Source organism: Aulostomus chinensis, chromosome 24 (genome assembly GCF_037954235.1).
Source record: "Aulostomus chinensis isolate RoL2024-O1b breed Wild chromosome 24, RoL_Achi_v1.0, whole genome shotgun sequence".
Lineage (NCBI taxonomy): Eukaryota > Metazoa > Chordata > Actinopteri > Syngnathiformes > Aulostomidae > Aulostomus > Aulostomus chinensis.
In genome coordinates this window covers 3,514,269-3,802,626 of record NC_141343.1, presented here as the reverse complement: position 1 = coordinate 3,802,626, position 288,358 = coordinate 3,514,269, and the positions used below count along the sequence as shown (strand labels likewise).

General features: G+C 46.0%; 7 protein-coding genes, 3 long non-coding RNA genes and 1 pseudogene across 26 annotated transcripts in view; 4 read left to right on the top strand and 7 right to left on the bottom strand.

Annotated features, from left to right (window-relative positions):
- Window positions 1–9,391, bottom strand: part of LOC147238419 (mitogen-activated protein kinase kinase kinase 11) — a 44,034-nt gene extending 34,643 nt beyond the window's left edge. The window contains exon 1 of the mRNA XM_086197086.1: window positions 7,471–9,391. Coding sequence (XP_086053212.1) covers window positions 7,471–8,227 — 757 coding nt within the window. The 5' untranslated portion in view covers window positions 8,228–9,391. The remainder of the gene's footprint in view (window positions 1–7,470) is intronic.
- A 5,591-nt stretch (window positions 9,392–14,982) lies between these two features.
- Window positions 14,983–21,580, bottom strand: drap1 (DR1-associated protein 1 (negative cofactor 2 alpha)). Its single transcript, XM_086197085.1, has 7 exons — window positions 21,341–21,580; window positions 20,658–20,730; window positions 19,976–20,069; window positions 19,435–19,584; window positions 17,346–17,436; window positions 17,170–17,258; window positions 14,983–15,501 (listed from the first exon to the last, which is right to left on the bottom strand). Exons 1-7 carry the CDS (start codon window positions 21,380–21,382, stop codon window positions 15,315–15,317), a joined length of 726 nt encoding a protein of 241 aa, XP_086053211.1. The 5' UTR covers window positions 21,383–21,580; the 3' UTR covers window positions 14,983–15,314.
- Window positions 21,581–21,864: 284 nt separating this feature from the next.
- On the top strand, window positions 21,865–23,589 carry c24h11orf68 (chromosome 24 C11orf68 homolog). Of its 4 annotated transcripts, none has more exons than XM_086197344.1 (2): window positions 21,865–21,986; window positions 22,386–23,589. In XM_086197344.1, the coding sequence occupies exon 2, from the start codon at window positions 22,425–22,427 to the stop codon at window positions 23,178–23,180; it is 756 nt and encodes a 251-aa protein (XP_086053470.1). In that variant the 5' UTR covers window positions 21,865–21,986; window positions 22,386–22,424; the 3' UTR covers window positions 23,181–23,589. The 4 variants fall into 4 exon arrangements, with proteins under 4 accessions (XP_086053470.1, XP_086053471.1, XP_086053473.1 ...); XM_086197345.1 differs by having other exon boundaries at window positions 21,895–21,986; window positions 22,389–23,589; XM_086197347.1 differs by lacking the exon at window positions 21,865–21,986 and adding an exon at window positions 22,026–22,080 and having other exon boundaries at window positions 22,389–23,589.
- Window positions 23,590–24,224: 635 nt separating this feature from the next.
- Window positions 24,225–35,936, bottom strand: rela (RELA proto-oncogene, NF-kB subunit a). 2 transcript variants are annotated; one of them, XM_086197342.1, is made up of 11 exons: window positions 35,716–35,936; window positions 33,155–33,190; window positions 32,887–33,032; window positions 32,582–32,727; window positions 30,976–31,067; window positions 29,966–30,100; window positions 28,299–28,403; window positions 26,233–26,448; window positions 26,070–26,150; window positions 25,892–25,975; window positions 24,225–25,227 (listed from the first exon to the last, which is right to left on the bottom strand). In XM_086197342.1, the coding sequence occupies exons 1-11, from the start codon at window positions 35,720–35,722 to the stop codon at window positions 24,365–24,367; spliced, it is 1,911 nt and encodes a 636-aa protein (XP_086053468.1). In that variant the 5' UTR covers window positions 35,723–35,936; the 3' UTR covers window positions 24,225–24,364. The 2 variants fall into 2 exon arrangements, with proteins under 2 accessions (XP_086053468.1, XP_086053469.1); XM_086197343.1 differs by lacking the exon at window positions 35,716–35,936 and adding an exon at window positions 33,971–34,470.
- Window positions 35,937–41,492: 5,556 nt separating this feature from the next.
- LOC147238415 (uncharacterized) lies at window positions 41,493–43,556 on the bottom strand. Of its 2 annotated transcripts, none has more exons than XR_015111709.1 (3): window positions 43,511–43,556; window positions 42,119–42,279; window positions 41,493–42,002 (listed from the first exon to the last, which is right to left on the bottom strand). It is a non-coding gene; the product is annotated as an uncharacterized LOC147238415 (long non-coding RNA). The 2 variants fall into 2 exon arrangements; XR_015111708.1 differs by lacking the exon at window positions 43,511–43,556 and adding an exon at window positions 43,242–43,374.
- Window positions 42,305–72,127, top strand: LOC147238413 (serine/threonine-protein phosphatase PP1-beta catalytic subunit). Of its 2 annotated transcripts, none has more exons than XM_086196644.1 (8): window positions 42,305–42,350; window positions 68,123–68,254; window positions 68,334–68,564; window positions 69,122–69,226; window positions 69,369–69,440; window positions 70,611–70,762; window positions 70,882–71,016; window positions 71,527–72,127. In XM_086196644.1, exons 1-8 carry the CDS (start codon window positions 42,320–42,322, stop codon window positions 71,629–71,631), a joined length of 963 nt encoding a protein of 320 aa, XP_086052770.1. In that variant the 5' UTR covers window positions 42,305–42,319; the 3' UTR covers window positions 71,632–72,127. The 2 variants fall into 2 exon arrangements, with proteins under 2 accessions (XP_086052770.1, XP_086052771.1); XM_086196645.1 differs by lacking the exon at window positions 42,305–42,350 and adding an exon at window positions 42,651–42,853 and having other exon boundaries at window positions 71,527–72,125.
- LOC147238414 (eukaryotic initiation factor 4A-I pseudogene) lies at window positions 60,929–62,368 on the bottom strand (annotated as a pseudogene).
- A 4,794-nt stretch (window positions 72,128–76,921) lies between the features above and the next one.
- On the top strand, window positions 76,922–77,603 carry LOC147238412 (uncharacterized). The gene is made up of 3 exons (XR_015111896.1): window positions 76,922–77,052; window positions 77,152–77,285; window positions 77,439–77,603. It is a non-coding gene; the product is annotated as an uncharacterized LOC147238412 (long non-coding RNA).
- A 1,809-nt stretch (window positions 77,604–79,412) lies between these two features.
- On the bottom strand, window positions 79,413–95,578 carry LOC147238411 (equilibrative nucleoside transporter 2-like). 4 transcript variants are annotated; one of them, XM_086197840.1, is made up of 14 exons: window positions 94,330–95,296; window positions 90,827–90,883; window positions 90,424–90,505; window positions 88,452–88,597; window positions 87,774–87,913; window positions 87,571–87,705; window positions 87,324–87,421; window positions 83,923–83,992; window positions 83,364–83,545; window positions 83,168–83,270; window positions 82,096–82,181; window positions 81,812–82,011; window positions 80,743–80,880; window positions 79,413–80,699 (listed from the first exon to the last, which is right to left on the bottom strand). In XM_086197840.1, exons 1-13 carry the CDS (start codon window positions 94,356–94,358, stop codon window positions 80,769–80,771), a joined length of 1,440 nt encoding a protein of 479 aa, XP_086053966.1. In that variant the 5' UTR covers window positions 94,359–95,296; the 3' UTR covers window positions 79,413–80,699; window positions 80,743–80,768. The 4 variants fall into 4 exon arrangements, with proteins under 4 accessions (XP_086053966.1, XP_086053967.1, XP_086053965.1 ...); XM_086197841.1 differs by lacking the exon at window positions 94,330–95,296 and adding an exon at window positions 95,336–95,578 and having other exon boundaries at window positions 79,413–80,880; XM_086197839.1 differs by having other exon boundaries at window positions 79,413–80,880; window positions 94,330–95,295.
- Window positions 95,579–96,443: 865 nt separating this feature from the next.
- On the bottom strand, window positions 96,444–282,944 carry sorcs2 (sortilin-related VPS10 domain containing receptor 2). Of its 8 annotated transcripts, none has more exons than XM_086197831.1 (28): window positions 282,518–282,944; window positions 220,064–220,131; window positions 196,506–196,605; window positions 137,425–137,589; window positions 135,008–135,081; window positions 133,310–133,374; window positions 129,605–129,723; window positions 127,665–127,754; window positions 124,432–124,611; window positions 124,157–124,303; window positions 122,654–122,756; window positions 121,725–121,801; window positions 121,555–121,646; window positions 114,690–114,797; window positions 110,963–111,083; window positions 110,716–110,849; window positions 110,012–110,131; window positions 109,473–109,644; window positions 108,253–108,439; window positions 107,577–107,710; window positions 107,137–107,260; window positions 106,917–107,029; window positions 106,114–106,236; window positions 105,888–105,987; window positions 105,734–105,775; window positions 104,399–104,501; window positions 102,666–102,963; window positions 96,444–99,326 (listed from the first exon to the last, which is right to left on the bottom strand). In XM_086197831.1, exons 1-27 carry the CDS (start codon window positions 282,851–282,853, stop codon window positions 102,705–102,707), a joined length of 3,456 nt encoding a protein of 1,151 aa, XP_086053957.1. In that variant the 5' UTR covers window positions 282,854–282,944; the 3' UTR covers window positions 96,444–99,326; window positions 102,666–102,704. The 8 variants fall into 8 exon arrangements, with proteins under 8 accessions (XP_086053957.1, XP_086053956.1, XP_086053958.1 ...); XM_086197830.1 differs by having other exon boundaries at window positions 102,758–102,963; XM_086197832.1 differs by having other exon boundaries at window positions 96,445–99,326; window positions 102,770–102,963.
- Window positions 215,882–217,727, top strand: LOC147238410 (uncharacterized). The gene is made up of 3 exons (XR_015111835.1): window positions 215,882–216,254; window positions 216,812–216,975; window positions 217,197–217,727. It is a non-coding gene; the product is annotated as an uncharacterized LOC147238410 (long non-coding RNA).
- Window positions 282,945–288,358: the final 5,414 nt, after the last annotated feature.

Below are 288,358 nucleotides of genomic sequence, written 5' to 3'. Positions count from 1 at the left end.
CTAGCATTATATTAAGATTATGAGACTGAGCGCAAACACCAAGTGAAGCCAAAATGGATTTTAAATAACGTAATTTAACAACATCAGGACACTACAATGTTGACTTTCAAACTTAAGCCCTGAAATGTTAAATATGAGCAAAGGTATTTAAATTAGTGTGCAAATTATAGAGATGTTCATAATTGCATGGGTCTGTTTATTTGTTGAAGCCGAGCATTTTTTTAAATTGTTCTCATAGTCAAATCCGCCCATCCATCAATTTTCTATCCCGTTTATCCGTTTAGGGTGGTTGGGGGGGTGGAGACACTGGGTGAGAGGTGGAGATCACCCTGGGCGGGTCACCGGTCCGTCGCAGGGTCAAGGGTCACCGGGGGAAGTGAGGATTGAACCAGCGACAGCCACTCTACCTCTGAGCCACGCCGCCCCCTCATAGTCAGCTCAGTCCAGTCATTTATGGATTTATCGTGGAACAATGGTTTGGTGGATCTCCATGCGCGACTTGAGAAAGTTCCCTGCTTCACACATGCTTTCGGACTGCATACACAGACTTATTGGCAGTCAGCTGAGTGGAGTGTGATGAAGCAGCGGTGCAGAGAAAAGGATAACATCAGCGGAGGAATTTGTGTGACATTTTAATAGAAGCAACCATTCACATCATGGATCTCATTCTTAGGAAACTTCCAGAAAATTCTGGTGTTTTAGACCCTGTTTGTCCAGGTTCTGGTAGAAATGTCTAAGAACAATCACTCGACAACGCATTCGTTACTACACCGGCTGCTGTATGCAAGGGTTTTTTCCGAAAAAAATAACCTTTTTTTTCCTTTCGTGTAACCAACATGCGTCTTCCTCCAATCAAATTTTAAACCCAGGTGTCAAAAAAAACTGACAAACATTTCTCCTCCTTGACCAGAAATCGTTGTGCGCACCAGTCCTTCATGTGTGCATCTCATTAACTTGCGATCCTGTGACATCACTTCCAGTTTGAAAGCCACTTCTTAAACAGTTTGATGTACGCATACGCCACACGGACACGCCGACACCCATCAAAGTATGAAAATATATTCACATAGTCTTTACGAGCTGCAATACGGTGGGTGTGACATGACGGCGGCCAGTTGGCCCATCGGATGACACGAGAGCTGCTCTGCTCCAGGCTGGAGAGATGTCAAAAAGACGCTTATTATTTCCATCACACACTTAAGAAGTTAGGAATTCTTTTTTCTTTTTTTTTAATGAAGGAAAAAAAGAGTTCTGAGTGTGTTCTTTCTCTATAATGGCAATTTTCTCTGCATTAGGAGTTCACTTATCGCAAAAAAAGATAATCAAGCTGCCTTTGCAAAGTACAGGTGCGTATCTGGACTTTAGTTTAAAATCTCATTCACTGAATTACTACACAATCAAAACAGCTGGAAATTACCCCCATAAATCCTCCTGCTGTGTCTGCACACGTGCGTGCGTGTGTGCGTGTGCGTGCGCGCACGCGGCTGGCCACACACGAGCATCACAAACCCAGTCACCAGCATGCTCAGACACACTGGCTGGGGATGTTTGGAGTGCCCTGCAGTGTGGGCCACTGGGGTTGCTCAAGGAAAACATACTGGTAGAGAGAGACGTATCAGATGTTTGTCCGTTTGTGGGAAGAAGAAAAGAGAGAGAGAGAGAGAGAGAGAGAGAGAGAGAGAGAGAGAGAGAGAGAGAGAGAGAGAGAGAGAGAGAGAGAGAGAGAGAGAGAGAGAGAGAGAGAGAGAGAGAGAGAGAGAGAGAGAGAGAGAGAGAGAGAGAGAGAGAGAGAGAGAGAGAGAGAGAGAGAGAGAGAAACAGAGAGAGGGATCCAATCCATGTGGCTTCTTCCTGATCTGAGCTCCAGCCCAGCAAATGCTCAGCTTGGCTTCTTTCCCTTCCAGTCCTGCCTGGAGCTGCAGGAGACTTCACTGGTCTCCTGGTCTTGACTGGTAATGTATTGCCTTTTAGGCAGTTACAGAGTGATATAAGGTATTTTTAAAAGATGTTTTAGTGATATTATGACAACTGCAGAAACACGTTACCACGCTGAAATACTGTGGACTTCCTGTTGTTTGTTCCAGCTTTATTTTTCAATGGAATAACTGATTTACTGGCAGGGACCAGCTGCAGGAAGCCGAGCGCTTCTCCCTCTCACAGGCTTCAGAATCCAGGCTGGACCGTCACTGGCTGTCAGGAGCTTTGACCGACACGTCCACCACCACACTGAGCAACTTCTGTTACTTTATATCAATTTTTAGGTGCTGGCTTGCCACCCCGATACCGACGTATGGTATCATGTGACACTGTCGACCAATCGGAGCTGTTACAGGAAGCAGCCTCACATATGATGAGCGCCGGCTAATTACTAATGAATGTGTTTTTACAGGCGGAAAAAACTTTGTTGTCCTTTAACACATAAATCCAAAAACACTGTCAAGTGTAACTGTGATGATAATCCATCTTTTTCAAGTTTTGGGGGATAAAATGTTCATAAATCGAGGCCGCGTCCTGCATGATGTCAGCATTTTAATGCCTAGTCCTACCTCTGCACTTGTTTTTGTTAAAGTAGTTTGATGAGTAACTTGAGACTCATCACAGTCGGTACTAGTGTGAAGTAAGTAACTAGTAATATCTCAGCAGTTTTTGACAGACAGGACGACTGATAAACTGTGCAGATATTCTTATTACAATTACATTCAAACCCACACAGGATTACAACTGCAGTCCACCTTTTTTTGAGTTGTAGTTTTTGCTCATCTTGGTATGTTTAAATCCCTGAGAATGAATTTCATCTATCACACAAGTGTTACTGTTAACTGTGGTAAACGTACTGCGTTCCGATAGTTCTTTTCTCGTCGGACCCACTCACGCCACCACAAACGTGTACAGCGCTGGCTGAGCAGTGCCTGCTGCCACACTGGAGGCATCGCAGGCTCCTGATCTGAGAGCTCGGCGGCGTCGGGATGGGATTATCCTGTCAAAGCTGAACTTACAGCTGCTTACTCTTGAAATATACATAAAACTGCTGCTTGAACTGCTTCTGTTCAACTTGAAGCAAACTTTTACAAGTATTAAAATACTTGATTGATCCCTTAAGTACGATTAAGTATTAACTTTTATAATTTTGGTTTTTTTTTTGTCAGATGTTTACTTTCATTTAACTCTGCATGTTGCGATGTACATTTTATTTGATGATTTTCTTTTTCCAAGTTACAGATACTAGTAGATACTTCCATACTGCATACTTACAATGTTCAAACTGAGTATACGAAGCATACGATGTACTCAATCGTGCAGCGTGCGAGTTTCGAGGGTGCAGTGCTGTCCCAAACGGCATACCGCCGCGCGGCGACGCGATGTCTTCTTCTTCTTCTACACCGATTTGTGACCGCGAGCAACGCATCAAGCATCAGCTTATTACCGCCACCTTTTGCCTGCGCTTGTTCGTCCATTTTTGAAGCAGGAAAACAGCAAAATGAACGGTCCTCGCGCGTTGTTACGCCACAATCGGCGCCTCCTTCTATTGGCTGAGGGTCAAGGGTACGTGGAGTTTATTTGTGGGATCTATTTAGCAAAACATTTTGGTGACAAGTCGTTTTATTTTTTCAAACCCGCGTCCACACAGAATTTCAAACTTGTCCCTGTTATTTAATGTAAAGACGACTCTGTACAAGTCAGTGTCACCGACTCTCACCGCAGCTGCCCGCCGCCATTTCGGCGAGTGTCCACAGTCGCATCCTCAAAATCTTGACCGATTTGAGTACGTCATCCAGGTACTTTGGCATTCTCAATTTTCACATACTATCCATGATTTTGAAGTATGGAAGTATGCGATTTGGGACGCACCAGATGAGTTGAGGGTGCGCCCAGGCGGGGTGAGTTCCTGTTCAGCGTGGAAACAAAATGAAAATCATTTCAAATGATTCAACTTTCTATGAAGAGGAGTGTCTTGGATGCAGCATGTGACATCATCAGAGGCAACGAAGGATTCACACGCAATTCAGCGTCCAATCAGTGTCATTTTGAAACATACAAGTACATGGAAAGGCTCCACAGAGTACTCCAACTGTCCAGTCTCAGAACGAGATTTAATCATTGAACAAAGCAGCAGCAGATCAGAGCACTCCTATCCCTGTCAGGTTTTTCTTTTTTCTGGGGTTTCCCCCTCAAAACAGTAGGAAATAACATGTAATTTAGGAAGCCCGTTTGTGTGCTGCAGCAGGAATAGACATGCAATTTCATTTGACTTAGGCTTGGTGGTGAAGGCCCGAAGCCACATTTCGATATGAGCTAGAACATAACAAGATAAAGACAGAACAAGTGAGGCGGGCCGGACCCACGTCCACGCAGCCCGAGAGCTACACAATCTCCACAAATACTGGTGCTCAGCTACGCTAGCGGCGCACTGGGTTTCTTCGTAACCAGCTCCACCCACCCGCCACATCTACACCTGAGGATTGAAACGCAGCGGCGGCCCACAGCTCAGCTGATATACAAGCGGCTGTTGAAGATGGTTTCCTCTCCTGCTTTGCAAAGCAAGCAGAAGTCAACACAAAATCACAACTTCGCAACAGGTGAGCATCGTTGTTGCGACGCACAAACACGGTGGCGTTCGGCTTGAGACGCTCCCGTAGACTTTCATCAGAAGACCAACGAGTGTAACTGTAGATGCACACGAACCAGGTGTGTGTGTGTGCGTGCGCCTTCTGACATCAGGAGTGAAGACGGCCAAACACCAATGACAGAAACGTCTCAGAACTGTGCAAAAACCCGAGCGGCGGCACGCAGGTGTTGATGAGGACCGTGGAAGCAGAAGAATCCTGACATGAGACTGAAAGTGAAAGGGAAGCACCGCTGCCTTCAGACGCTTCTAATGACAGGTTTCTTGCTCACACAGTGTCCTTTCTGTTATTCGAGCTTTTATCTGACTTTTAACTCAACACTTCCACTCCTGACATTTGGTGCCCCAGGCAACTACAGTCTCAACACTCACAAGAGCGTGAATTCAGTTCGACAGTCAGCCACAAGACCCAGACACACTTACAGGTTGTTGTTCTCTAGCTTTTACCTTTTCTTCCTTCGTAAAGAAGCTCCCCACCACGCACCTCAGTTCAAATCGTCATCTTGCAGCTTGTTTCTCGGCTCCTCGTGGATTATCTGAGCAGTTTAATCATCAGTGCAGCGCCAACACTGAAGGGTGACATCATGTTTGAGTATTTTCATGGTCATTATCACTACTGTGTCTTAATTAGGCTCCTTAACATGATGCAAAATCGTTTAAGATCATTGAAGACACTTAGCATGATGCAACAATGCTGCAAATAGTGCTTCCGTCTCGTGCTTGACTGCAGAGTGCCAGCGCAAAATGGCAGCTGGGGAAAGAAGAACTTGCAAAATGATTCTGAGGAACTGACACCAGGCCGCGAGGTTGAGAGTCAAGCCCTCGGAACATCTCACCTTGTGTTTACGAAGCCTTTAAGAGCGTACTTGTCGAAGTGTTCTTGCACCTACGCGTTCAACCTGTCAGCACTCACCACACCAGCAAATACTGTCAGAAGGTTTTTTAAAGATGACGACCTCCACCACAACAGGATATTACCCGGTGACACCACAGGGTTGTGGCAGCACAGAGACGTGTCGGGGCAGGCCAGGGACAGAGATTCAGAGAAGAATTAAAAAACAAGCGGCAGGGGGAGGCAGGCGAGTGATACGATCTCCCAGAACACAGAGAGAAGGATTGTGTTGCCTCATACACAAACACCACATCAACATAGAGCTCTACCTCCACGGGAATGAACCCGGCACAGGGGTGACGAGAGGCGCCAGGCTCACTTTCAGAACAGGAACGTTATTTTTTTAGGGAGTAAAGACGTAATAGAAGCCCTTTCTAATCACATTGCAGCATTATTATGACAGCTGCTATGTCCAGAAACCTGTTATCCACCAACATGAACCATCCTCTTATTCACTTTAGCTCTAGTTTGCGATGGAATAAAGTCATTAAATGTCCAGGGTGAAAATCGCCCTCTCAGGAGCTGCAGCCTGGAACCTCACCCACTTCTACAATAAGAAATCCGTCAAGATTCTGAACCACATCTGTGAGCTTCAAACTGTCCCCGTTCACTGCCCACAGCGCCATACTGAGTCAGGTGACGCTGTCGACCAATCACAGCTGTCACAGGAAGCAGCCTCGGATGTAGGGACTCCTGGGTAATGGAGTCTGGTTACAAAGTTGTACTTTTCCACTGGCAGAAATCTTTATTGATCCTTAAATGTTACCACAACACACACACACACACACACACATTATATGCATACACAAATACATCATGTGAATGTACATACACGTGCAGGAATGCTGCATCAGCACCTTATGACTCCACACAGACAGTAATATCATAAATTAACAGTACTTTAAAAAGAGTAGCCGTCGATATGTAGTATATTAGATATTGGAAGGAATTAGATGAACGCTGGTGAAGAGTGAAAGAAAGAGGGAGCTGTAGCTGAAGGGGATGGGGGGAGATCGATGACCACTGATGGAGGCTGACAGGAACATTTAGAGCTCATTCATACTTAATAAATTTTAAAAAATTTAAAAAAAACTGAAACATTGAGGAGCCCAAGAGAGATTTCCGAGGCCGTGCTCTACGGCCTTGCTGAGAAAAGCTTCACACCAACCTCGAGTCAGCCACTGAACCAAGGTCGTCTTCTCAGAAACCTACAGGACTGAATGTTTTGCAGCGTCAGTCCATCATTCTGGTTCAAACAAAGCCGAATCTTTTCTCTGTCTTAGAGCGCTTGGAACGTGCGGTGGAAGACCGGATAAGCTGAGGGAGGCTGGAAATCTTTCGAACCACAACAGATACAATCAGAGAGCTGAAAGGGATTACAAGCAGCATGGCAGGAATGATAATAACTGAGGGGAGGTTGTTGTAAAATTCAGGTGGCTTCAGTGTTTAGGTCAGCTAAAAGCACCATTTGAGCTGAGAGAGGCACTTGTTATGCCTCAAAAAGGGGGAGGAGGAGGAGGAGGAGGAAGGGTGGACAGCCCTATCAGCGATGCATCTCTCTGCAGTGTAGCTTTAATGACAAGGTCCTGTGCGTACGTGTCTGCCGTGAGGGCCCAAGGTACTCAAACTACCTCCGGGCGGCGTCAAAGTCCAAAACGCTCCTGCGATGGAGAGCTTCCTCCCGTCTCCCTGACCTTTGCCACCCTGCCGTGGCGTTTTATCCAATCATCTTATTTGCTCTGTCCCTGCACGCGCTCAGAAGCCTCCGCCAACCTTCGACAGACTCAAAAAGATCCAAATATGTCTTGACAGCTCGTCGCCGCACCGATGTACAAGCAATGGGTCAGAGCTGGAGTTTGAGCAGACGACAGCAGAGAGCGCCGAGTTCTGCTCAAGTGTAAACACTAAAAGACGCGTGTGATGTCATGTTACTTAAGTAAGCGTGGGAACTTACTGTTGTTGGACTTGAGGTCCCGGTGGATGACAGGGACGATGGCCTCGCTGTGCAGGTACAGCATTCCTCGAGCGATCTGTACGGCCCAGTTGACCAGGACGTGCGGTGGGATCCGCCGGCCCGCCAGCGCCCTGCTCAGCGGCCCACCCGAGGCATACTCCATGATGAGGCACAGGTTGGGTTCCTGCAGACACACGCCTTTCAGGGCGATGATGTTGGGGTGAGTGAGCATGGCGAACAGACGGGCCTCTTGCCTCACATTCTGCGCTGTCACGCTGATGTCCTCATCCGGGTCTTGCCGGGCAGCTTTCACAGCCACCAGCCCGCCTCTCCATGTACCCCGATACACCTTACCGAAGCCCCCGACCCCGATGACCTCCTCCAGGCTCAGCTCCCTGAAATTCACCACCTCGGGTTTGAACTCTCCCACCACGGCAGGGCCGAGCTCTCCCACCACGCCAGCGCCCGGAAGCTTCCCATATCCACTGGGCTTGAAGGAGCCGTAGTTGGAGGGAAAGATGCCCACCTTGTTGTTGACCTTCCCCGCCCACCACCCCTCATCCCCCGATATCTCAGAGTCCAGAGAGAGCACCTCCACCAGGTCGCCCTTCCGCAAGGTGAGCTCGTCTTTACAGGACGCTTCATAGTCGAATAAGGCTGTCCACACAGGGTTGGTGAAGTTCCCCTTCTGTGACTGTTCCAAGTTCTTCCAGTTCAACAATGGGCCGCGGCTGAATATGTTCTTCAGCGGCTCCATGGAGCCTCAAACAGATGTTTTGACTGGAACTGATTCTGCACCCCAAGGGTTTGAAAATAAAGTACAAAGGAGTACTTTATTGCGCCTCGCTCCCTTTCCTGTCTTTCTAGTTGGTTCATCAGGGATCAGTGAAAATCTGTTCAGAAGTCTGACCAAGTGAGCAGCGAAAAGGGTTCAAAGACGGTCCGGCGGCTGTTGGGGCCTCTGGTTCATCTCAGCCTCGGAGTCTGAAAACGCAGCATCATCGGAGTGATTAATTCCTTCAGAGACCAGAATGGCAGAGTTTCTTTCGCTTCAAGTGATGTGGTGTGTGGTTTCCCAACACATGGTCTGCACATTATAATTTAACAAGCCTGTACTTTAGAGAGTCTTGAATCACCTCATTACCGGAGCATTAGCGCTCCTCTCTCCTCTTCCAATTGCCACCTGTTGTCCTCTGATTTATGGGCTGGAACTCTTTTTCTGGGTAATGACTTCTTTTTTTTTTTTTTTTTTTTTCCCCCAAGTATTTTAACGTTGCACCTGCAACTCCAACGTAAAAAGGTTCTCTCTATACTTTATACTTCCATTTTAACTTTTAATGTATTTTTAGCCATTAAGTGCAGCGGCCACCACAAGCAGGAAGCGGTGAGAAGCGGAGAAGAATAGCAGGAAAAGGAGCATTCAGTCCAGCCAACCAGTGTTTTACGACGAGATTCAGGGCTCACCAGTTCGCCTTCTTAAACCGCAATCTCTGATAACCGCGTGCGAGCGCAACTTTGCGGCGCTCCCGCAGGAAATCCCGCATTCCATTGCGCGTCAGTATCCATACTGATCTTTTTACCGGGACGAATATAAAACAAGCGGGGTTGAATCCTCCGACATGAGGAGCGAACTTTTGTAACAGGAAGGGCTCTCCAGACCTGCGTGACTGCAGTTTCCAGAGAGAAACACGCAGCCAAAGTACTCCCAGGATGCAGTTCAGGGTGTAGTCTGGTCCGCCTCGGCGCTCAGGTGATAGTCGGTATCCAAACATACATCCATCACGTTAAAAGTCTCCTTCCTCTCCCTCGGTTCTCCCTCCAGCGCAGGACCTCGAACCACTTCTACGTCTGCGCTGCTTCCAGTCACTTCAGAGGGTGGGGTTTCAAAACTTTTCTGTCCTAACAGGAAAGGAGTCAGATGACAGGCCACTCTCCTGATAGACGCACCAAATACACGCGCATCCGGTCGGTACTTTCACAATAAAAGGCAACGGCAAACGAGGCAAAAGCAGAGCTCCGCCGCCCCAGTTTGTTTTGTCAGACATTGTCCGGTATTCCTAGGGTTGCATTTTATTGTCAGGCAATAGCAGATTATTATGTTTCCAACTGTTTTTTTTTTTTTGATGATATCATTGCACTTACTGTGTCCGGTAATGTGTTACCTACCAAAATGGGACAAATGGCCTGAGAATCCAGCCTGGAACCTCACTGACCAAACTGTATCACGTGATCAATGTCGATCAATCAGAGCTGCTACAGGAAGCAGCCTCGGGTGCAAGGAATCCTGGGTAATCCTTACTAATTTGTATGTTTTCACCAAGACAAATAAGATCCCTTAAATGTTCCCTCAAGTATTTGTACCTACGAATACAACAGATATAAATGTTGGACAGAGTAAAAATGGTCTCAAACTTTTTTGAAACAACTGAAATGTGTTTAGGTCTGTTTCTCTTTATCACACCATAACTATGAATATACTTTGAAGTTGAACATCCATCCATGTTCTCCCTCTTCTCCTGTTCAGGGTGGTGGGGGTGGAGCCTATCCCAGCAGCCTTCCCCCTGGACAGGTCACCAGTCCATGGCAGGGCCAACACATAGAGACAGACAACCATTGGCTCTCCCAGCCACACCTACAGTCAATTTAGAGTCTGGATTAACCTGGTCCCTCTTGATGTCTTTGGACTGTGGAGGAAGCTGGAGTACCAGAGAGAACCCAGCAGGAACAGGGAGAACATGGAGACTCACCCAGAAAGACCCCGTGCTCCAGCCGGGGCTCCACCCACAACCTTCTTGCTGGGGGGCCACAGTGAGGACCACTGCTCCACCGGGCCGCCTCAAGTTGAACAGTTAAAGAAAAACCCAACTTCTCCATGTTTTTAGAATCTAATGTTCAAAAATGAGGCTGTGAATCACACGCTTCCAATTTCTGACGCCTGGTCACACGCAAAGGGTTTACTTCACATTGCTGTTGCAGATAATCCAAGCACACACATACAAACATACTTAAGAAAGACCAGTGGAGTTCTGATAGCAGCTTAGTCGTTTTAGTCATGTGATGTCACCTTTTTCCTCTTTTATTTTGAAAATTCACCGTAGAGCTCGTTCTTATTGCTCACTTGACCTTTATAGTAAGAGGCAAAACAGAAACTTCCCAGGACAGGTTGAGCCACAAACATACAAGTGTGAATCAGTTCAGTAATACAAAGTCACTGGGGAAATGAATTCTGTCGGCTTGCTTGAATATTTAAAAAACGAACAAACAACTTGCAGCATCACAACATTCTGCGGGTTTTATCGCAGGTCACAGCAGACATGAATAATTTACACACCTTGGATGTGCAGCAAAGGAAAGGATCTAAATACTTTAAACTATCTTCACTTCCGTTTCACTTCACATGATATTTTTGTATCCCAGCGCTTCGAAGTGTTCGGCCCTTAAGTCACTGACCACTAAAGGTCACGTCAGAGCGCTGCGTGTTCCCACTGCATTTTTTTAATGCGAACGGCTTTAAAAAGTCATCATCTTCATCCTGTTTTTCATGCGCGTCACTGATAAGTAATGAGTTTAGATCATTGTAGGGGAGTAAAAATACAACGTTTCCTTTGAATGGAGCGGAGTGTCAGATCAAAGTGTCCTAAAACGCAATCACTCAAGCTCAGATCACTCCAGAGTTTCCGAGTACGATGCTTGAGTGAAAATACTGCGCCCTGTTTTAGACATTATGTATGCGACTACTTTAGACTTCCTCCAGCAGGTCTGTCTGGTGTTTAGTGCACCGCCCCGGGTGAACACGACCACGACTCCAGACACGGCCTGACCACGGCGGCCCAGACGTTGCTGAGGTCCGCATGGGGGTGGGGGCAGAGAGTAGAACCACTGTTCCATGTGACTGAGGTGCGACTCTAAGTCTAGGAACATGATGGTGGTGGTGACAAACGTGACTTCCTCCCTCAGGGGGAATAAAGGTGCAGGGTGTGGTGGGTTTCTCAAGAACAACTGGAAGAAAAGTCTGCTCACTTTAGCTTCCTATATGGGGATGTTGAGGCAGATTCCCGTGTCGATCTGCCACCAAACGAGCGTTGGCTCCGGCACCTGTGTGACTCGTTTCTGGATTTCTGGATAAAAAAAAAATCTAAGTTTCACTGATTTTCCTCCACTGTTTTGTTTGATGCAGTCAACTCATCCAACGACACGATTTTCCAGGTAGAGAGTAGTCAAGTTTTTTTGTTTTTTTTACTTAAGTACGACGTTAAGGTATCTGTACTTTGAGTATCCATTTTTAGGACTTTGTATTTTTACAGCATTTCGAGGGATAATGTACTTGCGCCACTCCCAGTAGCAGGTTCTGCTACCGTTAGCATGCCTAGCTATCAGTGTTTTGGTACTTTTTAAACCAGTTTGCTGTCATTCATTTCTGTCAAAAAAAACAAAAACTGCAGTTCTAAAGTATAGAGAGGTAGCCAGAGAACAGTTGTGGGGGAGAATACACATCTCTCAGCTGTCTTTTAGTGAGTTCATGTTCAACTTTCCCCAAAAATCCAGTAAGGAGAACACCAAAGACACCTGCCGCCTGGAGAAACAGCCTCCAGGCTCCTGGGAGACGCTTCTAAACTCCTTTAATAGCAACATCAGCTCTATCATTAACCGCCATTGTTGTTTTGGCTCTTTCACCCTGAATTAACTGCATCATCACATGCAAGGATGCTGATTGGCTGACTGGAATTTATATTTGCGAACCACAGCTATTTGTGAAGCCAGACAGCCTGGATTAAATTGAGGATTAAAGTCAACACAGTCACTTTTCTCAAAAACTTTCCATCTGCGTGTCACTTAGAAGCTGTTGGCATCATGGGAAGGATTTGGAATCCGACGAGCACCTTTGGCCCCGCCGGCTGCTGTGTGGAAACAGTGTGCTTCCTTCTGTTGGCCCTTTAATGGCTCCCCTTTCCCTCCCTCCTTCCTTGCCCTACGGCTGCCGTTTGTTTGGACACCAACCTCCTAAAGTCAACCACCTACACCGCCCTACCACTTCCCCCACATTCACACTCACACACCAAACCCCACCCTCCTCGCAGTCCGCTGAGTCAACGCTTGTGCAGGAAGGATGCAGTTGTTTTTGCGGACCCAGCTCGGTGGGCGGGCGGGCGGGTGGGGGTCGGGGAGGGTGGGGGCAGTATGGATAGAGGAGGCGTTGGCGGCATTTACACGATAAAATGGACTGCTTCAAAAAATGAAACAGGAGGAAGAGGAAAGGGGCTGGACACGTACAGTCAGGGCCAAGTGTGCACGCCACTCGCAGAGTATAGCAGGGCTGCCCAAGGTGGGGCCCAGGGGACAATTTTGGCCCGCTATCAGCTCTGGTTCGGCCTGACAGATGTGGGGAAAAAAAACACAATAAAAAATAATTACTAATTTGTGAATGTCTCCTGAGGGAAAATGCTCTTTAAAACATCCTTAATGATGAAGCATTATTTCATAATTGGATCAGGGAGTAGTCAGGTTGAGCAAAGTTTTAAAAAAAAAGAGGCCTTGACCAGACAAAAGGCATTTCAAACACCATGATGTGCATTTGCTTTTCAAGATGAAGGGAAATGATTTGGCACCTCTGCTCTGTCTTACCATGAAACCTTAAATCGACCTCACGAAACAGGACAAATCACAACCACAGAAGAAGAGCAAAGCAGGGGTGTGTAGCTGACAGTTGTGCGAGGAGTGTGTGAATAAATGCAGTGCTCAGCACAGGGAGTTCACGCCACACTTGGTGAAGTTATTGGCTTCAAGTGTTGACGGTGTCAGCGACAGTGCCTCAAGAATCCCTCACACGAAAACCTACTCAACTCAAAAGCACCATGCTGTGGCCAGTTGGTGTAACTACACCTCAGCGGGTGGGACGTGAACTTCACATGCCTGTCCTCCGGGTGACTCATCTGGTTCTTATTGAACCTGTTTAAAGGGGGGAAACACTACCCGGTGACTCAGATCATATTTGCGCTTTCATGTTCCAATCAGGACGCGTCTGTGTTGGAGGTCCGCTTGACCCAGACAGCAGAACCAGACTGTAGAACGGAAATCTATCAATCAAGGAGTTTCACAAACGACGCACACATTGCTTCTGCTGCTGGTACTGCATTGTCGTAGTTCTGCTACTGCGTTCATCTGGTTTTACTCTCATTATCTACAAAACTGAGGCAAGTTCGAATTGTGTTTTGGTAAACAGGTGTTTCTCTCCAAGAACAAATTCACACACGGTAAAACATTTCATCTTAAGTCCGTTTTGCTTTTCTAAAATTATATTTTTTACAATCTAAAAGGTCCCCCCCCAAAAAAACAACCTCTTAATAAGTAGGTCACTGAGGCAGCGAGGTTCCATTTTGTATCAGGGGGAAGTGAAGCCAAAATAAAGCAAGATGTGCTCAAGCAAAAGGCATTTAAACTTCATTTGTGTTTGCGTTCGGCCCACAGCCCATCGAGGGAAAGCGCTTGGGAGCTCCCGGTCAATGAGAACAACATCCTTTCCCTGAACTTGTACCATCTTGTGCTTATCTGACAGAAGCACCAGCAGGAGGCTGCAATCTTCAGCTCATCTTACAGGTTGCATGAGTCATGGGGCAGCAAGTCATGCTGTGTGACATGGGAAACTTCAAAAATCGGCATTAAAAAAATAAAGTAAAACCAAAGGTAGCACAGTGGACTACAAAGATGTCTTCCACAGCTGTGCAACAGCAACAAAAAAACCACAAAAAAATACAAACTCAAAAAGAAAGTTTTGCCCCTGTGTTTAGAAAATAAAAACAAATATTTCCTTTTTTTTCCTAAATTGAAATATGATCTTTATTTCAGCCATACAAAATAAAAAGAATGTTAAAAGTTTACAATACAACTTCAAATGTCTACCTGGAAACATTTCATACTGACACATAAATGGTAGCCCCATATTTGCTTCCAATTAACACATTTAAAACAATCTAAAAAGGGTGGTGGTGATGGTGGTGGGTGGGGTGAACATAAAAAGGAGGCGTGGCCATGATAGAAATCAGAGGACAAAGGAGACAAACAACTTTAAAAACAAAGTTATGGTCCAAGTGTCACAGTACATGTGATTGGGCGTTGAAGGGGAGGTTGTTGGGGTTTTTTGGATTACCTGAATAAATCTTCTCTGATAGCGTCAAAAATAATGGGAGTAATGGATGTGTTGATATGGTGGACCTCAGGGCTGCCGTCCAGGAAGCTTACAGTTCTCTTGATAAAAACATGAATTAAAAGTAGAGAGAGTGACAGTGAGTGAGAGGTTGATGTCATCCTGTGTGTTACAGAGGGTTGAGGAGGAAGGGGGGAAAAAAAAGTGCCAAAAATGAAAACTAGAAGGCGACACAAACCACACCTATCCTGTCTGTTGGGGGTGGGTCGTCATGGCAACAACACTGACCACTGCCTTTTTCCTTCTTCTTCTTCTTCTTTTTTAATAGTCAAAACTGAACAATTTACTTCTTAAAAAACATCCTGGTTGGATTATCTTCTACAATGAAATAAAACCTTTTTTTTTAAAAAAAAAAAGAAAGAAAGAAAATTAAAACACATAACAAACAACCTTTTTTTTTTTTATAGATCTCCAGCAGCACTGTGTCTCCTGCAGTGGGCTGTGATGAAGAGTCTTTCCCTCCTCTGTTTAGAGTGGCCGCCGTGAGAGAAACTTAACTGAAAAGGACATTGGCCTGTGTGTGTGTGTGTGTGTGTGTGTGTGTGTGTGTGTGTGTGTGTGTGTATGAGAGAGAGTGAGAGAGAGAGAGAGAGAGAGAGAGACAGCGAGAGAGAGAGAATGGTGGCGTAGACGGTAGAGGGAGCTAAGAATCATAGTCTTCGTCATCGTAGTCCTCGGTTTTGTGCAGCGCGGGGGCTGGTGGAGGCGGCGCGGCGCTCATCATAGAGGGGTGGGGGGCAAAGGCCATTGTGCCCCGGGGCTGTGCTGGGGCCATGCCGCCCACTGAGACCATGTTACCCGTGTGCATGTACTGGGGGGGTGCATTCGGGCTGTGGAGGGAAACCAAATGGTTCTGGTCACGCCAATTCAAAAACACATCAGTTTCCATGCTGACTGATGTAGACCATAACTTCTTAGCTCTAAGCTGAGGTCATCGATGACATCAGCAGCTCATACATCCACCTGCTCCAAGTCATCCATGTCTAACTTTAACTTCATTTTAGCCACATTTTAGCCGGAGGCCTACATACAGCAGAGGGACGAGAGGGAAAGAAAAACAACGCGTGATGATGGAATCGGAGACTGAGTCCTTCCGTGGGCTCTTACACAACACACTCAAAGGTTTCTGTGCAGCGTTCAGACTCTGGAGTTACACCATGTACTTGTACTGCACGCGTACTGCAGCGAGTTCAAATATAAGCTCCATTTACAAGTATTACTTGTCTTGCGGAAAGACGCGGCAACGTGTGGTGCCTTGAAAACTTCAGGACAGCGTGACGCTGTCGTCACAGCACCGTCACGTGCAGCTCTTCGTCACGATTTCATCACAGCAAACTCTCAGTTGGCGTGAAGCTCACCAGGCTGTGTCTCGCTGCTGCTACTGCAGCTACATCACAAGAAACTGCAAAAAATAACTGATTGAGATACACATCTGGATAGACCGTCAATGACAGGAAGTTTGAATATGGAATTATTCACTATTCAAACATGGAGAAGTTCCCATTTTAAACCAAAAAAATGCACATCGCTGGCTGAACAGGACGGCCAGCACGATGAACGGCTTTGTTGCCTGGTGACGAACTCGTTGTTAGTGAGCAGTGCAGCTGGACGACGACGACTTTGATCATTGTGGACAGCGCGTCTGAGAGTTTGGACACGCGGCTGTTGGTGGGAGTCGGTCTCCATTAGCTTCAAGCTAGGAAACGTGTATGGGGCTAAAAAGTCAGCTGACAGTCAGTTAAGGAAAGAAAAGAGTCCCTCTAGAGTCGTTCCAACAAAGCTTGCTACTCCTGCAGGCTGCCCTTTTATTTTAGTGATGATGGTGCACTTGAACCATGAACAGGGCTTTGACCCAGTCTTGCTGCTACAGACAGATCAATGCAGGTAGAAATACTGGTTCACATCAGTACTTTTGCTTTTGATACACATTTTGCAGGCAGTACTTCCACGAGTATAAACATCACTTTGTGTATCTACAAGAACTTCTCACTCCCAAATATCTGAGACTCTATTTCAATAATTAGTCCAACACCAAATGAAGAGTTTGTGTCAGCTAAAGTTTCCTGTGCAAACTCCATCATTGTGCTCTGAGATCAGAACCAAACGACAGCCATTCTTCATTTATTTAGTCAGTCATTCACTCGTGCGTACGGCGTTTTTCAGGATCTATACTTTGCCACATTTTCAGTCAAATATTCTCTATGCTGAGGTTTGTGAAGCTACGATGACAGAGGAAGGCTTTCAAAAGAACATCTGGAATCCATCAGCCAATAAATCACGCAAATTTGACATCGATGGATCCGGATTAATGACAAATTAGTGTGCATTTTATCTCTGTGCGCTTAAATCCAATTTAAATAAGGTACATTCGATGTTAAAATGATGCCTGAATGCTCATTCAGGCATGAGACCAACATGTAAATGACAGTCACACAAGCTGCACATTTGTCTCAATATAGCGGGGGGGTGTGTGTGTGTGTGTGTGTGTGTGTGTGTACCTATGAAACCGAGATGCAGCCTGCAGGTTTGTGCTTGACTGAGAGCCGTCCTCCTCGTCGCCGTCTGTCTCGCTGTCCTCAGAGTCGTCCTGTTCAGAGAGACAGGCGCTTGTTACATATGAAGGTGATTAAATCCATTGCCAACGACTGACCTCTTCATGTAGACCAGTTCCCACCTCGTGCTCCGACTCCGTGCCAGACAACTTCTTGTCCTTGCCTTTAGATCCCGCTCCTCCATTTTTGTGACCAGACCCTGGTTTTCGACCCCTAGATAATAGAACAACGAGGAAAAGTTGTGGGAAAGTTCGGGATTGCGTGACAGTATGGGCCCTTATCGGCATGGGCAGACATTGATCATTTTTTTAATATTTCTGAATCGTTGTGTTGCAAATTCAGAGTCACTGTTGTTTACGACGGAGCTACGCTGAACTTTGTTTTGGGAACGAAAATTCGACATGTCCAAGTTCACAGTGTTTACATGCGTTTTTCAATGTCAACAAAATGTTAACATCACATCAAATTGATTTTCTACACGATATGAGCATCTGTAAACGTCAGGTATCGGCCAAGCCATCGAAAATATCAGCAGAAAAAATAGAATATTTTCAAATATTTTAGAGAAACAGAACATTGTGGAGAGATCGTTCAGACGTGTGTAGAGTCTGAAACGGTTTGGTTTGGCAGGTATTTACCCAGGCAGCACTGGCAAAGACTTGGAGTCTGTCAGGAGACAGTGTGGCTCCTACCGGTTTCCCAGTATTTGTCCTCATAGTTCTAGTAGCCAAAGGTTCCAAAGGTTCCCTCATGATACAATTTGATTCAACAGAAGAGTGTCAATCTTTTAAGTTAAAGAACAAATGCAAAACTAAACAATACTGCAAAACTACAGCATTGACACAGAGGCAGGGTGTTTGGGGTAGTTCATGAGGTATCTCTTCATGAGAACCTGGAGCCTAAAAGCTTTTTGATGTTTGACGATGTGATGCTCGCGCTCATGGGAAGAGTGTTGTTGTTAGACGACAGAAGAAGATGACGCGAGCTTTAAAGCTTGCAGCTGTAGGTGCTGGGACTCTCTGGATGAGGGCTCAGAGATCAGTGACGCGTTTCACGGCTCCTCCCCTCGCGTTGCAGCGACGTCCTTGCATTTTCCTCATCAAAGCTAATCCACGATTGTGCTTTAGTAGCATTTTAATGGTGTGATGTTTCTTCACTTTCTGCCAACTTGTGAGAAAATGAAAACGGAAGAAGGCGGGGTGCATGTTTTATGTAAATGAGATACAGAGAGAGAGAGAATAAAGCAGGACAAAAGAAAACAACAGCAGCACTGTTGATGCCAGAAATGAAACGTATGTAGTCTGACGCTAAACTATTCATCCCCCGCTGACGCCCAGCTTGTACTCGATCCAGCCCATCTCTACTCATGAAGCCACAACTAACACATTACATACAGATGAATACAAGTTTCATGTTCAACACTTAAATTTGCTCACATTATTAAGGATAAAAGTAGTGGACTCTTCACGTGGGAAAAGTTGGTCTAAGTCATAAAATGCCTGCAAACACGCCTGTATTATGCTACTTTGAGGTACAAGGTGAGTGACAGATACTTGGATTTATCCATTAAGATTCCAGTAGTTTCAGCAGAGATGTCCATATGGTACAGAAGCCATGTTCCCATACAGTGTAAAGTGAGTTTCAGAAATGCCTCAAAAAACAAAATGCAAACTGCAGCCGTTCCCGTCAGGTGGTCTCAAGCCAATGAAGCAGGTGATGTAGTACATATTCCCAACAGAAGATGGCGGTATAGGCAACATTATGATAGCTGTAACCAGCAGCGTAGAAGAAGAAAACCAAGCAACACATCAGATGAGTGCTCTGGTTGAAAGCTGATGAACAGCGAGAACCGGAGAGTTCTGGAGGACCGAGTGGCGACTGGACTGGTTGTGATAGTTGTTTGGTGCCAGCTCCTCCTGGACATGTCGCTGCTTCACCGAGATGCAGACAAAGTTTTAGAATAACCAGGAAGGCGGCGGTGGCGGATACAACTGGTCAGTTATGTGAATTAAAGATTGATTATGGCTGAGTTTCAGGCTCATCATGTCGTGGATTATTCAAACGAGATGTTTCCATCTCACGGTTTGAGCATTTCTAATTAGTTTCTAATGTTTGATGCCCTGAAGCGGAAGCTTTGTCAGTTTGAACGTATTCATCCTCACGTGCTCCACAAGACATGATGCAACATACACCTGCCTGTATGAGAGATACCTGCGTGGGACTTTTTCTCCTCCTCCTCCTCCTCCTCCTCCTCCACCTCCCTCTGTATGGTTATCTTCCCCGTCACCCTGCATGTCCGGCACCGTTGCCACCAGGTCTTTTAAAAAATCAAACTGCTGCTCCAGCTCAATACACTGTTTTCTATAAAGGACAAAAAATGCCTATGATGATTCCATGAGCCCATACGAAGAGGTAAAACACACATTCACAGGAAATACATCATCATTCCAAGATCATGCACAATCTGAGTCCCACAGTAAGTCCCATCATTTTGCTCATCAACAGAAATACATTCAGATTGTTGCAAATCCACTCAGCAGCATTACGAACACGAGCAAAACAATGGAGGCATCTGCAAAATTTGAAGAACAGTAACACCTTTTTAAGACATTCTTAAGAAACAATACCATCACTGCAGCAGCAACAACTGATGTAAAACAAAGAATGGGCTGCTGGGAGATTTACTGCCAGATGGAATTGAACTGAGGAAGTTACAGCCTCCCAAACAACACCCACAAACACAGACACTTACAGGTGTGACGTTGTCATTGTCTTTGCATTCCTTGACTGGGTGACCTGACAAGCCTTTGTAAGCAATGATTCCAGGAATAGCTCCAAGGCTCTGGCTGATGTCTCAGTGAAGGAACGCATCACACCACATGTCAGTCTACTTTAGGAGAACAGAACAGCGGATTGATCTTTGTACTCATCTGGTCAAGAAATTGTTTCAGCTCGGTGTCGGACTACAGATGGGAATTGAGAACTGAAATTATTACAGAATCCGTCTGGTTAACTCCGGAAACCAACATTGTATGTATGCAGCACAGACACTTTCCAGCAAGACGATGATGTCATGCATTCAAGCATTAGAATGGAAAAGATCAGGAATAATCTATTTTACCTGAACAAATATTATAAGCAGACATGCATACATTTATCTACACGACTGTGTTTCAACAGTCTTCACACTTACATGTAGTAAACAGGATAAACACTTTTCTTTCCACACACTGAAAATCGATCGGTACATCAAGAAGGGAATCACCAAAGAATCCGACCATTGAGCGTTATCAGTATATAGATCTTATCAATTCCCACCCCATGTCAGATTATTTCAGAAGTCTTCTCTTGCCTAATTTCTTAGTAGGAACTACAAAATTATTAATCATTTTGTACAATCAAATATCAGTGAAGGAAGTGAGCAGGAAGGATACAAATAATAACAGGTACTGCTGCAGCCACTTTGCCAATTTCTTCATCTGTTTGCATAATCTTCTTAATTCTTGCCTGTAAAGAGACAGGGTTTAGATGTAAGTTTATATCCGAATCCTTTACTGCTAATGAAAACATATGTTGAACACCTCTCTCTTTCTCTCTCTCTCTCTCTCTCGCACACACACACACACACGCACGCGCACACACACTTTAACGTAACTCATAGACCTCGAAATAAGAGTTTCCTGCGCGTCTCAAAACCCTGATGCCATCTTAGAATATCAGCCTGTACAACGGTCCACAAAATGTGAGGATTTTCATAGTTTGCAAATTTACAACATTAGTTTTGTCAGAGACACACGTCACATTTATTTCGTTCCACTGCACTTAGCTTGCCATGCTAAAAACAACGTTGGCTCGCTGGCTAACTTTGTTGCACGGCGTATGTGTGTTGGAACCAGCCCTAGGATGCAGGCTGAGTAAGCTAATGCAATGAAGTTGGCAACGAAGGTACAATGGAATATTATTTCAGGCTAATGCATTTCAATTACAGAGGTAAAGAGGTTGGCTAGATGGCATTCTTTACAACCAAACAGGCCGGATACCACAGCAGCTAGCTAGAGAAGTTAGCTTTCCATAATACCCCTTGCTAAAACACCGGTGTGTCAAAATATTAACTTACCGGAGGGAATCTGGCGTTGTATTTCTTCTTTTTGCTGGGCATACTTAAATTACCTTGGTGGCTGATTTAAATAAAACGAAAAATAGTCAGGCTCGTAATTGTATTTCATATAAAATCACCTCCACCGCGCACACACCAGATAGCAATAGCTGTCTGGCTAACTCGTTAGCACGTCGTCACTCGTTGTCTTGGCTGGCAGGTTTCCGCAGGGTCAAAGCGCTCGCCCTGTTACAGCCCCACAGCATTACAAGACTAATACACCTGGGTATGATACTTCAGTCGAATTGACACGTTTATTGAAACTTCATATTATTAATTGAACACACACTCACATATATACTTACATATATATATATATATATATATATATATACATATATACATACATATATACATACAAATATACATATATATATACATACATATATACATACAAATATACATATATATATATATATATATATATATATATATATATATATATATATATATATATCAGGCAAGTTGGGGGAATCAAGCTGACAGGCTGTTTTAGCTAAGCTAAACTGCCAAACACTGAGGAATCCTATCGTGCGGGGGGGGGGCATTCGATAGGCGGAGTTTGCTGTGAGGGCGAGCGTCTCTCTAGAAGCCCTGGCGTCAGCAGGTAACCACACGCTAAATTTCATAGTTTGCCACTAGATTGTGATGATTTGGAACCAGCAAGTTGTGCATGTCTGAGCTGGGTCCAACAGTTCGCTGTAACCAAGCCATGTTTTATCGTGACAAACACAGTGTAGCTGCTGGCTAGCTAGCTAGCTAGCCAGACAAGTTTATTAAGGACTTATTTGAGGGTTTAGTTACATTGCGATGTAATGTGACCTTGCAAACGCGAAAACATCTAATGGCAAATCAGAATGACGTAATGATGGAAGTGGAGGGGTACTAATGAATACACATCTGTTGCTAATGTAGCATTCTAGCTAGTAGCATGAGTAAATGTAGCTGTGGTGTCTTTGCATTCGTGGTCTGAACACACGTTTTAAATCACTTTTCCTCGGTTCAGCAGGATCGGTCTGACCAGGATTGTCGCACCGACCACATCATGGAGGAGGAGGAGGAGGTAACGGCAGCTCGTGTGGAAGGCGAGATGGAGACCCGCTTTGCTGCAGAGACCTATGCAGCTGAGGCCATGGCTGCAGACATGGATCCCTGGATTGTATTCGACTCAAGAAAAACTCCCAGATCAGAGTTTGATGGCTGGCTTGAGAGCAACAGACCTTCCCAAGTGTGCAGATACGGTGATGAGGAGAGTGGCATGAGTCCAGTTGGGTGGATTGCTGTGCTGGGCCCGAACCACTGCCCTGTCACTGGGGATGTCACAGGTCTCCAGGAGAGCTGGGAGAAACTAATCACCAGTGGCCGGCCTGTTAACTTCCAGACAGTGAAGGAGCTGGCCCTGAACCATGGTGTGCTCGCAGGCAAGTGGCTTATGCACTTGGACTCTGGCTTCAAGTTGGACCATGCATGGGAGTGTGTGGCTCGAGCAGCACTGGATGGAAAGATCTCCCTAGTTAAAGTCAGTCCACATGATCCCAAGGGAGAGGGCCAGCAAGTCATTTGTGCCCATAACCAGAACTTCACCGACGAGAGTGAAGTGATCAGGCTGGACTCGTACATCCGTGCCACGGGGGTCAAGTGCCCCCTCGCCTACAAGCCAGATGTGTACACATACCTCGGAATCTACCGAAACAATCGCTGGAAGCTTTGTCCAACCATATACGAGAGCAAATTTAACCTGGAGTATGTCCCCAGACGCTCCCACATCATCAACAAAGTCACCAACCTGGAAGTGACATAAACCCGAGCAGGAGGATAATTTCGCTGAAGATTCACGGGGGTCCCAGATCCCCGATGTAGGAGTTCAGAGGGACAGCAGATGAGTTTTGATCAAGTTTTTTTTTTTCCCCTTTTGGCAAAAAAAAAAAAAAAGCGCCATATTTAGTTTCACATTTCTCACACTGTAAAACTTTCAAAGTGACCTGGAATTATGTCACCTATTTTTGGATTTAATGTTTTATTCATGCATGAGAACATCTGTGTTCTTCAGTTTCTATTTTCTACGTAGTCGCACTTACCTTACTGCTGGCCCCGGTGAAGAAACGCCACGTGATTGCACATGTTGAGAAGCAAAAGAATATGGTGAATCTTTGCTTGACCCCACATCACGGCTGCATTGGTGCCAAATAAAAGTTTCTTTTGAAGACCAATTTTATACAACAGCTTGTGGGTTTTTTTTTTATTGCAAATAAGTGTTTGACAGTTTAATTTATCACAAGAAAACCTGCATATAAACTGTCCTGGATCATACATGAATGGAAAACAGCTTCATTTTGCCTCTAAACACACATTTTACCTCATAGTAAATTCAAATCAGCCGACTTTGAAACCTGATAAGAGCAGAAATGACATCACCAGACATCATGTGAGTGAAGCGGGATCCTTTCACAAGCGTGTGCTTTACACATCAATGTTGCTTTTCTGAAGTATTTACATTTTTACCTTCATTTGGTTCTTAACACAGCACAGCACTACAATTTGTTGAAACTCAACAAAGGCACCTGTATTAAGTTGTGTTACAGTTACTGCAGGCCTCTCGGAAGGCTTTGAAACATTCATCCAAAGTTCTACGGGAGGATATTTAATAAAAAATAAAGACCGGTTTTGTACGGACTTACCTCTAGATTCTTGCGTCAAATTACTCGTCCCATTGTTAAAAACTCAAAAGCAAATCCAACTTGCAGCGAACGTCATAACTACCACTGACTACAGCTACAGACAGTACAAAAACATGCTACTCAACATGTTGGAGCATCTGAACCTCACGTTTGCTGGTCGAGCAGGTCCACAGAGAGAAGCGGTGCTACATTCTGTCCCATCCAGCCGCTCACGTCCCTCCCCCTGAAGGCTGAAGTGGCAGATGGAAGTGGTCTGATAAAAAGAGCTTGTAAAAAAAGAAGAAAAAAAAAAAAGACAGGAAAACCTCTAAGTTGGGTGTCCTGACACAAAACCAGCTTGGCTCTCACTATTAAAAATAGAAATGAGGCGATCTTCATCAGCCGACATCAACTCATCACATTCATCCAGCACAGCAGCCCGGTGGTTGTTGCTACTGGATACACTGTCAATCATTCCCTCATTCTGGAGCAAGTTGATGATGCTGTGTGGGTAATTCATCCATGTGCTTCCTGGGTTGGCAGAAGGATCGGGAACGTTCTGGGATGCTGTGGTGTTCTGGGAACCAGCAGAGGAGCTAGAAGGAGCTACTTGTTGGCATGAGGGTATGGGCAAAGCTGAAGCTCCATTTCCACTCTCGCTCATGAGTGGGGGGTTCAGAAGGTCCTCTAAGTCATCCATGTTTAGGCTATCCAGGTTTCCTGGGGCCTGGTCTCCAGAGAAGCAAGGGAACTCTGGGATTTCATCTAGTAGAGACTGATCCACCCTGAACTGGGAACCCTGGAGCGTCAGGCAGCTGCTGGTCTGAGAGGAAGACGTGCTTCCCTGTGAAGATGCAGGCTCCTGGGCCATAGCAGAGGAAATGTTGGGGAAGAATTCGTGAAGGTCTGACAAGTTGACAGTTGAGTAGTCCTGGTTGGCAGTAGACGTGATGGTAGAGGAGGAGGAGGAGGAGGAGGAGGAAGAGGAGGCCTGGTTCATAGTGAAGGAGGATACCGGAGTGACTTTGGGTTGTGGTCCCAGGTTCAGGGTCTCCATAATCTGCCATGCTTGGTTTGCAGCTGAGGTGGAGGGTGGGGCCTCCACCTTGATGTTTGCAGAGAAGAGTTGTCCTGGGTAAGTGAAGGGCGGCTGGGGTTTTGCTCCACTGGCAACAGGGGGCACCACAGAAGCTAGAACACACAAACACAGCCAACAAGCTCAGTCAAATCCACATCATAGCATCCTTGTACACAGGAGTTCCTCCAGATAAATCAGTTAAACAGATCCTGTTCACTCCTCTGAGACTGGAAGGAGATGATAAACCAGAGCAACACGATCTTGGGAGGGAGACGACATAGATATGAGATGAAAATACAGGGCCACAGACTGACAACGTGACACTCTTCATTAGTTTGTGAACAAGGATGAACTGTTTGCTCCAGGAGATGTAAAAATGACCTCCATTAAAAACGTGAACTATAAGCCTTCCTTCCTTCAGGCAGGAGTGTTCATTCAAAATGATAACACCTTTATTTGACATCCCATTGACGGGTAAATTTGACTCCTGTCTTCTGAGCCTCGCTGGATGGTTAGGGGTCAAAGTTCACCTGTAGTGTGTTACAATCACGGTCTGAGTGGGCGGGAAGATTTCTGTCACCGTGAGATTTTACTGGTTAAAAACAAGGAAGTGAAGGAAGCGTTCCTGGTAGAATGAGAGTGTGTGTGTGTGTGTGTGTGTGTGTGTGTGTGAGGAAGAAAAAAGTAATAAAAAATATCATGAGACATAAAAATGTAGGGAGAAAAAAGAAAACGGTTGTATGAAAATCAGATGCAGAACTAATTCTGCAGACTCACCGGCCTGTGGCGTCATCGACAGAGGCTTCGCTATCATCGTCCTCCTCGCTGGACTTATGAGCCTTCTGTCTGATGGGAGCGTCACTGAAATTCACACAGACGAGGTCAAGTTACATATCAGAGATCCAAGCGCGGCAGGATGGAGCAGGACTGGAGGTGGAGAAAACAGCAGACGTACCGCTGGACAGCGCAGGCCCCAGCTTCAGGTTCACCAACATTTCCCCCGTGCGTTTTCTCTTCTCGCTCAACCTGTACTCGTCTACGGAGGCGTTAGAGGAGGGTTTAGAGGACAAACAACATCTGCGTCCTGTTTTTGTTGTGTTGTTGATCACAGCTCTCACCTGGGTCAGCAGGCAGGTACTGGAAGTCCATTGGCTCGCTGACCTCGCGGTCCGAGGGCCGGCGGAGCTGCATTTTGACCTTAATGGGCTCAGTGAGGTTGGTGTCACGGTAGGGGGGCGTACGGAACACGATGGCCACCTGCCTGTGGACGTCAGCCTGGGAGAAAGTGCCTTTACCCTCCCAGGAGTCCTGGAAGAACCGCACCTCGATGTCCTCTGGAGGGCGAGGGGAGACGGGTCAAACAGAGCCACACCCCCAGGAATAAACACAGGAAGTTGCTAACCAGAGAGAATCTCCTCCGATGTTACGCAATTTATTATGTTTCTTTTTATTGTTAACATTTTTGAAAAATATCTAACGTATATTTTAAAAATAAAGAAAACTACAATAACATCAGGAAATCATGATTTTATATCATAATTGAATTCTTAATCGAATCCGATAGAAAAGTTCAACAATTTTAATGGGAGGACATCTCACACATCCCCTCACACACACACAACCACGGCATTCCTGGGATTCTTGAGAGGAAAAAACCTACAATATCAATAATTCCATCAGACCAGAGAGATCAATACCATCAGTAGGGTTATCATCATTGTTTTATCTCTTTCTTTCATATCTACTTTGAACGTGTTCTATTTCAGACTTATAATGATTTCCACAATGATGTATTTATGTGGGCGGCCCGGTGGAGCAGTGGTCAGCACTGTGGCCCCCAGCAAGAAGGTTGTGGGTGGAGCCCCGGCTGCAGCACGGGGTCTTTCTGTGTGGAGTCTCCATGTTCTCCCTGTTCCTGCTGGGTTCTCTCTGGTACTCCAGCTTCCTCCACAGTCCAAAGACATCAAGAGGGACCAGGTTAATCCAGACTCTAAATTGACCGTAGGCGTGGCTGGGAGAGCCAATGGTTGTCTGTCTCTATGTGTTGGCCCTGCCATGGACTGGTGACCTGTCCAGGGGGAAGGCTGCTGGGATAGGCTCCACCCCCACCACCCTCAACAGGAGAAGTAGAAGAAAATGGATGGATGGATGGATGGACTTTAAAAAAGAATAAACGTCACACATCGATCACGCGCTGGCACGGAGGCTTGTGAACTTCTTCTCAACTCTTAACAAAGAGTGAGAGCTCAAAGGCGCTACATCACTTTTCCTGCTCTGTGAGTCTGACAACCACTTGTAAGTAGCTCCGGCTGTCAAAATTCAAGTAAAAATAAAATCTTAAAATAGAGAATGTTATGTCCAAAGTTATCGACGTGGCACTCCGCTCCTGAGACCTGGACCAGGATTCTAATAGTTGTTTCGGATCCAAGATTGAGGACTGAAGGGATTTTTTTTTTTTTATTAAGTGATGTCACACACACACACACACACACACACACACACACACACACACACACACACACACACACACAAACAGAGTTTACAGGATACACACCAGTCCATTCATTTTTGTTGAGAACAGTGGGATGTTTAGCACCTAGGAACGAGCATTAGCTTTAGCTTTGATGCTAAATTCAATTTAAAAACACAGGCAGAGAACAACAACAGAGTTGGCCCTCTTTCTGGGTCTAAATGTTCAGATGGACAGACTTCTAGCTCATTTACCGTCACTGATGGAAACAAGGCAGAAGATTGTACTGTCTGTTAGCAGTATTTTTACCTTTGCTACTACTCTGCCAGACGCATAACCTGAAATGCTACACTGAGGTGTGCATTATGCTAATTTACTCCCCTCTGACACGCATGTTTATTTAGAGGGACTGAACATGTTTCCCGGGTGTCCAACTTGTACAGCTGCGCCTCATAAAAGAAGAGAAATTTCAGATGATAAGAGAAGAAAATGTTCCTGAATAAGAGCCGAAGTGGGAACATCAAAGTACAGACAATACAGTGTACTTCATGGGATTGTACTCATACCTCATGTAAACTTACGTCCAGCTGACCAGATTTTACTTCGCTTCGATATACCTCATGTAGCGCCTGCCAGTAAAACAGTGACGTGGCTAAAGCTTCAGGCGAAAGCAGTGCCTTTCTACCCTACAAGCAACTTTCACACCGTCTTTACCTTTTTGCACTTTGTCACACAGCAGAAAGATTTCATCTCCGCCTTTGCAACTTCCAGAGTTTCGGTTGACTCGACAGATCTTCAGCTCGGCCGTGTTTGGAGCCCCTGAGAGAGAGAGAGAGAGAGAGAGAGAGAGAGACAGAGAGAGAGAGAGACCGCCGCGGCTGCAGATGAAAACTGGAGGAAGTATCAGCAGTAAAAACAAATCTTTCCTTTGACAACTAAACATTTTAGTTGCAGATTTACGGTAAATACTCCGTCTAGAAACACGCTTACATTTTTCATGAATTCAAACAAAAGATGTTCTTATGGCTCTTTCAAATACGAAATTGTCTGATTTTACCTTTGCAAAATTCAAAAGAAACCGCAGAATTTGTCTCTACATATTTCTTCTTTAAAGAATGTTTCACTGTCCGTCACTTCTGTTGCAACCAGCAACCAACATTCTGATCACAAAAAAAAAAAGTCAAATTTACTTGAAAACATTCAAATATTCTCTCAAACGGCTGTTTTTCCGAACGCATTGAACCATCACAAGAACTTGAGCTACAGTTTTTTTATGCATGTGTTGAACTTTTGAACTTTGAGCGATGCATCTCCTTTTATGTAATACTTGACATTTCACTCCCCACATCCTGGTAACTTCTCAAAGAGTGACAGATTTTCACAATCAGCTCAGAGAAGCCATTCACTTAAAAAAAAAAAAAAAAAAAAAAAAATTACTGAAATGACAGATGTCACATTTTGAAGGTAAATTCCAACGTGTCCAGAGGAAAAAGATCAACATAAACCAGGCATCCCAAACCATCTCGGATGTCGACAAAGGAAAACATCCCGAGGACACTCAGATGTTCCTGTATTTTTCCACCTTTTTTTGCGGATTTTACAGGAAAGATAAATCAAAATCATAATGCTTTTAGCCGCCATCATCAGGAGCTTGGAGGCGTAAAAACGACAGGTGGTTTTGAACAAACTGCAATATTTGCGAATGGACAAATGCCTGTAAAGTACCATTTTAGATGAAGTATGCAATGCCAGAGATGTGGAAGCCTGTAAATGGTCATCTGAATTATTCAGAGGATCATAGTAACAATCTGAGTCTGTCAGTGTGGGAGAATGCACTTTCAGTGGGTGTAATCTGACGGCGGCCTGTTGCCCCACTGGATCACATGATGGCTGCTCTGGGGCCGCAGGCTGGAGCTCTGCTCCTGCTCCACACTGGAGAGATTTTAAAAGTGGTTCCATCCATCAACCACTTAGAAAGTTAGGGAAAGCATCCCGGCGAGATAAAACACTGACGTTCTCCTTTAAGGGCCGTCAACGTCTAGAACGGTAACTCACTCACGGTAAGCTAACCTTCTAGATGAATGCAGGTCCCGCAGTCACTGCTTGTAGCTGTAGAGTGATGTGTGTGTGTGTGTGTGTGTGTGTGTGTGTGTGTGTAACGATGCGCCACATTCAGAAAACACAATGAATGAGAGCAAAAATCCCGGTTGGTTTTGTTTGGCTTTCAGCGTTTCTATCGTTCATCAAAACCGCTGTGAAAACAATCCCAGAAAGACATTTAAAACCGTATTCATCGCTGCTGTGGAAAGTTCGGGTTGAAACCTGAACCGTGATCATCCGCTCACACACCACTCAGTGTGTGTGAGGGGTCGTCCACTCACTGTTGTCAAAGATGGGCTGCGAGACCACCGGCTCCAGAGGGAACAGCTCTCCTGTCGGCAACGTGATCGACGCCTGGAAGCAGAGTCGCACCGAATTCAGGTCAAACTCTTCCTCCCACACTTTGGCCTCGGGAACTGCAGCCAGGACACAGCAGGGGAAGGGTGTGGTGTACGGTCAGACGACGAAAACTCTGCATCCTGTTCTACGTCGGCTATCAGCGACCAAAGCAGTGAACCAATCACATTTCCTGCTGTTATTCTAGATTTTTCTATGCTTTTGTCTGATTTTACCTTTGCAAAATTAAAAAGAAACCGCAGAATTTGTCTCTACATATTTCTTCTTTAAAGAATGTTTCACTGTCTGTCACTTCTGTTGCAACCAGCAACCAACATTCTCAGCAAAAAAAAGTCAAATTTACTTGAAAACATTCAAATATTCTCTCAAACGGCTGTTTTTCCGAACGCATTGCACTTGAGCAACAGTTTTTTTTGTGCATCTTTTGAACTTTTATGTAATACTTGACATTTCACTCCCCACATCCTGGTAACTTCTCAAAGAGTGACAGATTCGAAAAAGAAAAGGCCAACAAGGACGTGCATTCATCTCCTTACATAATTGCTGTCACAGTTAAATGCTGGTAGCCGAGGCAAGAACTGAGGAACCTGATAAAGATTCATTTGACTACAAACTAGACTGAGAAACGCAACTAAGGAAACCACGAAATCAATCCGACAGGAAAGAGAAAACTGAATGAACAGATAAGGACGACAAGAATGAGCACCAAACTGATCCAATCACACTACGAGAACACGAGCTGGGAGAAGCTAACGTGACAGCGGTGAATCTCTTCTGCGAAACAAAAACAAAAAAAAAGGAGGGAAAGGCATAAAGACAGGAACTAACACAAGGGGAAGGAGAATTTCAAAATAAAACAGGGACTAATTAGGAAACAGGAAGAAATAAGGGCAAGAACCAAAGGCAGAAGGGGACGTCCAGAGTCCTGACTTACTGTTGAAGGGGTTATTGTTGGTCTGCAGCCTACAAGTGATGGCTTCATTCACGTCCTTCTTCTTCACACACTGTATGCCCAGGTTCTGAAAACTGAGAGCAAACACCGAATGAAACTCTCTGTGGTACTGGGCCCACCAGGACCACACCCCTACCCACGGTTCATCCACGCAACCCCGCCCATCCTCATGTGCTGCATCACCGTTTGGATCTCCACGTTAGCATCCTTTACTCTTATGAATGTAACTTAGCATGAGCATAATCACTGAACAGCCGAGCGTCAGTGAGCCCCGGATATCAGAGTACAGAGTAGATCTTAGTTCACCTTCTAGAACCAGACCAGCACCCCCCCTCCCGCTCCAGCAACTACCAGCTCGTTAGAAACTAACGGACAGACAGATGCTAGTCAATGATTCAGTGGTAGTTCTCAGGAGCGTTGCCAACATGAATGTTATCTACTGGCCAGGAGAAAAATGAACATTTGTCCTTTGGATGCCGGTGGCGGGGTCAATGACACGGAGAATGTTCTCGGAGCGCTCCCCTGTCCACAGCCTCCTGGATCGTGAAGACGGACTCTTGATTTACTCGGACGTTTCCTTGTTAAGGCCTTTGAACCTGACCTCGAGAACCTGAACCTGACCTCTGGAACCCTTCTGGCTTAAAGGTCAAGAACGACAGATTTTGTTCAAACGCTTGATTTACACACTTCTTCCTCACATTCCCTGCTCCATCTCCATGTGAGGCGCCATTGTTCCAGTGTTTGTCGTCCGGGGCAGATAATCACATTCTTTCTATTTCATGCTGGGCCTTGGATGTCGCTGGAGCCTCTGGAGTGAAAACACTTCACTCTTGTCAAGGAACTGGAGATTTATGTCCCTCTGAATATACGAGGAATAAATCACAGGCCAATGTAGCAAAACTCAACAAGACCAAAGTTACAGCTTCAGCAGCTACAAAAGATGAATGAGGACGTCGATCACACAGACTCAACAAAACCTGACCATTAGGAGGAGGCCTCGGCGCAGTGACGCTACTGCAGGCGTTTTATTCGGGCATACCTAATGAACAGACAGATTTATACGGCAAAGTGAAAAACAAATGACTCACAAAGTGACGCCGTCTCTCTCTCTCGCTCTGTGTCACAGAGCTGGCGGGACGCCGCAGGACGCAGTGTTTGTTTGACTTTCGTCATTGCCGTGATTGAGGTGGCTCCAGTTCTACTGACTGACCGGTTAAATAGGTTTGAAATTAAGAAGTGAAGTGTCAAGGACTGTTAGCGCTGCAGTCGTGAGCCTGTCCGCTCTGTTAATGTTCCACTCAGCAGGATGCAGCCGGCGACTCGTTACCCCGAGGCTACGGCTAACACCAGCGGGCGTGTCATCTCCCAAAAACGATGACGTTTGTATCTGGGTCGAAGTCACACAAACGCAACTTTGTTTTGATGTGGAACTGCAGCTTCCTCCAAGACTTCTCTAGAGTCCTTTGAACACTTGCACGTAACCACATCATTCATCATTTCCTTTACTTTACATCTCTCTCCCTCTCGTGTGTGCGTGCGTGTGTGTGTGTGTGTGTGCGCCACATGAAAGGCACACCTTCACGTTTACCTGTGTATTCGTCTCTCCTGCAGGTCTGCCTCATAGTAGCCGTAGTTGCAGTCTTTTCCGACTAACTCATGAGGATGAGGCTTGTACGGCGGGTTCTTCGTCACCAAGGAGATGCGGACGCGCAAGGGACCGTTGTAGTTGTGCACCTGACAGGGCAACAGAGTCTTTTTTTGTTTCTGCAAAATACTTCTCACAAATACGTACTCTTAATTATCTACACTCCAGGTGTTCATGTTTTCTATGCACGACTATGAAGCGCTCGTGTTAACACTGAGCTGCAGACTAAAACCTTCCATCCAACTCACCTTAATGGCTGGGTGGGTTTTGGTGGTGTCGTTGCTCTTCTCTCCGGGGATGCTTCCAGCTGACCGGCCTTCACACTTGTATCTGAACCTCATTCCCCTCTGCTTTGGCTGCTCAATGATCTCTATGAAGGGACTTGCTGTTTGGACTGGGAGAGAGAGAAGATGGTGCTCAAACACTTGTCACTGTCAGCGGATCATGCAGATGCAGCATCATCTGCTGTGCTGTAAAGTTTGGCAGGCATTTTTTGGGGGGGGGGGGGCTTCTTACCTGGGTTTTGTGGGGTCAGAACCCATCGATACACATCTGAGATGAACAGAAAGACAGAAAAGAGACATGTTAGTCAAAGGCTAGCGACCCACCACAGCACTGCTTGACCCACGGTGACTGTGCAGATGACCAGAAAACTGCAACACATATTTGTGGCGTGGTAAAAGTTGGTCATTTGTGCTGCGGTGGGACAGGAAATCGAGACACGGCTGGAGCGTCCAAAGAGGTACAATGTCAGTCAGATAGGACTTCCAAACAAAACAGAGAGAGGCCGCAGAGACGAGCAGCAGAACAAAGCAAACAATGACGGGCAGGGAGTCGAAATACGAGCCCTGTTGTGAGGAGCCTCCGTTTGGCTGCCCAAACAAGCATCACTGCTTCGGTTTGGACGCGTCTTTAATGAGTGCACTGATTCATTCAGGTGGGACCCTGAAGTACACGCCGCCACCCAGCTCCGCCTTGCTTGATATGAGATCAACACATGTACATATAAGACCAAATGAAGCCAGACTCTCTGGGGTCTATCTTCAGGGTCAGAGGTTCCCCCGCCACTGCTGTTACCAGGTCTGAGTCACCGCTGATGAAGCCCAGGAGAAACGTTGGGTTTTCAGACTGTCTAGATTAAAGAGTGGGTATCAGCAACGATTCTATCCACAGAAATCTCCTAGACTAGAACCGGACCACATCTGACGGAACCGCCACAAAGCAGACGGATTCTACAAAGCTCGCGCTGAAAGACAGCGGAGCTGGTGGAATGCTCTTAATCTCTTGTTTACTGCAGCCGTGGGTGGGTCATTAACAGGTTAAATCACATACTAGGTAATTAGACACTGAGATCAATCCCTGACTGTTGCTCCACTGGTGAGAACTAAGCAGTCTCATGAGTAAACAACCACGTGTCTTCAGTCATTTGACCAACGAGTTCTTTTTACTCCTAAATATCAGAGCTGGGTCCAAAATCCCAGCGCTGATCGGCTGAAGCTGCCCCGCTCTGGAGGAGGTCGTTTCTCCTTTACGTTCTAATCCAAAGATTCTCGTCCGAGAGGTCTCCCATGCCGAAACAGCGCAAAAACGGCAGAGTCAAAAGTGTGGGATGAAGGGTACATAAAACTCCAACAAGCGCAGTTCACAAACGCAGGAGTGGGCCGACCAACGTCCCACATCTCAGAACGTTGCCTTGCATTTCCTAACTCCAACACAACTCAAGTCCGATCCAGAGGTCTGTCAGGAAGCTCCTCATGGAAGACGTTTAGGGCATTTAAGGCATTTAAGGCATTTACTCTCTGTTCCACGATAACAAAGCTATCAATCAGCTTCAGTTTCTCTTAGAATGAAGAATTTACAGGTTGGGCGAAGCAGTAGCACCTGGAACTAACATGCTCCTCCCCTGACATCTCGGCGCAGCTTCCATCTGATAGTTACTGTATAACTGAGCGTGTTGTTTTCAACTTCTCATATAGATTCATCCCAGGAAATGTTAGGGTTGCACGACATTGGGCTTTTTGCTGTTATTATTTCAACTGATGAAGCTGACACGTGCGGGTGTCCATATTAACTGTATAATTTATTTATATTCTGAAAAAAACACATGTAGACATTGTGAAAGTTAGGAAAAAAAATCATTTTTGCTTTAATTTTTAAAAAATATGGAATGTCTATAAATCATGTGACTCCTGCATTATCTCCTCATCATCAATGATGAGGACTGGGACCGCGAGTGGACCTCCTCAAAGTGTGGAGAACCATCCAACAAGGAGACAACAACCCAAAAAACAAGTTTGTGGATGTGTTTGAGATTCTCTTCTCCCGTGAATCATCTCAGGAAACCGCCGCGCTCATGCTTACCAACATCCAGTGACGTCACACAGCCCAAGAACACAGCAGTCAGTGGGACGAAACCAGAGCTCCCAGCTACATTTTGCTACTAAGATTTGTTGTAGATGTTTATGACTTCCACGTCTGCCGGTAAAGCCACGCGTCCTCAATCAATGTTTATTTTCGCGACTTCCCGTCCACCAGAACTGACGTGGGCCATTGAAAGTTGTGTTAACCAGCTGGAACAGGTCTCACTGGAGCTACACTGGAGGAGGGGGGGGGGGGGGTAAATATGCGCCGAACTGTACAGACACATTCACAGTCGCCAATGAGATCAAAGTTTGATTCATAAACGGTGAGATCCCCCCGAAAATTCGCAGTTAACCTTTAAATCCCCACAATTTTAAACGAAATCCGGCACGTTTGCAAAATATGAAATCATGACCAAGCGGGGCCTTCACCCCCCACCCCCAACTCCCCGCTCACGCACCCATGCGTGAGGAATACATGTGATCGCTGATCACACACACAATATGATGGCCACATACGTGTCATACAGAAATCATACAACGCGTTAAGTTGCTTTTACATTACGAGAACCCCCCCCCCCCCTCAACCCCACCCCCCACCGGCTCGCGCAAAGCAGTCGGGTGGCGGGGTTTCCCCCCTGCGCGCAAAACAACTCCCTGTGCAGTTTCACCTTCTGACTCGGAGCTGAGGAAAGCAGCAGATCGGCTCTGTCTTACCGTCCATGGCGGCGGCCGAGTCACACTGACACTTCACCGTCAAAGCGACTCCTTGCTTGTTTGGTTTTTCACTTACGGGGTTTTTTACAAACGCGACGGTGCGGACGATAGAAAACTTTTTTTTTATGTACAAGAGCGGATCTGTCGCCTCCTCCTCTCCACCCACATCTGTGTAGGAGAGTGTAAAGTTACAAGGAGACAGAGATGCAAGTTTTCCGGTGACAAGTGCGCTAAACGTATGAGTTTGTCAGGTGGAGTCAGCAGCACAACGGAAATGTCTTCTTAATAAATTGCATCAAAATATGTCAGAGGAAGGAAATGCAACGAGTTTATGGCATTTATTGAGACCAGTCTGACTCGGAAAGGACTCAGTATTTTAATTTGGATTTAAAATGAAATTTTTTAAAAAGAAAACACACAAAAACTCTGGTGAAGCTAGTGTGAATTATCCTGGCCCGATCTTCACCAAGTCACAAGGAGAGATGCGATTTTTCTGGTGGCAATTAAGTGCACTAAAGGTGTGAGGAACCCTTGGAAGAGTGGAGGAACAGTTGAGTTTGTTTGTGCAATGAAAGGATGGTGGAGTCATGAGCACAGCGGCATTAGCTTCTTCCTAATTTGCGTCAAAATATGCATTTTTTTTTTTTTTTTTAGGACATGCAAAGGAGGACTCAATGACAGTTAAGTAAAAACTGACTCGGACACGGCTCTTCATTCCACTTAAAAGTGAATTTTAAAAGGAAGAAACATGAATCTCTTTGGTGAAAGTAGTGTGAATGCACCCTAAAGAAAAAAAAAAATTAGCTTCTTCCTCAATTGCAGGTTCTAAATTTCAAGTTGTGCCGTGATCTTTTGCGGTGTGGTGAGTTCCAAGGAAAGATGCAAGTTTTTCCAGTGACAACTGCAAAAACCGAATGAAGCACATTGAACAACTGAGTTAATAATCTGTGCAATGAACAGATATTGGGTCATCAGTACAGCGGAATTAGCTCCTTCCCTAGATTGCATCTAAACATGTCAGAGGAAGGAACTGCAATGAGTTAGTGACATTTATTGAGTAAAACCTGACTAGGAAAGGACTCGGTCTATGAATTTAAAGTAAATTCTAAAAAGAAAAACTCTGGTGAAACTAGTGTGAATGCACCCTATAAAAAAAAAACCACACAAACGTGTCGGTTGTTGTTTTTCTTTTCTTTTTGCTGTGCTTTTATTTTATCAATCACAAGATAAATACTTCCGGCATAGTTTGGCTTTAACTTGACGCAGACGCCGTGCGATTTTGTGTTGCTCCTGTCCTGCAACTTGCCACCACCCACTCCAAACAGTGCGGAAATACCCAGATGACGCAGTTAAAAGGAGCAGAAAAAAATATGTTGTGATGGGAGACCGACATTTCTGGCGTTCGTCATCTTCCGGAAGACAGTTTCAGATGGTTTTCAGAAGATTTTTTTTTCTGGGCTTTTTCATGTAATCGGTGTCAATCTAGAAGAGACCCTGTAAGAGTGTGAGGCGTGATGTCCTCCTCACTTCTGGAACTTCCAGGTTTCACTACCTGTACGTTTATTTTCTGCTGGCCACCGCGAGAACCACAGACAAGCGCAGGCCCTCTGTTCATAGTATTAGCAGTTAAAATGTAAAGATTACATAAATTTTTTTTAAACCCATTTTAACCGGAAGGTGGTGCTATATGCGAATAAATCAAGTTTGCTCGCGTCGCACATGTTGTGTCTGTGTGGCAAACGTTCCAGCCTGGCAATAAACTGCTCTTGTTGTCATTAAATTACTTCCATACTAACATATTCAGTTTCATTCGACAGTTATTTAACAATACGACTGCCTGTGTGGAGTAATAAGTTACTGATTACACTCCTAGATGCAGGAAAACTAGTCCCTGTTTTTGTCACTTCCAGGCTGGATTACTGCCCCTCCCTCCTACCAGGCGGGACTAACGAGTCCTTAAAGACTCTCCAGCTGGTCCAGAACGCTGCTGCCAGCGTGTTGACTAGAACTGGTAGCAGAGACCAGGTCTCTCCTGGACTGCTTCTCTGCATGGCTCCGAAATTCAGAACAGAATTCAAAATTCTTCTTCTACCGTCAAAGTCCTCAACAGTCAGGCTCCTTCATCCCTGACAGAGCTCCTGGTCCCCTATTATCCAGCTAGAACCCTTCACTCCCAGGATGCAGGGTTCCTGCTGGTTCCTAGAGTTCTAACAGTAGAATGGGAGCCAGAGCCTTCAGCTATCAGGCTCCCCTCCTGTGGAACCGTCTCCCAGTTTCAGTCCAGGACCCAGACCCCCTCTCTAGGTTTAAGAGCAGACTAAAGACCTTCCTCGTTGATCAGGCTTATAGTCGGGACTGCTTAGTCTGGCCCTTAGATCTGCTGCTATAGGCTTATAGTGAGGTGCTGGACCTGCTCTACTTGTCAGGTGTCAGGGGAGAACTTCTGTTGGGATTTGGCGCCGTACAAAAAAAACTGACTTGGCGACTTTTGGGTTACTTTCATTAAATCAGAGCAGTAAAGTCACTCCTTCTCTCATGTCAACAAATTCAATCAAGTTTGGAACCATTAGTATTTGGTTCAATATCTGAGTCAAATGAGCACTTATGTGCACAAATCTTCCACATCTCTTTTATATATATATATATATACATATATATATATATATATATATATACATATATATATATATATATATATATATATATATATATATATATATATATATATATATATATATATACAGTATCTCACAAAAGTGAGTACACCCCTCACATTTCTGCAAATATTTAATTATATCTTTTCATGGGACAACACTGAAGAAATGACACTTTGATACAATATAAAGTAGTCAGTGTACAGTTTGTATAACAGTGTAGATTTACTGTCCCCTCAAAATAACTCAACACACAACCATTAATGTCTAAACCCCTGGCAACAAAAGTGAGTACACCCCAAAGTGAAAATGTCCAAATTGGGCCCAATTAGCCATTTTCCCTCCCCCGTGTCATGTGACTCATTTGTTTTCCAAGGTCTCAGGTGTGAAGAGGGAGCAGGTGTGTTAAATGTGGTGTTATCGTTCTCACAAGCTCTCATACTGGTCACTGGAAGTTCAACATGGCACCTCATGGCAAAGAACTCTCTGAGGATCTGAAAAAAAGAATTGTTGCTCTACATAAAGATGGCCTTGGCTATAAGAAGATTGCCAACACCCTGAAACTGAGCTGCAGCACGGTGGCCAAGACCATACAGCGGTTTAACAGGACAGGTTCCACTCAGAACAGGCCTCGCCATGGTCAACCAAAGAAGTTGAGTGCACGTGCTCAGCGTCATGTCCAGAGGTTGTCTTTGGGAAATGGACGTCTGAGTGCTGCCAGCATTGCTGCAGAGGTTGAAGGGGTGGGGGGTCAGCCCGTCAGTGCTCAGACCATACGCCACACACTGCATCAAATTGGTCTGCATGGCTGTCGTCCCAGAGGGAAGCCTCTTCTCAAGATGATGCACAAGAAAGCCCGCAAACAGTTTGCTGAAGACAAGCAGACGAAGGACATGGATTACTGGAACCATGTCCTGTGGTCTGATGAGACCAAGATGAACTTATTTGGTTCAGATGGTGTCAAGCGTGTGTGGCGGCAACCAGGTGAGGAGTACAAAGACAAGTGTGTCCTGCCTACAGTCAAGCATGGTGGTGGGAGTGTCATGGTCTGGGGCTGCATGAGTGCTGCCGGCACTGGGGAGTTACAGTTCATTGAGGGAACCATGAATGCCAACATGTACTGTGACAGACTGAAGCAGAGCATGATCCCCTCCCTTCAGAAACTGAGCCGCAGGGCAGTATTCCAACATGATAACGACCCCAAACACACCTCCAAGACGACCACAGCCTTGCTGAAGAAGCTGAGGGTAAAGGTGATGGACTGGCCAAGCATGTCTCCAGACCTAAACCCTATTGAGCATCTGTGGGGCATCCTCAAACGGAAGGTGGAGGAGCGCAAGGTCTCTAACATCCACCAGCTCCGTGATGTCGTCATGGAGGAGGGGAAGAGGATTCCAGTGGCAACCTGTGAAGCTCTGGTGAACTCCATGCCCAAGAGGGTGAAGGCAGTGCTGGAACATAATGGTGGCCACACAAAATATTGACACTTTGGGCCCAATTTGGACATTTTCACTTAGGGGTGTACTCACTTTTGTTGCCAGGGGTTTAGACATTAATGGTTGTGTGTTGAGTTATTTTGAGGGGACAGTAAATTTACAGTGTTATACAAACTGTACAATGACTACTTTATATTGTATCAAAGTGTCATTTCTTCAGTGTTGTCCCATGAAAAGATATAATTAAATATTTGCAGAAATGTGAGGGGTGTACTCACTTTTGTGAGATACTGTGTGTATATATATATATATATATATATATATATATATATATACACATACAAACGCACATTCCAATAAAGTATTTCTGCTCGTGTATATATACATTTACATGTGTAAGTGTCCATATATATATATATATATATGAGAGAGAGAGAGAGACTATGCTTTTACTCTGTCACTGTGAGCCAGGCAAAGAGTTGCAGCGTTGGGCTGAAGCTAACAATTATCTTCATGAATCTGTAGAACCTTTGCAGTAATAACTGGTGAATTACTAAGTAAAAATGAGAAATGCTCATCAGAGTTCCTCAGAGCCTGAAGTTACGTGTTCCAAATCAGACTCTCTATAGTAAATGGCAAAACAAATAAGTAAAATTAAAAAAAAAAAAAAAAAAATCAAATCCTGTATGTGAGTCTTCTGGAACCTGCAACATTTATGAATTTCGCTTTAAAAAAAGAAGGGAAAGATTAATTGCTTATTGAAAATAGTTGGAGATTTTCTTTCTTTTGGTTTATTAATTTGGTTCATTGTTACACGGCAGCACGGTGGAGCAGTGGTCCTCACTGTGACCCCCATCAAAAAGGTTGTGGGTGGAGCCCCGGGTGGAGCACGGGGTCTTTCTGGGTGAGTCTCCATGTTCTCCCTGTTCCTGCTGGGTTCTCTCTGGTACTCCAGCTTCCTCCACAGTCCAAAGACATCAAGAGGGGACCAGGTTAATCCAGACTCTAAATTGACCGTAGGCGTGGCTGGGAGAGCCAATGGTTGTCTGTCTCTATGTGTTGGCCCTGCCATGGACTGGTGACCTGTCCAGGGGGAAGGCTGCTGGGATAGGCTCCACCTCACACTCTCCTTCCATCCATCCATATTCCTGTTAAGGGTTGCGGGAGGTGGAGCTTATCCCAGCGGCTACAGGCGAGAGACGGGGTTCACCCTGGACAATTTAGAGTCTGGATTAACCTGGTCCCCTCTTGATGTCTTTGGACTGTGGAGGAAGCTGGAGTACCAGACAAAACCCAGCAGCAACAGGGAGAACATGGAGACTCACCCAGAAAGACCCCGTGCTGCAGCCGGGGCTCCACCCACAACCTTCTTGTTGGGAGGGGACAGTGAGGACCACTGCTCCACCGTGCTGCCTATCACTCTCCCTCCATTTTAAAAAAAACTATCTAAATCATGCGTGCAGGAAAACGCTGATCACGCAGTGGATGAGCAATCTGCCGTCCACATGACCAAAATAATACTGAGGATATCCTGATGAGATGTTGATGATCCGGCAACACAAAAACAGAAAATCCCAGAATACCAAATGAGTTTTCTGCAAAATAAATAATAAAACCTGATGACTTTTTTGTATCAAAATAAAGAGAGAGCAGTGAAATGAAACACTGGTGATTGTTCATTGTCACATTTTTTATCACCCCTATACAATCGTGAAGGTGTCGCGTCCGGCTTGGAGCGTCTTGTCTGTGCCGAAGCAGGACGAGCCACAGGACTTTCCACCGAGTTCCACAAACTTCCCTGAGAACCGATCGCCAGGAGCTGGAAAGAGGACATTTCAAATACTCACTTTAGAACATGTGACAAGAGAGTTGTAGACGATTGGCTGCTTTGTCGTCACGCCACTCTCACGTCTGTCTTTACCATCTGGAGCTAGCAGCTAGCTAGCTTAGCTTAGCATATAAAGAACAGGAGCGCAGGACTTGATCTCTCTGCTACTGCTGTTTGAATGGACTTCACTGTGTACTTCTGCAGTTTTACTCACAATAAGAGAGAAAATAAATATTTTCCACAGTTGAATCCCGTCGCTCAGCGTTGTTAACTGCTTTAAACCAATTCTGCTGTTGAAAAAGTCTCAAGAGGTCAACACACTCACCCGTCACCTCGGGGTTGAACCGCTCTCTCAATCATGGTCGTGTCCTGTTGGGGGGTAAAGGACAGTGGAAGATGAGACGTCATCTTACAAAATAAACTCCACCACAAAGTTGTTTCTTTTGGAAAAAACGCACAACACAAACTGCAGCAGCAACTTTCACCTGAAGCAGGAAAAGAAGTCTCGAGGTCAGCAGTCAGTGCTCACAGAGAGGGTACCTGACATCTGGATGCAGGACAGGACGCTGATGCCAGCCAACATGAGGACGCTCATGACTCCTGAGGCTCTCAGCAGACAAACTTCAAGTCGCCCTGTGAACGTCTCCTGGTTTGGAAAACAGAACACATCAGGAAGACCAATTCTGATGTGCACATTTCACGTCTCAAACCCCACCAGTAGGTTCTGGACGAGGAAGTAGCGGGTTGTGTGGAATGGCAGGCCTTCGTCCAGTAACAGTATGAGTAGCTGCAGTGGGGAGATGTGTCGTTTTATTTTTGTATTTTAACCAAGGGGAGCACCATGTTGTACTTTCGCCCAGGGCCTGATAGCTCTTTGTGCCGGCCCTGGGTTCAGCTATTGAAGCAAGTGGTCCTGTTTTCTTCTTGTTGTTGTGGTTTTTGACAAATCATAAAGGATAACTGGATTAGTTTCTTCCTATGGTGGCAAATTAAAGGCTCTCAGCTATATTTTCTTATATAAGCAGGCCGGCGTGAGGTATTTAAAGGCAGCCTGATATCCGTATAAGGGAGCCTCGGGTTGGTGCTGCGCCTGTGGGCGGTGGGGCGGTGCCTGCTCGCCCGCCCTGCTTTCCCCAGTCTGCAGCGGCCGGAGCTCTTCGACACAGAAATGGCGGAGGGGGAACTAGATGTCGACTCGCTTATTTCTAGGCTTTTAGAAGGTGAGTCCACACTTCTGTTGAAGAATCCGCCCCTGGCTGTTTCCTCAGTGGTCCTCCAGGTTCCGTTTTAACAGCCGTTGACCAGGAAAGCCGCGGCGGTTGCTAGCGGAGTGAGGAGGACTGTCGGTAACCACTGGCGCACCTTCAGTTAGCCTCCTCCTCGCTTTCTTACCTTCTCTTTTAGCTAAAGTTACCTCCAATGTACTCATCAATGCACTTTGTATACACGTGTGTATGCGTGTGTGTGTGTGTACATTGAAGTGTAGGAGTGCTATCACGGATGAGTGCTAACAAAGTTAGCAGGAGGGCTGTTAGTCCCCCAACAGGTCAGATAGTCGGAGTCTTACTAGTTGCAGTAGTTAATGGCTTAATACGAGTATTGCCTCACTGTTGTTGCCATCATCACTTCGGAATGCAGCATACATCCAACTAGATTTGACTAGAAGCACAGCTGACGAGCTAGCTTGAGCTCCGCTGGTGGAAACTTCTTCTAAAGCCTGGTAAAGTGAAATATACTGACACATATTCTGCGCACTTGTTTGATTTTGTTAACGTATTTGAATGTGTGTGTGTGTGTGTGAGAGAGAGAGTGAGAACGAGAGAGACTGAAGACACTGTGTCTCCAAAGGGTTGAGTAGTTTGTGTTGAGCTGCAGACCTTGATGGTGTTAAACCTGCAGTCTTCACCCTGCCAGCCTTCAAATGATGTGACTTTGGTTCCATGTAGGGATGCAAGATGTGCTGGCAGGTATCCTCATATCTTACAACTGATTTCAACCCACATTTTCTGCGTAAAAACAAGTTTGTAAGCCTTTTCCATTTTTCAATACTCTAAAAACAAAGTGAATCTGTGAAAAGTATCATTTTTGTAGCTTCCAAACCATCTTCTTCCTCATCATACGCAACAAAAATGAGCAGAAAAGAAGAAACTGATGTAATTAGGTCAATATCTGCTGATGACCTACTGGTGTTATTGTGCATCATTGATTCCATGTGTTATGAGTGTTTTGTTATTGATAGGGACAGATGCAGCGCTAATTACACAGCAGTTCTGCTAGCATCACATTGATAGCTTCTGTAGGTCTTCCTTCCAATAAATGTGGCCAAAAGAGGCTGAAACGTTTGTAGAAAGTCTCTTCTGCGGATTAGAACAGCACATGAAGTGCAATAGCATCGTCTTTCATCCATTTAATGACATTTAATCAGACACAAATCATTAAAAATAAGAAGAAAAAAAAACAGTAAATAGCATCAGCATGACGGCGCCTGGAGGGCCTCGCCACTGTGTAACGGCCACACGTCAAGACCAGCGTTTCCCAGCCAGAGACTCGGGGCGAAGATGCATTCATGCAGACAGGAGAAGGGAATTGTAGTTACACAATTCCATGAAATGAGATTAATCCTAAATGCTACAGCTCTTCCTCACCGCACACACCTGTGTACACTCGGGTTAATTAAACCCAGGTAAAGCTGCTTTAACATTGATCCTGTTGTAAGTCGATGAGCAATTGTCTCTTTTTTTTGTGTGGTTTGTTTGTTGTCTCACTGCCTGAACACAGACGGGTTGAATTTGTGGCTGAGATGACGTTAAGTCATGGAAGGTTCCGGTGCCTCTGTCGCTTCTGTGGTCAGATTTAATTAGCTGGAATGCGGCTCCAGATTACTGCGTTCACGTGGGTTTCGTCTTCCAGATGATGTTGATCATCGGAGGGCGATCAATACTCGGGTCTGCTGCAGGGTCATTTGCATGGAATGCTGATTGAAGCTGGTGGAACAAAAGCTGGATGACACTATTTTTTTTTTTAACTGTTTAATTCATGTCATCTTCTTCTTCTTATCTTTGCTCATTTACGATGAGTAGCAATGTAGGAGATAATTTACAGGCTTTTACAAATGTTTTGGAAAGAAAAACATGATTTTTTTAAGATGCAAAACGTGTGTTGTGTAGTTGTTCTTACACAGACATTGACATCAGTGAATATCGACTCCAATCAATCATAAGAAAACACAGCTTGCTGCGGCAGTTTGATTCCAAGAAGTAAGATGGGAGCCCTCCAGCAGGAACCATGCAGGCTCCAGTTTAATTTCCATCTGCATTATTGTGCAGACCTCATTTTAAAAGTTTGTTTGTTCGTTTTTTTTCCAGAAATGTGTGAGCACAGGTCATTGCCATAGTAAATAAAGCAATAAGATTTCAAGAAAGAAAGAAAAAAGTTGTGTTTGGGATGATGCTGCACAAAGCAACCTAAGGACTTTCGAAGAATCCCTGTTGCTCCCGCAGCATTTGTTATGTGTTGGGTTGAAGTGTGGAACTCTGGAAATAAGGGATCTGACCAAGGTTAGCGGATCTGTCTGTCTAGCGTCACAGACGGTGTCCCAGTGTGTCGTCCGTAGATTTCGGGAGGGCAGATATTTGTCATCAGTTGATTGTCACAGACAGTCGACGTGCAGGAGATGGGGTGGTTCGTTCACAGTTTAGCAGCGCAGACTGATGAGCCTGACATGGACGGACATGTCAGTAACCATCTAGATTGACTGGGATCGGTTACATAATCGTGCTTGTTGTTTGTGATTGTCAGCTGTGCAGTTACAGCAGAGTTGTGTTGTCAACTGGGTAAAGCTACTGTTGCTGGCTGAATCTGTAGTATCCTATTTTTATGCAGAAACGAGGAAAACCTCTGGAGGAAATTGCAAGGAGCTTCTCCTGAAGGCTTCCAGATGTGAGCTCTGAATGCATCCATCTCCACTCAGCCGCTTTCTCTTCCTATCTGCAGCTAATCTGTATCCAGCTGACTACTTTGTCTTGTGAAAGTTTGCTCCCAGCAACTTTTTGGGACTGTTTGGAATTGGAACACATATTTCATCAAAATGAAAGATGTCAAAATTTCAACCATCAGCGCCCAGTGGCCCCCGCTCAGACCTGGCATGGAGACGCATCCTCAACAGTCCGACCTCAGCTCTAACTGCAGATCTGGAGCTATCGAGATTTCGCCTTTGGGTACATGTGGCCGCAGTCTTTTAGCGATGTGAAGGCAACTTTGTCCCGTCTTATCAGCTGATATTTTTAAAAAACATAAATGCGTACCGCCAAGGTCGCCAGCGGCTGCGTGTTATTGTCTGATCATTGTAATATTATTGTTCGCATCTTGGACGGCATGTTGTTGGTGTTTTTAGTGCTGCACAACTAATTCCTCCCCTGGAGAAGTTTGGTACCAGAAACTACCATGAATAAAAATGGCGCTTCACTTCCTTGTTTTGTCGGGGTCGACTTTATTGCATCCAGACCTTTAACTGCTCTGCACATGCAGTCGTGCTCCATCCAGCCAAATCACCATAATGTCCTCAAGCTGGCATGACATTCCATTTCCTTTTAAAAGATAATGTTATTAATGCCAACTGTTTGCTAAAGATGCTCCGATCTACATTCATTTTTCAGTTGTGATCCAAGAAGCAGTCATGCAGCCCGCTACTCTGTCAGGCTGTTGTTATGTTTCTGAGGACGGGCGATGGGCTGCGAATGAATCGCCTTTTGGGGGGATGAATAAGTCATCTTAGACATTCACAGTTGCAAAGAACTTGACCAAATGAGTCAGTGGGGATGTAACAGTTATCAGGTTGAAGGAAGACCATGGGAATAATCCCCAGACAGAAGTTGATCACCATGATAACCATGTGAGAGTACACCGGAGTGAGAAATCACCAGCATCGCCCATGGTTAACAGCCCCAGAGATGCAGGCTGAGCAGGTTGTTTGTGGCATAGCCCCCCCAAATAAAACCTCCTGACCCAACTAAAAGCATTCTCGCCGAAGAGCAGCTAGATGAGTGGTTCTACTGGTTTCAACTAAATCTGAGGCGTTGTTGAGATGGAAGTGTCCATCCTTCCATTTTCTATTGCTTATTCCTGTTAAGGGGTGGGGGTGGGGGTGAGGTGGGGTTCAACCTGTATCGGTCACCAGTCCATGGCAGGGCCAACACGTATAGACAGACAACCATTGGCTCTCCCAGCCACGCCTACGGTCAATTTAGAGTCTGGATTAACCTGGTCCCCTCTTGATGTCTTTGGACTGTGGAGGAAGCTGGAGTACCAGAGAGAACCCAGCAGGAACAGGGAGAACATGGAGACTCAGCCAGAAAGACCCCAGGCCCAAGCCAGGACTCAAACCTGGAACTTTCTTGCTGTGAGGCGACAGTGCTGACCACTGCACCACCGTGCCATCCGAGATGGAAGTGTCCGTGTGTGTAAATGAGACACATTATCTGGTACAGGAGGACGCTGATCATGTCGATAATCATGATTGTTCCACTCACAACAACTGTGTATGAAACTTTGGTAAGGCAACATCTCGGACTAACACCACAACTAGATTGTGGTTGCTACCAACAATGCTGCGGAATCTCCAGCCCTCCCAGCAGGTCTGAACTCTGCGAATGTTTGAGGACAAAAAAGAAAATGATGCGGCATTTGAGTTCACAGTCTTGTGGTTTTACAACAGATTAGAACCACTTACATCCCTGCTGACGAGTCCTGCAAACAAAAGATGAGCCAAGGCTGCTTCATATGCATTATACCAGCATAAACTGGTTATAACTGTCCATTATGTGCTTTGTAGTACAAGGAAAACTGTCGGTTCAGTTTGCTAAAGCGGACAGATCCGAGTGAAGATGGGCTTAGATGCAAATGCGCTTTCTCTGACTGTTGCTGGTGTATCCCTCAGCTCTGCAAAGGTTGCATTTTATTTTAAGACGTGACCTTTCACCAACACAAAGACCTCTCTCAGGCTTTTCCCTCGCTGATGAAATCATGATATCCCCCATCTTAGTTCGCTAAACAAGATTACTACTGCCTACTCTCATTTAGACCTTCAATAAATGGCCTGTCACTTGTGGTGTTCACATCCAGAAGCTCAATATTCTCTCATTAATGCATCGGGGAGTTTTGGAGGGATTTCCTTCACCGCTTCAGTAAGAGGTGGATTTCTCACTCTTTCAGGGAGTGCGAGTGCGAGCGCTGGTACAGACAGACACAGATGCACATACGGCGAATTCTCAGATCCCCTATTAAATGTCAACTGGCACAGCTGTCCCTGGTAGAAATTAACATACCCTTTGGTGACACACAACACAGTGTGGGCGAGCGACACGTACTGTAATACAGTAAACATTCAGCTCACTTGTTTTTCTCTCCTCTTTTCTTCCCAAGTATTCTGCCCGTCTCTCTTTTCTCTCAGTTTCTTTCCAGGACCCACTGGCGGTGAGAATTCAATCAATTTTAGACCAAAACACAACATGCATAAAGTTGCGAGAACATTCGGAAAACTGTTTTTGTAGCAGCATTCAGGATCGATGTGTCTGTACAGATGCTTTTGCTTCTGTAAACCTACACATTTTGTAACATATTGTGAGGACACACACACACACATACAAGCTCTGTGTTTATTTATACAGCACATTTTATACCCATGGCAACACACAGTGCCTCACAATGAAAAGAAAACATGAGAAATACAATAAATCAATGAAAAGAACAAAAAAACGCTAAAGCAAACTGGCTGATTTTGGGCTGTGGTCTGTCTGTAGTCTTTGGTCCCCATCAGTTAGTCCTAACGACTGGCTGAACCTGACCACCAGACAACGTGGTTTACAGTCTCTGGCCTCTTCATTGGCCTGTTTCTGGCCCGCTCTCATCTGTCATTGTCAATGCAAAGACTTAATTTTCTGTTTTGTGACCTTCGTTTGCTGTATTTTGAATGAGTGTTGAAGGGGAAGTTGTATGACGGTGTCTGACTTACCAAAAGCATCAACTTTCTGCTGGCATCATTGTTCAGCCGTGGTTCTGGTTCACATGAAGCTCTGTCCCTGCAGCACACATTCAATATATGTAATATGTTGCTTTTGTGCATCTTCCAGGTTTGTGGATTTTACATGAAAGTTATGAGCACGTTCAATCTTTTATGGTATTTGTAGAAATCCTTCCGTTGTCGTTGCACGAGGGACATTAGCATGCCTCGGCAAGACTCGAGACTTCCTCCCCTGCATGTTTGCGTTCAGTTTACAGAACCAGACATGTTTGTTTGTTTGTATATCCATACTGGTCTCCTTGTCCTCCTCACTGCTGTGTTGCGTCCAAGTGCTGCTATCCAGTAAAGCCACTGCAGGCTCCAGCTCTCACACATGCCCATGCTAAGCCCACATTGGCCCAGGTTTTCATGACAACAGACCCTTTGTCCACACTGCCAGCACAGGTGGCCTGTAGTCTTTCTATGGCACAATCAACACCGTGACCCCGTACGTTGGCCAGTCAGAGGGGAGGGGCTGGATGGAAAACTACATGTTTGCGTTTTAGTTGATTTTATGGAAAAATACGCCAGCCTGTCTGTTACACGGTGTGGGTACATAAACTATCTGTAGGAGGATTTCTCTGTGCGGCAGCTGTTGAGGTACTGCTCTCAGAATGGGAGGTGCACCTGCTTGTTGTTCTCAAATTTGGGTTTCATTAGAAATATTGATATGGAATATTGAGCTGATACTGGTGCCAGCATCTGTAGTGGATATCTGTGAAAAGGTTGCTGATGTATTAATTTAATTCTGTGGCATGTGACCAGCAAATCCTGCATCGGCGGTATGTTGGAGGTTTTATTCCGCTTAAACGAGAGCTGATGGCACAGAGGCGGCTCAAAGGAAACGCTCAGCTGTCTGTAGTCATACCTGCTGCTTGCTCTTACTAATTATTTTAATAATACAAATTCGGTAAGCTTTCATGCACTTGTAAACATCTTTTATTTGGCATGTAGATTGGTTTCATTCTTGTTCATAGATTGGCAGGATTAGAATTCAAAAAAGTTAAGTACAGGGTCTAAACTTACTGTTAGCAGCCAAAAAGCATTATGCTAATTTTGATTTGCACACTGCAGGAATACATCAGAGCAACCCATTAATTTAATGGAATACACAGTCGTGTTTATATGCAGACCTACTCTTGGAACATGGAAAAGCAGCAGAATCAGTGTCGCTGAGAAATATGACTGTAGATCAGAATTCTGATTTATCCCAAGGCGGGTACGCCATGGACGTGTCGTTAGACACTTTGTTAAGTTGTGTACAGACATCTCTCCACAGGCGTGTCACAAAAACTGATGCTTTGACATCAATTCTGAAAATGTGACTGATTGTATGATTCTATGGCACTGATAACCAAAGGTGCTTGGGCGGGTAGGTCAGCTCATGGAATTATTTGAGATACAAACACATACACACAGACCGTGGAGACACAAGTGTCACCCTTGCCCAACATGGACCGGAATGTGTCCAATTAAGAGGTACTGTTCGTCAGCCGAGTCAAGCGGCTAACCCTGAAGCTAGCCGAGCTGCAGCTGCACAGCATATTAACAGAGCTGTTATTCTTACAGGAGCAACACTGGAGATAAGAACCAGTTGTGTACGTGATGTGTTTGTCTCATTTTAGTGACAAGCTGCTCCCTCTGAGACTGTTGGTGCAGCAGGGCTTAACTTTGGAACGCATTGAGTTCATTGTATTGTAGATGGTTTTAGGTGAGTGAAGTTGTTTGGGGAAATTCAGGGTTATCGGAACTGTGTTGTGACAACCCTGATGACCAGCCATGTTTGTGAGCTAGCCAACATCATCACATTGGAGCTGTGGAGTCATGCCTGAAGTTAGCCAGTTGCCCCTAAGTCAGCTTTTCTCACTGGCAGCAAGTAAATGTGACCAAATGTAACGTGAATAATACTCTGATGAATGAACGTGAGGAGCAGCACGACTGTCCCACTGTGTGTTGAAGGTTTTCATTTGGACCATAGTTCTTTGTCACTGCATTCTACATTGCTGTTGGCCTGCTTGTTTTTGTGGAATATGGAGGTTTGCTGCTGTCTTGCATAGTGGTCAGGCTGCTGGCGTGGCACTCTGTTATGGAAACAACAATGGTGGAGCCTGTGCGCCGGGGAGCATTCACCCCCTGGCACCAAGCATGGCTCAGAGCTCCCCCGGGCTTTTCAGCCACCCAGTTAGGCTGTCCAATAAATGGCCCATCCACTTTCTCCCTTCCATTCACTCAGTCAGTCTCCTCCACTCGGTTCCTTTTTATATTTCTCACATTTTCTGCGTCTATAGCCGTGCGTGCCTCGTGCTGAGGATCTCTGTCCCTCCTCTCATTTCAGCCTCTCTTCTGCGTCACAAAGACAACCATTCACCCGTGGCACTTAAAGGCCAACGCAACGTCAAACACAACAAGGTCCGGCTGTGTCCGGGCGTCTTTACTGGTGTTGCGAGGTGCACCGCTGACTAAAACACGCATAGTCATACTCACTTAAAATGCATGGGTGCATTTGACCCATTAGAAGTTCTTTGGGATGTTTAGAATCGGCAGTTTTGCTAAACCCATCATTGGCGAGAAGGTGGTGGTGGTGGTTGGGCGGGGGGGGGGGGGGGGGGGTTGGTGCTGTCCCACGGTCCTTCAGAAGTGAGTTTTATTTGGCCAAAAATCCTCAAGTCAAAGATTTTGTACTCTGGAGGAGAATATTGAAATTAGTGATGATCAGCTGATGACTGATGTTATAGATTCTGTTCATCAAACTCAACGTTTCTCTTTTGACTTCACTCAGATTTATTATATTTACTGACTTTTTCGTTGTCTTTCCAATAAGATGTCGAACGTATTTAACAACTTTGTCCCTGAGTCGTTGCGATCACTGCTCTCAATGAGCCCTTGTATTCAGAGAATACTCCATCTCTCCTGACATCAACTGGATTAACTTTTCTATGTGGCGTGTTTTGAGTGGGCACTGCTTGTATGTCAGTCAGCGTGTTTACGTGATGCAAGATTAAGTTGTTTTGTGTGTTAGTGTGATTTAAACTGAACTTTTAAAATGCGTTTAAACGTGTTGGTCTGATCTAAGTTGGACTGACGCACCCAGATTTCATAGCTGGAGTTGAACGACTTCAGCAAGTTCACGCTTGAATCAGTCTCTAATCAGCATGGCGCTCTGCGCATGTCTGGTAGGATCCACTGTGGTGTTTAACCTGCAAAACCAACAACGTAAAGCCAAGGGCAGTATTCTCATGACAAGCGGAACTTTGGTGGAAAGTTCTGGACAAAGCTACAAATACAATGCTGTCTGGCTTCAGGAGTCATCTGTTGTTGTTGTTGAAAAATTCTTTGATTTGAGTCCGTCTTTCGAGATGCGCGTCACTGGTTAACTTGTTTTGGTTTGTGACCGAAAACTTAAACCGAAGAAACACTGACCTGCACCAGTTGGAAGGAGGCATACCGCCACCTTGTGTTGTGGAGCCCTTCTTACTTTCAGCAATAAACCAGTTTTTCCTGATAAAGAATTTGCCATTTGTCTATTTCGTTGAAATGACTGAACTATAACCGTTGACCTACTGCATCCAGACATAGAGTTTTGTGTGTGTGTGTGTGTGTGGCCAAACAAAAAACAAGCGCACAGACAAAGGGCCACACTGAAATAAGTTTTGAATGGTTTCATAAGAAGTTTACTTTAAAAAAAAAAATACTGTAAACTCAGTTATCACAGTAGTTTGGTTGATCTCAGCATTTGGTCTCCTGTTTATATGAATGTGCTTACGCAACTCCAGCAGCCAGTACATCATCACGGACCTTGACTCTGAAGTAGAGACCTGGTCCAACTAGTCTTGCTCTCTCCCTCCACCAGATACAACAGGGCCTTCAAGCACTCCCTCCCTGCCCTGACAGCCTACTTCCTCCTCCCTCCATAGAGTAACACCCATATATAGTAATAACCTCAAGAAGCAGCCTGTCTGATCCACTCATCTCTCTGGCTCGTGAACACTGTTCAAATGAACTCTGCCCTTTTAAAATAAATGGAAAAATAGCTACCCTCCTTGACCCTTGAGTAAGAGGCCTTAAACCAGGGAAGAAGGGAACGGGAAGGGGAAAAAATGACCAAAAAACAACAACCTGAGTTTCAGAAAACTACTTTCCTGTTAGATTTTTAATGAAAATTTTCTGTGTGCGCCTGCACTGGTTGTTCTGTGTGGTAACTTGGCTGTCATAGTTTGCACGTGACCGTCTGTCAGGGTGCAGCGTGCGTTGAAACGGCTCTCTAGTGTGGCTCATGGTGCAGCACAATGTTGGGTTGGGCTGAATCCTCAGAAATATTTATTGAATGAACCTGCCAAACACCAGTCAGTTGGACTTTTATTTATTGGGTTGTAGCAGTTTTCACGGCATACACCATTGAGAAGACTGGTAGTTATCATAGTGCAAGAGGGATGCACCATAATACCGGCACATCACCGGTAGCAGCACTTAATGGATATTTTTTTAAAATATCAATATCATTCTAAAGCCTGATAGTTACATCTCTCAAGTATCATTATCAGTGCTCATCATTTGCCTTTTAGAATGAGGGAACAGTGTGTGAATGTTCTGGAAATAAAGAGAAACTGTTTTTTTAGCAATCGCAATGTTTACGTGTGTTTTTCAGGATGGAAAAATCATATAAACTTGTTAATGCACACAATGTCGACACACGTGTGTGCTCTTCTTCTCAAAGGCTGCTCCCTGCGTGACAGCAGCCTTGGAGAAGAAGAGCATGTTGACTGTAAGAATGAACACCACGGCTGTCGCAAACATCCTGGCTCTATCTGGACGTTTAGAACCAACCTCGGCTCTGAACGCTGTGGATTCAAATGCCTGTCAGGAGCCTCATGCACTGCAGTCAGAGTTGTTAAAGATTTAAAGGCCTCTGAGCTGCCTGAAATGCCGTGACGTCTGTACAGGTCCTCACGAGGCTAAAGGTCGAGACAAGAATGGCACCCTAAGATACCTCGAGGAGAAGAGGGAGAGGTGAAGGATGAGGAGGACGAGTTCTGGGAGCAACAGAAGGAGGCTACAGCAAAGGGATGTGTTACAGTTCTGCTGCAGTTGGAGAAAGAGGCACAGCATGCCTCCCTAAACTAATGCTGCAACAAACAATGAATCCAGTTGATTGAAGCACTCAGTTTTGAAACTCTGACATTTAACATCACCTGTTTTTTGTATTTTGTTCTCCTGTTTATTCTTGTTTCTAATACTTAAATTGTAGAATATTGAGCTGAATGTTAGATATGAGCGGCGCCGTATGGTTGAAGTTTACTGTCATGATTACTGACGTCAGTGAGCTAAAGTGACTTGCCTTGTTGTCCTTGTCACGCGGGACAATTTAAAATCTTTAAAACTAATAATATCTCACCCAGAAGCCATCCACTGGACATCCTGCCACCTTGTAGGCTCCCCCCCCCCACCCCCCGTGCTGTTTTACAGGACCAGTGGCTCGGGGTTGATCCAGGCCACCTTGTCCACATGCATCTGTGCGTCATGTAGTATTTGCACGTAAATGGAATGAAAAATGCTTTCTGTTAGGAGTCCAATTCATTCTTCGATGGTGCTGTGATACCAGTGGGAGTGCAGTTAATAGCTCCAGTTGCATGATGGAAACTGACTCTCGCTGCAAATATACTTTTTATACCTGGCTGACAGGAGGATGACCCCTCGCTGCTGCCATGCCGCAGCTCACAAAACCCCTCAAGGGGGCATAAGAACTTTATTCATCCATTTCTAATGCAACACTTGGGTAAGTCAAAATACAGAACCATGGAAACATGGAAGTTGGAGGTGAAAGAGTTTTTCATGTGCTTCAATGTGGTAAACACCCAGTATTGTATAAAAGTGCCTTGGCTAAAGTTTCCTGCATATTTCACTTTGGTGTTATACATTTGTTGCATATTTTCACATTTAGAAGTTTTGTTTGCCAGCCTGAGAAGCCACTGTGTGTGTGTGCGTGTGTGTGTCTCTTGTAGCCTGTCCTCCATTGTTGTCAGATGCAGTACATGTTAGTATGCAGGGTGTGGGTTGGTGCTAATGCCACTTTATATACAAATCAGCTCTTTTCCTCCCGGGATACAACAGCAGCTCCATTCACCAACACCTTGCAGGCTGAAAAATGGTCTTGCTGGGTTGCTATGGTGATCAGATGTGTGTGTGTGTGTGTGTGTGTGTGTGTGTGTGTGTGTACCACGTCCTGCTTGCTGTAGCTCATGCTCTGTCTCTCTCTCTTCAGCGGAGGAGCTGCAGTGCAGTGGTGACCATAGACCGTTTAATGTTGTAGGCGTAGCCTTCGTGATGTCACCCATCGGTGCACTGACCACCGCTATCTGGCTCTTAAAGAGAAGTGACTCTATGTGGATGAGAGGGTCAGACACCATGGTGATGAATCGCTATGCCTCTGTTCAGACGGACGGTTCAGACTGGTGGTGGTTTGTTCAGTCAGCTCAGTTCAGTCCATCAATATGCGTCTCATGAGCTGGCACCCTGAGAACGTGCAGAGTTTGAGCTAGCTACAATATGCCTAGCGGAACTGACAACTACAGCTGATATTTGCTAAATATCTTCAGGGGAAGTGGAAATGTCTTAAGAGTTGTGGCACCTAGCTAGCACCCGCTAACACCCAGACGTTCAGTACCAGGTGGGACAACCCTGCAGGAGACACTGCTACTTATCGGATCAGCGCTGAGCGGCATCAATGGGAACATAAAAGCTGAGTGAACGCGGTAATTCTTCTGTAGGCTCATGTCTTCTCTGCTACAAGGTCAAGCAGATCTTCTCTCCAGTGCCACGTTTGTGGCGTTGATTGAGATGCACCAGGAAAGAACTCCTCGTCTCCTCGCAGTGGGAACAGGAACGGTTTTTAACGGGTTCACCGGGGTCTGAAAACCCTGTGTGTACACGGGCATGTGCAGTGGGAGGGGCTGTGACACCCAACGGTAGTTTATCTGTCTTCACGCTTCCTCTCCAGGTGGTGGTCTTGACCCGTCCTGATTTTAAAGGGTGAGTGTGTGTGTGTGTGGGGGGGGGGGGGTGTCTTTGTCTGAGATCAAGAACTTCAACTACAATGCTAAGGCTATATTTAATAAAGTCTTATCAAAACAGATCGCCTCGAACTTGATCCCTCAGCTGTCACTCCCACCACAGCCTAGCAGGTGACTTGTCTGCTGCTTATCTGCGTCCTGTCAACATGCGCCAGAGTTTGTCTGTTAACCACGGCAGAGAATGTCGGCGCCAACGCCACAGGAGAGTGGAGCTCACACCTTGGTTGCACCTGTTCAGCTTCCACCAGTATCTGTTGAGGGGAGGTGGTGGGAAACACTTAGCTCCTCCCCCCCAAGCCTGCAGTGGTTCAGTCTGAAGTCAAGGTCACTGGATCACTGTGTGTGTATGAATGTATGTTTGTGTTTTTTGTGTGTGTGTGTGAGAGAGAGAGAGAGAGAGGTGACAGGGAAATTGATGAGACTTGTGTGTGTCTTTGCTGGAGTCCATCTTTGCCTCCGCTTAACCACAGGATGAAAGGGGATCCCAGGCATGTGAGATCAACATTGCTGGTGTGTGTGTGTGTGTGTGTGTGTGTGTGTGTGTCCTATATCAGGCATCTCCGTCAGTTGAGCCTGCTGCCAGACCTGAACGCACGTCATCAGAGCTGGAAGGGAGGGGTGTGAAATCACTCTCCACAGTCGACACACATTTCAGTGCACACAGACACTTGCTTGTTTATTGTGCTCAGTGAAGGGTGTGTGTGTGTGTGTGTGTGTGTGTGTGTCATGTTTATATTTGTAAAGGCTGTGTCTAAAGGAATGGAACTAATAATTACACACAGAAAAAAAGCTAATTTTGCTCATGATGTGCTTTTTTTTACTAATATTTTTTTCTGGTGAAATCTGAAAGATTTAGGTTCGTGTTCTACCCTTTGAGTCAAGTGTGTGTGTGTGTGTGTGTGTGTGTGTGTGTGTAAGTTTGGCTGCGGTAGATGGAGTCTTTATCGATTTTGGCTTAAAATGGCAAGGTCATGCACACTGTTGTCTTCGAGACGCAAACAGCTCACTTGTAAATGCAGGCAGCGATTTTGCGAAGCGATTAGGCGGACTTGCATGTATCATCAAGATCATGAGACTTTGATGACGGACATTAGACGCTTGCGCCATGTATGATCGTGTAGAAACATGTAATTGTGATTGTGTTCATCTTAATTTCACACCCTTGTGATGTTTTGTGGCACCTGTAAAGGTAGACCATGATGTTTCCCAGACTGCAGTTCAATAGGTGGCGCTGTTGCATGTTGAAATGTCATGTCGTTACTGTGAGTCGGTGTTAGAGGGAGAGTATGGCTATCTGAGTTAAAGAGCGGGGCGGCATGGCTCTAACATTGCTGGTTTGATCCTCACTTCCCCTGGTGACCATGTCCAAGTGTCCTTGAGCAAATACTGACCTGCTCCTGATGGCCCACAGACTGGTGACCTGTCCAGGGTGAACCTCGCCTCTCACCCCAATGTCAGCAGGGATAGGCTCCACCCCCCCTGCGACCCTCAGTGGCTAAGAGGTATAGAAAATGGATGGATGGACGGAGTTAAAGAGCTAACGGAAGTGGTTGAATTTGAGCTCAGGCAAGGTTTCGTTAATCTGATCTGATTAGGACTGAAAGGTTAAACATAGCATATGAAGTGGAACAATCTGTCTCTCACGCAAATTGTGTGGAAACGTCCAGGTTTAGGTGAGTCAAAGTGACCCGCCCACATAGCTTACAGTCAAATATCACTATGATATACTATTTTCTGAGCTGCAGCAACCAGCTGCACTTTTTAATCCTCTTGCCTTCTGCCTTCAAGAGACACACCTATGTCCAAGCCATACTATGTCTTTCAAGAATTACTCAATGTTTAATGCTTATGACCCAAATGTTCAGCGTCCTTCTGGTGGGGCAGCTGTATTAGTACGAAATGACATAATTCATAGTCATCTTGTAGTCACTACCCATTTACAAGTAGTGGCAGTCCGACGAACACTTCGTAAAGTAGTTACCTTGTGTTCTATCTATATTCCACCTGATGTCACAGTAACTTTGCAGGACCTGGACAATTTAATAGCACAACTGCCTCCCCCATATATGCTTTTAGGAGATTTTAATGCTCATAATCCTGCATGGGGAGGAAACAATTCAAATGCTAAAGGAAAGGCTATGGAGGACTTTATCACTAAAACTGACTTATGCCTGTGGAATGATGGATCTTTTACCTGTTTACATCCGGGCCATGGAACACACTCAGCAATTGATTTATCCATATGTGATCCTGACCTTTTGCTTGACTTTTCCTGGCGACCACTGGATGACCTATTTGGGAGTGATCATTTCCCCCTGATCATGTCATCTACAGAAGCAGACGCACAGGTAAGACCCCCAAGGTGGCAGCTTCAAAAAGCTAACTGGAGTCTCTTTCAATACCGTTGTGATATCCAACTGGGTCACCTACCCCAAGATATTGACAATCCTGTCGATAACTTCACTCAAACCTTGATCTCTATTGCAGAGGAAGCTGTCCTAAAAACTTCAGGGAAGCCCCACCACAGGTCTAACGTGTGGTTTAATGATAACTGTAAAAAGGCCATTGATGCCCGGAAAAAGGCAGAGAGGGTGTTCAACAAGCATCCAACAACAGCAAATCTTACCAGATTGAAAATTTCACGAGCCCAAGCACGCAGAACTATTAATGATGTAAAATCACAAAGCTGGAGAGAGTACATTTCAAGCTTTGCAAGGGATGCATCCTCAAAAAAGGTCTGGAGTTTCATTAGAAAGATGAAAACTAAAGGAGGAACTGTAAGAGTTCAACATCTAAAATGTCACTAAGGTCTTTTGACATCTAAGCAAGACATTGCTAACAAACTTGCAGAGACATCTGAAAAGAATTCCTCTGTGGAAAACTGTCGACTTTAATTTCAAGGCGTGCGCAGAAAGGAGGAGGCAAAAACCCTGAATTTCTCATCAGACAGCATGAAACCATACAACCAGCCTTTCTCAATGGATGAACTTCTATGTGCTATAAGGAACTGTCATGATACTGCAGTGCTATCTCATCTCCTGGCAATATTTAATGTGATTTGGGAATCAGGAAAAGTACCCAAGTCCTGGAAGAAAGCGTTTATCATTCCCATTCCAAAACCTGGCAAAGATCATACTGATCCCACCAACTATCGTCCTATAGCCTTAACCAGTTGCCTGTGCAAAACTATGGAAAGAATGGTGAATAAAAGACTTGTGTGGATGTTTGAATCAGAACAGCATTTGAGTGCATTTCAATGTGGCTTCAGGCAAGGAAAGAGCACATTGGACCACCTTATTAGACTGGAGGCCTACATACAGGATGGATTTATCAGAAAAGAACATGTAATAGCAGTATTTTTTTACCCTGAAAAGGCGTATGATACCACTTGGAAATATGTTTTTTTAAAGGACTTGCACTGCATGGGGTTCAGAGGTCATCTGCCCATTTTTATCTCCAATTTTCTGTCTAATAGACTTTTTCAAGTTCAACTACAACAAGTACAACTTTTTCAACACCTCATTTGCAAGAACAAGGAGTTCCTCAAGGAAGCATCCTCTCTGTCACCCTATTCAGTGTTAAAATCAATAGCATTGCAAAAGAAATCAATCGAAATCTTTTCTGCAGCCTGTATGTTGATGACCTCTGTATTTGTTATAGAGGGAAATATATGAGTACAATCGAAAGACAACCATTGAAAATGGCTTCAAGTTTTCTAAATCCAAAACTGTTTGCACTCATTTTTGCCAACTGCGAACTTTACATCATGAGCCACTGCTGTATATGGATTGTGCCGCAATCCAAGTTGTGTAAGAGGATAAATTCCTTGGTCTTATACTTGACAATAAATTATCTTTTATTCCACACATGAAGACTCTTAAAAAGAGATGTTTTAAGACTTTGGACATTTTAAAAGTACTGGCAAAGACCAAGTGGGGGGCAGAGTGGACTGTACTGCTACGCCTGTATAGAGCACTTGTGAGATCCCGTTTGGACTATGGGAGTATTGTTTATGGATCAGCTAGAAAATCCTACATTATGATTCTGGATACTGTTCATCATCAAGGTTTGAGACTGGTCCTTTGGGGCCTTTAGAACCTCACCAGTGCAGAGTCTTTATGTGGAAGCAAGAGAACCATCCCTTCAATTGCGACGCTTGAAACTTGCTCTACAATATGCAGTCAAAATCAAAGGGAATAGAGAGAACCCTGCATACTCCACTGTCTTTCAACCACAGTATTTTGACTTTTATGAGACTAGACCAAGGTCTATCAGACCTTTTGGATTAAGAATTAAACCTTTCCTTGAGGGTTTGAATGTTGATCTAGATGGACTAACATCTTCTCACCTTTGTTCCATTCCCCCTTGGACCTCGAGACAACCTGTAATTGTGCAGGACTTGAGTCACAGAAAGGAATCTAGCACACACCCAAACGAGTACCAGAGTTGCTTCCTTGATGTAAGACAGCGCTTCCCTTTGCACACTCCAATCTATACTGACGGCTCAAAAACAGATACCTGTGTGTCCTCAGCAATGGTAGTCGCTTCTAATCAGTGTGGAATACGCTTCCCAAATCTGTGCTCTGTTTTTACAGCCAAAGCCCAGGCCTTGCTCTTAAGTCTTGAATACATTGAAGAGTCCAATCTACAAAAATCCTTGATTTGCACAGACTCTCTGAGTTTTTAAAGACTGACCACCCCCAAATTACCAAAATACTTGAAAAAGTGGATCACCTAACTAAACTCGACCTGGACATTATTTTTTGCTGGGTCCCTGGCCATGTGCGCTTGCGTGGTAATGAAAAGGCAGATAGTGCTGCTCGAGGAGCCCTGAATGAAGAGATTTCTGAATGCCAAATCCCTGTCTCTGATCTTAAACCTGTTCTTTGGTCCTACATCGTGACAAATGGCAAGCTGAATGGAATAACTGTGTTGGAAATAAGCTGCAAGAAATATGTACTACTGTGAAAAAAGTGACAACTCGATCATTTTCATGCAGACATGATCAAGTTGTCTATACAAGGTGTAGAATTGGACATTCTAGACTCACTCCTGGATTTTTTTTAAAAGAAGATACTATAGTAGATATTTTTAATAAGGTCCCACCTTTAAAGGTTTTAAAGTTTTGAAAGGTTTTTTTTGTTTTTTTTCCCCTTGTTTCATTTATTCACACTTTAATTGAAGACAACATTGACATGATGATGTGAGATCTTTAGTTTTTAATTTAGGGACACATAGAACAACTGCAGCACAGCTCGACTGATACTAAGGCGGGTGTGAGGGTCCTCTAGAGGAGATCGGCCACGTTCATGGGCATCTCCTCGATGACGGTGTCATAGTAGGTCTCGATGTCCTTCAGGGTTCGCCGGTCCTCTTTCCTCAGCAGAGTGATGGCGGTCCCCTTTCGTCCAAAACGACCACTTCGACCGATCCTATGCATATAGCTGTCCCGGCTGGACGGCAGGTCGAAGTTTATCACCAGCGACACCTGCTGGACGTCGATACCTCTTGCCAGGATATCCGTGGCGATCAGCACTCTGCTGGAGCCCGAGCGGAACTCCCGCATGATCAAGTCCCGTTCTCTCTGCTCCAGTTCAGAGTGGAGGGCCGAGACAGTAAATCCTCTGGCCTGCATCTCTCTGGTCAGGTGTTCAACCTTCCTCCTGGTATTTACGAATACGATGGCCTGTGAGATGGGCAGACAGGAGTAGATATCGCACAGCGCATCGATCTTCCAGTCCTCTCGCTCCACATCAACGTAGAACTGACGGATGCCCTCCAGGGTCAGTTCCTCCTTCTTCACCAAGAGTCTGACAGGATCCCGCATGAACCTCTTGGTGACATCCAGCACCTCAGCCGGCATGGTAGCAGACAGCAGAATTACCTGAGCTCTGCCTGGAACCTCCTGGAAGATGTCGTAAATTTGTTCCTTGAAGCCTCTGCCCAGCATCTCGTCGGCTTCGTCCATCACAAACACCTGGATGTACCGAGAAGAGATGTGTCTGCGACCGAACAAGTCCAGGACTCGGCCTGGGGTTCCCACCACAACGTGAGGGGGTTCAGCCCTCAGCTTTTGGCCTTCTCTGTGGATGTTGGTCCCTCCAATACAGGCGTGGCACCTGACTCCCATGTAGTCACCCAGAGCCAGCACCTCCCTCTGGATCTGCTGAGCCAGCTCCCTGGTGGGGGCCAGGACCAGAGCCTGAGTGGCCCTCTGTCTGATGTTGATCTGCTGAAGTATGGCAATTGCGAAGGTGGCGGTCTTCCCAGTGCCAGACTGGGACTGAGCGATCACATCATAGCCCTTGATGCACGGTATGATGGCCCTCTGCTGGATAGCGGTAGGCCTCTCCAGTCCCAAGGCATAAATCCCCCGCAGCAGATCCCTGCGCAGGTGCATCTTGTCGAAACTGTCCACACTCTGGTTCCAGTTGCTTTCGGTGAAGCTCTCTCGGCCATTGTTCCGCCTCTGATGCTTAGTGGCCATTATTCCAAACAAGTCTGAATGAGGGGAATGTCACGTAGTCCCGCTTGATTGGCTGGATGAGATAAATGTTGTTGCTGTGATAAAGCACCAACACCAAGGATGAGATGTCCTGCCTGATGAAGCTGAGTGTGCTCTTTTATTGTTTTTCTAACTTATGCTCCTTTGACGTGTCACTGTGGGTTCACACTCGGAATTCTGAGGTTCAATGATGTCATCAACTTTGATCTCTGAGCTCTGATTTCAACCAGGGACTGTGATCTCTGAGCTCTGATTTTTTTTTTTTTTTAACCTGTCCTGTTCAGTAGCTGGGGCAAGCAGCATCAATGTTCCTGGTGCCTTGTTGTACTGAAGTAGTTTTACTCTGCATAGGAGGAATCTGATAATCTCCTCCTATTGCCATTTATGTTTAATTTTATTGGGAATGGTTTTGGTTCATTGATAAAGCTACCGGACTGAGGCTCAGGAGTGGATAGGAAGAGAGAACAGGGACAGGATAGGGAAGACAAGGGGGAGGGGGGAGACAAAAACAACAACAGCAATAGCAGAAAAAAACAAACAAAGAAAAAGTAACAACAACAACAGAGAGGAGAAAAGAGGAAAAAAAGGGAAAAAAACCTGGGTTGCAGGCTTACCATTTGGTTTAATATAATTTTTAGATAAATGTCTGAGTGTGTTGATGGGTCAGTTGTGCGCCGCATGCGTGTATGTGTGTATACGCGTGTGTATGTGTGTGTGTGTGTGTGTGTGTGTGCTACGGTTCGAGCGATCCACCGCACAACAGCAAGGGCCACGACCAACCCCAGCCCAACCACCACGCCGACCCCCCCCCCCCCCCCCCCCAAGAGCACCGGCCAGGCCCCCAGGTCTGCAATGGTGCAGTTAGCAAAGGAGGCAGCACTGAACCCACTCCCTGCCCCAGCTGCCCCCCCATCCCAACATGGGTGCAGGGTGCGTGTTGTGCATGGGAATGTAGATGTGATGATGTGGATGACTAGAATGTAGTTAAAATTGGGGGAGGCACCCAGGGCATGGGAGCTCCGCCGGTTGCAGACGGCAGAGTCTCCCAGTACATCCTCATGCACTCCCCCAAGCCCTAAATGTCTACGATGTTATTAAAATTGGGGGGTCCAACCCCTCAAGGCCTAGTGTCACATGAGATGTGATGTGATGGGACAGAGAGGCGATGATAGGGGCTGAGGAATGGGCCAGACCTGCAGGGGGCCAACTTCCAGACTGGCCCGGCTGACCACCCCGTCACCACTGCAACCAGCCGACAGGGAGTCTAGCCTACATGGTCCAGGGGTCAGATTGGAGCACCAAGGGGCACTGTCCGGAGATCCGGTCAGAGGGTCCACCACCGCGCAGTGCGAGGGCAGGGAGGGCCCAGGCCCCCGGTGCACAGTGGAATCCCCAGCCAGAATCCCATGGTCAGGGCCCCCAGTTCGATCAGCATCAAGGAGGTCAGCCCCCATCCCTCAGACGTCCCCCAGCATCCTCCCATTGTCCGGGAGTGGCGGCAGTCCAGGACATCGCGCCAGGGCCCAGCCGGCCCGAGGACGGGCCGAGGTTAGCAAATCCCTCCAAAATGTGGGTGCGACCCCCCCAGGGGAGCGGCAGGGTCCCAGGCCAGCAAGTCCCAGGTACCAAACAATCCACCTCTACCTCCCTCCCTCCTGACCCCCCTCCCTCTCCAACCCCCACCTAACCTTCCTTCCCCACCCTCCTCCCAGCGTCTGGGGGCAAACATGCCCCAGCAGCCACGGCAGGCCCCAGCCAGTGCCTGGGGTCCAGGCGAGCACAGCCCCCCCACCGCAGGACCCCGCCAGGGGACTGGCGCGAATCCCCGGCACCAGGGCCCTGGGCCCCCGCCCCCCCCCCCCCCCCCATACGGGGTGGAGGCCCCGACCCAGCCCAAGTACCCCCAACCTCCAATCCCACAGGGTGCCGCCATGATAGGGGAAGCCGCCCCCACGCCCCCCACACCATCCCTCAACAGGCGAGACCCAAAGCAGCCCCAGAAGGCAGTAACCCCGGGCCCACCAGCCCAGCGAGCCACTGGACACCCAAGGTAGCCAGCGTCCATAGCCACCCGCCCCGGGGCCAGAGCCACTAAGCGCAGTCCCCCCCATCAAAACTATGTGATGGATTTAATTATTGGGGACCAGATTTGTTCGAACTCTGACCATCAACTTTCCTCCCAAGCAGACATTCTCTCCATGGAAATGTGGTCTAATAAAAGGTTTCTATATTGAGTAATGCTTAGGTTGTTCTTGGATTTCCAATTAATCAGGATGGCCTTCTTTGTGATGCTTAGAGCAGTGAGAAGCATGCAGGATTTGTTTACTTCCATATTAACATTAGTGAGGTCACCTAGCAGACAAAGTGAGGGGGAGATGGGGATGGGGTACCCTCACCACCGTGATAGGTCTTTACAAACCCTCTGCCAAAAATTGTTAACAGGTGTACAAAGCCATATAGCATGCAGATAGCAGTCTGGTGAGCCAGTCGCACAATATAATGTTTGTTTGTGTGAGGCCCATCTGGAACATCCTTTGTCCTGTGTAGTGTGTTCTGTGGAGAACCTTGTAATTTATTAATTGTGGGTTACCACTGCGAATCATTCTAAATGTGTTGGAGCAGATTTGTATCCAAAAGTTAGGGTGTGGGTTGATCGACACATCTCTCTCCCATTTGGATGAAGGAATAGAGATTATAAATTCTGTTGTTGAAACTATTGAGTTAATTTTAGACAGTAGTTTAGGGGGTGAAATTTGTAAAAAATCTGTTATTCTAGGTGGAAGCTCTAAGTCTAACTGGGTAAGGTCAAACTGTGCCTGTATTTTAGATTTGAGCTGAAGATATTCCAGAAATTTGTTTTTGTCAATACCATAATTTGCTGTAATTTGGTTAAATTCTATGAATGCTTTGTCTTGGAAGATATGCTCTAGATTTTTAATCCCTTTATTGGCCCATGCAGCAAAATGTATTGTTTTTTTATTTTGCAGGAGGATTGTTCCAGATAGGTGTGAGCCTGCAAGGGGTGTTCGAGAGCCCATTGCTTTTGAGAAATTCCCACCAGGCTATGAGGGTGTTGCTGATGCTAATGTACTTAAAGCAGCTGTGATGCTTGATAACAGGGCTGATAAAAGGGAGATCAGAGATTTGGATTTCTTTGCAGAATGTTTGTTCAATATCGTGCCATGCTTGGTCTAATGAGTTTGGCTTTAACCATTTTAGTATGAATTGTAATCTATTGGCCAAGTAGGAATTATAAAAATTTGGTAGTTCCAAGCCACCATAGTCTTTACTCTTTTGTAAAGTCTTTAAACTTATCCGTGGTGGCTTAGCTTTCCAGAGAAATTTGGAGATGTTAGAGTCAAGTGTTTTGAACCAAGTCCGGGGAGGCTGGGACGGAACCATCGAGAAAACATAGTTGATTTTTGTCAAGATCATCATTTTCACTGTTGTTATTCTTCCCATAAGTGATATAGGTTGTGTGCGCCACCGGGTGAGGTCGTCCTCTATTTCTTTATTTAGGGCGGTATGATTTAGCTGTGTCAAGTCAGACAGTTTGGCAGAGATGTTGATGCCCAGGTATTTAATGTTCCCTGGCCGTAGTGGTGCAGCGAGCGTACTCTGGAAACCTGAGTTGATGGGAAGAACAGTTGACTTGCTCCAATTAAGAGTAGTCAGAAATGGTTGAGAATTTGTCAATGAGTGCTATCGTTTCAGGGAGAGATGATTGTGCATTCCGTAGGAAAAGTAATACATCATCAGCATAAAGGCTTATCTTATGGATCACATTTGTAGTGTCAATTTCCTTGATGTTGTTGTTTTGCCAGACTGCAGCTGCGAGTGGCTCTATGAATATAGCAAAAAGGGAAGGGGAAAGTGGACAACCCTGTCTGGTTCCTCTTTGGAGAGAGAAGCTTGGAGAGCTTTGATCATTTGTTCTGACACAAACACTGGGAGTGCGTTAAAATGTTTTGATCCAGTTTACAAAGTTATCGCCAAACCCAAACTTTTGTTATGCGGTGAGGAGAAAATTCCAATTTACCCTGTCGAATGCTTTTTCTGCATCTAGGGAGACAATTATGGCATCCTTGCTCTGACTGTTACAGTCGTCTATCAGGTTGATAAGTCTACGTGTGTTGTTGGTAGAGTGCTGTCCTTTAATAAACCCGGTCTGGTCAGGATGTATTATGTGAGGTGTTACTTTTTCGAGCCTTCTAGCTAGCGCCTTGCAGATGACTTTAATATCTGCATTTATAAGTGATATTGGACGATAGCTTGATGGAAGTGCTGGGTCTTTGTCCGGTTTAAGGAGAAGGCTAATAATCGCACGGTTCATGTCGGGTGGAAGGATCGAGGTTTCCTGTATTTCAGTGAACATTTTGTAGAATATTGGTGCAAGCTCAGGCCAGAACTCTTTGTAGAATTCTGCAGGAAAGCCATCTGGTCCCGAGGCTTTCTTGTTTGGCATATGTTTAAGGGCTTCTTGAAGTTCCTCGATTGAAATAGGTGACTCCAGAGCCATTAGTTGGTCTTGATTTAATTTTGGCAAGTCAATTGTGTTCAGAAAGGTTTCAATGCAAGATTTGGATTGGTTAATCTCAGGTGAGTAAAGTTTTTTATAGAATTCCCTAAAAATGTAATTGATTTCTTCTGGGTCACAGGTTGCTTCCCCATTGGAGTCCTTAATGGAGGATACTGTTGCTCTTTCTTTGTTCTGTTTTAGTTGGTGTATCGCAGTGTTTTCTAAAGTGACCGTGTGGTTCACATTTATTGTTACCCAGTGAAATGTGTGATTTATCTGGACGGTTGCTGAGGGTTTTTCCAGTGCTTGTCAAATTCCCACAAGGGACTGAACTAATCTAATTAGTCTGATGGCAGAACCACACTTTCTCCTGCTTTCTCTCGTCCTGTTTTGACATCATGTCACCAAACGTTCATAAAGTGCAGATTAAGTTCAGACGTTTGTGCGATGACGCTGAAGAAAATAGTTGCAATGCCTGCAGCTTGAAGCATCAGAGGGAGCATCGAGCTTTGGAACAGCGGGGCGTCCCTGAAGCAAAAGGAAGCTCGCTGCGTTAAATCACACGTCATCAGTTGGACGCACACGTGTACATCATGATCACGCCACAGAAGTGCTTGAAAAAGCTCATATTGCTTTGCTATATTGCCAGCAGCTCTCTGGAGGTGCTGATGTCTTCAACACTGGTGTCGGCCCAGTCAGTTTTGTTTGCTGTGAGGCTCATTTGGTAGAAACGGTGCCTGTTCTGTTCTGGATGCCTGCAGATCAGCCACTTAGACCCAGACTCCGTTGACGTGGCAGGGCTGTGTGTCCCCTCATGTGAGTTGTGCACATTTAGCAAAAGCTGCACAATCACTCGTGTCCTCACCCGTCTGTGTGGGAGCCCCCGTCTCCCGTCCCCTCTTTCCCCTGCAGGCATAATGGAATATGCAATGCAGGACTAATGCCTGCAGGGGATGGGGGTGGGGGCGGGGTGCAGGTGTATTCCCACTGCATCTATTTGATTTACTCATTAAGTGGCGCTTGACGCCCACGAGGATCTCCGTCATGTTGCCGTGGCATTGGCTGACAGCTGCATTCTAGGTCAACTCAGGTTGCCAGGCAGGAGAGAAAGAGGCGATGCTGCTATTCACTGGTGTTCGCCAGCAGAAAGCACATCTGTCTGTTTACAGAATATCACCAGACAGCATCAGTCGGTAGGTTAACGCGATTTGTCGTCAGTCTGACGAAAGTTGGAGTTTTAACATGCAGGTTAGTGAACGTTGAGTGTCTAGATAAACACTCATGTTCACTTTGTGGGTGTGTGTGGGTGGCTGATACACTCCTCTCCTCTCCTGTCACCAGTACGAGGATGTCGTCCAGGGAAGATCGTCCAGATGACAGAGGCGGAGGTGCGCGGCCTCTGCATCAAGTCTCGGGAGATCTTCCTCAGTCAGCCGATCCTGCTGGAGCTGGAGGCTCCGCTCAAAATCTGTGGTCAGTAGCAAGAGCACTGCTTCCTCTCCTGGATTATCTCCTCGGTAATCTAATCCCTGCTGCCTGTCCGTCATCACAGGTGACATCCACGGACAGTACACAGACCTGCTGAGGCTCTTCGAGTACGGCGGCTTCCCTCCAGAGGCCAACTACCTGTTCCTGGGCGACTATGTGGACAGAGGGAAGCAGTCGCTGGAGACCATCTGTCTGCTGCTGGCCTACAAGATCAAGTACCCTGAGAACTTCTTCCTGCTCAGGGGCAACCACGAGTGTGCCTCCATCAACCGCATCTACGGCTTCTATGACGAGTGTCAGTACACCGCTCCCGCCAGCTCATTCATGTCCCCCTGCAGGCCAAACCTGGCACTGCACAACTTTATTTAAAACTTCTGCAGAGAGACTCCGAGTTGTTGGGAGGGAAAGTTTGTGGTGAAATACTGATAAATCTAAATGAGCTGCAGCCGTATTTGGACTATTGTCACATGATATGAAGTCAGCTGATTGAATTAAGACAGATTGCAGTTCCTCCAGAAGCACATGTGTTGAGGTTCCTGCCGAGCCTCCAGTTCCTCGGGGTAGTGCCAGCAGCTAGCAAGGAAACTAGCAGAAACTCGAATGACATCACAATAATAAAAACTACAAGAACTGGATTAAAGAATTCAATGTAGCTCCAATTTAACATGAGTCTGAAAAGCAGAGCTGATATATTTACTAGTTTGCTAATGAGTTTTTGGTCCAAACTGCCATCATTAGGTTATTTCACCCGTTCACAGACAGAACCACAAAAATATGAAGCTGCCTAGTTTTTGTCACTTCTCAATTCCAGTTGATCTAAAACCGTATCATCTGTTGTGATGCATTATTCAGGTAAACGCAGGTTTAACATCAAGCTGTGGAAGACGTTCACCGACTGCTTTAACTGTCTGCCCATCGCCGCCATCGTGGACGAGAAGATCTTCTGCTGTCACGGAGGTACGCAGGTTGAGAAATCTGACAGGCTGACAGGCTGACGCGCTGCATATTTCTGGGTTTGCTAATCAGCTGTGAACGGGTCAGAGCAAGTTTAGTGAGCTCACAGCTGATGGATGGTTGGGTGTCCTCGTTCTCCCTGCAGGTCTCTCACCTGACCTGCAGTCCATGGAGCAGATCAGACGCATCATGAGACCCACAGACGTGCCTGACACAGGTGAGGTGTCACACACACACACACACACACACACACACACACACACATCCTTGTACTCATATCTTTGTGAGGACTTTCATTGACGTCATACATTCCCTCGCCCCTCACCCTAAACCTAACCATCTCAACTGACTGCCTGACCCCTAACCTTGAGCCTAAACCTAAGCAGAACCTGATTCTAACCTTGAGCCTAAAACCAAGTCCTGACCTTCAAATGGCCCTTTGAAGATGTGAGGACCGGCCAAAATGTCCTCACTTTCCAAAAATGTCCTCACTCTGCTGGTTTAATACGTATTGTAGTCCTCACTATGTAGCAAGTACAAGAACACACACACACACACTCACTGCTCCAGTCCCTCTCACAAGCTTCAGAATCCAGCCTGGAATCTCACTGACTGTTAGGAGTCTTTGACCAACAAACCCTTCACAATGAGTTTTAATTCATTTTTTTGTGCTGGCTGAACGCTCCGTTCATGGTTGGTCTCCATAGCGAGTTTTAGCTTGTGCTTTAGCCTCCAGCGGTCGGCCTGTGAGCCTGATGGCTACCTGAGATGGCTACCTGAGATGGCTACCTGAGATGGCTACCTGAGATCCTCCAGTGAGGCTCGTCCAATGGTTCCAATATCAGGACTCGTCTCTGAAGGAGGCAGGGTCTCCTTCCTGGTCCCATAGCGGACAGGAGAACTTGGCACCCACTTTTAAATTCTTCTCAAACCTCAGTCGTGTGCTGGAGGTCTGCTGGTCCCCACAGGCAGCACGAGCCCACCCTGAAACACTAGAACACCAGCTATGAGTGTTGGGGGGGGGTCTTGTACCCCAGTGTTTTTTATTTGACTACTCGAAGATCACATGCACTCACATTAGCGGAGGCCAAGTGTTGATTGCCTTAGGACAGAAATCATGTTGGTCTGGAGGGATTTAGCGGAAGTGTAGCCTGGTGTCAGTCTTCATTAAAGCTGCATCTCCTTGTAAGGTTGTCTGTGTCTGCTGGTGTCTCCCACTTCCTGTTATGGTCTTTGAGGAAGGCTCGCTATGTTGGTGTGGCAGGTCAAACATGGACACGAAGAATGAATTGGAAATTCCTGACTTGAAGGATCTGTCATTGTTATCCATTGTAATGTGTGTGTGTGTGTGTGTGTGTGTGTGTGTGTGTGTGTGTGTGTGTGTCAGGCCTCCTGTGTGATCTCCTGTGGTCCGACCCAGACAAGGACGTCCAGGGCTGGGGAGAGAATGACCGTGGAGTCTCCTTCACCTTTGGAGCCGACGTGGTCAGCAAGTTTCTGAACCGCCACGACCTGGACCTGATCTGTAGAGCACACCAGGTATGACACACACACACACACACACACACACACACACACACACACACACACACACACACACACACAGGAGTCTCTCACCTCTCTGACTGTGTGTGTGTGTGTGTGTGTGGCGCCCTCAGGTGGTAGAAGATGGATATGAGTTCTTTGCCAAGCGGCAGCTGGTGACTCTCTTCTCAGCTCCCAACTACTGTGGAGAGTTCGACAATGCTGGTGGTATGATGAGCGTGGACGAGACCCTCATGTGTTCCTTCCAGGTAGGAAGTCATGACAATGATGGCGTTTCCATAGCAATGGCATCCATTTTACTTGCAATTAAAAATGATTTCAGAGTGGAAAGTGTGGCTATCGCGCTTAAAAACAAACAAACTAGAAAACAAGAATAGCAACGTCACTAAAACAGCAACACAGGAGTTCAGACTCGGGTATGAAGTTGTAGGATATCTAGATGAATGTAAAGATTTAAATTTGGCACCGTAGCATAAACAGTCACATATGGAGTGTTTATAAAAAAAAGAATCAGTAATAATGATAATTAAGAGCAAGGCCACATCAATACTATCAGTATATTGTGATTCTAGTTACGTCACATACGAACCAAATGTTCTTTTTTTTCTTTTTTTTTTTTGCAATTTTCTCCATTAATTAACTCAATTAAATCACCATTCCAAAACTACTAGATCAAATAAAGACGTGTAGGTTCCTGCTAATGTACTACAGTATTACCAGGGACTACTCAGTTGTTCATGATTTCTGCGTGTGTGTAGATCCTGAAGCCGTCTGAGAAGAAAGCAAAGTACCAGTACGGAGGGATGAACGCGGGTCGGCCCGTCACCCCCCCTCGCACAGCCCAACCCCCAAAGAAACGATGAAGAAGGACGGAGGGAGGAAGACTCCAGTCTCCTGTTGGCTTTTCACTACATATATCTGGCAGAGGAGAAAGCAGATGAACAACTCTTTTAAAAGACAAAACCAGTCCGAGTTTTTTTTTTTTTCTCATCTCCCTCTGTCGCTTTTTTCTTGTCTTCCTTGAAAGTTTTTTTTCTGCATCTGTGTAACCTTGAAACGTTATTAAAAACTAGCGTTTAAAAGAAAAATGACAAAACAATAAGGGGTGTGTTTCTGTAGCATTTCAGAGTGGGTTTGGTTTGTTGTTCTGTTTGTCTTTTTTGTTCTTTGACATTCTGTTGTAAAGCAAAAAAAAAAAGGTAATAGTTCAGAAAAAATACTTAAGTTTACTACTACAACTCCGTACTGCTCTGCCTGTACACACACACACACACACTCATACACACACACACACACACAAGACAGGTATTCATGACGACAACTACTGGGTTTTCAATAAATAATACAAGGAAGAATTCTCCACCTGAATGTCCCGGATGATTCTTTGTAGTAAAATCACTTCTGTCCTCATGGCACTACTACAGTTTTATCATTAACTGCTGGTAGTTACTAATATCACTCCGTTTTATTGTAAGGTTGAAGTTTTACTTGGTCTCCAAAAACAAGACCCTTTCTCGCCCAAGTCAAAAATGCCATAGGAAAAGAACCCCAGGCTATAAAACCAGTGTGAAGACTCTGGTTGTTCGGTGTGTCAGTTGACTAAATCTGCAGGTCAGACACCTTCAGCTTCACTGTTCAACCACATCACCACTAAAAGAAACCGGCAGGAAATGTGAGCCGCAGCCAGAAGGACGAAATTGATGGACTAAAACAGAGCCTGCGCAGCACCGGAGCAGAAGGAGCGTGAGCTTCGAGCAGTTATCCGATTCACACCCCCTGTGACCACCGGCTACTTGTTCCTTCTACACGCCAGACTTCAAGTTCCTTTGAGACCAGCAGCTTTTGCCGTCTCAGATGAAAGTTGAGTACAACGCGTGGCTCCTGGATGGAGGTCCTACGTCTCTCTTAAGAGGTTCGACGGCTGTCCTCACCGTCCTCCTACACACCATCAGCTGGGACAGTCAGACATCCAGGAAAACCGTCTCTCGTGTGACCACTGCCAACCAGTGATGCAGCAGGAAGTGCTGGCGACCTCCAACACATTCACGCAAACTTCTCAAATCTCAGTCTGTGTGAAGCACAAGGCTGGACTCCTTCCACCTGCTTTGCCACAGATGTAAAGGCAACAAATACACAGAATCAGACATTTAAATAAACCAATATGTTTAATAGAAATTGATCCGTCAGCCATGCCGTCGACGAGCAGCACCCCTGCCGGCTCCGGCGCCAGCCCGTCCGCCGGCTCAGAGTCATCCGCCAGGACCAGCGGCATTCGGGCCAGCCCGTCCCCCGGCCCCAGCACCAGCACCAGGCCGACAAGCGGCGGACAGTCCTCCAGCCTTCCCGGACCCAGCGGCGCATCCTCCGGCCCACACGGATCCAGAGGGAGGGTCCTCACACAGGCGGTCCTGCAGGAGGACATTCTTAGGGGAATAACGGGGATCAATGAGCGGCTCGACCGCCTGGTAAATGTTCTGGAACGTTTCGTGGACAAAATAAATTAATCTGGCCTCATGAGTGGTGTAGTCGCTTCTTACCCATTCACACTGTGGAAGTGAAATTCACGCGTGCGAGGACGGCTGCCCGGCCGGGATCGGCGTCCATCCCTCCAGCCTCTGCGCATCGATGATCCGCACATTGATGGAGTGGAAACCCTTACGATGAACGTAAGCGTGTCCCTCAAGGGACAGCGCTTTTATGGCAAAATGAGTGCAGTCAATAGAGAACTAGACATTAGAGAATCCGGCTATTGCTGCAGATTGCGCTTTAATATTGACCTGTTCAACCGCACCGGAAGGGAATTTAATGTTCCTGCGGGAGAGGCGGATGATCAGGTCCACCACCCAGGGCATGGCCCGGCTGAGGGTCGACTGACTCACCCCGGAACGGTCCGCTATCTCCCGCTGGAAGGGTTTTTTGTGCCCGATGATTGTGCGGTTATTAAATAATGTCAGTTACCAAACACCCCCACAGGGTGTCGCCAACGGACCAAAGAGCAGTTAACGCAAGACTCGGCTTTCCGCCAACTTCTACGGCACCTCCAGAGATGGCGTGAAACAGGGCAAGAATCGACGAACTTTTCGCGTTGATTCATCTGAACGTGAGCGTCGACCCTGGCGTACGCAAGTTTTTCTTGCGTAAACCGCGTTGATACATGAGGCCCCTAGGTCTTTAACCTCCTGACTCGTTCTACCCCTGAGGACAAAGAGGAGGAGGGCCAGGTTTGAGTACCAAGGTGCTCCCTGAACAGCTGAGTCTGCAAATGTCCCTCAAAGGGATTCTGCGGATCGTCTGGAGTTCATTCCACCATTTGGGACCAACAGAGAAGAAGAGTCTCGCTGGAGATGTAGAGCCACGCTGGGCTGGGAGCACCAGCCTTTCTCTCACAGGCAGAGTGTAGCGGTGAGGCGGCGTATAGACCTGGATGAGGGGTTCCAGGTAGGAAGGAGCCGTTCTTGTCACTGTCTTGTAAGCCAGAAGAAGAGTTTTGAATTTGATTCGAGCTGCCGCTGGTAGTCAGCCAGTGGTGTAGAGACATTAACAGCGGGGTGACACATGCAGTTTTGGGCGAGTTAAAGACCAGACGTGCTGCTGCTTCTGGCTCGTCTGCAGAGGTTTAAATGTACACGCAGGGAGGCATCACAAGGGTCTGCACCAGAAGCTGTTTGGCTCGTTGTGTCAGGTAGGGTCTGATCCTCCTGATATGATGGAGGGCATTTGGACAAGACCAAGCAATCCAGGCCACATGCACCTTAAAGGTCATCACTCACGACACCCAGATTTCTGGCAGAGTTTGTGGGCACGAGTTGATTTGAATCGAGCAGAACGCTGATCTTTGGTTGAACGGAGGGACACGCTGGAAAGACAATGAGCTCAGCTCTGGACAGGTTTAGTAAAAGGTGGCTAAGGGGAGGGTGAAAGCAAAAGCAGGTCCCTTGGGTGCCTTACGAGTAGCACAGGGATAAAAAGTACCACAATAGAATGATTGAAAGACAAAACCTGGAACACTTTTGACTTTAATGTAACTCAAAACACACAAAAAGCCAACTGAAGGCGTCGACCATCTGATGTCTGTCTGTCTGTGTGTCTCTCTCTCTCTCTCTCTCTCTCTCTCTCTCTCTCTCTCACACACACACACACACACACCTGAGGAGGAACAGCAGCGTCCCTCATGGCCTCAGTTGGCCTGATCGTCAACAGCTGGGATGAACCTCGCAGGTGGACTCGATCGCTCCCTGATCAGCACACACCTGCTGGGGGGGCGCGTCCGTGACTGACACAACAAAGGCTCTATTTCTTAACGCCAACAAAATTCAGTCCAAATTAAAGCTGCATGTGAAAAATGCTCATAAATCCTCAGATTTTGGTCAAAAGTTGATCAGACCTGCGTAGGGATGTTTTTGTCAGGAATCCAGTGATGAGATTTGTGAATTTGTGTGAGTTACAGTTCAGACGTGAGAAGCGTCTGTTTGAGACCACGTAGTTTTTGAGGAGACAGCCTCCCCGCTGGTTTCCATTGTAGGTGAAATGTGTCACCCCAACTTTGAGGGCATCTAAAATCCCAACTGGTAGAGTTATATTTTAACATACAACATTAACATTTTTAGTTAGAATATATATTTATGGAAGCATGAGACAGAACAGAGCAGTGAATTATGGAATTTGGTTCGGAGAAAAATGCATTTTGATTCTAGAACTGCAACGGATGGAACGTTAGCCCACGCACAATGGGAACGATCCCTGTGCGAATTTTCAGTCGGGCGGTGCGAAAGAGGCGAATTCGCGTGGCGATTTTTGCGCTGCGAATTCACGACACGAAATTTCGCCATTCGCGCAAGCACGAATTTGACCCGCCTTTTAGTGTCCATTTGTGTCATTTGCGTGAATAACGCGACCCGAAATTCGCATTTGGTGTGAACACACAGTAATAGAAAGCTATGACGGAGCAGTTGTTCCAGTGGGAGTTTCCTGGGTGTCTGCTTGTGAAAGAACTCAGGAGTCATCAGGTGTTTTACACAGAAATTCATGTCATGCTGGAACGGTGGTGCAGTGGTCAGCACTGCCGCCTCACAGTAAGAAGGCTCCGAGTTCGAGCCCCGGCTGGAGCGCGGGGTCTTTCTGGGTGAGTCTGCATGTTCTCCCTGTTCCTGCTGGGTTCTCTCTGGTACTCCAGCTTCCTCCACAGTCCAAAGACATCAAGAGGGACCAGGTTAATCCAGACTCTAAATTGACCGTAGGCGTGGCTGGGAGAGCCAATGGTTGTTTGTCTATACGTGTTGGCCATGGACTGGCGACCTGTCCAGGGGGAAGGCTGCTGGGATAGGCTCCCTGCGACCCTTAGCAGGATAAGCGGAAGAGAATGGATGGATGGATTCATTTCATGATAAATCAAGGGGACCCAGTAATCATCAACACAAGCGTCACATGAGCAGGTCACCACCCAGTTTTATTGATTGGTTGCTGCAAGAATCACACTCAACGCCATCAGGATGTCAGGTTTTGTCCTGCCTGTCTCAACTGTTTGAGCACAACTACAGCCTGACTTCTGCCCTACCTTAACCCTCCCCCAACAACGTCATACAGATCCACGATTTCGGCTAGCCTGACCCCCTGACCCTTGACTTCACACCGGAGGGAAGAGGAGCATCTGTGAGCTCTGACCGCTGTGATGCACATCCGTGTTATGGAAGAGCTGCTTTAAAGAGGGAATCATTTGACCTGTGTGGGCAGGTACAGAGGGACGATTCCATCATGAACAATAACACTGCTAAACAAATGGGTCTTCAGCTTCTTTCTCAAGGTGCCCACAGCGTCCTCGTGTCCAGTGGGAGACGTTCCAGAGTCTAGGCTCTGCAACCTGGAAGGTACAACCTCCTTTAGTCAGGCTGAATCCCTGTGGTCAGGGAGGTTAAGGGACCCCTCAGGTATCGCTTCAGTGCTTTAAACGTCAAAGCACACAGCGAATCAGTCTGGGATCAACATTGTTGGGATCTGGATAATCACGAGTCAAATAAAACCAAAGAAATATATAAAATAAAACAAATAAAGCAGAGCATTTTCAAACCAAATGTCCTATGGCTCAGTAGACCTCTGGTTTGACCCGTAGCAGGTCCAGTCTCCAGGGTCCCCCCATCATTCTGCTTTTCAGTTGTAGGACATGCGGCAGAATCCCGTCGCTCCTCTGCAGAATGACATACGGGAGCATCCGCTTGCTCTTCTCTGGCTGGACGTATGGGAGAGTCTTGTTGAGGCTTTGTGGGGTCCTGGTCCCTCCTTGATTCAAGGTGGGCCAATTCAGCAGTGAAGGTCTCCAGAGATGCAGCAGAAACTCGGCTCCTCAAACATTCATTTTCTGCCTCTCTCTCCTTGTTCTGGGATTTCAGCTGTTCAAGAGAGGCATTCTTCTCCTCTCAGTTTGTCCATCTCATCCTGGATGAAGTCAAGCTCATCACTGAGTGTGGACTTTAGTGCTCAGGATTGCAACCTGAGTCTGGTTCTCCTCCCTCACAGATTCAAGGTGGGCCATCGTGATAGACAGGTTATGCAACGCCTGAGATGCACTCGTCTCTCGTCCGAGACTAAAAACTCGTCCACACAAATTCTGATTTACTGTCCATTTCTTGTCACATAGAGACTGAAACTGATCGAGTGCAATTTTCTTCTTCTTCAGGTCGTCCTGAATACATCTCATCTCCGCCTGTTCGCGCTCCCTCAGAGACTGAACGTGGTTCAGCTCTTTTCTCAGCTCACTGTTCTCCTCCTGAAGGATCCTCCCCTCACATACAAGACTGTGGACTTTTGCGTTCAGATCTCCGACCTGTGTCTGGTTCTTTTCTTGGACTCTTTGGAGGTCGGCCACCACAGCGGTGAGTTTCCGCATCTCCCGGATTACAGTTTTTTTTCTCATGTTCAAGTGTAGAAACTTGTTCCCTCAAAGTCTGGTTTTCCGCCTGTGTGTCCTCACACAGGGACTGAAGCTGCTCAAGGGCAGCGTTCTTCTCTGTCAGTTCCTCCTGCTCTCTCAGCCTGAGAGACGGAGGAGCTGAATCCCACTCACCAGGATCGTTCAGTGGATAAAAACGGCTGGTGCCGAGATGCACCAGATCTTGGAATGCTCCAACTATAAAATCCAGTGGAGAGTTCTGTCCAGTGTTGATCTGGAGATCTTGAGCCATACTTAACCTCTCGCAGTTGTTCAATGTTTAAAGACCGACACTGACCAATAAATATGGAGTCTGGATCCTTTTATGTAACGTGATGGAAACATGACTTGAGGCCACATGAGTGGAACCTCCAATGACAGCGTACATCTACACTGTAGATGTCGATGACAGGGTAGAGGTTGGGGAAATCGTCTCTGAGTCCAGTTTGAACCCACGCCCTCCTCGTTTTTTGAAAAACCCAAACGGCCACCATCAGTCTCCCTCAAACCCTGCACTTGGGTTCAATGTTGCTGTTCCATTCTGCAGCAGTAGGCGTTGCTGCGGTACCAGGTTCCGTTCGAGATTCCCAACTCGAGCTTGTGTTGGTGACCTCAGTGGCAGGGTGAAATGGCGCTTCGGTCGATGATGTGGCGAGAGTTTTAGTTTAAGAGATGGAATTTCGAGAGTTTGTCGTTTGAAAAAAAAAGCTCCTAAATCCCCAGATTTTGGTCAAAAGTTGAATGTCGTATTTTTGAAGGGATTTTTTTTGTCAGGAATCCAGTGATGTGATTTGTGAAGTGGTGCAAGTTGATCAGACGTGAGAAGCGTGTGTTTGAAACGGTAGTTTTTGAGGAGCCTCCTCACTGGTTTCCATTGTAGGTGAAATGTGTCACCCGGACTTTGAGGGCTGATAAAATCCCAACAGTTTTTAACAGCTTTTGTTCAGCACCGTGTCATAAGTCATGCAATCAACTGAGAAGTTTTGTTTGTTCGGGGTCCCAAATGGGGACAAAGTTGTCCTTTCATGTCCATATTGTGGTCTTTCTGTTGAATTTATTCATCGTGTCTCCTGAACATTTGTAGGTCTCGATGAGACGAATAATTGAGTTTTGGTTCCATGTTACTACAACATTCCTCGGAGGTGTCGCCGGCTGTAGAGTGCGTTTTAGAGATGTAGGTGGTGCTGTGGAGCACCATTTGGCACTTGGGGGTTAATTCTTACATTTTATGAAGTTTTCGGCCAGACAGGATGTGCATGCCAAATTTGGTGAGTTTTTGAGCATGTTTAGGGGTTCGAATTAAGGTTCAAAGGGTTTTTTTTTTAAAGACACTTCTGCTGCGCTTACCAGTAACCATGGTAACATCATCCACTGAAAAGTGAGCCAGGTTTAAAATAAAGACAATTCCAGGTTGACCTTTGACTCCAAGGTTCTCCTGAAAGTGGGAATTTTTTGCGCTGAGGCCACTGGAAGATCCACCATGACCAGGAGCTCCTAGCTGGAAATGGAGGGCTTGAAACAGAGAGTTTGAGTTATCAAGACTTGTGCTGCTCTGTAGCTTTAAGAAGGTTTAACACGGACGTGAATCCTCCATAAACAAACCCCCCAGAAAGCACACTTAAAAAAAGGAGAGCAAGAACCTAAGACTTCACCTCACGGTGATTCTGGCAAAAGCTTTTACCTCATTATCACATGACAGATGACATCACAGCTGCGCCAACCTTTTTAAAACAGTCATTTATTGACATGAATGTGAAACAGACAGACGATGAGCGTGCAGAAGTTTGAAATCCCTTTAACTCGTGTGACATGGTTCAAATAAAACAGGACATGAAGTATTACTGCTGTGGATAAATTCCTTTCACTTGAGTTAGTAATACAAGTACAGGTCCCTGGCCACCAGGGGGCAGACTGGCGCGTTTATGCACAACTGGGTTGAGCTGCAATGATTAAGGCAGACCTACGAGTACGCGGTCAACTAGCCACACCTAGTATTTTCTAGTAACATCTACATTCCCTCTGGTGGTGTAGATGTAGAAAAGTTGAAATATCAGAACATTTTTATGCCAACGGAAGCAGCAAAAGGAAACGTGGTAGAAGTTACACCACATTCTCCTGACATGATCAGATACTACATAAATATTCTGTGGTAAATTGGTTGCAGGAACATAAAGAGTCAAGAAGAAAGTAAAAAAAAAAAAAACCCCAGGGAACCTGAATGCAGCACGGATCAATATTCATGTTGCTCCCTGCTTGCGTGGCGCCGTCGCTCCTCAGCGGCAGCGACATGAAGACGTCGTCAACTTTTTACAAGTGCAGTGAAAAAAAAAAGCACAATTAAAAATACCAAAGCTTGTTGAGATTTAAAGCAAGTATAATAAAACATCAGCTCATGTAAGGAATGCGACTAAAACATACATGGATGTAGAGCTGAAAACAACAGTAAAATACCTGCACTGACGTGTGGCACGTTGGGAGCAACAAAAACCCCAAATTCCTGGTACAGTTTACCGGCCAGAACATATAAAATACTCACTAGAACCAGCGGTTCAAACCTTCCTCACCAGGAAGCTCGTCAGCTGGTAGTTGACAGTAAAATATGACAAAGCTTCTATTTGTTCCATTTCTGGAAGTCTCTCTCTTTTTTTTTTTTTTAAACACAGTAAAATAATTCAAGAAATACCAATCCATCAAAAACAATGATGTCATCTAAAATAATCTAACAACAAAGTACTGTAATCCTTCAAGTCATCCAAGTAAAAAAAAAAAAAAAGTCAATTTGATACTAAACCAAATGTTAACAGTTGAACAAAACATCTGAAGCTACGGAAGTTTCCCTTCTACGTGATCAGCTGAGCAGGAAATCTAGAGAACAAAGGTAAATTCAACTCAAGTAAACAGAAAAGAACGGAGGCGGCACGTTATTTTTCTTCCTTCCGAAGGGATTCTCATCAGTCACTTGTCTGTGTGCGCGTGCGTGAGGAGTAGAGATGCATGTGTGTGTGTGTGTGCGTGAGGAGTAGAGATGCGTGTGTGTGTGTGTGTGTGTGTGAGGAGTAGAGATGCATGTGTGTGTATCTAAACCAGAGCTCGGAGGGGGAAGGACAGCGCAGCTCCGATGGACAGGCCCAAGGCCAGGAAGAAGGTCATCAGGGCTCCTGCAGTCTCGGCATCCTTCGGCTCCACCAACCTGGCAGGAGGAGGGAGGGGGAGGGGCCACATTTGGGGTCACTCCCTGTCACATGTATCAAGTTCATCTTCCATGAATAAAATTTGAGAGTCCAAGTGTTGAGTGTTTACGGAGAAGTTAAGATTTCCTGCAGGTGTGTTTTAGGAGGAGCAGCAGCAGCAATGGGGCTTTTTAACCCTCAGACTCGTCTTACAGGCAGGACGTCAACCAGCTAGTGATGCCTCTTTCAAAGACCCAGACGAGAGAGAGGCAGCATGTGACCAGCGATTAGGGCTTAAGTCACTGGAACTGATACACGCGGTTCGATCAGTAAGAAAACAAGTTTTATTTTCTGTTAGCCTTCTGTCTGTTCCATTCTTCCAGTCCCGACGCCGCTCACAGCAGGGCTGCAGGAGTGATGATGTCATCATGTGTGAGTCCTGCTGAACTTCAAGTTAAAGGTCGGATGTTTTTCAAAATCAACATGTCAGAAATGGGAATTTAATGACACACTGACAGCTGTGAACTGGCGTCCGTCAGGTTCCTGCCAGGTGTCCATCAGGTGAGAGCGCTTAAAGCTTAAAGTCGTCCTCGGGGACTCGTTCTTTTGTCTCCGCCATGTTTCGGTTGAGATGCAGTTCACATCCGTCCTTAAATTCGCCAGACGCCTGTGAGCGGCTCGATTCAAACGGGGGGGGGCTTTATTTTTAATAGCAGACGTGTCAAGCAGGAAGTCTTGGCACACATGAATCCGTGAATCAATTTTTCAAAATAAAACAGCATGTGTAGACTCAGAACAGGATGCAATATAACCACGTCCTCAAAAAACACGTAGGAAACACACAAACTAAGAGACAACAACCGAACCAGCACAACCTGAGCATGTGGACACAACCCAGCCCCGTGAGTGTGGCGGGTTAGGGTTTGGGCGTCGCCCTCTTCTGGTACTCACTGTGGAGCGTAGGACATGGAGAGACAGACGAAGTATCCACTGGACAGAGAGAAGAACGCCATGATGACAACAAAAGCAGCATCGTGGGAGAAGAAGACAGGGAGGAAGAAGCGGCTCTGGACGTTACAGAGCATCAGCAGAGGGACGAAGACCACCCTGGACACGACCAGCGCTGGGAAGAGACGAGACTCTTTACCAGGCTGGAAAGAGACAAGACAGAGTATTATAAATGGAGGGATGGAGGGAAGGAGACTGATAGATACGATGGATAAACAGAAACTTACCCATCGGATGAGGGTGGTGACTGTTCGGCCGAGCCAGTCGTGGATGTTGAAAGCCAAGAAGCAGCACACGGAGATAAAGAAGCGCTCTGAAGGAAGAATCAGACCGTCAGTCAGTGATGCTCAGCAGATCCCAGCACAACCGATCAGCAGAGATGGAGGGATTTGCTCAGACTGCACACAGACACGGAAGACTGTTGGCACTGGAATCTGTCGGGATTGGATTCACGCGTTCAGACATCACCGGTCAATCCGCACAAGTCGAAGAGAGCAGCATGACGTGTCCTCCACGTCACTGACGCTCTGACGCAAACGACAGTTTACCGTTTTACTTTTCGGAGTTCAGCTGTAGTGAAGTGGATGGAGCTGAAGCTGCTACTGAAGCTGCTACTGAAGCTACTACTGAAGCTGCTACTGAAGCTGCTACTGAAGCTGCTACTGAAGCTACTACTGAAGCTGCTACTGAAGCTGCTACTGAAGCTGCTACTGAAGCTGCTACTGAAGCTGCTACTGAAGCTGCTACTGAAGCTACTACTGAAGCTGCTACTGAAGCTGCTACTGAAGCTGCTACTGAAGCTGCTACTGAAGCTACTCTACACGGTGGAACGGCAGCTTTAAAAAAAAACACAAGATTCCAAACAAACTTAGGGAAAACATCAGCAGCTCACTAGTAGTGAGGCATGCTAATGCTAGTAGTAACCGCTGGCTAAATGATAGCTTACCTGATGTTTTAACAGCTGCTGGAGAAGATCTGGATATGCTAACATGACGCTAACATGCTGCTACTCGCCTCGGTAGCCGGGCCTCGCCAATCGACTGCAACCGCGTGGTTGACGCTGGCAGGCTGAGAGTCGTAGGCTAGTGAATCACGCTGAATTGCCACTAGCTAGCAGCGTCACTCGAAAGTGGCATCAAATTGGTCGCTGACGAGGACTCGGTAGCCCGGCCAGACTGAATTGTGACGGCTGATGATGTCACGTTGCTTGTGGAGACACATCGGCAAGAACTGGAATAATTCATCTGAAACAGATACTAGTGTTGCCGGTCTGAGCAAAGCCCCAAGGCTCTGTCATACCCCATCTTCCTGGGAACGATGTTTTGACATCTGCAGTGACAGCAGGGAACACAGACAGAGTGACCGTGAACACAAACGTCACGCAGAACGCCATCACCCAGATCTTGAAGAGACGGGGACAAAATATGTCATGTTGAGAACAAGGGACCAAAGAGGATCTGATATCTGAGAGAGTGGGGGGGCCGCTTCTGTTCACCTTCTTGAAGACCTCGAAGACGGAAGCTTTGGCTTGTCCCGGCCCCGCCTGCTCCAGAGACAGGAAGGCCTGCTTGTTCCGGTCAGGATCAGGATCCGCCTCAGCAACGCTGGTGTCCCTGCTGGTGGCCACTGAGCCGTTAGCGTGGCCATTCAGCTTCCCGTTCTCCACGATGCTGCTCTCTGTAATTGAACGAACACACATACACACACACACACACACACACACACACACACACACACACACACACACACACACACACAAACACACACACACACACACACACACACACGACCCTCTATGTGAAGAAAAACAAGATTGTTCAACATGTTAGACATCCAGTAAAGTGAATTATTTGAGTGAGTGCAGCTTTGTGTGTCCAACAGGCTCCGTCTTTGTCCGGACGCTCCAAGAACTAAAGCCAGGATCAACTGAGCTAATGAGATCATTTCTCCCTGAACTGATGTGATTCCAGCAGACGGAGGCGGCGGACAGTGGACCAGAGTTCAATCACCACCACAACAGGAGCGTTTCCTTGTATCAGTCCTCTAAATCTGACCTGTGAGCAGCTCGTCGGTGGCTCCTGCCTCATATTTGCTGCTTTTGTCCAGGTGATACTGAGCAAACTCCTGCATGGAAAGAAACAGACAACACATTCCAGATGAGCTGCAGCCAAAAAGACACACTCAAGTTTGGAACAGTGAAGTAGACGGGAGCGAACAATTTCAGGAAAAAAAAATGTAAAAATCAACATTCAGTTACAGTCGAGGGCAAAGAGAAGAAATCTCTGAGCTGCTCTTCATTGCACAGCAAAAATGAGAAAGACGTCATTAAACCTTCCTTCCTATGGATTATTTTGTATAAATGAGCAGGTCAGAAGAGGTTAGAACAGTTAAAAACACGTTAGAACCAGTTAGAACAGGTCGAAACAAGTTAGAACAGGTCAGAACAGGTTAGAACCCTGAAGGTTTTACTACTCTACCAAACATATCAGCATTACTGTCACTCATCTTTTGTATTGTTGAATGATAGACAGCAGCATCAGGGCCACGGGTGGGTGCCAACCGCAATCTGTATGATTGATTTGATTGATTTACATTCGACCAAATTCTACACCACTGCTGTAGAACACTGCTGCTGCTTTAGAACACTACTGCTGCTGCTGTAGAACACTGCTGCTGCTGCTGTAGAACACTACTGCTGCTTTAGAACACCGCTGCTGCTGCTTTAGAACACTACTGCTGCTGCTGCTTTAGAACACCACTGCTGCTGCTGCTGTAGAACACCACTGCTGCTGCTGCTGTAGAACACCACTGCTGCTGCTGCTGTAGAACACCACTGCTGCTGCTGCTGTAGAACACCGCTGCTGCTGCTTTAGAACACTACTGCTGCTGCTGCTGTAGAACACTACTGCTGCTGCTGCTTTAGAACACTACTGCTGCTGCTGTAGAACACCACTGCTGCTGCTGCTTTAGAACACTACTGCTGCTGCTGCTGTAGAACACTACTGCTGCTGCTGCTGTAGAACACTACTGCTGCTGCTGCTTTAGAACACTACTGCTGCTGCTGTAGAACACCACTGCTGCTGCTGCTGTAGAACACTACTGCTGCTGCTGCTTTAGAACACCACTGCTGCTGCTGCTGTAGAACACTACTGCTGCTGCTGCTTTAGAACACTACTGCTGCTGCTGCTTTACAACACAACTGCTGCTGCTGTAGAACACTAATGCTGCTGCTTTAGAACACAACTGCTGCTGCTGCTGTAGAACACTACTGCTGCTGCTGTAGAACACCACTGCTGCTGCTGCTGTAGAACACCACTGCTGCTGCTGCTTTAGAACACCGCTGCTGCTGCTTTAGAACACTACTGCTGCTGCTGCTTTAGAACACCACTGCTGCTGCTGCTGTAGAACACCACTGCTGCTGCTGCTGTAGAACACCACTGCTGCTGCTGCTGTAGAACACCGCTGCTGCTGCTTTAGAACACTACTGCTGCTGCTGCTTTAGAACACTACTGCTGCTGCTGCTGTAGAACACTACTGCTGCTGCTGCTTTAGAACACTACTGCTGCTGCTGTAGAACACCACTGCTGCTGCTGCTTTAGAACACTACTGCTGCTGCTGCTGTAGAACACTACTGCTGCTGCTGCTGTAGAACACTACTGCTGCTGCTGCTGTAGAACACTACTGCTGCTGCTGCTGTAGAACACTACTGCTGCTGCTGTAGAACACCACTGCTGCTGCTGCTGTAGAACACTACTGCTGCTGCTGCTTTAGAACACCACTGCTGCTGCTGCTGTAGAACACTACTGCTGCTGCTGCTTTAGAACACTACTGCTGCTGCTGCTTTAGAACACTACTGCTGCTGCTGCTTTAGAACACTACTGCTGCTGCTGCTGTAGAACACTACTGCTGCTGCTGTAGAACACCACTGCTGCTGCTGCTGTAGAACACTACTGCTGCTGCTGCTTTAGAACACCACTGCTGCTGCTGCTGTAGAACACTACTGCTGCTGCTGCTTTAGAACACCACTGCTGCTGCTGCTGTAGAACACTACTGCTGCTGCTGCTGTAGAACACTACTGCTGCTGCTGCTTTACAACACAACTGCTGCTGCTGTAGAACACTAATGCTGCTGCTTTAGAACACAACTGCTGCTGCTGCTTTAGAACACCACTGCTGCTGCTTGAGAACACTACTGCTGCTGCTGTAGAACACCACTGCTGCTGCTGTAGAACACTACTGCTGCTGCTGCTGTAGAACACTACTGCTGCTGCTTTAGAACACTACTGCTGCTGCTGCTGCTTTAGAACACAACTGCTGCTGCTGTAGAACACTACTGCTGCTGCTGTAGAACACCACTGCTGCTGCTGCTGTAGAACACCACTGCTGCTGCTTTAGAACACTACTGCTGCTGCTGCTTTAGAACACCACTGCTGCTGCTGCTGTAGAACACCACTGCTGCTGCTGCTGTAGAACACCACTGCTGCTGCTGCTGTAGAACACCGCTGCTGCTGCTTTAGAACACTACTGCTGCTGCTGCTGTAGAACACTACTGCTGCTTCTGCTTTAGAACACTACTGCTGCTGCTGTAGAACACCACTGCTGCTGCTGCTTTAGAACACTACTGCTGCTGCTGCTGTAGAACACTACTGCTGCTGCTGCTTTAGAACACTACTGCTGCTGCTGTAGAACACCACTGCTGCTGCTGCTGTAGAACACCACTGCTGCTGCTGCTGTAGAACACTACTGCTGCTGCTGCTTTAGAACACCACTGCTGCTGCTGCTGTGGAACACTACTGCTGCTGCTGCTTTAGAACACTACTGCTGCTGCTGCTTTAGAACACTGCTGCTGCTTTAGAACACTACTGCTGCTGCTGCTTTACAACACAACTGCTGCTGCTGTAGAACACTAATGCTGCTGCTTTAGAACACAACTGCTGCTGCTGCTTTAGAACACAACTGCTGCTGCTTCAGAACACTGCTGCTGCTTTAGAACACTACTGCTGCTGTACACCAGGGAATATTTGGATCGAGTGCTTTAACACCCCAGTATGACTTGGATGGTCAAGGTGGGTCAGTTAATGTATCCATGTTGCAACACCTCAGGAGTTTCAACCACGAGCTTTGACTCTACAGACGAACATTTTCACAAATCACCTGAGGTCCTCAGGTGATAATCCAGCATGTTTAGGCCTTCTTACTTGGACATTCATCAAGGTGGCAAAGGGCTGTGAACTAACCTGTGAAACAAGCACATTCCTCCTGACATAATACTGAGAGGAGGCGCCCTCTCCTCAGCAAACACCTCAACAGCTGTCCAGCACGAGATGAATCACGTCAGATAAGAGGACGCCACCCGAGACATTCGCTTTGAACTCGAGACGGTTCTGGTCTTTGCCTCATTTGATGGCTGACAACCTGTGAGTGCATTATGGGTAGGAATCTGGGAAGTGACTCACCAGGCGGGGGAGTATCATGTAGCAGAAGAGGGTAACCAGGGTCCCCACACACGGCGTGATGAAGTAACCCAACGCTGCTGACTCAGAGTCTGCATCACCTGAGGCACAAACACACCTTTCACTACTCCAGAAGAACAAACAGAAGAGTGTGTGTGGCATAGTTCTGATTTGACCAGCACAACATCCCTCTGATCATCCTCTGCAGCTGGAAAATTGAGGAATCAGGGGTTTTGTGTATGTGGCTTACTGGCGATGGCGAGCAGCATGGCGGTGGCGGCAAAGGTCCCAGCGAGGCCCTGACCGCTCATGAAAATGGCACTGTACTTCTGGGGAAGCTGACCCACCAGACCGAAGAGACTTCCCTGCAGCACGGCCCCGAACGCTGGAGGAGGAGGGCTGGTTTTAATGCTCGATCACATCTCTGTCACCAAGCGAGTCTCTGACACTTACAGTTGATGAACCAGATGGTCGCCATGGTGACAGAGAAGAAGCGATCCTCCTCCATCGGCACCTTCACCAGCACTGCTGTGAGGAGGAAGAGGAGCAGGATAAAAACCAGGCTGCCTGCGATCCGCATGGCTTCAGATATCCTGGGAGACAAGAGTCCACCGTCAGTCACTCAACATTCTAGTGAACGGATTCTCTGGATACTGACACATACACAGTCACTCAGACTGGAGGATGTGAGGTTCAGGGGTCCGTTGGGGTCCTGAAGGGGGACCGCAGCAAAATGAGGAATAATCCAAATGCCCTCGAAAAGCTTCTGATTCTGCATTTCAGAAACATCTAAAAAGGAGGAAGTCTGGAAATCTTCAATATGTAATGATAACAATGGAGGTCAGTAGCTTACCAAAGGTCAAACTCGGGTCAAAGACTTTAAAGATTTCCTCCTCTAGGAAAGATTTTTTTCCCCACATCAATAATTAACTAAGACAACGATCTGCAGATGAATTTAAATTTGTCACGACTTTGTCACGTGTCTAAACCAGCGACCAGTTTTCGTGTCTGTCGGCACTTTCCCAAGAGTTCTTTCCCCTGAACCAAAATCCCCCAGAATGGAGACGAGTTCATTCCTGTCACATAGTGAAGCTGATGAGCCAGGATGTGAACGGGCTCATCGTCCCTGACCTCTGGTACAGGATGGAGTTGAGCAGCGTGAAGAGCAGCAGAGGCAGCTGGGACAGCAGCGTCATCCAGTTGTTGAAGTAGTACTCTTTGCGGGTAACCACTGTGCCGTTGCTCCATTCTGTCGTATTTAAGCGACCTTGGAAATACTACAAACAAGGGGAAACGAGTCAGACGTGAGCTCATGCTGCACGATGCCACTTGACACGCACAGAATCCCGTCTCTTGATCTCCTCTCATACTGAGGTCCATCCAGGTCGCTCCCATCTTGCTGAAAGCTGATTTTACATGGGTGCACAACTGTGAACACAAGTCCTCTTTCCTGTTCCGGAAGCCACTGGCTGCCCCGTAAACGCCGTGCAATACATTCAAATACATCAGTGGGTCAACATGGAGAGAATGTGAAGTGCAGGAGCTCCTGAGTGAGAGACGGAGAGGAGATCAAGAGTCCACCTGCAGAGGCAGTGAGCCTGTTCTGACCCGTCATTAACGAGGATCCTGAGTGAGTCCATCACAGGTGCGCAGCTCCCGGTCTGGCAGTTCCCACCTGGGATGAGATCTCTCTCTCCTCCTCTGTAGGCAAATACGCAGTCTCATCAATTCTGTTTGCAAATTAAAGGAGAGACTCGCGCAGCAGCCAGAGGGGCGGAAACGCTCCGTTCCCTCCGCACCAACCAATCACCCGAGTTGTTTAACAACCTCTCTGGATGTGGCGTCAGTGGTCAAATCTCACTGCTTCCTGAACTTTCACATCACTCAGGATGCACGTTAACTGCAGGTCTGAACAGGCATGCAGCCGCCAATCATAAGACAGATGACAGCCTGGAGATATGCTGCATCACTGGAAGGGTAGGAAAGAGGACAGCATCCATGCATCAGCGAGTTGTGAGGCGAGATACGAGCACAACAGGAATCTGATCTGACATAAGACGAAGATCAAAATCACAACGAGGAGATTTTGACCAATCGGAGCAGCTGCAGGGTGCTGGAGAGGAGCGTTTGAGTCGGCGCAGGAAAGATTTCTACCCCAACACTGGCAGCAGCTGCTGCTCACACCAGAAAAACACAGAAGGAGGAGCAAAATTGGAAGTGAAGACAAAAGAGAGTCTGAACAAACACCAATGTTTCCACCTGAAGCAGCTGCAAACACATTTACACCCCTTTTTCTTTTAAATTGTACCAAGCGGTGTTGCACTGAGGGGAAGAGTGCTTCAAATCCAACCAGTTACATGTTTCACTCCGGCTTCATTATCTGCAGATAACGACTGTGCAGAGAACAGCCTGATTCCCTCAGCGCTGGCGAAGCCTGACCAGAATCACTGATACGGGAGTCATCTCACGTCAGTGCTCAGCCGCCCGCTGCAGAGACGCGCAGCTCTCAGTGCGAACACGTTCACCTCCCGACAACCTCGAAGCAGCGCGCCAGACCCCGCAGGTGCCCATGTGCAGTGACCCACGCAGTCATGTGACAGACCGTACGGTGGGTGACTGTGACTTATGACCACTTAAAACCCCGCACCCTCATGGCATGACAAACAATATGTCCACTAATCACTTAAACCACTGACGACAACACCAGCTTCACTAATCCAGCTGTTTACTTACGGTTCATACTTTAGATCTCTCTCTCTATGTACATGTGTGTACATATATATATGGATGTATGCGTATACACACACACACATATGTACAGTATATACATTTATACACATACACACACTATATATAATATATATACATACATATAGAGATATCTATCCATCCATCTATGAGCTTTTGTCTCAAAGTCAAACAAGTCATGCGGTCATGTGACTGTACCTCACAGAAAAAGCACACGCTGCCTAAAAAATATGAGGAAGTGAACCAAAAGCTTAGAAGCAGCCAAGCACTGAACACGCGTGAGAACTGTGAAACACCAGCGTCATGAGTCGAGACCGTGACGGCTTTTGGTTTTTTTTTAGCTTTTTTGTTTTACCAGTGAGGCGGTCATGAAGAAGTTCCATGGCAGCAGCGTTCCCAGACCCAGGATGAAGAATATAATTCCCACCAAGCAGCCCCTGCAGAGGCCAAGAGAAGTGCGTTGTCATGAGCATGTTATTGCTGTCGCGACGTTTGACCAAGCACGCACACACACACACACACACATATACACACACACACACACACACATATACACACACACACACGGTATGTCAGATTGGTTTCTTTTGAGTACATGGTATTTTATAACGCCACCCAAACCAAACCAGGGGAAGTCCTGCGCCATTTATTGCCTGTCAGCGTCGAGAACCTCAGAGACTGCGGTTGGGAGTGAACCAACACCGGATCGGCTGTCGAGAGCGAATGGTTGGATGTGTTCCTGTCTGATTTCTACTCACCGGTCTGGAGGAGAGTCTGTTCTCCCCTTCATCATGATGAAGGGTTTTCTGGTGAAACTGCAAAACACAAGAGAAAATTCCCTGATTACTGAGTGCTGTTTGTTTTCCAGCTAGCCAGGAGTCCCCTGCTGAGAATGACAGGAAAGCATTTATATTCTGGCACAAGGGTGCGAAGGGCTGCTCGCTACTGCTTCGACCTAAAAGGCTCGCTGGCAGAAAGCCCCCTCTGTCAGAACGACTTCATTAGTTTGAGGAAAATACCATAACTCGTTTAGACCTTAGAAAGCCGAGCAATTTTACACATCACCACCTGAAATATGAGAGTTTTCTGAATGAATTCATAGAATTGTCACAATTATTTCTCTGCCTCGGCTGTAGATGGAATGAAAGGGAAACATGGACTCCCGACTTGTACGCACGACGACTAGCTTCTTCTCCTCTGTTCATTAGAGGCAAGACTGAAAAATGACATGGAAGTCGCACCTCGTCTGAGACAGAGGACAGTACGCATAACAGAAGCTCTCCCAGTGAAACCTCACAGGCTCCCCGGGTCTCTGGTTCTCTGAGGTCTGTGGAAACAGTAGGAACAGAGTCCCGGAACGAATCAACCGCCCGTCTAAGTGCAGCTGCAATGATTTCCATTGGAATGTTGCAGTAAAACCAGCATTGGACCATTACAACCAATCCTGTCCCAGTCGTGCGTCGCTTCCTCTGTCACGTGGAATAAAAATATATGTACATGTAGTTAAACACAGCTAGGAAGAAGATCTATTCTTGCCTCTGACTGCAATGATAGATGGAGCATTGCTCTTGTAAGAGAAATGGCTGCTAAATTTGATCAGATGTCTGTCCCCACAAAGGAATCTCGCTGAGCTGAGGCCTGCTGAGGCTCAGCCTGAACTGGAGATGTTCATTCATGCCTCCGTCTCCCCGGCTGCACTCCTGCAATTCCCTTTTCACCTTCCTCAGTGCTGTAGATGGGGCAGGGGCAACTTAAACAGCGCGGGCCGATGTATAAATGCCAAGGAGGTGACAACTGCAAGCAAAGATTGGTAACTGATGTAATGCAGGTCAAAGGTCGAATTTTTGTCTCACCTGCTGAGGCGGCTGGCAGGTGGGAAGAAACTCGGCTCTGCTCACAAGTCGTGCAGCGACAGCTGAAGCGCTGGTGGTAAAACCTGACTTTCAGTCAAGACTTAATATCAAATCGATGTGTACGTTTTTGCACAAGGTCAAGCCTCGTTAATCGTCATGGTTTTTGATGAATAGTAATAATCAGCTTTCCACATGCGCCTCCTCCCCCCCTGGAATTGCTTCAGACGGGTCAGGACAACAGTCAGCGACGGGGCGTCCCTCGCCCTCGCTGACGAAGCCGTTTGCCCACAGACGACTGGGAGTAAATGGCAGCTCTTCTACTTGTTAGGAGACAGAACAGAAAGTCATCCTAGTTTGGAAAACTGCACGCACCGTTTGAGGCAAACCTCAGTGAGAAAAAAAAACACTGTAGTTCCTCTCTCCTCCCTTTTACACAACCCTGTGTGTGCGTCAGTTTTTGCAGCAGGGTCACGCTTCTTCATTTTCCAGCTCTCAACAAACAAATCAGCCGTACAGTAAAACTGCACCCAGTACCACACCCAGGTGTGTTGTTCTCAGAGGTCACTAAAATGGCACACAGTGCACCATTCAGTTTAGTCAACACCCTCCGTTCACGTATCACACACACGACATCCCGCAGCTTCACTTCCTGCTTTGACAGGACAAAAATAAGAGCTCGTCTTCTCACTGGCGAAGAAGAACACGCGGTTTTCAAACCCTTGGCTCGGCTGAACCACCTCCCCGTGCCGGCTCTGCGCTCGCAATCTCATTCCGCTCTTCTCCGTCTGCCTGAACCACATTCCTCACAGCTCTGCAGCTGACACGAGGTGTTAGAATGCGGAGCCGTCCATGGTTCCATCACCCGAGGCAGTCGAGCAGGATGGCTCCGTCACAGATAACAGCAGCACCGGTGACTGCCAGCTGCTTCCATGCTCTCCAAATACAGCTGTGTTTGTCTGAAATACACGGCCAGTCACAATAACAACAGAATTAAAAACACCCTGAAACCCGTGTGTTCAAACTAGCAGCGCCCAACGGGTGACCAAAGCCACAGTGTGCCTGGGATCAGCGTTCATGGGTGTTTGCTAAAGCCTCCACCTTGTTCAGCCTCAGGGATTGATCCACCATGGATTCTGAGGCTCCTTAAAAAGTTCACACAGACGCCGACGTGCTCGGGGATCAAAATCTGACGCCGACACCAACAGACGTAAACACAACTCGAATGGCAAGTTTGTGTAACAACACTCCTCCGAGTGGAGTGTTGGGGCAGCGCACGGACATCCCAGCCTGGGCCGGCTGGCTCCAAACCACTGGAGGAGACGTTGTTGTTTCACGTTCAGGGTCGTTCACGCACACAAAACGCGGCCCATTTCCTGTTTTTTGTGTCAATATTAGAACAGCTCCACCAGTCAAATTAGACCAGGAACACGTAAATAAAGAGACGCAACAAACACAGCCGGAAGGTTTATCCTGGCCTTGCCCTTTGACCTCCCCATGTTAGGCTCACATTGGGTCATTCTTGTGTACAACACAGTACCACAAGACCTCACTCAGTTGTTTGTTACACATGCATGTATTTGTGATTGAGTTTACATATGTAATGTTATTTATTTTGTTATACAAATGTGTTTTTTATTTATTGTTTTATATACATGCACACATCCATAAATATATATACACACGTTTATATGCATACATCTGATTTATGTTCCATATAGAAAATGGAACATGCTTGCATGTTAGCTAACTTCATCGTTCTTGATTTTCAGCATAAAAAAATATTGAATTTTTTTTTTGAAATTTCAAAAAAGGTAAAAAAAAAAAAAGAAAAAAGTCTTAGAGCCTGGAGTGTCTTTGCAGGACATTATGACAACGCTAAAACACGAGAGGGCGTGAAAACGATCCCGTCCACGGACGGGTATCTAAAACTAAAGCCGCTTCACGCCAGCTCTGCTCGCTGCGCCCTGAGGTCAGCGTGAAGAGTCGAGGCTTGAAGGGAAGTCATCTACGGATTTGGAAGCAGTCAAAGGAATTCCAGGGAATCTTGCCAGATAATTGGTCATTCACGTGACGTTGAACACACAAGACAAGACAAGTCTGTCGAGGTCGGATACGGATAGGTGCCAGCGTGTTGAAGAATGGCGAGCAGCACTACACGTGTACTGAGTACTACAAGTGTAACCAGTATCCTATGAGTCCAGCTGACAGCAATGAAACAGGAACTGGAGGTGTGAGCCTAAACCTAAACCTGATTCTGATACCCAGAAGGACACGACGTGATGCGTGGAAAATGGATGAAAAGCTTTGTTTAATAAAAACAAACACAAGGAAGCGGGGTGTTTTGTTGGCCGTCATTCGCAGGTAATAAGGCTTAAACGTCCGGCGACCTTTGAGGAGGGAATGATCACCTGACATCAGCCCCAGGCAGGGCCACCATGCTTGAACCCAGGTCACCGGATCCTCCTGGGATCTACCGCTAGCGTGTCTGTGGGGGCTGAACACATCAGGTGAGGTGCACAAACATCCATCCATCTTCTCTCGGTCAATTTAGAGTCTGGATTAACCTGGTCCTGTGGAGGAAGCTGGAGTACCAGAGAGAACCCAGCAGGAACAGGGAGAACATGGAGACTCACCCAGAAAGACCCCGTGCTGCAGCCGGGGCTCCACCCACAACCTTCTAGCTGGGGGCCACAGTGAGGACCACTGTTCCCCTGGCTTCCCCGGTGCACAAACACTCAGCAAAAAAAAAGACCAAAAGTATTTCCTTGTGAAGAACGTCCTCTTCTACTGCCGTAACCCCAACAGCCTTCACACTGAACAGTGGCAGTGGAGGTCGAGCAGCTCCTGTTTCACGACCGAGTCACAGCAGGTGACAGGTGAGCCCGCAGGGACTGGGACACACCTCACAAGCGCTCCAACGCTAATTTAGCTCTTAATCAAGGCTTATTACGAATAGATTTGATGAAGATGACTTGAGAAGGACAGGAATCTCATCCACTCCAGCAGACCGGGAGAGCTCGAGCGACAGGAAATGAATCAGTTGAAGGCAAACAGAGACGGAAATGAGAGTTTTCTTAATTTAGCCTCGCCCGCTCGTAGCAGGCTGAGGACACGCTAATATGCACATGTTGGGCTCCGTAAAGGCGCATAAAACAGCACCTAAAACAGACTGGACAGTCGCGACCATGTGAGCATTTCAGCGTGAACTTCAACGCAGCGCTAGACTGGATTTCATGACGAGTCTCCCGGACGCTGAGCGAGCAACCGGGGACGCTCTGCCACTCGGAACGAGCACACGGAAACCGTCTCCAAAAACAGAGCAACGTTTGGTGATAAAACCCCACCGAAGCCTGGGTGCCGCTCGTCCACGGAGATGCTAGCTAACGCGATGTAGGAACGCAACACCATTCTCACCTCGGAAAAAGCGTCACGTCACTGGATTCTCATGAAGTTTCCGACCCCGAAATCCCGCAGCAGTCACATCCGGGCGATTGAATGGATTGGTTACGGATTTATAATCGTGATGTGTAGCCGTCGACCACACACGTGGCGGCGCGGATGTACTAGCGGGTACCGTGGTTCTCCGATGGGCTGGTACCCGCTAAGCTAGCATCGCTCACGAGCACCTCCGGATACCTGAGCCGCACTTCCGGTGGCACTTCCACCTTTCATCTCGAGCGCTCACGTTTGTTCGCCGTATCAACCTCGGCACTGTCAGACTTGTCAAAGTAGGAGAAACACGGGTTGAGTTAATGGCTGACAATGTGTTATTATGTTGACAGGAACTTTATTCCACCGGGAGTACTTGTGGAATGTGGCACTGGAGTCTGAGACAGCAGGATATAAAGTTTCATTCAAAATAGAACAGAAGACATAAAACATAAAAGTAAAATGACAAGCACCTGCATAAAAAATGATCTACGTGTGTCAAGACTGTTGATGTGGATCAACCAGGAGGAAGGTGCAGAGGCTTTAAAGCAGCCCTCATCAGAGGAGCGCTGCCTGGCTGGACCTCATGGCGGCTCTGGCCAGTTTCAGGAGTGGAGGGAGAACACACCTCGGGGTCAGTCACGGAGGACGAGCCGGAGTCACCGGGGTTCTGCTGGTTTCAATTTGAAGGTGTTTCCGGTTACGTGCGGCTAAACGCACAACCTCACGTACCTGCACACAAACACACAGGAACCAGGCGACACAGAGCCGAGCTCCGAACCAGAGAAGCTAAAATGGTGACGTTTGAGATGATCAATCAAGTTTTATTGAACAAGTAGCAAACGCATGTACGGTAACCTCTGGTTTTGGCTGAGCGATTCTCATGGTCATTTCTTTTCATTGGGCTGCACGGTGGTGCAGTGGTCAGCACTGTGGCCTCACAGCAAGAAGGTTCGGGGTTCGAGTCCCGGCTGGCGCAGGCCAGACGCTTCCTGCTCAAATAGACTAAAAGAGAAGCGCTCCAGATTTCTTCACCGCCGTTTAAATCAACGCAGCAATGTCAGGGACTCAGAATTTACTGAACCTGTAAAAAAAAAAGTAGGGAATATTAATTTGAAACAACACAAGATCGGAGCGTGTTCTGACAAAACCAGCAGACGTCCAGGTTCTGGTTGAGTGATTTATTCTGTGATGCAGATTAAGTGCACTATGCTTCCTGATGAGGACATTTACTTTTTAATAGCAAAATAATAATAATAATAATATTAATAGTAAAGAAATTTTTTAAAAAATCACCCAAAAAAAACATCAGAAAGATGAAAATTAAAAAATTAAAACTGTGCTCAAAGTTACGTGGTGCCACCATCAGTGAATACCCCCACAATCATATTAGAATGACCACGGTCCTCACGGGACAAGGATACAATGACCAAACAGTACTAAAAGGAGCCGACCAGAATATGTACAAAACAGGAAGAAAGTCAAAATCTGAATGAGTGAGTTCTCTTTCCTTGCATCAAACACAAGACGAACCAAACAGTGACGTTTGTGGTCATGGACGCGTCGGTCGTCGGCGAAGGTCTTTCTGAGCCCAAGACCTCCTGATTCAGAGTTGTTGTTGTTGGTTTTTTTTTTTAATTCTTTGACAGAACTTTTCACACAATTAGTGCAATCAAACGAACAAAAAAAAAAAAAAACAGACAAAAAAAAGAAGAAGAAGAAAAGTCTTCAGCAAAAAGGCAGGAGAAACACTAACCAGTGTTCACTGAGATAAATTACACGCCTAACAAGTGTATCAAAAATATCCATATTCAGTCTTCACCGTGTCGTTGGACCTTCACAAGATTATGGAGACCGAGAAAAGAACGCTCTCACTGACGAGATTACACTGAAAATATCAAACAGATGTGAAGCAGGCAGTTCTAGTGAAACTCCAGAAACTTGGTGAAAGGACAGCTTAAAAAAAAAAAAAATCTGTGTATTTAGTGTAAAACACTCACACGCCCATGTCAAAGGGATTATGTACAAAGTGGAGATTCATATTTACACATTTACAAGAAACCAAACATTGAAGGAGACATTATTCCACCACGGGTTACGCCTAATATAGGCTGACACAGTAAAATACATCAACTACACCTTACCTCCATGACAGTGACCTTATAGTCTCCGGGGCAGCGAGTCTGTTTAGGGGGGGCAAGTGGAGGGGGGCGTACCATTATTAGAAATAAATATACTCCCAACAAGTAATGTCTCTGAGCAGATCCACAGTTTTAGGCACCGTAGGACGAGATGATGAGCTCCTATCAAGTGGTTGCTGATTTGAAATTCAACCTCACAACAAATGCTTGTAAACAACAACATGGGGGATTTTGAAAATGGAAAAAAAACAAAAAAACAAATTCTGTTGGAGCATAAAATATAGCACAAAGACTTTACCTGCGTGAAGGAATCTAAGAAAGTGCAACACCGCCCTCTTGTGTTTGCATGTGTACACTCCTCGTATGCAAAACCACAAGAGTTTCTTATATTTTACATTCCGTAGAGGGATAAATATTGCCTTTTAAGAGAGAGCATTGAGTATCTGGAGAGAGAGAGATGATGAAACAAGAGGGGAGAAGCACAAAAATAGGAGTTTCCTTCGATGGACGTCAGGCAAAAATGGAGGACTGATACTGCCATAATTATACATGGAAAATAACTTGAATAAATTAAATAGAAATCTAGGTTAATTTAAACATTTAGACAATTAATGTATTCATATGCACAAAAAAAAAAATCCTTGAATATTTGTACTTAATATGAAGATGCACACTCGTCTGACAGAGGGAATTTAAAGTAGGAGTCTGCCTCTAAAAGTCGCCCGGTGCATTCACGGCTCCAGTAAATAAACCCAACAAGCCGCTACAGGAGGAAATACTGCAAATACAATTACTGCATGTGACCAATTATTATTTCTTTAAATGAATTCATTCAATTTGTGATTTTCTCTTCACATTTACTCCCTTTGTCATGCATTTATGGTTGTATTTCTTCCATCCTATGCTACTGAGGGGGTGTGGCCTCTTCCAGGAAGTAGCATCTGGAGGTCATTATTCTAATCGGATCCACGGTCAAGACACGCCCCCTGATTAACATAAGAGTCAAGAAATAAATAAAACAAAAATAAATATGGAGGGACATAAATAGAAACATAAATAAATGTAAACAGAACATAATCATTTTGGAAATAAATACAAAACATAATCCCATACATACGTTCGATGTACTTTCTGTTTATTTGCATATTTTTTTCTTTCTCAAATTAATTTGCGTTTCTATTTTGAAATCTGATTTTTTTTTAACTTTGCTTTTTGAATAACTGATCTATTGTGTAAAATGATTATGGCAGTTTTAGTCGTCCATTCAGCACACTTTTTCTTTTGGTGAAAGTAAATCATTCACGCACACTGATCTTTGGCCACTGATTGGTCGGTTAGAAGCCCAACCCTCTCTGATGTCATCAGTCACGATGGCTGATGTTGAGCCTCCACCAGGGACAAATGTACACATGTATTGACTTGAAACATCGACACAGTGAGTGAGTTGAAGTGGTGCAACACCATCAAGACCTTCATCCTCACCGGGGGGTCTCTGTTGTCAGTGGGGCGGGTCGGCGGGCTCGCGATGAAGTTGACTAAAAAGAGATAAATCGGTGTGGCTCCCATCCCTTAGCAGGAAGAGCAAAAAAAACCAACATCAGGGTGAACGTGTTTGAGATCAGGCCTGGTGGAGGTCATGGAGTCGTGGTGAAGTCCCAGGAAGAGGAGGACGACGACGAAGGAGACGAAGGAAGGCAGAGTGAAATCCCTGTGCTCGTTAGCCAGTGAGGTTAGGCTAGACTAAGCTTGTCAGTGTTGCCATGGCAGCCATCAGCTGGTCAGGTAACTGTGAAGTTCTCTGGAGTTGATACTCAGGACAACACCGGAATGGTTGCCTGGCAACAAGAGAGAGGAGGACAAAGGCAGGGACATGATCAGTAATACAACAGGGATGAGCACAAATCTGTCAATCTCTCTCTCTCTCTTTCTGTCTATGACTCTATCTTCATCTGTCTCTCTGGCTCCGCCCCTCTCTGTCCTGCTGTCTTTCAGACCGAGCAGTCGAGGCAGATGGCCGCCCATCCAGCGCCTGTGTCTGCTCCGCGCTTCCGATGGTTACAGGGAGGTTTTGGAGCTTTGTCGTGAGGAACTGTTGGGACTTTTTAAACTGAATGAATTCATAGATTGTGATCTGATCCTTTCCTCACCATCGTAGCAAACTAAACAAAGTAATGATGTGTACTAAACAAAGTAATGATGTGTACTAAACAAAGTAAAGATGTGTACTAAACAAAGTAAAGATGTGTACGAAACAAAGTCATGATGTGTACGAAACAAAGTAATGATTTGTACTAAACAAAGTCATGATGTGTACTAAACAAAGTCATGATGTGTACGAAACAAAGTAATGATGTGTACTAAACAAAGTCATGATGTGTACTAAACAAAGTCATGATGTGTACGAAACAAAGTCATGATGTGTACTAAAAAAAGTCATGATGTGTACGAAACAAAGTCATGATGTGTACTAAACAAAGTAATGATGTGTACTAAACAAAGTCATGATGTGTACGAAACAAAGTCATGATGTGTACGAAACAAAGTAATGATGTGTACTAAACAAAGTCATGATGTGTACTAAACAAAGTAATGATGTGTACTAAACAAAGTCATGATGTGTACTAAACAAAGTCATGATGTGTACGAAACAAAGTCATGATGTGTACTAAACAAAGTAATGATGTGTACTAAACAAAGTCATGATGTGTACTAAACAAAGTCATGATGTGTACGAAACAAAGTCATGATGTGTACTAAAAAAAGTCATGATGTGTACGAAACAAAGTCATGATGTGTACTAAACAAAGTAATGATGTGTACTAAACAAAGTAAAGATGTGTACGAAACAAAGTCATGATGTGTACGAAACAAAGTCATGATGTGTACTAAACAAAGTAAAGATGTGTACGAAACAAAGTCATGATGTGTACTAAACAAAGTAATGATGTGTACTAAACAAAGTCATGATGTGTACTAAACAAAGTCATGATGTGTACTAAACAAAGTCATGATGTGTACGAAACAAAGTCATGATGTGTACTAAAAAAAGTCCTGATGTGTACTAAACAAAGTAATGATGTGTACTAAACAAAGTCATGATGTGTAGTAAACAAAGTCATGATGTGTACTAAACAAAGTAAAGATGTGTACTAAACAAAGTCATGATGTGTACTGAACAAAGTCATGATGTGTACTGAACAAAGTCATGATGTGTACTGAACAAAGTCATGATGTGTACGAAACAAAGTCATGATGTGTACTGAACAAAGTCATGATGTGTACTAAACAAAGTCATGATGTGTACTAAACAAAGTCATGTGTACTGAACAAAGTCATGATGTGTACTGAACAAAGTCATGATGTGTACTAAACAAAGTCATGATGTGTACTAAACAAAGTCATGATTTGTACTGAACAAAGTCATGATGTGTACTGAACAAAGTCATGATGTGTACTAAACAAAGTCATGTGTACTAAACAAAGTAATGATGTGTACTAAACAAAGTCATGATGTGTACTAAACAAAGTCATGTGTACTAAACAAAGTCATGATGTGTACTAAACAAAGTCATGATGTGTACTGAACAAAGTCATGATGTGTACTAAACAAAGTCATGATTTGTACTGAACAAAGTCATGATGTGTACTGAACAAAGTCATGATGTGTAGTAAACAAAGTCATGATGTGTACTAAACAAAGTAATGATGTGTACTGAACAAAGTCATGATGTGTAGTAAACAAAGTCATGATGTGTACTGAACAAAGTCATGATGTGTACTGAACAAAGTCATGATGTGTACTAAACAAAGTAATGATGTGTACTGAACAAAGTCATGATGTGTAGTAAACAAAGTCATGATGTGTAGTAAACAAAGTCATGATGTGTACTGAACAAAGTCATGATGTGTACTGAACAAAGTCATGATGTGTACTGAACAAAGTCATGATGTGTAGTAAACAAAGTCATGATGTGTACTGAACAAAGTAATGATGTGTACTGAACAAAGTCATGATGTGTACTAAACAAAGTCATGATGTGTACTGAACAAAGTCATGATGTGTACTGAACAAAGTCATGATGTGTACGAAACAAAGTAATGATTTGTACTGAACAAAGTCATGATGTGTACTGAACAAAGTCATGATGTGTACGAAACAAAGTAATGATGTGTACTAAACAAAGTCATGATGTGTACTGAACAAAGTCATGATGTGTACTAAACAAAGTCATGATGTGTACTGAACAAAGTCATGATGTGTACTAAACAAAGTCATGATGTGTAGTAAACAAAGTCATGATGTGTACTGAACAAAGTCATGATGTGTACTGAACAAAGTAATGATGTGTACTAAACAAAGTAATGATGTGTACTGAACAAAGTCATGATGTGTACTAAACAAAGTCATGATGTGTACTGAACAAAGTCATGATGTGTACTAAACAAAGTCATGATGTGTAGTAAACAAAGTCATGATGTGTACTGAACAAAGTCATGATGTGTACTAAACAAAGTCATGATGTGTACTGAACAAAGTCATGATGTGTACTAAACAAAGTCATGATGTGTAGTAAACAAAGTCATGATGTGTACTGAACAAAGTCATGATGTGTACTGAACAAAGTAATGATGTGTACTAAACAAAGTAATGATGTGTACTGAACAAAGTCATGATGTGTACTGAACAAAGTCATGATGTGTACTGAACAAAGTCATGATGTGTACTAAACAAAGTAATGATGTGTACTGAACAAAGTCATGATGTGTAGTAAACAAAGTCATGATGTGTAGTAAACAAAGTAATGATGTGTACTGAACAAAGTCATGATGTGTAGTAAACAAAGTCATGATGTGTAGTAAACAAAGTCATGATGTGTACTGAACAAAGTCATGATGTGTAATTACAGCAGAGATGTCCCAACACGGCACAACGCTCGCACACTTTGAGGTGTACATTGTTCATGATTGTGATCAAATTCACAACAGTAAACAGCTGCTTTGACTAGACATCAATAATACATTATTTCAATTTATTACATTAAAAAACGTCATTTAATGCAGTATAACATGATGATGACATCACTAGTCCCTGCGGCCAACACTGTTTAGTTCATTTCAAAGTCAACAGTCTGTCAGTCATACCAGTGATAAGGATGAAAAGGTATCTCCAGTACCTTGATGAGTGTGAGCTGCTGGTGTTAGCGGCTTGAGTTTTAGTAGCAGTGGTTAGTGGTAGTCCTTATAAGGGAACGGAAGGCGGGGCTACCTCCTGCGTTACCTAGAGTCTGCGAGTCCAGGTCATCATCGATGAACTCCTCGCCCTGGATGATGTGCTGGGTGTCCTCGCTGTGATTGACCGGGCTGGTCATCTCCTGCTCTTTCTCGTTGTGCATCTGGGCGTAAACATTACGGTTGCCCGGCAACTTCCTGAAAAACAGTGGGGGATAGGTCTCCTCAGTCCTAAGCCAAGGACTGTGGGATTTGTTTTTTGTAAGATGAGGCTGTAGTTTTGCACAGGTTTTATTTCAAGTGACTTTTTGGTGGGTGTTTGTGTTCAGGGTGCGAGGAGGTGCTGCTGGTGGCGTGGAGAGAAAGCATGCAGTTACAAGGTGCGAGCTACAGGCAGCAGACGTCTGCCAACAGCAGAAAATACAGGAAAACGTGTCACAAACGAATCTTAGCATCAAGTCATGACGACGTCGTGTCACTGTGATGAGGAGTTTGTCAGGTGATTGCTGGGGATCACCTGACTTTTCAACCAGCGTCACGGTTTTGATGAGACGTGGATTCCAACCGGAGGGAATCAGGCCCAACAGAAACTCCTTTTGTGGAGATATTTTGTGTTGAGGTTGTGTTGAAATAGCTGCCACAAAAATCTTCGCCCAAGAAATCGCATCTGGCTGGTGAATAATCTTTCGCTTAATAAATACTCATGACCATGATTCAGATGCAAATGGCTAAGAGTTGGTTAATCCCCATTTTTGCAGCAAATGGCCTTGAGGACGGGAGTAAATTAGTTAATGACATCACCAGAAGTTAATGAAGCTTGAGCCTTCACGAAACCGCCAACTGCACAAACTTCACAAACAAATAAGGTTATATTTCTATTATTATGATGATATATTTAAAAGTCAGACCAGCTCAGGCAAGCATCTTCATACAAATGTATTTCATTTACATTTAAATTCATATATTTATTAATATTAAAAGCATTAATTTAAATTTCAATATAATTGAAATTAGAGGATTCTGCATTTTTGCGCCGAGAATCTATGACAAATAAGTACGTTTTCAAAAGATGCTCCATTCATAACGGACATTCTTGCTTTTGCTACATTTCTCAGAAATGATTGGATGGATTAATATGAAGTTTCATTAATACCTGAACCCTGTATACAGTCAACAATTGTTAGCAAGCTAACATGCTAAACTATGATGCTAAACATGGTTGTTTCCACGTAGCGATGTGATTGTGAGCACGTTAGCATGCTGATGGCTCAAGTTAGCTGAAAAACAAGTAAAAAAAACTGGTGATGTGATGCAGTAGTGCATTAATATTACGATAAAAATCGACACAATAATAATATTACCCTCTTTTGTCGTCATGCACAAAATGCACAAGTACAATGATGACATTTGATCCATCAATATTAGGTGCAACAGATGAAATCGTGTTGTAGACCTTTAATACTCATCAAATATGACAATTTTTATATCAAGAATTTGAAGCTACAGGATCTTCCTACTCTTGAAAAGTGTTCATTTCCACATAAACAAGATGATTTTGTCCCATCAATGGTGGGATGGTTTTTGTTCCAGAGCAACCAGCGCCAACTGATCCCACTCCAGCCTCCTCAGCCTAAAAACTGACATGAGATCAGCCCCAGCTCTTCAACGTGACACTCACCTTTTGAACTTGTAGAGGATGAAGGAGCCGGTTGCAATGATGCTGATGAGGAAAATGATTGCTACGGCCCAAACGCCGGGACCCCCAGCGGTTCCATGGTAACCTGGAGAAGGCATGACAAGCATGGAGAAATACCAATAAAGAATAATGCACCTCGTCTGCACATCAGAATATCACACTGGATACTATAGAGAAGGTGAGGAAGAGTTTAAGAGGGAAACTCAGTTCTTTTTTTCCAGCCTGGATCCTTTTCACAAACTATGTTAGTCTAAGTGAGTGATGGAGAGAACCATTTTTGAAACGCCCCCAGTCTGGAGCCGGAGCAGAGCTGCCTGCAGCTGCTGGAATGTAATCCAATGGGGCAACTCGTCAAATTATACATGAATTAAATTATATATCCTATTAAATAATCAACATCGTCAAATTACACCCACTAAAGGCGCACTGTGTCACACTGACAAGTTTGGACTGTGATTGTAATTGTGGGCTAAGTAATGGACGCCTGCAGCGGTGGCGTTAGCTCCTCTGGGTAGCGCTTCTAGCAGTAAATTTAGCATGTCCATATCAAACCAAGGACGTCTACAAAAGAGACATTTTGTTGCTACAAGTTGGAAATGCGCAAACATTTATTTAAACTTGTATGAAAGAATGAAGTTAAATAATCCAGTGATGGAAGATAAATAATCCAACACAATCCGGTGGTTTCTTGCAACAAGTCCCGAGAGAGTTCAGGGCGAGACTTCCCCCTGAGTCAGAATTTAGCACAGACCACAACAAAAATGGCGGCATCCTGCCAAAGGTAAACGCAGACACTAACTTCTCCGTTCTGTTAAGTTGTCTGACGATTATAGTAACAATCTGAGTCTGTCAGAGGCACAAAATGCACTTTTACCAAGTGTAATTTGACGGTAGCCAGTTGCCCCATTGGATTACATGCTAGCTGCTCTGGGGCTGCAGGCAGCTCTGCTCCTGCTCCAGACTGGAGAGATGTCAGAGGAGGTCGTTTCATTCACTCACTTGGACTACAAATATTAGTAAAACAGGATCCAGTTTGAGGAAAATGAAGCTCCCCACAGATACAAATCCACAGTGACAACTCTAAAAGTAGCAGAAGGGAGAAGAAGGTGGGTTTTTTGAGGTAGCTCCTCTCCACAGACAGCATGAAATTTTTAAAACCAGTGAAGGGCAATCAGGTGGATAAAACAGCATGGCGAGACACAGACAGGTTGGAATCGTTAGGAAACCAGGAAAGGAAAAGTGATCAAGCGTTGAAATAAGCCAAACAGTTAATGGCGCCCAAGGAAAAAGCCGCAGGTGTGTGATTAAGCAACGCACCAGTCTCTGCAGCTGCTGCTGTTGAGTCATTAGCAATTATCCCTTGGAAATAAATCAATAACATGCAATTATCATTAAAAATGCCACATGTCATTATGAAAAGCAAACAATATGCAAAGTGATGGGAAGAGGATGGCAGTGCACTGTTCAGTACCTGCGTTTGGGTCAGCTAGCATCACTAGCACTTGTAGGCCTCCTCGCACCACAAAGCTGACATTGTTGTCATTGAACGCCTGCAGAATGGCTGGAATTCTCTGAGAAAATATAAGAAACCACCGCTTTAAAACAGGATCAAACTTGACAGCTCACAATATGCCATTCCAAACATAGCCGTAGACGCCGATCGAAAAGATAAGCTGCTGTTTAGAAACTCTGTCTACCTTATCTGTGAACATGCTCCTCTTGTCTGCCTGGCTGTCCAGTGGGAGCACGTAGAGGTCAGCAGTGGTGGGGAGACCCGCCTTCACCACCGTCACCAGAGAGTCCTGAGGGACGCTTGTGATCTGGAGGCAGAAAGTCAGCAGTCGTCTTACTGGAGCTGCGGCAGCACCCATCAAAACCAAACTGCAGAGGCGCGACGAGGCTTTTCAATTATCGTTCCACCGCACACACGCGGCTCTCTTCAACCTTGAGCAGCTGATTGAGAGCAAGACGTGAGTGAACGTGAACATTTGCATTTCAAAACGATTCAGACAGGACAACAGTGTCGCTCTGCACCTGCGAGGGTTTTTGTGGAGTTATTTTTTTGGTATTTTTTATAGTGCAATTTAAACATCGATTCAAGATCAAAACTATCAACCCTGCTATGAAACAGCATATTTTTTAAGTGTAATAGTTCATAAAGTATGAAGAGCGTGAATACAGAGTCACAGATTGTCTTCAGGAGTCCAAAAGATTTGCAGATATTCACATAGAATTTGACTTTTTCAGTTCCATATTTTCATTTTGGTGGTTCATTTACATCACGAACATATATTTTGGAGTGTGCAGGGGTCTCACATTTCACCATAATCCAAGTTCACTTCCCAGTCAGGGTTCTTCTTCCTTGATATCTGTTTGATAGGCATCAGGGTTCTTGTTTTACTACCGCCACCCTCTGGGCCGGAGGGTTACAGCTCACAACATCACGGCTGGGTATTTATAACACTTGTGTATTTTCCATCCTTAAACTTGGAGGTTTTACCTTAGAGAGCATTTTGGTGACAACCTGACCGACGTCCACTCTCCACTCTGGAATGTTTGGGTTGAGGTGGTCCAGGTTCCTGCTGAAGCTCAGTGGGATAACCTGGAAGTTATCTGTGAGGGAGGGAAGAGCACAGGAAGTTGATGTCATCGCTTTCGTGAAAACGAGCAGCACATGCAGCATATCGTGTGGTGAACACGGGCGGTGCATCGTAGTTTACCGTAGACTTGGACAGCCCTGGTGTCCTGCACCATGGATCTGCCGTTGGAGGCTTGGACGGTCACGGACACCTCTCCTACCTCAGGGAAACGAGTCAGCAGGCTGTTCTGGAGCGTCAGAGTCGGCTGCGTGACACAGACACCACAAGTTCACTGCAAACAGCACAAACCTGGACTGCAAGCTGATGATGATGATAATGACCGTTTCTATGGTTTGATGAACGTGTGAACTTAGAATAATGTGGAGGAGATCACGTGTTGACACCTCAGCTTTTTGGGAGGTTTTCAGCTTCTTCATCTCATTTTTTTGGGGGGGGTCAAAACCTCACAATCAAAATTTCCTGCAACCGAACTCGGTGAACGACTGCACACAGCCGGCTATCGATGAAGAGAGACGAGAACTAACATCAGACACAGAGCTCAACAGGCAGGGCAGGTTTACCTGCAGGCTGTCACCAATCCACCAGTAGAAGACAGTCAGATTGGCCTCAGCAGGAAGAACGATGGCTGTCAGATTAACCTCGTGATTTCTCCAAGCAATGGGAATAACTTCCAGGTGCACTTCCTGTAGAGGCGCTGTACGAAGAAAAAAAAAGCATTTTCAGTAAGCCGACAAACAGGAACTGAGAAGGATATGGTTTTTAATGTCCTTGTCCTAAAGACCAAGTGTAATTAATTCAGAAAGCATTTTTTTCCCCCGAGGTCCAAACAAGAGAAGTATAAGATTTTAGGCTAATTTGATCTTGACAGCTCATTGAAACGCCAACAAAATTCTTCAGTGTTGTCTAAAAAGGAGACAAGTGCCTTTTTGTAGAAATTCTATTGTTGGTGGAAAGAAGCTGAAAAGATGAAAAGTTGTCGTAGAAACCAGTTTAGAAGCTTTCAAGCAGCAGGAGAGAGCCTTAGGAAAAGCAAGACTTGCTGCTGAACTGGAAAGAAAATGTTTCTCATCTTCATCTCTCGCGGGTTTTTAAACGTGTTTGGAAGAAAGAAGCTTATTGATGTGTAATTTCTGGGTGGTGAAACTACCCCATACGCTGAAAACTCCACTGCTTTGAAGTAAAAGTACCACCAGAGGCCGCCAAACTTCATGTGCAAACAGTCAGAGAGAGGCCCACCTGTAACCTGGATGTACATGGTGGCTTTGTCGTGCCCTGCCATGTTCTCCGCCTTCACTGTGACTTTGTAAATGCCTGGATTCTCATATCGATGCTGGATGGGTTCATCCGTCACTGTCAGGTTCTGGTAAATAGCCCGGACCCCATCGCCGAGGTCCACCTGGTACTTGGTGCTGCTGGTGTCTCCCTGTGCACAGAGGGACAGACGACATTCACAGATTTGTTTATCAATACTGAAAAGAAAAACTCAGCAGTTTCATCGAGCACCAGAGCATCAAGGTGTGGATATTAGCACATTCAGCATCTTTAACCAGCTCTTCCTTCTGGTTCCTTGGCAGTTTCATTCCAAAAAAGGCAGCAACATTACATATCGCCATCTAGTGGCGATTGTCAAAAACACAGCAAAGTACTCAAACTGAACAAAGAAGAATGAATCTTTGTTGGGCAAGTTACTTCAAAAATATGATATTAAAATATTTACTAATAATTAATATGATAGCTGCAAAAAGGGCGACAGCATTATTTACTCTGTCACTGCCAAAAGGTAACCTATTACAGTAAAAATCAACACTGGGAGTAACCAGCCAGAAAAGAGACTTTGGCTGCATCCAAATTGCCAAGTGTCAACCTACGTCCTACTGCTACGTCCTACCGCTACGTCCTACTCCTACAACCTGAACAGCGCGGCACCATTCAGACAGCCTAGAAGACTGGTGGTGAAGCACGACCTCTGCTGGCAGAGCACAGATACCGCAATTAGGTAGACAGCACCAACGACAGCCCCACCTGCTGGCCTGACTGTCGTACTGCACTCCACTCTGAACGCCCCTTTAACTCGTTCTCTATTATTAAGCACATTAACGCACCTGTAAAGGTGTGTTCACACCTCGTCGTGTTTGGTGTGAACACACCTTTAGTCATCAACAACGACTATAAATGTTCGTGTTGCATGAGAATGGGAGACTGTTGGTGGTGCAAACTTGGCTTGCGGGTCTACAAGTTTTTAGGGGACGAAGAAGAAGTCCGTGGTGCATTGTGGGCCATAGGTTGCTCCGTAGGATGCACCTGAACCAACCTACAATGTGGGCGTGTTTAGGCTGCAATTTAGGTTGCGAAGTAGGTCGCTACTCGCGCCAGTTGTGGTTTCGGACAGCCTACGACCTACTCTGAGACCTACGATCAGACCTGCTTGGCAATTCGGACGCAGCGTTTCACCTTACCTGTTCCTGGTGGACAATGAATGTGATGTCATCACCTGGCGCCACCGCAACCATCTGCCCTTTGATGCTGACCTGTAGTCCTCTAGGGGGCAGCAGAGGGCAGTTGTTTTGTTTGGTGCTCTGCTGCTTGTTCAGCCAGCCTTCACACACGTTAGACACCACCTTCCTGTACCTGAACACAGCAGGAGAGAGCTGGCGCGTCAGAGAGCGCAGGCGCGTTCTGAATTACAGCGACGTAAGAGGACGGACGGGAACCTTTGTACTAAAACTGGAGATGATGGAGCAGGCAGTTAGCGTGATAGCTTAGCATGTTTAAAAAAAACTGTTCGAAGGTCATTCATCATCCATCAGTGATCGCATGCTCAATGAAAACATGACTATTTTCTTTGTGGCACGGACACAAACGTTAATTTAAAAAATACAATTTGTGGTTACAGGAGTTCTTCAAAATCATCTTGATAGAATAAGACAATAAAAAAGTGTATTTCACCAAAGTCTGCAACAAATGCATGTGAGTGGTGTGGTGGTGGTGCACAGACCCGGTGCTGGACTCGTAGGTTTGTCCTAGACGGCAGTCGTCAGGTGGGGAGTCTGGATCGTACCAGAAATCAGCGAAGCACTGGTTGCCCTCTGTGTGGGATCGCTCGAAACCGTAGTCACTACACACACACCGCACACACACAGACACGATAGAAGACACGGAAATGTCAGCGGAGCTCATATTCTGCCCCCCCCCCCCCCCCCCCCGGGATGAACGACTTCGCCGTGAGGCAGCAATCATGCGATGGAGGAGGGAACGACTGAGAAGCACTCATCGATCTTTCCAAGCACAGCAAAGTTACTTCCAAAAAATACACGTTGTGAGAACACTGAAGGCATCAATGAAGTATTCCTTTTTGTGAAAACATACAAATTAGCAACAAAAACTCTATTACCCAGGACTCCTTACACCTGCGGCTGCTTCCTGTAACAGCTCTGATAGGTCAGCAGCGTCGTGTGATACAAGTATGGCGGTTTCAACAAAGAACAGAGCGGTAAACCTGACCACAATATGGATTAAAAGTCCAGATACCTTCATTGTGATGAGGATTTATTGGTCAAAGATTCTGACAGTCAGGAAAGTAAAGAGCAATGACAGAAACAGGGTTTTTCTATTGTGCTCGTAAGAGTGCAGACGTTTTGCAGGCTGTGATCTTGTGTACATAAACGTAAATGCCAGGGAGGATTTTTTTGGAGGTCTCACCAGTTGAAGTCTTTGTCGGTGCACTGGCAGGGTTTGGTAGTGAGAGCAGACGTGTAACTCCTCCCTTTGATACAGAACGCCGTGTCCTTCCTCTTTCTGAAACTGCGCTCCTGACCCATAATGCACTTTTCTCCCTGAGGGCAAATAATAACAAATGAGTATTCAGTTTCAGATAACCAGATACTCAGTTACAAGTGAGCGTGTGTGTGTGTGTGTGTGTGTGTGTGTGTGTGTGTGTGTGTGTTACCTGCAGGTTTGTGAGCAGCCAGGACTCATAATCAGACTCGGTACACTGGCGAGAGAAAGACTGCCTGAAATCCACTTTGACCAGCTCCCAGTCGGACCTGTAGCTGATGTGGCCAAACACACTGCAGGAGAACACACACAGGAGCGGGGGATGGGGTTTGACAAGACGTTATTGATTTCAATGGCATTATTGATTCTGCTCGGTTCGGCCTCTCGCTGCAAATCCTGGTGCAAGTATTAATGGAGCTGTTTTATAACGCGATGGCGATTTTTACACGGATACCAAAAGTGATTCTGCTCATCTGTTTTCTTTTCGATTCCTTTATTGATTCCTTATCCGTTTTCAGAGGATGGAAAACGGAGGAACCCTGCACAGGTTAGAGAACAAACCAAGCATGTCTGCCTATCTGAATACGTTCAAATAAATCACGCCGCTCCAAACATTTCCCTCTCAATGGCGTGGACACAAGACATCATGGTTTAGCACTTAGCAACTGTCACAAAAACATGGCCGCATCGTTAAGAGGAATGAGACGATGATTCTCTAAAGATTCTGGTTCCCGAATCTCATCTCTACTAAGAATATTTGTATTCTTACATCTGTATGCCTCAAAGTATGTAGTATGTAGTAAATAATACAGTAAATGTACTGTAAAAAAAATGGCCTTGAGCTTGAAAAAAGCTTTTTTGTCCCCTTTGAGTTGAATCAGTGGAGTCCACTGGTGTCTGCTGTATGAGCAGCAGCAGAAATGAACCAACACAACACCTAACATCAGATAATCAGAGCGAACCAGTCCAGCGACCTCACCGAGGGGACAGACAGGGCTGGCTTCCTGTGGGGGATGGGATGCCACTGCACAACCTACATCTCCCATAATGCCTCACCATTCACCCAGGTTCTTGTGCGAAGCTGGGCAACCACCAGAGGGTCCCTGTTCATCAAGAGGGAGGGTGTAGAAAGGAACCCTGTTGCTTCTTTACCCAGTAACAGGAGGAAACTGTCACCATGGTTACTTCAAGCTTGCTTGGCTGCATGTCTGTTTTTTGCTCAACTTTTGTCTGTTTTTTTTGTGTTTTTTTTTCCCCCTCAAAGGGATTTGGTTTGGAATGCCCCCCAGAGGCAGAGTGGCTAGGGGCCCGTTTGGGAGTGAGCCTGTGTCAGTGGATGGAAGCAAAGAAGCGAGAACTGAGCAACCAGATCGTTGTGGGCTGACTTTGACTGGTTTAAATGAACTCTTTTTCCTCTCTGACCGAAGAAATGATCGTTTTGATTTATGAGGAGTAAAACGCTAGATTTGTTTTCAACCTTCTGGAACAGCCGTGGACCATGAAGAGTGATATCAGACAAGGTTCGCTTTAAAAGGACACAATGTGAAAACACCCTTGTTTCTCTAATGCGGAGCTAAAAATGAAAATAGTTCACCAGGAATATGTTTGCAAGTTATTTCCCAGATTTCAATGAGATTCTTGGGGAGATCATGCTGTTGCGATACGTGCTGAAGTTGATGCTGCTGGATTTTCAAAGTCAAAATAGAGATTCCTGCTCAGTTTGGGAAGTGAGAGTCTGACCCTGCATCTCTGATACCTGACCAGCTGTCATTAGTATGAGTGGTGGATAATGTCTGCGCCCTCACCTGTCCTTGGCGCTAAGTCACTGCTCAAAGACTTCATTATGGGATGGCAGGCTGTTCCGTCAAAAATCGAAACTTTGTGGCAAGGAAATAGACCCTGGCTAATCTGTCAGACATGAGCTGCTCTCAACACCCTCCTCCTCGGCCGGAGACTCTATCTCTCTGTTGCCAGATGGGTGTGTGTGCGTGTGTGTGTGTGTGTGTGCGTGTGTCAGATAATGGCAAGTGAGTGTGTGACCGTCTCTGACCTGGATTACAGCTGGAAGCCTTATCTGGCTTCATCTCAGGGCCAAGGCCCTAAATCTGAGATGATGTGACCAGTGGCACTCTGACTGACTTACTGATGGAGAGATTGGTGAAAAGAACGAGAGCGAGTGAGGCTCTACGCTCTCCTGAAAAAAAAAACAGAAGTTCTCGAATAAAGTGCGCTGTCAAATTTTGTCCATTATCACAGCGAGCAGTCGTCAGGACAGAGGTTCACCACAAGTCGACAAACAAATCTCACCAAAGCAAATCGTGACAAACTAATCAGAGAAAAGTTCTGCTCTGAGGCTCATGAGATGGTGGAAATGTTTAGAGACTGAATATAAAGAGGAGTCGAAGGACCGTGGGACTTTCTGCAATGAGTAAGCACTTGGTGGCAAAGAAAAATTGGGTTTTAATGTCACAGCAGACCCACCCTGGGGGAGGGGGGGTCATGTGATCGTTACAAGGGCAGAGGATGCAGAGAGGCATTGCTAAGTTCTCCCCAGTCCCCAATCAGTTACTCTGCCTCCGATGTGCTGAACCAGCACAGCAGAAATGTCTGACTCAACCTGGAGCAAACGTCCTGCCTTGCTGATCGCTGAGAGCCGAGCGAAGCCCAGGATCCCAAACCACGGCAGGGGTCAATCAGGGGTCAACCACGTTCTGCTCAGGAGACTTTGTTGTGCATCTCTACCCACTGAAGTCATCAAACAGTTTATGTTCTCATCCATGTGAGCACCTGAAAGCGGCAGCAACACTTGGATACTGAAGCAAACACAACTGGTGCCTGCTAATTCCCCCAAATGCTGGAAATTACAAACAAACTCATCTCGCCTTACACACTGATAATCCCTCACTTTATTTGTGTCTTGCAGGTTTTATTCTTCCACATCGAAGGTGTCAACCCCCATGAATATTCATGCCTCAACTCAAGAGCTTCCTGTTCTATCGCGTATTTATTTAATCGGTAACCGAGCGGCAGACTTGTCTGAGCTCGGTGGAGCCTGGAAGAGAGGCCGGCGGAAGTCGAGAGACACGAATAGAGAGCAGAGTCATAGAATCAAAGAGGGGATGAGGGCGAAGGCTCCACACAGGCCTGCCATCGAGCCCTGCACCAGTAATCAAAACGGATGGAGGGAATTGTCGTGATGAATGTCGCTGCCCTCGCGTCTGACCCTCCGTGACAACTCTTAAGAACCAGAGCAGGCAGTATGAAGTGTGACACCAGGGCTGATGTGTTCATGGGTGTCAGACAGCACTTTGTCCATAACACCATGTATAATTGCATTACACCAAATAAAAAAGAAAGGTTACGCTTGAATCTTTTAGTCGACTTCAGTTCTGATCATAACCAGCAAACGTGTAAATATTCTGAATTTCAACTCTTTGAATGCCAGAATCTTCACTATAATAATCTTAAAAAAAAACATTCTGGAGGGCTAATGGTTGCTATGCTATTCACAACTGGCTGAGCTGCTCTCGTCTCAGTTAGCCACTTGTTAGCCGTCATTCATTTATTTGAAAGATACATAAACGCTCTGAAATTCACAACATGCAGCATTTACTGATGTTCTTTATTCCGTAGAGCAATATGTTGAGATATAGTAAGCTAGAAATCCCAGCAAGGCTGCGATGAGGGAGTCAATCATGCTAACTCACCTCTAGGATTTAGGAATATTCCTGCACCACTCCACCTTTGGCATGGCAAAAGCCTTTAAGGCTTGATGTGTTTTTCTTCCATTGAGATTTTCTTGGAAGCTTTTAGGTTTCAGAGCTTTCACGGTGAATTAAATGTGAAGTTTACAGACACAGTTGTTGACGGTTAATAATCTGGAATGCGACTGCACTCACGTCATCACCAGTGTCTCATCTCCCGGCTCGCTGAGGAGTCCATCCACGAACACAGAGGTGCTGGTGAAATTGTGAACAGTCCACGTCCGTCCCTCGTCGATGCTAAACCTGTCAGGAGAGACAAGAGTTCATGATTACTGGCAAACGGATGCACTGATGGCTTCCTCAGTTATTTCCTGGTGGAGAACGAAATCAGGGTGGGCAAAGACTCAGAGCACTCGGGACGAATCGATCCAAATTAAATGAATTTGAATCCTCTCGAAATAAATCAAACTACTGTATTTGGCATTTGAACCTGCTTCAACCCAAACTCCAACTCTGATACATGCAAAGTGAGCCATCTGCTCTACTTTAGTCACATTTGGCAGCAGCGCCGAGTAACTGCGTGATGGAAAGGGATCAATGAGTAATCAAGCAGTATGGAGCTTGCACTGCCGGCTGTGGGTGGTAATGATGATGCGTTAATTAGCAGGCAAACATGCAGACTTACAAGGAAGCTAAAGGGTATACTAAAGACTCCTCCGTGGTGAAAACTCCTGCAAGCTTCAAAGAAAGTTACTCTTGCTCTCCAAAGGTGGGATTTGGAGATTCGTGACTTCCCTGAAACTCCTGCAACAGTTGGGCAGCTGTATGAGGTGTGAGGATTTCACAACACAACAATCATCACTTTGTGTCATTGGGTGAAATATCGCGGAGGCTTCTAAAGAGACATTATCTGAAAGAGTGCGCAAAAGACTTATCAGGATGTAAATTTAAAATGCAACTGACTCAGGCCGTAGTAATCGCCCTGGAGAGGGAAGTGATGAAATACAAACACTTTCATCCTGCACTGATGGACATTTTCCCCACATCTGTACTCACACACTCTGTAGTGTTTAATTTTCTTAACACTTTTCTCCCAAAATTTTCCCCTCCCTTGCCTTTTCATTCGATATATGTATATAAAAAAAAATCCCTTCAAATTATTCGATTATAATCAGAAGCTATGGATCTGGGTGTAAGAGATTAAAGTCGGATCAAAGCGAGATCTGTTGGGCCAAAGTCAGAGATCATAGTCAGGGGACGAGATCCCCGACGCCCCCTCTAATATACAAGTCATCTAACAAAAATGTGGGCTATTTAAGAATACAGTTTCTTTTTTCCAATCCAGGGTGAAGGTGGTTGCAGAAACAGATTATGACGGACCCCCCCCCCGCCCCCGCCCCTTGCTCCTGCGGCTGCTGATTTGTAGGACTGAGCAAGTCGAGAACAGCTCGTCTCATAAGGCATCAACTGGACCGCTACGGCCTCTACGTGTCCGCCTCCTCAGTCCAATTATATCTCATTTTCTCTCAATGATACTCAAAGAATTATTACAAAAGTTTGAGATAATAATCCTGGAATCAAACACATTAGCAGCAGCGTTCCTCCATTCTTCCAACAGAGTAAAGAAACCTTGAACAAGGCTTAGTCTCTGCCAATCATAAATGTGCATAACTCAATCCTGTCCAGCTGGTGTGTTACAGCGGCATCTCATTTCTCAGCCTGCCAGCTTTTCATTAGCTGATATGAATACTGAGCATAACAACTCTCAAGTTTTGAGTGAGCCGCTGATAGAAGCCGGGTTATTACGGAGTCGCCGCTCCTTAAAGTACAGACATGAAACTTGTCAAGTGGCCGCGAAAACGGTATTGCAGTCGCGAACATCGTTGTATCCCGCACACGCACGGGAACACGGTGTGATAGGTTAAGAGAGTAAAGTGGACTCAGGAATCAAGCCGGGGTGTGAGAAGAGGCGTTTAAATACTGCGGAATTGGAGATGGAGCATTTTTAGGTCAAGAGTTCGAAAGAGTTTAAATACGCGCACACACACACACACACACACACACACACACACACACACACACATATACATAGTTATTGCACACAAGGAGGCTGAATAAGTTCCTCTTTAATTCCTCTCGATAGAACAGAAAAGCTGCTAAGCAGGCAGAACGGTGAGTTTTGCCTCATCAGATCCATCAGAGACGACGCAGCGTTCATCTGACTGGAGACTTCACCCGCGCCAGAAATCAAGGCTGACAGAGATATCGAACGAGTCGACTTCCTCAAGTCGTTTTCCTGTTTCAATTCCAGGCAATTTCATGGGAACTCTGGATACCTCATAAAAAAAAAGGGGGGGGGAAATGTTCAATTGGTGTGTTTCCATCGACTGGTCTGGAGTGAATTAAGGCTCTGTCGTGCCAGGAGATGGAGGTATAGGCATGGAAGAAGAAGTCAACCAGCAGTACACCAAGAGTGGTTTTCAGCAAGGACTTCAGCTGCAATAGTTCCTCACCTCCAGCCGGGACTGGACGTGCTTCGTGCTGTCCAAGGTACAAGTACAAGTATCAGCACGAGCAACAACAGCTAGTCAGCCACGTCACTGAAAGACTTGCAGAATGAGTGAGATTATTCAAATGGGTGTTTTCATCTCTCTCGTTGTGCACGTTTACACTTTTTACCAAAAAGGGCAAAAGCCACCTCTATTGAGTGGGAAAACCTTTTAGCAAAATTGAGTTTAAAAAAAAAAAATTTTCAGTATCCTTTTCTAATGCAGTACTTTCAACTGCACTGGAATGGAAACCCAAGGAGAGAAATCCTGGCTCCCCAGCCTCCTCGCTGTTATACCTGCTGCCTTTCTCTGTGTTTTTACCATCTGCTTCTCCTTCTTTTACCCTCTCGTTGTCTGTCTTTCTGAACCTGGCTGCAAAGACTCATTAAATTCAAAATCCTTAAAGAGTAACTCCACACTGGAGTGTGACGCTGTGTGAAGCGACACTACTACAATAATCACAGGTGTCACAGCAGCTACCCTGCGAATTCCCGTCTGACAATAAATAACCTCTTACTCTTCGGTACAAGCACGCGGCACCTGTAGCTTATACATTGTAGCTGGGAAAAACAAGGCTAGGACGCTCCTAATTAGGGTTTCAGGCCAGCAATGGGTGGCTTCTGTATTACTTGTTACTGCATTTTAACAACACAGGTCCCAGAGCTCCCTTCTACAGGGAGGAAACGGTGACAGTGACGGGTACTTTGTTATTGGACTCTCCTCAGTCCTGGCATTACCATCCATCTTTAGACATCTGAGTACAAGGACACTCTGAGAATGTGAGTTCAAACCAGCGCTAACGCCCACATTGTTTCTGTCGTTTTTAAATGGTGAGAGGCAGCAGTGCACTCCCATGGCAGTCCTGAGATGCACACGGTTCATAAACCTTGGAATCACGACATCTGTCCAACAGATTAGTAAAGGGACACCTGGCCGATGGATCCCAGCCTCCACTCACCCTGAACAGACACCAGGTTTGCTTGTTCAGCCCACAAGGATTCGGAGCTGTAAACCTGTGGCTCATCTTCCCAGGACCCCTTTTCATAGTCTCAAACTCCACTACTATTTCCTTGGTCTTGTCTCGGTCTCACACCAAGTGGATCTTTTTTCAAGGCTGTTAAAGACCACAACTGTGTGATACTGGAAGTTATTTGATTGGATAGAAAAATGGGGTGGCACGGTGGTGCAGTGGTCCTCACTGTGGCCTCACAGCAAGAGGGTCCTGGGTTCGAGCCCCGGCTGCAGCACGGGGTCTTTCTGTGTGGAGTCTCCATGTTCTCCCTGTTCCTGCTGGGTTCTCTCTGGTACTCCAGCTTCCTCCACAGTCCAAAGACATCAAGAGGGACCAGGTTAATCCAGACTCTAAATTGACTGTAGGTGTGACTGTGAGTGTGAATGGTTGTCTGTCTCTATGTGTTGGCCCTGAGATGGACTGGTGACCTGTCCAGGGGGAACCCCACCTCTCGCCTGTAGCCGCTGGGATAGGCTCCACCCCCCGCGACCCTTAACAGGAATAAGCGGAAGACAATGGACGGATGGATATAAAAATGCTCCAGTATATAATAACTTGTTTTGAATGCATTACAATCTTTGCTCCCTCTCCACCCCTCCCCACCCTTGTCAGCTCAACTGTTGTTGTGGAAGAAACCGGGAGGAAGATGTTGGATTCTTTGTCCACAGTTCCATTTGGATACAGAAACCATAAAGGTTCAATCTGCAGGAAAACAAGACCAAACCAAAGAAGCGCCGCAGCAGGACCTCTGGTCTTATCTCAGCCTCACCCTGCCTTGGCCTTGGTCTTGACCTCTAAAAGTCTTGGTACAGTCTGGTCTTGGTCATGACTTGGTTCAGGTGGTCTTGACTCCAACACAACCTTCCATGATGCTGATGCGAGAGCAGCTCAATAACCACCATCATCAGTGGAAGTAGCTTCATGAACCACGTCGGTGGCACAGGACACAACTGATGCATCTCTTGGTTTTTTACGGCAACATTTTTCTTTTCTCGACCACGTGGTCATCCAGACATCCCATAGAAACGGCTCAGTTGGTGCTGCAAGGAGGCCAGAACCACTGACCCACACACATACGGCCTGAACAAACAGAACCAGGGTGGCTGCTTGAAGAAACACACATAATACATCAAGAAACCAGCACCCACAATGTGTCCTTTGGGTGGCTTTACTGGGAAAGAAGTCACAGCAGGTGGAACAACAGGTGCTTATATATATACAGTATGTGTGTGTGTGTGTGTGTGTGTGTGTGTGTGTGTGTGTGTGTGTGTGTGTGTGTGTGTGTGTGTGTGTTGGTCATTTCCATCTCAAAACCAGAATACAGCAATGGATATGGAGCCCATAGTAAAAGTATTTATCTAATGTACAGAAACCATTCGCCATTTATCTAATGTACAGTACCATTCGCCACCAAAGTAAGCAAGTACCAGGCAAACACTATAACTGCTGATGGATGCACGACATCGGCAAAGTTATTACTCACTGTTTAACCCTAAAAACGCAGGTAACTAAAAGGTTCCGTACATGACTCCTGCAGCAAAAAACAGAGAAAAGGGTCACGAACCAAACGTTCCTCACATTTCTCACACTGAATATCGACTGTAACTTGAAGTGCAGTCAGTTCAGACAGGGGTTGCTGCACTGTTCTTTGTTTTGTTTTTTGTTTTTTTTTTAAAAAGAGCTCCCTCTATGCTGCTGACGCGTCTCTGGTGTGTTTCAGGCGTCAGAGACGACCGTGTAACAATGGAGTAAATCATCAAGATTCCAACGGAGACGTGTGAAAATGTGACGAGATCAATGTGTGCTAAAATAGAAACGCACCACAGCTCAGTCATTAGCGTTCTAGCTGCACAGCTAAGGGTTGCTACGAGGGGACAAGTGCATCTCCATGCAGTCTACTGCAATGCAACTCTGAGAAAGAGAGAAAGAAAGAGGGAGAGGGAGAGAGAGAGAGAGAGGAGAATTATTAACGAGAGGTTCTCTTTAAAAAGCTGCCTTCTCTCACAGAACACTTCCTCGGGCTCCCACCTCGCATGCTTTGGCTCTTTGCATGATGTTTTCCAGCCTGTTGCTGGCATCTCAGATGCTATTGATCTGACCGAGGGATGGAGGTTCACATAGGAAGGACACGCTCCCACCGAAGGACACGCGGTCGCCCACCTAAGAGGTTATTTGATTCCTGTCTGTGATAAATGCTTTTTTCTCCCTCTGAGCACTCTCTTATCTCTGATTTCTAATTATTCCATCCTTATTACTTAACAAGGTCGATGAGATAGCATTTACTGAGCTTGAAATTGTGTATTAACTCGGGGGGGGAGGGGGGATATGGAATATTTTCAAGGGTAGGCAGTGGTGGGCAGCGATGAAGTACACTGGCTTGATTTCTGTACTTTTTTTCTGCATTTTTCAAGAATCTGAACTTGACATGAACATTTTTTTCCTTTGGAAACCTTAACTAACCTTAACCTTTAATCAGCTGTGTGCAAATTCAACCAACGGCAAAAGTTCAAACTAAGGCAACGTGAGTTGAGCTCCTCGTGGGTGTAACGTCCTCTTCAGAAAGAGGGATGACTCAGGGTGTGAGGAGGAAATTACCATCTGTAAGTACTGATGTACTTACTCGGTTTAACCACTCAGTGTCACTCTCATTGTTTTACATCAACAGAGGTTGAATCCGAACATCCAGTGAGTGAGCGAATACCAGATGATGCGGCGCGAGAAAAAAAATTGTTGTTGCAGGACGGGGTGGGTGGAGTGGGTGGAGTGGGCGGGGCTAGTCTTTCTCCCTCTGCCGTTGTGTTCGTTTATTTATTCAGCAGAAACGTGAATCCTTGGCTAGCTCCCGTATCAGCCTCCATCACTACGTTTGGCAACGTCCTCATTTCCCTCCAAACCTTTTTTAGACAGGAAACTGACACAAGAAAATAGTTTGGAGGTGGAGCAAGGGTGCGACTGCTCTCAGAGTTCAATACACGGCGAGAGGATCTTTAAAACCCAAGGTACTTCTGTGTTTTTCTTTGGTAAGTTAAGGTTGGTTTTTTCCTCCGCTGTTAGCCTTGTTAGGCGCCAGATGCTGTGACCATGCGCGGCTTTGTTTGGACACCCATCCATGAGTGTGTGCTCACTCTTTTATGCTCCACAGTACACTTTAGGATGGACCAACTACCTCAGGGGACACCGGGAGGAGCAAAAACCCATCTGAAGAAACCCAGCCTTATGCAGGTTGGGTTTTTGTTGCTTTTTGCAACTGCACTGAATTCATACGAAACCAAATGTACCGTTACACCCTGAGGTATTTCTTGGCTGGAATACACTACCCTGTATGAAAAGAGGGTAGAGACAGAGACCTGCTCCCTAGAAGTAAGTAAAACACCAAGTCTCTTTCATATACTGAAAAAATGATATCAATAAAAAAATAAACATTAAGTCTGCAATGAAATGAATGATCTCACTGTTGCAGGGTGTAAGGATTGCCATGGTAACACAAAAGTGATCTTACTTGAGTATCTTGAGTGGTATAGACGTGTCCTTGATTGCAACAATGACGCCTCCGTGGTCCAGATAAAGGATGTGATGCTCCTCCTCGAAAACCTTCAGGGGAAGTGATATAAAACCAGTTTTGATATCCAAATTGGTGGAAGTGAGAGGATGGGAGCGAGTCTCAGGTACCTGTCTCCATGTCGCCCCACAGTCTGAAGTGATGTACATCTCCTCCTTATACTCCACCAGCTTGGAGCCAAGGTTACCTGAAGGACAGATTAATAATTGAAGATCAGATGGGGATGTGAGTCAGACGAGATGAACCCACACCAGATTTAAAGGAGAAACTCACTGTTGGCACTGGCAAGGACATTCAATGCAGATTAAAAAGGCAAAATTACAGAGTCAATAAAGAGAAGCAGCAACATCTGATTTGCTTTTCAATCTGACTTCAGCTGGCATCCCCTCCTTCCAGGGAACATCACTTTCCTTTTGGCTTGAAGACTTCTGTTTATAGCAAATCGAAGCAAAAATGTGCGAAGATGTGAGAGGACTCCTCGGATGATTTCTTTATTAAAAGGAATTGTTGCTGCCTCTGCAGATGCAAACGCTCATTTAAAGTGTTTGGAGGAGACACAAAAAAATATTGGCAAATGTTCTAATTCATTCAGCTCAGTTGGCCTGAACTGCGCCCAAGTATCACTGTTCCCCCGCCCTGCTGGGCTTGGCTCGCTCTTCTCCTGACCTGACCTGGCCTCCCCGAGCATCCCCTCACACTAGAGTCTGAGTTAAGGTCGGGGCGGTCAGCATCTCTGTGTACGTTCTTCCTCCTTCCCCACGTATCAGCTCGGCTGGAACGGTACCAGAACCTTCAGCTGCCCGATGCCACGACTCTGGAACGCTACCGGAATGTTAAAGTCTCAACTCAAATGCCTCCTCACTTGATTTTCACCTTTTATTGGTGTTGTAGGCTGGATGCTTTGAAAGGCACATCTCTCTCTCTCTCTCTCTCTGTCTGTCTCTCTGTCTCTGTCTCTCTCTCTCTCTCTCTCTATATATATATAGATATATATATAAGGTGAATTCAAAAACAACTCCGTGCATCTCTGGAAGCTCACCAGCACCCATGATGAGACCAGGAGCAGAGTCTTTGGTGTGGACCGTCCCAGACACGTAGGGGTTGTCCGCCCAGCGTAGGTGGAGGTGGAGGTGACAGTCCGGCTGCGTAGAAAGAAACATGGCGAGAGAAATTAGGGTGAGACGAGGAGTGAAATGAAGACGTTAATGAGTCACAGCTACCTGATTACGCTACTGGGATGTGCTCCTAATCTAATTTAACACGGTGGAGTAAATGTAAGGGAATCTAATTCACTCCGAAGCTGACTGGACTGCGAGGTTCAGCTACTGAAGCTCGTGTCTCACGTCTTACGGGCCCACACACAACAACACATGGAGGTTTGGGTCCATTTGGTCCGTGAATCAGTTTCAAATACTGCAGGGAGGAATAATAATGAGAGCAGCAGGTCAGATGAAGAGGTATATTTGCTGCCGTTTACAACAACCCACATACCATTATCAAGCAATACAGTAAACACTGGCTTTTATCTGGCCCTGTTATCCAGGAGAAACCATGAGGGCAGAGTCAGCGTGGCTTAAACCACCACAGTTGATCTTCTTCATCCATCGCTCTGCCACTGCTCCGCCGCCACCCAAGACCTGAAGCGAGTAGAACATCAGGACGCAAGACGGTTTTGGCACAAATTGATTTTCTCAGACTGGTTTATTGACGATGTTCACAAAATAACTTGCAGACCGAAACTGAGGACATTTCTCCGCCAGCTGATTCCGCATCACTTATTCACATCAGTGAGTACTGAAGGAACTGCGCTGACAGGTTGCATCAGAGACGAATTCATGAAAGGAAAACCTCACCGAATGTGAAGACGGGGCAGAGGTGTGAAATGGAGCGGTGCAATCGGAGATAATTACAAGTTTGAAAAGCAAAAACAGTCTCAGATTAAGAGGCATAAATGCTGATGTGTAGCGTCTGCTCCTCCAGCAGCGGCCACATCGAAAACAAGTGCAGTGCCTCGTACCCACAAATATACTGGAGCAGTTCTAGTTTTCTATTTCACTCAAAATGTGAATTTCAAAAAGCAGCAACGGCGTCATGTAAATACAGCCTGTTTTTATTTGTTGTAGCGGAAAAAAAATGATTGTTTTCTGTCAAAGTCAGATTCATCTCACAAAGACTCCGCACGCAGAACTTGAAAAATTGTTTCTGACAGTTTCAAGAAGTACAAAGTTGTTTAAAAAAAAAAAAAAAGAGCTGACAAGCCGATGCTGCTAACATGCTAACACACGTTCTATCCCGGAAGCTTGTTTGTGTGCGGGTTTTTGGAGGAACCCGTCACTCGACTCCACTTCTCTATAAAAGCAGGAGTTAGCAGGAACCTTCCGCTCTCGACTGACCCCAGGTTGTTCCAGAGCTGCGGAACGGGGACGAGGATTCATGTGGATCAGGAAAGTTAGGACTTTCTTTGGCAAATACAGGAACATGACGGGGTTCAGTACTGGACTGAATAGGTGTCAGTACAGTGGGAAAGTGGGGTTGTGCTTACCGCTTTGCAGCTTACTGGTTTCCCATTCATGTCAGTGCTGGGCGGGGCCAAGGGTTCCCAGTCTCGACCTTTGTTGTAGGTGATGAGAGTTTTGACTTTCCCATCAGTCCTCTGATTTGCCAGGAAGACACCTTTGATGCCGCGTACCTGGGGGGCAAGGTGAAGTCAGGCATGTGTGAGTGTGTGAGTGTGTGAGTGTATGTGTGTGTGTGTGTGTGTGTGCGTGAGTTTGTGTGTGTGTGTGTGTGTGTGTGTGTGTGTGTGTGTGTATTCACCTCCAGGATGTCGATGAGGACATTTTCCTCGGGCTGCTTGGTGCTGCGAACATTTTCCAGGACAATAGAGTAGTAGACGCCCTGGGGGTCTGACTGGTAGAGGTTATACGTGTCTGACTGGTACCACTCCTGGAGGGCGAGGAAGACCTGGTTCTCATCCGTACTCACTATCTGAACATCCTGGGTGCAAAATATAGAAGAGACATTTTCAGAATCAGGAGAATGAGAACACCTTACAGACCACCGAAGGAACAGGAACAACATTTATTACTTAAGCAATGACAGCGAACGCTCGGAGAAGATGGATGAAGGGAAGAACAACTGAGTTGGAAAATCAAAGAAGGTGTAAACAATAAAAAGTTGAGGGTAATGCAGAAAAGAAAAGAAAAGAAGGTGGAGGAAAAGGATGGAGGAAGTGAAAGAAAGGGAATTAATGACATGGTAAAAGGAAAAAGTCTTTTAAGTTTGACAGAAACTTTTCCACTGCGAGCCGGGGGACATTATCCAATAAATATGTAGATAATAACGTCTTTACATCCAAACAAAGTTTTTGGAAGCTTAGAAAAAGTGTTGTACTTGTAATAGTGTTTGAGCCTCCAGTGCCAATTGAATCATGACTCGTGAAAGACTGTCACGTTGAAGCAAAGAGTGACTCAGCACATTCTGCATTATATTACCGTAATATTTGAAGAGAAAGCCTCCGGAGCGTGGAGGGAGAGGTGCCCACAGAGGTGTGTCAGCGATCATTAACTCAGCAGAGAGAGAAAACAACTTGGGCTCAATTACCGTTGGATTAATTTTGTGGCTTCGATTGATATCAGTGTTTCAGGCCGGAGCCACATTCATAAATGCACTCAGGCTGTGTGCATGTTTGCAGGGCAACAATCCTGCAACATGGAACAACAGAGGAACTCGCAGCTGTTCTGTTCATGGAAACTGGGACAAAAGGAGGAGCTTGAACAAAAGTACAACCGTGTCATTTCCATGAGTGATTTATTTAATTTACATGACACAAGTTGCTGACCTCATGTTAAATGCCTGGCGGTCGATAGTTCATTCTGACCGGTCAAAGCTTGCTAGTTAGTTTGTTGCTAGTTAGCTTAGCTGTCACAATCCTCCTCAACAACACCCCAAAGCAGAACCATCAAGCTCAAATCCCGAATTCAGCCGCCAGCTGGTGTGTTTCTCTCCGTCAGCTGTGGTGGGAGAGCTTCGTCCATCGTCTGACTCAACGCAACGCCAGTGATGTAAGCATCCAGCTCACTACTGCCACCTTCAGCTTTGGCTGTGAATTACTCTGCTTTTTCACTCACGCATGTGTACTGCAACGATGGAGACAGGCAGTAAGCCCCTGGCCCTACCAAAAAGGGACAAAAATCATCAAGCTGTGGTGATGCAGCAGTGTTTGAGCACGCACGCTCACTGTGTGTGTGTGTGTGTGTGTGTGTGTCGTTAATCCGTAGCTCGGGTCAGCTCTCCCAGGATGGAGCCAAACTGCTTTCACTGATGGCCTCTGCATTTTTCATCCTCCAGCCTTTAATTATTCACTGTGGAAAAACATGGTGCTCTAAACACTCTCTCAACCGTGTACACACACTCCTCCCTTCCATCCCTCACTCGGTCCATCCTTCCCCTCTCTCTACACCCCTCTGTGTCCCGTGACCTAAAAGCTTTGCAACATGTGACCTATCTGCTCACCCAAGTAAGAGGACACATGTTGAGAGAGGGAGACAAAAGGGAGGGAGAGCATCTAGGGCATACTTTAACTAAACGCATGCAGTGTGAGTGAGTGTGTGTGCGTGTGTGTGTGTGTGTGTTTGTAATTCAATCCCTTCCTTGAAGATCTCTGAGTAGCTGAAGTATTCAAGCCATAAGATATCTCTGAGCGGTGGTAATTCTACCTGTTTCCTTTGCGCGGCTACTGGAGGACTCCTCACAGTTTTCCTAACACTGTATCTATTGCATTGTCTGAAAGGGTTTTCTTTTTGTTGCTTTACAGCTGAAAAATGCATGAGACGCGTCCCTGAGCTCTGCATTCCATCAGTGCAGCTCAATAGCACTTGAGCTGGTGTTGAGCTGCAAATGTGCTGCCATGGAGGCTCCATGAGGAAGAGCTCCATCAGGACTCAGCCGTCTGGGGATGTGATGTCCTGCAGCGCAAGAACCTTGTTAACGTCCGTCATCCTTCCGGGGCGTTTATCCAGCGGTCGGGGGTAGCAGCGCCAGCAGGGGACCACAAACTTTTTTCTCCCTGGCCACATGGACCGGCTCTGACTGGGGGGGCCTGAGGTGTCAGGGAGGTATAATCCCTCCACCTGGTCCTGGGTCTGCCCTGTAACCAGCTCAATGCCCAGATGGCGTCCTGACAAGATTTCGGAACCATCTCAACTCGCTCCTTTGGTGCCAAGGATCAGTTGTGCTACCCCCTCGTGGATGAATGAACTTCCTACCTCATCCCTAAGCGAGACACCAGTCCAGCTCCAGAGGAAACCCACTTCATCCTAGTTCTTGATTAAATTAATCCTTCATCAGAAGTCTCGAACTTGCTCTTTTGGTCGTGACCCACATTTCACAACCAGAGGTGAGCGAGGGAACCGAGACTGAGCAGTAGATCGAGAACTTCGCCTTCTCACTTAAAACCTCTGCTTAGTTTCTCCAGCAGCTCACCGTGACATAGACGAAGGTCGCCTCCTCACCGGAGCTGCTTGGTCCGCTTTAAACGGACCAGACTTTGCTTCCTCGGATAGTCGGCTTCATTTGAGCGGTGGGAAAGCTCATCAGAACTCCGGTGCGGAGTAAAGAATTGAACTCTGGTCCGCCTGAAACGTGGGTCTCAGTCGGGCCCAGATGAAGTCACAGCCTTTAACTGTGCAAACTGAGTTTCTCCACGAGTGCATCTTCATCAGAGTCAGTGGACAATGCACGAGGCAAACAACACGAGTCACCCGGAGCTGGTTTACCTCGACTCGGGGTGACTCTGGAGTGAAAGTAAACTTTGGATCAAAGTTGGGTGGAGGAGCTGCAGGCGTCTGAAGAGCCGACAGATTAGAAAGCTACAAATGAGTTGTTGTTTTGTTCCTGTGAGCAGAAATACAATTCTAAGTGAAACCATCCAAAACCGCCAATTGAGCCTTCGATAGCGGGAGAGTCTCACCTGAGCAGCTGCACCCATCGATTCACCACCTCATTTAAACTGCAATGGCAATTAGCTGTGAAAGAAGTGGTACCTTTACCTTCGGCAGGGCGTACTTGGGAAACCTCATCTGGACAAATTCGTTGCGTCGATACGACACGTAGTGCTTGGTGCGATTTCCTGTGGTGACCTGAGAAATGGACAAGAAATACAGTGAGCCTCACGTAACATGAGCGCACGACCGTGATGCCATCGCCAAGCGTTTACGTCAGAATGATGTCGTGTATACAAAGAGCTGCTTTATATTCCAATTTTGAGGTTTTTGTACACCGACGACCTCTAACATGCAGCACTGAGGTGTTAAGGGTGCAGTTGCTTTTTTTTCCTGCTATTCTTATTTTTTTTGTATTTATTTTTTGACCAGAAACATGAAGCCGTCACATGAAAAGACGAATATTTCAGGCTGCCAGCTCACCACTCACAATCCTCTCCTGCTACATTGAATGAAATTAATTGGTTTAATGAGGCATCAGCTTCTGAAAGGCTTAATAACAACGATAGAGTTCAGTCAAATAATTGCTTAGCAGGAGTGTCCTCCCATGATTTATGGCATCACAGCATTCAGAACTAAACTAAACGCAAAATAATAGCCTTGATAATTGAATTGAACCGCAGAGAGATGACGACACTTGAAAACAGCCTCAGATTGTTTTGTCTGTTCTGTCTTGTTCTGTCTGCCTCTTTCTTTGAGAATGAAACATCATCACTTTGGAGAAAAAAAAATAAATGAGGGGCCAAAAGCTCTTTTTTAAAACCGCAGGAAGCAACCAAGTCAGCACTCTCGCTTTCCATTCGTTCCTTTTTTATTTTTGTGAGGTGAGCAAACTTTCAAAGTTGCTTTCAAAATCTGATGCAGAACTTCAGTGATTCTATTTTGGGTTCTGTGAGAAGAGCTTTTGGTTGCCTTGTTTTCTAACTCACTCCAGAACCATGATTACGACCTCTATTTATGATGGAAGGCAGCCCAGTATTGCTTTTTTTATATTCTGGACACTGATGAAAAAGTGATGAAACAACAAAAGCCATCTTTTACAGAAGAGAGTCCTGGAGGAAGCGCGATTGTGTTTTCAAAAGGAAAAACTTCCCTGAAAAACAGCTTCAAAAGTCAAACCGGAAGAGCATTGACTCATGAAATGTCGCCAATGAGGTTTAAATTCTTTCAGCCCTCTCACGCACACTTATTTATGTGCATAAACAATCGAAATACATCGGTCCTTTCCAAATATAGAGATACAACGATCCTGTAGCAGCTCATGTTTAGTCTGCTGCTATCACATGCAAATAAGATTCAGCTCTGAGTCTCCACAGTGTTAAAGTACTGTGCTGCATGGCAAGTCAATTATAGACAAGGCCTGATTAATTCCGCACACTCTTCTGAATAGTAATTCTTCACAGTATTTCTTGTTATCTGCGCAACAGGAGGGTGCAGAAGAGAAGCTTCCAAGATCGGCTGACGTTTATCAATGATATCAGTTACAGATATAATGTACCCCATTTTAAATCTTTATACATTCTTTTGCATTGATTTGAGAATTAAGAGATTAAGATTAGGAGGATTAAGGATTAAGATTAAGAGAATTCCACATTTGTTCCTCCGTATATTGAGAAGTACATCAGCTCCAACGTTGCACGTTCACACGGACGCTGAGGATCAAATTTTCACCCGTGATCTTCATGTAATAACATAACATAATAACATTCTCAAAACCAATAAAACTTGGAGTTTCTCCTCTGCGTCCGATTTGTCTCCCCCCCCCCCCCCCCCGTAACGTCTGACTCACTGTGGTGCAGTTATTCTTTTGTCTGTTTTCCATTTTATTGGTCTAATGTTTCATTTTCATCCTTTTTCCTCGGTGGTTCTTCAGAGTCTGAGACGTCAGGCTTCACTTGAGCAGAAAGCATCTGTATCATTTGCGGTAAAACCGAATCTCTAATCATGGTGAAATATTGAATATTTTTCTCCAACTCCCTGACGCTTACCTTGACAAATATGTAGTCGTCTTGCACTAACAGGGAGTTGTGGTCGATTTTGCCGAGGAACTGAGCCGTCACCATTTTGTCTGAGCAGTTCTGGATGAGACAGGTAACATACAGGTAACCTGCAGGGGCACAAAGACGAGGAGATGCAGCAAAGTGCAAGGGTTTCTGGGAGGACACACACGGTCAACACTTTTATTTGAGCAAATATGTTTTGACCATTTGCTTTTTCAGTGCTCATTTTAGAAAGTGGACTAGAGGACCTCATAAAATAAATCAAAAGTCATGTTCAAAGATGTAAAGATAATAATAATAAAACAAGAATGCATCGCAGAAGATGGAAACTAAAATGGAATAAGAGTAAGTAGATGGCAATTAGACTTTCCCTTCATGTGTGCAGCACTTTTTATCCCTCTAGATGGTTTGGAGTTGCTAAACAAACACAAACTGATATTTCTGCACCATTTCATCATTTGTATTTTTTAATTTGTGCTTTTTGATGATGTGAAGGTTTCAGTGCATCAGCATGTTTCTCATGACTGCATGCTCATGCCTGGTGTTTGGGTCGCTCCCCCCTATGATTACGGCAACAAGCAGCATGAAAAACTGCCCACGCAATTTTAAATGTGCATCGTCCATTTTTACTCAATGGATGACATCGAAAATGTTTTGGCAACTCAGCTCTTATTCCCACTCCTGGACCTGTGGATGCGTGAGCTTGGTTTCCACAGCGTGGATGCACTGCTCTAAGACCTTCCACTGGATACGTTCCTTAGCAACCCGACTTCAGCTGTCGCCATGAAGCAATCACAAGACAGGCATTTGCTTTTCCGTGTACATTTTAAGTTGTTAGTGCCGCTGTACTCAGAAGTAGCTGCAGATTTCTGACTCGCATGTGGCAAATGGACTTGATGAAAAGGAAAAAACGTTGGACACAGATGATGAATTCAGCACATTTCCAGCAAAGCCTGTCCAGTGGAGTTTAACGTTTCTTGTCTAATGTCGGAGCAAAAGGAGAAGCCGCCAGTCCCTGAAACACCATAAATCCTCACATTAACACCAGTGTTTAGAAACAGAAGGGTGGGATGCAAAGAGACTGCGCACGATGTGTTGAGTTTCAGTTGCTGTGTATCCATTACAGCTGTCAACTGAGATCAAGGCTTTGAGAGGTCAAGGCAGTGCACAATTCCACCAGAAGGTGGCGGTATAGGCAATGTTACAATGGCTGTAACAGGCAGCTTAGAAGAAGAAAACCCAGCAATCCAACAGGTGGACTCTCTGCTTTGGTGTGGGGACGTTTACACGGAGGAGCGACTGACAGTTGTCCTTCTTTGGTGTCAGCTGCTAACAGATGTGTTGCTGCTTCTCTGGAGACGAAGAGAAAGTTTGAGAACAACCAGGAAGACGATGGCGGTGGGAACAGCTGGTCAGTCACATGAGTTTAACATTCACTTTGTCTGATTTTATTCAAGCTGTTTCCATCTAGGTCTTTGTATTTACTTTGTTTCGAAAAGGTAAAAGAAACCCACCTTAAGCAAGCGCAAAAAACAAAACAAAACTGAAGCTTTGTGCGTGATGCTGTTTCCATGAGAAATAAAAAGGCTCATAAAAATCCCTGTATGGGAACACCACTCTTGATTGTGCCGTGATAACTGGGAAAATTGAAATGAGAAGCGTTTTAAATCCTGGATGCGTCAGGATGGCTCGGTGGCTGTGGAGCAGCTTGCAGCGCCACACTGACTCATCATTCTGGTCTCTCTCTATCTCTCTGCTGGACACAAGGTTTGCATTTCCATTTTCTACCCACACTGATCATAAAATGATCCATCACTCACATGATGTTACCTAACATGTGCGAACACACACACACACACACACACACACACACACACACGTACACACACACACGGCTCTTTCCCTCCGAGCATTGTCTTTGTCCAACAACTGAGTTGGCTAATTTTTATTGAAAAGCCGGAACATTTTATTACTGAGGATTCATTAAAAAACAATTAGATTGGACTCAAGTGCTCAATTCCGTCTCACAGCTCCGTGTTGTGCTCACACACACCTGCAAAGACACACACGTCTTTCCTCACTCCCGTGTGACCGTTAATAACAAACATGTAAATGCTGAGATTCTTGAGTCATGAACTCCATGTATAGCACCTGTGCTTGCTGTTTGGATGAGATGCACTCACAATTTACTGCATATCAATCTCCCTAATGACACACGTGCAGATACGCACGGCACACACACAAAAAACAAAACACACACACACACACAGCCATCCATCAGCCGACCGGCTCCAGCTCTCAGAGCTCCGGCGAAGCCTCCTGCAGGCAATCTGAACAACACATCTCAGTGTCCGTCTTTGACGCAGTGCAACTTGTGACAAAAGGTGCAAACAGATTGCTCTGGCATGCCTGATGACTGCGGCCACCCTCGACTACACATCTATCTGGGCAGGGGAGCAGAGAGACTGGAGCATGTGGTGCTTCCTAGCCCCAGGAAGAGCTCTTGTTCCTGGGCAGCTGGCCCAGACGGACAGCCTCTACTAGTCCCAAACACAGGCAGCCTTGTTCAGCTGTCAAGGTTTCACACTGCAGGCAGCTTTTATGTGTGTGTGTGGACATATGGGTTAAAAGACTGCAGCTCTGCAAGAGATGAAACTTTTAAAAGGTGTATTTTTATATGGAGACATAGATTGTACCACTGTCTGTGTCATTGTTTTCTTTTTTTTCTCTTTTAGTGGTGCAAAAGGAGATGACGTCTCCTTTGGGGATAAGAAATCTCACGCGTTCTACCTATATAGAAGCCCCCCCCCCGCATGCGCGCGCACACACACACACACACACACACACACACACACACACACACACACAAATTGTTACCTGGGACTAATCTCTTATGATAATCCAGATAGACTTTTGTTGCCCCAGACTCCCCTCCTCCATTCATTATTCCTTGCCTGCCCCCTCCACACTCACACACTCACATACAAACACACACAAAGCTTTTCTGAAATAATAAAATAAAGACATGCACAGCTAAGAGGAGGAAGGTGGACGCTAGCATCTTAGCTTGATAGCACCATTATATTAGGACAGTGAATCGTGTGCTCCTTCATGTTCTGGAGGTCCAATCTTTGTGTAGAGGCCCTTTGAACCCTAATTCTCCTGTTGTAGAGAGGCTGAAGCCCAAGAGACTCCTTCACAAATACAATTTGGGGTCAAAGGGTCAAAGGTTGCAGCTGTCTTGTCTCAGGAGGTGAGCGGGTCTTTATCTTAATCTTGGCTGCTTTCAAGGTCCTGTGTGCATGGTCCGGTGAGTGACAGGGTGCGCGTGTGCGCGCGCGCGTGTGTGTGTGCGTCTTAACTGAAACACGACTACAAAGGAGGTCACAAAATGTCCGCCACTCAAATACAGAAGCCCACAACATTTTGCTTCCCATCTGTCTGTCAACGGTTTGACAGACGGCGGTTGAAAAACCTTCAGTTCAGTCCAGCCTGATGTTTCCTGAACACGTTTGATCGGTGATTGGTTGGTGCTTGAGGGCCAACCACTGATATGATTCATGGCAGCAGGTTAACCTAGTGAATACTGGTTAAGAGTACTTGTTAGTTAGCAGAACGCTCAGCTAACAACAGAGGAATAACGTCATTTTGTTCATCTTGAACATCTCGGCTGCGCCGGATCAGTCACTCTACCTCCACTGGTATCTTGCATCTCCATGTGCACCAGATCCGGATCCACATCCACACCCGGTACGGACCTGCAGAACCAGAGCAACACATCGACGCATGTCAGAAAGTATCATCTTGACTCTTAACTGTCCAGTTTATATGTTTACTTGGTTGGGATTGCGCTCCTCCCTCCTGCAGTGGGATTATCTTGTTCTACCAGAACTGATTACAGAATATATCCAGTTGTCTTGAACAGAATGTAAGTCCAGTAAATAGTTTGGTTCCTTTTGATGCTGAGAACAAAGCTGTGGAAAGGCACTCTCATGTTTAGGTACCTCCAAAATATTTATACTTTCTTTTAGAAGCATTGTAGCACTCAATACAGTACAAACGCTCCTCCGTGAGCACTAAACTAAGCAGTTCATCTGATTAGGACTCTGTGGTGCAGTCTGTGAAATCCCAATAAAGATAGAGTGGAGATTTAAAACCTTGTTACTTTCCCTCTAAAGAGAGTTTACGAGCAATTAGCAGACGCTGGTGGAAGGAGGGAGGAGAGAGGATGGACCGCAGGAGCCGCACGACCCGCTGCACGTGATGGTTGGGGGCGCTTCGGTTTGATTTGAGGGAGCAGTTAGCAGCTCATCCGTGGAAGTGGAAAACATCTCCCGATGCACGAGAGTTTCCTGGTTTACTGCTCCAACAAACTGAGAGAGTCCAGTTTCAGGTGATGTCACATGACCAGGCCAAGCGCCAGTCACTAACATCAGACGCCAGATCATATCAGAACAGCAGACTCAGTTTGTTTTCCACCCTGAGCGTCTCCTGGTGAGCAGGGCAACATGTTACACTTCTAATTATTTAAGCGGAGGAGCGAGGAGAGGATCTGTCGGCTCTCCAACACTGTAGGGAAAGCGATGAGAATAGATTTGTAGAACTGATGTCGACGCGGACGTGAACACCTGTAGTAAAGTTGAGGGATCACCCGTCACATGTAATTACGGGCAGTGCGCCCTTCCACCACTGAAGTCGATGTACCGTCTTGATGAAAAATGGATGACGAATGAATCCTTTGAATAATTTTCTGCCAGGCTGCATCTGATATTTACTCGTTTAAATCCTCCTCTCATTTGATTTTGATGCTCTTTTTTTTTTTTTAAGCAATAAAATAAAACAAAATTTCCTTTGTTTTTTTGACTGACAATTTGCGGTTATTGGGATTTGCAGAGTCACTCTTGTACATTTGATTGAGAATAAGAATAAGAAATGGAAGAAATACAAGTTATGAGGATGTTTTCACTCTTGCATACTTCATAAGCTGCGTTCCATCCATAAGAGACAGAGATTTCAATTTTAATTTCTCACAAAAATAAAGCAGATCAATAATTATGGGAGCGTGAATGAGCCATAACATATTCTGGCACTCTTTCAAACATGTATCACTTATATCAAATGTATCCTACACGAAAGTCAATCAATCCGTCCAATACTTTCTGCTGGGAGTAAATAATGACCTCATTATCAGGTAGAGAAGCCATTCAGTATTTGAAATCCAACACCTTTACAGAGATGCAATGGCGTGGATTCAACATCAAATTCGGGGTGATTTGCTACCTGAAAAGTACAGTCCGTGGCCAGAAGTCCACATTGGTGCTTCTATGTCAGAGTGCGTATAAACTAAAGGTCTCTGTGCTTTCACGATTCTCATAATGTAGCCTAACTTACCAGTAGACCCTGTCCTTGGTCACCCGTTCCTGAAGTGAAACCCACTTGCGGCCGAGGTCAGTGGAGGCGAAAAGCTGCACGGAAAACAGAGAACACCGGCTGGATCAGACCGAGAAAAGACCAGTTGAAAGCAGGCGAGGAAAGATGAAGTCCAACGCCGGCTGCACTGATCAATGGAGGATGAAGTGAAGAAAAGAGCATCCAATCAAAGAATTTCATGCCTCACCAAGTCAAGGCTGGGCTCAGTAAATCAATAAAAACAGGAGGAAGGTGTGCGCGTTTGTGTGATTGTGCACTTTGAGCTAATAACTTATGATCAGTGTGTTGCGCCGTGGTGTGTTTGTATGTTAAGTATTGATCTGTTCACCCTGACGAACTTCCCCATATACAGAATCATGAGTTCAAACATCGACAACGCTGAATGTGATCTCAGCGCGTGATGGTGGAAGATGCTCCTGTGAAGAAGGTCAGTTGTGTCTACTTCCTTTCCTCATAACCAGGACGACTGATCCCATCTCTGGTTTCAGCTGCGAGAGAGAAAAGCCACGCAGAAGTCGGCCTCCCAGCCTCTTTGCTGCTGCACACTGAGATCCTCCTCCTCTTATGCAAGCATCACTGCAAACTAGAGCCTGGCATCAGGACTCTGAGTCCTCGCAGGGGCCAGGTTAAGGTGAGGGCCAGGGTCAGGTCAGGGTGAGGGCCAGGGCCAGGTCAGGTGACAGCCGCGGTCAGGTCAGGGTGAGAGCCAGGGCCAGGTCAGGTGAGGGCTGGGGCCAGGTCAGGGTGAGGGCCAGGGCCAGGGCCAGGTCAGGTGAGGGCTGGGGCCAGGGCCAGGTCAGGTGAGGGCTGGGGCCAGGTCAGGGTAAGGGCCAGGGCCAGGGCCAGGTCAGGGTGTGGGCTGGGGCCAGTGCCAGGGCCAGGTCAGGTGAGGGCTGGGGCCAGGGCCAGGTCAGGTGAGGGCTGGGGCCAGGTCAGGGTGAGGGCCAGGGCCAGGTCAGGTGACGGCCGCGGTCAGGTCAGGGTGAGAGCCAGGGCCAGGTCAGGTGAGGGCTGGGGCCAGGTCAGGTCAGGTGAGGGCTGGGGCCAGGGTCAGGTCAGGTGAGGGCTGGGGTCAGGTCAGGGTGAGGGCTGGGGCCAGGGTCAGGTCAGGGTGAGAGCTGGGGCCAGGGTCAGGTCAGGGTGAGGGCTGGGGCCAGGGCCAGGTCTGGGGCCAGGGTCAGGTCAGGTGAGGGCTGGGGTCAGGTCAGGTCAGGGTGAGGGCTGGGGCCAGGGTCAGGCCAGGTGAGGGCTGGGGCCAGTGTCAGGGTGAGGGCTGGGGCCAGGGTCAGGTCAGGGTGAGGGCTGGGGCCAGGGCCAGGTCAGGGTGAGGGCTGGGGCCAGGGCCAGGTCTGGGTGAGGGCTGGGGCCAGGGTCAGGTCAGGTGAGGGCTGGGGTCAGGTCAGGTCAGGGTGAGGGCTGGGACCAGGGTCAGGCCAGGGTGAGGGCTGGGGCCAGTGTCAGGGTGAGGGCTGGGGTCAGGTCAGGTCAGGGTGAGGGCTGGGGCCAGGGTCAGGTCAGGGTGAGGGCTGGGGCCAGGGTCAGGCCAGGTGAGGGCTGGGGCCAGGGTCAGGGTGAGGGCTGGGGTCAGGTCATGGTGAGGGCTGGGGCCAGGGTCAGGTCAGGGTGAGGGCTGGGGCCAGGGTCAGGCCAGGTGAGGGCTGGGGTCAGGTCAGGGTGAGGGCTGGGGTAAGGTCAGGGTGAGGGCTGGGGCCAGGGTCAGGTCAGATCCTGCTGCACTTCCTGCTCCGATGTTCAGGCTCTTCTGGTGCGTTTCTGGCGTCAAGCACGACGCTGAACTTGGGGGACAAAACAGACACTCATCTACTTGGAATGGAAACGGGGTCCATTGTCCTTTCTTAGCAGGGAATGCAACTGCTTACACTTTACTCTGGGAATGACTCTAGAACTTTTGGCAAATGTGACCTGACGCTAAAGGATCCATCCCGGTTTTTGTTAGTGGGAGAATGATTCCAGCCAATAAATCTGACAGGTGTAGATGTCATTTCCATCACTAAACACGGTGGTGATCGTCTTTCATTTATGCACAAAGTTGCTATTGAAGACCGAACTGGGTCACGACGATAAATGCTTGGGCGACGCTGGTCTCGGTCGGCAGTGAAACCAGAGATTTATTCAAATGGTGTGCATTTTTGTATGTCTTTCTTCCGCTTGTGTTGCCCTCCAGGTGTATCGTCACACACTTAAATCACACATGGAGTTTCCTCTGAGGTTTGTGTTTCGCCGTTGGCTGCGGTGAAATTGGAATTTTATGCATTGCTGCCCCGCCAACTGAGAGATCTTTGGCTGGCGTCGTCTCAGCGGCCTCGTCTCGTTCTCACTTGTGCTCTCTGATGTTGCTGCGTCTCTCTGTTCCTCACCCTTCCGTCTTTGCAATAGGCCAGAAGCTTGTCTTCTTCCTTGGGGTGGAAGATGAGCACGTCTGGGGTGAAGGAGACGGGCTGTCGCTGAAAGGAGGAGCCTTCGTCGGTGCTGATGAACAGCATCTGGTCCCGCTCATTGACGGAGGAGCCCATAAGAACAACCTGCAGGTCAGACAGACAGAAATCAGAGGTCGGGGGTGGAATCGACCGGCGTCCTGCTTAGTCAGCAAGCCTGCAGAAAACAGGGTGCCTGTATCAAGGCCTTTCACAGCCGCAACAACCTCCCACGCACACCGCCATATTGATTATCTACTCTCAGGTTTATAGCCTATAAATTGAGGGCATTAAACAAGCAGCGCTCACAGACCCGCCGAGCCATCAATCACAATAATGTTCTTTGGAGCAAGTTACCAATTGGAGCTCGTGCCATTGACTGGAATGCGTTCAACAAGGGTTTAACTGTGGTTCTCCATCATCCCAGTGTTGCTAGCTGGTGAACGCACAAGCGTAACCATGAAAATCACTGACTGGCGGCTAACGAGAAGACTCCTTTCCCCATCCTCACCCTCCCACTCCACACTTTTCAGAAATGCAACGTTTACACTACTGTTACACCGGCCTGCGCTCCCCTTCCATGAACCAGTCTACCATCCAGTCCCCCATCAAGCTGGCTTGCTCTCCCTGCCTCCCCTTCCATGAACCAGTCTACCATCCAGTCCCCCATCAAGCTGGCTTGCTCTCCCTGCCTCCCCTTCCATGAACCAGTCTACCATCCAGTCCCCCATCAAGCTGGCTTGCTCTCCCTGCCTCCCCTTCCATGAACCAGTCTACCATCCAGTCCCCCATCAAGCTGGCTTGCTCTCCCTGCCTCCCCTTCCAGAAGCTTCCTTCTTCAACTGTTATTAACATTTCCATGTTTCCTACATTCTGTATTATAAACTGTTTTCTTGTCTGTACCAACATCTCCTGCACGTCTGTCCCTCCTGGTGAGGGATCCTCCTCCCCTCCTCACCCTGAGGTTTCTCAGATTTTTCCCTGTTAAAGGTTTTCTATGGAGTTTCTCCTCAGTCGATGTGAGGGTCTGAGGGCAGAGGATGTTGTTATGATGCCATGAAGCCTGGAGACAAACTGGTGGTGAAAACGGGCTCCACTAATAAAATTGCCTTGCCTTGCCTTTATTTCACAACTGCAAACTGGTCCCACTCACTGGCTGCGCCGCCGCTTCACCTTCACAACGCGGCGCAATATCCGCCCGCCACAACAGCTCCGCCGCCAGTTGTTTTATTTTTTTTAAAGACATGGTCAGAAAGATAATAGTTCTCTTTTTTGTGTCAGAGTACTCAGAGGTTACTCAAGTAGAAGTACTTGTGTTGAAAAAAAAAAAGACTGATAAAAGTGAAAGTTCAAATTCCTTGTTTTTGTTACAAACTTGGCCAATAAAACTGATTCTGAACAAAGTATTTGTACTTCGTTACTTCCAATCCGTGATAATACTGATCATCCCACAGAGGACAAAAACCGCAGATGAATTCAGGGAAATGTAGGTGGAACGTTGAATTAAATTTTGAAGTAAAAATACAGGAAGAAGAACCCCCCCCCCAGTAATTAGAACCTGCTGACAAGTGGCACTCGAGTCAAACTGAGCATCTACATTTTCTCCAAACTCTAAACCCAGCTTGACTTCCCAGCTCACACAGGAGACATTTTTTGGGATACACAAAAAAAAAAAGAAGTGTTTTTTTTGTTTTTTTTTTAGTTGGGTATAAAGACACAAGTTTCCTGTAGTACAAGTTGGGAGGACTTTGATAGATTCCTCCTCAGAGTGATACCTCAGCTTTGGGAAGCACAGCGCTGCTATTGTGCTCATCAGATAAAAGCAGCTCTAAACTTGCCGCATGTCTGCTCCGACTGGAGGGTGCGACGCTTTAAAAAGGACGTATAGAAACAAATCTCAGCCCTTTGAGTCTTGAAAGAGCTTAAACACCAGCGTGGTTTTGCAAAGGGAAGATAATCTGTGAGATGTTTGATGTGACAGAGGAGACCGAAGTCCTGCATCATTCCTTTAATCCACCATGAAACGCTACCATCCCAAGTTTCAGAGGAGTGTGGTGTCATCGCGCAGTCGAGCGTGAACGCAGGAAGGTCTCTGACCCAGACGGGCATGTCAGTGTGCATCACCGCTGCGTTGCACGGTACCGCAGATGAACGTGCTCGAGGATGTGAGAAACTGAAGAAGCATGTACACAAACACACACGCATGGATGTGTTGCGGTGTCTGGCAAGCACAAAAAAGAAGTGTAGGTGGATTCAGATGGAGATTTTTATGTCTGGATTCAGGATTTCTGTGCTTCTGGATGAAGAGAGATGAACTCTGAGCTGCTGCTGCTGCCCTTTGGTGCTCAAACCACCAAGTAAAAACTCTGTATTAGGAGTGGATGATGTCATGATAAAGATGCAGCATAAAAGCCTTTCATAATCTACGAAATATCATTTACTTTCACCATTACTTCCACAAATGGCCCTCCGTGGAAAAAAACTTCAACAGTAATGAAACTGTTGTCACAGACACAAATCAAGTCGCTAAAGGAAGACGACAAGATGACGCACAGCCGGCGCTCCTCCACCATGCAGCGGCAGCAAAGATCCACGACGTCCCGAATCCCAGAGTCCAAGCCGTCTTCCCTCTCCCAAGATGAACACCAGGACATAAACTCGGCGGTGATTGTTAAGGCCGCGGCAAGCGAGGTGATCACGCTCCAAGTTCATGACTTCAGTGGAACAAACTTCTTCTGGTTTGCAGTACGAACACCATTTTGTTAATCAAGAACACATTTGGAATTAAGAATTTGAATCAAAGTGGGATTCCAAGAATACCCCCCCCCCCAAAAAAAATCGTAACATGTTTGTAATAGTCAAAGTCAAAGTCCACTTTATTGTCAAACATGCTATACGTGCACGACGTACAGCATAGAGGAAATTTCAGTCCTCTCGGACCCACGGTGCAAAAACATGTTGTTGTACATCGCTGATGTAAAACAAAGAGCTAAAGTGGCTGACGTGCTCAAATCCTGCTCAGTGTTGTTAAATTTCAGTTGAATCAATCTTCTCCTCAGTGTTAAAGTGGTTAGTCACTGAACCTCATAACTTCAGTCTGCGGAGGCCTTGTGGTATTCAGTTACCACGGCAGCGAAAATAGCAGTTCAAACAGAAAGGCCATCTCATGAACGTGTTTCTTTCGAAAAGTGAGGAATGAAATCCATCACTAAGGGCTGGAGGGTGGCACGGTGGAGCAGTGGTCCTCACGGTGGCCCCCCATCAAGAAGGTTGTAGGTGGAGCCCCGGCTGCAGCACGGGGTCTTTCTGGGTGAGAATTCCATGTTCTCCCTGTTCCTGCTGGGTTCTCTCTGGTACTCCAGCTTCCTCCACAGTCCAAAGACATCAAGAGGGACCAGGTTAATCCAGACTCTAAATTGACCGTAGGTGTGGCTGGGAGAGCCAATGGTTGTCTGTCTCTATGTGTTGGCCCTGTGATGGACTGGTGACCTGTCCAGGGGGAAGGCTGCTGGGATAGGCTCCACCCCCCACCACCCTCAACAGGATAAACAGAAGAAAATGGATGCAGTGAGGGCTGGGAAAAAAATCATTTTGATGAGAAAATGGACTCCTGAAACCACTAACACCCACTACACACGAGCCTTCATAGTTCTGATGAAATGTGCTGTCGCCCCCACAAAAGTTTGTGTGGGTCATGATTGACGTGCATCCAAACACTCGTTGTGTCGCACCGACATCGGAAAAAGAACAACAAGCTGCTCAGGAAGACTGTGGTCTCAATTTGACATGGAGAAATGACATCACCGCAAGACGCTTCGCTGTCAGTCAAAAGATTACGCGACCAATGACTGAGATGTTAGCAGAGCGCCTGGATCGAGTCCGACGTGGGAGCGGCAGAATTCAGTGGCTGAGGAAGCAAAACTTTTATCAAACCGGTACCGAGTGTTAAAGCTTCCTGATGTGTGTGCTGGTGTCTGTGAAAGACCGAAACTGCTGAAATGCAATTATTTAGCTCTGCTCCAACAACAAGATCTGATTCCGATCTTCTTTAGTGTGACTTGCTTTCTTTGGGTTCCCTGATGTCTGATTGCTGCTGTCATTTAACGGATTGAATGTCTGATTCCCTCTCCATGAGCAGACCGTCTCCTGACTGAACACAGGCTCAGCCTCGTCAGTCCATGAGCGAAGAACCTGCACTCACACAAACATCCACCTCTCAAGACTACGCGGGCTGAGTGGCGGCAAAGGCGAAATAGGAGTGAAATCCAGCGGGGGGCGGGGTGGGGGGCACAACGAATCACTGAGTGGCTCTGAAGATTCACGGCTGGCGCTCTGTGAGAGCCTGTTTGTGTCTGCAGGGAGCGAAACAGCACCACTTCTGAGAGGCCGTCAGCGATTCTGGCTGATGCAAAGCGGGTATTGGAGAAGGAAGCGACAGTCCAAAGCATGAAAGCAAACACTGGGCTCATCCAACTGCTTGTATTAATGACTGAACGCGGACAGAGATGATTGACACGTGAATCGATTCTCACCTCTGATTCGGCTCAGGTAAATGGAGCAGGATGAAACGTGTCTACTGGCCGTCATGGATTTTTTTTTAATAGTTCAATAAAACTCAAAGCTTATAGACTCAACAGCCACCGTTGCCTCCCTCACACACCAACACACACCTCCCTGGAGGCAGAGTGAGGAATAACACATGCCAGGTTGGAATGGCGGGTCGGGGACACCAACACGAGCAACACCTTGTCCTGCCGGTGTCGGCTGTAGCGAGACCAGAGGCTCGACAGCACAAACGCATTAGCTGCAGGGAACCTCCTGCATTAAACATATTTGCTGCCTCTTCAGTTGCGGCGCCTTCAACAACGGTGCAGCTGAATAGAAACATACCGCAAATACATGCACACAAACATTCAAAAAGAGGAGCGCAGATACGGGCATGGGGGGGGGGGGTGGATTATAATCTGACCTCAGATTATTTCCCTTTTGTTGTTCATGCAAACTTGCAGCTTTGCAGCCTTCCACTTTCTGAGGCCGTTGCAATTTAAGTGCTGGGGAGGACCGAGGAGGGGGAAGTGTGTGATGAGTACATGCTGACATGTGTCGTGCACAGCTAGCTGGTCTCAGGTCAGCTCTGTAACTCCCTCCATCACAAGACTGAAAGATCTTCAAGAACATCGAGTCCAGTTGCCTGAGCAAGGCACTAATATATGATATGACCTGAATAACGGAGGGAAAACGCGTGTTTTTACAAACCTTTGATCTTCTAACTGTCCACGTCCAAGTCTGGCGTGATGTCATGCAGCATTTACTCCCAGTTCTTGGAGGTGTTTCATCAGTTCAGTTCGGTTCTTTCATTCGCTGCTCAGATGGGCTGAAGTTTTCTTCCACCACGTACACGGTTACATTTATTCACTCATGTTTAACATAAAACTCGATTCCATAAATTAAACTGATGTACTGAAGTGCAGTTTTTCATTTTGCTGCCTCAAGTTGAGACACAAAAGCTGCACTTGAGTCGCACCACAACCTCCTCGAGTACAACAATCGCAGTTCTGCTGAACAAACCTTTCCAAGCAAGTTTGACAAGAATAAGAAGAGTAATGAGCTTCTTTCCAGACTAAACTGAGTTTAAATGTCATAATCAAGGCTGCTCTCAACTCAGAAACCTCAGAACTGATTGAATGAGTTTTCTGATTCCTGGAAACCAAAATCGCCTCCTGCCTGGTAGCCGTGAGCGTTGCTCTCTGGTTCATCGTGATGGGCTCAGCCGTCTCCTGCCTGCCCTCCCTCTCACTGATGGATCGCTACGTCTTCATTGCTCTTCCAATATTTCCTCCATCTCCCTCTGATCTCTCTCTCTCCAGCTGTCGATGGCGGACAGCAGGTCTAGTTCTCCATTAGAGGATGAAGAACCTATGGGGAACTCTCTCTCTCTCTCTCTCTCTCTCCTTTTTAATTACACGTCTCTGTCAAGTAAGGAGGCGAAGAAGAGAGGGAGGGAAGAGAGGAACCTCGGAGCAATTATTCCAGATTTAATTACATCAAGTACAAAAAGCGTAGATGCCTGCCTGAAGCTGGTGTTTGCCTGCGTAAGAGTGTGTGAGAGGAAGCTCCACTTAAGATCCCTGAGAGATTTAATCTAATCCTGATGGCTGCCATTCAAGTGCTCTCTCCGGCCCTCGGAGCAGTCAGAGCCATGACGGTTCTATTCTGCTCTACAGGAAGACAGTATGATATACATATGTGTATATATATGTGTGTGTGGGTGGGTGGGTGGGTGTATACATATACATAAATGTCAGTATATGTGTATATATCCTGTAGTATTCAGATTCTATATTCAGTATAACACCACATATAAGCACCACACTATAGTGCAGACTCAGGTTAACTCCTCCAGGAAAATTCAGGTGCCACCACTCTGGGATTCATTCCCGCTAAATTTAAAATTAAATAAATAAAAAAGAAAGACAGACGCTAGCTTCACAAATGCAGTACTTCAGCAGTAAAATCTGTCAGAACTTCAATCGCTCAGGAGTACAAAATAGATGGAATGAACACATTTTTTTACACCACAATTTCTGACCGACTTATTGTGCTGATTCACTGGAGCTCAGCTCCAGACTCTTCAGTTACAGAGGACACGTCTAAATGTGGAGTCAGCGGCTCTGACGCCGCAGATGCCGAGACGAAGCTCAGCTGTGTTTACACGCACGCAGCCGCCGAGCGCCTACCGACACCGTCAGGGTCACTCGGCCCTGTCGAGAGCTCTCAGAAGCACATCGAGGTATTTTAACAAGGTTTTAAGTGCACTACTGGCGGTACTCGAAACCAGTGAATGAGCAAAACCAGAGCAGGACTGGGCCTAAACAGGGACCACACGAGGAGGTCCTGATCCTCACTGTTCCAGGGAGGTGTGTCTGACTGGAAGCCTCGGCGAGCTGACGAGTGTCCATCTGACCAGATATGAGAAGATTTAATTGGACTCTGACGGCGCTTCCACAGGAAGTTGATGTGTCCTTTTGTTTTGACAATGGAAATAGAGATTTACCAGCAACTCACAAGGACTTGGAGTTTTTTCTGCTGTTGATGGTGGAACAGAGGAGACGTTGAACTTGAGGCAGCAGCGTTACTGTCGTCCCGCGACAAAAATCATTTTCCTCTTTCACTTGTCTTGTTTTTAGGGTTCTCAAGGCCTCCAAATAGATTGAGTCTAAAAAAAACATCTTTGACTTCAGTATTTAGATCAAAGTTAGAAATATTTGTGTGTGAACATGAATCAGTCCCTTTTTTTGGATTGATGCAGAAAAAAAATGCTTCATATTTGAAGCGGCTTCAAAGCTGGGACAAAATTCTGACGATTTTTTTTGTGGTAAAATTACAGGAACTGACGAAATTTGCAATTTAATGTGAAAACTTTGACTTCTACATTGCTTTCACATGAATGCACCAATGAGGTGATGATATGTCTCGACTCGCTGAGGAGTTGATGTCAGTTCTTGACCAAAAATGTAACATTTTCAAAATTTTTGCAACAAAAATGAATGATTTTTTGATAAAATTTTGCATGAATTCACGCAATTGAAGCATCAAAGTTCCAATCGGGGCCCTGGGAGAGCTGCTGGGACCAACCTCATTCAAAACTGAGCTTTGCCCCCACCGAGCCTCATCTGGTGCTCCTGGCTCTCCACACACAGCAGAGCCGCCCTGAGAAGCTTTCATAAAAGCTCAGCGACTCTCAGTTGTTTCTTTGTGATGATCTGACAATCAAAGAAGTCAAAGACGCAGCGTAAAATAAGCTACTATTATTATAAATATGTGTTCCCTTGGTGGCGGCACGGTGGAGCAGTGGTCCTCACTGTGGCCCCCCAGCAAGAAGGTTGTGGGTGGAGCCCCGGCTGCAGCACGGGGTCTTTCTGTGTGAGTCTCCATGTTCTCCCTGTTCCTGCTGGGTTCTCTCTGGTACTCCAGCTTCCTCCACAGTCCAAAGACATCAAGAGGGACCAGGTTAATCCAGACTCTAAATTGACCGTAGGCGTGGCTGGGAGAGCCAATGGTTGTCTGTCTCTATGTGTTGGCCCTGATGGACTGGTGACCTGTCCAGGGGGAAGGCTGCTGGGATAGGCTCCACCCCCCTGACCTTGAACAGGATGAGCAGAAGAAAATGAAAGGATGTTCTCTTGGTGCAGGTCGACAGTTTCAGTTGATCTCCCTCCACTTCAGCTCAGCAGCATGTCGTAGGATTCTTCCGGATGCGTTTTCCCCTCATTTTCTGTCAGTGGCTCTACTAATAATTACAGCTGCAGGTAATTAATCCACACTCCACGCCCCACTGCTCTACACCTAATTTACTACACAATTTAAAGACTGCGAAGTTACACGAGAGCTCTTAGTGCACAGGGGGATGTGGATGGGCGGTGACAGGGAGGAAGGGAGATTTAATTTCTGACCAAGAGTGAGTCACAGTAAAGGGAGGGTCAGCAGGGAGAGGAAGGGAGGGTTCGGACGAGGGGCCGAGGAAGCTGATGAGCGTAAAAATAATGATGGCTGGAGATGTCACAGCAGTGGGTCTCCAGGGACTTGGGACGGACCAAGTGTTTGGAAAACTATTAACCTGCGAATGTAAAGACATCAAAAGAGGAAATTGAATTTCAGTTGCTCCTTTTCTGTAAAGCTATCATTTCTGCTGCTCTTCATTTATCTCTCCCATGAATAACAATTTACAGCCACTAGAGAGTGAGGGTGACACAGCGGCTACATGGGAATAGAAACATTTATGCATCCGTGGCGGGGCGAGTTGCGGAGTTTCTCCAGCCGCGGTCATTCGCTTCGAGTGAGAAAATGAACTTGGGGTCTTGTTTGCATGCAGGAAAGGTGACAAAAGATGGTGAAAGATGAGGAAGAGGATGGCGTGGCGATTGGGCTCCATTCTCTCAATCATCATGTGGGTAATTCATGTGTGGCCTCCATTAAAACTGACCCAAACTTGGCTCGGTCCCCAGCACCGAAACACAAAGATGAAACACGAGACAGGAGGCAGGGGAGAGCTGATGGGAGAAGGAATACTGGGAAGATGGAGGATGAAGACAAACAGGCGAGACGCAGGTGATCACAGCAGGAAGTAACAAGAGGACACACGAGCCGAGTAGATTTCACAATAAAACAGGAAGTGAACATGTTCCGATCTAAAACACAAACCACAAAGACATCAAGGAAAACAAGGAACAACGCAAAGATCAAAACTGAGGAATCCATGAATAATAAAAAAGTGAAGAGTCCAGAATAAAACTCAACACGGTTCAGACGGGATTGTGACAAACCCCTAATGAAAGGACGGAATCACAAGAACAACAAGAAGAAATCTAACCACATAAAAACTGTTGTCAGATTTCTGTCTTCGAGTGCACATTTGTACCAGCTGTCAACGCCGTAGGGCCTTAAACTGCCTCATGTCGGAGGATCTATGGTGAAGGCGCCAGGCGTCTGAGACCCTCTGCACGTCTCAGGGCCTCAGGTGAAGCAGTTTTTGGTTTTTCGGGTCTGTTGGACCGTTTTCATGTCTGACACTTGTACCTGTAAAAGCAGGAAAAGCACAGGCGGGGCGCTATCGCGTCGCCATGTAACGTATCGGTGTCTTCACGTGTCTGTGGTCTCTACATATGTCTTACACGTGTCTCTCTGATTCAAACAGCACTTCCAGCTCCTCCACTGAGAGTCTATCAGACGTTGTGTCTAGAGGAAGGGGAGCGAGAGCGGGAGGGACTCGGTGGTATTTAGTCAGGCTGTTTGCTCTGACTGGAGCTCAGACGATCCGCCTGAAACCTGCAGCGTGGAGGTTATTGGACTGAAGGTGAAAGTGGAGAAGTGAGGAAGAGGAATGCAGAGGTGAGCCACCTGTGAGAACTCCTAATGAGGTTGTCAGACCTCAGGGAAATATGCTCATGCAGCACGATTTATCCTCAGGGGACCTTCAGGGTTCTACATCCTGGTTAACTGTTAGGATATTTTAGTCCGGGAAAACGCAGTGGACCAGCTGACCATAATCTGTTCCCCCCGGCTTGAGAGTCTTCAGCGTGACTAGAGGTCCGTCTGTCCTGCTCCAGCAGGAAACCTCAAGCTTCTCTTTGTCTGACTACATGGATCAGCGCTGACTGGGGGATCCGCACTGAGATGTACTCCCTCCCCCTGGTCCTGGGTCTGCCTCGCAGCCTCCCCCAAGCTGCCTGGAACACCTCCCTAGGGAGGCATCCTGACCAGATGTCTGAACCACCTCAACCAGCTCCTCTCCACCACCACCGGTCGTGACCCGTATTTCCAGGCACCAGGTGGGAGCAGGAACCACAACGGACCGCTAGATTGCGAGCTTTGCCCCCTGGCTCAGCTCTCTTTTCATCACAACAGGGAGGTGAAGCGAAGAAAAACTGCTCGTGCTGCTCCGATTCTCCGGCCCATCTCACGCTTCCTGTCCCCTCACTGGAGAACAGGACCGCGAGATAAATGAACCCCCTCATGTGGGGTCAGAACTCATTCCCGACCAGAGGTGGAATGGAAACATGAGTAGAACATGCACATCCTTCAACATGATGTTGTTCTTTTTTAGTTATTTTCAAAAACTGTATCATTCTTGTAGTCAAGTCTCAGTGCAAACTGCTGAGGGAGGATGACCCGCTTCCCTCCAGCAACAACTAGAGGGCGCCTGTCAGCAACATGCTCTTTGGGCTTCATTTGAAACTGATCGATTCTGATTCTTCACGATTGCTCAGTTTGATGTTCAAATGTAAATGATTTAATTTAGATTTGGTGTCATCCGATCCCAAATCTAACTGATTCTTCCTCAGACTTGAGTCCTGTTTTCCACCCAAATTCCACCCACCACTTTTAAGGCAGCCAGGGGTCACATGACCTTCCTTGCTGGAAGCTATTATTAACTTTGTAGCGCTGATAAACCAAAAAACAGAAGCCTCATCATTAGTAACCTACAACCCACTGTAGCTGCCCATGAATACCTTCATGTTTGGGGTTTTACTCGTGTTTCCTGTGGTATTTCTATGGGATTTACAGCACACCACATACTTGTGCGAGCAATGTCATTTCCTGCTACGCTGCCGTTAGATTTCTGTAAATGTTTCCAAGACGAGCAGCTCCTCTGTAGGCGATGTGCTTTACCGCTGTGGGTGTGGGGCTTCCTGGTGTGCTGCTGTGGCAAGAAAACTCCACAGCTATTCCCTCTTCTTGGAGCTGGATGTCTGATCTCTGACTGCAAGCGGGCTGAACCACAGACGAGCGCTCGCTACAGGGCTGCGGCTCTGATGCATAAAGCAAACAGGCGGTACTTTAAAGCCGCCATGCTGCAGACTCGTTACTGTGTGCTTGTCAATTAGTCAAAACAAGTCCTCGCATCCTCCGCTTGCATTTAGGTGCGAGCACAAGTGATATTTTCTGTGCAAACAGAGGTGCGGCTTTGACTGAACATAGCAGGGTGCAAACCCACCTGAGCCGCCATAATCGCGCCCGCCTCTGTGCAACACCCGCCACCCACAATTGTTAGTTTTTGTTTTTTTATTGTTTCACCAAACTGATTTTGCAGGCACACAACTGTCATCATTTAGCAATCGAAATATGTGTTTTGTCACACGGGTCGTGTTTGTGATTGGAGAGGGATGGAACACAACAGCGGCGCTGGAGGAGAGAGAAGAGCGTGAAAGCGAGGGATTGAGAGGTAAACGTGACCTCTACGCTCTCCTGGATACGGTCTGGCATTGTTTGCTCGGAGCATCAGATTACGTTTTCGAGGCTGCATTTCAACACCATCTGTTTTTATTGACCCCTCATCCCTGAGTTTGATAGCGCTGCCCTGTCTATCCTCTATCTCTCCATTTCTTCTCCCCTCTGACACATGGAATAATGAGGCGGTGGCAGCAGTGTAGGCTCCTGCAGTGGGAGACAGCCCAGCGAATGGGCGAGACCCCCACAGTGAGCAAAGGGAAAAGTCTCTTTGCAACACTAATTTTACTCTCCCACAAGCTTCCCGGTGGGAGGAGAGAATATCTGTCTCACTCCAGAGCTCTGTCTCACTCCAGCGCCTCTATTAGTAATCTGTCTGTGTCTCCAGCGCAGTCACATCGAAGCTCAAGACAAATAATGAGCAGCGAGGAATTTACATTTCCACCCTATAGTTCAGGGTGTAAATTAATTCAACCAACAATCCAGTTCATGGTGTTTTAAGTGGACGGAACACAAAGATTTGTCCCGGAGGAGTCTGAAAAATTAATCATCTTCCATCTCGAACTGGTGACATCATTTGGCACCAGTCGCTGCAGTAGCGATCTGGGACTGGAGCCAGTGGACGTCCCACCTGACTCGCAGGCTGCAGCACATTCTAAATCAGACAATGACGGATATAGAAAATTAGTGTTACACCTTGTTCTTATAATCTAAAACAGACGTCTGCGGGGCCGCTGACTCTGAGTCCCGGCAACCTGGAGAAACTGCTGTGAGAACTGAAACGACAGAAACCGTCAGAACATTTGTGTTTGGACCTGATTTATCACCTGCACGTCAGCCGAGCACCAGAGGTGATCAGGACTGAGGGGCTCTGGTATCGTTCATCTAGTCTAGATCAGAGGAAAGCTTGGACTGAAGGTGCCCCTCCAAACTGAAACGACGGTTTATGAAGTCGTCATTCATTCCTTCAGCGTTCTGGAGTCTGGATGTGCTCTGGTGTGTCGACTGTGGTCCTGAATCTCTTTGCTGACTCGGCTCAACCTCCTCTGATGTGGAGGAAATTCTTTCCTTTTGCAACGGTTCGCGTGACGTCGGGAGGAGCAAAACCTGACCGGGTGTCGTCTGAATAAAACGCGCCGGGCACGTTGGGAACGTCCCATCAGAGGCTGCATGTTGGCTCTGGAGATCTTCAGCTGACACTTCAGACATTATTAGATACTTTGTGAGTGGGCGCGCGCCTTGGCAGGGACCAACTACACGTATCACGTTATACTGCAGTATTCGACATACTTCAATGGAAAATTAACAATGGAGCTGAGAATACAAGTTGCCGTGTATAATGACATCAGATGATTTTAAGTTTCTCCTCCGTGTTGGCGTCTGACTTCTGCACATACGACTGACTTGATATTTATTTTTACATATTTCTTAGTTTTTCGTGTGTTTGCTGATTTTTAAAAATTTTTTTTATATTGTTGTCCTTCTGTTGTTTTGTAAGCGTCCGGAGGAGACACACAATGCATGTCACTGCACGTTCAACCGAGTATGATGTGTATGTGACAAATAAATAAACTTTGAATTTGAACTTGAATGGCCACCTCTTTAGCGACCTCACTCACGACTGCATGAAATACTGCACCATGCAGTGGCTGTACTGCAGCACCTGCTGAAGCAGAGGTGCAGAAGTCGTATTTTATTTACAATCTGTTAAAAAAAAAAACCCTGATCTTTAGAGCTGGAATATTGATATTGTATCAGGAAAAATATTAATATTCGAGGCCATATGGCTATTTTTTTCCCAACTCTATTTGCATGTGTATTCATTGTTTACCTGGAATTACACGGTCACAGTCAGTCTGGTGGGATTTATGACAACAGCGCATTTAAACAACATCAGTTGACCAAAGTGCTCCACAGGCGTGTACAAATAAAAAGAAAAGGTTGAAAACGGAATGAACTACAACTCACACACGCGCGCGCGTGGATGTTAAACCCTACAATCACACAGGCGTGAAATAAGAACAGTAATCAGGGTGTAAATCCGGCCGCGAAGACAAATCGATGAAGAGGCAGACAAGCCACTGAAACAAACACAGGTCCAATAGGAGAAGAGATTGAGGAGGTCAGAAGCCCAGCTGAAGCGTCTCAATCTGGGCTTTAAAAGATTGAGGGGAGGGGGCCGATATAATGGGGGGGTAAAGGAGGTTAAAGGGTCAGACACAAAAGCACCATTGAGTGTTCTAAGAACAAACAGCAAAGGTGGGAGGGAAGAGCAGGGCAGAGATGCTCAGTCTACTAGCAATGACAGCCTGGATCGCCCTCAACGAGACAAATGCTCACATAAATATTTGTTCAAGCCAGTGATTCACACACGTTGGATTTTTCTATTTTAATTTGGAAACACACAGTTTCTCACTCTGGGTTAATCGTCTTTAAACATCCTCTCAGCGAGAGCGGAAGACCACAGCACTGTGCGTTAAAGCCGGAGATGTCTTGGGCGGGGCCCGTCGACAATGTCGCAGCTCCGGATGATTGCGACAGAAGCGATGTGCAGTGACAGCGGCGTCACGGGTGTATTCAGCCGTACGGCCCCGCGCGTGCTGGGCTGGTAACGTATGACGGTAATCAGAAGAGACGGCCGCAGCTTGTTGTGGGAAATGTTGGTGCCTCATAGCTGGCTCCTGTCCAACGTGTGTGTTCTGTTGATGCGGTTCCAGTTCCCTTTAGGCACAGCAGTGTGAACCCCAGTTTCTTGACTTTATGTTAAAACCCGTGTGAATCTCCCAGTAGCTGACAGTTGATGCTGGTTTCTGGTTGAATTCGGGGAAATGCGCTAGTTTAGTGCTGCTTGAGAGAATGCTAACAAGGTAACCCACCAGACTTCCTGGCAGTCTTTTTAATCATTAAACACCTCAAAAAAGTAGATTTTAATGCAACTTTATTCATCGCATATTTTATAAAACTGATTTCTACTTGTTATTATCCACAAAACCAGAAGCCCAGCCCCATTTCACACATCCGTATTAACCAAAGAGGCATCTTTTTTCATGAAAATCGATTCTTTCTTGAAATTGACAGTGCACACACGGTTGGGAGCCATGCGGCGACTGATAAAACGCTGCTGAGCTCTTTCCTCTAACTGTGTCATCATTTCTGTTAGAGAAGGTGTGTAACCGTGAGTGTTAAAGAGGATGCGGTCACGGTGGAGGCGAGCTAGCCGGCTCGTGCTAACGGCCTCTGAACAACAGTCCTGACGTGCTGTGTTCTTGTGTTTCTCACGGTGGGCTGATATGAATGTTTTATGGTTTGACTGAATCGAGATCAGTCACCATTCAGGGGCCTGGAAAATAAACAACCTGCCTCACGCTTGCATTGCGACTCTTTTGAGTTGTGAGATTAGCATGGGCACCAGATGTGTGTGTGTGTGCGTCTGTGTGTGCGCGTGTGTGGGTGTTTAACTGTTTACCCTCCTGGGGATATCACAAACACAGCAGAGTAAATGAGGTGAGGGACGAGTGTGAACTCTGCCACTCCTTTAATCAGTCTAATTGTTTCAGACTGAACTCTCCTCTCGCTGCCTCCTCTCCTCCTCCATCATCCTCCCCTCTCCTTCATAATCAGCTCACCAGTGTTCTCGCCATCTGACGCCACCTCCTCAACTCTGAGGTCTGATCGCTCCCTGAAGGCCAACGTCCCAGGTTCTGTCGCTAAAAGCGAGTGGAAACAATAGATGGTGATGAAAGCTGCCACTGTTCCATCACCTGCTGCTAGAAGTGGTGCATCTCAGTCCAGCCCACAAGCACAACCCAATGAAATGCTTACTGATGAATTTCTCCCTGGGCGCAATAGGTTACGGCTATTAAATGTGATTCCAACAGGGGGCGCTGTCCACATTTAGGTTGGCTACAACATTAAGAGACATTTTAAAACGAAGCCCACAAACTAGGCGCCACAAACCTTGTCACCCAAGGAAAAAAATTCATGAAATTATCTTCAGACTTACATGCCAGGTAGGATCATTTTTCCAAAGCAGTCGACCATCCAAGAAGCCATGAGACGGTTTAGTCGCGTGCTAAGCACAGCGAACGTTGGCGGAGGCAGCTAGCGTGGGCCCTGACAAAGCGTCAGCCCGTCGCCTTGGCACTGTCATGTGGCGGCGTGTGGACTTTTTCCCGTGACTCTTCTCAGTGCTGGATGACAGTGCTGGTATCTAACACCCAGCTACTTAGTTTGTTTTATATGTGTGTATATTTCATCAGTGATCAATGAATCGGTGTCGATCAATGAAGTAACGCTGCCCTGCCGCCACGTCAACCAACAGCAATTTTCATTCATTTTCACCAGTAAAAGGACATCGCTTTGCATATTTATTACCTGAAATGAGGCTCTTACTCTTCTCCTCGTCTTTCACTCTCTTCATCATTCCTCCTCTCCTCTCTTATTTCCTCTCTGCAGTGGAGGTCTTCACTCATCCTCTCCTTTCCTCCTCTGCCATCGACCTCTTATTTCCTTTCCTTTCATTGGGAAAACCTGCCTTATTATCTCTGCAGTTTCCATAGAGAGACAAGGGATGTGTGATCAGGCTAATGATAATTAAATAGACTCATCATCATTATGGGAGAGCCCCCCCCCCCCCCACACACACACACACACACTCAGTCAAAACGCCAGCTGACCCCAGCAGTCTCGTGCTCGTCGGCGAGCTCGTCTCCAGTCCCGGTAGAATAAGTGCGCGGTGAATGACCTGCATGTCTGAGGTTGTATGATGTCATGCAAGACGGAAAAAAGAAAAATGACGAGAAGAATGGCAAATAGTCGTGAATGAATGCTGACGTAAATGAAGTTTAGGGTGTCATGGGAGGAAATGGAGGATGTTGGAGATCACCAACGTCAGACGCAATGTCACCGCCGTGTCTGGACTCGGAGCACGCACTCAGGTCTGCATTTATTCTTTATAGTCTTTGGTTTGTTGCATTGTTTTTCTTTTAAATCGTCCCTATTTCCTCTTTCCTATTTTTTCTATTCTTTTCTATTTTCTTGTCACTTCCTGATTTATTTTGAAATCACTCCCCACTTGTGTGTGTTTCCTGTCTCTAACAGTGTTTCCACTGAGGGATTTTGATGCACATTTTGCTCATTATTGAAACAGCATCATGAGGAAATGTGAAAAAGACGAGATGGAAACAGCTGATTCGGAGAAACTCTGACGTAGCGAATCTAGAGCTCCCCTGCCTCACCAGCTGTTTCCTCGTCTTCCTGGTTCCTGGCTCAAACTTTGTCCTCGTCCCAGAGCAGCAGCAGCATCTACAACACCAGCTGACACCTCAGAACCGTCACAGGCGGTGCAGCTGTCAGTCATTCCTCCACAACTCTCTCCGTTTAAACGTCTGTAGACCAAGACAACAGGCCCATGTGTTGGATTTCTGGGTTTTCTTCTTCTACGCAGCCTGTTATGTTGCCTATAGTGCCACCTTCTGACAGAAATGCACGCTACAACTGTAAACTGGTTTAATTGCTTCCAACCACTGGATGGCTGTAATTTGCGCGTCCTCTATTCCTGTTTATGGTGTCATCACCTGTGTTTATCCGTCCTCATCAGCCCTCCTCCTCCTGTTCTCCACCTGCTCCTCCTCATCTCATTGGCTGAGCTATTGATGTATTTGAGTATCAAGCTAGGTCCGATGGGACCAGCCGACTCCTTTTGAATAGCATCTTGGATCGGTTTCCAACTCGGAGTCTCTGTCCAGTGTGGTTTAGAATGCTGGACACGTAAAGACTTCAAACTCCCCCTCAGCTGCTGTATAAACTCTTACGAGCTGATGTTGGGCCGATGAGGTCACATGAGCACTTGGAGAAAGAGCAGGAGCATCAATTTAACATCACTTTTGATGAAACCCTGCTGACACCGGTTGAGATTAATGCAGTGTGTGTGTGTGTGTGTGTGTGTGTGTGTGTGTCAGAGAGAGTAAGAGGAGTCCAACACTAACTGGGTACAGGTCGTGTTTTCCTGCCCACCAATTACACACCCAGCAGGTGACTGAGAGCTCAGCCGCTAATCCCCGTCTTCCTCCTTCAGTCTGCCAACTTTGATGTCTGTTCATCTCTTATTTTTCTTATCGGCTCCCTGGTTTTGAGACCATCGGGGCAGAGCGGAGATATCGGACGGTAACTTTAACCTGTGGATGTCAGCGCGTGCACTGATAGACTTTTCCAAACTTCAGAGGCTAATTTCAGATTATTTTGGACATTATTTGCAGTTTGGTTGCATAACATTTTCCTCTGTGAGAAACTGCAGCGCTCATTGATGGTGTGACAGCGACTGCACGCGTCCGTAGGTCGAGGAAGTCACTGCGGTTGTGTTTTAGCAGTAAAGAGTTTTGGGTAGATTCACAAAATGTCTGCTTAGCTACTCGTGTTTGTCGACACAGACTCCTGATGACTCCACACACAGTGGAACCATGAGCTGACAGACCCGACCCTCACTGGTTCAGACCATGTCATGTGATATTGGCACAAACTCAATGAGGTCATAGGCGACCGCAAGTTGATGAGGGTGAGGACATCAGCAATTATGCAGCCTGCAAACATGCAAAAATGGAGAAACCTGCTGCCTGTGCAAGTTCAGGGTGTTCTGCTGGGACCACGATGGAGGTTATCGCCTCCTTCATTCCAGGAGGATGTGGGTCGTAGCTTGGTGGCGTGGAGCTTTCTGATGTCATACATCACACTACCGACATCCGGTTATGGAGAGTTGGCATTCCTTTTGTATTTCCTGTCATTGCAAAGATCTGTTTCTTAAATGTTTCTTTTCTTTTAAACTCTCTGCTGCTGATATTCTTTATCTGTGTTTTCCTTCCCTCCATTCTGTCTCTTATTTGGTGAGGTGTTGGTGGCCCCAGCACCCTGCAGCTTTCAGACAGAGCGGTGGTTGGCCCGGTGACTGATGGGCCCCGTTTGATCCTCAGACCATGTTCTTGTTTCCGCACAGACACAGCAGGTCAGTCGAAGGGAAAGCAACCAGCATCAGCGCCGCCCCTCCACTCGGTCTCCTCCACGTCTCTGCCCTCGCCGCCTCACAGCGTGAGCATGAAAGAAGCTGAATCGCAAACACCATCCTTAAACACTCCGCTCTGGGACAGAAGCCTCGCTGCAGCTCTCTGTTGCACCCACCTGTGATTTGTTTCATTTTAAATTTGACCGTCGCCATGAGAAATCACGTAGAGTCAAGTTTTTGTAGAGCCAAACAGGCGACCTGACGTGACACCATGGAATTTATTACAAATCAATGTGCGACCTTGTCAGCACGTCCCAGAGCATCTAGTAGCTAGTCAGGTTGATGTCTGTCTTCTGAGTCAAGCAAAGGCGGCGACGTTTCATTCGACTCTCAGGTCTTCTGTGGACACGTATCTTTCCATTCCATTGTTTGGGACAAACATCCTCTGTGGCGTAGAACTCAGATGCCGTTGCAGCGTTTTGAGTGAGCACATCAATCTCTGGGAAGGCGCTCGTGTCTTTACGAGCTTGCAAGTGTGCCAGCAGCCAGGTTGGCCAGGGACGAGTGTGAGGACCGCACAGCGGCGTGATGCTGATGAGGAATCAGTCACCACCATCATGAAAGACAAAGCTGCTCTCTGATCCTGGCATTAGCGTCATCTCAGAAACCTACCTGTTCCTCAAAGTCACATGACCGTTCACATCCGTTCCAAACGTAGCTCGAGAAACACAGAAGAAAACTGGGCACCAGCCAGAAAGGTCGGCAACGCCTGTACTTGGTTATCTGGCCTGATTTATGCATTCAGATGGATATGAATTATTAAAGGCACGTCGACATACAGACTGAGGTTGTTTGTTTGCATCACTAAAAAAAGGAGGATGATGTGATCGCGATGTGCCGAATGACAAAAGGACTCGAAAGCGTGGAGGACGCCGCTCGTAACAGCGACGCCACAATTCGGAGTGATCAGTTATGATTGAAATCATGATAAGAATTCTAATCATAACCATTGGCCTTCTTTAGCTGCACACACATTTCTAACAGGGTACAGTAAGAAACCAAGCTCAAAATTAAAACACGGCGGGGAAATTCTGATGATTCTCTGGCTCGGTGTTGTGAGCAGCAGAACAGTCCAGCTGAAGTCAGAAGAGAGGAACTTTTGCTGAGGAGAAGTTATTCTTACGACTTAACGAGAAAAACGCTGGCCCCCTCAAAAGAGACAGAAAGCGAGAGTCCTGCTGCTCGATGGGTAACTCCCTGACATGTTGATTTTGCGATCATGTTATTTTGTTTTATCATTTTCCTTTCCTCATAATCTTCTTTTGCACTCCAAACATACTGCAGCTCCTCTTGCTGCCTGTCAAAAATAAACCCCTTTGCCGTTTTTTTTTTCCCCTAGTAAGAAAGCACACATGCTGACGTGTGAAACCTCGCCGGCCTCCCTCGAGACAGCACCGCTCTTCAGTTCCCAATCGATGTCTGTTTTTTTTTTTTTTTTTGTATCCAATTGGGAGCGCTCCCTGTGGCCGTGACCTGCTACCACAGTGATCAATGACCAGCAAGTTCAGCAGCCGTGAGTGGTGGTGCGGGGGGGGGGGGGTGGCAGTGTGTGAAAACGGGCATTTCTGCCTGGTTGTGGCGTTGAGGCCAGATATGTCACTCTGTGTCGTGGTCATCAATCTGTGCACGCTAGATGAGGAGATTCTGACATTCAGCGCTGGCTTGCTGGAACTCTCGTCTTTGGGACAAAGCACCGACGGCTCGACGTTGTGCTGCTGTACCTGTTAGACCTTCGGTTGTCGCCTTGTGAGGGTAGCGACGCTCATTTTCTTGTCTCAGAGGTGCTTCTTGGAGAGCGAGGTAGGTTTGTACGGAACGACCGTTTGACTTTGCTGCTCTTCTCAGACATCAGGCTGTAAGTTACACCACGTGTGGAAATGAAAGACACCAATGACATTTGCTCAGCTCAGCATCAGGAAAGCTTTACTGTCAATCATTAATTTTATATTTCTGTCTTGCAAACAGGCTTATTTTGTCATTTCCTCTTTCGTTAACGCAATTTGTTTTCCATCCAACCCCTCCGCACATGAGGCATCACTTCATTTAAAGGGATTTGCTGAGATTAAGGCAGACATCAGTGGAGAATAAGATGAGCACGTTTAGGTATTTTATGAGCAGATGTGGAGCAAATTACATGGTTTGGATGACAATGTGCCAATTCAAATTATCCTCAGCCTGCTGTGAGCGGCACCGTCGTGTTCAGCGGGTGAATCCCGGCGTACCGAGTGGACCCGCTCAGCTGCTCCACAGCTCAGCTGCACTTTCCAGCAACTGCAGCTTCAGCTCAAGATATTAATCAATACTTGATTGGGGGGCAGGAATCAACGATAAATCACAGCTGGAAATACGACCACCTGCTCGATCAACCGTCGCCGACAAAATCTCCTCAAATTTGAATTAAAAGATGGTTTGTATTTTGTTTGAAGGTCGCCGGTTTGATCCTGCCATCGTGTCCTTGAGTGAGATACTCAACCCCCAGCGAGTAGTACAGAATACACGCCTTCAATCAGCATTGAAATTGTATACGTATGTCACGAATTTCTGAAATGTTGACTGCTTTAACTTCCAGCGGAGATCTTTGATTTAGTCCAGCTGATTGTAATATTCGGACCTTCACGCACTGAGGATCGGCTCAGGCCTCGTTTGTTTACAGTTCATACTATATTCTATTCATGAAGACGTTTCAGCACAAACAAACAGCAACAGAAGCTCATAGTTGGTTGACTTCAACAAGTCTTCACCATCTCTCCCTGTCTCACCCGCATTATTCAGATAGAAAAGCATAAATACGTATTACCCGGAGGGGCTCGCCTGATAAATGCAGCCCCCAGCACCTACCAGACACGGGTGTCATTATGGAGCTGGTGGTGATCAGAGGAAGGAAGAGCTTGTTGCCATCTCAACACACATTTTAGGCGAATCTCTGTGGGACGCCGGCTTTGATCACTATCATTTCCTCTGTGTGTATTTGTGGATGTCGTCACTTGCTGGCAGCCAGTACTTAGTTGATGTGTGTTTTCACGCGCATGTACTTTTGTCCTTGTGTCTGCCTGATGTGTATCAGCTTTAAAACGCAAATGAACATCTACAAATATGTCAATGCACCGATCGTCACTCTGCACCTGAGAGTGCGGCCCTCCGACCAGCCGGGATTTCACCAATAAAGATTAGCCTGAAAGCTAATCTAGAGTTTGCTATAAGCTAGCGATACTGCAGGACTAAACCAGGATGTTCGGCGTGTTTATCGCTCGATCCACCGTGATGATGCATTTTATTCAATCTAGTTATTGTTAAGACCAGGAGCAACGCGCCATCGGATCCACTTAAGCTGATTTAATGAAGGAATAAGTGCTGAGTTCATGTAGAACGAGAGAAAACTACAGGACTCCAACAGTATGAAAATCACATCATGTGCAGTTTATATAATCAAATAAATCTCTTCTGATTCCTTCAGATAAATCATTTGCAACGTGATGAATAACTTCATCTCCACATGTAAGAGAAAAATTGTCAATTATTTGCTGATATACTATTCAGAAACATGCACACACACACACACAGTATCATTCGATGTCCCATGTGGAACATTAATATTCTCTCAAACACAAGCAGGAATCATCATCAGACAAATCCCTGTCCCCATCCCAGGGGGGGTCTAAATAAACATCACAACAGTCTCCGTGGATTAGCGCGCAGCACCACCACCTTTCATTGTAACCCTAAATTAAACATGCAGCGGTTCGTCTTCAAATCTCATAATCTCTCTTAGGTTTTATTAATCAACGAAGAAGAAAAACCGTCCTCGGATAAATTTCCCTCATGAATTTTCAAAAGGCAGCGTTCCTTTCTTCTTGCACCTCCACTTCCCACTTTGCGAGACGAAGCCTATCTGATAGCGGGTTTGCAGAATCCTGGAAGTTTTCTTAACGAGTGGGAATTATTAGTCGGTTTTAGAGGGATGAGAGAAAGACTGAGTGATGACCGCAATCAAGACCCGGATCATCCTGAGACCGCGGAGACGAGGCGGCCCGAAGGCTTCTGTGCTGAGCTGCAGAGTCGGCAATGTTCTCACCCTAGAATTCTAGGAATTATTCCAATTTAGATCTACACGAACCAAAAAAAAAAAAAAATCCACAATCAATTTATCAAATTAATTTGTATTTCTGCTGCTTGTTTGAAGTGGCAACAACAAGTAGCAATTACAGCAGAGAGGAAGCAGCGTAGAAAAGAGGGAGTCAAACCTCAAACGTGTCACAGCAGAGTCGAGCAGAAGCTTCATAAATCTGTCTCAGCCTGTCATGGAGGTCAGCGCTCCAGCTGTCACGCCAGCAGAAATGAAGATTATTGAGAATATTGAGCAGGTGGAAACAGAGGGGTTTCACCTGAGTTCTAGTCAGCCGTGTCCTTCACGGGCACCCGTACCTGACAGGCCCTGATCTGACTGCAGACATCGTGACAGTGCAGAAACGGGAAAATACGAGGGATCATTTCCTCTTTGTTATTGTGATCTTTCATTTTCCTCACACGCCCCGATGCCGACGCTCTGAAGCGGCTCTAAACCACAGACGGGAGCATCGCAGCTATTCATTACCGTAAGTGCCTCATGAGTCACAATGTGTGCCGTCAGACCTACCTGTGAATCACGATTTCTCCCTTTTCACATTCTGCTGTGTGTCACAACAGAGAGATCACGTGACAAAAGCAGGATCGGGGGGATAAATTCCTAAAGACGTGTGTGTAAACAAAGAGGAGTGGGAGACTGAGATCCGCCGACGGGGGATATTTTTCTCCGCAACATTGAAAGGGAGGGCAGATTTTCTGTTGTCCCTTGCAGGCAAAAGGATCAGTGTGCTTACATGCAAAGATGCAGAGTGAAGTGGATAAAAAAAACAATCTTGAAACGTTTGAGGGACTTCTGAAAATGACAAAATACATTTAACAAACAAAGGTCAAAGGCCGCGGCGCCCTGCTTGATCCGGTAGCGCGTCATCGTTAGCTCACGGTCTGAACGTCGAGATTAATGTCTGCGCAAAAGTAAGGTTGGTGGTGATGGTCAAAGCCTCCTTGATGACATCACGGGGCTCCTGCGCCCCGTTGTCCGCTGCTGGAGAGGCAACAGAGAGAAAGAGAGACAGGCTGGTGGCAAACAACCGCAAAACTTAACCAGAGTGTTACACGCGCATTGTTGGCTATAATCCGTGTCGTCCTTATCCAGCTCAGTAATCCACAAACACTTTGATTTTAGATGAAAACACACTAACGCACAACACACACAAGGGTTAGTTAGTTTGTATTTAGCTCAAATCCAAGTGTCTGTGGATTACCGGGCGTGCGGCTGGATGAGGGGAACATGGATTACACTGAACAATGTGCTTCAAAGTGTAAGAGCAGACACTGGCGGCGAGTTCTGCAATTGTCGGGACGCCATTCACTTCAAGCTAAAGATTCCATTTTCTGCACTCCGCAATCACAAAGGATCGTCTTTTTTTTCAGTAAAGACACATATTTGCGAGTACATAAAAGGCAAAATACACTCGAAAAGTGAAGCGTCACTTAAAAGAAATTGAACTACATCTGCTGCAACGTGTTTGTTGGAATGACTAAAGATTCCACTTTGACTGAGCAGCACACAAAAAAAAGGAGGTTTTAAAGCAGATTGTGGCTAAATGTAACCAAAAAATGTGCCTGTGGTTGTTACAACACCTACAAAAGTGGTTTACTGGAGTCAGCTTTGAAGGTGGAAGAAAAAATAAAATCAGTAGTGGAGTGTGCAGCGACCTTCCCTCTATCATACGCCATCTTGGTCCCACTGTCGTTCACCCAGACAAAGTTCAGCTGAAGTTCACTATCACCTCTTCCCTCACCATCACTCCCACTCTCCCTCTATTTCCTGACGACACACAACCCCTCTCACACAGCTTTGTCAGTCCTGAAATATTTAACAGAACACAGCCACCACTTGCCCCTAAAAGCAAAGGGCTTTTTTTTTTTTTAACACACCGTCTTCCATGGCAAAGTTGTTTTCTAAGGTGGAGAAAGAAAGATTTCTTTTGGCACTTCGGTATAAAGTAGCAGCAACTCTGTTTTCCTCATTCAATAATATTCCATTCATCCATCACTCCATGTTCTCCCTCTTCTCCTGTTGAGGGTGGTGGGGGTGGAGCCTATCCCAGCAGCCTTCCCCCAGCACAGGTCACCAGTCCATCAGGGCCAACACATAGAGACAGACAACCATTGGCTCTCCCAGCCACGCCTACGGTCAATTTAGAGTCTGGATTAACCTGGTCCCTCTTGATGTCTTTGGACTGTGGAGGAAGCTGGAGTACCAGAGAGAACCCAGCAGGAACAGGGAGAACATGCAGACTCACACAGAAAGACCCCGTAATCAGCTTTGTTTTTTACAATTATTATCCATGTTTTAAGGCTGTAAAACCCCTAACCACACCCTGTTATAAACTTTTCTCAGACAGGCATTAACATTTTCTCACAGTTCTCTCTTATTTAAACACTCCATCCATCGTCGTCTTCCGCTTATTCCTTACTAGTAAGGGTCGCGGGGGGGTGGAGCCTATCCCAGCATCTACGGGCGAGAGGCGGGGTTCACCCTGGACAGGTCACCAGTCCTTCGCAGGGCCAACATCCAGAGACGAACAACCATTCACACTCACATTCACGCCTACGGTCAATTTAGAGAATCAATCAGCCTCGTCCCCTCTTGATGTCTTTGGACTGTGGAGGAAGCTGGAGTACCAGAGAGAACCCAGCAGGAACAGGGAGAACATGGAGACTCACACAGAAAGATCCCACGCCCGAGCCGGGACTCGAACCCGGAACCTTCTTGCTGTGAGGCGACAGTGCTGACCACTGCACCACCGTGCTGCCCCTATATAAACTCTCTCAAAGTTCCAACTTTTGCAGATTTAAAAAAACAAGTACAATATTAGGAAATGAAACCAAAGATCAAAACCTGTTTTCAAGCCCAAACATTTTTAACAAATTTAATGTTAATGATCTACGAGGTTTGACACATCAGAAATCATTACCAGTAACTCCCGCGTATTTCCCAGTTCCTCTGACGGTGCCTCTTTGTCCTGGCGCGGCTCCGCTGTCACGTCTTTTTCCTCTGAAGGCCTTGGTGCAAGTTTTCTACCGGAAACCAAGTTTTAAGCTTTTAAGTTTTAAGTAGAAAACTTGCAAACATACAGCACTTCAAAGTCACACTGCTAGCGATTGAACATTTATGTAAATCTGGCTAGCAGAACACATTCCTCCCTTAGCGAATCAGGACGCAGAGCACATGCGCGGTTCTCCCTTAGCCAATCAGGATGCCGAACACAATGCGCGTTCATACTGCACGCTCATTGTGTACTGTACGCTCACATACCTCATCATGACTCCACAGTGTTTTTATCGGGTAAATTGTGAAGGTGAAGGTGCAGTGTTTCACTTGAGCGCTCTGACTGAAAGTTTCCTACCATTTCACAAAGTGACAAACCTCAGCAACACCTGGGAGCACCCAGCCGGGAGCTGTAAAGGTGCGGAGGCTGTGTGAAGCCAACAAACAGGTCATTCGTCTGTGGTCGGCCAGCTCTTACAGCCCATAAACTGCACCGATGTGCTTAAAGGGAAACACTTTTTCATCTCGGACCTTACTTTTCTATCCTCTGTAGTTTAAGTGAGTGACCACCTCTTAAATCTCTCCAGTCTGGAGCAGGGGCAGCGCTGCCTGCAGCCTCACGGCAGCCATCAATACCCAATGGGGCACCGTCAAATTACACCCACTAAAAGTGCATTTTTTCACACTGACAGGCTGTTCTCAGATTTTCCAACAACATAATGGAAGTCTGTCTGTTCCTCCTGCTGGACCCCACTGGGTTTGCTGTGGTCTCCATCCAACTCTCACTTAGGGAGAAGTCTCACGAGACTTGAGTCGTTTCAGGAAATCACCAGTAGAGAAACCTAAAATACCGCCGAGGGGTTGGCGTGGCGTTTGAGAGACAAACCACTGCTTTTTAAAACATCTGAATAGTACGAATCTCTCACACGGCCTCTCTGCTGGTTTCCCCATCTGCCGTTTCTTGAAACAACTCAAGGGTTCGGGTTCCACAAGTACTGCATAGTACCATGCAAATACTCTGCTGTACTTTAGGGGGACATGAGGAGTACGAGATTGTTCTATGAACAGCAAAGTGCTGTATTTAAAGATAATTAGTCAATCCTGACAAAGTCCTGCCTTTAATTGGCTGCAACCACTGGTAGGAGTCAATGTCATGAGCGCTTGTAAGGGCACTAAGCAGAGCTGATGGTTGTTTTGATGATATGGATTTTTATTATTTTAAGAGTAAAATAAACAGATTCAATCTCCAAACCGGGACAGGGATTTTAAATGCAACTTGAATAACAGCTCTGGTGTGTCTCACCCTGGTTAATGAAAACACCTGTCACACTGCTGTCTCCCATGGAGCCGAGCTGACCGCCAGATTAATGGGCGCCGATTCCAGCACTAATGGCCGATAATGACTCCCGAAATATCGCACTGTTTCTTTCTTTTAAAACACCATTTCTCTAATGGCTGATGTTGTCAGGTCTGACCTTGCTTACACCTGAGAGCATCCATCACGACAGAGCTCCTGAAGGCTCAATCAGGCTTTCACTTTAGCTTTCCAGGCCACAAGTGATTGGAAAGGGGATCTGAAGGAATAGGCAAAGTGAGCTAATCCCCAGGAGGGCAGGATGATTTGGTTTCATCAAACTCTTCACCTTACAGACGAGTATAGTGTGGTGTAGAATAGCGGTGGTCTCAACTCCTGACACCCCCTGAATGTCACATGAGTCATTCAGAGTATCTTGAGGAATCAAGTCAAAGGAGCTACTTCAAGCGTTCATTCCACCGGAGTCTGGGGATGGGGGCCAGGTTGTTGTTTGGACGGCAGCGAGAGCGGCTGTTACCCGTTCGCCGCCACGCATTTAAAAACAGACGTTAATGCATAAAAATAAAAATAAAAAAACAACATCACAAATAAGTAACTGCTTGTGTTCACCCGATCCTGAACAAACCGCGAACGACAGTTCTATTGTTTGGAAAACTCGGCGACTTCCAGTTTCTTTGTCAGTGTTTGTCTGCGAGTTACGGGACAACAATTCTAAAGGCGTCGAGGCAAAAGTCAAAAGTTTATAAATTCACACAGAAGTTTCGCTGTTATTACGAGATGCTACGAGGATGTGAAAGTCAAGAGGAAAGTCCGTGAAATGAAAGACATGGGAGAGATTAAACCTTCCCCAGTGTTTATATTATTTATATATGACATTCCAAAAATGGATTAATCCAGAGTAAGGCTGTTTGGGAATAGGGTGCATCAGTTTGTTTAGAGGCGATGAAGTGAAGGCAATCAGGGAAGAACCCCCCCCCCCCCCCCCACACACACACACACACACACACACACACTCAAAACAGCTGAGCAGTAAAACACAGTGGAGGTTCTATGATGCTGCGGGCTGCTCTGCTGCTCGCCGCTGCTCCTGCAGCCGTTACATCAAAGGAATGATGAAATGGGAAGATTAGCAAGGCGTCTCCCAGCGTCAGAAATCGAGGTTTGAGGTGAAGGTTTCTCAGCTGCACAAAGCACTGGTGCGAGAGGAGCAGATGGGCTGTTTCAACAGGAAGATTCCTGACCTAAATCCCAATGAAATCTTCTGGAGGGAGATGAAATCTGCCACTGACTGAAAGGACGGCAGCAAACTTAAAAGAGGCTGAAGTCGGAAGCACAGGGAGAGCAAACTTCTAGAAAGCTCCGGGAAAAGTTAGGAGGCGAAGAAAGGGTCTGCGACTAAATACGACTGAACAGTACCGGTGATAGAAGTACATTGTGTATTTTTTTGGTTTTTTTTTTACTCTTATGCACCTTTATACTCTGAATTTTTAAGTGCCAACAGCTGCAAGCTTGCCAGCCTTGACTGATATTAACTTTTTGTCATATTTGGCCCCGCCCTCGGACAGAGTTCACTCCTTAGAACCCAAAATCGGGCACCAAAACATTTTAGCGTCATTTGGTGCCTGATTTCAGTTCGGCTGATTTGGGCTGAGCTTCATTACCCAGCTTTGTTGGTCTGCGCCACAAGATTAAAGCCGGACGGCGTCTAAGCCGGCGCTGGAGCCTTTTGTTACACAAACAGGTCTACCTGAGTGTCAGCTTTCACCAGTGGAAACACCTGAGCGTTAGACAGGGGGTTATTGTGCAGGTGTGCTCCAGACTCACTGTGTTCTCTTGCTCACTAACACACAGTTTGAAAAAGGCTCACACACCTTTTGTGAGTGTACAAGAAGACCTTTAAGCGGACCTCGTGAAAAAGTAGGAGCAAGAAAACAAGCGTGACTACATTCTCCTTGGGGATGTGTGGTACTGTCGGCTCGTCCAGGAGCCCGAATTCTCACATCAGTGCTCAAGTAGAGCAACATGCATGGAGAGAGACGAGTCGGGAGGAAACTCCCACATCTGCATTTGGGAGATGACAGGTGATTTCATCGGTAGTGGCAGATACTCAGAGGCTGTAGTATCAAGATATTAAACAGGGATATCGAGCCATCCCCAGTCGAGATATCACCGTTTTCTCTGAAAAACAAAAAACAAGTCTGATGTATGTTAGCACGGATTGTGTTGAGGAGAAATCTCTCTAATTGCTGAAAGATAAAGAGTCAAACAACAACAAGAGTGAGCCCGAGGGGAGAGCGATGCGAGATGGATCAAACAAATACTATTATCGCCTGCCGAGACGCCGCTACCCTCCAGCTCTGCCGTCTGACACCCACGACAGACTGATGCAATCATAGACCTGCCTGTACAATGAAAGATTAGTTTTACAGCTTAAAAAATTAAAGAGAGGCAGATATGACAAGATTTTATCTGTCACTTTCCCCAACGAGACATTAAGAAGCTGTTTCTATCTTTCAGCTCGCTCCATTAACTACAGGTTAGCTCCTCCAAGAACTTCATCAGACTGAGGGCTGCCGGAGTAGAAGATACTGATCATTGTCAACATACAGCGGTGCGGGTGTGGTAGCGGCCCGGCCGGGTGGCCATGACCGCCTTGCGTACTTGTATTAAATGAATGGAATGTGATCCGTTTCTGATAGCACAGGATTTGAGTGTTTTCCAGCTGCCAGTGGCCATCAATCACGGAGGATAATCTCCTCATCTGTGTCGTCCTCTGGGATTTATTGCCACTTGACATTTGATTGAATTATGCACAAGTTGAGATAATTTCGCTAAATGCAGGAAATACTCCGGTTATTCCTCCCCGTGTGAATATCTGGTGAAAGACAACTGAGCCTCGACGACCATTTTTAAACGGGCAGTACGCACCGAGAGGAGGTGATACTGCTTGCCATGGGTCTGGTTTTGGTTGGGGGGTCCGTTTTCAGGGACCGGTTTTTGAGAATGGCTCTGACACGGAAGAGTGAGATGGTGCTGATGGTAGTTTTTGGTAGTCGTGAAGATTTAGAAGTAGAAGATTATTACAGAAAAGTTTGCTTCAAGTTTAATTTTTTTTTTTTTTTTTTTGAATAATGTGAAAGCGATCAATTAGAGTTCACCTCAGTTAACAGTGTGAGCTGCTTTTCCCAGACAGGAAATGACATCACATCAAGCACATGCGCCTCTGATGGTGAAGCGGCAACGTCACCTCCGTTAACACTTGCATCCAGTGCACTCATCAAGTGCGTCACATCTCTACTCTGCACTCATTTTGTTGCGCGCTCTCCAAAACTATTAACTTCCTGCTTTACACTCAATTTGACATGTTTAAACATTTCCAGCAAAAAAAAAATTGTTCATACACACTTTTTTTTTTTAACCAATCAATCTTTCCTCATTCCCACCAGAAAAACACTTCCCAATGAGCTGCTTTGGTCCACAAGGTCACCCGAGGTCCATCACCCTCAGTCTCCACCCATCAGACCTTCCGTCTGAGCCCCACCCTCCCCCTGACAACATTGATCAGAGGTCATGAGAAGTTTAGCCAGATTTTTCTGATTGTTTTTTTTTCTCCCCCTGACAAACGACCAATTACTGCCAGTAACAGCCTGTCAACATCTCCGCCAATCATCTTCAAGCAAAGCCGACAAACCTCATTAGCGTCAACCTGTCAGTCTGTCCCAGCAGGGGGGGCCAACCTGAGAGCAGCGGCGTTTCAAACACTTCATCAAGTCAGTCACTCTGGACAGTGTCTGACAGCAGAGCGATATTATCACAGTGAATTAACACTCAAATAAACTTCTATTTCATTACAAAGCTTACAGAAGAAATGAATCCAGTTAATCTGCATATAGGCTGTTCAAGATCTCCTGGATTAGCCTGTGTCCTAAGGTACCCGAATCAGCGTCCCACGCCAGCGTCCCACCCCCTTTTGACCAAGATGGGTACAGGAGGTCTTTGGCCCACAGTTGTCTGTCTCACGATGGCGTCTGTTTGAAATAACTGGGGTAACATGAGGTGTTTGGCCCAAATGTGGCCAGGATCAGAGTCAGAAGTGCCAACTTGGCCCGGATCGATGCTATCTGGATGACATGATGTTTTACCTGTCGAGAACGCGGTTCTCTTCGTAGGGAGGGTTCTGTATAGCTTTGCTGGTGTCTGTCTGTAGGATTTTATGATCGTATGTTGGTGATCCAAGTCAGAGATCCAAGTCAGAGATAGTCAGCAACGTTTCAGGGCATCACGCATCACCCGTGGCTCCGCCCCTAAAACGCTTCACTGGTGTAGAGAGAGCAGGAAAGTTTGATGTATGCTGGTGCTGCTGAAAAGGAGATTGTTGATTGTGAGGGTACGAAAAAAATAATTTGAGAAAAGACGAAACAAGTTACGCTGTTGTTGAGTAAATCCTTCATGTGTTGGTTTGCGCCTGGATGGGTCATATCTGATATTTTAAAAGTGAAGTGAGAACTGCTACACTGAGACAAGACGTGTGCCTGAGTGCCATCTCACGTTGCTTCTGCGGAGGTCAAAAGGTTGCGTGCCGAACTCAAGGGCTCACGGACAAACTGACACCTTCCCAGCACAGTTATTTGCTTTTTTCTTCTTAACATAGTTTTTTTTTTTTTTTTCAATTTCCACATGGTCTCGTGAGATTTAGCAGTAGATTTGTGCAAGCCAAGTCATGACACTTTGACTGTACTGTCTGCGTCTCAGCAGGCTCTGAGGGGGGGGGGGGGGGGGAGGGTGTGACGCAAAGGGACAGTCACACTCAGTTTTCTAGGACAAAACTAAAATGTTACACAGCAGAACAACTGAGCCTGTCGGCAGTGTCTGGTTGCGTGGTGACCTTCCACCTCCTATGTGTGTCACGATCCCTGTCTTGTGTTTCCTGTTTTATTTTGTAGTCATGTCCTGTCTTCCTGTCCTCCCTCCTGTGATTACCTCATGTGTCTCACCTGGGTGATTGTACCACCTGTGTCTTGTTTCCCCTCTTGTATTTAACCTGTGTGTTTCCTCAGTTACTTTGTTGGGTCATTGTAGCTGTAGTTGTCGCTCTCGCTGTCACTGTCGTCGTCGTCGTCGTCGTCGTCGTCGTCGTCGTCCCCTGTTGTCCCCTCATTGTCACGTCAAGCCTCCTGCCTCACGTCAAGCCTCCTGCCTCACACCACGTCTCCAGCCTCCCGCCTCACACCACGTCTCCAGCCTTCGCCCTCACACCACGTCTCCAGCCTTCGCCCTCACACCACGTCTCCAGCCTTCGCCCTCACGCCACGTCTACAGTCGTCAAGTTCCCCCGTCTCCCGTTCCCCCGTCTCAATAAACCTCTTTTGTGCACCGCCCTCACTGTCTGCAATTGGGTCTCCATCATCCTCAACCCTCAAATCCCTGACAATGTGTGTAGTAATGTTATCGATGGATTCAGGTACAAATCTTCACGTTGGGGTGCAAAGTATGTGAATTCCACATCACGTATTGAAAATGTGCGACGCAGCTGCTACTGCAATGGAAGTCTTGCTGTTGGCCGATAAGTTTGCATGGTCTTTGTATATTGGAAGACAACAATGGAGGTCATAATTGTGTTTATCTGTCAAATAAAAGAGAAAAAAACAAAGTCAGGAGTACAAAAAAGGTCGTGGCCTGTGGAGGAAGGCTTGAATAGACGGAGAGTTCCTTGGATTTTCTCCCTTTTTTTTCTCAACCGATTATTTGAAAATGAACAGCCATTCGGTGCCAGGTGGAGAAGGAGAAGTTGAGACGAGCGAAGAAAAACAGCAAATATTGATGGTGGAGGTGACAATGCAACCAAAAACAATTTAGCCTCCAGAGGAGAATAATGAATTGTTATCGACCTTAACAATACATTATTATAATGCATATATTGAAGTTCTCCCCAGTGTTGACTCTGGCTCTGCCCTTGATGCATTAGACTGTGTATCCTAACAGCATTTGTCCAATTTGTCTCTGGTGTTTTAATCATTTTCAACAATACGAAATGCAAACTCATTTACTCTCACTCACATTTATAACATTTACATATTCATAAAGGCAAAGCTTTGTAATCATGCATTGTTTTCCAATGATGTTCACAACAGTGCAGACAGTCAGACATCATTATGGTCTAAATACTCTGAATTAAATTAGGCAAATGCGGTCGCTCAACAAAATGGATTTTCAAATGAAAACAGAGCAGGCAACAGAACTGTTTAATTACTGGAATGGCGAGCACCTACCGCCAGCAGGCAACGCCTCTGCAGCCTCCAGGAAGCTCAGAATTCAGTCCCTCCAGAAAAATGCTGAGTTTTTGGGGGGGGGATTCTTGATTAAGCCGCGCGCAAACTTAAAAAAATGTGGTGGGCTATGCAGGATATTGCGGGAATTTGCAAAAATTGCCGTAACAAACTGCGGTTTGATGAATACGGGAAAAAAAAGGTGATTCCCCGACTCTCTGTTGTCACTGGGCTACAACCTTAATGTGAAGAGTCATCGGTACGGCACAGAAAGTGCTGGGAAGAATTCAGTCCTCATCTCGTTTTATTTCACAAGTCAATAAACGCACGGCTCAAACTTATAAAAACCTCCACGAGCCAAAAGAGTTCTTTGTTGGCGAATGAGACGTCATCGTGTCCTCTTTGCGATGACGTCACTTCACAACGTTCCTAATTTTGTTGTTCCTTGAGTACAATGACAAGAAAGCATTCTGATTCCGAGGAGGAAAATGGCCGGTCTTGTGTCAAGCTATCACAACATTTTTCAACTTTCTGCGTAGATATGTGTGACTTTTTTTGCCACGAAAGTGTGGGGATTATGAAATCATGCAAGCTACGCATATTTTGTCTTGGAAAAAAATGCGCGGACTTTGTCTGATCACGCGCTGAATTACGCAAACGCATCATCACGTTTTTCTGGAGGGACTGAGAATTGGAAATCGGTTCCATTTGCCTGCAGAGTTAAACACAGTCGTCTGTGAACGAAGTCTGATTGTGTATCCATGCGTTTGCATTTCAACCCTGTAGCGCTAACCTGGTCAGGCGTGACAATCCAGCCACCATCGAGGAGGAAGTGCATGGAAGTGTAGAACCAGGCTTTTTTCTGCTGGCGTCGCTCTGGTGAGCTCAAAGGTGGTTATCCAGCAGTGGCTCAGATTGGCGTGTTTGCCTGTTCCTGACCGAAAAGTTGAGGATTTTTCCTCAGAGTTTGTTCAAAACACAGTTACAAGCATTGATTCTTTCCCTCAGCTTTTATCATGTGGCGTGAGATTGATAGAATAATTGTGGTGATAAACTGTCTCCGTGTGGTAAATGGTTTCATGCAGGTCCTCTCAAGTCCAAATCGCCCGTGTATGTAAAACAATAAAATAAAATTCAAGGTTTTACCCACTGAATTGATTCAGTTTTGCCTCAGCTTAAGTATGCACTGAAATGTATTCAGAACATGGAAATAAATAATCCCAAATTATTCGCCCCATCTTTTATTCAGCCCCGGTGCGGCGAAATAACGTGTGGCACTTGGTAAAAAGCCTTTTCATCCTTGATATTTTGTGGGTTTGGCAGCTCATTTATTGGCCTCCTAAACCATCTATCAAAGCATTCAGCTGTGTCGATTGGCCCACCGGCGAGCAAAAGAGACCAAAAATCAATTTGAAGCAGGATCTTAGCTTGAATTTTGATGAAGCGTTCTCCTCTCCCGGGAGGTAAAGAGGCTCACAGTTATTATCATGCAAACTCATTCATTTTCACCTAACACGCTCTTCCTCCTTCTCCACTCCCTCTCTGTCCTCCCTCACATCCTCCACCTCCGTCCTCCCTCCTCAGCTCACCTTTCCCCACCTTGTTGTGACATTGACAAGGTGAAATTTATTTATTTGACTGGCGCCTGTCAGCTACCTGGGTGCAGAATAAACATGGGTTTTTTTTCAAAGAAGAGGAGAAGGTGAAAGAGAGGACAGAGTGACTGCTCTGTCTTGATTCCCGTGAGTCTGTCTGCCGGCAAAGAGAGGCACCATGACAGCAGCAGTTAGAGGTTAAAGCATCAATTAGCTACAGCTAATGAAGCCTCATTAGCCTCCACTAAGTTTATCTTTTTTTTTTTTTCCTGTCTCCCTCTCATTCTCATTATTGCTCAACTCTGTGACCTCGCAGAACAGAAGTAAAGAGATATAAGAGAGAGAGAAGAGGGAGGCTCGCTAATGATGAGCAGAGAAATTACTGGAAATATTCTGGATATGTAGGAGGACTGTAATTAGATAAAGTAGAGGGCAGCAGTGACGATGTGCTGGATTGACTGAGAAAAATTATATCTCTTAAAACTTGTAGGGATCTGAAACTGCCTTTGCGAGATAGTTGTTGCTGCAGTAAATCTACACACCCGCTCTGGCGTTCGTCATTAATTTGGCTCCACCGCACTCGTGAAAGTTTCAGAACACTCAGGACTCTGACTTGTGAATACAGTTCATGCAAAGTAACTCGGTGTGACCTCACAAAGCAGCAAAAGCAGAATACCAATGCAAGTGCATAGAGAAAGAACAGAAGTGGGACACAGGGAAATTCACCGCTGGGCATGCTAGCGCTTCCTGTTAGCGGCTAAGGCTAGCAGCCTCGCCTGTCTCAGGTCGGGAGGATTAATCTGGATGAAATGATGTCAGATGTAAGCCTAAACACCGTTATCACCTACGGTAAATACAGTGGTGACCAAACTATACTTTACTACTATATTTTAGCCCCCTCACCTACTGCTCTCCTAGCTTTATAGAATTAACACCATTAATTAATGAATCAGTTCTAATATTGACAGTAGAAACCACAAAGCTACCACTCGAGTTAATTAGATTTTTTTAATAGAGGTGAAAAGGAACAAAAACACTGGAGAAACAACCCCCTGCCTCTGTGGAAAAAATAAAATGAAATTGAAAAGGTAGCAATTCTTCTTGAGCTAAAGATTTTTTGAATTTACTTTAATTTTAGGAAAAATATATGGACCAAAGTTAATTAACCCAACACAAACACAATTAATTTCTACCGCAGTTTGCAAAGACAAAAACACAGTTTAAAAAAAACCCCTCTGTCGTCGCTATTTATTTCCCACACGTCTGTCGGCGGCGTGTGTTTGCGTGCCTGCTGCTGTTATTGTCGATATCATGAGGACACAGCGTGAGCGCATTTCTCAAGCTAAGATGTGTTCTTCAGGATAAAAGTGTTACAGTGCATCAGAGTGAGAATCAGTCAGCTACTGCGCACGTGTGTCAACGGGAGCAGTACCACAACAACAGCAGTAATATTCCTTTCCTCCTTTCCATGATGGACAAACACAAATGATCTTACGGGCGCCATTCATGTAGTTTTACTCGTGTGTACAAATCATGTCAGTCACGTTTGGTGTGCGTTCACCTGTAGGGGGCCAAAAAGATAAACTGTTGGATTCAGGCTTGTCCTTGAACACCATATGGACATGCTGCACACACACACTCACACACACACACACACACACACACACACACACACACACACACACACGGTGCCCTGTGCAGACCCAGATCAGCATCATTAACTTGACCCCCTGCTAGTTTCAGGGGTGAGCGGCACAGACCTTCACATCAATTAACAGAGAGCGAGATGTAGGATGAAAGCAGGGACAGAAAGCCGTGCCGACGGACCGATTCTGACCTGTAATCAATCCAAGGACCCCCCCGAGAGAACTGTCTCCCCGTGTGAGTGGGATCCCTACTTGTTAGACCACTGCTGGTTCGAAACATCATAAACGGGTGATAAACTTGTTACTCATTAACGGTCATCTTAGACAGTAGCAAGGCAATGCTGTTTAAAAATTCAAGAAGCGGAAAAGAATCTGAGATTGTTCTGTTTCAGCTCGAACCAGCTGGCAGACGGAGACTCCAAATGAGTCGCAGCTGTAGTTGCTGGGAGCAGCCACTCGTCAGCCAAAGAGATGAGCAGACGCGAGAGCAGTCCGTCAACAGGAGGTCTGTACGCAACCGCACCAGTCTGAGTGATGCGTACTGACAGCACGCGTGCTACCTGCTAACACAAAACTGTGCAAGTTTCCAAATGTTTGGTCCTCACTTGTGAATATTCCTGCCGAGCAGGCAGCAGAGTTGTGGATGTTTCATGTGAGGATGTGTTCAGTGTGTGTTTGCGATCAACAAGTGTCTGAGGCCTGGATTTGTCTTGGTTAACTGGACAATTCCTTTCTGTATGGATCGTAAAAGAAGCATGTTTCTGTGCTCATACGGATTCATATTCAGACCCGATGCATCCCCAGTTTGTGCTACAGTTGAAGACATTTCCTCAAGGTCTCCCTGAGGTGTCCCTGACCTTTGACCTTTGACCACCAGTCATTTTGGTTCATCCTTGACTACCAGTGGACATTGGAGCCAAATATGGAGTAATGCATTAACAAGAATGAGACATACGGACCTGGAATCCCAATGGGTCCTGCGTGGTGGCACAAAAAGAAGGTATTGTGTCTTGATTTCTCTCTGCTTTATTTGTAAAAACTCAAAAAAATTATTCCAGCTCAGGTGAATCACGGATAGTTTCATTTTATGCAGCCGCGCACAAAAGATTGCGTGCACAATTAATGAGATGCTTCAGACTCTGATCTGTGTCCACTGCTTTCTTAATTGAAGACATCCAGGTTTACATGCTGCGTTTCTTTTGTTCATTTTCCTGTCTTCAGTTCTCCGACAAGAAAAGAAGTAATTAAGTGGCTGCCTAACATGAATACAGTCTGTCGCCGGCGAAAGCTTAGCGACCTAAAAAGAAGCCTTGGAACAAACCCATAGCAACACGTGATAAAATGCCAGTTGATTATATGATGCCTTAGCGGGAGTGAGAGTGACCAAAAAAAAATAATAAATAAAAAATTATAATTCTAAAAAGTTAGAATGCTGTGTGTGTGTGTTTGTGTGTGTGCACCAGTGGGTCCTTGCTGAGAGAAAAACGCTTTCCAGCAAAGAAAATGAATTCTTGGAATGATATCACAGGGGATTTTTATGCTGCAGAGCTGTTGCGTAGGGAAGCCGATTGCATCCCCGAGGACAGAGACTGAGAAGAGACGGGACTTTTATGATGCGGCAAACTCTCATGGTAATAGTGCTCAACTTCTGAATCTTTTCTTGATACTTCCTGCTCTTCACACACTGTTAAATTACATGCACCTCGGCTGATCTTAAAACAAGGGTTGTCTGCAGTTCTGCCAAAAGTTGTGAGATGCAAGTAAAAGGAAAGTACTCAGAATGAGCGTACCTCTGCCAAAGTGGTGAAATTTTCATTGCGTGTTCAATGTTCAATGTTGTGTTTAATATGGATCCAGAAGAATGTTTAAAAGGAGCCGGAGAGCCGAGCGAGGCAGACACATCTCACTGCTGCACTCACTGAAGACGTTCCACTGCAGCAGCACACGAGAGGAGCAGTCCAAGTGTGTCCATTAATACACAGAACAAGACTGTACTTAGGCTGAGATGAACGGCTACAAGTGGGGATAGGTGTTGATGAATAATGTACACATCTGTCTGAGTATCCTATAAGTCCACGGTACATCAGCGGGCCAGAGAAGCTTCTACACTCGGCCTCACAGCTCTGTTTGTTCTGCAAACCCCGCAGCACAAACAAGCCCAATGTGAGGACAGTCCTCCAGGGAACGTCAGGCAGCAGTTGTTTTTGTTTTCACATTAAAATAGATCCATCAAATCCTTGTCCATGATCCTCCTCTATCACTATAAATCATTCAGAGCAGCACATCGTGTGGGTGGAAAACTCTGATGCTGAGAGCAGCAGGAGGACGCAGACTCCGTCCGTCCATCAGCTGCTTATCTGACTCGGCAGATCCAGCAGGGAGCCCCAAACTTCAACCGGCTCTGACTGGGAGATCTGGAGGCGTTCCCAGACTGGCATGGGGATACAGTCCCTCCACCTGGCCCTGCATCTGCCCAGCAGCCTCCTCCCAGCTGGACGCACCTGGAACACCTCCCGAGGGAGGCGCTCAGGTGGCAACTGGCTCCTCTCTACTGCAAGTCCCTCACAGAGGACTGATCCTCTCAGCCCGTCCCTCAGATACAAAGAGATACAAGATGAAAGCAATGGCAACAATTTGCTGTAAATAAAAAAAAAAAGTATATAATGATAGCACTAAAAAGGGTGATTATAATCATTATAGCTTTTGAATTTCTCACTTGAAAAACAGCATATAAGAAGTGTTTACAGTGTTTAACTGAGCCTCAAGAGACATTAACAAAACTGCACAGTAGACCAAATGTCACCAAAGGACAGTATTTCTTGATAAAGCCGGTTGCTACGAGCGGGGCATTGTTTGAAAGTGTCCAATCAGCCAATTATAGTCTTTTCGAAATCAAGAATGTAAAGCAATTGGAAGGTATGAGGATATTCTGACGGCTGATTACTCTGAATTATTGATTCAGGTGGCTGTCAGAGAGCAGCTCGCGTTGGAGCTTTGAGGTGGAAGGGATCAGAGAGTTTCCACGCTTTGTTCTGTTGTTAGCGCTGCCAGTCATCCTCATAGCGCACATTCATCTCCATTCAATATGCTGTCACCGTTCTATTCTTGTTCACCCAGCATATCCCTGAACTCATTATCCCAGCAGTACACACGTCCGCACAAGCACCGCCAGCTCCGGCGCAGCCAAGCATTAAAGAAAGCATACTTTCCTTCCATTATTAATTTGCTTATTTATTCATAGCATCAATAAAACATAGCGAGAGGTTGGGAGATTGACAGAATGATAGTGAATCAAATGAGCGTCAACAAAACGGGTTTGCAGCGGATCACACACTCAGACACAAATTGCCTTGTGTTTTTGTACACACCACCTGAGTTAGCATAGCCGCTAGCACCAGGGAGTGGCGGGGTTTTACTCGCTGGCAGAGGAGGCTGAACAGCAACAGGAAGAACTGCAAAAGTAAGATTGAATGAACGGCAATGAGGGACATTCACGTGCGTGATTCTGTTATTAACATTACAAACAACTACCCAGCAGCCTCGCTGAGGCAGCAATGACATCACCAGGCCACTGATATGTGTGTCCTCATCAGCAAATACACACAACTGAGCCCTTAAATGCAATCCCAACACAATAAACAGGCATGCACCAAAACAGTCTATTTAAACGAGATTTAAATTCTTTACATGTACAGGTATGATTTAAATGTGTGGTCGTGTAAACTGTGATTGGTGCAGAACGAGCTACAGCCATGTGATCAGGCTCAACATGAAAACCCAACACCAAGTCCCGACTTCAGCCACGGCGTCTGAGTTCGTTTTACGACACAACTTAATATTTCTTCATTTTGTTTCAGCTTCTTTTGTCCGGTGGGGAAAAAAAAGAAAAGCCAATGAGAATACAAATCAGAGCCATAAATAAATAAACGATCAGCAGACGAGACTTGACCAGTCAGCTCTTTGTCTGCTGCCATATATGGTGTTGTTCGTGGGTCTGGCTTCATTTTCCTCAACTAGGCTGGGAAATTATAAAGTTTCCCCCTTAATTTTTCATCTTTCATCAAATAGTTGGTATACTGCCCATCAAAGGGTCAAGGACGTGAACTAACGCAGATTTTTAAAGCCCCTCAAGCTAAACTCCGATCTGTGATTTCAGGCTATGAAAATAAAATGTGACTGACAGACTGATTGATTGACTCACTGACTGACTGATTGATTGATTGCCTGGCTACAGACACGGTGGCCAACTACTTCCTCGGTGATCCTGCTCGGCATCCGATACTGCAGTTCTACTTTATAAAGATTAACAGCGACCGCTACTTCATTAAACTGCAGGAGGGCTTGGACATGCGATACTCCTGACATCTGTGTGCGTCGAGTCTTCCAGGTATGTGCCTTCCCCAAATATTTGTGGGGGTTTTCTGAGGTTTCACTGGAGCCATTTCGCCACCATCTACAATTAGTTTAAAATTGTTTCCATCTGTCTGCAGCTCCTCCGTTCCCTTTGTGCAATGCATTGTGGGGGAATAGAGTGCACTGAAAAGGCCAATCATTTTAAGTCTGCAAACTATTCACAGCTCACTTCTTACTGTCATTTTTCAGTGTGACGGCAAACGACACTCTTAAACCTGTTTCGGGTTCCTGCGCACAGCAGATTCAGTACTGGCTCACATGGTCCTATTTTCTCAAATGTTTTAAGTTAGCACTCATGACAGTAGACGCTGAATTTTCTTGTAAAATGTGTACACAGCCTTAAAAAATAAAAAAAACGAAACTGCTGTGTAAAGTCACGAACAAACATCCAGTCTGAAGACACACGCTGTCGCACGTCGTACGCAAAAGCAACGCGACTGTGACTGCAAATAGAATCAATAGATCATCTTTACATCGCTTTGCAACCCCCCCCAGATACACACACACACACACTTGCAAATGAACACTTTCCTGCTGTTTATCATCTGATTCAATTAAAGTGGTGAGAGCAGAGGGATCAAAGCCTGTGGGACGGCATTTTAAACGACTACACAACAAATGAGCTTAGGTTCAGCCACTGACATTTAAATGAGAGTAATGAGGCTGCTTGTCATCGCCACCTCTCCGCCAGCCACCAAATACCACAGCTCTTTCTTTTTCCCTCCAGCTTTTTTATTTTTCCTCCTTCCGTCCTTCTCATGCAACCTCACATTAGCAGATATTACATTTGTACCGGTAAATCGCTCCATCTGCCTCGCCTCCCGTCCCCCGCTGTGATGTTTATCCTTCCTTCAGCATATTGTTCATCTTCTCTCATTCCAGGCAGAGTAAACACAACGTCTGGTTTGCAGAGCTCAGGATGAGCCTTCGGTGGCACACAACTCCAAAAACACATGAGTCACTGGCTTTTATTTAGTCTTCAGCTGGACGGATCGCTGCAATTTAGGTATATAACCCAGATGGGGCACGTAGAGCCAGTGGACTTGAAATCCTGGCAAGCAACTTTGTTGCCTCGATCATTAAACTCTGCGATGGTCACAAACAGAATTAACAACTCTACCCAATGGTTTGAGTGATAAAAGGAACTTTTCACAGTGCTACAAGCGGGCGAATGCTTGGCTGACTTCAGGCACATCTCCGTTACAGCCAAATCATCCACAAACGGTTTCTGGCTGCATGTAATCGATTATCACCTCCCAGGCTGCGCTGAGCCACGGGGAGAAGCTGGCAAGGTCGTATGAATGTTGTTGTTTTCTTCCCTTCTCACCTTAAACCCATAATATTTGTGCAAGAAGTGGCGCACTGAGCATCACGGGACCTCATTAGAGGTGTCAGAGGGGTGCAGCAGTCAAACGTGCGATGCTCATGGATTCTTTGTCTTTTAGGCTGTGGGGCTTTACACAACGAGGCACTCGCTCCGCTGCAAACCGCGACAAAAATGCAACTTGATGTCTGGAATACGCAGTTAGAAAAATCATCAACATGTCATGGAAACACACTTGATCATCCATGGTACTGAGTTTGCTTCGAACTATGTTTTCCCACATTAAACACAAGTGGCATCTTTGTCAGATCATAGAGGCGTTTTTCGTTGCTTCCTTGTTGGATGATATTAGCGTGGATGTGTTCGATCCCACCTGTCACATAAGACTAGGAGAACATCATCTCTCTTCTTATGTTGTCCACTGTGGCGATGAGCCACGTTAGAAGACAGGGCCGATGTGAAGACTGTGGCGTCCCGAACCGCATGCAAATGTCTCGCTAGGTTGAGGGGAAGAAGTCCAAAGTGAAGCTCTGCTCATTGCTTCCAGCGTGGGTCCAGCAGAATGATCTGCAAAAGATGGAGAGAAGTGCACGGAGGCGGTTGCCGTGGGAGACGTGCTGTTGCGGTGACAGAGCCCACTGCATTGGCTTGTCCCATTGATTTCGGTTCAGCAACAAATTGGACCATTTTTCACACCATCCTGCACCGGCCAAACTTTTCTTTTTATTTATTTGCCCATTCAGCTGAGCCGCCCGGCGCCACGTTTTGTCTCGTCTGGGCAGCCACCTTCAATATTGTCTGGCGAACAGTTAAAAAAATCTCACAAATATATTATGTGGCTATTAAAGTGGTATTATATCCCAGCTTTCGTCACATTTGGGACCCATAAAGATAATAACGTTGGATAATTAGTATTTGCCGAGTTACTTCGGCAACACCAGCCTTTCACGTCTGATAATGGAGGAGGATTTACCACACAAAAGAGATCTCAGTTTTGATTTTTTTTACTTTGGACAAAAGCAGGAGTCTTATTGCCATCACGGCGACCACAACCACAGACATCCACGCAGACATTACGAGAGCAGAGGGAGGATGACGAGTAGAATGATGAGTAGGAAGAGCTGGGTCCTCACAAAAGAGACTGACGAAGGGACTTCAACCGTGTCTCACATCTGTTATTATGGGCAAAGTGAAATCAGTGGATGATGGAGGAGATGTGAGGGTTTGGAGGGTCTAGACAGCGCAGCGTAGAGGTTCCTGGCTCCTGATAGCTGGAGACGGCTTGAGTGAGCAGGAATAAATCGAAGAAAGCAAAGAAAAGAGGAGTTTTTTTTTCTTCTTTTATTAAGAACAGACACCCACCGTCAAATTAGGAACGTTTCTGCAGTCCAGACATTGAAGTGGGGGCTAAGCCCGAACCTCCACCGTGAAAATGTGTGGCATAGTGTCTCATCATGGTTTCCAAGGATTTCGATCTCAGGCAAATGGACAATAGTTCAATATTTCCATTATTTATATTATTTAGAAGCTGCTTCTGATTCCTTTAATCTCTTGTTGTCATGTTTGGTTCAAGTGATATATTTTCTTTTGTTTCAGAATCAGGGTCCATTGTGGGGCCGCGACTCGTGGGTGCTGCGGTTTTCCAGCCCCTCCTCGCCTCTGCACCCCCACGCGCGCTGCTGTCCTCAGGGGGTAAAGACAACAACTCCTATAGTTTTGTTCTTCCCCTCGTTTCAGTGCTGCTGTTTCTCCTACAATCTGTCACCTCTATCATTCTTTATCCTCTAACCTGAGCAGGTCGCCGCCTCCTCCTCCTCCTCCCCAGCGAGCCCCCAGCTGGTGAGGTGTCTCCACATCACTTCTGCATCACTCGATTTCTACCCGCCTTCATCTGTCTCCCTCTGCCACTGCACTATGTTCTTCTCACTTGAAAAGCCAGAGAGTGACATGAGGACTTAACAGGAGCCTGAGCCGAAATGACAGTTTGGTGTCAGAGCCGGGATTGAAGTCCGTTTGAGAAACGTCAGCCTGTTGGATGAGAAGGTGCTTACTGGTGGGTTGAGTGTGAACATAATGGATGACTGGCTGCAGGCTCTGTACATGCCGCCCACCCTTGATCGGCTGTGTTAGACCTGCTTTGATATTTGGTTGACCTACACCACTGCAAAAGGGTGTAGGTCACTCTTTCCCCCGCCACTGACCAGATTTTCCAGCATTAATCCCAGTCATGCCGTAGAGGGCGCTATTGCACGCCTCGCTACAGAATACTGCACATCTGAATCCAAAAACAAGCAAAGAGGAAGCTCCAGACACCAGAAGCAGCAGCAGACGGGTGGATGTTGTGGTTCTCCGGACAGATGGATGCACCAGTTGCACTGGAGGTGAGTTGTTATTCAAGCCCCGACTTTATTTTGTGTCTCTTGCTGTCACCATGGCAACGGCATCACACCTCTAACAAGACATTTACAGTCTGGGTCGACGTGCATTTAACCGAGCATAGCAGCCGCAGTGACAAGTTTATTAAGAACACATAAGTTCAACACACACACACACATAAATATACACACGCACATACATACACACACACACACGTGTGCAAGACGTGAAAAAGTCCTCTGAGGGCCACTGAGAGATGAAGGTGAAGGTGGTTTTGACATCTAATACCAAGGAAAACACCCCCCAACACACACACACACACACACACACACACACACAAATGCAAACGTGATGACCAAGCCCAGTAAGATTCCTTAGTGTGTGTGTGTGTGAGCATGTGTTTTCTTCTACGGTTCTTATTATATCTAGTGGTGCTGTGTTGTCTTGTCAACAGAAAATCCATTTGAAAACAACAAACATGAACACACACTCACAAAGAGATAAAAATAATAAGCACCTGTCCCCCCCCCCCCCCCCCCCCATGGTATGTGGATGGCTAACGAGGGGCAGGGGGACAGCTGAGAAACACACACACACACACACACACACACACACACACACACACATATTTAGCTATCGATAAAGAAGAACAAAAGTGGAAATAAAGGGTCAATTACACGCAAATAAAAAGGAAAGAAAGCCGGTGAAAGAGGACAAGTGAGTAAAAAGGGAGGAGGGAGAAGATGACGACTGCATCCATCCCTTCATCGCGACTGGCCCCCCTGACGTCATCCTTATGCTGTAACTCTTTGGCATGAAGACAAAGAGCATCCATGTGGTCTTACTTCAACTTGACAAACATTTGTGAACCAGTCGTAGTAAAACCGGACTTTAGAAATTTGATTCTGTTCTTCATGTTTTTCTCAAACTGTAAAAGCAGAAACGTCTCGCTGACAGCTGATAACCATTCGCTCGTTGGATCTCAAAAAAAGCAGACATGGGTTTGTGTAGTCAAGTGGGGAGAAAAAAAAGCTGCTGGAGAGAAGTATCTGGGTGGGCCTGAGAGAACCAGTAATCATCACAACACCAGGACATCAGTGGTTACTCTGTCTCAGCACAGAATTACAAGCGCAGTCAAAGAAACGTGATTTTATTAACATCAAGACAAAAAAAAAAACATCCAATGAACTTCTCAGAGGTGTTGAAACTACGACTTCCTTGCAAAGCTCTGGAACATCAGGATCTCATCGTCTGGCTTATTGTGTTACTTGGATGGATGGAGGTCTTTGACACGCAGTTTCTCTTCCAACGTTCTTCCCTTCCCCTAGAACGGATTTTTCAGGACAACCCTTTCTTCGTCTGGGGGAGGATGAAAGACTGTTTGGAGGCCTTCATAATGTCAGTAACATCGGGGATTCCTGACTCCACCTTGTGCTCGGGGCGATGTATTCAGCACCCTTAGGGCATTATTTTCAAGGATGCTAATTGGCTAAATTTATGTTGCTCCTCGCACGCCTTGTGTCAGAAGCAGTCAGCGCGATTGTGTTGCTGCAGCGACTGGGCGATGTTTCTATCACCCCAGCAGAGTGAGACGATAAGCAAGAAGGTTATTTGTAGTGAAATGGACTTTAGAAATTCTAAATTCTACTTTTACTGCTTCTGGAAGAAGTGTGTGTTTTCTTACAGCACGGACACACACAAACACACACACACACACACACACTTGGGAAGGTTGCCTTGTACGGTGCTGAAGCACAACTGACCCTCCTCCCCTCTCCCCCGCTGGCCCGAGGTCACATTGCATTTCTTTTAGGTCATAGGAGCGAGACGGGAGTAATCTTGAGGGAGCAGGATGGGACAGGAGTGTCAAGCTCTACTACACACACTGTAACACACACTGCACGGAAAGGTGGCGAGTTTTGCACCTCAAGCTGTTGGTTCACTACTTGGTTTAACAGCGAGCGAAATGACAGGCAATAGAAAATATTCTCATGCCCTCGGTGCGCTGCAGCATCACTTGTAGCCTGACAGACTGAATTACATTTGGTTTCACTTCATTATTCAGTCTGACCAGGCCTCCAGGGCAGCCATTTTCCCAGGTGGGCGTTGCTGAAGGGGGAGTCATCAGTAGTAACTAATCCCAGCGCCTGACTGGGGACTGAAACTGGTCAGCAAGCGCAAGTCCAGCATGCAGAAAGTAGAGCAACTGTGGTATAAACAGCGTATGAACCGTGTTCTTCTCGCGAGAATTCATATCTCGTGTTTAACCACTTAAAACATTCAAGGCAGCGGTGAAACTCAACATGGTTCCCCCACCTGTAGGACTGCTCTAACCCGCGGGCCACCGGTGCCCTTCACCCTAGTTGAAAGAGAGTGGCAAGGCCCAGTTTGCAAGGCTAATAGCTAGCGTGCTGGCTGCAATGTTTACTAGCATCCATAAATTAAACATGAGATTATGGTGGTAGAAACCAAAACCTAATCTCATCCTCACTCCCCACTAGCTGCTACTGCTAGCATGAGCAGGCTAACCCTAACCCTGCTAGTGAACTACTTACATTCATTTTTCCTTTTATCCCTTTAAAAACTGCTGTTCCAAAGTGTAGCATGATACCCAGAGAACAGTAGTGTGGCTTCCCCCTCAGAAAGACACACCCCCACCCCCCCGCGCGCAGGGTTGCTGTGTTTTTCGAGCAGCTCTTTGTGCTTTTCTGAGCAGCTCTAGCAGCAACATCATTTCTATCTGTTAACTTCATCGCTGCAGCTCCCACTGTTGTTGATAAGACTCAGTCGCCCTGAGTTAACTGCATCATCACATTCAAGGATCCTGATTGGCTGGGACTTTCCGGACCCTCAATCAATTTTGGAAGATTAGACAATTCAGATCCAAGTAGTTATGCCAGCCATCTGTACCACTCCCCCCCCCCCCCCCCCCCCCCAAGGCAGTGCACCGGGCCTGGGTGTGGGCTTCACCACAGTATGGAGCATGTTAGCAGGCCCTGAGATTCTGCTTGCTGTAAAGAATGTTGAACTCATGCATGGTTTCATGCAAACTACATCCAATCCTACATGTTCTGCTCTGAACTGTGAGCTCTCTGCTCAGCATCTGTGCCGGGTAGCCATATCTTATTCCTGCTTTGCTTTAGGTGTCAGTGCAAGTACAGCCTGGCAAATTTATCAATTTATATTCAGTGTCGCTTGCAGTTACAAGAAGAGGAGTCCTGAAGAAAAACATCAATTTTCCAGTTTTAGATTTTTGCTTTCATCACCCTCTCTCTCCCCCCCCTCTCCCTCTCTCTCTCCCCCTTCACACTTTCTCCCCTTCTTTTGTAGTGGAATTGGAGAATAAGTGAAAAAGTGAGAAAGACAGGTGGCAAAAGGTGCAGTGAAGACTCTGAATGAGGTCCCCGGCTTGATTGTGTGAGTGTTTGTGATGGAAGCAAAGGCTGCAATTAGAATGTAGTTGATTTGGAAGATACTTTGTAACGGTACCAGCAATACGTTGCTGCAGTTGTCAGTCTCCAGCAGAACAGGAAACGAGTTGCTGGATATCCACAGCGCAAAGCGGCTGTAAGCAGGCACTGTTGCTGTTCTACAACAAACTCGTGATGTTGCTTCAGTCTTTCAGTGTTTTTTTAAAACTTGGGTTTTTTTTCTTCTTTTCCAAAGAGACGAGTGCAGGTACATGTTGAGGGTAACATGCATTATTCAGTGTTAACCACAGAATGTAACAACAGACCTCTGAGGATTGCACTGAATTACTAATCGAGGGGCGTATTTATCCTTCAATACTGATCAGTGTGGTGGAGATCCACTCACAGAGAAGCACAGCGAGAACGATACTTGCTCTTTGACTTTGCTTACGTTCTTTTTGTGAAGGTTTTACTCTGGTATTTTGTCCCTCAGTTCCCAAGGCTGGTGACATTTAAGCTCCTGCTGAGATGCCGACTCAGGTTACTGACGGCTGCTGACTGACAAATGCTAGTCACACCAGCGAAAAGCATTCCTGCAAATTTAAAAGTGCTGACAAAGAACAAGGGCGGCCCAGTGGAGCAGTGGTCCTCACTGTGACCCCCCAGCAAGAAGGTTGTGGGTGGAGCCCCGGCTGCAGCACGGGGTCTTTCTGTGTGAGTCTCCATGTTCTCCCTGTTCCTGCTGGGTTCTCTCTGGTACTCCAGCTTCCTCCACAGTCCAAAGACATCAAGAGGGACCAGGTTAATCCAGACTCTAAATTGACCGTAGGCGTGGCTGGGAGAGCCAATGGTTGTCTGTCTCTATGTGTTGGCCCTGCCATGGACTGGTGACCTGTCCAGGGGGAAGGCTGCTGGGATAGGCTCCACCCCCGCATGACCCTTAACAGAAGAAGTGGAAGAAAATGGATGGAAGGATGGATTGAGAATAAACGTAAATAGTACATAACATCTGTAGTAATAACACCCATTAATCCAAGTTAATACGAAGTCAGTATGTCTGTTTGCAGTATCACACTTTTTTTTCTGGCCCCCTCAGATGTTGCAATGATTTGTAGACAACTGGAAAACGCTCTGGGAAGGACTTGTTTTAATTAGGAGACAACGCTCTTCCCCGAGGACACGCAAACATCTCAACTCTGGAAATCTGGTCGAGTTTATTCATGAACCAAAAACCGGATCAAGCCCAAGTTCAGACCAGGAGGCATCATTGATTTAAATCCAATTTACTAAGAAGAGGAGGTCCACAGAAAAAAGCTGAAGAGTGTTTTATGTTTTCTCTATTCCGAGGTATTTTGTGTGTTCTTATGAGGTGTGTCTCTACTACCTGTACAGTACTGCTACTCCTGTTACAAAGTATTTTATGGGACTACCGTTGCAAATCTAAACATGAATGGACATTCACAGAAATGTCTATTCATACAAGGAACTTTAAACCAAATACATAAACACATAAAAATACTGGAAACGCTCCACAAAATAGGAGAATTAATTGTGGGCTCTTGAACATCTGTTACGCAGAGTTGTATCAGGAAATGATTTAATATCAGATTATCGCATTGATTTATTCAGTCTTGCTCTGTAATGAAGATGAAATGAATCCACTCCACCTATAGATCAGTTACCACTATCCCTCCCCAGCGGTGCAGGGAGCTGTGCAACAGAGCGCACACATGAAGCACACAAAAACCATAAAGAAACTCAACATAAATGCAACATTGTGACCGAACATACGTAGTAAAAATGCTGAGACGAAGTGAAAAGCACAGTCAGGGAGAGGCACGTGGAACGCGGTGGAGTTTGTTGAACGCTGCATCAATATTTCCCTCAGTTTAGTGTTGATTACAGCTCCTAAATACTTGGAGGACTGTAAAATTTCAATATTCTTTGAGCTTAATTAGACTTAAAGCAAAACATCAAGGCTTTTCTGCTGTGATAGCTCTGCAAATTCACTGTGACAGGAACCACATTTAAAAGCATAATAAAAAGTCCGTTTACTGCCATATTTAATGTGGAGATGGCGACTGGAAGTCAAAGTTTGGCTACAGTAGCGTAGTCTTTCAGATGATGTCATGATGATCATGTGTGTTGCTGACTGACACCTTGATACTCGTGAATCCCAAATGTGACTAATTTACTAAATGAGGACTTCACCTGCCTGAGGACAAGAGATTCAAATGAGCTCAGCACTCACTTTGAAGTTCATGCATTTATTCAACGCGTTTCCTATCAAGTATGTTTTGAATTGAAGTGCAGAAAATAATCCTCGCGGAGAGCCGAGGGTCTTACTTCTTGGTGAGTTGAGAAAAGGCTAAACACACACACACACACACACACACACACACACACACACACACACACACACACACACACACACACACACACACACACACACAGAGCCCTGCAGGAAACAGCAGGTGGCATCCAGAGGCTTGTGCATCTCTGCGCTACAACCTAAATCTCACTGGTGGTGGGAGTGGAACTACAAACGACTCAATAATGAAACCTGATGAAAAATCAATGACTAAACAAGGACGTATTTGTAGACATCCGACTTGGACTTGGAAATCAGGGCGAGACACTAAAAAAGATTAGCGACAGTGATTCATTTTTAGGTTTTTCCCTGATCAAACTAGTTTAGGTCGCATGTCAAAACAGACGCGACTTCTCTATGGCAGCAGCGACCGTGAGGCCTGAGTCACTGCTTCAGAGTAGAATTATTGATCCATTACATTGTGGAAGAACGTGGACTTCCTTCTCACCCCTGACGTCTTCTGCATGGCAACGTGAGCAAAGTCCAGTTCACTTCACAGTTGTGACACAGCCCGGCGTTTACGTCCCAGCCAATGCGGCATGACTGATCACGTGGAGCCGGTCTCCATCCAGGCTGGGCCGGACAGCGTGGCAATGGCTCCAGCTGGCTGCCTATTGATCCAGATTGCAGATTAGGGGTCAGGTCAGTCCGTTTAGGCCTGGTGTGAGCTTAGCCCTGTAGACCCAGGCCCGACACGGAGTTGAGGACAGGTCACAGCAGCGATCAGTGCAGGGTCAAAGTTCACCACCGCCACAGTTACTCCTTCACCCTTCGAGGAGGAGCAGTAGCAGTGGTACCAGGAATGTGGATCAGAACAGTCCTGGACTGGACCTGCACCAGTGAAGGGCCACCAAGGACCCTCCTACTCTGTCCCTTTACAGGATGTTAGAAAGGACAAAAACTGGACTTTTAAAATACTTAGAAACTTCTTTGTTGGTTCAGTTTCTTGAAGTCAGACGCACACGCAACGATCACACAACGATCACGCAACGATCACGCAACGATCACGCAACGATCACACAACGATCACGCCGCTGGGAGTCGGATTGGCGTTCTGCACCTTTCTCAGAGTTCCTCTTTTGTTTCCTTGTGTTTATATCAAATTAGTATTTGTTAACTTCATAAAAATAATCAAGTTAATATAATATAAATACTGCAGAGGTTTTAGAATGACAACAGACCTCATAAAACCTGAGCATCTTAACATGCACGTCAGTTTCACGAACTGGAAGAACTGGAAGAGCAGGACAAACTGGCAGTCCACTCACACACGACCCCCTCCTCTATTGCAACCACAGGTAGAGTTTCAGCCATTGTGGTTGAGAGTCATGCTGCACTCCAATCATCAGTGGTGTGTGTGAAGCTGTCCTTGCCCCCCCCCCATCCTCAATCGGCCTTTGAAAGTAATCTGCATCACACCACAGAATATTTGGACCAAAGTCCCCCAGCAGGGTGGGTTCCATTGTGCTGAGGCTGTCGTGCGGTGGTGTTGTAAAACTCCTGACTCAGCGTTCCTGGAGCAGAGGGTTTATTGATAAAACTGCTGATTTGACCTTTTTTCTTCTTGATTTTTGCACTATTATCAGGGATGAGATAGTTTAGTTGGTTAAATGCAATTATGCACGGACAAAGTTAAAAAGTTAGTTCAGCTAAACTTTTCTTTTTTTAACTTCTAAGATGGAACTTGACTCCTCTGACTGACTGATTTCTGGCCCGGTGATACTGGTGATATCACGCTGATGTACAGCTGAGGGATGTTCTCGTCTTTCTTGTTTCTTGTTATTCTTTTCTGTTTACCATCGACCACAAGAACCGATCGGGAGCTGCAGGAGACGGAATTAGATTGATTGGTCGATGAGTTCCCGATTCTCCTCGAGGACAGATTCCAGACGTCGCTGCAGGGATCAACGCTCCAACGCCTCCAAGGTCACACGTCGTCCCTGGATTGATCAACAACTACTGAGTTTTGCCATGACTAAGAGTTGCGTGTTGCTCAGGACTGAGAGCTGTGTTGTGTTGTTGCTGGGTCCGAGTCGGTGCGTGGAACTAAAAGCCTGTCCTCTCCTCTCCTCTCCTCGTGTTCTTCTGTTCGTGATGCAGATGGAGCTCCATCGTGCCTCCTTCTTCTTCTAACTAAACAAAGGTTGCAACCCGCTGACGGAAATCAGCTACGAATTCAACATTCCACCCTCAGCTGATGCTGAATAAACCAACATTTCCTTGTTTCTGGGGTTCAAACCCTGACGTTGTGGTCATTTTCACCCCCTACATGAAGCACTAGCTTGTTGAGTTTGACTTCAAATCGTAACTTTAAATGAAATGTGACTGTGTGGGTGGACTGAACCTCTATAGTGGAACTAAAAATGGATATCCCTCCGGTTAAGTTTTGCACCGGCTTCTAACCTCCGCTCACCGTTGTACACTGGGCTGCCGTCTACTTATCAGCCAGCGAGCAGGACCCAGATCTGTGTCTGGGCAGAGGATAAAGGAAGAAGTGCTGGAGAGAGGAAAAGAAGGCAACAACAGGGGAATGATTGGTTCTCATACGGATGCACTCAGCTGTGAAAGCCATGCTTTTCTGTGTCATGTTGCACTGAAAGGTCATTTCATAGCTACATCAAAGCAGTTTTATTCATCTATTACAATCATTTTTTTACACTCTGAACCAAATTCATTCCAAGTCAGCGCTATCTCGTGCAAAAAAAACTCCATTTAGTTCACTTTTTTATGTAAAAAAATGAACAAAAAGTTATCATACTCACAACTGTGCCTTCTCAGCTCAGAGGCCTGTGTTTGAATGTTTGTGCATGTACGTGAACGCACCTGTCCTTACATCTTCGACCGCCACGCTCAGGTGACACGTCTTTAAACACCTTTGCAGGACAAACGTTGGTAATTCAAACCAAAGAAGAAAAAAAAACAAAAAACCTTCAAACTCTAACGAAGCTTGTTTGCAGATTACAGTACAAGAGGTAAACAAACATAACTCATATGAATCAAACAAGAGCGGCGGTCCCCTGCAGCAACAACAACGAGAGCGTCTCCTCATTAACGGGGACGCCGCGCGCGTTCAAGCACGCGGCCTCGCTGATGATTCAAGCAGCCGTCCTCCTCTACGGCTGATTTATTTAACGAGTCCTCGGCTGATCTTTCTTTGATGATTTACTTTAAAGATTAGAGAAGCCGTTTAAAATCATCACAAATGCGTCCGTGCGTCCCTGCGGCAAATACTGCCGGGACACAAACATGAAACTGGATTTTCTCCCTCGAGAGGAAAAACTGTTCAACTTTTGGTTTTCGAAGAGCCAAACAGTCTAAAGCTGATGAGCTGTGCTGCCGGGCCTGTTTCAACAGCTTCCTCTGCCAGGGACAGCCAGGCAATTAATCCAAGTGCTGGTTATTTAACCGTCACTTATAATCACAGCGGTTATCCACTGAAACAAGATGCTGGATTAGGATTGTGATTTCTACTGCGGTGTGGGATCTGTAGTACTCTGTGGTTGTAGTACTGTCCGATTCAGCGCTTTATCAGTACTACTGTGATATCGGCGTACGCCATCGCTTGTCAGACTATTCAGACTCAACAGCCTCCGTTTTACTTCTTGGTGTCTCTTGCTTTGTGAGTGTTGGTTGGCCTTGTGAAGGGCCGGTAATCTGGAGGCTTTCGTTGGATCTGCTCTCTGTTTGTTGTTGCTGAGGGCAGAGCACTCGCGTTGTTTCACGGCAGTAATATTGATTTTTAGAGCATTATTTAATATTTCTTACATGTCTTGATGGATTTTTTTTTTTTTTTGCCAAATGGCATTTGATTATTTCACAGTAGGTGACCGAAAGATTTGAGGGTGCTCCTGTATATTCAGCAGATTCCAGTCAGATCTCGTCTCCTAAATTAATCTCAGTTTAAATATGCCCACACACACACACCAGGGGCCTCGGTACCAAACACGGGGTTCACCTGGTCAGTGTTTAATTTGTAAATCAGATGGTGCGTATGAAAGCGTGTGAATGAGGAGGCGTGTGCATGAGGAACACATACAGAACACGGGGCTGAAAACACGCCAGGGATTTAAACGCACGCTTACTGAGCTGTGGGGCTTAAACAGGCCTCAGTCTCCACGAAAACTAATCAAAACATTCACTTGGGAAAAAAATTAAGTCAGCTGTTTTTCTGAATTAATTACAAAGGTCAGACTCTTCCTCCTCCTCGCCAGCTGCTCCTGATCTCGTCTGTTCCATTGTGTACGCATAAAAAAGAGCCTGAAGCATCACTTTCTGCACAAAAGCTGTGATTCATAAAACAAACCTGATGGGAGAACCTTTAAGTCAAACGTGACCCGTGGACGGTTTGGAGACAGAGGCGACACAGAAGTGATAAACTGATGCCAGGTTGTGTCACGATGCCTCTCACACAGTTAATCTCAGTTCTTACCATGCATTTGTTTGATTTAGCCATCCCTCCATCCATCCATCCATCCATCCATCCATCCATCCATGTTCTCCCTCTTCTCCTGTTGAGGATGGTGGGGGTGGAGCCTATCCCAGCAGCCTTCCCCTTGGACAGGTCACCAGTCCATGGCAGGGCCAACACATAGAGACAGACAACGATTGGCTCTCCCAGCCACGCCTACGGTCAATTTAGAGTCTGGATTAACCTGGTCCCTCTTGATGTCTTTGGACTGTGGAGGAAGCTGGAGTACCAGAGAGAACCCAGCAGGAAGAGGGAGAACATGGAGACTCACACAGAAAGACCCCGTGCTGCAGCCGGGGCTCCACCCACAATCTTCTTGATGGGGGGGTCACAGTGAGGACCACTGCACCACTGTGCCACCTCAGATTTAGCCAAAAATAAAAAACAATTTAAAAAAAAATTTGAAAAGTCACATTTCATTATAATTCACAGCTCGCTCCTGAAGAGTCTGGCTTGTCTTAATTCAAGATTGAATCATGGAACAAATGTCATCTACTGCTGTGCAAGAAAGAGTTCTTTCAGTTTTCTCCCTGCAGCATAGCACTAAACATGTGACACTTCAAGATATGATGTCAAATATCTATCTACTTTATTTTCTCTCTACCTTTGCGAGACATTTCCAGCTTCACTGCCACGTACGCGCTAAAGTCCAGGTTAGCAACTGTCATATTCCTTCGCTACATAATCTACATAATCTGAATCCGACCAATTCACGGCGCCACCAGAACAAAAACCAAGTCCATTTATGAAGAGTGTTTCAGGAGTGTATGAACCAACTGTGTGTCAGGACACTCTCAGAAATGAGTGGACAAAAAGCCCGTGAAGGACTTTCACATTTGTCTGGTTGCGTGTCTCTTTTTGGCCCATCCACAACTAGAACACGTTCCTGTGCACAGTCAGACGGTCTTATGGAACCAGAGTTTATTGGGATTACTTGGGAAGATTGTTCAACATGCGTTTAGAGAGCCATGAGTGCCGGAGCGGTCGTCCCCTGCTGAGATCTTCTGCTGCGTCTCTGCATCTGATCACCTAAAATCGTACTGATGACACAAAGCTCCTCGCACTCGTCTGCTGCTCTCTGACGCAACGCTCATCACGCTCGTTCTTTTGGGTCACTTGACGAATGTGATCAGTCGGAATTTTGGACACGAGGAGAAAGTAAAGTCCTCGTGACTGCACAGCACTAATTAGAGGAATGAGAGTGTTTGTTGGGTGAAATACTTCTTTTCAACGATATCTGAACTCAAGTCTGCAGGTGACTGTTTATAAAAAAAAAAAACTGAAAATGTTGTAACCAAGAAAGAAAAGCTTCAATTTCTGTGTTCAAATGACCTCAATTCTAACCTGTGATAAAAAAAAAAACGTCCCTGTGTCTTTTCAAATGAGAGCAAAATCCTAGATTTACACCAAGAACAGCCTCCACTTCACCTTGGGTGTGACTTTCCTGAAGTTTTAGCAAAGTTGACACGAGTTTTCCAGGTCAAAATGTCCTGTAAGTGTCGCGCTACTGCAGGGCCGGACCCGGCACATTTGCCACCCCGGTCCGGACCAAACACACAGAGCTGTGGTTTATTGGGTCGAGTGACTGTGATTGATTGAACCCAATGACGTGACTAATGAATTTACCACATCACCTCAGTACAGGAAGTGTCCACGCATCTACTTATAACACAGTGTTACACAAATGCGCCGAGTGAATCCGTTTCACATCCTCTCACTGCACTGCTTAGATTATTCAGACCTGCCTGTCAGACCAAAATCAGATGGAATTAGCCCAGATGCTGGCAGCAAAGCAGCTGCTCACAGTGCGCAGTGCTTCTCTCTGTCGTCATGGCAATGGCGGTTATTGTGGAGTTTGACAAATACACTCACAAGAATATCAAAACAACTTGAAAGCTCTCGCGCAATTTTTGACCAATTTGCTAATCTGCAACAACTGTTGCCATGACAACGGTTCCACCTGGAGGCTGCTTACTTTTCTCGTCTCTCTTCACATTATACATGAAGGATAAAATGACGCCGCCGTCCTTTAACAACATTACGAACAATAACAGACCTGTAGATGAAAGCAAATTCAATCGTCGTCGTCATCTTCCGCTTATTCCTTACTAGTAAGGGTCGCGGGGGGTGGAGCCTATCCCAGCATCTACGGGCGAGAGGCGGGGTTCACCCTGGACAGGTCGCCAGTCCATCGCAGGGCCAACATAGAGAGATGAACAACCATTCACTCTCACAATCATACCTACGGTCAATTTAGAGTATCAATCAGCCTCGTCCCTTCTTGATGTCTTTGGACTGTGGAGGAAGCTGGAGTACCAGAGAGAACCCAGCAGGAACAGGGAGAACATGGAGACTCACACAGAAAGATCCTGTGCTGGAGCCGGGACTCGAACCCGGAACCTTCTTGCTGTGAGGAGACAGTGCTGACCACTGCACCACCGTGCAGCCTGAAAGCAAATTCCTTTACATTTAATTTTGCAAACCCTACTCAAGATGGCGCCCTCTGCAGGAGGCCTGCATCACTACAGAAGTACAGTTATTCAACACTGAGGTTACGGGAGTCAGTAGAGATGTGGTCTCGGGTCTTATGTGACATCATGTACAAGCCACCCAGGACCTGGGTGACACGTGCGATGATGACGTCACAGCAGGACGGCGTCAAGTCTGAATCTGCATGCCTGCAGATTCTTTCCGAATCCACAAGACAGCAATTGGCCCTTTTGTTGTCCCAGCACTGTGGTCTGTCGTTATTGAAGCGTGTTATTCTGCTTGGATTCAAGCTCCTGAAATCAGCACTGAAGAGACTGTGAAACACAGTAAGCAGCAACTTAATCTTCTGCTTCACTTTACCAGACATCCTGTCACATACACACTCCAACCGCCAGGCGCTCTCTCTCCTCCTCATCCGCTCGCTACCCGTCTCTCTTTCTGTCCCTGAGGGAAATGATCATGACTCCATTCCTGTGTAATTAAACCCTCTCATGCTGTCTGGCCCCTCTGTTGGTGAGTGGGACTGGAGAAAGAGGGACCACAACTGATCGGCTTCCAGATCTGACTGAAGAGTCCTGGATCTCGCTGATAAGGCCAGTCGATTCAGAGTAAGTAGCAGAATCTCAGTAAAAATTCAGAGTTCGGAGGCTGTCCGCGGATCCGGTAACACGTGCGGGATATGGTGGCGCATGTAGCCAAAGGGTGTCACACACAGAACGCCAAGAGAAAATATCAGGGGATCGAGAGAAGCATTTGCAATGTAAACAAGATGTAAAAGATGAATAAATATTCAACCCCATAGGCACGGGGCAGGCAAGCGTTTTGTAAATTACAGTAACGCCGTGATGCAGCACCATTAAGGTTTCTAGAAAGCTCACCAACGGGGTTCGAGGTTGAGGTAATTATTATTCAGTACACACAACAAGCATTTGGTAGACTTGAACACCCAGTTACATTTCGAGGGTTCCCCCCCCCCCCCAAAATATTTACCACAGAAACCGACGATAAAGAAGTGAGGAGCACAAGAGTTTCTCTGAGTACTCAAAGAAAATGTTGCCAGCTTCACCACTGTGAAATGTTGGTTTGTCTTCTCCCAGCACCGACATGGCGCCAAGACGTCATTTCTGAGCAACCGGAGCGATGGCAGGAACCACTCCACCTGAGTCCAAGATCCCCTCGCGAGTCACACTCCAGTCGCCATGCAGATTTCTTCGAGTTACAAGGATGTCAACTTTTTCATCAGCTCATATTCTGTGATGCTCTTTTTACCTTCCTGCCAATGCGCCCAGAGCCATTTGTCATCATCCTCGGTGGCTAATATATTAGCTTGTCTGCGTAGCCACCAACTCACACTTTCATCAACACAACAAATGAGCAGCTTTAAGAGAATGAATCCATGTCGACAGGCTTACTGGCGGAGACAGTCGCTCCATGACGTGATGAAGGGCCTACCTTCTTCTTGTTGGTTGGGCAGATGTAGAAGCTGGTGACCACGAGGGCTGTCCCGGGCATCAGGTTGAGTTTGGTGTAGGTGGTTCCGTAGTCGCTCGACCTGAGACACACAAGCATGAACACAAACTGAGGAAAGTGCAAACAGGAACATTTTTGTCGTCGCTGTATTCAAAACTCTTGCTTCTTCACGATTCAGTAAAGTTCCTGCACAAAGTGGGGAGTTGGCATCTTGTCTGCACCTGATTTTAAGAAATGATCTCCGAGTGTTCAACTCGGTGATGGTGCTGTAGGCATCAAGGTTCGTTTTATGTGTAGGGGACAAACCTGGGTGCGAGGACCCACCCAGGTACAGCACCTGTCCCTCCACGGCCGGACGGGCTGAACCGTCGCTCTCGCACCAGACATTTGTTGTTTCTGTTTTTCTACTCTAGTACGTTTTTGAAACGTCAGCGACTGCGGGCAAAACGGGAACCTGTTCGCTCTCACAAACTTCACCTGGCGACCAATCAGAAGCTGCCGTTGCTGCGGCGACGCACATCTTTGGTTCGCTCCGTTATCATGTTGAGCAGCTGTGACAGAAGACTGGACACCTGAGCTTGTCAAAAAAAATCCGACGTCCAAACGGGGAGGGGGGTTGGGGAACTAATGTGGGGGGGGAACTAATGTTTGGACATCGAATTTTTTTTTCGCAGCGGAACCAAAGCGCGCTTTAAACCTCTTTCATAGCAACGGTTGTCAGGTCTGTTTTTAAAATGGAGAGATATTTGACAGGGATGAAACACGTCTTATTTCATTTTTTCTAGTTCTGAAAAACTAAAGGAATGTTTGTCATTTTTAATAGGTCAATAAAGTTAAACATGGCCTATTTTGTCAAAAAATTTGGGGGGGGGGGGGTGGAAATTTTTCTTCCTCCAAAGGGGGGAATGGCAGAAAAAGTTTGAGAACCACTGGTTTACAGAGATTGTGGACAAAAACACACAATACTGGCCTCCAGTAACTGTTTAATATTGTATTCTAATATATGGCTTGGCTGAAGCCCTGTGTGCAAGCAAGGAAGATTAAGAAACCAATATTAGTGTGGATTAAGAAACCTGGTTTAACTGAGGAGTAAACAGAGGTTTCACACAGTGAAATCTACTGCGTGTTATTTCTGGTGAGACACAGGGAAGGAGGGAGGATGCAGCGGGTTCAATACCAGGAGCCTGCAAGGATGATGAGCCCGAATGATGAGCTCGCACGTCAGCCTGGTTAAGGACTTCTTTGCACAGCAGGATATCAAACACTAATACACACACACACGTAAAGAGACACAACAGAAGTCCTGCCAAGACATTCAGCGATCGGCCCTCCCAGAGTGTTGTGATCCAGCTGCAGAACATGGAGCAGCCTAGAAGGGGCGAGCAGTGAGCTGGCAGAGGTGTTCACCAGCCCGTCTGCAGAGTTTAACCCCGCAACACTTCGGGAATGCGGACGGATCCAGAGGCAGCAGCTGGGTGTGCTGCCAGCGCTCTGAGCTTATCTCCAAATCTCAGCTATGCTCGGCGCGAGGGCCCGTCCAGCACCTCACCCACACTGATTTGATTGACTGATCTGAAGTCCCAATCAAAGCGGCCAACACGAGGAGTCAGCGCGCTGTTGTAATGAAGACGTGTGATTCTTTGAGAGACGAGAAATTATATTCTGAACGGATACCAGAGGGAATTACAGGGCGCCGCCGGAGTCAAGCCGCTCTCTGTTGTTTTCGTCTGCAGACGCTTTGGCTGTTTGCTGCTTGATTCATTTGAATGAATCATACTTGTTTGATTTGATACGGAGTTTTGACAGAAATGACTTTCATCTTTACTTATTATTTGTTTGTTTATGACTGAACTTTAAAGGACTAAAAGAGTTTCTGTCTTCTGCCTTCTCCTTTTCGAAATCAGTGGCACGCTTCTGTTTTCATTTTAATTATTTAGCTTCAAAAATAATCACAGGGAAGAAAAAAACAAGCGAAAAACCAACTCAACATTCTGTAATCGTACTGTGTAAATGAGCAGTACAAGGATGACACAGATTCATTGTCATCATGTAGAAAATATAAATATTCATCAGACGAGAGAAATATCCTGAGCTGTGGAAGTGCGGACGAGTACAGAACTGCAGAGTGACTTGTCCCATTTTATTGTGGTTCTCAACAAGGAGAAAGACAACAAATGTAATGTGTACTAGTAAACTCTCTAGTCGGCCATCGACTCATGGGGGGGGGTTATATTCTTGTTTTTGTAATACTCCTTTTTTCTGGCCTCTCTCATCAAACTGGCGAGCCCTTTTTTGGTTTCTAAATGATGTCTCATAAAAGAATTCAGTCCATCATTTCTGAATCGTTGAGTCCCACCAGAGTTTAATCAAGTTGGCTTTGGGAGCATGACACCAAATCCCCTTTATCTAGCAGAACACTCGTTCCACTCGTAACAGAACACGTGGAAAATACTGCATATCCAGACCTGCCGTTGGAGGGGGATCTGCTACATCCGGGACACGTCCAGACTGCATGTCTTTTTAAGAGAGTTCTTCTCTCTGTTACGAAGCCATAGTCCTTCATTAGTCATGTGCTGAGCGGCTGGCTGGAGGTCAACCTGCTGCTGTAAAGCCATGTCAACATCTGGACGCCGCCGACTCACACCTCCTGCCCTGTGTCCAGTCGTCCTTACCGTCACAACAAGAACCTAATGTCACAGAAGCAAGGGGCAACTTTTCATCAAACATCATTATTCTCGTTGGGTAACGCGGCCGCGGCGCCTCCACGGAGCCTGAATTTAACCAACACCGTTCAATGTCAATCAAGTGAATTTAGCAGTTTTTAAAAAATGTTCCAGAAACCAGATAATCCAAAAAAATCCCAATTCTGTAATGTCTGCCATCCATACTTTTGGATTAATATGGATTTATCGTAGATTAAAGAGGGATTACAGTAGGAAGATGGTGGAGTAGAGCGAGGAGAGCAGAGGGGAGGATTTGGGAATAAATCAAATTCTAATAGCATTAAAAAAATACACCCCTCCTCAAAAAAAAAATAGCCATTGAGGCTTTATTTGACATTTTCAATTTCATCCTTTTTAGGATAGTACTCAGAAACCTGAGACTTAAACAAGTTGCCTCCAGATTTAAAAAAAAAAAAAGACCATCCAGGTGAAATAATAACGGAGGGAAGAGAGGAGTCATCAGAGAACAGAGGAATAACAAGAGACAGACGGGAAGAGAAGGGTGGATGTGGACGCGTCTGCAGGAGAGGATGTGACAGAGACAGACACTCCAGGTGAAATTGCATTTTACTCAACACGCTTGAGAAAACAGAGAAATGCGGAAACACTTTCGGGAGGCGACAGGTGCTGATTCAGATTTAATGACCTAATATGTCAAGGCGGCTCCCAGCACCCTCAACATCTCACAGATGAGGGAGCGTCATGTGACGCAGCGGAAGAGAAAGCGTGAAGAGATTTCAGGGTTTTTAATTCTAGTCCAAAAAACATCAACAGGATGATGAGTTGGGGTGAGTGGGAGTGGAACAGGACCAAAGATCCATAACATTAATTGCCAAGGCGGTGGGAAACTAGAAACGATGTTGTCAGCATGACGCCATGCCGACCAGGACTGAAAAACAACAACAGACTGCTTCCTAATGCTGGTGTGACACCACCGTGACAAAAACGCCTGAAAATAAATGAAACAGAAGTAAAAACACAGTCAGTTAACTGACGAACCCCAAATAGAACCAAAACTGCAGTATCGCACAAACTGTCAACTATTTCTCTGCCATCGTAACATATATGTCTCTACTTGATGTTACTGGTCTGTCAGCCAAAACAACGAGCCAACCTGCTGTTTTTCCTGGGTTTTCTTCTTCTACGCCATTCTGAAACGGCGTACACTGCCACCTTCTGATGGGACAATGCACCATGTAACCTGGTTTATTCCCTCCAAACCAGTAAAACTTGCTTAGGAGTCGCTGGTGGTTCCCTGATAGAAGCCTGAAGCGCATCTACAGGTGAAGAACGTTCTGATCATCCGTGGATTGACAAATCAGCCGCTCCACCGACGAGAGCAGTGAGGTAAGCATTTGCTCACAGCGGTTTTTTTTGGTTTGTTTTTTTTTTATTCGCATCATCTCAAAAGAATTGGTGTCAGATTTAGTCGAGAGTGTAACAACTCAGATCTTGCAAATCTACGCTTTCTCTGTCTTTTGAGAGAGCGGGAGAACGAATCCGCAGGAACTTCTGATCCACAGCAGCACAAATATACAGCTGAGAGTCCTGAACGCCACCTGATGGATCGTGGTTTCGACAACATATTACAATTTAATTGGCAAGCGGTGAGAAATACTGTTTCATTACGCAGCGCCGTGAAGCAGAGACAATGAATCTCTGATCTAAAATAAATGGTTCACCCCCATCTGCTTCACACTTGGACAGGTCATTAATGCTGACCTCTTTCTGGCTGACATCATCCATTAAAAGTGACCTGCTGCTTCTCGGCTGCAGCTGCTTTTTGGCAACACGGCACTCAGGACTATTTATCAGTGTATTTCCCTTCATTCCAGAGCCACTAGAGCAATAATGGTTATGGACGCTTAAGTCCGCCAGTCTCAGGTGTACAAATGCTTTATGACCATCTCCACTTGCCTGAGACCTGGTCTCAAATACGCAGGATGATTATAGAGCAGAGCTTTCGGAGGTCTACCTCTTAATGCCAATCAAGCAAAGGAAAATGTACATATTACTTTCATGTTTATTTGACAGGGACCAGGAACAATAACTGTCGTGCACCAGAAATGGCCGTGAGCTAATTCGCATCCGTGGTAACCAGGGACGCCGATCTGAACGTCAAATCACAAACCACTCCAAAACTACAAAAACAGTACGGGTACTCGCAATTACATCACTAAATTTAAGAGAGCTAAAACAACAACAACAAAAAGCATTTTCTACTCTATTATACTTCTAATTTCTGCAGGAATAGCCTTAGGATTTAAGGATTTAAGGTAAGACAGAAATCGATGAGTTATGAAACTGTTGTGAGGGCATAAACCCTGCGGGCTTCTTATGACGCCACCACAGTGGAGTCGAGGACTTTGGATGCAGCTTCTGGCTAAGTGATCCCAAGAAGTCAGAAAACCAGATTTGAACATACCTTTCAGGTATGCCAGCCGCTGATTGGATGAATTTCCGACTGACGTGTTTCACCAAGCAGCAGCACAGAACTAGAACACACAGACTGCATGTTCTTGAAAAACCACACTTTCAGATGAGATTCATATTTAATTCCCTAGAAAGCAGTTTAACAGGTTCTGGGCTCATGTGCACAAGACAAGCTATTTAAAACGATGTGGCGGAGCTCGGATACACACGTGTAAATATAGCAGCAGGGAACCCTTGAGGATGTCTAGAACTTAAAAGCTCATTTTAAATTACAAAAGGGCTTTAATAAATACCAATTTTCCCTGCTGTTATCAAATCATTCTCTCACTCCATTCTCAGTTTGGCCTCATTTTCAGTCATATTTGCTTCACACAAGAAAGGCTAGCATCTTTGTCCTGCTAAGCTAAGCTAGGCTAAGCTATGCTAAGCTAAGCTAAGCTAAGCTAAGCTATCCTGACTCCAGTTCTGTGAACACAAGCTGATATTATTTGATCTTTGCTTTCTCTGTGTTGAACTGCAACACCAAAGCTTCTTATGTTAAGTCAGTTTTTTTTTAAAAAAATGTGTAAAACTGTTTTTTTTTCTGTTTTTTGGTGGGGGGTGGGGGGGCTGTCAAATATAGAGATCTGGGAAGAATGATCATCAGAATGGATGCTGTGTACATGTAAGAAATGCAGGAAGAAATTTAAGGAAAAAGAGATTTCATTAAAACCTGACAGCGAAGGCTGACACGCACACATAAACATCATTAACTCTCCAAGAAGAGAAGTCTCTCCTCACCCTGATGCATTTCATTGTGAATCCTGCACAGAACCAGCAAAAGACACACACACACACACACACACACACACACACACTGAGACAAATGATGATGCTGGCTTCAGTAAGTGGGCTGATAACACAGAGAAGCAAGCCATTTCCCAGGAGGCCGAGCGAGCACGCTGCAGCGTCTTCACATCTCCTCATCATCTGTCACCCACACACTGAGTTTGTATACAGTACAGCGCAAAAGTACAGAGAGTTAAATTTAGATCCTGATACAGCGTCTGCTACGAATGAGCTAATAACGTTCATCAAATACGCCCAGTGAAGTGATGAATTGACCCTGTTAAAGTCCGTAATTGGAAACCCGCGAGCGTCTGAGACTGTAAAAACCTGAATCCCCCTGCACGACTCCCACCGAGGTATTAAATGCTAAATGCAATGAAAGCAATGAATAGATTTACGGGCCTGTAAAACAATCCTAATTCATGGGCTGATGATTATCACTTGCCCTCAGTGAGCGCCGACAGTGAGCGCACAATCCTCTGACCTCCATACCACTAATATGTCAACTGCAGACCCCATTAAAACCGAGCAGGAAGGATTTGGGCTGCAGCTAAAAGAGGCGCTGGCGGTGGCAGGAACCTTACAGTAGAAAAAGGGATTTTTTTTTTAAAAATATAAATGTGAGAAACGGAGTGAAGAAAGTAATCATAGTGGAAGGAGCCTGGCGAGTCAAGGCTTATCCACATGTCAAGACACTTGTGTGGGAAGCTAAAGGAAAACATTTGATCATTTACTGTTTTTTTTTTTTTTGACATATGAGGCTGTGAGGCAAGACTGTCCTCATCCTCCTCACGCAGCGGCGACATTGATTTATTTGTTTGTTTGTTTCTGAAGGAAAGCCCAGCACTGAAGCGGTTACACAGAGATCCAAACTTTCTTTCTCCTCCATCACACAGCTATCATTTAGTTTACTGTAAAACTGAGTCAAATTACTGCTTCGTGCTCCCTAGTGACGCAGGCACAACGGCGGGTTTCAGCTGGGAACCCCGAATGAGGCTGTAAGGTGTAGATCACCGCGTCACGGACTTTGATAGAAGCTGCCGGTGAACCCTCCCTCTCCCTCCCTCTCCCTCCTGCTCCCTCCCTTCCATCCTTGCCTGTTGGCCTGCTTGCTTTTTCACCGTTTTCACCCTCATCTAGAAATAAGCTGTGAAAAAAAAACAACATACAGTAGTCCTCTGAAATAATTGGCCTCCCCACTGACACCTGACTGCCCTCAATGATGCCACCACACTGAGCACCGGCCACGTGACCCCCGCTGCCCCCTCAACACGCACTCGGCACTGCAAAGCTGCAGTAAATGTGAGTCCAGGGAAGTTCGCACTGCAGCATTTTTACAACCTTTGATGTGAGTTGATGAACATTTCCCACAACAGAAACTTGAGCACATGCTGTTTATCACGTGCTTTGGACAGTTGGCACACAGCTCGCAGCTTTATTCTTCATCACAATAGAATTTATTGTTGATGCAGCCACATGAGTTCCAATAGGACAATGCACTCAAAATTAGAAAATACGCCCACGCACAAGTATATTAAAAGTGCGTTGCACTCTCAGATTTGTGACAGAAACAAGATGTAATGTATACAAGCCATTCCAGGGAGGCAGGACTTTGCTCTTGAGAGTATCGGCTGATATTGGTTTTAAAAAGGAAGCGTTGGAGTTGGAAAAACTGCCGATATCCACCAATATGACGAACCAATATGAATAATAACGTTAAGCTTCTCTCTCCTTGGCTGAGTGCTCGGTCATCGTCCACTACTGCACCAACTGAGATGTAGTTGGTGTCTGTTTCCATTTTGAAAGTGTCCAAAAAAAGAGCGAAAAGCTGCTATTTCGCTTTGTGACGGTCATGCCAGGAGGAGCCAAGATGGAGGACACTGAGAGACAACATGACCCCAGCAGAGAAAAACCTCAGCAGCAGCCCCCCTCTCCTCCTGGTCTCACTAGAGTTTACTTCCTGACATGCCCAGGACTACGGACAACACCTGGAAACTGATGGAGGCTCACGGTTTCGCTCTGAAACAGTCTGTCACTGTCATCGACAGCATGCTAGCTCACGTGTAGCATGCTAGCAGTAGCTGGTCTTGCTGACGCAGCATCCACAGTTCATCTTATTGGAGGCAAACACCTGAGAGGAAATAAACGTACAGAGGGAAGGAAGGAAGGATGGATGGATGGATGGAAGGAAAAATTTGAGGACCAAAGTAAACATGAGTGACTCAGTTTCACATGATCCTCAACAGTCACTTCCTGTTCCTGCAGCCAGACCTAACACGGGTCCAGTCTCAGACCAGCCCCCCCCCACTACTACTTCAGCACCAAGAGCCACTCCGCACCAAGTTCCCTTCCCAGTTGTGGAGGGCACTTCTAATGAAGGACCGCGGTATAAATAGATAGCTTATCTATGAGATGTCCTTGTCACTCTACCTGAACAAGGAAGCAGGCGTCACCATGGCGACGGATGGACACTGTGCTTGACATCAACTTCTTTAATTAATTAGGGAAGGGTAATTAGTTCCTCCCTCGCCTGTTTGGCAACATTCCTCCTATTAGTGAGCAGTTTATTCTACATTTGCAACCTAATGAGCCACCTTGTCTGTCCCACTGTACCCGTGGACACTTAAACGTCTGAAACCACGAGAAGGAGGTCGATCTGACGCTCTAATGTAGTTTAACGTTGGTATATGAGCTGCGGGGCTCTGGCGACCGACTTCAGCACACCAGGGAAGAGAGACGAGTCAGAGGAAAGTGTTTTGGAAGCAGATGACACAGCACAAAGAGCAGATCGGCTGAGACTCCTTGGGAGGCGCTCAGGTAAATAACTGAGCCCAGATCAGCTGCATTTCCAGGGCCCTCGGCACACAATGGCTGTTGTAACACGCGTGTCACGGTTTTACCAGACACATAGACAGACTTTTTCTATTAAATCTTCCGCTTATCCACTACACCAAGTGATAAAATAAACAAGTTACACAATAAAATACATTTGAAAGAAAAGTCTCATCCGTGATTTGTGTCTTTCTTTGACCAGTTTATTTTATATTACAGATTTTTGGGCTTTCCTGAGTATCAGGATGATTGGGGGGTTTATAATGTAAAAGCAAAGAATGACAAAACATTTACATCCTGAAAACCTGCTGATATTTTTGCTTCGATTACTTATTGCCACTAATTTCAATGCAGTGCTATGAAGGATCAAAGCAGACACCAGCTACATCAGTGTCACGGATCAATCATGTGGGTCAAGCAGTGCTGCATCATTTCAGTTTTTACAGGAGCAGAACCAACCCAGAATTCAGACCCTGCACATTCCACCGCGCAGCGTCCTCACAGAAAGAACTCCACACTTTCTGAGTTGGTGTTTTGAATATAAATTGAGGGCCAAAAGTCTAGAAATGTGACCTGCTGCACACCAAATGCAGTGTCGTATACAGCGAGGGTGAGGCTGGGAATGTAACAGTATAATAAATGATTAAATATACCAATTAATGCGGCTCTGCGTGTCTCCAGAGACCAAGAAAAGTCGGGATCACATGTAAATCTGTGACCTGTTTGACTGTGAGACATTCAAACACAGGAGGTGAATTCCTGTGAGAATGAACAGATGTACTTGTCTCGCACACACACACACAAACACACTCTCTCACACACGCACACACACAGGGAAAATGTTTAAAGTCAGAGTGAAATGATGCTGTTATTGTTGAAAAAAATAAAAACCACAGGAGACATAAGATTTGTTAAATCCATCCAAAAGTTGGAGCCAAGTAAAAAAACGTGTATACTGGACGATAAGCCGCTCCTTTTTTCACATGCTTTGAACCCTGCAGCCTAAACAGTGATGCAGCTAATCATTTGTTTCGGCTAATCAAAGATTTTTACAGGCTAACGGCCTCCAGGGGGCGCTCTAACAGGAAGATAAGATAAGATAAACCTTTATTTGTCCCTCAGTGGGGATATTGGCATTGTTACAGCAACAGAAACAGAGAAGTAGCAGCAGAAAAAGTACAAGAGCAATAAATTCTAATAAACTACAATAAAACTATAATACAATATAATAAACTGCAATCAACTGCAATAAATACCAGCAGCACAAGTGTTGTCTTTTGCACAGTGCAGTGTTAAATATTGCACTCTAAGAATGTCCAGGATCTGGTAGGGGAGGTCACTGGGAGCGGTGCTTGTTGTACCGTCTGACAGCTGCAGGTAGGAAGGACCTGTGGAACCTCTCCTTCACACACTAAGGGTGGAGGAGCCTGTCACTGAAGGAGCTCTCCAGGGCTGTCAGGGTGATGTTCATGGGGTGGGAGTCAGTGCTCAACAGAGACGGCAGCTTAACCAGTTTGTCCAGTCTCCTCTTGTCTGTAGCTTCTATGCCCCAGCACACCACCCCTACAAGATGGCTGACGCCACCACCGTATCATAGTAGGTCCTCGGGTGTTTCCCCCTTACTCTGAAGGACCTCAGCCTCCTGAGCAGGTAGAGTCTGACCCTTCCTGTAGACGGCCCAGTGTTGTCGGACCAGTCCAGTTTCTTGTTCAGGTGAACACCCAGGTACTTATAAGATGTCACCATCTCAGTCTCCATTCCCTGGATGTTCACCAGTGTCGGTTGGAACTCCGCCTGCGGAAGCCCACCACCAGCGGCTTGGTTTTCTCCACATTGATCTGGAGGTGGTTCCTCAGGCACCAGTCTACCAAGTCCTGGGTCAGTTCTCTGTACTCAGGCTGACAATTGCAGAGTCATCAGAGAACTTTTGCAGGTGGGTGTGCGGTGTGCGGTGTGAGAAGTCTGCAGTGTAGAGGGTGAAGAGGAATGAAGCCAGGACCGTTCCCTGCAGGGCCCCCATGCTGCAGACGATATAGATAGTTCAGCATAGACCCCCCCAGTCTGGAAACTGGGTTCACCGTGGTCCTGAGGCCTGTCCAGACTCCCCTGGTGTTGTTCTGCTGCAGCTGATCCTCCATCTTCCTCCTGTGGCAGCTCTTCCCCTCCCTGATCTTCTTTCTCAGCTCCCTCTGCACAGCCTTCAGTTTGTCCCTGTTCCCTGTCTTGAAGGCTCTCTTCTTCTCCTTGTGGAGAGCCTTGATGTCAGGGTTAACCCATGGTTTGTTGTTGGGAAAGCACCGTACAGTCCTGGTGGGAAGCGCAAGAGCGAGACACTGAGGTGGAAGAGATGCCATTTCCCCACTGATGGACGAACAAAGGTTTATCTTTTCTCATGATGCGCAGGGGAAGACGCCGGTTTCATTGTATTTTGAACAGTCATTTTGTGCATCAAGCACACACCCTCATCATGGAAAACACACAAAGAAATTAACAAGATGCAGCTTTTTAGTGAAAGGCCATCGATTGATCGAATGACATTGAGCGCGACAATGAAAGAGAGACTGAGAAAGTGTGTGAGGAAGTCATTCTGAGGCTGTTCGATTCCGACACGGACAACCTCAGCGGTGTCGGTGCGCAGGAGGAAGGTGAAGAAAGCCATCGCTGACTTTTCTGACAGGCTTGTTACTGCCGTGCTACAGGCACTGTTGGGGAAAAAAGCATTTAATTAAAAATTTGAAAAATCTTTCTGTGTAAATATCTTGTGTTACAATGTGGACACCTGCAGCTTATAAGTGCGGCCAATGTATGCATTGTTTTTTTAATTTAGTTGGTGCGGCTGACACCAATAGTCCGAACATTACAGTATGTACATACAGTAAAGCAGTCCCTCCGGGATTTTGCTGTGATTTTTTTTAATTGTTGTGGCAATTTTTTTTTAAAGTTTTGCGGCAGATTTTTTTTTAATGCAAAACTGCAGTATTTTTGTTCATGTATGTGTTAGCGAACGTGAACCAGAGGTGTAGCGTGTTCACGGTACGATTTCCTACACGCGCAGAATGGTTCCTTCTGAATATGCTTCATGTAAACATGAAGATTCCCACAGCTACGGCTCACACAAACACCATATTTGCAATACTACCATGCTGACAATACGGCGTGTGTGTTGTTTTCACATGAACGCGTGCACGAGGCAATGATGTGAAACATAGCGTCACCAAATTCACCCTCCTGGTAACGGCGGATCCCGCAAGAACTGGAACTGCAGCGTTTTCCAGATTTGAGTAGTGAACTTCAAAGATGTGCATCATCATCATCATCATCATCATCATCATCATCATCATCCCTGATGATTTTGGAGATTTTTTTTTTCCTGTTGACAAAATTTCAGTCTCCTCCAACAAACCCTGACCTTAGCACACCCACTCAGGTAGAGACACACACACACACACACACACCTGCCTGTCCCCACACACACACACACACACACACACACACACACACACACACACACACAGAAACAGTTAAACAAGAGTTAAACTGGTATAATAGTTCAATATTGTAATTGTTTTCTGTGCCTGGGAGGTATTCAGAAGTTGTGAAGCATGACAACACACACACACGCACGCACACGCACGCACGCACACACACATGCACACTCCCTGTACTCTCTCTGTCAGTCTGCCTCACTTAGGGATTTTCATTGCTCTGAAATAAGAAGCCTTTTACAGCATGAGAGAGAGAGAGAGCACTGTCAGGAAGGCGACACGGGTCTGGGCTGAGTGCAGGGTGAGAGGGCTGGGGGCCGACATGGCCAGGTTGTCTGAATGGATTAAACTGGAAGTGTGCTGCCAGAGGTTACTGAGAGGTGAAACCAGCTCTGGGGACGATGTTGTGTCAGTGGGACATAAGCGGGACGTCCTGACATGCTGGGCCCAGCAGGCCGGCACGCAGCTTCACTTACACGTGCGTCTGGATTACAGGTTTTTAACGATTGCATAAGCACGATTTTGAAAACCGAGCAGATAATTGGCACGACACACACAAGCACAACACCTAAGACTACGACACCGCCGTCCCTGGTGGTTTCACGTATTCACAGGAGTGTGTGAAGGAGAACGTGTAAAGTTGGACCTGTAAACTGCAAATCCAAGATTTTTATGTTTTTACATTTCTCTAAATAACAAAACCAAAAAAGCGTAGATGTTGGTGGCCTCAATTTACAGAATAATTCCACTCTCCACTGCATCGCATCACATTCGTAGCTGTGACTCATCGCCACACAGCTTTATTAACATTAATAACAAAATATTTGTTAAACACAAGCCAAATATCGCGCAAAATGTACATTAGTGTTTAATTTAACACCTTAAATATACGATCATCTCCAGCTCCATTAAACTGGACCTTACAGGTCATCAAGCGTGAGGTCACATGACGAGCAGCAATGGTCCAGCCTTCTTGTAGCATTTTCTTGAGCATCATATATATCATTACATATTGGTACTTTTAAAAAGAAGGATGTAAAAAAAAAGAAACAACAAAAAAAGAGAGATTGTTGAGGAAGCTGCAGGGAGGACTTGGGATGTTTATAGCCAATGTATGGCATCACACTTTGGCGTCCAACCTGGTAGGGTGACGGGGAAACAACAGGCCTGAACCAAAGTACGTCGTCATTGTCCGTTTCATTAAAACGTGCTGAAAAAGCCCTGGCAGAGTTGGGAGGTGGAGAGTCCTCCAGTCAGCAGGGGGAGAGAAAGCACCAGGCAGAAAGGATTAAACCAAATCATTGCTTCTTCTTCTTCTTTGTGTATAGTTAAAGGTATCGAATTAGAGCCAAATGTCCCAGCCAGATGCAACCCCCCCCCCCCGCAAAAAAAACATGATGCAATCTGGACCGTCAAGGGCTTTTTGTTTCCCTGAAAGGCTTCTTGTGCGGAGATGAAAACCAAATGATACAGGGGTTGTAAACAATTCACTGGAGATCACCTCAGCCATGCAGATGAAGTGCTTGAGTTTCTTCAAAGTCAGATCTCTCCATCAGAGACAATAATCAGTCCATTCAGGCTCTGTCTTGCACTCCACATGCACTCTGTGGCTGCCGCCGCCTCTTTAGTCTCATCACTGAACTTCCCTCCCAGCCCCTCTTAACCTTGTTTCTTCCTCTTCTCTGAAGCATTAAGGGGGCTGTGTGTGTGTGTGTGTGTGTGTGTGTGTGTGTGTGTGAGAATTAACCGCTCTTGTATGCAGTCAGCCTGCCAAGTGCACGCTCCCTCAAACTTGTGACATCTGAGGCGTCGTGTTGTGCGATTAAAAGTGCACATTTCTATAAAGGCCTTTTATTGTCACCGCTGACCAGTCAAAGACACACTTGTGCGATCAGGCTTCTCTTTAATTACGATGGCGACACAACCGTCAGGTGATCGATTGATTCCTTTCTTTTTTTTTAATAGATTTTGAGAAATTTGTCAGTAAAACCTAGGAGACAGAACCTTGTGTGTTCAGATCCCAGGTCCGAGACCTTTCACGGGCCACACTTCATAAATGAGCCCAGTTTTTCCTGAATCTGGCTTGGTGGGATACCCAGCAGGGCTTCATGCAGAAAGGGGGCGTCCACAAAAATCATATTCACTTTTAGATGTAGCAGGAGTGAAATTAGAATTCCTCATGCCAGCATCTTTTGTCTATTTGTTTGTAACCCTTTTTTTAAACTTATCGGTCGATCGATGGCTGAGGGGAGAAAGTGCAAGAAAATTTGTTCTGTTTCCTTTTGCACTTCAGATGAATCTTGCCGCGCTCCTCTTGGAAGCGGACCAAATCCCGGTCCGGATCACGGTCCAGGGCAGCTTCAACACCTACAACCTTGGTTCTGATCAAAGTGAACTGTTGGGAAGTCTGGGCCGAAGGAGGCGGGTGTGACAGGGCCCAACGACGTGGTGCTGTGAAGCCTCTGGGCTACGGTTCCTCCTAAATGTGGCTTACACATCATGGACACACATGCAGGTTGATGTGGACATAAAATCCTGTACAAGGGTGACAGAACGGGCCTGCGCTGTTATATATCACACTGAAACACGCGGGTCAACGCAGGTTTTTGGACCCACGTTTGCTCTGCGTTAGGGCGCATTCATGCTTCCAGAAGACCCGGGTCTGAGCTCCCGCTGTGAGGCTGCGTGCCTGAGTTTCTCTCTCTCGTACGTCATCGCGCTGACAACACCATCATCGCACAAAAAAGTGCGCCGTGTCTCAAAATGCCGGTGATGTTCCCATAAATCTCCGTGTCCCGTACGGTTCCAGAAATCTGGATCTCCTCTTCACCGCTGATGGCGAGCAGCTCGCAGACATCACGATCTTGCCAGTGCGTTGCCATGGTCGATAAAAAAGATGTGAAGATCGCGATACAAGTTGTTGATTAACACAGTCACGCCTGCTCAGTTCACGTTAGGGTTCCCGGTTGGTGGGAGTTCCCAAGCAGAGATTAATTCACCTGAGATCATCCACACGGAAACCGTTAGAACGAAAGGAGTGGAGTGGAGTCTCAGGGACATCAACAGGAAGACTGATCTGTGGCAGAGGCCCAAACTTTATTGAGAGGTGAGTGAGCAGCCCTCGCAGCTTTTATTTATCTTTTTCTGGAGCTTCCACAATGACAGCCTGACAGGCGGCACAGTGGCAAAATCAGGATGCGACAGGAAGGTCGCGGGAAACCTGAGACAACGAGGGTTGCCTTTTTCACACTGCAGGCGAGCGGAGCAGAGCCACTGAACACCCGGGTCGCTTGGAGGGTCAGTGGACGTGGGTCGAAATGCAGAGTATATCATTCAGTATATCAGAATTACTCGTCTACATTATAGTACTAAAACTACTGTGTGTACTGTTCGCAGCAGGCCAGGTATTAAAAAACTTGAGTTGATTGTTTGGCTCCGCCTCCACTGACTTTACGCTCTTCAAATGTGCAGAAACAACTGGTTGCATTCATGAATGCTTTACTGTCCATAATTATTCATATTCAAGTGTCGTATTTAGAGTTTTGCCTAAATTATCCTGATTAAGAATCGACAGAGCTAAAAGCTAACATGCTAATTTTTTTTTACAACAAATGCTGAATGTGCTTGCCGGCCAGTCTTAATCTTTAATTACCAAAAACAGCACAGACCGATGGGGATTCGTTGGTTTAGGACGCATCAAAATCCATCCTGTGGGCACTAGAGGACCCAGACTCAAGCAGCACCTGGTGATGCCGCAGACCTGTTACGCACTTTGAACGGCGAAGAATTTTCCCTTGATATCAAGTTAAAAGAGGCAATGCAGGAACAGTTTCATGTGAATGTAACGAAACACCATCTGGATTTACTTTGAGGTCGTTTTTTTGAGAGAAGTGAAAACCGAATTTGAACACAGTAGCACTGCAGCTAAAAAAAAACAGAAAAGAAGTAAAGCTGTACTTCTGATTTTCTTTTCACGGAGAGAACTGAGGGGAAATCTGTGCAGGGAACCAACGTGAAGTGAGCCAAATGCAGCTTTTATTAAAACACCATTAAACTCCCCTTTACACATCAATGACAAAAGCTGCTAAGAAGCTCCAGCGAGAGTAAAAAGGCCAAAGCTCACTCCTTTCAGCTGCAATTCTTGTTATGTCATCATTTCATATAAATGTACTTTTTCCTCTCTCGCTCCCTGGTTGCTTTCAAAGTTCTGTGCGAGTTCAGGTCGGCTGGTTTAATTTGGCAGGAGGAAAGTGTGAGTGAACAGTCATCATCAGGCGCATAGATTGTCCAGGAAAGACAACATGATGGCCTGGCGGTCAAATATAATTACATTTCCTGTCAGATGCAATTTTGATTTCCGACTTTGTTACACATCTGACGGTATGTAAATGGAAGTGTTATAGGGGGATGTCTGGAGGTCTTGGGTGCTGCACTGCCTGTCTTTTTACCATTGATGCGATGGTGACAATGACGGCAAGACACTTCCTCAGACGCAGGGAGGGTGTGTGTGTGTGCAGCTGCAAGGTCTTTTGGAATATGGAGTCTGTGTGTAGTCTGGCTCATTTCACCCTTTGGCCTGGTCAACCTGCAGATTCAGATTCAAAAAACTTTATTTATCCCCATGGGACAGTTACAGACGTAACACAACAAAAGGAGAAACCTAGTTAGGAAACTAAAACCTGAGCCCCGGCCAGTCTTCCGCACGAGCAGCGACCCGGAACCGGAAACGTGTGCGTTTTTTTGTTTGTTTGTTGATCACATGGTAACTTGACCACATACATTAACAAACAGGTTAATTTGTGTCTGTCGTATCCACGCAACCAAATGTCATGTCGTGATACAAGTCTGACGCTGTGGCGTTCCCGCATTTGCGTGCAGGTGAAAAAAACACTGTGAAAAGAAATGTTCGCCACTCATGAAGCTGATTCCTGCCTGCTGTTTGAAGTCGGAGAAGAATCTGTCCGAGGAGAGCGTGACGTTCTGCAGCTGCTTTTATTTTAGCGGCGCTCAGGACAGCTGCTGTATGTCCACCTTGACCGCTGGTGGTACCACCTGGAGTCGTTTCTGCCACACCGTGGACGCATGTTGGCCCACGAAGTCCTCGTTTGCGGTTTAAAGGCACATTTTGATGGTCAGAATGCGCCCCCGCGCACCTCTGAAGGTGGTTTGGCAGATCGGCTCACAATGTTTCCTCTCAGGTGCAATTGAACCTTAACTTTCATGAGAGTGCGTGTTGTGTGATAGCGGCGTGAGCATGTGGTTGCCTGTGTGTGGCTTTAAGACGTGAGTGATGCAGCTCCAAGTGCAGGTGATGGGCAGTGTAGTCCTGTATGGCGCTGCGGCCTCCATGTCTAAGGAGAGGTTGTATCTTGGTCTGCGGGATATCCTGCGCATCCTCTTAATTTCATTATCTTAAGCGTCAAGTGACAGAAACCATCCAGGAAGCAGTTCCTGGAGGAAGAGGAACATTCCTGCCTTCTCAGCAAGTGGCATTCCTCCAGCAGCGCTAGCTTAAGCTGGAGTTGAACGGGACGTATCGCGTTCCCGACAACATTCCGTGAATAATACCGTTGCTTAGTGAGTAGGAAAACCCTGGTTTTGTAAGGACAGATGCAGATGAGCGTGTGTCGTAACTGCCGAGTTTCATCTGATGTTAGTGTGCAAAAAAAAAAATTCCTTCAACATTGGCCAGACCTCATCTAAAACTTTCCCTCCCATTTGGGTGTATTTGTGTTGTTCATCGCGTTAGTGCAGCAGTAAAAAGAGAATATACGACCCCATCTATCAACTGTAATGATGCGTGGCTGAATTTAGCACATCATAAACTATACTACTGATCATTTCAGCACCATGAGAGCCCTCGCAAAGCTGGGCTGCAATAGTAACACCCAGCATTTGTTTCCACTGATTCCTCTCTCTGTAACATCTTCTTTGGCCAAATACAGAGTTGGCCTCCTTACAGCTAATTCTGCAGCCAGCTGGGAGTTTTACTCTGAGCTGAGCCAGTACAGCTCAAAGTGATGATGGGTAAAACCAGCTATGTCCTCCACCTAGTCCATGACCCTCCATCAGTCCCTGGCAATATTCCTGTCTGGAACAAGTCACTGTTCTATCCTTCCAGAATTAACTCGGGAGCCTTTCCTTGGACGTGCCCTCTGACCCCTCTAGCACCCAGAAGTGTTCGCTATTATGTATTAGTGCTCTTCACCCTGAAGTCATTTCACAAACACCAAACATGATCCTGAACACCGGAATGCAGACTCACAGGATCTTACGGCCTCTCCTGGCCTCAAATATTGAAACTACAGCCGGTAGTCTGTGTCCAAGCAAGGCGTCAGAATGTTCTCCCACTCTGAAAAGCAATCTGGCACCGGCTACAAAGAGGTTATGCAATTTCTAACCCATCATTCCCAGCATTTGGATTAAAAATTCACTGATCATGGCCAGATGCACAGCTGCAATCACTCCCAGTACGGGCGCACAGACCACTGGGGTCCCCTACCCATGTTTTAGGTCTCTTTCCTCAGTGTCCACATTAACCCTCAGTGATTTTAAAGTTAGAAACAGTTGGGTTCAGTCACAGCTTTGTTATACACCTAAATCTGAATATTAGTTTAGGTTCATTTCTCAACACACCCTCTCTTCACCCCATTCGTCCTCGTGAGGAGAGGAAGTCTCTCCTCTGAAAAAAGTTGGGAAGCAAACCAAAAAAAAGGAAAAGATCCCCTCTACCCCGCCTCGATGAGAGGGGCCCACAACTTCACCTCATTAGCTGACGTGATAGTCCCAGTGAGCAGGATCCTAACCGCATCATTAATGTTATAATGGCCATTGTTTTATGCTAATTATCTGTGCCATGTTATTGAAAGGCTCATTGCACTGATGATGGCGAGCTCATAAATAATACAGCATTAAGACTTCATGAAGAGATTTTCTGTGACCATTAAAGTGTTACTGATGATGGAGCGATGCAGACGGCCAAGTCTGTTTGGAAAACAAAGTTGGCTCTGGAGTGTGTGTGTGTGTGTGTGTGTGTGTGTGTGTGTGTGTGTGTGTGTGTGTGTGTGTGTGTGAAATTAAATACTCCCCTGCTCACTTCCAAGACTTAAGAGAAAAAACCTCTCTTGGAAACAGTATTTGTATATCAGGGCGATCAGCTTACAGACGCTTATCAGGATGCATTTTTTTTGTTTTTTTTTTAATAATCCAGTCCTATTTTGTCCCTTCTGTGCACCCTTACTTGGCTCTTCTAATCAAACTGTTTCCTGTTTATTCACATCTCAGGGATGGATTTAAAAAAAGCCACTCCAGTGGGATTTTGAAAGTCTGGTTTAGATTACGAAGCCTCCCGTATGCTTCTTGTGTCAAATTGTCACCACTGCTTTCTCAGCTCTGTTTCTGGAGACAAGAGGGGGATTTTTTTTAGCAAGGTATCAGAACATTTTCAGCACTTATTTATTCATTTTTGGAGGAGTTGTGTTTATTCAGCCCTGGAACAGCAGCATGTTTTCGCTGTACTTTTGTTTTCTTCTTCTCTTGTGATACGCACGCTGGTTTTATTGCCTTTTCGGCGTCAACAGGTGCGCCGATCGCTTGTGTTTAATTGTGCAGACTTTTCTGTATCCTTCGAGAGTTTGAGAATGAACTGATGCACTTCCACCAACTTGCCCTCGAGCTGCTCTTGTAAGTCCAGCTGATGAAGAGGAACTGCTATCTTAGCGCGTTGAAACAGCTAACTTCGTTCCGTTTGACCTACTTTGTTGCTGCTAAAGTATTGCAGTTTTATCTGGTTATACTCCCTAACTGATATGTGACAGTGACGTTGTGGTGCAGCCTAAAATAACACAATGTTTCAAAGTGATTTCAACAAATCTTGCTGAACAATGTAATTGTGGCGGCTTGAGTGGCTAATGATTCAGGCTACTAGGGAAGCCAGCGTGGTAGCCAGTGGGACGGACTGCCAGCTATTAAATCTCTGTCTTCTCAGCTTTAGGGAGAAGAAAGTCCGGCTGAAGATCTCCTCCAGCTGCTTGCAGTTGAGGACTTGTGTTCTTTGTTGCACCAAGAATGTTCGGGGAAATGGAAAACGTCTGCCAGATGGTCCCGCACATGGTGTCGCTCAGCCGCACTGGAAAATGATCCAGCTTTCATGTACACTTTCATGAATGAGTGCATATATATGTACACACACATGCACACACACACACACACACACACTCCCACACGTTTCCTATTGAGTATGAAGGTTAAATGAAAGGTGATTAAGAAGTTACAGATCCGTATCAACACCTGAGACGTGACCTCCAGGCAGATAAACACACAAAGACAACACAACTAACGCCTAATAAAATAACGACAAATCACCATTACAGGTAAGGGCGGGACGTGAAGACATCACGACTCCAACACACTACCTGGTGCCGGGCCTGGAGGACAGAATGGACCGGCTCAAGCAATCGTCCCTGAGCTGCCGGTATCTTTGTCTGAGCGGACCTGCGTGAGCAGCATTGCGTTGCCGTGACTTAAGACAAAGCAAGTGAGATTACAGATGTGTCACGCTGCCGTGTCATTGAACCTTGCAGAAATGCTTTCATAGAACATCAGTGACGCAGCCAAAACCGGATCAGAACCCCAGCTGGTATCAGGGGAGCGGCTCGCTACATAACTCTGCACTTGAGCCTTTACTCAGCTTTGCATTTGCTCTCTGCTGCATTTTACTGCACTCTGAAATCACATCTCTATGTATATACAAATAAGTCCTGTGTTTCTATTTGAAATGTTTTCCATCTCCTGATTAATATTCTGGTTTGATTTCGTTCCACATGTTTTTAATATTTGTCTCTTTATTGTAAAGCACTTTGAGATGGAATTTTTGATGAAAAAGTGCAACATAAATCAAGTTTGTTATTTATTTATCTTCAAGGGTGGGGGGCATTGTGGTTTGTGAAGCGGGTTATCAGTTAATGCAGCCGGTGTCGCGCATGTGTTGCCACTGCTTGGGAGAGTTGTTGATCTACGTGGAAGTGCTGTCCTGTTAGACATCCTCTTCATCCATAATAGAGCAGAGACGTCCCCCGCGAGAAGCCTCCCAGCCCCCCTCGCCTCTTCAAAAGATGTGTGAAGATGGCATGAATTATGAATATGCCGAGTTTCACCCCAGCACCCTGTTTATGGGGGTGCGTGATTACTGGAGGAGCGGATAGATCATACATGGATACTTAACTTTTAAACACGCTTCCCCCTTTGATTGATAACCAGTATTTTAGGGCTTCTGGAGGAAGTGTTTGTGGATTTAAGCTCATATTGTTCATCCAAGATGAGTAAAAAGTGCCACAATGAGTCATTCTGCTAAATCATTAAAAGATATTTACAGAAAAAACAAAAGCTCAAAATGAATCCATCACATTCTTCCACGTAATTCCACCCGTCAGATCCCCAAAAGGCTGCACTGACTTCCTGACATTTGATGTATCATCTAAAAATATCTCGCACTGAGGATCTAAAGCGGGGAGGAAAAAAAGAAGTGCCCATCTGGTCGTCTCAGGCTGAGGATCAGAAAGGTTTACGGAGTATTTTGTGGCTCTATTTGGAGCAACAGTCTTAAGATGTGTTCTGTCAGCCTGTTTTTGTAAATCACTAGCAAATCCTCAAGTCTCAGCCTGATGGAGAAACACCTTCTACTCCCTTCAGGCTGACGCAGCACCCACATCTGATCTTCCAGGGCCCGGACCGGCCACACGTCACTGCCAAATTCCTTTCCTTTGTATTTCAAATCATGTCTTCCTCCATTCGAAAGACGGTTTTGATGGTGCTTTAATGTACGCAATTCATGTTAATATCTGAAAACTAGCAGAATAAAGGCCGTCACGGTTCTGCTCGGAATGCCTCAACATGAGGAAGTGTAGGTGGGACATCTGGCAGCCGGGAGGAGGTTCTACAGAAGGCACGTTCCCCGCCCTCGAGTGGAACAGGTCCGAGCAGCAAACGCCTGAAAGGTGGGAAACTTCCTAAATACTCTGGAAAGACTCAAAGAAGTGTTGCAGGTGCTCACTTGTACTACTTATGTTGCACGCATGAGCCGTGAGCGGCAGGAAGGAAAGTCGTAGTCTCCAGGATCGTTATTGACCAGACACACAATCTCACAACGACCTTGTGTTGTAGTAGTGCGTACATTTACACACTAGGCACAGCTGTTGGTTGTTCAATAGAACGGTAGGGAGAACGCTAGCCGGGCAAGGCTGTTCATCTCTGGTGCATCTTCCTCACCAGACACCACAGGTCTGGGACCTCCAAGCCTCCACAGGCCAGTTCAGGACGCCAGCATTGTCTTCCTCTGCCCACTTAAATTGATATTTAACCATTTGCTCTCTTTTTTTTTTTCTCTCTCCTCTTGGCCCGCACCATTATTCATGCAGCGCAACAATTAAAACATCAACATGCAAAGGATAAACTTATGTACATTATTCATATCTGTCCTCCAGAGACACAGGCAGTCAGAACTAATGAGAGGCTGAAGCTTTGAAGTCCTGGAGTTCTCAGTGAGGTGAATGGCATGAATTAAGAACCACCAGCAGAACCGTTTTACTCTGTGGGAATGCCTTTTAGACAGCTCATTTTAGCCGGTGTTATGGAGCTCTGTTATTTTTTTTTTTTTTTAGAAATTTGAACATAATCAAGTCTCCTCCACCTTATCTACAAGGTCAGGCTCAGCTACATAGCAGCACCCCAGGAGCCGGGTGATGGAAAATGAAGAGAAAATGAGGAAATATGTACGAGCACAAGATACACTTGATGTGTAAGTGCTGTGAAGTGGAGCAGAATAAATGAGTTGCTTTTTTTTTTCCCCAGCCACCCAAAGGCAAAAGAAGTGTCAAGTGTTTTTGGCAAGCAGCAGCTCTGCTAAATAGAGGAAGGTCTGCCAGCTAGACTTGACCCTCATCCCTGGCACTGCTGGTGCTCGTCGTCCTGCCCTGTGCCACGCTGATATGCTATCTGCCCAAACAGAAACCCACTCTGGCCTCCCAGCGCCACTCTCCAGCCTTCCGCTCTCCGCTGCCTGCTGATGTTTTGTCCGAGCTACAGCGCTCGGAATGACTCGCGTCTCCTTTGAAGAAGCGCGGCGATAAACGAGACCCGCGCTGACCTTGCTGTTGAAGAGGAGGCGCTTGCTGATGAAATACCTGAGGCCTGATGTGACTTAATGCAATCCAGCAACACAGGGTGCAAATGTTGTTCCTACCTCCACAGGGAGCTCTCCAGAACCTTGGTGGAGTCAGCGTGGTAGTACTTGGTCAAAATCAAAATGACCTGCAGGGGAAGACGGAGGAGAAACACACTGATTAGCAAGTGGAAGTCACACCCAAACACAACAAGGCTGAAAGCCACAATATAATTTTCTAACCTACAAGGAAGTGACTGCACTGTTTGGTGTCGTTGTACCAGTTTGCTCCTCAGGAGGCGATGGGGAGTCAACGGTCTGTCTCCACCGGGAGCGCTGCAGCCTCCTACACTCAGCAACTTCTCTACATGTGTCCTCGTTTAAAGGCCTTTCAAGCTCTTTTCTTAATCCAGTGTCAAATGTCCAGTCAGCAACACTCCCGTTTAGAATAGTTACAGGGTTTTCTGTGAGTCACAGATGGAATAAAACACTGGAGCTTGCTACAGCTGGTTAGGAGCTTGCTCAGAGAGGTCTCTCTTTGCTGCCACACTCAGGTTTCTACCTTTGACTGTGCCAAGTCTGGTTATTCCTCAAATTAAACATTCCTATCAGGTTAGTGAGCTGTGAGCTTCCAAACACAAGACTTTGCTGTCCAACCAGACATCCTCAGCAGTGAAAGACGTGTGCTCAGTCGTACTCAGGTGGGAGAGCAAAGGCAGCGTCAGTGGTGAAAGCTAAGCTGGACTTGGTGCTTTCATGCTGCCTTCATTTATTTTTGAAAGAATCTGCCCAGATGAGACGTCGAGAACGTCTCTGATACCACAAAAAATTGTGAGCAAAGTTGTTTACTGGTTCTGAATTCGGTTGGAATGTGAACAACTTTAATGGAACTGAGTGTAATTTAATACTTCAGTGGTTCGGCGCTGCATCCAGTCAACCTACACACACACACGCACACACGGGTCACTTCGTACTGTGTTTGGTGGCGTTTTTAGTGTTTTTGTTGCCTTAAATCATTTGAAATGTACTTTATGCCAAACATTCCTCATCATCACAGACATAAAGATGATTATCCATCTATAAATCCACCGTGGGCAGCTCGGAGGCTTCGGCAAATAATGACCAACCCTCAGACATGGTGGTCCCGCAGCCTGGTTCTGTGGCAGAAGGACCCAGGATTTTTACAGGTGAGTAAGCTGAGTTAGACGAGGACTTGAAAAGGACATTGCTTAAACCACAGAATGGACAGGAACCTCTTTACTGAAATACTTTACTGAAAATAAATCAAATTACCAGCACTCTCAGTAACAGGTACTGATCAGTACTCTTTATTTGCTGCCATCCCACATTGTACATCTTCACCATTTTCATTCGAAAGACTCGTCCCCGGAGCGCCCCTCAGGGTGCCGACCTGCTTCCTCTATGCAAACATCATCATTTTATGCACATTTTCTCTTATTTGATGGTGAAACAGGTATTTTTAGGACACCTATCACAGGGAGAAAAATTACATTTTATCGCAATATTTTACCAAAGACAGGAAGGGGGGGGAAGCTGAAGCATACATTATTTATCTGAAGAAGAACTCCTGGTTCAAGGCTCTATCCCCACGAGTCCACCCAGGATCAGAGACTCCAGTCTTTCACATGTCTCAGAACTGTTCCGGACAGCACCGCCTGCTGGGGTCTGCGCTGGCCTGGCTGGAGTAAGAGAGGGTCAGGCGCTACAGTGAGGTCTCCAGCTGTGATTGACAGGTTGGCCTGCAGTTTTTGGTCGTGATGCAAGAGAAGAAAAAAAAAAGTGTCCTGCCTGGAGGCAGAAGGGAGCTGATTGGCTGAGAGGTGGTGCCTGTAGGCTGAGGGAGCTGGGTTGAAGGTGGCTGAACTCTCCTGATACATCTTAATGTTGAGAGCAGAAGAGCATCTTATTCTCTGTGATGATCCCAGTGATGAAGGCTCTCAGGCTCTGGCTGAGAGTCTCCTGGGGTGCGAGGGAACTTGTTGAACTCGTATGCATGGAGTCCTAACACCGACAGGACTTGATACCCGAGGGATTCCTGTGTCAGCTTGAATTCAAGATCTTGGCTGCAGGTTTGTTTCTTTCTTTCTTTTTGGAGTTTTTTTTTTTTTTCATAAATTAAATCCAGAGTGATGACATTGAACATCTTTCATGAGTTTTAATCCATTTTGATCCACTCTGTGTCGTGTACTGCATCACCTGACGCCATCGTCCAACCAGAGCTGTTACAGGAAGCAGCCTCCGATGCAAAGAGTTGTGGGTAATGGCGTTTGGTTACCAAGTTGCAGGTTTTCATAATCCCTTAAATGTTACTGCAACATGTATCCATCCTTTTTTTTATATACAAATACCACATTTATACATACACGTGACGAAGTAAGAATGGGACACTACATGTGGTTGGAATGTTCCTGCAGTTATCTAGTAACTGAAAAATTGTGTAATCTATGAAGTAAATCATAACTCTACTTAGGCAGTCATATTTTCGAAAGTACTTTCCCATTTTCAAATGAAAGTAACTCCCCCCACACAGTTACTCTTGTGCTGTTTGGTTAAAAGAAACACAACCTAAGACTTCCAGCACCGTAACAATTGGCCTCCTGAGAACCAGAAGAGTGGAGGAAGGAGCTGCCCGCTTGCCCAGGCTGCTCACAGCATGCAAATAACTGTTTCCTGTGTCTGGAGTCGTCTGAGGGAACCCTGTTTACTGCTGAGGAGTGAGATGAGGCTCCCTCTATCATGCAACATGCAGCAGCAGCAAGTACAGTGACAGCAGCAGCTCTTTGACGCAGGGATTATGCTTCCTCACCCTGGTAGTTTCTCTTCTCCTGGTTCTTTTCTCCTTGAGTTTGAACTTGTCGTTCAAATCAAACCAGCCTCGGTATTTGCATATGCAAAAGCAGCATCGGTGGCCAACTGATAAATCAAATTTTCATTCACTATTACCTCTTGGCCTCTACCGACTACTCCTGTGTTTAGGCTTCAAGGTTCTGCTCAATTGGAAAATTATTTGGAAATGAAGTAGACAAGGAAATGATGTATTCTGCTATAAATCACTAGTGGCAGGAGGCAGAACTTTTATTTGGCAGCAGTGGAGCTAGCCACACCGGCAAAAGTGCTGAGCAGCACGGAAGCCAGTTTCCTCATTTGACAGGAGTGCGCAACTACAACTTGGCAGCATCTGCGCACGGCTCGTACAGTGGGAGAATTCAACCAGAGCGACGGGGGAAAGACGGGAATGGATGCCACAACGCTCGATACAAGGATGCAGCATCAGAGGTAGCGAGAAATACAGCAAGCCTTCGCAGGGACTTCTCCACATCTTAATTGGATTAGACGACAAATTGAGAGATGAACTGGGTGACCTAATCAAAGTGTGGTGGTGGAAGCATCGCTCCATTGTTAGCATCTTGTACTGCCGTGACCACAAATTCAGCCTCTGTGGGTTTCTTGTTTGTAAGCTGGGTTAGAATGAGTCTAATGGCTTTTATTAGGGAAAAGTCAACAGGACGGTCAAGACCCCTGGATAACTCCACACAGGAGACATAAGAGACCCCATTGAGAGTCTAGTCCACAGCGCAGTTGACTATGAACTGTGGCTTGACAACCGCTGTTTGTCCCGGAGACATTCCCGTCAACTGCCTGTGAACAGAGACTATCAATCAGCTATTGAGCAGAAGACACAGAGGGACGGAATGTGAGAGAAAGAAAAGAGGCAGCGATGGAAGGACGGACAGACATAGTGGATGGCTCTGACGGAAGAATGAACTCATTCATTTTTTTTAAGTGAAAACAGTGAAGTACAAGTACTCCATCGAAGTGGGTGACACCCCCACCCTTATCCCTCCGGGGAGCATTTTCCAGAAACAGACCACACGCATAAACAATTCATCAGTGTCGAATAAAAGGGTGGAAACTTGTGCCCAGTTTTTATCCTTTGGACACAAAACTGAGCAGCGATTACAACTTAGGAGTGACTTGGGCGCAGATTTGGCTGCTGTGTGCAACACACCCATGAGCTGCAATTCCCTGCATCATCTCTTGCCTTCAACTAAAGGAAATATACCTCTTAGTATATTCCTGTGATGACGCGCGCAGCTGCGCCATTTTCACTCAAGCGTATTGCTTACTGCGTCTTTGTCTGCACTCCCATGAATTATCATGCTTGAGGAGCTGCATAAACTTTGGTCTCTGTTGCAGTGGTGAAATTGAAAAATATCAAAGCTGCATCATTTTCAAGGAACCCTGTTGCACTGGGGGCAGCCCAGTGGTGCAGTGGTCAGCGCTGTCGCCTCACAGCAAGAAGGTTCCGGGTTTGAGTCCCAGCTGAGCACGGGGTCTTTCTGTGTGAGTCTCCATGTTCTCCCTGTTCCTGCTGGGTTCTCTCCGGTACTCCAGCTTCCTCCACAGTCCAAAGACATCAAGAGGGGACCAGGTTAATCCAGACTCTAAATTGACCGTAGGCGTGGCTGGGAGAGCCAATGGTTGTCTGTCTCTATGTGATGGCCTGGGTGAACCCCGACTCACGCCCAAAGACAGCTGGGATAGGCTCCACCCCCCACCCCGCAATCCTTAACAGGACAAGCAGTAGAAAATGCATGCATGCATGGATGGATGGACTGTTTCACTGGATGTTTCCCAGATATTCCAGTTTTCTACAGAACCACTGTCTCCTGGAAAACTAACCAGTCTCCATAGAATCAACTTAGACACAACGAAGAATAGCTTGACGTTTAAGTATGACATGAGAATAACAACCTAATTTTACTTTTTGACTGAATTAAGAGTCTGTCAGAAGCCCGAGGTCTTATGAAGATTAAACTCGCATCCTGAGACAGAGCAGTGAGCTACAGGCAGATGATAAAGTCCATAAAATCAAAATGCTCACAGTGCAGTGACTCAAACAACAAAAGTAAGCAATCTGAGCGGTGAGTTGGCAAAATCCACAAGCAATCAAAAAGTTATACTCAAAGATAAAATACCAGAAACTTGAGATGCACTGAACAGTAAATCAAAAGGAGAATCAACAACACAAAGTTCAGGTTTGAAAGAGGAATAAACGTGAGTCGTACACGAGAACAGAGGGCAAACCCCATTGGGACATGCAACACCGGACCAGACCATGAAAGACGATCACAGAAAATATTCCAGACCGAGCTGATACCACCAAGAGGTGTAAAAATAGCACGCTATGACTTGAGTCCTTTGGCAGGCAATTGTGATGCATTTTGTGCATTTAACACCAATAAGTCCATGTTAATTATTCATTTTCATGATCTTTTCTTGATGCTAAACATGTATTTTTGAACTTGACTGCTCTGTCTAACCACTCAGAAGATACTAAATTTCTGCTGAAAAACCAAACAAAACTAAATTTCCAGGGTTCTGATTGGCGTTTTGATTGCCGTGAGTCACATGGTGTGATTCAGCTCAGGCTGCAGGTTCGGTCCTGCTCTGGTCTCATTCTGGTTGTCAGAGGGTGGGAGACAGACATGCTAGCATGGAGACAAAACCTGCATCTGCTGACATGCTCGTGTCTCGCAGTGCTGCAAGTTAGGATTGGCTGGCACGATGTTGCTGTGCAGGCGCGTGCCACACCATCACCCCACAACAGAATTCTCTGGGGCGTCCAATGACGCACCGCAAATTAAGAATGCGAAGACATGCCACGTAAAATGTTCAAACATGTGACATGTGAGCCTGAAACCCACCTGCTCGGTCAACATAGTTTGATACACACAAATAAACGTCCTTGTCTAAGATTAACAGCGTCATCCAGCTAAATAGCTTCTGTTACCTCCATCCTTCAGAGGCCGCCCTCGTGGTTCAGGGTACCTGGTAGATCTGGACTACCGACCGGTGACCCACACGCTCGCTACCGTTGAACGGCGCTTCCAGATTGCCTCCGTTCATTAAATAGTTCAGGCAGAGAAGAGAAGCGAGGAGAGCAATTACATGGACCTTTGCCTCTGCCTGCCTGTCCACATGAAAGGCTTCCTCTGTCGGCCCGGTGAAGGACAGGAGGAGCACATCTGGAGGGTAAACCAGCTGTGGTCAGTCGAGGAGGACTCACATGTCTCCTCGCACTCTCCTCTCGTTCCAAACAGCTTAACTGGCTCCCAGTGGGAAAACCAGTCAGTCACATCAGGTTGGGACTTTAAATTGCTCACAATGAGGTCCCCCAATATTTGGCCGTGGCTTCAGAGGCGTTCATTACCATGCAGCGAGACGCCGCTCAGCAGATGATTAGATTCAGAAGTATGTTTTTATTCACAGCGGAACAAACTTCAGGGGTCTCTGAAACTTCTTCAAGCAGAGGGAACTTCTAAGCAGGCTCTGATAAGCAGTCTGACAAACACTTGGAGTCTTTTACTGCGTTTCATGTCTTCAGTTGTTTATTTATGCTATTTTTCCTTTATTTGCACCTGTCAGTCTTGCCAGACGAGTCATCTTACTTGATTGTCTTTTAATGCCGACACGTACGATGCCCGTCTCACATGACGCACTGTTGTTTCATGCATTTGTCAGATAAACCCAATAATCTCCTCATCGACACGTTCGGATCCGTCGGTACCTCTCTGACGTCCTTGGCTCTTCATCAGTCATTTGAAAACTTCCTAAAATAATTTGGCGGCCAAAGAGAATACAGGAAGTCGCCGCTGGCGATGTTCACAATGAATGCACGTGCATCCTCTGCTGTTTCTCTTAAATTATAGGGGGGAGCCCACATCAGGCTATCTCTGGTAACACGCATGACGGTAATTTCACCGCAAACACAAAAGAGCAACATCAACACACTCTGGAAACATGTATTTCCAAACAAAAAAAATACAGTAATCCACGTAAATATATACTGTGTGTGGGCAATTGCAAAGATAATTTTGGCTGTAGAGGCTCGAGGAGATTGATGGATCCAACAACTAATTGAAGTAAGAGGAGGCAGAGAGAGAGAGGCGAGTCTTAGATGTGTGATAATCCACTGTTGGGAGTCAGAGGCTTTTGGGACCAAGAGGGAGGGTGGCGGGGGGGGGGGGGGGGCAATAAAGAGAGATGTGGGATAAAGTGGGAGATGAGGAGATAAAAAGAGAATCGCAAGAGACCCAGAAACAAAGAGACAATGGAAAGACGAGAGAGCGGATAAGGAGGGTGGGGAAGATGCCGCTTAAGACAGAGTGGAGGATTCTGGGAAAGATAAAGGGAGAGGGGAAGAGACGGAGAGGGGAAGATGAAGGACAGCATTAGAAATGTAATAGCAGAGGGAGGTTGGAAGTGTGAAGGGTTTAATAGGGTGGTAATCGATTAAGCCGGGGGATTGAACAAGCCCTCTGGGCCTCAAACCTGTTCATCGATCCAAGCAGCTTACGGAGGACTAGACGTTGAGGTTCAAACACAGCTTAACCCAGCTACAAGTCATTAGCGCCGGTCATCAAGGGCAGAAGTGATGTTTGTGTCCACGACCTTAGCCAGACATGGACTGTCACACTCCCACGCAGGTCCGCCCATCCGGCCTTTACCGGCAGTGAGCTGGCCAGCTACACGTATGCTGCATGGGATGTGGTCCAAAATTAACGCGAGATGCAGCGTTCACATGAGCAGCAGGGGGCACCGTCTGGCCACTGAGTTCAGTAGAGTAATTCACACATTCCCAGTTCCACATCGATAACTGACCTGACGCTTCCAATCACGCCGACACCAGCCTGTAATTCTCATCAACACAAGAGGAGCTGGACATCCGCATGCAGTGAGTGTGCAGGGACCGTCAACAAAGACCAGCAGAGAGAAGTATTTAACGAGAGAACTATTTAATGCATGTAAAAACACATGAGCATGACAATGGACGATCAAGAAGGAAATAGATTCAAGTGGTTGACACTGTGAGACCAAGAAAACTGACATTTATTTTGTAGTAGCATCAAAATCTTCCATTCTTAAAGGCTCCATCCTCCAGAGAAACTCAAAAGTATTGTCATGTTTGAACAATAGCATCCCCAGGCGAATGGCTGGCATCCCTCAGCTAATCACTTGTGCCTCTCAGCTACCGTCGCTAATCATATCTCTAATATCACGGGCTAATGGCTAGCATCCCTCAGCTAATCACTTGTGTCTCTCAGCTACCGTCTCTAATCATATCTCTAATATCACGGGCTAATGGCTAGCATCCCTCAGCTAATCACTTGTGTCTCTCAGCTACCGTCGCTAATCATATCTCTAATATCACGGGCTAATGGCTAGCATCCCTCAGCTAATCACTTGTGTCTCTCAGCTACCGTCGCTAATCATATCTCTAATAACACGGGCTAATGGCTAGCATCCCTCAGCTAATCACTTGTGTCTCTCAGCTACCATCTCTAATCATATCTCTAATATCACAGGCTAATGGCTAGCATCCCTCAGCTAATCACTTGTGTCTCTCAGCTACCATCTCTAATCATATCTCTAATATCACGGGCTAATGGCTAGCATCCCTCAGCTAATCACTTGTGTCTCTCAGCTACCATCTCTCATCATATTTCTAATATCACGGGCTAATGGCTAGCATCCCTCAGCTAATCACTACTGTCTCCCTGCTAGCATCCCTAAGCAAATCATTAACATCCCCAAGCTCATGGCAAGCATCCTGATCGCTAACATCCTGTTGATAATGGCTAGCATCCCACAGCTTATCACTTGTGTCTCTGGGAAAGCATCCTCAGGCTAATAGCTAGCATTCCTCAGCTAATCACTAGCATCTCCGGGCAAGCATCCCTAGGCTGACCAATAGCATCCCCATTCTAATGGCTAACATTTTCCTTAATAATTGCTAGCGTTCCTCAGCTGATCACTTGCGTCTCCAGGCTAGCACCGCTGGGCTGATCACTAGCAACCCCATGATAATCGCTAGCATCGCCCAAGCTAATTCTACATCAGCCATGAGATCAGGGCAGTATTCAGGATTTATGCCTGATCCAGAGAAATTTTGATTGTACTGGTTAGCAAATGCTAACAAATTGGAACCTAGGAATGCTTCTGAGATAAAGATTACAGACCCTCCAGAGCCACGGAGAACATCGCAAAGCTGTTTTCACGTGCGGGCCAAGTAGTTAATGAAAATGGAAATGCAATTATTATTAGGTTATTCCACGTTTACTATTAATACGGTCTGACATGCAGCTCTGTTTCCTTCCTTTCTCTGTCCTGATCATGTACCTTCATGGCCACCTGAGGGTCTTTTTGCTGGCTCAGGCTTCATTCCCCTCACCGAATACAGCTGGTCAACACTGCTGAACAGCTGTTGCAGCATTATAATAATACCGGGCCCTTTCCTCCTCCTATTCCCATCGTTCCAGTTTCTGCTTTGCATCTAATTTTTTATTTATTTGCTTTGTCATAAACGTCCAGCTGTTGGGTTCCTCCAACGTTGCTCTTAAAACACACTGTATTCAAGCGGAAAGAATAAAACCACTAGGCGTCGATCGATGCTGATGTTGCTGTTCATGGGAGTTGAAGATGACTTGAGCAAATGGAACAGAGTAAATGCAACATTTAACAGTAGAAATACTCCCAGGGTCTAATTTGGGTGAATGTATTCATCGAGCTGCTCTAATTACATGAAGGAGATACATTATTTATCCATGTACATCGAGTTTTTCTTCTTCCAAAACAACTTGGGTTCAAGTACAGTTTATCTCATGTGCGTTGCCTAAATTCTTATGAGTATTTGAGCCAAAAAAGTGGTTATTATGTTGTTGTTTGTTTGGTTTTTTTTGCGCGATTCTACTCACTGTGTTTTAAGAAGTTGGCGAGCCTCGGCTGTTTAAAAAAAAAAAAGTGGCCATTAGTATCATGAATGTGAATATTAGAACAGCACACCACCACTCCAAACCATGTGGGGAAATATTATGGAAATTACTAAACTGAACAGAAAGGAAAAATATTATTTCAATAACGACGAGTTGCCGTCTTTTACCATTCATTCGTTCAGTTACCGGTGCTTCTCTTCCCCAAAAGCCACCTCTCCTGATTGTGCCTGTCATCGTTTCCTCTCACCAGAAACACAAACGTCTCCCACGTTTCTGTTTTTAAAGATGGGGAAAACTTTTGCCGGTGCAAATCGCTGGTGGAGCCTTTTTATTTTTATTTTTATTTTTTTAATTGTGTGCTAACCAATTACATGGAAGAGCAGGATTGGGTTTATATTTTAAGACAAAATGAAAATAGGAAGTGCGCTGTTGGGAATTTTTTATCGGGGCTGTTTCTGTCAGTGGCAGCTACATCATTAGTCATTGCAGAAACAATCCATATTTCATTATCTGCACAACATGCAGTGGAGGCGATGTTTCCTGAACCAACAGAAGAGGGGGAAAATGAAGTGGAGTGCTAACTTGTGCAGTTTTGTTCTCCGCACACAACCCTGAGCTCATGTTCCTATTTATTTCAGTGTGTTCTTTACCCAGAATCACACATTTGCTTCAGAGAGTTCCAGCGCAGCTCGGGACTCCTTCCTTCTCCGACTGCGTGTTTGAGTGTGTGAGGGCCGTCTGGGATGCTTGTCAGATTCCCTCGTCTCCAGCCAGGTCTTCAACCAGGCCAAACTCAGCCACAGCCCCACACCCTGGCCACTGTCACCAAGCATCAGCACATTCCTGCTATTCATCTAAAACCTCCACAGACACAAACACACACTTTCCATCCACCCCCACTGAAAGACCAAGGCCCCTGGTCCTACTTTAATGTCCTGTCACACTTCATTTAGCCTCTGGAGAATGAGGAATGGAGTGTGATGCAGGCTTTAACACATACATTATACAAGTACACCAGCACACCTGCACCAAAATGAAGCCAGGAGTTCTTTCTGCTACTGTTGGCACTCTGCTGATTGGAATGCATTCACACTTTTCAAGTTGCTCTTCCCTCCTCTTACTGCTCTTAGTTTCCATTTCTTTATGTCACACTATTCAGGCCAAGGCCACCCAGCTTTTGAATGCGGTCGGAGCAAGTGTTAAAGACTAAACACACGGGGTGATTCAGCCATTAAGGAATGCAAATGTACTCTGACACGTGACCGAGAAGCGTTGTCCATCAACCCAGAGTGAAAACAAGAGCCCTCAGGAGTGACGAAGGGGGCTTTCAAACCTCCAAACCTTTATTCATGGGTCTGGTGTGTGAAGTAAATAAGGTGCTGCATCATTAACCGGACCATATGTTGTAAACCCAACCTGAGCCAGAACTGGTGTAAAAGCTCCCACGAGAGAAGCCAGGTTCGTGTTAGCAGGGACAAAGTGCCATTGTTGTGCGCTAAAACGTGGACAACAGTGATACTCAGAGAGCAGCAGCACACGGAGCTGTTCCTGCACTGCCGCAGGGAAAATGAGACGCCGCTATTTGTTTCTGTACCTGTTAGTAGAAAGTAAGTGGGTGTGGCTTGGACAGGAAGGTTCTTTTGATTAGACAGTTTTAATGAACCGTCTCGACCCCGTCAGCCTAAAACTGGGGAACGCCGAGCACTCAGCAACTTCAGTGTCTACGTGCGCGGCTTTACTTTATTCCATTGCTCTTTTTCGATGTGTTTTTCTACTCTTATTTGTAATTGAGACGAAGCTTTGAACCAGTTAAGTAACGTCAACACTTTGAGCAGCTTTTACAAATCAAATCATTGCTAAATAAAAGCTCGTTACGCCGGATTGATGTGATATTGTTTTTGCAGTTTTGAGACTTTCTATGTTCAAGTTGTTTTTTCTTTTCCACAACAGAGTTTATGCTGTACATCTCCATGGCAACCTTGCACACACGCACGCACCACGGCCAGTAGGTAGCAGGAGCAGCTCAAGCACCAACAGGGTGAGTCTTGGCTGTACAGCTGAGCTAGAGTGGTGGTAATGAGAAGCTGTAATTCAACACATACAAAAACAAGAAGTAAGTCGTGTATTCTACATATCATGTACTGGTGTGTGTGTGTGTGTGTGTGTGTGTGTGAGAGAGAGAGAGAGAGAGAGAGAGAGAGATAAAGAGAGAGAGAGAGAGAGAGAGAAGGGTGAACAGCAGATGCTAATGCTCTCTCGCTGGTGTTTGGAAATGTCAGAGCTGCAGATGGCAGTTGCTTTAGATTTCGTGGTACACGGTTGCGACCTGTCTCTGTGGTATGACACGGAACATCTCATCCATAAACATGCTACGGTGTGGCTGTGGGTGTCATGGTCAACCTGGCAGACAGCAGAAGCTACTGGAAAAGGCCTTTCATTATTCATCGCAGGCTCACTTTTTGTTTTGAAGCAACGCAAATGAAAATAAATCACTCAGACACAAAGAAAGCCTTTAATTCAGCTGCGGCGCTAGTAAATATATTCTCTTTGGTGTGAAATGACCCTCCTTCCTATTCTGATTAGTGTCGGCTCTTTCATTCGTGCATGTTCTTGGAAACCTGGAGTACAAATACTCAAGGTGAACACACAGACATTTAATTTCTTATTTCTTTTCTTCCCTTTCTCTGTTCTTTGTTCTCACACTGTCTAGACAAGGCAGACATCCCTGCACACATGGATGCTCAAGAACATTCATATGCAGTGATGCAGTGCAGCCTCCTCGGACAACCAGCAAACCCAGTGTCACAGACGCTGATCTCCTGCATGAATACAAGAGGGTTTAAAAGGGTTTTAACTGGGTTATTTGACTACCACTGGAGGCGGAGTACTGGGACCACATTATTGAACGGGCCGGCTCTTCATGCAACATTTGATATAATAACAATTGTGCATTTTGTGATTAAAGTGGCAACATTTGCAGACATATATTAGGAGATCTGTTAGGAACAAAATTTGACATTGCTCTTCCTACAGGTTCATGGACAATCACATGGGATGTGAATGCAAGTTGCAGAAAAATATTTGATTCTGAAACTTGCTGGAGGCACCGTCCACATACAAATGTGCCGAGGCGGGAATGGGAGATGTTCGAAACAAGCCTAACTACAGTGAGTCGCATCAATAAGAGTATAGGTAAGTATGGGCTATTGAGTAGGGCTGTAGTGATACACTCATCTTGCGATACAATATGATCCATGATATTCGGCTCACGATACAATTCGATACACTGACATCATTTTCTGAAAGATTTTAAAGGGACAAAGTGATTTTGGTGACATCTTGTGAGTTTCATTGACTTGGATTGAATGAACTGAACTGAAAGCATCAATTACACAACATGAGGCTCCGACTGGCAGCTTGCAAATGCTGGACGAATCAATCAAAGACGAGGTGAGGAAATTAGTTTCATTTTTTTGAAACTGAGTGCAAATTGTAGCTTGCAAGCTTTTGAAAAGTAAAGTGAACAATGGCGCGTTAAAGTGCTGCCAGTGGCCTTCTTTGGCAGCTTTAACTTGATACTGAACATAGGAGGTAGCTACTAGCCAGTCTAGCCACCAGGTTAACAAAAAATAAACCATGGCAGCCAATAATTCAATTCGCGGGTGACTACAGCTTAGCGGGGCTCCATCACGTTCACCATGCGCCTAAAGCCGGTGTTTTCCACCACCGAATGAGGTGTCAAATCCTGACAAATTAAGTAGGCAATGGACTCCGTAATTTTCGGCGACCTTGGTGAAGGAGATGGGAACTTGAGGCAACAACCGTCACTGTCCAGCGTGGTTTGTTTCGGGTCGCACCGCAGCTCCTTGGGCTCGGTCTCAGTTAGCATTTCCTTGCCCAGGTGGTGACATTTTAGGAGGGCTCGCAGGTTGGTGCTATTTCCAGAGTACTTAACGTTTGTGTGACACAGTTAGCAAACTGCCGTACTTTTGTCTAAATTTTCGCTTTCCTTTTTTGTTTTTGAACCCAAAATGCTCCCACACACCTGCTTTTAAGCATGCAGGCGATGGATTTATACCCGCCGCCATTCTCCTGAATCTCTCAGCTCTCATCGGATGAGAAAGGCATCGGCGTCTGGGTAACTAGAAATGCTCTACAGCGACAGCAGTGGCTGGCAGTCCTAATTGCTCTTCCTGCAAAGTGCGGGACACAGGGGATTTGAATGGGGCTCAATGTATCCATACTCATGGCTGTAAAATCCATACTCTATGGGGAAAGAAAATATCGATATATCTCGCGGAATCCGTAAAATTGCTCAGCCCTCGCATTGATAAGCAGTATCAGTGTCCCAACATGCTAATGTGCCATCCCTCGTTGTGCCTTGCAAATATTCAGCGTTTAACTTATTCAACTAGAGCGCACATGTCCCAGAGGCACATGTGTCATGCACCTTGCGCCTGTAACACTCTGGATCCATCAAAAACATCAGCAGGGCAGAGTTGGGTTTTTAAGCTGTGACACAAACGGGGAGAGAGTGGGAACTGTGCAGGAATGTAAATATCTGGTGTTGCGATTGATTCGAATCTCATATTTCAAGGATATGTTGGGAAGAAAAAAAAACCCTCTCGAAAAGTTCAAATTCACTCTGGACAACTGCTGGCAACCATACGGCTACAGAAGCTGCACGGACGAATCAGTTCCCTTTGATCTCTTTAACCTTGTGTCCGTTCATCAACGACACAAATAACCAGAGGGGGCATCGAGATGCGAGCACAAAATCCCGTCGAGGAAAAGTACCTTTAGTCAATGGTTTATTTTTCCTACGAAACTGCCCGCGACTGGAATTCATCCCCACAAAACATAAGGAACTCCAACTCATTCTACTCCTTCAAGAAACCACAAAGAAACGTGTGCATCTGTTGTGACATCCCTGGTCAGTGTTGCTTCTCCTACAACGGTCTCGAAGTGTTGTTGTTTGTTGCAGAATCTTAAGTTGTGTTGCCGTAGTATGTTCAGTTTTATACTGCCTACACTCAACTTGCAAACTAACACCCGTCCAACCTGGTTGGGCTTTAAACAGGACCACAACTCTCATAATTAACACATTTCAAAGCAAACAAAGCAAAGCCGGCAGAAGTGAAATAGAATTGACAGAAGCCGAATCTGTGGTGCCTGAAGAAAGTCAAACAGCAGGGCAGCAAAAGGCACAAATGAAAAGTGACAGAGAGACGCAGACAGGCTCTAACGAGACATGAGTGACGGCGGCCAAATGCACAAACACCCAGTCTGATATCAGCACGTGTTCAACAGGGCTCGTAAAATTCACCACTTTGCTTCAAATTCAACAAAAGATGGAGAAAAAAGTCATAAAGATGTGCCTGACTCCAGCCTGCCGACACCAACCTCCGACAACACGGCCTGGTCCTGCTGCAAGACCAGATCCTGCTGATGCACACCACTCCGTCCACGCCACTGGACATCAACCCTTGTCGGGTCGGACACACAGGAGGAAGTTTGGGGTGGTGGATTTTGTGGCGGGAGACGGGAGTTAAAGTCTCAGTTAGAGTCCAAAGTCTCACATCTTCCCCTAAAGACGCTGTGTTGTACTGCGTTAAAGGGTCGTGGTCATTTCGCAAGAGTTTTTACTGAGAGCTGATGAACAGAGCATGTTTGAAATATCAAACTTCCATACGAGACACACAAACACACACACACATACATGAATCAGTCACATGATCTCGCCATGTTTTTCCTCTGTTACAGCATCTGCCATGTTGGCAGTACCATCATTTCTCACACGTTCTTGTAAAATCGCACACACACACACACACACTGATATCATCACGTTACCATTTAGCTAAAGGTGCTTTTCCTTGTTTTTGATTTCTACGTGATGTTAGGATGTTGAACGCTGGTGTTTATCCAGGACAAAGGTGAAGATGTGTCGCTGCAACATTTAGTGTCAGCGAGAAACGACATTTCTGGAAATAAACACACATCACCACTCACACACTGACCCTCAGTCAGTCTGGGAACCAATACAAGTCGATATTTGTCCTCTGATTCATCCAAATTAATGTTTCTTCCACTGATAATTGGTAAAATCCTGAAAGACGATGTGGAAAAGACTCAAACTAAATTATCAGCCCCATTCTGACATGCTAGAAGAGAACAAACAGAAGAAATTAAGAGTCTGTTTAACATTAAGACTACCTAGAATGCAAATTACCTTCTTACTTTTCCAAAAAGTTTAATATATCTAGCACTTGCAGAAGTTCTTAAGTTTGTATTAACAAATGTAAAAATGATCAAAATGGTTTTCCTTTTATCATCCGGTAGGAAATAGAGTCTGGGCAGGTTATCGCGTGAGTGACTCAAAATATAACGGTAACAACTCAAAGCTGAGCAGATTCAGCAGAGTCACTGCACAGCATTTATCGCCACGGTAACTACGGTACATTTTCTGCCACTGGCTAAATTCAGCCTGGATAACTGGAGAACATGAGATTTGTGTGTTATCCAGGAATTTGTGCAATGCTGAATGATGCCTTCCTGCAGGCGGCCAATCACAGCAAGGAGGGCTTTTACGGAGAGACGGACTTCCACTGTTTGCACAACTGTCAGCTGCAAAGGAGCACATCGGTCCCCCGGAGGAAGAGACGGACCGAAACTCCAACTGCAGTGTTGGTGAACCCTTCGTGATCCAACATACAAACCCTGCTAAAACAGACATAAGCCTCTATCATGTCAATCTACTAAGAGAAGGAACAAATTTCTGAGATTTTCAAATTTGTTGTGGTTCTGTCGTTGTGATCGCAGCTTTCCTGTGTTGACCGAAGAGCTTCAGCATCGGTGGGGTGTTGCTATCGTCTCGCTGTTTCCTCTCTGTATGTGGGAGAATGACAAATGTATCCAGGGCTCCTGCATCTGAGACTGAGTTTCTGGCTCAAGAAGGGCTGCTTGCAGTTACTAGTCATCGGTCAGTGGTGAGAGACGGCTGCACCGGCTTATGATGGGGTGTCCAACGACAGCGATCGGGTTCTGGCGTCACCACGGCGGCAGCTAATCCAAACCTCAGACAATTATTCTTTTTCTGCTTGTGAGGACAAGTGTGTGGGTGGGTTAGAGAGAAAAGAATAGCAAGAAATGAGGAGGAGACGGAGAGCAAATGTTGATGGAATAGAAGACGAGAGGGCGGGGAGTTGATGAGGGGAGGCTTAAACCCCGTATAGTCACAGTGGCCCGGATCAGAGCCCTCCAGACTGTCCAAGAACCACACACACTTCCACCAGCCTTCTTCTTCCATGTCGCTACTCACGCTGTGTGACACGTATGTGAACAAATCCATGTAAACCACTGAACCAGCATCTTCAACAGACGCTGCCGTTCACACTAGAGGCTGAAGAGTCCAAGCGGTTATCGTCAAGCTAAAACGGTCCCAAAGCTCAAGAAAGTCCATATTCAGGCAAGAATTTAGTCCAAAACATGTCATCATATTCATGAATGTCCAGAAACTGCTGCAGCCTCATTCATTCTAGCCTCAACTGTCACCATTTTCCATCAATATATGTCCATCAGCTTTACCAATACAAACAAATGATGCCCCAAGTTGGTCAACGAACTCTGACCTTTTGATTGACACCTCATTCACCCAGTCTGAGCCTCCAGATTGCTTCAGGAAGCCAGCGATGCGAGCCGAGAGCCTGCTGCCTTCCCTCGGTCCCACAGACAGAGACTGAGCCAATTGCCTTTTCTTTTCATCCTTGAGGTAATAGAACATTTGGCACTAGCCTGGACATTGAAAAACATGAGTGAAATACTTGTTTTCTGACGTATGGGTTCCTTTTTGTGTTCCATCTAACACGTCCTTGCTTCTGTTCATCTCCGGGCTCCTGTTTTCAAGAACAAATTCCAGCGAGAACACCAACCTTCTATTTTTCGGTGTTAAAGCTTCTACTACACAATGCCAGGAGCACTTAACACTGATTCTAACTGTTCAGCAGAAAACTTCCTCGTGTTATCTTTCAAATGAGGCCAACTCGTGCATTTTCTCCAAACTGTTCAAGAACAGCTTTCATTTTACGCCTTTTTAGGTGTTTTCAGCAAAATCTGACCTGATTGTGAAGGGATTTCTACGTGGAAAAGAAAGAGACAAAGGGAGGTATTTTATCCAGCCCGCCCTGCCTCTGCGTTTCCCTCGGAGGAGGCCCTCTCTCCTCTAATCCACTAATCTGACACTTCCAGAGGCCAAGGATGCATGCATTAGATACACAAACACACACACACACACACACGCTCAACACAAGCACACATAATTAAACACATGACCAAACACTCAGGGAAACACCAAATTAACATCTTTAGCCACACAGCCATGAGATGAGCATGCAGGTTGAGCTGTACCTGCTCAATGCGGGTTGAATAAGACAAGCCAGTCTGGAGTGTGTAATTTACAACAAATGCCTCACTCTCAAATTACAGGTGCCTCTGGTATTGGATCGGAGTCTAAGTGGGCCCATTAAGGCCAAATTGGTCTAATTTAATCTGCAGATTTAATTCAGTAATGCAACTGCGGGGTTTGTTGGAATTCAGCGGGGTTCCTGATTGTTACCCAGGACCTCAAACAGCATTAGTGAAGTGTGAATGTTGATGGGAAGGTTAATTTGTTGCACTCCGGGGCTTCACTGTGACGGGAGGAGAGTGACTCCCGAGATGTGAAGAAGGTTTTAGTGCAGGATCTGGTTTTCATTCCCGCTTTCCTGCAGCCGGGATTACTTCTAGCACTCTGATGCTTGTTAATCACAGAACTGCGGATCTGATGAGGGTTGAACACGATTGGCGTGGAGGACTATTTCATCAGAGGTCCGTCAAGAGAATACACTTTTCAGCCAATCGGGACGAATTATTGTATATTTTCTTAACAAAGATTGTAGCTGGTCACTAACCAGGAGTAGAAGCTTCTCTGTTCCGGTCGTCACTTTTTATTCCAAGCTGGAATCTCCACTGAAAAGTTTGTCTTGCAACTGTAATAAGCTTTCCTGAGCTCATCCCGTCTGCCGCGCTAATATCTGAGTTGCGTGCCGTGCCTGCAGCGTGCGCGCCTCACCGACCTCACTGACTTGTTTTTACTAGGGCTGCATGTGTTTATGTTTGGATGAATGTCTCATATGCATCCTTGCATGTCTAAAAAGGTCGTCTGCGGTTGCAACAGTCAAACCGAGCCGGAGAATCGCTCACTACACTTCCTCTCTGCATTAGCATAACAATAAAGAAACCCACACACTCATCTCTTGCAACCGCTACATTAATCACTTATTTACTTCCCTCTGCAGAGCTCTTTCATGACCTTGAGCGCAGCCATATGCAAGTGGAAGTGTTCGTGATTAAAAAGGCAAAGTGAGTGTGTTGCTGCTCTTGTCTACGTGTGTGTGTCTGCACAAAAGGCGCATTAATAACCAAACCTGCTTGACAAAAACAGAAAAAAAAGGTTCTGCCACCCTAACACCCCACCCCCAGTCCTCTCTCTCTCTCTCTCTCACACACACACACACACACACACACACACACACATACACACACACCACAAAGACTTGAGTAACAAAAATAAGTGAAGGCAGAAAAAAAATCATGCCATAAATGAGGCAGCTGGCACGTCTGGCCGTTCCGACTGGCTGGGCAGTGGTTGAAGGTTATCCCAGCTAACAAACATATCACGCCAACCGTGGAAGCATCCACACACATGATGCAAAGATAATACACACACCCATGTAGGCTTTTGTGACAAGACAATAGTCCATAACCTTCAATTATATGATGCTAAAACACGACACAAACTGAACTCCTTATATCAGTGGCGTTGCCAAGGCAGCAAGGTGTCTTCAGACTGCATCTAGCATCCATGTGTCATCCAACAACCCCTGTTTGATGCATTGTTTGAAACATAACCAGACCCCTTTGTCTGCCGCAACATGGAGACACCAGAAAAGATTAAAGAATGAAACTCCTCTCTCTCTCTTTCTTATCACTAATTTCATCTCATACGTGACAGAATCTCAATGAATTAGCGAGCGACGGGCAGGTTTTCGTGTTAACTGAAGCCTCGTCTAGCATCCTGTAACAATGCTGCCATGAATTATTTAAACCGGGGGACTACAAAGCTTTTGTGTGTCTCTCCCGCAGGACTCTTCCTCCGTCCTCCTCACACTCCCAAAACACAGAGTTACTGTAAAAAGGGTGTGGCTCAATAGACGCGTCAGTCTTTCACCACACATTTGTCATGCTTCTCCAGGAATAATATTATAAATATCAGCACTGCTACAAAAGGCACAGTGTGCACAAATGAGCAAAGCCAAAGGATGATGAATTGAGATGACTACTGCCATGATTTCTGATCAATAGAAGCTCCCCCCCCCCAGTGCCGCACAACTCAAGGAAGGCTGTCGATGCTGGAGGGGGGAAATGGATTGCACACAAAGACAATTCACCGCAGTGTGCAAGGTGAGGCATGAAATATCCAAGCAATTAGTCAATTAAGTCGCAAACAAACAAGGTGGTTTCACGCCAGCCTGCAGCCAAGTATTGGATTTTAATCATTAGGGGCCATTCAGGGCCAGATTATGTGTTTTAGGCAGGCGTGCACCATTCGCTCCTTTTCACATTTTTCTCTTTTGTTTAAGAGGCTCTTTCGCCTTCAAGCATGAGTGCAGTATGTCAAAGAGAAGCTTATTTGAAGCCTACAGGTCCGATTTCGTCTCAAGTGGGGCGCATGGCACTCGTATGGCTTCTGTAGCTTGAAGGAAACTTTCTAAACCTAGAGACGATTCCATCCAATCAATGTTGTCCAAATTACGGTTGAATTTTAAGTCTTGGCCAGCAGTTCAGAGAGATGTCCCACAATAAGAGAGGTTTCCCCGTGTCGGCCTCCTGAGGTGCAGCTGCGTTCATTTAGCTTACAGAGGTTTTATTGGTTGGGACAGTGTTGCAGTTAATTATAGTGGCAAAGATAAAAGCAATATCAAGTCTGCTAAGATACTGAAGGTGAATCTTAAAAAATAGAGAATGCCGAGCCTGAAAGGACGCTGCGGGCCTCCGATTCATAGAGCAACAGAAGCCACTTGTTGTAACCCTCTGACACAGTGTGGTTTGGTTTAAGGCTCCGAAACAGTCGGCCGAGGGGTTTGAAATTCACCGGTGCCACATCACTCAACGTCTAACGCTCGCAAACCAGACAACAAAAACAAAGACAAAAAGAACGGCTCGCTCGCTCTGTCAGAAGATGGCGGTTTACGCAGCATACCCTGAAACGGCTGAAATGAAATGTAGAGAGGTGAAATTGTCAAGTTTTTTCAATCCTCCTGTTCAAACAAGATACTTCAAAATGTGTGTAAAAACTGATGGCTCGTGAGGCCACAGCTTCTGAATATTCCTTCAAAACCGATTTTTCACCTATTAGTATCCAACACGGCCCTCCACTGGGCAGCCCTGCACACGAGTCCCCGCCGTCGGCATCTGTCACCCGAGTTTCTACCGCCGTCAGGTCAAAAATGATGAAGGCAGCTGGGCGCCTGAGCCACTTCCAGCTTGTTGTCACTGCTTGTGTTCAGAAATCATCTGCTCCTTCTGCAGGCTGGGATGGTTGCGACAGAGGAAGTGTAGGATCTGGTGCTTTTGGAGGTTGGCCTGTGAGAAGTGGGAAGGTCAGGCTCAGCCAGACTTTGAGGCGTCTAGTTTTAATCCTGTGCTGTAATGCTGTCTCATTCCCATCAGAGGCCTCAGCCTGTATCTGAGCAGTTTCTTCCTTTGGAGTGTTGTTGTTTTTTTGTTTTTAATTATTTTTTGTAGGCAACTGTTGCTGTGTGCTTCCTCCCCACAAAAAGGCTTGTCAAGACCTGTTTCAAATTAAAAGATCAATGAGGCAACTCCTGTTCTGAACCACAGCAAGACTACACCAAGAAAACTGAACTGAATAAATTGTATATTTCAAACGCTGATGGGGAACAACAGTCTGAACATCTGTCCTGCAGTCGCGCTTATTTCTTTCTGCAGACAAGATGTGATGTAAAAATCACAAAATAGCTGTTTTCATAAACTAATATTCCCTTGCGGCCACGGTGCCCATTCATCCTGCTCCTCCTCTCCACCTCTCTCTTCCTTCACAGTGCCTGTCTTTTCATTTTTCTATCATTTATCTGCCTCTCTCAGCTTGTCTCTCCCTAAATAGGTGAGGAAATCTGTCCTTGATCACGATTCTCTCCGCTGCAGTTCACACCCAGACAAAAGCTTTGTTTGTACATCGACCGCTCGGTCTACCTCCCTGACAAGACTGTGCAATTTCATATCAGCGTTCAAACAAAGGGGAAAGACAGACATTAGACTCATGAGCCATGTGTCCATTAAATGTCAAGCATATTTTAGAGATGCAGCGAAAGAGGAAACGCATTTACAGTCTTTCCTGTTGGAAAAACCAGGTGACGTAGGGCGTACTTTCACCAGAAGATGGCAGTAAAGGGGAGGAGCAACGGCTGTAACAGGAAGGTAGAAGAAGTAGGGTCTTTTTTGTTGTTGTTGGTCTACAGAAGTTTACCAGGTAAACCGGAGTGACCTGGAGGAATGACTGACAGCTGGTCTAGTTGTAATAGTTCCTTGGTGTCAGCTGGTGTTGGACATGTTGCTGCTTCTATGGAGACGAAGGCAAAGATTGAGAACAACCAGGAAGACGAGGATGGAAACAGCTGGTGAATTTGAGGTAGTTTTTTTTGGGGGGGGGGGTGGGCGGGGCTTGGGTGTAGGTGACACCACCCACAGGAAGCTGCTGAGTTTACGTTCTAACGTAACGACCTTATGGAGACACGTAGCAAACACAAGAACATCTAAAATGGCACCAATTGGTCTTGCAAAAGCCCAAATTAGAACTTGGTAAAAAAAACAAACAAACACGTTCTGCAGTCACGCTCCTCAAAGCATCTCATCAATGGCCATGAGGTCATAGGAGGATGTACAGTAACTGAAGACACATTATAGATCGTTTCAGAATTTTAGGTTATTTCATGTGTTCTAAGTGTAGTTCTTGTGTGTTTTACCATGTTTGTTTGTTGTTTTTCCACTCCTGACTCCTGGAAGATTAGTTCGCCAAAAAGTAATCAAACATATAATTAAGGAAAAAAAAATGCACAGTAGCAAAACGCACAATAAAATCCTTTAATGGAAGCACAGCCAGAGTTTGTCTCTTCCTTTCACTCACACACAAACGCTGGTGACTGTAGATTTCTAATGATAGAGCAGCGTTAGTTGTGCTGCTGTTATTAAGATTTCACAGGAGGGGAACACACACACACACACACACACACACACACACACACGCACGCACAACCCCGTCATTGCCCTGGCACAGGCACAAGCTATTTTTGGAAACCTTGCCCTCAGCTTCAGTGTAAATGCCTTCCCTTCCACAGCACCCATCAACCCGCTGTCACCCTCTGTCACCATGCCAGCCAATCAGAAGCCTTGCTGAGCGCTTCCAAGAGAAAGTAAAGCTGACAGCCCACGAATCAACTAATAACTATTGTCTGCAGTGTGACGTTGATGAGGCTCACCATGGATATGGGGACAGTATTTGTGGTTATTTATAGTGTAATTACTGCTTGATCACATGAAAACACTCGGCAGGGATGTGAGAGAGGCGACGCATCCATTCAGCAGCGGCAAACGGACGGGGGAGACACCGCGTTCGAGCACATGGCTACTGACTCCCACTTTTGAGGGCACTGTATGGTTAATGGTCGTTTAACTACATCTGGCTGGTACTGAAGAATGAGTTGGACTTCATGAGGGAAATACTGCGTAATACCTGAGTCATGCAGAAGACTCCAGCAGAAGACGCGCTGACAGAAAACCGATTGTTTTGTCTTTCATACTAGACAGAAAAGCCTGGAGCTGTTGCCAAACCTTCCAAATGTTTCAGAAAAAGCCAAATGAATCACCGCTGCAACGGCTACAGCTGCATGCAGTCACTGGGAGCACTCGACAGAGCTCTGTCTTTCGTCTCCTACTGAAATCTGTGTGTGCTTTTCATTTCTGCAAGGTAGGAAGATGAAGCTAATTAAAATCATTCTCTCACACTGGTGTGTGGTTTCGTCTATAGTTCTTACTCATATACGTTCTAACACAGAACATCAGAAATAACCCCTCTGCCACCTTGAGATTGCACAAGAATCTATTGTGAACACAAAAGTCCCAGTTTTCTGCCAGTACTTGAACGCTACATGTATTTACTGGAAACCATAAAAACGGTTTAACTCCTCACAGGCAAACGTAACCTGATCTGTGTCTGTCAGGTGAGCTGTGAATAAACACCTGTAAACAATACAAATGAATGGCTCAAATATTTGTATGTACAGGAGGTAAAACTGATCTTTGGTCTCATTAACAGCGGTACAAAATGTTGCGTAACACTGGTGTACGCACTTTCCAAGCTACAGTTCTGATTTATATTTTTTACACAATTCGCTACGTAAACTCCAAACCAGGATGAGGGGAAGAATCGATTCCAGATTCTTTAACATCATCACAAACTTCCCCAACAACAGCAGTGATTTTAATGCGGACTATAAGTTCCATAAACACGTTTGAATTTCAAATTATATCAAGACAAAATCAAAGTATAACCCCTGAAAAGTATCTCCAGTATTTCATCAGCGCTCATCAGACTGTATATTTACTGTGTCGTTGTGCCACAAGCCAACTATAAAATACTTTGAATATTATTTAACAGAAAAATGCGACTCATGTATTCGTAGTTGCTGTCACGATCATATTAAATCAGAATGAAATATGACTGATTGGAGGATGTCGGAACTTGATCGATATTTGGGTTCAGCCACTACGGATGTCCTGGTCTGGACCCTACAGTCCCAGGACACTGAGCCGATCGACCCAATTCTCTGAATAATTTGGTTGAATTATTCCTTGCAAATCAAGAATCTTCAAATCCAAACTGAATGCTGAAAGACAATTATATTTCATTCTTCATATTCATGGGCGAACATGCGGCTTCCTTTGCTCCTGTAATTGCCTGAGCCCCGGCCAACCTGCTATCAATACGGAGGCTCATTGTTACAACCACAACAAATACTATTCATCATCAGAATAACTGACAGGGGAGATTGCAGGGAGGGACGGAATGAAAGCGAGGCCCCGGCGAGGAGAGCATCAGCGGGAGGGAACTGCTAACAAATGGATGAGGAGGGTGACGCAATCCTGGAGGAAATGTTGAGGACTGAGCCGAGAGACCCGGTCCTCCACCAGCCCTCCTACTCTGAGCTCTCAACACAAACAGCATCCGTCCTCCTTCCTCTGCTGTATCCACAACAAACCGCAGACGAAGCCGTCTGGAAGATCTGTTTGCTGTCCAAGTTGTTTATTTGTGTGTAAATCATTAAAATGCTCTCGAGTCAAAGAGGCTCGCGGGCATGAGTGTCGAGGCAGCGAGGCTGTCAGGAAAACTGCAGCACGGCGCTACCGCCGGCTTCGGCATACTGCTGAGGAAGGAACCAGACCTGACAAGATCGCAGCTGAGGATCAGCCGAGCTCTCTGACGGTTTAACCTTTTATGACCCACCCGTGGTTCCAGGAAGATGGGAGAAAATTGAAAGACCCAAACATTTTGTGTCTGCCGGCTCCTCTCCTCGTGACACAAGCTTCCTACAATCTATGTTCTTTGTGGTACCAAATGCGGTCCAGTTCTAGTCCAGGAGGGTTCTGGCGAGACGATCATTGCTGTCACGCTGTTATCCACTGACTCAGACCTGCTGACAGTGATGCTGGGAGAATTTTCTCAGAGACTCTGGATTTATTTTGGGTACGAAGCTGACCTCGCGTCAGGGCTCAGAAGGTTGAAGAAATGTTTTTGTTTTCTTTTTAGACTCTGAATTGAAGATTGTAACATTGTCACATCTGCATGCACGTCAACAGACGAACATTCACTAGACTGGGTCCAGTAGATGATCGGCTGCTTGTTCAAACAGACCAAACGCGGTGCGGTTTGTCCCAGTTGAGGTCAGAGCGTCTAGTATGTGATTTCCTCCAGAGGCTGCAATCCCAGCATGCAACAGTTCAAATAAACACACCACCAATGCGCCTGCTAGCTGCTAACTTAATCTCTTTGTTCCAGATTTGTTCTGCATCTAGTGGGTATCCCAAGATGGCGGCATCTGTCTTCATGGTCACACAGTCGGCTGAGTGAGTGGGCGTCGACGGCGACACCAGCCAGCTGCGAGGCTCAGGTGGGTCATGGGACATGTCAGAATGCTTTTTTTTTTTTTTTTTTTTAACTACAAACCTTGAAAAAGGGACACAAGTCTATGTTGAAGCAACTTCCTCATCAGCTGATGGTTTACATGACATCCAATCGGCATCTTTTGACCAGCGACACCTCAAACATCGTTTCAGCTGCTTCAGCTTTCATGCTCATCGGACGAAAATAACAATCTTCATTTTCTTCCATTTTTTTTTTCTCACCAACTCCGTTTTCCAAACTGCAAGCCAAGCGCCAGTAGACTTCTCCATTCATTTGCACAACAAAAGTCCACCTGGGTTCTCCTCCAAGATGGCGTCACCCACAGTTTGCCTGACAAAAGCTGATGCTGATGAGACGTGATTAAACCTACAGAAGAAGACAGGAGAGGAAGAAGGACGGAGCAACATGGAGGCAGAGAAAGAGGGAGTATCTGTGACGACCACCATGTAATTACAGCGCTCTTCCATTATTAATCCTTCCCAGTCTAGAGAGGACTTGCATGAGACTTGTATACATAATTGATAATGGAGACTGGAGCATCTTTTACTCTCTATTTGATCGTGGATGGCTGACGACAGAGGCCAGGTGGCAGATGAAGACGAGGCCCGACCAGCCACTGAAGGTGCCATTTCTTTAACCTTCCTCTCTTGCGGCTGAATGCTTAATGACTTCAGCTTTTAAAAATCACACGTTACATAGAAAAATACACCGCTGAACACAATCTCATGCAATATTGCTGCTTGAGGATCTTCCCGTTGGCCCATGAATAAAGCAATGGCAACTTGGGATGAATTGAACCCAATAAACCTTTACATTCTGTTAAAAGGGTTAATAATTCATAGGGGTTGTTGTTGGTTGTACACACAGTGGATTGACCTCAGGGATCCTGGATGGATCTAACAAGCTGTCTGTACTTCCATGACTTAAAAAAGGGAATTAATATGAGGAGATATGGCAGGTTATTATTCATCACCTCCAGAGAAGTGTATTCATAAAGTGTTTTATTCATTTTCTTGCAGCATGTCAGCACGCGCGCTACTGCTGTTGCCCTATGATTGTATTAGCCTGCTGTCCCCTGACCTCCGCTTGTCTGGAGCATCCAGATAGAAGCGGAGAGAGGATTAGAGCACAGCGCAGCCACAGGCCAGCGGAGAGCCACAGATTCTACCCACACCAACAGCCACCTCACACACACACAGCACATCCTCCTATTGTTTGGTAACAAGATCTAGTCCAGAGAAATAATCTCCTGGGATTACGTGAGAGCAGCATCCCTCATGTTGCTGAAAAATTCCAGCAGAATTCGACACAAATTTGTTTCCCATACGACGCCGTCGCCGACGCCTCCAGAGGAACATGAACAGGCGACTCCCTCTCGCCTCTGGTGTTAGAAGGCAGTATTACAACAAGACCGATCCCCCAACTGTGACGCTGCTGTTCATTCGTGTGCATCCATTGGCTCAGTCACCAGTTGTCCTGAAACCACCGAGACCAGATGACCAATGTTATTCACCCACCTGTCACTGCTTACAATCTGACAACGCTGATTGGCGAGGATCTTCGGGACGTGTTTGTTTGGAGCGAGAGGAAAAAAAGAGGTTCTGGAACCTGCAGGCTAGAACAGCAGATGGGTGGAAACAAAGCTAACCAGGAGAACTTGTGTAAAGAACAACTCCGAGCAGAGGTGACGAGGGCCTCTTTGAAGCTACATTGTTGCTGGTCTGAATATATACAGCGTGCAGTAATGCTGAATTGAGGGATTTCATCGGAAGGCTGATTATGTGACCCTCAGGGAGTACTGCTTGGTATCTCGGCTGAAAAGGCTGTACTTTAGCCTTGAGCTGACAGAGCAAAAGCTCTCGCACTAAGTGTTTGGGGGGGAAATGAGATACCCGAGGAAGGAAAAGGCTATTTAAGAACACGGGAGCATGCAAATGTGTGCGTATAAGCACATACAGCAGAGTTCATATGCAAGGTAGGAACATATGCAAGTTTCCTCTTTTCAAAGTTGTTTTCAGGCACCGATTTTTGATTATCATTCAAATAAAAGCTCCTCTGATGTCATTATTGCATCATTTTGCATTCGTCACACTGGATAGTCGCCCTTTTACCCATTGAGGTAACATTAGGCCACTATGATGCCACGTGAAGACAGTCAGACACGTCTGTAATGATAAACACACCATACACATCAGCCACCGCCACCCTTCTCCTGTCATGTGGAGCTAATTAAGTAACAGCGTTATTGTTAATTAATTACCAGCCTGCACTAAAGACCCTGATGCATGTTTGGGCAAATTAAGGGCTCATCATCGCTGCCGTCTGAGGGATACCCGGGTTAATGTGCGCCTGTGTGGCGGGGACAATGTTGTGATTGTTACTTTGACTGATAACTGCAGTTCGACTGGGAATATTAGAAGCACTTGTCATTGTTGTGTGAGTCACATTTTCATTTTAAAAACACACTGAAGTTATCAAGGTCAGACTGTTGCTGTGAAATACAACTGAGATACTCCCCCTCTCCTTTAGCATGTACTACTACTACTACTACGACTGCACTGCTGGCCATACTGAGACTATTCATCCTGACACACCATTAAAAACGGAATTATGCAGAGTGCACACATGAGAAACAGAAATAATTATATGTAATACATAAGGAACAAAAACATTTTAACTGTCAACATATGTTTTTCTATATTACAGGTTATTAATGTGAGATGGTGGAGTTTTTCAGTCTATTTGTTCTTGCTTTTAACGGCAGTGTTTTTAATGAAAAATCTGACATCGTGTTTAAACGTGGTGTGTAACATTTGTGTGTGTGTGTGTGTGTGTGTGTATGAGTTTCTGGTGTTAGAAAATATTAAAAATGTGAGAAACTGGTCTCGTTAGCACAGAGAACACGGTAATTAACATGACTGGTACCAAAAGCGTTGAAGGGTTTTAATAAAACAAAAACAAAAATAATTTGTCAAAGTACTTCAGTTCCACTGTTTGTTCTCTGCTCTCCTCTGCAGGGTTCATCCAACATTTTGTTCGACCAGGTGTAAATAAAGTTCTCAAAACACAACAACCTGTGGTTCTGTTTCAGTGACATGTCGGGTTTTTAGGTTTTGGTTTTTTTAATTGGACTTTAAAAAAAGAAAAGGTCCCCAACCGGCCAGCAAGCACCTCCCTGAAACACGCACCGTTAAATTTCTAGACCTTCAAACGCGATGTCACGTCACAGCTCATTCGCTACCTCTGCAAACCGTCCTGCATCTGTTCCGCTCCACCACGTACGCACGCCGCCGCCCTTTCATCGCAGCAGTTGGAGAGGATGATGATGGTAGTTTCCCCAGTAGATGAGGAAGGGTCAGTGGTCGGGCTGCCTCGAAGTTCTGAATTCAGTTACAATACATTGCAAAAAAAACAGTAGGTACATAGGTACACGTCATACACCTGTATGTGCGTGTATTTATATCTTAGTGAGGACTTCCACTGACATGAAGCATTCCCTGACCCCTGACCTTAAACATCCCATCCAAATGACTGACCCCAACCCCAACATGACCTCATTCTAACCTTAACCCTAAAAACTAAGTTTTGACCTAGAAATAACTTCTTGAAGTTGCCAGAACTGACCAAACACACACACACACACACACACACACACACACACACACGCGCTTAACATGTAAGCAATGTCTAGGTGCTTTCACCGGCCAGGAGGAGGAATGTTGGTGGGCTAAAAGTCAGTTTAAGCCCACCAACATTCCTCCTCCGAGGGTTCACTTATTGCTGCCTCCAATGCAATGTTGTGAATCCAAGCCGTTAATGTGCCGGCTGGACCTGCGTTTGCTTGGCATCAGGGCGCATTCAAGCTTAGGCTGAGGCTGCTTGCCTGTGTTTTTCTCTCTTGTACGTCATCGCGCTGACACGTCATCATTTCACATAAACGTGCGCCGGAACAGTGAGAGGTAAACAAACAACAACATGGACGTTGTCAAGTCAAACGTTAGCGTTGTCGTTGCGTGCATTGCAATGTTGTCTCTTTTGCAAAGCATACAAACTCGGCGCAGATTGGAAAACGTCCGAGCGCCAATGCAGCGAAGGAGGATGGAGTTTGTGGCTCATCTGGAAGGGAGCCAAAGAAGCTACAGGCGAAGCCTGACAGGCGGCACGGTGACAAAATCAGGATGCGACAGGAAAGTGAAACCTGAGACGACGCAGGTTGCCTTTTTCACACTGCAGGCGAGCTGAGCAGAGCCAAGCCACTAAACAGGGTCGACGCGGGTCTAAATGCCAAGTTGACCCTTTCAGAGTGCCCCGTGTTGACCCGCGTTTTTGGTGCAGTGTGAAAGGGGCTGTACAGACTGTCACAGGGTTCAATATTCTTCAGACATCTATCTATGATCTGCTGGACCAAGTCTTCATCGTCACTTCAGCAAGGTGAGCGCCTGAGGAGCCGCTGAGATCAGGGAGCTGCTGACCATCACTGCTGAGAGGAGCGTGGACAACCGCCTCACGGGAATGTGAGGGAGGGCTTGTTGCATGAAAAGGTCACAGAGGTGCTTGGTGGACGTGGCGATCGCCGGATGATGAACGTCACCTGCAAGTTGAAAAACCTACGGAAGAAGCACCAGCAGGTCTGTGACCACAACAGCAGCAGCGGCAGGGGGAGGTTGGACTGGGACACCACGAGGTTTGCCAGACTGTCACGGGGCTGAATGTTCTCCTGACGTTCATGTTGAACGCCACTGTTCACATGCAACTACGTACTGCACGCCACGTCACATGTTTGCGCCGACACAAAATGGCAGCTTTTTTGGAAAGAGGAATACTACGCCTTCATTTAACACAGACAAGATGGCAAATTTGGCACATTCTGTGACTAAAAAGGGGTTCTATGTACAAAGACTTGAATCCCAATGAATTGCCTTGAATCCCAATGAAGACTGTGTGTGCGTGCACGTGTGTGCACGTGTGTGTATTTGAGTGCATGCACGACAAGCGTCTGAAAGGCTTCCAAAACCAACACCAGCGTCACACCAACAAATCTACACTATCAGAGTCGTTTTTATCCTTCTCATATTTCTCTCTCAAACATGACAAAAGCCTGCAAGTTATATCAAATACTTGTTTTTCCTGCAGCGGCGATGCCAGAGAGCAACACAAACGGATGACTAATCTTCAACCAAACATGAATCACTCCTCGGCATTCGCCTGCGATGCCTTAATGAGCATGATGGCCTTGTCACCCTGCTGTTCCTCTCACCTCATTCTCTGCCACTCGCATGCATAAATAACAGCATATTTCCATATGTTTGAATATCAGCATCATTTGCTGGCGTCGACTTCACTTAGGTGGCACCGACAACAATGTGCTTTAATGTGTTAATGTGATGGTAAATGTCCAACGGTGGCGTCCATGTTCCCTGGAGGGTCGGCTTTAATATGAACACAGAGAAGGAAATGAAGTCATGGCAGGTGGGACGTGTTCAAAATCTGATTTGATTTTGTTGTATTCAGTCCCGACTGTACTCGTTTATTCAAGGGGAATGTTTGCAGTAGCACTCTTACTTGTACCTGATAGAGTCATTTTTGATGTTAAACAAATCTGAATACAGTCTTTCTACAGAAACAACTCATGCAAGTTTTTATCCAGATAGCATAAAAGTCAGTTTGATCTTAATGCCAGCCCGCTAGCTCACTAGCCCGTGGCTAGCACAAATTCTCTACATTCCGAGTAACTAGTGGGCTTTTTCTTTTTTTTTAAACATCTTTTTCTACTGACATATTTGAGCAAAATTCACATTCATGCTCTTTCCAAGAAGGGCAGCACGGTGGTGCAGTGGTCAGCACTGTCGCCTCACAGCAAGAAGGTTCCGGGATCGAGTCCCGGCTCGGGCACGGGGTCTTTCTGGGTGAATCTCCATGTTCTCCCTGTTCCTGCTGGGTTCTCTCTGGTACTCCAGCTTCCTCCACAGTCCAAAGACATCAAGAGGGACCAGGTTAATCCAGACTCTAAATTGACCGTAGGCGTGCCTGGGAGAGCCAATGGTTGTCTGTCTCTATGTGTTGATGGACTGGTGACCTGTCCAGGGGGAAGGCTGCTGGGATAGGCTCCACCCCCCGTGACCCTTAACAGGAATAAGCAGAAGACAATGGATGGATGCTATTCCCAAGAAATTCCACGGGCGGCGGCCAGCTTGAATCACGCAAAAACTTTGCTCCTCCCACATGAGACTACGCCAGGTTCACGTAGTAGATGACATAAACATGTGAAGTTGCCATTAAAATTTGTTAAGTGGAGTATTTCCAAGAATTCATGAATAATGGAAATAATTATAGCTAGAATAATACATTTCAGTGACACAGATGTAAAAATTGTGGCGATCTTCGCTCCCCTGGATGCGTCCCACATGTGGAGACCGCTAGCCAGTAAATCTGGACACACACACACTTACAACACAGTGCAGTTTGTGACTCACTTGCCCTGCTGGCTCCAGCAGATCTCCCTCTGAAACCAAGACCTCACCCTGAGTCTGCTTTCCAGACAGTTCTGAGTAAAATAGAGATATTTGGCAGCTCTGAGGACGAATTTGAAGGACTCGCTAATGAAATGTGAGCCCACTAAGAGGAAAAAAACATCTCTAACCAAGTTAACTGAATGCACCTCGGTGACATTCATAATCTCTCGCTCTTTATCTGGTCTGTTTGTAGATGTCATCGTCAGTTGTGTGATGAATGGCAGCTGTCAGAGCAGTGAAAGGTCCCGGTTGGTGCTTAATCAGAGTAACACCCACAAATAACACAAGAGAGGAAAGCAGAGGGCTGAAATGTGTCTATTGTGCTGCTGCCGTGCATTAATGCGTTTGTACCCGAGCAGGTTCAGCACTAACAGTAGCAGAACAGCCCTGAGAAGCACGTTCCTCCAGGAAATCTGGTTATTTTTCCAGGAAGCTGTAGAAGATCACTAGCAGGATCACTACCTCTCCCGCGGATAAGTGGTAACCCTCAGGAGCTGTTAGCACAGACAGTATAACATCTGTTGATTCAGGGTGACGGACTGAAGCCGAGAGCAGTCGTACAATCATCTGTGAACGGGGTTATGGAGTGAGGCCTGGTCTCCCTCCACCATGCCTGAAGACATACAGCTGCAGCTACACACACAAGACATGTCACTACATCCATCCATTTTCTATACCGCGTATCCGTTAAAGGTCGGGGGGTGGAGCCTATCCCAGCTGACATTGAGTGAGAGGCGTGGTTCACCCTGGACAGGTCGCCAATCCATCACAGGGCCATCAGGAGCAATCAGGGGTTCAGTATATCGCTCAAGGACACTTGGACATGGTCACCAGGGGAAGTGAGGATCAAACCGGTGACCCTTCAGTTGTTTGACAGCCACTCTACCGCGGATCCATGCCGCTATATTAATGTAAAGACTGTATTTTCTATTTTCTTTGTCACATTTCATGAGGAGGACCGTTTATCCTCCATTAAAGTTTGACCGACTACAGTAATAATGAGGAAAAATGACATGAAAAAAATATTAAGATGGATAAAACCCTACAAACTGTAATCTGGCTGTCAATGGCGGTGTTTCATTGAGGCTCTTATTTACACCACAGCCCGTGGTGGTGTGGCTGCAGAGGCTAACGGGATAATAATGAGGGGAAGGAAAGGTTTTAACAAGAAACAGTGTTTTTCTATATACTGAGTTGGTTTTTTTTTTAATAGATTTTCAGTTTTATGTATCCTGCCAAACCAATGTTGGAGTTTGCGCACACTGTTCCCCTTAAATGGCTATTTTACAAGCTTTAGAGGAGTTTATGTGTGTGAATGCGACAGTGATAAATTCTGCTGCTTAACTCACCCGCAGGGAAACAAAGTACACACTTTGAAGAGGTCAGTCAATTACCTTCTGTATCAAGAGGCACAAAAATACACCGATGCATACTGCAGTACAATGCTGAGGTGGTACTCTCTGGAGAGCCAGTGGAGATCAGGACAAGGCGGGTTAGAGGGAGGGAGCAAGGCAGGACCCGATTACTTGTTGTCCCAGCCAAGAAAAGAAATGTCAAGGAATGTCTTTTTCATTTGAGTTGTAAATAAATGTCAACCAGCTGCACCCTGCAATTACACCTCGGCATGCAGCGATAAACAATCAATCCACCTACCAATGGCCTCGATCGGTTTTCAGACAGCGATTATTGCTGATTATAATGTATACATGTGTGCTTTTTGACATAAAAATCCATACTGACATGTTTCAGTTGAACTAAACCCGGAAGCTTTCCTTACGCTAATTTCAGTCGGCTCCAGAGTGGCTGGATCTCTCCACAACTTTTATAACCCAGCCTTCACTGACTTTTTGGAGTTTTTGCACAATCTTTTGTGGTTTGGAATAAACCCTTGCATTGAAAAGTAGCCTGTTCTGCCGTTATCCCGACCAGAGGTGGCATGTAGCGAACAAGCCCAGCAGCTTCCTCTCCTCTCCTGGTTAAAGCTAGAGAATTTTTCCCGACTGTTTGAGGGATAAAGGCATGACTCAGCAACAGAGGACTTGCGACCTTGTTGCTCTGACAAGCTGCAGGGATAGCAAAAAGTCTGAGGTTTTCACCGGTAGCCTGCTAGCTCAATTGTAGCGTGCTAACGTTAGCTTGTTTTTGTTAGCACTGTGCAAACAAGACCACAGAGGTTTTAGTACTAAATGAGTGGAGTTCTTGTGTGTTGATGGACTCGGGGGCCCAACACCCCAGTTATGGATATTTGATTAATACAGACTGAGTGTGACCTCACTGGGGTTACAAGCTGTCATTAAAGTAAAGGTGAGAAATTTCAGACGATATTAAACCCATGCCGCAATTGTTCCGCTCTGTTTGCTTAAATCACGACACATTATATTAGGAGAGGAAATCCGGTTTCTGCAGCCAGGTGCTTAAGTTACGTGAAACTTCAAGTCAGTTATGTAGTTCACCTGGAGGACATATTGTTCAACTGCTGACTTCAGCATCAGAGTATCGCCTGACTCTTGCTTGACTAGCTTGAGTCTCTGTCGGGGCTTTTTGGAGACATGAGGGTTCAGACATGGTTGTGATTTGCACATATGACTTCCTCCCACCTCTGACATTTACATGTTTACACACACACACACACACACACACACACACACACACACATCTTTACCCTTGCATGAAGGAGCCAGGAAAACTGAATTCTGTCAACCACAACCACAGTGCTGTGTGTCAACACGGAGATACACAATCTGTAGCACACACTTTCAGGTTTGTGTAGATTCGACCTTTTCACGCTTGATACACGTCAGTGCCCGAGGGACCCAACAGCTCCCTGTCCACCAACATACATGTTCTATGTATGTTCATTACCTCAACAGTCCAGCTGTTCATTTACCCCCTGCTGACTTTGAAATGCACACGTGCACTTGCAGGAGCGCAATATCTACATACACTGATTAATTGAATATGAACCCTGTGTGTGTGTGTGTGTGTGTGTGTGTGTGTGTCTGTGTGTGTGTGTGTGTGTGTGTGTGTGTGTGTGTGTGTAAAAACTGTTGAAACACCACTTTCACCTCGCATGTGCATGCACAATAATGAGCCAAAAACACCTCAGTTGTTCAGCCAGCGGAACACTATGCTGCTGAAGCACTCGAATGTCACACCTTGATGCACGGACACACACGTACACACACAGACACACACACTCTGGGTACATTAACCCAGGCTGCATAAATGTGTGAGAGTACACAAGAGTGCTTCCACAAACTGCAGCGTCCTTCTGGGATGTTTAAAGCTGTCAAGTGTCACAACTCCTTCGTTGCGTCCCCAGATGATGTTCGTAGTTTGGTCCTGGAGTTTTTCAGCCCTCTGACTGTCTGGATTGCTACTCTGTTTACCAAAAATTTCACAGTATTTCCTGGGCAGAAATAAATGCTGGTAAAAACTTCATTTGAATTTGACAGAACCAGATCCTGGATGTGGAAGCAAGGACCCTCTTGAGTTCCACAGTGCAGCGTGTTTTTTTGTTTTGTTTGTTTGTTTGTTTGCAGAGCAGCAACTTCACATCCGTTCAGAAAGTAAGAATGTGCGACAGCTCAAACCACAGCAAAAACAAAAATAATGCACCACGTTTGTTGGATTGATTTTAGGGAAACGGCACCAACACGGACATCAATCCCAGTAAATGCTACAGCGTTTCCACGGGTTCAGCCGCACAAGGTTCCACTGTGGATGAGCCAGAACCAACTGCCTTAGACCCGAGAAAACAACAAGCTCAGCAATGGGCTCCTCCTCCACTCACGGGGAGTCAATCTTATGTTGTGTGTGTGTTTATGTGAGCAAATGAATGTCCATCTGTTCCACCGAGACAACCCTCGTGGGACCGCTCAAGATTTTGTGGGAAGAGGGACAGCTGCTCCCCCCCGCCTCCCTCGGTGCTACATACTCAACATGCCTTCAGGTTTGGGACTCCACACACAGAACCAGCCCACACCCAACCTCCTTTGGTGTGTGTGGTTTGGAGTCTCCAATATAATCCAGGGAAGCAGACAAGGGATGGGGGGGGGGGGGCATTAAAGGTGACAGCTGAGTGGAAATGTTTACTTTGATCTGCTAGCTGGGAAAAAGCTCCAGCACCAGTCCTGGACCGCCACCCCCAGCACGCTGAAGACAGACAGACCAGACAGCAAAGATGGTCGCCTCTTCAGCGGATGGAACATGGAAAACAGGCCGACTGAGGACGACTCGCGTCCCCCGCAGGGTTCAGCGCCACGACGGCCTCCAAGTTATCACAACTTCATCAAAAGGACATTGGAAGTTCAAGAGTTATCCAGCTCATCAGCACCAAAGCAGGAAAACAGCATCAATGATGACATCATGACGCCATTACTGGTATGATTGTGCCGTTCCTGCTGCTGCATGAATTCAGTGACACTGATGCACCGCAAACGTTTTGAATGAGTCATTTCTAAAGGTATTTTAAAAAAATAAAATAAAAGCCTCCGGTTGAACTTTGAAAGCTATTAGAGATTTAATAGCAGTTCCTGGTTCCTGCTGTGTCTCATTTTACACGTTTCTTTGTTTTATTTACTCGCGTTGCTACAAGTTGGTGTTTACTGACATAATTCTGGGTTCATTTCTTCTTAACGTTTTGGTAAACGTAGTGATAAATAACTGACCAGAGTTGAATAAACAATTTGAGGTATCAATTCCACAAAGGCACTTTGTCTCAAATAATTTAACAATCTACTTTAACCCTCACCACTCTTGTAACAGCTTTTATGAATTCTCCAAGTGGATTAAGACGCACAAACAAAATACCTGAAATAAATTCTCTAATTCTCCCTGACATTTTTAGAAAATAAGCACAATTACTCTCGTAAAATGTATTAATGTTCTTTTTTTTTTGTTATGTCACAGACTGATCCCTGACTTTATTCATAAATCTTTCCTCAGTGTGCTTTTTGGGTGTCCACACTCACCATCTGCTGTTACAACCAACACAATGAGTTTGTTGTGTTTTCTTCCAGACAAGAAAAGTGACATAAACATTGAAAAAATTAGGTTTTTTTAAAAAGAAAAAAACGATAATCAATTTGAAATTTCAGATGTTTTCCTCGTTTTTAACGTCATAACTGACAGGGGCGAATAAAACCAACGTTGCTTCCTTGACCTCACATTCCGATTTCCCTCATTAAACGTGGGATCTTCTACTCTTCATAACATGTATGATATAAAAGAAGCTGAAGTCCAGTTGACTGTGTAATAATCACCGTTCTGCTGCCTATACAAGGCTTCACACCCAGGAGGCTCCATTCCTCCAGGCTCCCAGCCATTGGACCACTGCCACCTGCAAAATCTCACCCTGCAAAATTGATGTATCTCAGCCGAATGATTCTGGCAGCGACTACTGTGCTTTCCAACAGGCAGTAGCAGGATATTGTTCAAGAAACACTGCAAATAGCAAACAAAAACCAAAAAAACAAACAAAAAAAAACCAGAGCACTTAATTAGTCACAATGATTGCTTGAGTCGTATTCTTCAACGCGGCCGAGAGCCCAGACGGAGTAACGAGGGTATAAACTGCAGGCTGATGCAGTAGGAGGAGATGCGCTGGAGGCAGAAGCAGACTCAGATCAGCGGTCAGGAGGAGGAGCCGCTGCCTGACAGGACAGTTGTCTGGACTAAATATTTCAGGAGGAGCTGCTCCCTTAAAGCACATAACTTTATTGATCCTTTACCTGAGAAACACACACACACACACACACACGAGAGAGAGAGAAAATCACAGCTATTTGCATCCACTCTGACGGATTCAGGTGGTGGTGTGGAGGCCATGATGGGAGCAGGGAACACAGACACACGGACGACCTTGAGAACGCAGACGGTGTTTATTAAAACCAGGAGCGCCGTTATCAGTGGGACCGCTGAGAGGACGGGAGAGGTGGTGGGCGTTACTGGTCATTTCCATTTTAATGTCATAAGTTACTTTGCAATACTACTTTCTGTGTGGATGTGTGAGTTACTGATAACACCGCTTTTGTGTTACTTTAACCAAAATAAACGCAGAAGCTTGACGAGGCAATTTAACAAAAAACAAACAAACAAACAAACAACAATGGGAGCTTGTAATTCGCAGCTTCATTTATGAATATTTTATTCCAAAAAAAACATGGAGATGTATTTTTTTGACTGTTCAACTTGAGTGTTTTCAGATTTATGAAACGATACGCAGGAAACTTCATCTAAAGGACTGCTTCTAACACATTTTCAACTCCCGTCACACCAACTGTAGCGTCAAATGGTCATTTTTGCCCATAAATCTACTGTTTCATTCTTTTTCCTGTCTATTTACATTTATAGGTAGTGTTTGTATGTATGTGAATACGCACATGTTGTGGCAACATTCAAGGGGTAAATAAAGCATTTCTACTTTTGACGATAACTACTAATTAGTCACCAAACGCCATCACCCAGACCTCCTTACACCCGAGGCTGCTTCCTGTAACAGCTCTGATTGGTCAATAGCACCATGTGATACAGCAAAAGTAGAGGACTTTGGATTAAAAATGGTTTAAAACTAATAAGTGGTCCGGTATGATGGTGGATTTGTTGGTCAAAGCCTCCTGACAGTCAGTCCGGTTCCAGGCTGGATTCTGAAGCTTGCGAGAGGGAGAAATTCCCTCTGGACCGAGCCAGAGCGATGCAGCGCTCAGCTTCCTGCAGCTGGTCACTGCCAGCAAATCAGTTATTCCTTTGAAAAAATGTGGCTGTGGGAACCAGCGGTTCCAGCGGGTTAAGTAGTAGGTCACTGAGCACAGTAAGTGTGATGATATTACCACAAAACAATTACAAATGTGTTATTTTACTCTCGTCCTGCCTAAAAGTAACGCATTACTGTACCGTGTGACCCTCAACGCTGTCAAATGCAGAGAAAAAGTGTTGCTTGGTGCTGTGATGGTGGAGGTGCTAAGGTGAGTCTGTCAGACAGGAGAAGGAGTCACGTCTCAAGGTGCTGCTGCTCCTCTTCCTCTGCTCTGATGTTTTCTGATAAGCTGGTAGATTCTTCCAGAACACATGGAGACACACAGGAACTGGATTGTTTACAGCGTTTGTCTCTCGTGTTTGTTTGTTTGTTTACTTCATGGTTATCATCGCTACCTACAGCCGCACAGGGGAAGTAAAGATAGCGACAAGGTTGTAAGGCAGAGGAGCTTTCGGGGAGGGGAAGGAACGAGATAGAGGAAGAACTTGTGGATGATGTAAGAGATACTCAAAAGATGAGAGGAGGACGGAGGAATGAGAAGCAGCAGCAGACAGCTGAGGAAGGGACGTGTGGGATGAAACGGACTCGTCACCGCAGACCTTCAGGACTCTCGCTGGGCCGAGACCGCGTGTGAATTCGGTACCTTTATCTTCCGTATACGTTCCCCTCCTTTAAAACGTTCCCCGCATTGATGAGAGAACCCTGAGGACACTCACAAGTCTCTCCAGATTCTATGAACCTTTCAAACAGTGCAAATGAGGAAGCTCCATGAAGGGGAGAGAGCCACAGATAACCTTTGACCTTTCATTCTTATCCCTTACCGAGGCGCCCTGCTCTGCAGAGACTGCACGGCTCACTGGGGCTGTGGTCACGGCTCCATCAGCGCCTCTCACTGGATCGCGGTCCTCCTTCAGCACGCGTGAACGGAAGCCTCCGGAGCACTGGGTGTCGGTATGTCTCCCTACAACTGGCGGCTGCACCAAAGCAAGTAAATTCGCAAATAGCGAACCGCAATGCTGTTAAGTTTGAAACAAAAAGTAAAACAACAAAGGCCCTTAAGGTTTTTCCCATCCCCCAGTAGCTGGATTTAAGTATAAGAAAATTAACATTTCATATGAAAATTAATTGTTGCCGAGCTTTTTTGTGAGTTCATTTGCCTCTCGTGTGCAGGAGCCCACTAGTACTTCAATTCAGAGGAGGAGATACTGCCACTGATGTTGTACTACTACTGTTTACAAGCATTTTTCAGGTGAGAATGTAGTTGTTTAGACATTCAATCTGCGGTACTACCATCTAGACACTGCTCGTTTGCTACAAACCCACTCAGATAATTAGCTTTAAGTGACTGAAATGAGAAAGACTTAAATATTGGATTTAATACAAATACTTGAAACCAAATAAACTCTTTTAAGCCTAAATTCATCTTTCAGAAAGATGAGAACACATTTCCAGTTCTTAAATTAGCCGAATTCAGAGAGAGAGAGAAAATGCTGTCGGAGAATCTCGGAACTGACTGAACAAAAATCTTCATCAAGAAAATGCTGAAGAGGATTTGATTCAAATTCAGACGCTGGAGGTTTTCAGACCTGAACCTCCGCGAGTATGAAGAGATTCCCTCTTTTATCCCAGACGAGCCGTGAAGCTCAGTAATGTGCTGCAGCTCCTTCCAGCCCCTGTAATGACTGCTTCTCTTAACCTCTGGGGCGCCCTTATCACCTCCCAGCTCCTCGGTAAATTAATTACCATGTGTTAATTACAGCCGGTACACCTGAGCCCTCGGGCTTCTGAGGCGGGGGCTTCATCAAACACGGGCACCTCTCATTAGCGTCGTTATTAAGCCTCCGAAAGTCAAAAGCCAAGTTCATGGGAACCGTCAGCTTCTGGAGAACCCGAGACATCGCAGCACGCCGATGCAGAACCCTCGACGTGGAACATGCCGCGTGAGCGGTCCTACTTAAGCGCTCTTCGCGTCAGCAGGGGAGAGAGAACTGACCGTCATGTTTCGTTCCTGTTCCCCGGGGGGTTGAGGGGTACACTAGTCCACTAGTACTGGTACTCTGAAGCAGGGGGAGGAGCGGAGGCGGGCAGGGGCGGGGCTCTGCTGTCCCCATTCATCACCTAAGTACAGGTAATAACACATTTCACTAATGTGACACTAAAACTCATAATTGCATTCTATGTGCCCAAGACTCATCTAGGCTCGTCTGTGCTTTGCGCTATTTTTAGTACAATATTGTATATTTAGCATCCGCTCAACTTCACGGTCTAATTTCTGTTAGCGTGCTTTTGCGGCGTTAACGTGGTATCGTAGCATTAGCAACGGCAAGATGAGGCCGTTGTCGGTGTCTGCGGTCGCTTCCCCTTCTCTCTCCAGCCTCAGTGTTGTAAATTGTCACAGCTGACTGATGTTACATTCCAGTTTTTCCCTTCAGGCAAACACACTGAACAACTAAACGACTTCTCCATGTACATGCGGGGGGGGGGGGGGGGGCAGTATCATTCACAAGCACTTAGGCTCTTCCACTTCAGCAAACACACACCGACAGCACAGTAAGATGCAAACTGCTCTCAATCTCTCTGGAACACGTTTAATGAAATCACACGGCATCTCACAAGCAGACAGGAAGGCCTGCTTTTTATTTAACGCTCTGTGTGTGAACAGAACAATGCAAGGGCGTGAACGGTCCCTCTTCAAGTGTGTGGAGACGCAGCAGGAGAGGAGTAATGACACCCCTGAGACGGGTGGGATGCCGGTGGAGGGAGGACGGAGTCCCCAGCAAACAGAGGAAGGTGAAGGAGGAGATTCCACCCACATTGGCGGCAGGCACTGAGAGTGATCAAAGAGAGACTGTAGAGACTCAAGATGGAGGCACTTTTGCATCCTACAAGTTTTTGCCCTTCAGGTGTTTTCACGTTACAAGCACAGGGGGACGTGTGCTCCGAAATTATGTAAGACAGACAATTCTGGCATTTACAGTCGCAGAGGGATCCGGTACTGCGCGGTGACACGGCAGGAGCAGTAAAAGAAGCCACAGCACAGGTGAACCTGAGTAGGCTTCTAATTACCGGTGGTAATCATGACCAAGGTCACCGGGACGTGCTACCAAACACAAACTCTCTCTCAAGGACGGCTGCACAAATAATAACAGTAATTAATCATAAATTGCAATATGAGCAGCTGCAACTTTCACTCCTCAGGAGGGCGCAGGATTTATTAAAGGTTCATTTGTGTGTCCAAATACCATTTTGAATTAAATATCATGGCGCTGCCTACACAGCGCGTTCTACATGAGGGGTGAGAGTTCACACCGCGCCCTACCTGTGAGTTCCACCAGCCGCAGCTGCGTCGCGTTACGGCCTCCCGACGCCTCGCTGACCTCGGCAGGAACAGCGCGTCCTCAGCTGTGACCCGGGGAGAAGCAGCGCGGATGTGGGCCACAGATTTCCTCTCCGTGGCCGGAGTCAGACAACTAAAGAGCCATTCAGCGCAAAGAAAGCCGTTATGTTGGAATAGTTTGGCTACCACTCAGTATCTAGTTGTGTTGTGACTAGCTGTGTGTGTCCTGAAACTCTGCACGCGCACACACACACACACACACACACACACACACACACACACACACACAGCTCTGCTACCATGATGCACAGCTGTCAAAATGTCTTTCTGACCGGCCGAGGTGGAACACACGCTGGGTCAAACGCAGCCAACTCATCCAAGGGTGTCAGATTTTATCACGGTATAAAAATGTGAAATGACTGACGTGAGAGGGCGGGAAGGTGCCGGCGTTGTGACCAATCAGACGAGTTCTACATTAATAATGACCTGATATCTGGGACGCCGATGCCTTTGTTCTCTGTATTCTAACAAACTGAGATGATTAAAAAGCAATCGAAGGTGATCTAAGTCAATTTTATGTCAACTTTTGACTAACAAAAGCCAGGAAAAAAATGTTGAATGTAGAACAATAGAGAACGGAGGCAGACGATGTGATAGCACGACTGAATATGTCAGTTGTGTCTTTGTGTAAGAGATCCGGGTCTTTATGTGTTGTTTACTGCGACCTGAGACGGCAAACGCAACACGCGGCGTTGAGTTTCCGAGCATTGTCAGAGAGCCAGCACAATCCCCGCCAAAAGTCAACACTGATCATTTTACTTCTCCTCACAGAGCTGGGCACTGACAGCTGCTTTTCAGCCTGCACCAGGTCATGAGCCACCGCAGCTCTGAGGGCTACAGATGGTTTCAGCGTGGCCGGTCAAACAGGGAGAGATAAACTAGCCAAGGAAGTTTAAAAGTTCAGTTTTATAGCCATAGGAAGATGCGTAAGATTTAAGTCGAAATAGTCCATTTCTACATTTTGCTTTTTCTCAGCTGAGATGATTCAACCCACACACCTGAGGCAAGGACAGCCAGTTTGCAAATTTCCATACAAGCCAACGCCATCAGTTTGATTAGATTAATTCATCTCAGCACGTTATGGAGTTCAGTGTGGCCTGTTACAGCTTCACTGGTTGTGTGTGTGTGTGTGTGTGTGGGGGGGGGGGGGGGGTCATCAACAGTTGGGGTCCAGTCCCTCACTACAACTTGGGCTCAGACGCGAGGGGGAGAGCGTCTACATCACCTGGGATGCTCTGAACAGCCAAATTTTTCATGGCTTCCATTCTTCAATGGGCCGATTCGTGTTTTTCATCTGGTGTTTAACATCTTGAAAATCCACTGGAACAGCAGCAGATTCTTTCATTGGTGGGGGGCACAAGTGTGTCCTCACCCCCCCCCCCCCCCCCCCGAGAGTCAGTGCAGCGTCATGGCCGACAGTGTTTCCTGACAACAAGGACACGTATCGGTCTGCAGAGAACAAAGACATAAGTGCCTCACTGCACTTCAGTGACTCACGTAGACTTCATGAACGGCCAAAGCACAAGTTTATGACTCCCTGAAGATACAGGAAGAAGAAAACACTGGAAATAAACATCTGCAAAAACACAGATGAACTGATTGAGTTCCCATCAGTGCAGATCGGAGCCAGGCTGATCAATTCTCATGTCTGCTGCAAGGCCATGTGACCCAGGACCCAATCCTGATTAAGCTGTTCCCACTGCAGAAAAGAAGCGGCGTATGTAGCTCTGAAGACAGTCCACCTCCATTAATTGTTCTATTTTATGTGTCTTTGTTGATCAAGTACAGATTATGCCACTTAAATTTTTATTGTTACTACTTTAACTGTGTTTTGATGATTTGTGTACAAGCGCGTGTCGTTAGCAACCTGCCAAAGGACTACAGATGGGAACTAGCCTCTCATGTAAACCCATTTATTTATTTATGTCCCCATTTAATGAATATTTTAATAATTGGGGAATCACGTGCTGACTGTTTATTTTAGAACGCGTGAGAAATAACAGTATGTTGCGTTACAAATGTCAGCTGACACGCTCGTCTACCCGCAACACCAGAGCGGCTGTTGCAGGATATTCACGATTGATCTCTGCAGACGGAGAACGAACGTGGACCTAAAACAGAACAAGGCTGAATTCCGCACCGATGAACCCGAGGGAATTTCTTCCTGTGTCTTCAGCTTCCTACAAGTCTGCAGGCAGCTTTGCGAGTTGAGTTGTCTGGAGCAAAGGAGCCAGGAGAGTGAAGAACAATCCCACCCCGTCTTATCTGGCTTGCAGACACAACCAGCTGGTTACTACCTCGCATCTCTTTCTCCCCCCTCCCTCTCATATCTCGGTGTCACTCACCCCAGGCCTCACTGCGCTGACTCCAATCCATTTGCAGCCACGAGGAAACCATACAAGCGCGGGATGGTTTTGTGAAATCCTAAATGATACGTCCTGTTTGCAGTTATTCTGCTGTTAATGTTTGAAAATGCTGGTGGAATGATAAGTATAGGATATGTGGGTTTGCTAAGGAGGGTTCATTTTCAGCGCACTATTGGTTTTTGCCAGCTACATCCAAATGTGGCGTTCCCAAGTTCTGGGTAGTTTCCTCTGACTGTCCACTCAGGAAATCGAGCTCAATTATTGAACACACAATCCCAGTGACAGAAAACAGCTTGTTTTTCAAACTGCTGGAGAGAAATTGTTTTTAAGGAATAGTTCTCTTAGATTCATAAGCGGGTTGTTGTTTTTTTTTTGTAGAACAACGGGAGAATAGAGGGACAGAAGCCAGGGTGTCACGGAGCCCTCGAATCATGCTGAACACTGAAATAAGCACACAAAAGTATAATCAGTGCCCATTCTTCTTCTAGCGTTTCTAATCAAAGTGCAGTTATTGCACCTTCATTTGTGTTGATTCTGTGCTCGCTGAGGTTGTTGCTTTGGTTAATAACTCCTCTTACTTCTGCAGCATCGCTTCTGCGGCAGCACCGACAGCCATATTTCTTTAATCGACCAGGTGAAATCAGTTTAACCCGCAAGAATGAAATATCACAGGATGTGCTAACAGAGGAGAGGTAATGATTTGTGACACCAGCTCGAGGTGTCGAGGCAATTACGCAAAAGGAGGCGATACTAAGGGTACTCGGCGAAGACGTGCATCTTAATTGAGTCGACTAGTTTAAAGTGACAGCTCATGATGGAAAATGCATTTACTGTGCATCAAATCTAGTGTCAGACAGGCAGAAACGCCCCCACAACACCAAACCAAGCTCCGCCGGCAGAAACCCTTCAGGAGAAAAGTGTCTACGTCAATGCAGCTAAGCTAACTAGCAGCCAGCTATCCGGTGGGGGTCCACAGCTCACCAGTGGGGCGAGAAGGGTCTTCATCTGCTTGCGTAACTCTGCGTGACTGCTTTTAAACAGGTTTCACATTACTGCAGCTAAAAATGTTGGCCATGACCAAGGAATTGCTTTGACTTCACTTCACTACAGAGCGAATGAATGCACATTTTTGTTGGCCGCTGGTGAGGAGGAAGACAACTGCGGTAAAGTAATCAAACTGAGGGAGTCGGAACAATAGCAGGAGTAAAATTAGTAACTGCGTTCTTGGAGAAGTAGGCAATAATCAAAGAGTACAGAGAACACGCTAGGAAGAGTATACATACACTATAGGCAGTATATGAATAATATGGATATTGGCAGCTATATGTAAATAGAGTATCCAGACAAGTCTTATTGTGTTACTGCAAAAGGACAAATTCACCCAACAATGAGCTGTGCAAGTTCAGAGTGACGGATCAGAGTGTTAGCAAGGCCTTTCAGTGATTCATGAACAAGTAGGATGTAAAGTCCTTCGTCAACAGGTGGATCATTTACATTGTGTGAATTAAGTAATATTACATGTAAATAATGATAATATCGTAGACACACATCCACCGTATTCACCGACTACATGGACGAACCACATCCTCCAGCAGCCTGGATGGAAAGACAGAGGAGGAAGAATTCGAGAGGTTTGTGGCGGAGACAACAGATACGATCAGTGAGTGTGAATAGAGAGCAGCCGACGACAGGGTGGCGACTACCACGGCCGGGGGGATGCTCGCAGAAGCAGCTCACACAGCAGATCAACGCCTTGCGGTCGGCAGTCTTCTCCTCCGTCACGCAGCTGCCGCCAGCCTGTGGCGAGTCTGTGATTGGGACTCTCTGGGGGGGGGGGGGGGGGCTTTTGCTCATAAGCATGTCATCACATAGGTGCGTCCTCCTTTGTGAGTTGAGAACGTGCACACGTGTGTTTGCACTTGCCCCTGCATGCAGCCGCGGCCTGGCATCCCAGTGCATGTGCTCACCCGCCCCCACCACGGAGGATTAGCCGCTGGGTGCGCTGGGGACAACCGCGCCTCAGCCTATCACATATTCATGAGAAATTCAATTGCTGCAACACATTGGGATGAATTTTACCCTGACATGAGGCTTTATCTCAAATAGTGTCTCAGATTGAAAAAGCAAGCGGAGGATGTCTCCTACAATAAGCCAGAGCCAAGCAAATGTGAGATTGGGGGGGGGGGGGGGGGTTGTATGTGAGTATTTCCAGTCCGGGCTGACACCATTCCCATTGGGAGAAGATTCTGCACATCAATGCTATTGTACAACCTTCCCATATTCCCATATGCACCTAAGGGGGCAGTTTTACGTAGTCTTCATACGACGGCGTGATTCACATGATAAGCAGCCCCATCCATCTCACAATGCTCTGCTTCAGAGGTGAGGGCTGCGGTGTTGGAGGTGGCAGCCAGCTAATTAAAGCCGATTGAACATTCACACCCTCATAATAAGGTTGTTTCCTCCTAAATTGCCCTCCGTGCTTCGCTCCTTTCACCTCCCTGCATCTTCTCTCCTCCCAGCTGCAGCGATGCAGCAGGCACGGCAGCTCTTCTCCCACCTGGTGTCAGGATGGATCTGGGCCTCAGGTAAGGAGAGTGTGGAGTCAAAGAGAGCAGTGGGGAGATTGGAGACTCCACCAAATTAAAAAAAAAAAAAAAAAGGGCAATAAATTAAGATAGCTATTGAGATGTCTTGAAGATGGAGATATTGCCTGAGAGATAATCCTCTCTCTTGGTGGCAGATTTTGAAGCAGGGAACCTTTTCATCATCATTTTTGCTATTTTATCTTCTCTGCAGCCAGGAGCAAGACTAACGATTTTCTGTTTCATCCTGACGGTCTCCTAAGGTTAGAAACACATAAATCATCAGACGAGTTTAACACAAGTCTTTCTTAAAAAGCACAGCATCTCTTCCTGCATATTCCTCAACAATAATAACAATAATAATAATAATAATAATGATAAGTCCTTTCTCTCCCCAAGCCTTCATCTGACCGTCAGATGTGACGTTGAGGAAGTGCAGTGCTGAGTCTGAAGTCATTTAGTCGAGTGGTTCTTGGGGTTTTTTGTGTCTGACTGTCTGATTAAATGACTTTGTGAGATAAAAGTAAGGAGTTAGAAATATGTGGCAGGTTTTTTTTTTTTCTTAATAAAAAGATTTTCAAACACAGCTTCTCCTGAAATTGTTATTCAAGCCTGGATTAGACGTGGGTTGATATCTGTACTGTACACACGTCTGATTCATTAGAGAAAACCGAGGAGTGTGGTTCCTCCTGCTGCTGCGAGCTTCATCTTATGGAGATTTAAGAAGGTAAATGAGCTTTAAAACCATTCAATAAGTGTTAGCAAGTCCGCCATAACGATCTGAGACCTTCAGGAGTCCTGTGGAGGAGGAGAAGCTGCAACCGCCTGCTCGCTCACGCAACAGCACGCAGTATTTACACACTCACAGACTTCGTGCAGCGTTTAACCGCAGCCGACGACTGTCGAAGTCCTTTTAAAATAATGCAGCGGCCATCTTCCGTTCAGAGCGGCGCTGCTCGCCGAGGAACTACAGCCAGGCTCTTTGAAGCTGAAGCAGTGCTAATGAGAATGAGGTCATGGGGATTTTTGGCAGCCATTGTGATGGATGTGGGGAGAGACACACACAAGCCAGAAGCATAACACCCCCTTCTCTACAGCACACACACTTCCCACCCAGTGTGTCAAAGCCTGCTGAGTGTTGGGCCAGTGGTGCCGCATGACTGGGAAATAAGGGTGGCTACTTGGCAAATGGCAGCCATGTTGAAGGCCAACTCCAGGGAGACGGGTTTGTGAGGGGAAAAGGGAAAGAAAAAAAAAGAGAACTTTATCGATTTGACACCCAAAACCACAAGTGAGTAAACAAACAGACCAGAGAGGAAAAGAGAGGTAAACGCTAAACGTGCAGCTGACCTGCTGGAGAGGTTCCATCAGGACGTAATCAAAAGTGCACAAATGAGAATCGTTGCTCCGTCAATAATCTGCCAGCAGGGGTGCTCGTCGCTGAGCCAGATCGATGTCCGGGCCTCAAACCCACTTCCACCGCACGCGGTACCAACACAACAACCGGTCAGTTGACGGGTCAGAACCACGAGTACGCAAATATACCTTCCCATGTAGTTTCACCAGCTGCAACGATGAATCCGATGTGCAGATGAAGTTCTGTATGGTACCATTTGAAAACCTGAGCATCAAAATGTGGAGCTGCACCTGGAAGAGGTATGATGCTGATTGCATCACGCAGGTACTGCTGCCGCCAGGAGTTTTTGCAGTGGTTCCGTTTCTGAAGGCATTCAAACTGACCAGCTGAAACAAGTCTCATTCTTTAAAACTGGAAAAAGAACCCGGTGACCTGGCAGCAGGGTGATGGGCCGAGGCTCTTTAGTTCAGAGGTCGCTCTCCCCCACGCCTACGCACACGCTCAGTAGGAACAACAGCTCGAGAACATATTGATCAGAACAAGAAATCCTGGCCGTCATCATTTTTCTCAGGAAATAGAAATCAACATTTATGACTCATGTTGCACTTACAGAGGGTATCATGGGGAGGAGGGCGGGGGGTGGGGGAGGTGGCACTGCGTAGGAGGGCAGAAAAGACAGAAAAGAAAAAGACCAACTGCATGTTCCTCGGGTGTTTTTAACAAACACGGTGTCAGAAACCCAGCCGCGCGCTGTGATCTGCCACCAGCCAGGACCTCTCCGTCTATCTGCCGCGTCTTTTGTGCTTCCCAGCTGCTTCGCTTTTGCTTTTCTGAAAGGAGACGTGTGCTTGGGAGCAACAACGCTGATGCAAATCAGCCACAAATTGGATTACTGTTTGCAGAGCTGCCTGTCACAACAGCAAGGTGGCTTCTGTAGCATCAAAAGAGCAGCTGACGAGGGGCTGACGGTTTGCTAGAGGGAAATGAACATCAATGGAAACCAAAGGGTGAATATGCTTTCTGATGTCCAGCTTAGTTCATTTGTATGTGAGCTGTTGAGGAACGCATTCACTTAAGTCACCAAAGACAGAAAAAATACACTTTTCTGGCAGTAGTCGGGAGATTAAAGCGGTGAACTTTCTGTCGGGAGGGATAGAACGTGACCTCTTCAGCTCTAAGGGTTCTGGAGGTCAGGTTCTCAAAAGACCAACCCAAAAGTATCAAGACTCTCTGAGCCTCACTCAGGACTATCGGGGACCCTGTGGATGGATCAGAGCCCAGAATGTTCCCCCGGTGTGAGCGTTACCATGATGACCACTGCTGATGAAGTGAAGCAAACACGTTTGGTGGAAACACCACAAACCATCTGGAAACCACCTTTAGCAAATCAGAGGCTGAATTCGCTGCGGCTACGGACAGGAACGCAGAGCCCGTATGGCTCGCAGCTTAAAGCTGTCTGGAAACTCTCCTGACCCATGAGAGTGGACCATCACGGGCCGAACCGGACAAAACCCGACAGAGCTTTTCCAGCAGCTGACCAGCAGATCTATTTGGTTCCACCTTGGTTCTCGCCCCCCTGTCGGCTACTCGGGAGCGACTCTAGCAGGCGCGTCGCTGAGAGACGAGGCAGAGCAGCTGGAGGACGTCAGAGGGAAACAGTTCCTCAATAAAATATGATCCACTTAACCCAAATAATCAAGGTTCTGTACAGTGTTGAGGGAGCGCCAGCCCCCAGGAGCCCTCACGTCCATCAGATTACCTTTGAAGCTCACTGTTTCTAATATGTTCAATACGTGAAGATTAATAAAAACATCTCATTTCCTTTGTAATAATAAATCCACACTGATCACCCCCCCCCCCCGTGGTCTCAAACCTAAAGGCATATTCATGAGCCGCCATGATAAATAGGCTCACTGATTGCATTACAGCATAACATCATTATCTGATGATAATGTTTATTCAATAGTCTGATGATGGTAAATTAATTTTTCTCAGTAGTGGATTTTGTGTGTGGTGTCTCACACTTCTAAATCAATTTCTGTTGAGTCTATAATTTCAGTAATAACATTCAACCAAAAAAAAAAAATCAGACAGGTGTGTTGCAGCCTCATTTATGAAATAATGTGATTTTAATTTCTGATATAATACGAAAATGCTCAATAAATTTCAAGACTGCATTTCCGTTTTCCCCTCCAACGGACCTAAAACAGGATTATTATATCTGTATCCTGTTGACGCCGGACTTGTGTGGAAGGCTCCACGAAGCTGCACCTGCACGCGTGCACACACACACACACACACACACACAGACACGCACGTCCCTGGTGAGAGGCGGGGTTCACGTGGGACGAGGGCTGATTGAAAGCGGAGGCGCCGTGGCGCTGAAGACGATCCAATCTCTAAATGTGTTGTTGAAAAGGTGGAACGCTGGAGGAAACCTGCTGCGCTACATTTCACAAGTCTCCCAGTGACTCTATAGGGAGAGATCCTCCGCTTCTCCTATAGTAGCCACACACACACACACACACACACACAAACACAGCCCACTCACATCATAACAAAAAACAAATGCAAAATAACACTTCTCGAGCCAAACACAGAAAAACCCAAATATAGCTGCAGAGTTGTTGTCCATTAAAACTGTCACAATCCACACGGCAACAGTAAAACACATTAACTGTCATTTCTGAGATTTTATAGCTCTGAATATTAATCTACAAACACGCCTTATCTTAATATTCCAGTTCAGCTCCTCCTCCGCTGCAACTCATTACTTTCAAATAATAGTAACCAGCAATAACATATTAAATTTAGAGAGTAATTTGCTCGACTCTGTGCGAGACAGATAAGAGGAGAGACGCAGCACAGCTGGCTAAATGTGCGACATGCATATGTAGGCAAACATAAAAACTTCCTCTCTTACTCTCATTACTTCATTATTGTTGCATGCTCTGTGGCGGTGAGCTCCGGATTTGCGCGACCGGTGAAGCCACATATTTAATTCCTCATGACATCAGCAGATATTCATCAGTCGCAACCTCCAACTCGCCGAGTCCACGGTGCTCGAAGCCGGACCGGGGAGAGGTGTGCTGCTGGCACTCTGAGTTCACATCAGCAGCCAAACTACTGGAAGGCCCCAGCAGGATTTCAGGTTTCCAAGGCAACATGAACAAGAACTTTCAGAGACACTCAAACTAAGGAAGACGACAACAACAACAACAACAACACCAACACCAACAAGGGACATGGGAGAAGAAACTGATGCCCTCAGTTTACTGGGACCAAACAATGAGTGGGGTTTATTTTAGCAACACAAACAAAAAGACAGAAACATTCAGAATATCTGGGTGGTGATGCTCCAGCCCTCCCAAAAGCCACACACACACGCACACACACACACACACACACACGCACACACACATAGAAATACTGATATTCTTGATTTAAACAAGCTGTCAAACCAAGGAGAGGAGTCAGTAAAAGACTGGATACACACACACACACACACACACACACACACACACACACACGTCTTCCTCATACAATAATGCAGGAACAAACTCACAACAAGATCTCAGCCCTCTTGCCAGCAGCCTCAAAACTGCAAGACAAGCACATGTTGATGCTTTTACCTCACCTCCAGGCGGCCAGCACCCACCTGGCAGCGCTAAACTCCTGATCAGACGTTGGCGCTGCAGTAGCACGCCGCTCTCTCTACTTTCCCAAGGTCTCGTTTGCAAGGTAACTGTGGCATCGATGGGACAAACGCTACTCACCGCCAAGTGGCAAAGAAGCGCCGCTGTGCCAAAATAAGAGAAAAGCTTTGGATGAAGATCTTATTGATGGATAAACTCAGTAATCTGCAGTGCTTTTATGGTTCCGTTGCTTCCGGTGCCAACAGGGCAAACAGATGGGACGCCGATGTGCCGTATGCACGTCGTGTTTCACCGCCAGGAATATAAGCTGAGGCCACAGCGCATAAACTGTGTTTCCACATCCACATTTTCCTTCTTCTAGCCCCCCCCCATGCGTGGTAGAGCTGCAGCTGTGAGGAGACCATGCCACCAAATCACAGCATCTTTCAGGGTCACTCTCACTCACACGCACACACACACACACACACACACACACACACACACACACACACACACACACGTACTGCCAACACAATAGATGATTAAGATTTGACATTAAATCAGATCTGACTGCTAATTGTACTCAGATCCGCATCCTCAGAATTGTTTGTTGGGACTTGCATCAGATAGTTCTTATTGTTCATCTTGTTTCTTCATGATATTAAGCCTCATTAATCCATCCTTGAATAAATTAGCACGTTTAGGAAACCCGCAATTTAAAACAAATCTAATTAAATCAATCTAAACCCAGCAGCACGACATGCCCCTCCATCACTGACTCCATCAATGACTGAGGAGCATCACCAGGAGTGTTAGACTCGCCCTTGACAGCGGGAGAAACCAGGAAAAAAAACACACAAACGAGGAGATGCACGTCAGGTCTAGCCGACCCAGAACAGCCAGGACTCAAACCCACGACCTTGTTGCTGTGAGGCACCAGCCAAACCATCAAGACTCCAAACAACAAAAGTTTCTACACTTCAAGGAGATCAAAAATCCTTGAATACAAAAGTGAATCCCTGAAGGCAATCAGTGCAGAACTTGGTCTGTACTTGTAGCTCCAAAGTCGACAAGTATTTGTTTACAGGCCAGTTTTATTGATGCGCCACTGCAGTGAGTCGCAGGAGCCGGCGCAGCAGCCCGGGTCCACCCTCTCCCCGCGGTCCCAGGTGAAGTCAGCCAGCCTCAATGAACAATTGTGACAGCGACATATCTTCCAAGTCTCACTTGATGGATAGAGGGCATCAATCATCGACCAACAGCAGCCAAAAGGGATTTAATGCCACAAAAAAAGACACTCGACTGTGCTTTGAAGTGCCGTGACGGCCATGTTGGGTGGCCAGCCTGCTACAGTGTCATTTATAAATTAGGGGCAGAACCAGATTCACATTAGAGAGACGCAGAGAAACCAAGCACACACGTCTGATTATTTACAGTCTGGGGTTTTTGTTGGGGTTTTTTCTTCTCTTGGAGAGTCTCTTCGAGCAACGTGAATGAGGACAGACAAGATAAATGATGAGAAAAGCTCTCCTCCTCACATGTGCAAACAATTTTCCACCACAGAACAACCGGGGGCCAAATGAACAGTTGAGTATGTGAAGCGTGAACAAATGCCTTTCACATTAAGTCAGGACCCTGGAGACCTAGATAGTGAGTGGAGGGAGAGAATCCTTGTTCTAGAGCCTGTATGTGTATGTGCACACCTGCGGGCCACGCAAAAACACACAAGAACCTGGGCCGTGTTAGGATTTGATGTATGCTGCTGGCAAATAATCCTGATCCAAAGATATTCGCACAGTAACGAGGGGACGACGAAGCGAGCAGCGTACTCTTTATGTGGAGAACACAAACTGAAGAAACTTTCCTGCACTCAAAATTTTCAATGAATTCCAGTTTCTGATGAAATATCTTGAAAACATGATAACAAATGTTTGCTGTTAAGCGTTAGCGCTCTAACACACCCACACACAAAGATGGGAGAGTTCAATAAGTACACAAACTGTTTATTACATGGCATTTTCCTATTAATTTCAGCGTGAAAACAGCTGCCTCAGACGTACGGCCACACCGCGACAGGCTGGCAGTGAATTACAGTGAATTAATTGATTTTCTTCATTTTCTAAATTGCTGTCCGAATTTTATGTCCATTTAATATTGATGAGGTCCATAAAAGAGTTACAAATGTGTTATTAATGCTGATTCGGCAGCATTCACATTCTTGCGATGATGAACTTGTTTGAGTTTGAGTCATTTATGTTTACCAGTAACTTCTCGTGTTCACCAGTAACTTCTCGTGTTTACCAGTAACTTCTCGTGTTCACCAGTAACTTCTCGTGTTTACCAGTAACTTCTCGTGTTCACCAGTAACTTCTCGTGTTCACCACTAACTTCTCGTGTTTACCAGTAATTTCTCGTGTTCACCAGTAACTTCTCGTGTTTACCAGTAACTTCTCGTGTTTACCAGTAACTTCTCGTGTTCACCAGTAACTTCTCGTGTTCACCAGTAACTTCTCGTGTTTACCAGTAACTTCTCGTGTTTACCAGTAATTTCTCGTGTTCACCAGTAACTTCTCGTGTTTACCAGTAACTTCTCGTGTTCACCAGTAACTTCTCGTGTTTACCAGTAACTTCTCGTGTTCACCAGTAACTTCTCGTGTTTACCAGTAACTTCTCGTGTTTACCAGTAACTCATGTGCAGTTACTGGCTCACAGACACAGGCTTTTGCATTGTTATTTTTGTTAGATGATGTATGAGCTGATAAATCATCCATTTGAGAGACTTTTGAGGACTCCGTCCTCCATGGAGTTAATCATGCTGGGGGGGGGGGGTACTGTTGCCCATCCCAAGGAATTAACCACACCTCCAGTTTGGGTTGTGGAGGGTGGGACAAGAGTGGACTGTCAGCACCTCTTTTGCTGCTCATTTATCATTTAGTGGGACATGCTGTTAGCAGTACAGACACACACACACACACACACACACAAAATCTCACTGGTCTCGGCATCAGACAGACAATCAATACACACAAAATCAAGGAACCCAGTAAGCGTCAATGCCACTGCGGAGGTGACTGGGGTTGTTCTCAAAACACAGATTCAGATAGGAAAGCAGTTTTTGGGAGCCGCTCGGCCGCTTCCTCCCTGGTTCAAACTGAAGGACCTGAACTCAGAACCAGCACGCCACTAATGGTGGAAATAGGTCGGTGCACCTGAATGGGCATCGGTTTCCTCGGGCTGACGGAGAGGATTTCTGGCGTGTTAGAGCTTATCAGACACCTGCGACGTGACTATTCCACTGTCTGATTCCCTCACTCACTCACACACACACACACACACACACACACACACACACACACACACACAGTGGTAGTTCTCTCCCACCCTAAAGCTGCTCTCATCTAATTACCAGTTGAGTCACTGGGAGAACGGGGAGGCACTGGAGGAACTGTTTTTGGTGACATATCAAAGTTTCCATTAGTTTGCGTCTTTTCTGTTTTGCTAATTTGCTTTGTAACTTCAGGCAGGAGTTTAATTGCCGAAGCCACAGCCTGAGTCGGTCATTAATAAATTGCAAGCTCCGTTAAAAAGTATATAACATGAGCCTCACGATCCAGTTCATCATGTACTTTCGTATCTGTCGGTGCACACGATTTGACACTCTGAGATTGATGGCATCATTCAGAATGCTCTTAGACCATCTAACCAGTGCAACATCGCACTGCAGCTCTTCATGCGTTACATTAATATTCATGATATCAAGGATATTTGGATATTCTGACGTTGGAGGCCTCCAATTAGTAAAAAGGTTCCCCTATGAACCAGCATGGCTTCTTCAGCTTTCACTCCTTTAGAATTTAAAGAAATACCTGTGAAGATGTTGCAAGCGAGCAGGCAGGCCTCTTAAAACTGTATGAAATTCCTGTCGTCTGTAATCTGCCTGAGCTTCAATCCTCCCCTAATAACCAATAAACTAGCAGTTCAAATGGAGGAAAGACGAATAATAATTTTTAAAAATGACCTACTTTTTTTCTACTAACTCAACAAAGCTGAGCCAGCAGTGAAAGGGTTTAGCACTGTGCTACTGGTGAAATATGCAAACACACGCACACACACACACACACACACACACACACAAAAAACAACCACATTTTGTGATGCCAAAATAGTCCGCAAATAATCTTCAGTGTCAATCGTCAGTGAGACACAAATATAATTCCACAGAGGAAGAAGAGAAGAGAGAGAATAGACGGAGGATGACCACAGCTCAGAGTTCCCGGGGCGAGTCAGTGGCACAAAGAGAATCCTTTCAATCCTGCATGCTCTATTCATTCGCCAGCCACTGGGACCACAGCGCACTGTTTCCAGGGTCCAGTTACATCCTTTCTATGTAATGTAATAAAGTTATTGAATACACATGAACTGCAGTTTGTTCTTTGACATCTGTAAAGTAAAACACTGGATTAAAAAAGATGTGTAAATGTATCGGTTACTTTTAGATCACTTCAAAACGTCATTAATGGCGAAATTGCGTCTCTGTGACTCAAACCAGCCTCCCTGTTTCACATAACGCCACAACCACGGGAGCCCAATCAAAAATCATGGCCCCAAAACCAAAGTCACAACTGTGAGGTGACAGCAGAATCGTCAGAATCAATACGGATGGTACTGATCCATCGTCGGGCCTGGTGGCTCCGGGATCTGACCCGGGCCCTGATCTCGGCTGCTGTGGAGGTTCAGAACTTGCGACATCTTAGGTTTTTCAATCCAGAGCTGTTTTGTTTTTTTTTCTCCTGCCCCAAGTCTCCATTTGGAGGAACAGACAAGTGGCCGAAGTCTGGAATGGAGCAACTGGGATGTTACTAATAAGACTGAAGTGATAACTGCCTGCTAGCGTATTGCCACTGTTTTACAATTGCGCTCAGAATACTACTGACAAATTGAAAGAATGCACTGAACTTGTCAAAAGCGACTTTGATATTTGTACATTCACCATAAATTACTTTTTGAGTGAAAGATCATCAAATTATGAATAAACTCCTCCGTAGACACAAGAGCAGATGGATCTCAGAGGTAACGCCGATCAATTGTTACACTTTAGAAGGAGCTGCAGCTTCACTCCAGACTTCAAGTTTAGATGAGCTAAAACAGATATTGACTCAGCCAGTCAATTCGCATCAGGCACTGACACTTTCTCTGCTCACCAAGAATCTACAGCAGTCATTTACTCACCTCTATGTTCCTCCCTGATGTACAGCGGCGGCAGCAGGGAAACTACAGAGCGTTGCTTCGAAACACCGGCACGTCCTCGCGTAATCCTGTTCAAAATCTCCTATTTCTGCCTCTCTGATGTTCTCTTAATAAGAGACGGCCTCGTTCACTCAGATTTGAGAACCCCCTCGCCCTCTATTTGGCTCCCGAACCCACCTCAGAGCATCTACAAATCTGGAAAATGTGCAAAATAGCTCCCACTCAAAGTGTTTCAAACCAAAATGTCATCGCTTGACAGCTGTGAGGGTCCTGATGTGCAGGAATGTCTGTGTGGACAAGCCTACATTAGCCAGGCTAAGCTAACCATGCTACCAAGCATCTTCTCAATATCGAGCCAATTTAAAAGAGAATCTTAGAAATGCTGCAAAAAAGACAAACAAGTGAAAATGACAATTACAGCAGTTTCAGTCAAGCGTTTTTAAAGCAAATAAACCAGGTTATGTAGTTCATATTTCTACCAGAAGGTGGCGGTATAGGCAAACATAGACTTCTACGAGTGCTGTTAAAGGCAGCGTAGAAGATGAAAACCAAAAAAAGCAACACGCAAGTCTGTTGTTCTGGTCTACAGACGTTTAAACGGAGAGAGTTGTGGAGGAATGACTGACAGCGGTTGTATCATTAGCTCTTTGGTTCACGCAAGCGTCGGACATGTTGCTGCTCTGGAGAAGAAGACAGGAAGATGTTTCCATCTCCAGTTTTGCGTCTTTACTCAGTTTTAAAAAACACACAACAAATAACCCCAAGTGAGCGTAAAAACCTTTTCATTAACCAGACCAAGGTTTTACACGTTGTGCTGTTTCCATGAAAACCAAAACGCACCAAAAACACATCAAAGTCTCTTCACGGAGACACGGCGACAGACTCTGACGATGGATTGACACTGGAAAGTCAGTCTCTCCTGTCTGAAGCTTGAATAAAAGGCACTCAGTGTCCGTGTGCGAGTCCTTCTTGTTCCACCGCTGAGCCTCCTGCTCATGAGAACCACTGGACTGCTAAACTTTGCTGAAGTACAGTACATTGAAACTTCTGTTCTAATTAGGCGCTAAACTTGGATTGAATTTTCTACCAACACTTAAAGAGCAGAATGTGAGCCGGAGAGTGAGTTTAGGACTGCAAAACACATCTCATTTGTGGGCTGCTCCTGGTGTGTTGATTCTACGGGTCAATCTCATTATTAGCCTTTTGATCATTGACCTTTAACCTCCTCCACATTGGATTCTTACAAACGCGGATGATTTAGAATGTGAAAGAAAAGCCACTTGTGCTTTATTTCCTGAAAAACAGCAAACACCCCCCACTTCACCAGTTATCTCTGCCTTCCAAGGACACCTCTGGAGGATGCCTGAGGGAAAACTCCACTTTTATGCTCCAAGCCATCAATTGGCCAATCAAGAGTTGTCAAGTGGCAGCAGAGGCAGTGGAGTGCACACAAGAACTTTTGCCAATAACTTCACTTTTACAATGAAGGTAGATGAACAATCCATCTAGAAAAACACCTTGGAAACAAGAGACTGAAGGAGAAAAAAGGGGGAGGCAGTGCAGTGATTGGTCCGACTCGTCGCAAGGAAAACAGAGGTTTGAGGTGGTCTTTGCTTCACGACTCATCACCGTGACAGATGTGACAGCTCAAGTCTGCCGCTGACCCTCTCATCAGTGACGTGCATTTGGAACTTCGTAGGAAAATTAAATTATGGAACAAGGGAGGGCGCAGACATTCATTTCAGCCACCCATCAATCTACGCTCGGCTCATAAATGTCAGCCGTAAGGAAATTGAACGGCACCATTTTTCTGTGTTTATTAGACGGGGATGAACTCTGGCTTGACATTCTTTCAGTGTACATACACACGTCAAGATAAGTCAAAATTTGAGGTTCTATGGCTGGCAGAGCATTACAGCTGGGATCCCTGCAGAGCGCACTCACCTCGACTGAATAAAAGTCAGAAGAAAAGTCCGATGGGAGAAAATTCATCATGAGAAATGCCACTAGGAACAGGTCCGATTTTGATTTATTACTTAAATGCCTTGTATTCACTTCTTGTATCCCTAAAATACTTATTCAACTGTTGAGCATTTGGTTGTCGAGCTCGCCCTGGCTTCAATGGTCCAAGTAGAAAAGTAACTGATGGCTGGTTCCTTCCAAATGTTTCATCTTGTTAAAAAACGCACAAGACAACTTTTTGGAAAGTAGACTTATTTGCCAACCTCCCTGGAGCCAGACGAGAAGATGGATACCCTTCTCTCCTCTGTAAAGAGATTAGAGTGCCGAGACCGCCTGACTGCTAGTTAGCTTAGCGCTATGAATGGATTGGCTGCCTGACATCGCTCAGCCAAAAGTCAGCCCATACACATTTATCCATAATGGTCACATTAAAGGGGAACTTCATCTTTTTCCACTTGCCATTTTTCTTAATTCTTTTAGTTTAAAGAGAGAGATGGAAATAACCATGTTTGGAATCCCCTCCAGCAACCCCTCAGCTGCTAGCATGTAATCCAGCGGGGCTCCCGTCAAATTATGCCCACTAAAAGTGTATTTATTTCACACTGACAGCTTCAGATTTAAATCATAACTGTCCCACGATTTAATGGAAAGGAGAAATAAAGGCCTGCCCTTCAAGAGATGAGGGCCAGCTGACGAAGAGCGGTGGACTCGCATGCAGCGGGGTATTAGGGAAAGGTGCTTAGGAACTGGCAGGCGTTTGTAGCACAGCTAGCCACAACTTCAGCGTGCCGATATCAGCAACTCCACTCAACGCTGAGTGAGAGAACACAACAAGCATGGTGGGATCTGCCTGAAGGTAGAGACAGACAGTCACCCCCCCCCCCCCCACCCTTCGTTGAACTGTCGTGATTTTAAATCTGAGCCTGTTGGTAAGGAAAAATGCACTTTTAGTGGGAGCAATTTGACGGTAGCCAGTTGCTCCATTATGGGTGCTCTGCCCCAGACTGGGAACATCCCAAACATGGGTATTTCCACTCACTTACTTGGACTAAAGAAGTTAGGAATTTAGAGTCACGGTTGGGGCGGGGGAGACAAACAAAACCAGTTCCTCTTTGATAGAAGCGGGGCTGAGTATAACATCCACCGTTTGACGCAACGCCTCAGAATTGTAGCCAACAAAACAGAACGTTTGTGTCAGGCTGCTGCTCCTAATGGGAGGATGAGGAGGATCAATTCTGGACCAATCAAAACGCTCATGACCCATTTGAACCAGGATGGGCAGTGACGGAGCTACAGGTTTTGGAACCGAGACAAAGGTAAACACAACAGAGCCCCCCCACCACCACCACCAACACCACCACCTGCACCTCCACCTCCAGCGTTCATTGTGCTAAGCTAACTAGCACCCAGTCATCCACAGAAGAGGATGGAAAATAAGCACATAAGCAATCAATGTTCCAAACTGTTGTTCCTTTGAAGTCTAGACCAATTATTGAACTGCTGTGGAAATACCAGATACTACGTGGCTTTTAGAAAACAGAGCGGAAAACAAGAATCCCCTGCCAACACCAGCTCTGAATGGGAAATCCCCGCTCGGGACTGGTGGGACAATATTCCTGCCGACTACCACAAATTCAGTCTGAATGATAACATAACCTGGCAGTGACATGAGGGTCGCTCGCTCGCATCAGAAACTCAGGGATCAGAGCTCTTTCGCGTTCAGTTGCACGTTTCATCTTCAGCCAACGGCACTTAAAACAGCAGCGTGTCACACTGGCGAGCAGCCTGTGATGGCCGTGATGTCCCCACCAAACACCACCAGGAAACCCCCCACCCCGTCAGCGTCCATCACAAAGGCTCCTCTTATTTACTGGTGACGCTGCTCTCACTTGACTGGCCTCACGGTGATATTTTCATACCTCATGTAGGAGATGTAAAACTTTTTTTTTTTTTTTTTAAAGAATTCATTTCCATGTTGTGGGATTTCTCTTCCATCCCAGTGGAGGACTCATCTTTGTTTACTCCCCTTTGGTATGGGATCTACTCAAGTACCACTATAAAAAAAAAACAGGTTATAAAGTAGGCTCCTACATCCATTTTCACATGAGCCAAATCAAACCAGGAATAAACAAGGCCATGCAAAATTCATGGCTAGAAAGCAGCATCAATATTTTAGTCATGGCTCCGTGTGAGTAAATCAAGCACGAGCTGAGTGTTTAGTGCGTTATTTTTAAAATATATATATATAAAAAAAACAAGTTGGAGCAAAAGTATATTCATAATTGTAAGCTCAACTCCCCGCGCGGTCCAAACACACACTCACACACACACACACACACACACACACACACTCAGATGCTGGTGCGTGTCATGATAACAAAGCCTGAACACACACCTGCGCGCGCGCGCACACACACACACACCTTGGCTCCTCATTAGAGAGTCGCGTATTGTGCGTCTGCAGCAGCAGCAGCAGGAGCAGCAGCAGAACAATAACTTGTTTCTGCTGGAGGTGAACAGGAGTGATGGATGGTCGGAGGTGACAAAAGGAGGGCTCGGATGGACGGGATGGCGCGTTTACCAGCGGGACGTGACGGAGGGCTGAAGGAGGGGAGAGGCTACTTACGCTGCTGTTCTCTCCAGTCCAGTGGACCATCGCCTGGTTGTGGGTCGCATCCCCTTTGAGCACGAACGAGCTGCTGTGGAGGGACATGTGTTTGTCCCGGGACAGCGCTCTCCTGGAGCGGGGTGAGCTTCCCGTGCCGGCGGTTTCCCCGTCGCCGTCTGTCGGGGACTCTCCTCCACCCATAGCAAACGTGTAGTCCTCCCTACCAAGCCGGTTTAAAGCCCCGCTGTCACAGCGCACGGGTCTCAGCAGTGGCATCCAGGCCGAGGCGGCCAGCAGCAAGACGCAGAGGTGCACGGCGGCGGAGAGCGGTTGTTCAGGGCGCAGAGGTGTCATGGTGTGAGCCCCTGGAAGCGCTCCTATCACAAAAGACTGATGGAGAGACTGCCGCTTGTGGAAGATAGATAGGTATATACTGTACGCTCGGAGAGGGGGAGTGAGGGAGGGAAGGAAGGATGAAGGGAAGGCAGACAGTGGGAACAACGTGGACTCGTCCCTGTGCCAAACCGGGTCCGCACCGTGGCGCAGTGGTGCCATCTGCTGGCCTGCAGCGGACACCGACTATGTGCTCAGAATAATTTCCAGCAGAGGAAAATCATCATTTGAGAAAAGAACAAGACAGAATTCAAACATCCATTGGCAGACTTTAGTTTAAAGCTCGAGCTGAGCCGCTGTCGCGTCTCTGTGTGCGAGCACCTGGGTTTTATCTGCCTCAGCGGACGCGCATATTCTGACTACAACTGTCAATCATGATCTCTTTATACTTTTAATTGTCCTGCTCATTTCTACTCCTTGACGTCTGTCCCTATCCATACTTCATCTCTATCTGCTGTCTTTGATTATATTCGATATTTTCCGCGTGTTTGTATTTTACTTCTGTTTATTCACTCGCTTTTCGTTTTTTTTTGTCTTTTACCTTCCAGCTTTACAGTTAAGCTGCTTTAATGTGTGACTTTCCCAGCTGAGGGATCAATAAAGTTTTAATTCGTTATTAAAGGAGGAAAAAAAATCACCATAAAAATGAACAAACCCTAAACAGAACTCACGCTGACTGATTGTTCCACACAGAAACGTTCAGCACTGCTCTGATGTGAGCCCGAACGCGCGCCACTCATTCCTCATTGGTCATCGTCAGCTTCTTTTGTATCAACACTGCATTGCCCTGTTGTTAAGGGCTGTGAGTTGGAAATATCTTCAGTTACATCTGTTTTCTTTTGCTATCTGAAATGCCAGAAGAGCGTGGAAAGTTACCGGAAGCTCCAGGTGACGTCCAGCGTTCACAGGCATCCGGCAGGGAGGAGTGGCGTGGACACAGTAACTGATAACCTGCTTAACTGTTGTTGCCCTCACGTGACAAATTCAGCAAACGACAACAACTTTTGGGGACACGGGTGTTTCTGTTCATGGAAGGAAGTGAGGTAGAGCTGAGGAGCTGTGGAGCTGTTCTGACACTGAGTTGAAGTTCCTCAGCTGCGCTGGTTGGTTTAAGCAACGACTGCGGTGCTGGCTTTTTTAGGGGCGTGGCCTCAGGTGTATGATGTCACAAAACCTCTGACTCTTATCTCTGAGTACTGACTGTGATCTCTTAATGTGGTCTCAGTACTCTGACTTTTAACTAACACAGGGGCCACAGGCTGATGCCCATTTTTAACTCAGGACTCTTCCAGGCTTTGAGGTAGAGCCTTCAGGTACCGGCTCCTCTACTGTGGAACCAGCGTCTCTCCATGGGTCAGAGAGGCAGACACTCTCACTAGGTTTAAGTCCAGGCTTAAGACTTCCCTTTAAGACAGAGCCTTCAGTTTTCCTAAAGTAAGAAGATGCCTGATCAATGGTTCAGGTAGCTCTGAAGCAGGTAGCTTCAGGTAGCAGGTTCAGGTAGCTCTGAACCATTGATAGCTATGCTGCTACAGGCTTAGACTGCTGGGGGACACATCAGGTTACATGGAGCCCTTCCCTCCTCTCCTCTCCTCTCCCCCCCTCTCTCCTCCTCTCCTCCCTGCACATTTTTGGAACTGTCACTACCACTACTTGTTGCACTTTGTAGTTTGGCCTTGGTGTCTCTCAGTCTCTCTGTGTTTCCACAGATCCACCAGAGCTCCAACCGCCGCCTGCATTGCCCCCCCCCTCTTATTCCCTACTGTTACACCGGCCTGCGCTCCCCTTCCATGAACCAGTCTACCATCCAGTCCCCCATCAAGCTGGCTTGCTCTCCCTGCCTCCCCTTCCAGAAGCTTCCTTCTTCAACTGTTATTAACATTTCCATGTTTCCTACATTCTGTGTTATAAACTGTTTTCTTGTCTGTAACAACATCTACTGCACGTCTGTCCGTCCTGGTGAGGGATCCTCCTCTGTTGCTCACCCTGAGGTTTCTCAGATTTTTCCCTGTTAAAGGTTTTCTATGGAGTTTCTCCTCAGTCGATGTGAGGGTCTGAGGGCAGAGGATGTTGTTATGATGCCATGAAGCCTGGAGACAAACTGTTTGTGAAAACGGGCTCCACTAATACAATTGCCTTGCCTTTGCTGGGGGGGGGGGGTTGGGTGGAAATGGAGAGACTGGTATCATTGGCTCAACTGGTTTCTCAGGTGACCAGTAGAACAGTCTGAATATTTCATAGAGGTGAGGGGGAGACGACCATTAATATTTGAGGAGGGAGAGTCCAAAGTAATAATAAGCTCTACTGCCCCCCCCCCCCCCCCCCATGTTCACACATGCAATTGTGACGTTTTCCTAAAGTAAGAAGATGCCTGAATGTTTCTGTTGGCCTTGACTATGTCATCAACTTTAGTCATCCAGTAAATCCAGCAGCATCATAAAACAGGCCTGTGTTTCCCTAAATTTAGGAATTTTTCTCCCCACACCAACCTGGAATTGTTCACCACAGCTGAAGAAAATAGCTCACGTTTGAAATTTAAATATTTGATGCTGCTGTGAAAGAGTGTGTGTAGAACCGTCCGTCTGTCTGACCGGATGATGACAATCACCACTCTCCTCAGTCAGAGGGGTGCACATCCTGCAAGCCCACGTAGGCTGACACACACACACACACACACACACACACACACACACATTGAGCACTTACAGTGTCTTGCTCAAGGACACTTGGACAAGGTCACAGGGGGGAAGCGAGGATGGAGCCGGCCACCTGCTGGAGGGACTCTCTACCTCCAGAGCCAAGCCGCCTGGAGGATCGTTGCAACGAACAGCAACAACACAGGAAATGAGTGAAAGGATGAAATCAATCAGGTGAGTGATCAGCAGAGGTAAACTCCCTCGCAGCTGCTGAGCTGAAGTCTTAACGAGTCTCCACAGCCCCATAAAACTCATCCACATTCATCTACATCAGATGTGATGATGAACCCCGGGAGGCTCAGCAGCCACTAACCACCTGCTAACAAGATGGACGCTCCCTGTCGAAGGTTTGCGTCCCAAACTGGGATTTTTAGCAGCACTGAGAACAAACAAGGAGCGTCCCAGTGAAGCGGCGACCCCGCTGTGGACCTGGCGGTCCACGATGAAATGCCAGGTGGGTAATCTGGACAGTCAGCTGATTGCCTGCAGCTGTCCAACTGGTGAGTCTCAGAGCCCCGGTCAACAGTCCTCTGGAGAGCTGAGTGTCTTAGCCAAAAACCCACTTAGATAATACTTACTCAAGTAGACGCGGTACAAATACTGACAAAATAAGAATAAATATTCAGTCAAGACACTACAAGTACTAACTGATTGTTTAAACAGGACAAAAATGTAATTTAAGTATTAAAAAAAAAACAATGTCAAAATTATGATGAGTCCAAAACAAAAACAAATTTTGCATAACTTATTTACACAATCATTTAAATTTTTTTCCTGTATTCGTATCTGTCAGGGGTGACCTGGAACGCTCAAACTCAAATGCAGATATACCAGTTGGTGTTTTCACGTTAATTAACAAACCCCTTCCGGCACATGAGGCTGCATTAACTATCAGGCAGGCCATTTTTGCCCTCGTGCTTGACCACTTTGAGCAGTTGAGAGCGTCAGCAGTCCGGCGAGGAGGCTCCGCTCTGGTGAGGGGCATGCAAAGCTGTGTCATAATCACGTTTAATTCTCGCAGCAATTACGCCGAGCCAAAAATAAACCTTCACGGATGATGAGCGAGTCAGAAATAACTGCTGATTTTAGCCGCTTCCCTTGGAGGCTGCAGGACATGTGACTGAGCACTGCAACGACTGGGCTTCAGTTGGATTGATGACATCTGGATGACAGAGAGCGACTCGCACTTTCCCAGCTCAAATTGATTTTGTGACATGGAGGTAGTGTAGCTATCACCATCACGTTTTTTTTCTCGTGTTGTTTTATTGTAATGTTTTCTTTGGTTGGAGAATACTGCACAGAATTAGTTCGGCGTGGAGATGGTGCTGTGGAGCGGCTCATGGTTATGGTGGTGGGAAGGAGAGCGGGTCACGTAGCAGCTCAACAGCTGGACGTGTTCTGGTGACCTGTCGTTATGCTAACCCTGTAGCGCTCCACACTGCGCTGAGTCACCTGGAACACCTGGGGAGCGACGTGAGGATGCTCTTCCTGGCCTTCAGCTCAGCATTCAACCACATCATCCCAGAAATCCTGGTCCCGAAGCTCTCACACCCGGGTCTCTCCACCCCTCTTTCTAACAAACTGCCCATGGTGTGTCAAACTTGGCCCCCACCTCTCCAGCAAGATCTCACTCAGCACAGCTCTCCACAAGGATGTGTACTGAGTCCCCTCTCTACACACACGACTGCTCCCGACCCTCAAACACGATCATCAAGTTTGAGATGACACCACCATGGTGGGGCTCATCTCAGGAGGGATGAGTCTGACTGCAGAGGTGAGGTCAACAGACGGACAGCGTGGTGTTCAGTCAACAACCTCCAATTCAACACTACAAATACTGGAGAATTAATTCTGGACTTCAGGAGGGGCGGAGCAGACTCAGCCCCGCTCTACATCCACGGAGACTGCGTGCAGATATCTGATGACCTCTCCTGCACTGCTAACACCATGGCGGTGATAAAGAAGGCCCAGCAGCATCTCCACTTCCTGAGAATAACCAGGACCTTCTCCAGGGCCACCATAGAGAGCATCCTGCCGTCCTGCATCACAGCCTGGTACGCAGGGAGCTCAGCAGCAGACAGGAGAGCAGAGGGGCATTAGCACAGCCCAGAAAGTCACCGGCTGCTCTCTGCCCAGCCTAGAGGACATTTCCAGATCTCGCTACCTCAGCGGAGTCGCCAACATCATCAAGGACTCCGTTCACCCCAGCAACCACCTGTTAGACCTGCTAGCCTCGGGCCGGCGCTACAGGTCACACAGAGCCGGGACAAAGAGACTCAGAGATGCTTCTGTCCTGGAGCTGTCACTGCAGCCAACAACCACACACAAAACCAAAGGACCTGCCTCACTATCTATTTACCATATATATATATATATATATATATATATATATATATATATATATATATATATATATATATATATATATATATATATATATATATATATATATCATATTGATCATTGATAACAATGTAATATATATATATATTACATTGTTATCAATGATCAATATGATATATATATATATATATATATATATATCATATTGATCATTGATAACAATGTAATATATATATATATATTACATTGTTATCAATGATCAATATGATTATATATCATTGATAATTAACAGACTGTGCAATAATCGTCGTTTACATTAAGTGTAATAACTGTTTTATCTCTTTCATGTGCAATTTCAAATATTACACCACTGGTTTTTAAATTTGATATTTCGCTGCAATTGTTTGTATGTATGCATAGTTTTTTT

Excerpts from the sequence above, each read along its gene's own strand:
- drap1 (XM_086197085.1), bottom strand. The coding sequence starts at position 21,382 with ATGCCCAGCAAAAAGAAGAAATACAACGCCAGATTCCCTCCG. Across the intron at positions 20,731-21,340 it reads ACAACGCCAGATTCCCTCCG|GCAAGAATTAAGAAGATTAT; the intron begins GTAAGTTAATAT and ends GTCTCTTTACAG. Across the intron at positions 20,070-20,657 it reads AGCAGTACCTGTTATTATTT|CCAGAGCCTTGGAGCTATTC; the intron begins GTATCCTTCCTG and ends CTGAGACATCAG.
- c24h11orf68 (XM_086197344.1), top strand. The coding sequence starts at position 22,425 with ATGGAGGAGGAGGAGGAGGTAACGGCAGCTCGTGTGGAAGGCGAGATG.
- rela (XM_086197342.1), bottom strand. Across the intron at positions 26,449-28,298 it reads GTGTGACAAAGTGCAAAAAG|AGGACATCGAGGTGCGGTTC; the intron begins GTAAAGACGGTG and ends CTCGCCCTCCAG. Across the intron at positions 25,976-26,069 it reads GGGGCCTGCGCTGTCCAGCG|TGACGCTCCCATCAGACAGA; the intron begins GTACGTCTGCTG and ends TGTGAATTTCAG.
- LOC147238413 (XM_086196645.1), top strand. The coding sequence starts at position 42,802 with ATGGCGGAGGGGGAACTAGATGTCGACTCGCTTATTTCTAGGCTTTTA. Across the intron at positions 68,255-68,333 it reads GGCTCCGCTCAAAATCTGTG|GTGACATCCACGGACAGTAC; the intron begins GTCAGTAGCAAG and ends CCGTCATCACAG. Across the intron at positions 71,017-71,526 it reads CCCTCATGTGTTCCTTCCAG|ATCCTGAAGCCGTCTGAGAA; the intron begins GTAGGAAGTCAT and ends GCGTGTGTGTAG.
- LOC147238411 (XM_086197840.1), bottom strand. The coding sequence starts at position 94,358 with ATGGTGGCCCTGCCTGGGGCTGATGTCAG. Across the intron at positions 87,914-88,451 it reads AACTCCATCCTGTACCAGAG|GATATCTGAAGCCATGCGGA; the intron begins GTCAGGGACGAT and ends CTTGTCTCCCAG. Across the intron at positions 83,546-83,922 it reads CACCGACGAGCTGCTCACAG|AGAGCAGCATCGTGGAGAAC; the intron begins GTCAGATTTAGA and ends GTTCAATTACAG.
- sorcs2 (XM_086197830.1), bottom strand. The coding sequence starts at position 282,853 with ATGACACCTCTGCGCCCTGAACAACCGCTCTCCGCCGCCGTGCACCTC. Across the intron at positions 122,757-124,156 it reads AACCAGTAAGCTGCAAAGCG|CCGGACTGTCACCTCCACCT; the intron begins GTAAGCACAACC and ends CTTTCTACGCAG. Across the intron at positions 99,327-102,757 it reads GACTCTAGGTAACGCAGGAG|GCAACCATTCCGGTGTTGTC; the intron begins GTAGCCCCGCCT and ends TCTTGTTGCCAG.